The sequence below is a fragment of the Hemibagrus wyckioides genome, linkage group LG23 (genome assembly GCF_019097595.1).
Source record: "Hemibagrus wyckioides isolate EC202008001 linkage group LG23, SWU_Hwy_1.0, whole genome shotgun sequence".
In the NCBI taxonomy this organism is placed as follows: domain Eukaryota; kingdom Metazoa; phylum Chordata; class Actinopteri; order Siluriformes; family Bagridae; genus Hemibagrus; species Hemibagrus wyckioides.
In genome coordinates this window covers 5,134,854-5,372,353 of record NC_080732.1, presented here as the reverse complement: position 1 = coordinate 5,372,353, position 237,500 = coordinate 5,134,854, and the positions used below count along the sequence as shown (strand labels likewise).

At 38.3% G+C, this 237,500-nt stretch overlaps 8 protein-coding genes across 12 annotated transcripts in view; 2 read left to right on the top strand and 6 right to left on the bottom strand.

Moving 5' to 3' along the window:
• slc4a2b (solute carrier family 4 member 2b) overlaps nt 1-1,317 on the bottom strand; it is a 32,580-nt gene extending 31,263 nt beyond the window's left edge. The window contains exon 1 of the mRNA XM_058376530.1: nt 1,168-1,317. The gene's annotated coding sequence lies outside the window, so the exon portion shown is untranslated. The remainder of the gene's footprint in view (nt 1-1,167) is intronic.
• Nucleotides 1,318-11,323: 10,006 nt separating this feature from the next.
• Nucleotides 11,324-22,139, top strand: si:ch73-173p19.1 (uncharacterized). 2 transcript variants are annotated; one of them, XM_058376254.1, is made up of 17 exons: nt 11,324-11,525; nt 12,932-13,038; nt 13,137-13,255; nt 14,082-14,221; nt 14,774-14,914; nt 15,001-15,394; nt 16,452-16,544; nt 16,635-16,713; nt 17,334-17,521; nt 17,633-17,875; nt 18,621-18,719; nt 18,991-19,184; nt 19,704-19,878; nt 20,001-20,157; nt 20,405-20,558; nt 20,850-20,958; nt 21,113-22,139. In XM_058376254.1, exons 1-17 carry the CDS (start codon nt 11,511-11,513, stop codon nt 21,307-21,309), a joined length of 2,604 nt encoding a protein of 867 aa, XP_058232237.1. In that variant the 5' UTR covers nt 11,324-11,510; the 3' UTR covers nt 21,310-22,139. The 2 variants fall into 2 exon arrangements, with proteins under 2 accessions (XP_058232237.1, XP_058232238.1); XM_058376255.1 differs by having other exon boundaries at nt 11,383-11,401.
• A 177-nt stretch (nt 22,140-22,316) lies between these two features.
• On the bottom strand, nt 22,317-41,076 carry LOC131344178 (ferroxidase HEPHL1-like). 2 transcript variants are annotated; one of them, XM_058376252.1, is made up of 20 exons: nt 40,549-41,075; nt 39,752-39,996; nt 39,452-39,664; nt 39,019-39,180; nt 38,529-38,783; nt 37,886-38,051; nt 36,789-36,928; nt 36,264-36,395; nt 32,478-32,683; nt 32,074-32,227; nt 31,744-31,953; nt 30,637-30,856; nt 30,232-30,371; nt 29,677-29,799; nt 29,484-29,584; nt 26,456-26,675; nt 25,750-25,889; nt 25,512-25,665; nt 25,191-25,223; nt 22,317-24,929 (listed from the first exon to the last, which is right to left on the bottom strand). In XM_058376252.1, exons 1-20 carry the CDS (start codon nt 40,704-40,706, stop codon nt 24,865-24,867), a joined length of 3,237 nt encoding a protein of 1,078 aa, XP_058232235.1. In that variant the 5' UTR covers nt 40,707-41,075; the 3' UTR covers nt 22,317-24,864. The 2 variants fall into 2 exon arrangements, with proteins under 2 accessions (XP_058232235.1, XP_058232236.1); XM_058376253.1 differs by lacking the exons at nt 38,529-38,783; nt 39,019-39,180 and having other exon boundaries at nt 40,549-41,076.
• A 3,043-nt stretch (nt 41,077-44,119) lies between these two features.
• On the bottom strand, nt 44,120-188,299 carry LOC131343920 (contactin-associated protein-like 2). 2 transcript variants are annotated; one of them, XM_058375795.1, is made up of 24 exons: nt 187,967-188,299; nt 143,167-143,277; nt 139,860-140,053; nt 135,562-135,709; nt 134,177-134,380; nt 133,842-134,026; nt 130,623-130,766; nt 128,630-128,888; nt 114,584-114,733; nt 109,297-109,459; nt 102,842-102,948; nt 100,607-100,726; nt 99,906-100,106; nt 78,624-78,780; nt 71,093-71,220; nt 67,558-67,728; nt 61,870-62,088; nt 55,619-55,855; nt 54,909-55,142; nt 54,352-54,485; nt 52,620-52,713; nt 45,269-45,499; nt 44,979-45,050; nt 44,120-44,899 (listed from the first exon to the last, which is right to left on the bottom strand). In XM_058375795.1, exons 1-24 carry the CDS (start codon nt 188,061-188,063, stop codon nt 44,700-44,702), a joined length of 3,960 nt encoding a protein of 1,319 aa, XP_058231778.1. In that variant the 5' UTR covers nt 188,064-188,299; the 3' UTR covers nt 44,120-44,699. The 2 variants fall into 2 exon arrangements, with proteins under 2 accessions (XP_058231778.1, XP_058231779.1); XM_058375796.1 differs by lacking the exons at nt 139,860-140,053; nt 143,167-143,277; nt 187,967-188,299 and adding an exon at nt 135,795-136,162.
• A 7,758-nt stretch (nt 188,300-196,057) lies between these two features.
• On the bottom strand, nt 196,058-197,155 carry LOC131344565 (C-type mannose receptor 2-like). The gene is made up of 2 exons (XM_058376954.1): nt 196,413-197,155; nt 196,058-196,281 (listed from the first exon to the last, which is right to left on the bottom strand). Exon 1 carries the CDS (start codon nt 197,150-197,152, stop codon nt 196,421-196,423), a length of 732 nt encoding a protein of 243 aa, XP_058232937.1. The 5' UTR covers nt 197,153-197,155; the 3' UTR covers nt 196,058-196,281; nt 196,413-196,420.
• Nucleotides 197,156-211,738: 14,583 nt separating this feature from the next.
• On the bottom strand, nt 211,739-213,313 carry LOC131344448 (uncharacterized). The gene is made up of 2 exons (XM_058376767.1): nt 212,558-213,313; nt 211,739-212,401 (listed from the first exon to the last, which is right to left on the bottom strand). Exon 1 carries the CDS (start codon nt 213,304-213,306, stop codon nt 212,563-212,565), a length of 744 nt encoding a protein of 247 aa, XP_058232750.1. The 5' UTR covers nt 213,307-213,313; the 3' UTR covers nt 211,739-212,401; nt 212,558-212,562.
• Nucleotides 213,314-218,231: 4,918 nt separating this feature from the next.
• Nucleotides 218,232-237,434, top strand: tpk1 (thiamin pyrophosphokinase 1). 2 transcript variants are annotated; one of them, XM_058376694.1, is made up of 9 exons: nt 218,232-218,320; nt 218,983-219,048; nt 219,852-219,926; nt 222,634-222,703; nt 227,879-227,951; nt 228,887-228,982; nt 230,976-231,122; nt 232,625-232,736; nt 236,880-237,434. In XM_058376694.1, exons 2-9 carry the CDS (start codon nt 219,006-219,008, stop codon nt 237,017-237,019), a joined length of 756 nt encoding a protein of 251 aa, XP_058232677.1. In that variant the 5' UTR covers nt 218,232-218,320; nt 218,983-219,005; the 3' UTR covers nt 237,020-237,434. The 2 variants fall into 2 exon arrangements, with proteins under 2 accessions (XP_058232677.1, XP_058232676.1); XM_058376693.1 differs by lacking the exon at nt 218,232-218,320 and adding an exon at nt 218,765-218,888.
• The window catches only part of sec61g (SEC61 translocon subunit gamma), a 5,657-nt gene continuing 5,259 nt past the window's right edge, over nt 237,103-237,500 (bottom strand). Inside the window, exon 4 of the mRNA XM_058376695.1 lies at nt 237,103-237,254. Coding sequence (XP_058232678.1) covers nt 237,245-237,254 — 10 coding nt within the window. The 3' untranslated portion in view covers nt 237,103-237,244. The remainder of the gene's footprint in view (nt 237,255-237,500) is intronic.

Here is a 237,500-nt window from a genome sequence, read left to right as displayed (position 1 = left end):
TCCCAAAACCTTCGGCAATATAGTGTAGTTTAGACTTCAATCCAGAGCTCTGAGTTTTAGACTTTCTGCCCATGTCCATCTGGGTTTCCTCTGTGTTCTGTAGTTTCCTCACACCTCCTGAAAACATGCCCCTAGATGTGATTGGTGTAAATGTATAATGAGTACTGTTACTGATTATCAGGCTATATTACTTATTTTATACGTATATTACAGCCGGTGCACAATCAAAACATGTGGACCAAAGGATTCGCTGTGGCTACCCCAGACAGGGAGCAGCGAAAGAAGAAGAAGAAGAAGAAGAAGAAGAAGAAGAACAACAACAACTTTGATATATAAATGTCAATGAATGTCAGTCTCCAAAATTAGAGAGGTTAAATAGAATTGATCAGAGATAACGAACAAAATAATAACAAAAAAAATACTTTACTGTTAAATTACTTTTATTAAATTTATATTTAGATGTGATTGGTGAGATTAGTATAATTGTATTGTTACTGATTATATTATTTATTATTAGGCTATATGACATAATAATAATAATAATAATCATAATAATGATAATAATTGAGTATTGTTTCTGATTAAGATGTACAGCACTATTAATTAAACACTAGAACTGAGAAATGTGAGTACAGAAAGTTGCTTGCAGCGGTCACTGAAGCTATACGTCACATTAGGAACACTAACATTGCTGTCAGAGGAAGCCTGGTTTTTGTAAACTGGCCACATAACCAACAAGGTTGCAGTGAAACATTTCAAAATTTGCTTTAAGTGAAATCTGTACCACATTTCAGAAACAGAGCCACAGAGCGAACAGTGTAAGAGTATCTCCAGCGTATGACTTGAGGCTGCTGTGTGAAAAGTGTGTTTGAATAGACACTAAATCCTGTTAGTCCTGATGAGCCGGAGTGGAACAGCGTCTCGCCCTGGTGGCTGACTGAGGTACTGACTCACTGACTCGGAGGCTTGACAGTGTGCTCAGAGTTTCAGTGTGTTAAGAAACTAGCGTAAGTTTTTCAGCTATTTGAATACCTTTCTCCAAAGTATAAAGAACGTAAAGTGAGAAAGTCACAATGTCACTTCTAATCAGTGTACAAGTATCTGTTTAAACAGCTGTTTATTTCTCTTTAAAAAGTCAATAAGGAAAAAAATGAAGGAGTGACTTACCAGCGTGTGTGCGTCAGCGCAGTGCGTGTGTGTGCATGTGTGTGTGTGTGTGTGTGAGTGTGCGTGCTTTCCTCCGAGGAGCTGCTGATCACATCTGGGTGAAGAGAGAAAAAGGGTGAATGAGGAAGCAAGAACAGGAAGAGGGTGTGTGTGTGTGTGTGTGTGTGTGTGTGTGTGTGTATGTGTGTGTAGAGGCTCCACACACAATTCAGTTTTTCCTCAAACAGGTCAGATTTCCACTGCTGGAACTCCAAAAGTCACGTGATCAATAACGAGTTAAATACACACACAGACACACACACGAAGTTACAATATTAAAAATATTCTTTACTTTTAGAAATTATTAATTAGATTTTTTTTAATAACTAATAGCTCCAAAGGAAATTTTTTGTGTTTTAAAAGAAATACATTTGGCAAACTGGGTACACATCAGTGTGTGTGTGTGTGTGTATGTGTGTGTTTGTGGGGAGTGTGTTTGTATGGGGTTAGGGTTACAGTAGGTTGCATGGGTGTGAGCTTGTCTGGCTACCAATAGGTTTATGAGTCAGTGTGTAATTATGCGTTCACTAAACCACACACCCACACACACACACACACACACACACACACACTTGCTCTCATCTGAAGATTGACATTCTTCAGTGTGTTTAGGGCAGCTGCTGTCGTGTCTGTCATGAATTATAAGTCCTGAATGATGAAACGTTCACAACGTTCCCTTTCACCACAAACGCAATCAAAACAGGCAGGTTTTTCGGCTTCCCTCGTTTTGCGCTGTAGCTACAACACTAATGTAGCTAGCATGCTTCTAACTGTTTATAGCAGTTCTTTGCCAAATCATTTCTTTAATACAGATTCGAACAGTTCAATACTGGTTCAAAGTCTCCAGCATATCAGATTATTTTTCCACTTGAACAGAAGCTTTCACGAAATAAACTCTCTCTGGAGCTTGTTATTAGCAGCTAGTCAAATATTTCATTTCATTGTCTGTACCGCTTATCCGATCTATACTCGGGTCACGGGGAGCCTGTGCTAGCTGTAAAATGCCAGATGTAACTCCGAACACTTCAGTCACTTCTCAGAGTGTCAGGTGTGAAAAGTGAATTAGAAAGAAACCTCCAGGAAGTATGAGAAGAATGTAAGCACTGACTTTGAAAATTTGAGCCTTTGTTCTCTATGCATTTAGCTCAGGCTAGAAACAACGCTAAGCTGTGCACTAATGTGTAGATGCTTATTATACGAATTAAGCTAACGTCAGTTTTGCTATGTTGCCTGACCACATAGCATAGCTAACCCTTATCCTATTTTTTTAAGTGCTGTGGTGACGCCTGTCCTTTTATTTAATCAGTTAGCTTGTACCGTTTTATTTTCATACAGATATTTTTAAGCCATCTGTGTTTTTTAGCGCTGTTGTTTGGAGTCAATGTCAGCGGTTAGAGATAGTTGGCAGGATTTTGTGAGGAAATAATTGACAAAATTGTTCGTCTGGATGTTTCACTTTATAATTAGCCGAAGAGGTGACATTGGACGTGAATGTAGCTTCATGAGGTACAGCATTTCAGGCATTTAGCTTGTAGTATAAAGTAGCAAAGATAAAATTGACTGGAATGTAACACATCTACATTTTGTTGTCATCAAAATTCCAGATTATATGCTATAAAGCTCAGTATTCCTTCAATGCACCTAGATTTTGTCTGAAGAGATGACAACAGAATACAAACTGGTGTATTTTCATGAACAGCTGTTAAATAGCTGAACCGTTGTGTTGTGAAAGACCGAAAGGTTTCAGGCTCTGATGTTTCTCAGAAGCTCAGGAGCTTAAATCATGCTTTATGATTTCTCACACCACAGGATCATCTGTGCCCACACTTGGCTCCCACTTAGCTCAGATGTAGTGATACAATCAGAATAAACATCCTGCGGTGTACGCCCCAATGGAGCGATTTTCTTCCCAACACTCTGTTTGACTTTGTTTCAAATCTTGCTGAGCCTGTTAAACAGACGATTTGTCATGAACGGCAGGACTGCAGAAAGGGATCATGCATGTACAGGTTTAAGGGGAAAAAAAAACATAGTCATAACGAAGAAACCAGAAGGATCAAGGAATATTGAAAATGTCATGAACAGGCAACACGGCAGGAACAAACAAGGAGAGGGCGAGTCTAAAGGAAAAATGTCTAGACAAAACAGTAATCAGACAGTCAGTCTATAAGATTCAATAAAAAGTTGATTTAACACTTGTCATCATTTTTTTCTCAAACACCTGTAACTTTAACATATAGAACTAAGGCATATGACTGCAAAGTAGGCAGAATGAGGCTGCTTTTAATACATTCTACATTTTTTTTTGAGAGGCACAGCAAAAAAGCTGAACAACGTTCAGGAAAGTGACAGCAAATCAGGTCACAAGTTGTGGATCAGGCAGGAAAAACAGGCATGGAGGATGACGTGCTGATGGAGTCCTGATAGTGAGCAAATATGTGCAGAACTTTTTAGACCCCTTTAATGAAGCAATTTTTTTAATGTCTGATCGACCAATCACTGATCACCGCTGTTGTTGTCAATGACAAATCAGTAATACCCACAGTTCCCAAACACAAATCACTAATCACCACAGTTCGAAAACACAAACATAGTTCCCAAAGTCTAATCACTAATCACCAGAGATCTCAACGACAAATCATTAATCACCACAGTTCTGAAAGACATATCACTTATCACCATAGTTCTCACTAATCACCACAGTTCCCAAACACAAATCACTGATCATCTAATCACTAATCACTGCAGTTCCGCCAGACAAATCACTGATCACCATAATTCTGGAAAAAAAAACCCAAATCATTAATCACCATAGATCTCACTAATAACCAAAAATCTCCCAAACACAAATCATTGATCAGCACAGTTAAAAAAAAAAACATAGTGCCCAAAGTCAAATCACTAATCACCACAGTTCCTGGGGGAAAAATCACTAATCACTGCAATTCCGAAATACAAATCACTGATAACCACAGTTCGAGAAAAAAAAACATAGTTTCCAAAGTCAAATCACTAATCACTGAGAAAAAAATATATATAGTTCTCAAAGACAAATCAGTAATTACCACAGTTCCCAAAAACCATAGTTCCCAGAGTCAATTCAGTATCACCACAGATCTTAAAGACAAATCACTAATCAACATTGTCACTGATCAGCAAAGACAAATTATTCTGAATGACACCATTCCTCTGAATGACAAATCACTAATCACCACAGTTCCCGATGCCAAACCACTAATCACCACAGTTCTCAAAGCCACATAGGCGATCACCATTCTTCTGAAGGACAAATCACTAATCACCAACATTCCGTGGGAAAAAATCTCTAATCACAGCAGTTCATAGATCTCAAATCCGCAAATTAGTAATTGACCATAGTTCCCATAGACAAATCACTAATCACCACAATTCCCGAGGCCAAACCACTAATCACCACATTTCTTGAAGCCAGATCACTGACCACCATTCTTCTGAAGGACAAATCACTACAAATCACCACAATTCCAAAAGACAAATCACTAATCACCAAAGTTCCAAGGGAAAAATCACTAATCACCACAGTTCTCGGAGCCAGATCGCTGATCACCATTCTTCTGAAGGACAAATCACTAATCACCACATTTCGCGACAGCAAATTAATAGTTGACCATAGTTCCCATAGACAAATCATTAATCACCACAGTTCCCGAGGCCAAACCACTAATCACCACATTTCGCGACAGCAAATTAATAGTTGACCATAGTTCCCATAGACAAATCATTAATCACCACAGTTCCCGAAGCCAAACCACTAATCACCACAGTTTTCAAAGCCAGATCGCTGATCCCCATTCTTCTGAAGGACAAATCACTAATCACCACAGTTCTCGAAGCCAGATCGCTGATCACCATTCTTCTGAAGGACAAATCACTAATCACCACATTTCGCAACAGCAAATTAGTAGTTGACCATAGTTCCCATAGACAAATCATTTATCACCACAGTTCTCAAAGCCAAACCACTAATCACCACAGTTCTCGAGGCCAAACCACTAATCACCACATTTCTCAACAAGAAATCATTAATGGAATAATTGAATAAGCCTTCTGATTGTGAACAGGTGCATGAGGCTAGTCAAGTGCACTTCTGTCAGGTTGCTTGTTGTTCCTTGTGCTGCTGCAGATGCTGATGCGACACTTGTGTGGAGTTTCTCTTTAATTTTATTCTCGGCTCTGTTTCATGGCTGCTTGACAGAGCGGCTGATTCTCACCTGAGCGCCGAGACCCAGAGCCAATGAGCAGTGTAATGTGAAAACTTACAGCTGTGTGCGAAACTCTGCTGTAACACACACAAATTTACAGCTGTGTGTGTGTGTGTGTGTGTGCGTGCTTGTGTGTGTCTGTTACACACATGCACGCACAATTTTTTAATACAACTTCTAATGCACTGAGTAAATTATTATTCATAGCAAACGATATATTATTGCTTATTTATTTAATTTATTATTTGTATTATCATTATTTTTTAAAGAAGATGAATAAGAAGAAGTAAGAAAAGATATTACTCAATAACCAAATAGTCTCGTCCCCCCGCAGTGTGAGAACTGAAACCTGCGACTCAAAGACACACCAAAGAAAATAATATGGGAGTTTACATTTCCAACCTCTGTGTGTGTGTGTGTGTGTGTGTGTGTGTGAGAGAGACAGAGGAAGATAGAGGGAGATCGAAAGAATGTGTGTTTTTCCAATAATGCACAAAAAAAGGAAGTAATAATCGCAACAATGTACTTTTTGATTCATGTGTTTCTTCTAGATTTGTGTGCTGTTAAAATACAGTTTCCAAAAATAAATGAATAAATAAATAAAAGCGACAAATGCCGGCTCTTGGCTTAATTCCAGGTCGGTGTTATCAGAAGATGAACCTGAAACTGGTGGTGTGTTTACTACAAATTGACACACACCCGTTCACACACTACGGACAATTTAGAGACACCAATCAGCAGATAGACAGACAGACAGACAGACAGACAGACAGACAGACAGACAGACAGACAGATAGATAGATAGATAGATAGATAGATAGATAGATAGATAGATAGATAGATAGATACTGTATTCATCCCAATGGGAAATTTACAACTTCCAGCAGTATCCACAAACATAGCTAAGAAGGTGATAAATTAAAAAAAAAAATTATTAGAGATATAACAAAAAATGCTAAATATTAGAATTTAAGTGTACATATATATCAAAAAAATAACAAAAAATATAATAATATAAAATATAACAAAAAATACTAAATAAAAGAAATGTAAAGTTATAAGAGATAATAAGTAATGTAATGTACAAAAACTAGGGTTTAAAGGTGCAAGAGGTTATGTGCAAAAAAGTGCATATAGAGCATGCTTTTGGACTGGAGGAAGAAAGTGGAGAACCAGGAGGAAACCCCTGTACTCAAGTATTGGGAGAACATACAAACTCCTCAAATACAGAGAAGAGGTGGGACTCAAGCCCTCAACCCTGGAGGCCCGAGCCAAATGTGCTAGCTATTAAACCACCATACATTTATTTATTTATTTATTTATTTATTTATTTATTTATTTATTCATTCATTCATTCATTCATTCATTCATTCATCACAGTTACAGCCCCTTTTTTAGTCTATATCACTAGAGATGGTCTTCATCAGCTTCTTCCTCATGAAAATATTTCGGCTGTACAAAACTGACCCGATTTTTTAGCATAAAGCTTAGGAGTGCTTTGCATGTGAACGTGTTTGATGCTGATGCTGCTTAGCTGTGTTTGGACTTTTGTTTGTGTTGGCTTATGTGTGGGATATAAAGTGTGGAATTTAGTATAATCAACAGCAGACAGTTTGCAGAATGTCTGAAACAGCCAGAGTGTGTTCAGGAATGAGGTAGAGATACTGATAAGAGTGTAACCACCTAGAACTCGGTTACCGGGCCTTTTAATTGCAATGTCACTACCACACTCTAGGGGGCTCTATGCTGTATTCCCCCTTCTGTATATAGCCAGGTAAAGGGAGAGAAGAGAGTATTTTTTCTTGAGTGCTTACCCAGCTGGTAGGAGTCCTGATTGGGAAACTTTGGTTTCAGGCCTAGTCAAATGTACTCTTTATATACTGTCTTCCTTCTGTGGCTGGCTTTATAGTTTGAGGTGGTATGTTGGATATGTTTGCTCCAAAGACTATGTCTTGAAGCTATGGCATTTTTAGTGACTGCTGTTTGAAATGGAGTGAAAGAAAGGAAGCCTCTTCGGTCCATTGTGCTATTGTCCAAACAGTAATCCGAATGTCCAGTAGATTTTAGCAGAAGGGTTTTTAGTAATCTGGTTGGTGAGTCCCTCCCTTGAGTTTGTATAGCTTGTCCCCTTAGCAGTTATTAGGGAGACCGTTACAAGAGTAGGAGTTGGTAACTGCGTTGAAACTCTAATAACAGTGTCAGTGCTGGACTGCTAATCAAACTCTTATCACTCACACTCATGCTCATGTCATGCCACTTACACAATCTTGCATAATATTTGGTCAGTAAAATGTAGAAGTGCTGTTTCCTTCCTTCCTTGTTTTTTGTTTAAAACAAAAACTGTTGTGGTGTTTTCAAAGGGCATGTGTTATAAGGCCGTCTTGGCCGTGGCAAAGTAGGCAGCAAAACGAGTACAAAACTCTCTAGAGGTTACTTTAATTGTCTTTACAGGGCATGCACCAAACAATGGAATAGGAATCATCCAATGCAGTTCAAAACAACAAAAAAAGGGGGGAAGAAATACAAACGAAGAGTGAACTTTCACAAAAGATTCACAATCGTACCCCATCACAAACAAAATGCTGGCTACTAGTCCGAACGAACCCTCAGTGTTGTCCCCTCTCTTCAAACTCAAACGGTCCAATGATGGCACTATATCAGTTACAGTCTAACCAGCCTCAACTTCACTTGAGTATTAAATGATCTCCAACATCATCATTAGCATCATTTTTTTTTTTTTTTTTTTTTTTTTTTTTTTTACCAAACTACTATTCCCCATCAAGAAATCTTATGAGCATTTTAAAAAACATGCATCCAAAATACCATTCAAATAACATTCTCCACACTCCCAATGTCTAAACTCCTCCTCTCCTATTTATGGAATAAATATGGCTTCCTGGGCGTGGACTGGACCCTCCAACTAGGAAGCTCCAGAGGGAAAGGTAAGACAAAGAGAATTATCATTATCAAGCAAACCATCATTCCATTTATAACAAACATGTGCACTGAAAAAAAGGTGAAATCAATGAATAAAGTTATCTTGAGCAAGATAGTGTCACATACACTCACTATATCACAGCATGTGTCTGTACATTACATATACCAAACTTTACCCAGAATGCTGTATATAATACACATATATACTGTATATATATAAATCCTAGGATGAATAATTCTAGGATGAATTGTAGTAGTATTACTTCTGTATAAAGTATTCGACATAATAGAGTTGATCATCAACATTAAGAGGTCTGGAGTAATGAGAGAGAGCTTTAAGGTGAGCTGGGTGTCCACACCTCAAGTGAACTCTAAAAGGCTGCTGGACTTTCTAAGATTTTTGTGTGGTACACCAGCTGCACCCCAGCACCCAGAAACCTTACTGGAACCCAACCAGTAGCTCTGAAGGATCTTAAATTCTCACACCTACAGGATCCTTAACATGAGATATTATATATTATTATGTTCTCCTTTTGTTTCTGTGGGTTTCCTCCAGGTTCTTTAGTTCCCTACAAAACAGGTGTTCTGAATGGTCAGATGATTGGTTCCAGATCCAACACACACCCAGAAATGAATGAATGAATGAATGGTGGTATGTGTTGGCTATAACTGTCTTGTCCTCTCTTGTGTTGTTTTTTTGTACTTCCTGTTTCTGCACTGTCCTTGTCTTTGCATCTGTTGCACACATTGCACTTTATGTATCTAGGACATACTGCGTCAGCTATATGTGGTTGAAATGACAATAAAAGCTTCTTGACTTGACTCTTGACTACCAGAAGGTCATGAGTTCAAGGTTAACAGGGCATCTAGACCAGAGGTGGGCAGCAGGACTGATACCTCTCACCTGATCCCACATAACACACACACACATACACAAAAAGAGATATTGCCTTCTGCACTTTCATACCTTTTACTTGCTAAAGGCATGCTCGTAGGTCAAATAGACAATATTCATATTACTAAGAGGATATGTGACACTTTTTTTGGTCCATCATCTGTGATTTGCTCACGTAGCCTGACCTAAACCGTATTAACCTCATTCATTGTTAGTCACACATACATTTTATTGTTTTTGAAAAACAAAGAGAAGTCTGGGAAAATCATACAGGCATTATAATGCTTAAAGGATCCTAGTTTGACTCATAGCCTTTTTCTGTCGAGCTATACATCCCACTCCCAGTGCTCTGAGTTTCCAGTGTGACCACTGCCTCTATCCCTGGTTGGAGTCTCACCACTTGGTGGTGCTCACTGATGCTGTGGATGGATCTGTGTGGACAGCCTATGACCATGAGACAGCCATGGACCGAGCCACTTGGAGACTTTCACACCATCATGGATCTGACATTACATCTGTCAGCTTGTGACAGCAAGGAATTAGTGCCTATAATGAACTCAGAAACTACACTGACCTAATAGTTCCTCATGGGCCCTAGATTGCTGTTGTAGAAAGGACATTATTTAGTTACAGTTACATTATTTACTGTCCAGTGTCACCCAAATGAGGATGGGTTCCCTTTTGAGCCTGGCTACTCTCAAGGTTTCTTTCTCATATCATCACAGGGAGTTTTTCCTTGCCACCATCGCTGCAAGCTTGCTCATTAGGGACAAAATAGGGATAAAATAGTTTAATAAATTAATTTAATAACTTTTTTTTCTCCTTTATCTGTTTCTCTTCTTTTGTAAAGCTGCTTTGAGACAATGTCCATTGTAAAAGGTGCTATACAAATAAATTGAATTGAATATCAGCACCACGTCCCAACTTCATGGAAATATCTTATATACAGATCTCTGAACTCAAAAACTAAATAAAAAAACACTAAATTATTGTTAGATATCACTGTCTATGACTGTAAACAATGTTAGTCGCCTAATTACTCAATCATATTATATAGAAAACTTTCCGCAGGGGGACTGGTTGAGAGCAGGTATTAATTCTAACTGAGGAAATGTAGAAGAGTCTGAACAATAATCATTTGTTGTCAGTGGCGGGCCATGCATTTCACACCTAGGCCTTCACCAGTGTCCTTCCTGAATTAATCCACCTCTATACCATCATTATGACGCCACGGCAATAGATACTAATCAACCGTTAAATAGCAAAGTAAAAAAGAAATTAGGCTACAGTATTTCACACCTCACAAGGAATAGTCCATTTTATTACAGACCGCCTTGAAAATGCATTTGTAAGGATGTCTGCGACCAAATCGATTTCTTTTCCTCTGTCAGCCATTGTGAGTTAAAATATATATATTTTATTTAGTTTGTGCGGTTTGCTCCCTCTGACTTCTCCAGTTATCCAATCAAAGGACGGGAAATTGCTGACGTAATCGTACGCCTGCTAGATGGCCCCAGTGACGCCAACTCGAAATCTGATTGGTTAATGTAACAATTTCATTGCCACTTATTTTAAGCTCCGGGCGTCTGCACTATTGACTCTGAAGGCCTTTCTTTCACTCTGGTAACACATGATGTCAGCCACTGGCTGAAATATGATTGGATAAATACTCTTATCATAAAGATACACTACTGGAAGCAGCGCAACTGAGAGAAAAGCTATGAAATATAGAGAATAGACTATTGGGAATAATTTAATACACATTCATGGAAAAATATATTAAATATATATAAAAATGCAAGTCAGTGATTTAGATTACTGCTGTTTAGGCCAGCAGAGAAGGCCTTGCTGGCCCTGACGGTCCACCACTGTTTGTTGTTATAATTTGTAAATGATTACATGTTTAATTGTTTTTGTTCATTAACAGTAAGTATATTCTATATTTATTTCCATGTGTTTTAGTGAGGTGTCGCCAGCACGCGGGGCGCTATACAGCTACAAGACACCTAGGTTCACACCACAGGCAAAGAAGAAGAACCCGGAAGTTTTGATCAGATGGCCATTTGACCACGCCCACTGTTTACTGTCAGCGGATTAAGATTGAACCGTTTATTTTTTTGCGGTATAAAACATCTTGTAATTTTTGTAATAAATGCTTTGGCAGCTTGACGAACAATAATTTATTTCGGATTGAATGACGGATTCGGATCAAGCACTTTAAAGCAGGTTTAATGGCGTCTTCAGCGGTGAGATTTAACACTCAAACTTGCACTAAGACTTTAACTCCCGAGTTCCAGTGTTTATATAGGTTATAAATATATATATTAAATGTTTAATACCTCATTACACGCTGCTGCACAAATGTATAAAAGATATTAGCCAGTAACGGTTGCTGATTAAATGCTTAACTTTATGGAAAACTCGTTTTATTGAGTCAGAAACTCAACCGGAAGCTACGAGTAAGACCTGCACGTTAATGCACGCTGTTTAATACACTGCGTTTTAAACCATTTCCGGTTCTGTGAGCCAGAGAAAGTCCCCTAAATATCTCCACGAGCTTTACTGTCCTGCATCTACAGATTCCTCTCCATGAGTAGATTCTTTCAGTAATAATGGTGGTGGTAATGGTCAGGAATAATGGGCAGTAATAATGGCCAGTGATAATGGTTGTTGTAATGGTTAGTAAACAATGGTGGTAATAATGGTTAGTGATAATGGTGGTATTAATGGTCAGTAATAATGACCAGTGATAATGGTGGTTATAATGGTTAGTGGTAATAGTCAGTAATAATGGCCAGTGATAATGGTGGTTATAATGGTTAGTGGTAATAGTCAGTAATAATGGCCAGTGATAATGGTGGTTATAATGGTTAGTGGTAATAGTCAGTAATAATGGCCAGTGATAATGGTGGTTATAATGGTTAGTGGTAATAGTCAGTAATAATGGTGATTATAATGGTGGTAATAATGGTTAGTGATAATAGTCAGTAATAATGGCCAGTAATAATGGTGGTTATAATGGTTAGTAAACAATGGTGGTAATAATGGCCAGTGATAATGGTGATTATAATGGTGGTAATAATGGTGGTAATAATGGTGGTAATAATGGTTAGTAAACGATGGTGGTAATAATGGCCAGTGATAATGGTGATTATAATGGTGGTAATAATGGTTAGTGATAATAGTCAGTAATAATGGCCAGTAATAATGGTTAGTGATAGTGGTGGTATTAACGGTCAGTAATAATGACCAGTGATAATGGTGGTTATAATAGTTAGTGGTAATGGTCAGTAATAATGGTTAGTGATAATGGTCAGTAATAATGGTGATTATAATGGTTAGTGATAATAGTCAGTGATAATGGCCAGTAATAATGGTGGTTATAATGGTGGTATTAATGGTCAGTAATAATGGTGGTAATAATGGTTAGTAATAATGGTAGTAATAACAGAACACACAAAGAAACAAGACGATTAAGATAAAAGTCCTTCAAATGATGTGAAAGCAAAGTACTTCTGAGGCTGCAGTGAAACAGTAGATATTCAAAACGGTTGATGTCAAAATATGACATTAATGTCTGCCACTCATGTGTTTGTATCTGTGTGTGTGTGTGTGTGTGTCTGTGTCTGGATGTGGGTGTGTGCACTTGTAGACACTCGGTGAGTTCATGCGCTGTCTCAGTGAAATGGGATTCAGTGAGGATCAGATTCAAGCTGCATTTCAGGCTGGCTGTTTCTCTGTCCCAGAGGCAGCTGAATGGTAAAAAAATAATCTCTGAATAATATCACACTTTTTGCTTTATTACTATTTTTGAACATTATGTTTTTATCTCTCTTTCTTCAATGCTGTGTGTGCAGGATTGTGCGGGCTGGCAGTCCGAGACACACACTAGTGCCACGTTCTGGTCCAATTTCAAATGCTATCACTGCTTTTAACCGCCCTAAAGATGTCCAGGGAGGTCAGACAGAGGCAAAAGGTACAGTAAGAAACTTCATACAAAGAAAATTCACAAACCTCAGCTAATAAACCTCAGACTAACTGCCCTCATACTAACAAACCTCACACTAATAAACCTCACACTAATAAACCTCATACTAATAAACCTCCTACTAATAAACCTCACACCATCAATCCTCACACTATTAAACCTCATACTAATAAACCTCACACTAATAAACCTCACACTATTAAACCTCATACTAATAAACCTCACACTATTAAACCTCACACTAATAAACCTCAGACTAATAAACCTCACACCAACAAACATCACACTATTAATCCTCACACTATTAAACCTCATACTAAGAAAATTCACAAACCTCCAATAAACCTCACACCATCAATCCTCACACTATTAAACCTCATACTAATAAACCTCACACCAACAACCTCACACTATTAAACTTCCTATTAATTAACCTCACACCATCAATCCTCACACCATTAAACCTCATACTAATAAACCTCACACTATTAAATCTCATATTAACAAACCTCACACTCTTAAACCTTTAACAAATCAACCTCACACCAACAAACCTCACACTACTAAACCTCATATTAACAAATCACTCACTATTAAACCTCATACTAATAAACCTCACACCAACAAAAACCACATTATTAAAGCTCATATTAACAAACCTCACACTAACAAACCTCACTCTAGTAAAACTCCCACCAACAAATATCTCACACTATTAAACCTCCTACTAATAAGCCTCATGCTAACAAATCTCACACAGCTTTCACGTTAATAGGCTCACACTAATAAACTTCACTTGGTATGTGTGTTGAAGGTGCTGATTTGGTGCTGCATCAACCTGCAGCAGAAACCGAACCTGTAAAATCTCGAATACAGCAGAACAACGACTTTCTCGCTCAGGAGAGACAGAGAGCAGCAGAACACGCCCGGGCTGAGCGGCGGCAACACACACAGGTACGCAAACCGAGATTACAGGTTTCTTCTTCTGTCATGGTGTGTGATGACTAAACTCTGTGACTGAGTTCTGCACTGGCCACAACAGCAGCAGCTCTTTCATGAGGATTGTGATACAACAGGATAGAATAAAAAAAGTTGCATGAGTAGAAGGTCTTAATTTTCATGAGGGCATGAGTAAGCACACGAATATGAAGCTTGTGGGAGGAAGAAGAAAGACCACTGACATAAAGGTGCTGGATTTTGTTACACCCCAGTATCAAGTTCATAAATAAAAAAACACACACACACACTCTGGGTGGAAATTTACACCGCTTGGAGGTAGAGAAACTCCATCATTACAACTCCTTGTGTAAAATAAATGCCATAATAGAGATTACCTGAAACCCTTCTGTTTATTTTTCTCCCTTGATTTCTCATGGAGTCCATTTAAATAACTAGAACATTTTTCCCAACTGTGTGCCACTTTGTTTATTTTGTGGGGTTGTTGGTTTAGAGACCGCCCCTCCCTCTGGCATGCCTCATGTAAGTGTGTGTGTGTGTGTTTTGCAGGAACGAGAGTTAATCTTGAAACGAATAGCGGAAGATCGGCGTGCTCAGCAGGAGAAACACACCGCCACTCCTACTGTTAGTGAACGAGAGAAACCAAGCGAACGAGTGCAGAGCAACACTGACACCAATTGCATTCTAATGGTAAGAATGCAAACACACACACACACACACTTTTCTTTAATATTTACTATTATTCTTATCTTTCTTTGTGTGTGTGTGTGTTGTAGATCCGTCTCCCCACCGGTGAGTCTTTGCGTGTGTGTTTTCCAGCAGATGCCCCTCTCCGCGCCGTCGTCGACCATGTCACTTCCCTCCATCCGTCTCTTCCATCATTCACACTTTTTCACGGCTTTCCTCGTCGGCGCTTCAGCGATGATGACTTGTCCCGGACGCTGCACTCTCTCGGTTTAACGCCGAACGCCGCACTCGTCCTTCAGACCGCTAGTCCCCCTGATCCCACCATCCCTGCTGCTGTCCATGAACCTGAGCCACCTCGCAGTGACCCTCCTGCACAGCAGGGACCAAATGAATTACTACAACCTGTAGCACCACCTCAGTTTCAACCACTGCGCTGGGAAGACATGGTGCAGGCTGGGATTGCTGAACCTCGTCACCGCTGGGGTACACACACACACACACACACACACACACAGAGCACAGTTTCCCAAGTCAACGTCCAAAGCTTAGTGGAACATTCAGGATCCAAATGCATCCATCCTAAAGTAAGTTAGCTAGTTAATTAACCATTAGAAAAATATTTGACAGGCAATAACCTAACATTACTTGCTTGGATCATTTGGTCTGCTTGTATTGATTTGGCACAGGTTCTACACCCTTCCTGACACAGCCCTCACATTTTATTCAGGCTTGGGACCGGTGCATTAGACTAAATATATTGAGACGAGTTGTTTCGCTGACTTGTGCAACTTAATAAAAGTAGCATGAAATATTTCTAGTTTCAGTTAGTTTTTTGCCATAGATACAATACAGGATGCTATTAATACTGTATGACTTCCCTCACTCCTGTGTTGTCAGTGCTGCACTGAATCCACAGAGAAGCAAGAAAAAACGAGATCACTGAACCTGGGCTGTCGAAATACAGACACTCAGTGACATTATATATTCAGCTGCCCAGTGTGTGTGAGCCTGAACTGTTCAAGCTTTTCTGCTCTTCAGAGTTGTACACTGATCAGGCATAACATTATGACCACCTGTCTAATATTGTGTCGGTTCCCCTTTTTTTGCTGCCAAACCATCCCTGACCTGTCGAGGTATGGACTCCACTAGATCCCTGAAGGTGTGATGTGGTGTCTGGTACCAAGATGTTAGCAGCAGATCCTGTACAGGACTTAAAGGATACTTTTGATTGATACTGACCATTGTAGACCGGGAACACCCCACAAGAGCTGCAGTTTTGGAGATGCTATGATCCAGTGGTCTAGCCATCACACATTTGGCCCTTTGTAAAATTCGCTTAAATCCTTACTCTCGCCCATTTTTCCTGCTTCTAACACATCAACTTTGAGGACAAAATGTTCACATGCTGCCTAATATATCCCACCCACTAACAGGTGCCATGATGAGGAGATCATCAGTGTTATTCACTTTTTACTTCGCTTTGATTCAAACTTTAATATCATTTAAGAGAATCATCTTTAAAGAACTTTCTCATCGGCAGGCCGAGGACACAGACTGGTGCCAGGGGAAGATGGTGGTGATGATGATGCTGCTGCTGATGAAGATGAAGAGCATGCACTGGCAGATATTAATGGTACTGTAGTTGTATATTATGAGTTGTAAAAGTTTCTGTACTGTAGCTGAAGTCCATCTCTCAGTATAAACTTGTCTGTGTTTATTTCAGCTGTACCTCGACTTCCTTTCTTTAATGAGATCAGAGATCAGGAGCAGCATTACTGGCCCAATCAGGGAAACAGACTCGGGTACACACTTACTTACTTCTCACATTTTCCTTTTTTTCTGCTCTTTCCCATCTTTTCTTTCTTTCTTTCTTTCTTTCTTTCTTTCTTTCTTTCTTTCTTTCTTTCTTTCTTTCTTTCTTTGCATTGTCCCTTATTTTTCTCTTTTTCTTTCATTAATTAAGCCTTCATTCATTCATTCATTCATTCATTCATTCATTCATTCATTCATTCATTCATTCATGCTCTTTCCCATCTTTTCTCTGCCCTACACCTTTCCTCCTTTCTTTCTTTCTTTCTTTCTTTCTTTCTTTCTTTCTTTCTTTCTTTCTTTCTTTCTTTCTTTCTTTCTTTCTTTCTTACATTTGTCTTGTTTTCTTTAAAAGTTTTTTTATTTTTTATTTTTCTTTAATTTCTTTAATTAGTTTTAATTTCATGTTTTCCCTTCATTCATTTTCATTCATTGATCCTTCCTTCCTTCCTTCCTTCCTTCCTTCCTTCCTTCCTTTTTTTCTTTTCTTTTTTCTTTTCTTTTCTTTTCTTTTCTTTTCTTTTCTTTTCTTGAATTGAATTGAATTGAATTGAATTGAATTGAATCTATCATTACCTATCATTACCTATCATTTGAACCTGTGTGTGTATAGGGATCCAGATGCCTCAGTAGATCCAGCAGAAGGCAGAGTTTTACCCGGTGCAGCAGCACTGCAGCGTTTAAAGAAAAATGATCAACAGCAACATCAACACCCAGAGTCCCTGATTCCCCACAAGAAACCCTGCAGTGTGTCCAAACTTGTCACCATGGCAACACATGCCGCTGTCTCTCTCACCAGTGGTCAGAAACATTCAAAAATCACAAACACATGCATGCTCCGTTTGGTGAATTATATGATTTGCTAAAATACACTGTAATGACAGTTTTATTCTCTCTCTCTCTCTCTCTCAGCTCCTTATATGCAGTTCGTCAGCAGTTTTTCATGTTTGACCGCAGAGCTCGCTGAGCGTTTGCTGGGTCAAATGATCTCAGATCGCTTGCTGAACCCAAGAACTCTTCAGCTTTTCATTGGCTGCTCGCTTGGGACTCTAACGTTAAACAGCTACCCATACACCACCAACACGCTTCTGCAGCAACTCAGCACGTTTACACACCTCACACACCTCAGCCTGGTCAATTCGCCACTAATCACTGGTACGTCTGAGTGTGTGTGTTTACCTTATTAAGTCTGTAAACTTAACCATCACTTTAGCAGGTGTAGTTTGTATAATCTGTTGCTGACATGACATCCTGTCACACTTAACCAGCCATAACATTATGACCACTGACAGGTGAAGTGAATAACACTGATGATCTCCTCATCATGGCACCTGTTAGTGGGTGGGATATATTAGGCAGCAAGTGAACATTTTGTCCTCAAGTTGATGTGTTAGAAGAAGGAAAAATGGACGAGCGTAAGGATTTGAGCGAGTTTGTTGAAGGGCCAAATTGTGATGGCTAGACCACTGGATCAGAGCATCTCCAAAACTGCAGCTCTTGTGAGGTGTTCCCGGTCTGCAGTGGTCAGTATCTATCAACAGTGGTCCAAGGAAGGAACAGTGGTGAACCGGCGACAGGGTCATGGGCGGCCAAGGTTCATTGATGCATGTAGGGAGTGAAGGCTGGCCCGTGTGATCCGATCCAACAGACGAGCTACTGTTGATCAAATTGCTGAAGAAGTTAATGCTGGTTCTGATAGAAAGGTGTCAGAATACACAGTGCATGATGGGTCAGGGCTGTTTTGGCAGCAAAGGGGGTGACCAACAATATTAGGCAGGTGGTCATAATGTTATGCCTTGACGGTGTACAAACAGCAAATGTAAACCTGGCTGTAATGTTAAGTTAAGCTGTATGTGGCACTGTGTTATTGTGTAACTGTAACTGTTCTTTTTATTTTCAGATTGTGGGTTGTCTGTGTTGTGTAAACTGGTGAAGCTGCAGTATCTGAATCTCTCATCCTGCTCCAAACTTACTGATGGCTGTTTACACCACATGACACGTAAGTTATACATACTGCTATCTGTTATGGGATGTGGCAGCTTATTGGTTAAGGTGTTGGGCTACTGATTGGAAGGTTGTGAGTTCGAATCCCAAGTCCACCAAAGCTGAGCAAGGTGCTTAACCCTCAGTTGCTCAGTTGTATGTAATGACATAAGTCGCTCTGGATAACGACGTCTGCCAAATGCCAGAAATGTATCTGTTATACTCCTCTGATACACTACTAACGGCTCTCTCGTCCAGCTCTAATGCATGTGTGTGTGTGTGTTCAGCTCTCAGGTCCTTGTGTGTGTTGATTCTGGATCACACTAAAGTGAGTGATTCCGGTCTGCTGGTCTTCCTCCGATCATCTCCTCCTGCACTTGCTCACCTGAGTTTAAACCAAACTGCTATTACAGAGGAAACGCTAAGTGTGCTGCGTGTGTGTGTACCACAGCTGCGACTGCTCAGCATCACACACACCAAGGTAACACACACACACACACACACATATACACACACACACCCTGTCCACTTTCTTTTCTAGCACTGGGACTAATTGAGAATGAACTGAAATGACTGGGGATGTCATTGCTTAGTGGTTAAGGTGTCAGATCAGAAGGTTGTGAGTTCGAATCCCAGGTTCACAAAGCTGCAACTGCTGGGCCCCTGAGCAAGGCCCTTAACCCTCAGTCGCTCATTTGTACAAAATGAGATAAATTGTAAGTTGCTCTGGAAATGGGCATTTGCCAAAATGCCAGAAATGTAAATGAATTAATCAAGATGGAGAAACAGTAGTAAATAAAGTACTGAATTAGAGCCTGTTGCTAAGCCTGTGATCAATTTATATCTTTAAACACTGGAACAAGAAACAAGGAAAAAATTGAAAGCGTCCCCCTGTGACTAACCAAGAGCTCATTAAAAATATAGAATAAACAAGGTTTTTTTTTAATTCCACAGTTTATTTATGTATTATGATATAATGTTTTGGTTGTGTTTCTCTCAGGTGTGTGACGTGTCCGCTCTGGCCGACCTGCACGATCTCCAGACTCTTCACCTGGACTTCACTCAGGTTAAAGAAGAATCATTGCAATGTCTTTCATCTCACCAGAACCTATCATCACTCAGTCTTCACGGTGTCCCTGTCAGCAGCGGTGATCACACACTCGAGATCCTCTCAGGTCAGTCCTCTCACTGTGTGTGTGTGTGTGTTAGTGGGTACGTTTTCCAGCACTTTCTATCAAGAGCAGATTTTAAAGATCTTAATTTTTATAGAATGTGTTTCTTTTTGGTTTTGTTGCAGGATTGAATCTGACTCAGTTAACACTCCCTGGGCGTCATTCCGTGACCGATGCTGGGCTTTTCTTCCTCTGTACACACACTCTGCTCTCTGAGCTCGATCTGAGCGACTACACACACATCACTGACCAGGGCATTGCGCAGTTGGGAAAAATGACTCGGTATGTCCTGATGTACTGAAATTCCAAATACAGAGGTGCTACATATTTTGTCACCGTACATGATACACCAGACTCGTGAAAACCACTTTTCTGCTTCATGCAGTGGTCAAAACCAACGGGAATAAAATTCACCAATCTAAAACTGCTGATAATATTATGGGTGGTGGATTAAGTTTATATGTGAATTGGTCCAGTAAATATGAATGAATATGAATATAAATCCACATTTAAAACACTCTCTGTCCAGGCTGAAGAAGCTTTCTCTGAGTAATACTCCGCTCACTGATGTGGGTTTATCAACTCTGTCCTCTCTCACTCTGCTGATGGACGTGTGCTTTAACCGGACAGCTGTGACGAGTCGTGGGGTCACTGAGTTCATCACACGCCTGCCTTACCTACAGGTACATGCACCTGTATATACACCTACCAGGCATAACATTATGACTAATATTGTGTTGCTTCCCTGTTTTGCTGCCAAAACTGTGTATTCTGACACCTTTCTATCAGAGTCTGTTGGATCGGATTACACGGGCCAGCTTTCGCTTCCCACGTGCATCATTGAGCCTTGGCACCCTTAGTCGCCGACCACTTTTGATAGAGACTGACCACTGCAGACCGGGAACACCTCAAAATTGGAGATGCTCTGATCCAATTGTCTAGCCATCACAATTTGCCTCTTTGTGTTCTTGTAGGTTCTAGGTTTGTCCTGCACACAGGTGGGAGATTCGGTACTGAAAGCATTAATTCGTTGCACCGAGTTGATCAAACTGAACCTGAGCAGGACACGCATCACTGACCGGGGTAGAGTAAAAAAAAAAAGATATGATAGATTGTAGATTACATACTGTATATGTGTAGAATAAATGCATGTAGGTAGAGCACAGATTATAAATGAGGGATTAGATATGGATGCTGTGTAATAAAAACACCCTTCATCTCATTGTCTCATATCCAGGATTGAAGTTTCTTCACGGTATGAAACTGAGTCAGGTAAATCTGGACGGTACCGGTGTGACTGCAGGGGGTGTGGCCAATCTGATCTCCGCCTCTCCTCACCTGATCAGCATCCGTGCCAATAACACGCGTCCAGTCCCTACTGAACAACAAAGCGATGACGATGACGGTGGTACTGAAGATCGGCCACATCACTGATACAGACAGCTCTGATCCGGCCCCACACACACACACACACACACACACACACACAATTTCTTGCTTCACCAATTTAACGCATCTTAAATATATAATAAATAGTTTTAATTAGAGAAACACGTACCACACACTTAAGATAGCTTTACAAATAAACACACAAATATAATACTGTAATAATTCTATTATCAATGCTATTATTAATTATATTGCTTTAATATTGTTAGCGAATGGCTGCAGATCGGCTTGCTTTGTTTAGCCTGAGCTAAAACCTTTGGTGTGGTTTTGGAGCTGGTTCTAGAATGTAGAGGGATTCAGCACCCATGAAATCCATGTAGGTTTATTAATCCATTAACGAGGCTATTTTTGCAAAAGCAAACGAAAGAAAATAAACTGTAGAAGAGTTCAAGCAGTTGAGCTGAATAAATCCTAGAAACATGCATCTTTGCAAAAGTCGTTACATATCACATTTTACTAAAGAAAGTGTGTAACTACGTCGATTATCAATCATATTATCAAAGATATTATTATCAAAGATATTGTTCGTACTAGCATGAGCAATATTATTACGGTTAAGTTGTGCCATGTAGTTCAGAATTACAGACGAACAATTTCACCGAATCAATCCGATAATCAGTATTTTACAGGATACTAACTAATTTAAGACTGTTAAGCTTGAACCTGCGAAATGTAACTCAATAAAATCTATATTTTTTTCGATATTGTTTGTATTCTGTAATAGTTTTGTATAAGATCATTAAAACCACAAGAAGCTATTGCAAATTGTAGCTGTTGTTTACTGGACAGTACAGTTCAACACTGATTTTTTTTTATATAACTGGTATATAATGACCGATGAAGTCGTGTGTATTTCCAACCTTGAAATCTGAAGTTTAATCTTGATGGGAATACAGACATGTCAGTAAATTAAGCCTCAAGCTGAAAGAAAGCGCATGAGGAAGATTTGGAATTGTGAAGAAAAGAAAGGCTTTAAAAATATAGGCAAAGCATACAGAAAGCATACTTTATTGTCCCTTCAATGTCATGGTCATGGAAAATAAATTAATGTTTCTTCAAATACATTTACATTAATTTACACTGACTAACAGAAGAGTTTCTCTGAAGAGGAAGAGATTAAAGCACTGGCCATATAAAGATTATTCAGCATAATACTACAGACAGGAGTGGACAATAATCAAGAGTTTAAGATGTTTAACACACACACGTCTAGAAAACCATCCCTCAGTCTCTTAACTGTACCACTGGCAAGACAGATGAGTCTAATCTAGTATCAACATTGCTGTTTAGATAGACACTGATCAGGCATAACATTATGACCACCTGCCTAATATTGCCTAGGTCCCTCATCTATGTATGGACTCCACTAGTTCCGTGAAGGTGTGCTGTGGTATCTGGCACCAAGATGTTATGCAGCAGATCCTTTAAGTCCTGTAAGATTAATTACAGGACTTAAATGATATTTTTGATAGATACTGACCACTGCAGACTGGGAACACCCCACAAGAGCTGCAGTTTTGGAGATGCTCTGATCCAGTCGATTACCCATCACAATATGGTCCTTCGTCAAACTCGCTCAAATCCTTACGCTTGTCCATTTTTCCTGCTTCTAACACATCAACTTTGAGGACAAAATGTTCACTTGCTGCCTAATATATCCCACCCACTAACAGGTGACATGATGAGGAGATCGTCAGTGTTATTCACTTCACCTGCTCATAATGTTATGCCTGATCGGTGTATGAAGCACATGTAATATATTTAACCATTTCTAGTTACATTTTCTACACACGACTGAGGACTTTGTGCTTTCTGGTTTCTCTTATTGACTTCAAGGAAGAGGCGAGTGAAGGATGACTCCTGTTAATCTGTCCTGTAGTGTTGAATGTAACTATGAATGGTAAAAAGTTCATTAATTAATAAAAGAAAATCATGGTATAAACAGGAATATGCTGCAGCAAGTTTAAATCTGTCCATGTTCAATGAGCTCTATATTTTGTGTCTCTGAGCTCTGTGCAGAATTATTTACATCCCATTGCCCTATAGGGGGGGTGATACAATCATGATTAGGGATGATTGCAGGTTGAAGCCTAGAGAGAAAAAAATATTGTCCAGTCTGCTTTTTGAAAATAACATGTTTGAAAGAAAGATGAAGTAAATTCAATTTTCTGTGATCTGAAACAAAACCCCACCCATGCTCAGATTCCCTTTTGAGAATAAAACCAGGTCCAACCCTATAACCCTGAACCCTTAAATAATGGGACAGGACTGCCATTTATAATATTGACAAAGAAATTAAATTTACTCAAACACAGCACTTGATGATTTAAATAACTTTGAAAAAAAATCCCTGACTTGCAATAAATCAAAAGCATATGAAAAATGATAAATTACCCTCGAAAATATTTTAGATTATAAGATGTTCTTGCTTGTGCTTTGTTTTCCATTTTTTGTTCAACCTCCAAAAACATCACCACAGGTGGACCGGTTATGCTGAACTGCTTCTTTGTGACTTGTTTAGTACAATATATTGCCAAAAGTTTTGGGACATCTGCCTTTACATGCACATGAACTTTAATGAAATCTTATTCTTAATCCATAGAGTTTAATATGGAGTTGGCCCGCCCTTTGCACCTATAAAAGCTTCAGCTCTTCTGGGAAGACTTTCCACAAGGTTTAGGAGTGTGTTTATGGGTATTTTTGACCATTCCTCTCTAGAAGTGCAGTTGTGAGGTCAGGCACTGGTGTTGGAAGAGAAGACCTGCCTCGCAGTCTCAGATCTAATTCATCCCAAAGGTGTTCTATCAGGTTGTGGTCAGGACTATGTGCAGGCCAGTCAAGTTCCTCCAAACCAAACTCGCTCATCCATGTCTTTATGGACCTTGCTTTGTGCACTTGTGTGCAGTCATGATGGAGCAGGAAGCGGTCATCCCCAAACTGTTCCCACAAAGTTGGTAGCATGGAATTGTCCAAAATCTCTTGGTATGCTGAAGGTTTGCTACATAGAAGCAGTCTGCATGCCTATCTACTTGATTTTAAACACCTGTGGCCATGGAAGTGATTGGAACATCCGAATTCAATGATTTGGAGGAGTGTTCCAAAACTTAACAATATAGTGTATACAAATATAGGGATAAATATTGGGGAAAAAAACTAGATCTGGAAGAGCAAATAATGGATATAAATTGCATGAACTTAATGGGAAAAATATGAGTAGTGTGATTGTAGAGATTCGGGAAATATTTTTGAAACCTGTTGAAAATTTGAGAAAGGCACATGAAGGCCCAGGCAGCCAAGTGTGAAACATTCCAATACAGTACTTACATTGTTCATGTTTCAGTCAGTGCATAATTCACTAATCACTTAAACACTATTTCTACAGTACATAATATCGTACAGAACTAGTCTCAGCTATACAGTAAAAAAAAAAAAAGCCTAACATAAAAATGCAGTGTTACTTTAACCCCACAGCTTCCACACTTAATAAATAGGACTTCCCAATGAGTAGTGAAGTGAAAACAATCCATCATCTCTGCTGAGTTATTGAAGCCAGTAGGTGAGCAGAATGGCTAAACCACTGCAGAACCACTGCAGAAACACGATGCCTGAAAAAGATGAAAATCTCTTGGTGGATCTCAAGCAAAATGATGGCCCAGTCATGTAAACTTTGATATTTTAATGTAATGCACAATCAGATATAAAGGTACCAAATCATGACTGAGGATTTTTTGAACCACTTATGTGTTTCCAAGTGGATAAGCAAACTAGGAAGTGGCAATGTAAAAATATATCCTTGATGGCGTGACGTCAGCAACAAGTGTAGTTTGGTACCTTTATTTCTGGTAATGTTTACAGTGGAACCTTACCATTATTCCAGGCTTTGGAAGATTGAGCTCGAGCTTTGGGGTAGAAAAAAATTGATTACAACATAGTCATGAAGTTACTTTTCAGTTCTTTTCAGTCTCCTAGAATCAAGAAATATCTAAATTCTTGCCTTAATGATTCTGTTTGTAATTCATCTCCAGTTTGACTCACAAACAAGTCTAATATTCTATATTTTATTCCAGACAATATATCTGTTGCAGATTCAATTTATGTTAGTATATGAAAGCATGGTACGGTCTAGAAAGGAACAGTACCAACATATGCAATCCTAAATCTAACCTTAAAATAATTCTGATTCTAACCTTCGATGGTGAAGGTCGTCTCCATGCCAGAGTCGATGTGGTCCGACACGTGGCAGTGGAGAAGCCACGTTCCTGGAGTTTCTGCCCGTAGTTGAACAGTTTTAAAGGTTCCAGGGAACAAGGCGTACACGTCAGCTCTATGAGAGTAATCCGTCTGAAAAAGGGATATAGTAAATAAATTAGACAGTGTTATTGTCTGTGTACATTGTCTACGTGATTGAATACTGTAGATGTGTACCTTGTATATGAAGCTCTGATGATGAAAGTGTACTGTGTGCACATCTTCCTCACTCCCCAGTCCCATTAAATACCACTCGGTCCAATCACCCTGGTGCATCTTTAAGCCATGCAGGTTAGCATACAGCCTTCCATTAATACCTGATTACAACATGGGGAAAGTGCTACAGTGAAAAATACAGGAGTGATTCATTCATCCATCCATCCATCCATCCATCCATCCACCCATCCACCCATCCACCCATTCATCCATCCATCCATTCATGCATACATCCATCTTCTGAACTGCTTATCCTACATGGAAAACTTGGAGTACAAGGTAGAGGACACCCTGGTTGAGGTGTCAACCCATCCCAGGACTAGGGTTAGGGTTAGAGATGCCAATCAGCTTACAATGCATGTCTTTAAAGTACACAAAGAAACCCCAGAAGCACAGTGAGAACATGCACATGAACTCCATACACACAGGGTGGAGTGATTAATAATGTTCCACAGATCTGTATTGGTGGAAATCACACTGATAAAGCACTGATAAATGTGTCCTAAAATATTCATTTAAAAAAAAACGCATTAAATTACATATACTAATTTTGTCCAATCAGAAACAAAAGTGTAGTTTTGTTCCGCAGTAGAGAGTGAAGTTTATTTGTTAAGCACAGCTCCTTATAATACTCATTGTGTTTATAACTGTTGATATAACTGCTTACCATGCATCTGGTTACTCTCCATAAACCTGCCTTCAGTTGTGTCGTTAAATTTTTTGTCCATGTAAGTGTCTATATTCTCGTCCAGATACCACGATTCGTTCTCATCAAACATCATGAAGAGCAGAGCAAATTCTTTTTTCACATCTTTTCGCTGTCTTTTACTGTTCAGAGTCCCCTTACGACACACTACTAATGGCCCGACCAAGCCGCTCGCCAAATCCTGCAGCCAAAAACAGACGTACAATAAAAAGATTAGACAATGTATAGCAGTGTAAATGATTTCATGTGAAAAGTAGGAGGAGAAATCACTTCCTGTGCAACCTCTGTAGGGCCCAAGTATCACCTCATGCTACCAGTAGTGACACTGACCCTAGCCAAATGCAAAACTAGTGATAAACAGTCAGAAAAGATGAGTAGGGGAAAAAAATGTCAGTGGCTTCCACCTGTAAAACCATTCCTGTTTTGGGGGTCGTCTCATTGTTGACCATCTAGTGCACCTGTTGTTTTCATTAGCACCAAAGCAGCTGAAACTGATTAACAACCCTGTCTACTACTTAACTGACCAGATCAATATTCCAGGAGTTTAATTGACTTGATGCTATACTATATATATAGTGCCTTGCAAAAGTATTCACCCCCCTTGGCATTTTTCATTCAGTTTTGTTACATTATAACCTGTAATTTAAATGTTTTTTTAATCTGAATTTTATGTGATGGATCTGCACAAAATAGTCTAAGTTGGTGAAGTGAAATGAGAAAATATATATAATTTTTTTTTTAATTAAAAATCTGAAAATTGGCATGTACATATGTATTCACCCCCTTTGCTATGAAGCCCCACAAAAGTTCTAGTGCAACCAATTACCTTCAGAAGTCACATAATTAGTGAAATGAAGTCCACCTGTGTGCAATCTAAGTGTCAAATGATCGGTCAGTATAAACACACCTTTTCTGAAAGGCCCCAGAGGCTGCAACGCCACTAAGCAAGAGGCATCACACCATGAAGACCAAGGAGCTCTCCAAAACAAGTTAGGGACAAAGTTGTTGAGAAGTACAAGTCAAGGTTAGGTTATAAAAAAATATCCAAATGTTTGATGATCCCCCGGAGCACCATTAAATCCATCATCTTCACATGGAAAGAACATGGTACCACAACAAACCTGCCAAGAGAGGGCCACCCACCAAAAGACCGGGCAAGGAGGGCATTAATCAGAGAGGCAGCACACAGACCAAAGTTAACCCTGAAGGAGCTGCAGAGTTCCACAGCAGAGACTGGTGTATCTGTGCATGGGATCACAAGAAGCCGTACACTCCATAGAGCTGGGCTTTATGGAAGAGTGGCCAGAAAAAAAGCCATTACTTAGTGTTAAAAATAAGAAGGCACGTTTTGAGTTTGCCAAAAGACATGTGGGCGACTCCCCAAATGTATGGAGGAAGGTGCTCTGGTCAGATGAGACAAACATTGAACTTTTCGGCCACCAAGGAAAAGGCTATGTCTGGCGCAAACCCAACACATCCCATCACCCCAAGAACACCATCCCCACAGTGAAACATGGTGGTGGCAGCATCATGCTGTGGGGATGTTTTTCAGTAGCAGGGACTGGGAAACTGATCCGAGTCGAGGAAAAGATAGATGGTGCTAAATACAGTAATATTCTTGAGCAAAACCTGTTCCAGTCTGCCTGTGATTTGAGACTGGGACGGAGGTTCACCTTCCAGCAGGACAATGACCCGAAGCATACTGCTAAAGCAACACTCGAGTGGTTTAAGGGGAAACATTTAAATGTGTTGGAATGGCCTAGTCAAAGCCCAGACCTCAATCCAATTGAGATCAGACTTGAAGATTGCTGTTCACAATCGGAAACCATCCAACATGAAGGAGCTGGAGCAGTTTTGCCTTGAGGAATGGGCAAAAATCCCAGTGGCAAGATGTGGCAACCTCATAGAGACTTATCCAAAGCACCTTGCAGCTGTAATTGCCACAAAAGGTGGCTCTACATGCTGAAGTTTTCTGTTATTTTGTCGTATTTGTTGTTAGCTTCACAATAAAAAATAATCACATCTTCGAAGTTGTAGGCATGTTCTGTAAATGAAATGATGCAAACCTACAAAGAATCCATTTTATTTCCAGGTTGTGAGGCAACAAAACATGAAAAATGCCAAGGGGGGTGAATACTTTTGCAAGGCACTGTATATGTGCTACTAAGCCAATTGTTCTGTGCTCTCTGTTCTGAGTGTCATTACTTTGTTTTTTGCTGCCATACTTTGACCACTGCCCATTTCTCGGACCTGTTCATTGCCTGACGTTTTTAACAAACAGCAGTAACAATCGACCAGGTCAGCTCTAGCAATGAAGAACATTGAAGAACTGGCTGGTTGGTGTCCTATTACAGAGACCATTCAGCTCTTTAAATGAACCTATTCTCCTGTCATTGTTTATCTGTGGAGAATGAATTGCAGTATGCTTTATTCTATGGATAGTAGAGGGCGTGGCTCAGAGAGCTGATTCAAATCGTTAGGTGTGCATGAATACTATTTACCATGAATACTTATAAAATATATTTTTTCTGTGTCTCATGTACAGAAAAAAAAAGGTTCACAAGGAAATGTAAGGGCCAGCCTTGTTTTTATAACATCATCACCGGGTAAAATTCTGTAGTGTAGTTATAGCTTTTACCACTTAAGGAAAAATAATACCTTGTACTGTCATCATAATAACAAAACATTTACTGAACTATTAGCGCGAAGCTTTTACGTTCCAATATTATTCACACATACAGTACAGCAATTTTATAACACAATATGAACAAAAAGTCTAGATCTGAGTATGCAAATCTACTATAAATATTAATCATAAAGCTTGTCATCCTAGTCATATGTAGCACATTGGATAACATTTTCTGTATTTTGAGATGCTATATCTTAATAAATGCTATGTGCTAAATAAAATGTTCTAAATTCTCTGTGAGAACCCTTTGTGGAAATTTGATTTTTTTCCCCCAAAGTGTGTTGAATTTAATCGTTTTACCTTCAGAAAGTTCACTGATGAGTAATAAGGATAGATTGTGCAGTTTGACTCAGTGGGTCCAGGACCGGAAGTGATAATCCAGTTATACCTTGCTATGTTACCTAACACACACACAAATAGAAGTATATTTTTCATCACATTGCCCATACATACAGGCACGAGGAGATTATCAGAGTAGCAGTTGTTTATGTACCTGGAGTAACAGGCTGAGCCTTACTGCTCTTCACACCTTGAGCGTGAAGTGAATACATTCTACTGGCTTTGTTCTTGAACACAATCTGGACCTTCTCACCGACTTCAACCCTGAGAATGGGACCTGTCCACAGAAGAATGTATAATTTTAGGATTTGTCAAGAGGCTAGAAATGACATGTATTATATCATATAGTAAGCAATAAGACCTTTTGCAGCCTATGAATCATTTAACTTATCCTTTGGTTCAGATCTATATCCAGTTATTCAGAAATAAGGCTCATTATTGAATTACTTTTGGCTATTTATTGGAGACATAGATCTTTTTCTTTTTCCTCAGCTTCCTTAAAACTTAAATGGTCATTAGACTCAGATTATTGTTGTTTAGTTAAAGACTCAAGTACACCAACCTAAACATAGCAACACAATAATAAATACTGTATAATAACATGCAGAATGGTGGGCTGTAATTAGCATTATAATGGAATAAAGTATAAACATAAATCACAGATTGTCTAGTTATTCAAAACTTCATTGGAATGTAGTAGGTATTTTACCCAGAATGCCTAAATGCTCTTCATTAGAACCCCTGTCTTCCTGTTTTGTGAAGGTCTCATCTGTGTACTTGCGGTACACCACCTTTTTGTATATAGGCCCAATCAAATTCTCAGATTTATTTAGGTAGAGACTTCCAGGGCTGGGAGACAAAACAAGAAAAAGAAATTTAAAAAATTTAAAAACTGTAAAGTAGGTATTAACATATTAGTAATCTTTTTTAATGGACAGTAAAAAAGGATAAGTTTGTAGTAATGGACAAGTTAAAGTGCAAAACTGACCAGAGTTAGGATTACACCACAGTCAAAACAAAATGTTAAACCACAGAATTCTTCTTTTATATTTGGGCACAGGACTTCTTGTATTTCCTGTGTTCAAGTATTTCAACATGAGTGACCAGCAATTACCTTTTGCTGAGAGTCGTGTTAAATTTTTCCAACTCCCATGTCCGGGTTGGGGCATAATTCCAGTCCACTTCTTCAGCAGCTATATAGAAATACACGTCAGGCTTAAAGGTTGTAGTCTCTGAGCCAGGGATCTGACTCGGTGTGCAGAGTTTGACGTCGTAGAACTGCCGCATACCACCTTGGTAGTGATGAGGTATAAGACAGTTCAGCTCAAAAAGTCCTGAAGCAAAGAGGAAATGTCATTCCTTTAACAGTGGACAATTATTGACACATATAATTAACAACTATATTCTACTATATTATTCTACTATATTAGTAATGGTGGTTAAAGTTGATTTCAAAACCCCTTCTTTATTACTTTGGACTGATTTGAGTAAGTTGGCTTTTAAATGGCTAGCTGCATAGCTGCTTTATAGGTCTGATGGCAGTGGCAAGCAAAATCAGCTTATTTTATCCCCAAAACATAACATGGGTTTTGGGACAAAAAACAAACAAAACAAAAGCAAACAAAAACAAACAGAAAAAAAACCCCAAAACAAAATGAAACAAAACAAAACAAAACAAAAAACAACAAAACAACAAAAAAAACAAAATGAAACAAAACAAAAAACAAACTGAAACAAAACGAAACAAAACAAAAAACAAAAAATGAAAACAAAAAAAAAAAACAAATCAAATTAAATCAAATCAAAACAAAAAACGAAACAAATCAAATCGAAACAAAACAAAAAAACAAAACAAAACAAAAAACAAAATGAAACAAAACAAAAAACATACATAGTTAAAAAATTCTAGAAACTAGATTTTTAGTGCAAATAAAATCGAATTACACTGCTATATCCCCACTATAAACACAGATACAAGAACAATAAAACAAAGAAAATATATTATGCTGTAAAAATGTCACATAAAACCCTCCATTCTTCTTCATACAGTAGTTTAACTCCATGCATTGTCTGGAGTACATGCAGTGGATATATGTACAATCCACACATCATCATCACAAAACCACCAACCAGTATGTGTTTTCTTATTGACACTTAATATTTATGATTCATTTCATTCTGGTGTTATGGCATTTTGAACTGTACATTCATATTCTGTTACCATCATTGTCAGGTATCATGGAGATGGTGACACTGGAGTGAGGGAAGAGACTGAGTGTGTCATGTGTAGTGTTATCCAGCTTAAACGTGTTGCCCTGGAAGTAAATGGCAAAGAGATCCACTGAGCCCTGGCCCAACAAGTGCCACACAACATGGTCGCCATGACACAAATAAAGATCAGGAAGGTTTCCATACATGAAGCCATTCACCGCTGTGAGGGAGGGAACACACACACACACAGTTCACTGAAATGAAAAGCTTGCTGTAAAATACCTGTATATTCATCTACAAGGTGTAATTAATCAGGTGCAGTTGTTGTGTTAGTGCTTACAGTGCATTTTATTGCTCTCCTGAAACAGAGCGTCATGAGTCATTGACTCATCACTACCAAATGTGTCAATATTCTTTTGCAGATACCAGCTTTTATTCTCATCCATCACAGTGAAGAGAAGGAAAAACTCTTTTAGCACCTCTGAACCTATATCCTACACACACACACACAAACCCTTGTCATAAATAGATGGACAACTTTCATCAATAAAAAAGTGATTCTGCTCTTTATATATATAAATATACATAAAGAGATATATAACCATCAAAATATAAAACTCTTTTTTATCATCCGTTCCCAGAAACCCAGGTGAACTTCCTAGCTCTTTACTAGTGTTTCACTAAAGCAGCTTTTTGACATTTTCTGGTCTGGAGAAGCTAACTTTATGTGTATGGTGAGAATACCTGTCGTCCACTCTCATCCAGAGCTCCTTTCTTGCACACCTTTAAAGGTCCCACCAAACCAGAGTTGGTGTCACGGACCGGATTTGTAGCGGAGTAATACAAATACGACAGGCAGGGTGGGTCACTGTCCGAGGGGCCTTCTGTCACCCGCCATTGATATTTAAATTTCTGACCTGGTGCCACACTGGCCCCTGCTTTCTGAAAACCTGAGGAGGACAAAGTTGTGTTTGTGTGAGTAACAGTAAGTCATACAATACCTTCTTCAAATCAAGCGAGGTGTCGCAGTTATTCATGATAATAAGCTAAGCGCCACACAAAAACCCAGACATCAGTTCAACACATTCGAAGTTCTTTATACTAACCTAACGTATGCAAGTACTAATAATAAGTTCACAGAGTCAATTCCACTAATTGTTATTTACAGACCCCCAGGACCATACTCTGAATTCTTTAGTGAATTTGGAGATTTTACTTCAAACCTTGTTGTTTCTTTAGACAAAGCACTAATAGGAAGAGACTTCAACATACATTTTGATAAGCCAGAAGACCCTCTGAGAACAGCAGTTGTGTCCATCTTAGATTCATTAGGTGTTAATCAAAATGTAATAGGACCCACTCATAATGGAGGTCACACTCTGGATCTCATTTTTACATTCGGATTAAATATAGAAAACATAGTCACCCTTCCACAGTCGGAAGATATCTCAGATCATTATCTAGTTTCATTTAGAATGCGTCTTAGTCATGAGATGCGCAACTTGCCACATTACCGTATGAAGAGTATATTTACGTCTGCTACTGCAGAGAGATTTACCAATAGTCTCCCAGAATTATCACACATGATTGGTTCACCATCTGACCCTACAGAACTTGACCAGGCGACTGATTACTTGGAGTCATTATTTCGGAACACCCTACAAACTGTAGCTCCACTTAAAAGGAAAAAAATTAAAGACAAGAAACTAGCACCCTGGTACAATGACTACACACAAGCTTTAAAACAATCAGCTAGGAAACTAGAGCGTAAATGGCGTCAAACTAAATTAGCAGTATTCCAGATTGCGTGGAAAGAAAGCCTTCTGAGATACAAAAATTCTCTTAGTGCTGCTAGATCAGCGTATCTCTCTGCCCTAATCGAAGATAACAAAAACAATCCAAAATTTTTATTTAGCACTGTAGCAAAACTAACTAGGAGTAAAACCACTGTAGAAAAGCGCACACCATCTGCATTTAGCAGCAATGACTTCATGAATTTTTTCAATGAAAAAATTGACAATATCAGGCAAAAAGTTCAGACTATTAATTTAAAACCCATATTATTTGATAGATAATCGTTTAGATAATATAGCTATTTCTGATCAGAGCTTAGAGTGCTTCACTCCACTTCAAGAGCCTGATCTAATTTCACTAATTTCTTCTTCAAAATAAGCTAGCAGTTATCAAACCCTTGATTAAAAAACCGGACCTCGAACCCCTGTCAGCTGTCTAACTATAGACCGATATCAAACCTGACCTTTATCTCCAAGATCCTAGAAAGACTGTAGCACAGCAGTTATGTTCAGACCTGCATAGAAATAACATTTATGAAATGTATCAGTCAGGATTTAGACCTCATCATAGCACAGAGACAGCACTGGTTAAAGTGGTAAATGACCTGTTACTGGCTTCTGATCAGGGTTGTGTCTCCCTACTGGTGTTACTCAATCTTAGTGCAGCTTTTGACACCATTGACCACGCTGTTCTACTTGATACACTAGAACATGTTGTTGGTGTTAAAGGAACAGCCCGCTCCTGGCTCAGGTCTTATTTGACTGACCGTTATCAGTTTGTAGATCTAGATGGTGACTTCTCCATGCATACCAAGGTTATGTTCAGTGTTCCACAAGGTTCTGTCTTAGGCCCACTGCTTTTCTCCCTATATACAGTATGTTACCCCTTGGTGCAATTATTCGTAATCATGGTATTAGCTTCCACTGTTATGCGGATGACACACAGCTATATGTGTCAGCTAAATCAGATGAGAGACACCAGCTTATTAAGATAGAAGAATGTGTAAAGGACATTAGACATTGGATGGCCACTTCCTCCTGCTTAATTTGGACAAGACAGAGGTGCTTGTACTAGGACCACAGGCAGTTAGAAGTGAGCTTTCTGATTACAGAGTAAAGGTGGATGGTCTTTTGGTTTCATCTTGTCCAGCAGTAAAAGATCTTGGTGTGATTATTGATTCTGGTCTTTCATTTGAAGCTCATGTAGATAATATCACTAGGGTAGCCTTCTTCCATCTTAGGAATATTGCTAAGATAAGAAATATGTTGTCGCTTCGTGATGCAGAAAAATTAGTTCATGCTTTTCTTACCTCTAGGTTGGATTATTGTAATGTCTTACTATCTGGATGTTCCAGTAGGAGCATACACAAGCTCCAGTTAGTCCAGAATGCAGCAGCTAGAGTCCTAACTAGAACCAGAAGAGTGATGAACACATCACTCCTATTTTAGCCACATTGCACTGGCTCCCAGTCAAATTTCGCATTGATTATAAAATACTGTTACTAACCTATAAAGCACTAAATGGTCTCGCACCACAGTACCTGAGCGATCTTTTAGTCTTTTATGATCCGCCACGCCTACTCCAATCAAAGGGTGCAGGTTACTTGGTAGTACCTCAAGTAGCAAAGGCTACAGCAGGGGGCAGAGCTTTCTCTTTCAAAGCCCCAAAGTTATGGAACAGCCTTCCAATTAGTGTTCGGGATTCAGACACAGTCTCAATGTTTAAGTCTAGGCTGAAGACACATTTGTTTAGTCAAGCTTTTAATGTATAGTTTTCTTAGGTAAAGGAGCAGATCTGGAAGGTTCATGGTCATAGAGTGTTTGGTGTACTGGGATGTGTTGGATGCTGTCATCTTACCACCCTCGCAAGTCGCTCAGGTTTGCTGACCATGAAGTGGTTGGATGCTTTATGTCCCGGGAAGCCTTCATGTCTGTGACCTTCTGGCTCTCCCTTTTAGTTATGCTGTCATAGCTAGTCTTGCCGGAGTCCTGGCCTGCACTTTACACATAATTCTCCACTGTCTTTAAGCATCACATGATCAGAAACTTAATATCGTTCTCTTTCTCTCTCTACCTTCTCTGTCGAGCTATACACCCCACTCCTGAGCTCCCAGTGTTTGCCAGTTTCCAGTGCGACCGCTGCCCTACCCCTGGTCGGAGTCTCGCCGCTTGATGGTGCCCACTGATGCTGTGGATGGATCTGTGTGGACCAGGAGACAGCCATGGACAGAGCCACTTGGGGACTTTCACACCATCACAGATATGCCATTTCATCTGTCAGCCCGTGAGAGCAAAGAAGTAGTGTTTATAATGACCTTAGAAACTACAATGACCTAATAGTTCCTCATGGGTCATTGATTGCTGTTGTAGAAAGGACATTAATCAGCTACAGTTACATTATTTTCTGTTTAGTGTCACCCAAATGAGGATGGGTTCCCTTCTGAGCCTGGTTCCTCTCAAGGTTTCTTCCTTTCCATCCCAGGGAGTTTTTCCTTGCCACCGTTGCCACAGGCTTGCTCATTAAGGATAAAATAGTCTAATTATAGAATTTAATAACTTATTCTTATTTCTAGTTAATTAGTTATTTTTTATTTTTTATTATTATTTTTCATTTTCCCTTCCCCTTTCTCTGTTTTCTTCTTTTGTAAAGCTGCTTTGAGACAATGTTCATTGTAAAAGGCGCTATACAAAATAAATTGAATTGAATTGAATTGAAGTAAGGCTTTGTATGTATTACCATCCTGATATATCACTCCTTCGTAACTTTTGTCATACGACACGCCATGAGGTTGTATGCCGAAGTTACGACTCGCTTTATTTAGAAATGTCACCTCAATGACATCACCAGCTTCTCCCCAGATCGCAGGACCTGCAAGAAAACACAACACAACACAGCTGATGTGTGTTATATTGACTACTGCTGAAAACACAAGCATCTTGTTACATTTCAAGACAAAAATAAATCCACTTAAACCACTGAGTCACACCAAAACAGGCGGTTTGTTTAGAATGATAATATTCTAACAAAACAGAAGCAAAGAAAAGGGTTATGTTCATTTCAGATCTAAAATGATTTCACTTACACCTGTTTATTTTCTAAAATATTAGACTCTTCAGTTATCACTTCAAAACTGAATACTTGGGATATACATGACTCAGACACACAGAATAACAAATACTTCCTGTACACTTTAGTGACTCTACACTGTACAGCCGAGACTCACACACACATAAATATATAAATGATATTCTTTCTATTTACCCAGAATGCCTAGGTGATCTTCGGAACCACTTTGATTGATCCTGGAAGTGAATGTGTCATCACGGTACCCAGTGTATCTGACCTTCCAGTACTTTCCTCCAAGCTTTCCATCATCAGTACTAAAAAATTCTTTAGAGTCACTGCAAAAAGAAGAGCAATAATCTGCACATAAACAGGTTTGCTCAAGCTAGGTGGCATTCAGTGATCACTTCAATGCTGACCTGCCAGTAACAAGCAATTTTGCACTAAATGTAAAGGAATAGGTTCCTGCACTAGAAACTAGCACATTATTATTATTATTATTATTATTATTATTATTATTATTATTATTATTATTATTATTATATTACGGTTAGGATTACATGCAATATTTTTTATTATTTTACAATAATTAATTCAATCTATCCTCAGGTCACGGGGGAGCCTGTGCCTATCTCAGGTGTCATCGGGCATCAAAGCAGAATACACCCTGGATGGAGTGCCAACCCATCGCAGGGCACACACACACACACTCATTCACTCACACACTACGTCCAATTTAGAGACTTCAATCAGTCTAGAAGCATGTCTTTGGACTGTGGGAGGAAACCGGAGCACCCGGAGGAAACCCACCAAGCACAGGGAGAACATGCAAACTCCACACACACTGTGAGCGGGAGCAAAACTCGAACCCAGGACGCTGGAGGTGTGACCCATAATGAAAAATATTATTTTTTATTTTATTAATAAATAGTAGTATTTTTAAACAATTTTAAATATATTATTTACTAATATTGTCATTAATATTTTATATAATATAATTATAAATATTAATGTAATATATCAAGAATATATTTATTATATATCACTGTAGTTCCACTCCATCTAATGCACCCTGAACTGCATCTAGCTGCTATTACTACCTCGACCTGTAATATAGCATACAGCTGATCATGCCATTTCTAATTATTTGCATCTTAGGTACAATATTTGCAGATGATATAGATGCCAAATAAAATGGTTCTGATGTATTACAGTATATATGTGTACATATATTTTCAGTGTTTCAGTATAAGATTGTGTATATTGAATATGTTTTTTTTTGTATGTACAGGCACCTGTCTTCATCTAGTTGTGTACCAGTCAGTAGATTTTTCCCTGAGGGGGCATAATTCCAAAGGATCTCCTCTGCTGCGATGAAGTAACGCCTGACATGACCAGGTTGCAGAGTGGGTGCAGGATCACTTCCACATGAAGAGACCTCGAAAAGACCCTGCATACCCGCTGCTCATGAGACATGGACACAAGGAAAAAAACAGCCGATGAGTGTTGATATGCACAGATCAAACTAATCAGAATAACAAAAAATCTGTGGTTATGACAAACCAATAATGCATCAATAATCGATAAACCATGAGACTGTAAAGGGAGCTTAACCATCTTAACAACCCCCAACCTTCAACATTATGGGTCATTTATTAAGGGACATACAGTAAGCGCCCACTTTATTAAAAAAAACAACGCCTGATACAGATCAAGAGCTTTAGTTAAACTCAGGATTGGTTGAGAAATGTAATGTGTTGTCAATTTTATTGACCAGATTCATAGTGCTGGAAGGACTCTCTAGAACATGAGAATAATCTGTTGCTCTCTTATCATCAGAAACTACTGACAGGAACATGGTTAAAATGAATACTTGAATAATGAAAGTTTAGGGATTAGGAATATCGGCAGAAAAGAAAGAACAGAAACAGAGATTACCATGCTTGTCATTACCAACTTGGCACCCGAACAGCCACTTCCCGTTTGTCATGGGAACCATTTTTGCAGTGAAAGAAGTGGCAGGAAATATATTGAGCACATCAGTACGATGACCTTGGTTAAGCAGGGTATGGCCATAGAAGTGGACGGAGTGAAGCTCTATGTCATTTCCAATACCAAAAAGATGCCAAAACACTGGTTTGTTGAGACACACTTCCAGTTCTGGCAAATTGCCAAAAGCAAAACCATTTATTGCTGGGAGGGGGGAAGAGAAACAGCATCAAGGAAGTGAAATTTTAGAACTGACAGAGAAGCTATTTTAAGCCTTCTACACCGTGACATTCATGTAATACAATACACCCTGTGATCTGACCAAATAAGGATTCTATATTGAAACTAAAGGTGTAAAGACCCACCCAAAAACACTTAGTATAGTATAGGGTTACATTTGTTTGCCTTAGATGCCTGAAAAAAAAGGAAAACATCTTACAGTGCACCCGGTTTGAAGTGTGAAAGTCTTCATCCCCTGTCATATTTTCAGCTTCAGGGCAGTACTCTTTAATATTATCTTTAAGATACCAACTAAGATTTTCATCCACTGCACTGAACATCAAGAAAAACTCATGAGACGGGGCCGATTGGTTCAGAGCTCCTGAGAGTGAAAATACACAAATATATTCTAATGTACATGCTGCATAGGACATTATTATAAATACATAATCACTTCAAAATAAATATCAACATTGGATAATATTATCACAAACTTAGTTTAGCTCTCCAATAGCTCAAATTAATTACACATCATGCTTTTTATCATTCACGGTTAAATGTAATATGGAATGCCCACAAAACAGTTTAGTTTGTGTTTTCAATTATGCAATGCATCTCTGAATATGTCGATATTATGAAAGCAATAATATTACCCTTCTTGCAGATGAGCAGCACTCCAATGAGTCCTGCTGCTATATCTTTCGGTGAATTTACATGAGAGTGATACATCGATGTAAGACAGGTTGAGTCGGACTCTGTAGGAGCAAAATCTTCTGTCACCTTCCATGTGTATGTGTAGGTTTGTCCTGGAGCCACTGCGTCATCACTCTTATTCTTTCCAGACGTACCATCCGGATACCACGCACCTGGTAAACAGTCGGTCATGTCATATCATAATATGTTTATTTGAAATATTATATAATATATACAATATTGAATAAAACCCATCCTACCTTCAGAGGCCTTTTTGTAAAAGACTCCATGTGGATGTATTGAATAAGGTCGAGATGCAAAGTTCTTCAGATGCACTACAATATCATCGCCTACCTCCGCACGGATCACGGGTCCGAGGAACCCTAGCCATTGCGATTTAGGCTTCTCAGAGGTGAAAGTATTATCTGTGTACTGTTTATACACAGCTTTTTTGTACACAATACCGGTCTGCTTTGAACAATTGAACAGATATTTTTTGGCATGCCTTATAGAAGAAGAAAAAAAAAAAGAGATATTTTGAGAAAATATCTGGACAATATTGACAAACATTTTAGTGTTAGCTATCAAAAATAATTTATTTATATATCTAGCAGCCCAGTTTTTAACTAGCTAGCAATATAAGTTGTAAATAGCTATTGTTATTGTTTATCAATCGTCAAGTTAACACTCTTGACGTATATTATTTATTTATTCCTTTGGAATCGTGAATCTTTTGAAACGTAAAAAAAAAAAAAGGTAAGAAATGGTATGGCCCATTGTAGGGGTGCCTTAAAATGTAACTGGAAAATAAGTATCGTCTATTAAAAATGTTTTTAAATGTTTATTCACTTTATGATAGATTTGTTTAGTTTGGATTTACTTTAATATCATGCCAGTCAAATGTTTATTAAAGGCGTGAACACCCTCGCGGTGCGCAATACTGCAGTCCGCATACAAGCCATAATGTTATTATTAGGCCTAATAAATACTGTGCAACAAAGGCTGGTGTTATAGACTAATTCTCACTAATAAAACGATTAGATGATGTTTAACTTACTCATCGTTCATAATGGCATGGCCTGTGATTAGATTTCTTTCGCTGGGAGCATAATTCCAGTATTCCTCTCTGATGCCGATGTAATAGGTCCTAGTTTCAGATTTGCTCGGACCCAAGACAGTCAGAAGCACGTAGCAAAAAACCCAAGCTCTGGTCATCGTAGGGGAATCACCCTGTCTGTGGTGTGTCCGAGTTAAATGAGCACTGAACACGATCAGAAAAACAGCTTATCCGTACGATTTAGGAAGTGAAAACGAAAGTAAAAATGTCTTCCCTTATTAGGAATTTGTAAGGAACTCCTGGTAAATTCCTCCACATGAAACACTGCTGCATTAAAGGTTCCTGTTGCATTACTAATGTAAAGATTACTCCAATGTAGGTCTCAGTGTTATCTGTAAGCATTTACAAACCCACAATGTACATACAGATAAAGCACCGTAACCTGGGAAAAAAACAAAACAAAACATGAATGCTGTCTTGTGTACAGTCTTGTACTGTCTGTTGTAATGGCTACACTGAGACGAGCAGTAATCTGTGTGTGCGTTTCAACATGATAATGATAAACATCCACAATCCACCCACTCCACATGATGTTTTTGTATGCAAATTATGGGAGTAACTTCCTTTAAGAGGTAAAAGTGAGCGTGAGTCCCGGTTTGTGAACTCACGCTGACAGCTTACCCTGCCTTAGCAGAGAAATGTAAGGAGGATTTCAGTAACTTTCAGTAGCGTATTTAGCTTCACTGTTGATTGAGTTGCTTGTGACGGTAAGGAATGCAAAAATTTGAAGAGCTCAGGGGAATACCAGTACCTAAATGTTTCTGAAAGTTGTGGGGGATAATACTGTGTTAAAAGCTGACTTAGAGTCAAGCCAACACCTGAACAAAACAAAGCTTGGGTTTTAGTATCAAAGTCAGGTATCACACAGAGGTTCTTATATATCACAGATCCACGATACTGAAGAATAAAAAAATTATTATTAGCTACTACTAGTACTAGTGATTCAATAGCTACAGCACGAGGGAAAGCTTAAGCTTCTTCAATTTTGCTTAAATGAAATGTCTTCATTCACTTCAATGAAAACTCTACAGTTGCTTTCAGGAGGAAATGAAGTTTTGCTTGGTTGCTAAAGCAACTACAAAAAAACAGAAGTCATTGATAAATTTACCCCGAAGGAAGTTGTTCAGTGCTAAACATAATGCAGCTCTACTAAACCGTAAGGTCCATAAGTACTGACATAAATATGGAGCCAAATTATGTTAAAAATGGTGCTTTCTGTGATTGTATTGCTTAAATTGGCTTTTTAAAATCTATTCAGTGACATGTTTGAGGTGGTAGGGTTTTTTGTCATGATAGGTGGTTAACATTTCTCTCTTCTCTACAATGACATTTGCTTGTGAAAGCAGGAAGTTAGGGAAGTGGGTGGTGACCCATTTTACACTTGAAACACAATCTTATTCTTTGTTTGGTTTTGTGTTAAAACATTGAAGGCTGAATGAATATTTACTGATGCAAGAGTCATATGGCAGTGGATGACATCTCTGTGAAAATCCTGCATTGTGGAGCCTTTCAGGTTGTCAACTTTGTGTTCATAGATCAGATTAAAATTAAGAAAAGGCATCAGTTATCAGGTTTCCATGCTAACTACACTGACTGAAAACCCGACAGAGAACAATGACTTTACTTCTAAGCACTTACTTTCCTGTTTCATTTTTTGTCATAGGACAAATTAAATGAGGTCATTTTGGCCAAGTAAGAGTTAACATTATGCTCTTGCAGCTAGCTTTCTGTAAAAAGCATGAGAAAGATTTTCCTTACATTAGGATTACTAAGACTCTTGATAGTCCCATTTCACTAGGAATAAAATTTGTTTGTTTTGTTTGGCTACTAAATATCCAGCTAAAAGTCAACCACTGAACATTAGATTATAGGCAGCTAGTAAACATTTGATAAGACAATTTGAACTAAAAGTACTCAGTAAAGTAAATAATTTATATAGATTCTATAAATTGGGTAACATGGATGTATGTTCTGAGTAATTTTCCTTTCCCATAATCTTCAAGAAATACTGATGATGCAATTTCCCCGAATGATTTTAATCTAGCTAGAATGTTTTATCCCGAATTTTGCCACTGGAGTGTGGAGGAATGTCGATCGGTTTAGTTGGGTGCTCTTGCTGTTTACTGTACACAATTTTGACTGACTTCTCTCTCCACGCACACAGACACACGTCAAAATACCGCGAGAGTGTGCGACATATAGGACCCTTTTGAATATTATTCCATACCTAAGACGTACAAAAGCCTTAAATTAAATAAGCCTAAAGAGAGATCTAAGTAAAGCGCTTAGACATTACAGTCGGAACATCATGACTTTCTATTATTCAGCTATGCAGTATGACTTAGGTGAACAATGGGACAGAACATACTCCATCATTCGGCTAGTCTGTCAGTTAAAGAAGGAATTCTCAGTACTATAAATACTAGTGTAACTGACTGTTTTGCTCAAGTCTCGGAGATACTCTCTGATGATTCCACCCTCAAAGAAGTAGGATAGAAAAATCACCAAGAGCATGAAGTAGACAAGATACAAGCAGCAAGGCAGATGAGAGATAAGAGAACAATTTGAGAAGAGAAGAGAGGCTGTAAAAAAAATAAACAAGGAATAATACATACAGTAGTGGCAGCATAAATGAGGAATGAAATAAGAGGTGCAAGTATAGTATAGATTATTGTAAAATGATAATAATATAAAAGGATCTACACGACACTACTTCACACACAAGCTGTAAAAGAGATAATATTGCATGGCGTACCTGTGTGAGAGAAAATGTAATGAATTTAGTGAACTCCTTTTTAGTAGCAAGACTCACAAAAATGCCCTTACAGAAAGTGTTATTCTTGCTTACCCTGTTGCTTATTAGCCCCTGATGATTTGGGCTCAGGTCCTGATGTTTTAAAATCCTAGAAACGCCCCTGAGTAACAGGCTTGAATAAATGTTATGGGACGCTAAAATTTTAACTTATAATGGGTGGCCCCAGTATGTTAAATGGATTCTCACAGAAAAATACTTCACGCTCTTATTATTTTGGAATGGGAGATTAAATTCCCAGGTAAAGAAAAGTTATGGTTGGCTGGTAGAGGCAAATGCTGTAGAGATTATATTAGTGATTTAAGTAATTATACACACATGTTGTTGTGAAAGACATTTTACCTGTGTTACATAAATCATTTAACTTTCCTTTAAATGTAATATCAGTGGCACTTATATGGCAGCCAATGCCACCTTTTTTCACGCTAGCATTATGGATACATGTCTGTGCTTTAAAAGAGGACAGTGAGGGCTTTGTTTCCTGTCAGTTATGACTGGGCTGGTTTGTTTGCTAATGTCTGTCAGTCATAACATTTTGTTTTGAGACAAAACAATAATGTTGTTTGTTGCTTTTTGTATCCCGATGCAATGGTAAGCTAAATGTAAAGCTGTTAGGCACTGCCATAGTTTCATAGTAAATAAAAGAATTCACATACAGTTCATCCTGAAACAGAAAACAAGTCCATTTGCTTCATACAAATACTTTATTTCCAGTCGTAGATGGTTCTATTTCAGCTCATTAATTATATGTATTCATTCTGTACAGAAGTGCAATCAATGTCCATGGCTACAGCATTTTATTTTAGTAATTTAGAATGGTCTGTCAGTGGCCGATTACACCAAATTAACAACTAATTAACAAAGCCACTTAGTGTTCCCTGATCAAAAAAGTGCATGATATAAAATACACGTTAAAAAAATGCAGAAAAAAGCAAACCGTCCCAGATCGTACCCCTGCTCCACATTTACAGAGTCTCTTGGAGCATCCATCCATCACGTGAGCTCTCAGCAAGCTGTTGTGCGCTGCTTTGCCTTGAGAAAAGTCTAGAATAAGAGACAGGCACGCTTTTGTTCCCAATGGTGCACAACCTGCTTTCTTTGGACCTGCTTTGACTGCCTTCCCCACTGAACCCCACTATTTATTCTTCTACAAATTGATACAATACAGTTTGGGCCAGTGCGAAAACAGACATAAATCCTCATATCACCATATACCTCTATCATTACAGCATTTTACATTTGGTTCAACGAGACTGAAAGACTGTGTACAGTCCCCATGTTAGATGAACCACTCTTTCTTGTTTTCTTCGATGGTCTCTGTGAAGTTGGGTTCCGCGCTGATGATGGCCGTATCAGCCGATTCGGAGTGTTCGGCCCCTTTGGATTCGTTGGTGTGGTACGTTCCTTTGTGGCGGAACATGTAGCGAATCAGGAACACCAGAGTGCACAGGATGGTGAAGATCACCACAGCAATGATGCCTAAATCAAGAAGGGGGAATTGTACAGAAAAATCTTGACAGAATAACAGTTCAAAAGAAAAGCTTTTAACACTTTTTACCTCCGATTATTGTTGAGTTCTTGTTCAACCCATCTGGTACGACTCTCTCCTCATTGAAGGGGAAATCGGCACCTACAGGAAATATCGCGTGCTATGAATGGTTATGGCTGTTAGAGAAGGGGACTAAACTCTAATCAGCATCTCAGCATGAAACTGTTAGGGTTAAGCTATGCATATATATCAGATGGTCTAATTGTTGGCATAATAAATACATCCACAGTATCCTCAGAGAAACCTTTATGACTACAATGCTTGATATTGTAAAATAAAATTAAAATGCTGTTCTTTACCTCCATCCAGGTGCCAGGGGTCAGTGTTAGCGGACATTGGTGAGACAGTGAGGGGGGACGCACCGCAGTTGGACTCGACCAGTTTGCCCTGGTGTGAGACAGACGCAGCGGGCTGTGAACGAAGAGCTGCTTTCAGAGGAGCGATGCTGTTAAACTGCACTTGGGAGAGACAGCCTACGAAGCCAGGGGTGTTATACTTCTCTATCAGCACTGGGTCGATAGGACCGGTTTCTGCAGGAAGCAAAGAAACATAAAGCAAGAAACAATACAGAACTCATAAATTTCAGTACTACATGAAAAGTCAGCTTATTATTATTGAGCAGGTAATGTAACAAAAATTACACAAAATTCATTGAGGCCTTGATGATGAAGGTAGGATCTGTAAAAAAGTGATGGCCTTACCTCATTTTCAATCAAATATCAGTTAAAAATATATTAAAAGGTAATAATATATTATTGGCTATTTATTACATTTTGTAATACTGTTCTGAAAATATTAATATTTGTATTTTATTTATTTATTTATTTATTTATTTATTTATTTATTTATTCTTAAACAACCCCAACCCAAGAACAAATCTGCCTCATCTCTCAACTCAGTTACAACTCAAATTTTCCCCTCTTTTTTTCTAATTATCCTTATTATTATATCATTATCCTTCCTGCTTTAAAAACAACAACAAAACCATAAACTCGCAAGCTGAATATCTTCCTTCTCAGTTGTCTTATTCCGTATTAAATTTCTCCATAAACTTTTGGGCTATATTATACTTCCTGCTACTGTATACTGCTTTGTAAATGGAGACAGAAGTTCAGAATTTCTGCAACAGATGAGGCAGACCTAATGACAATATAAAATCAATAAAAACAGAGAAAACTGGAAGAATTATGTAAAATATCTCTTATTGTAGATCCAAGTATTTTAATCAAAAATGTCACAAACCATCTTTACCCACTCAACCACCTCTAAGCTGTGTTTATTAATACTGCTACTTGATCCGTACAATTGAGCTAGCGTCTGAATTTCATTTCCCACATATTGATTCTGCTGACTGGAGAATAATGAATGTTTAATAGGTCTCCATCCCTGAGCTCCTCTCTCTGAGGTTATCGTGCCTATCAGGATCAAACTACACATACACAGCAAAGAATTTAGTATCATCTCGCCCAGTTCCAGGAAATACACTGTCTATCCAAAAACCACTGCAGAATTCGGTTTCCTACGTATCAGATTCAGAGGCTCGTGGATTGCGGAATCAGATTAGAGACATCGGGTTTTGTGTGAAAATTAGTGGACATAGGAACTAAAAATAAAGAATACTCTATAAATAACATTTTAATATTTTTCTAATGCCTGTCTTATAACAATTTATAATAATAATAATAATAATAATAATAATAATAATAATTATTATTATTATTATTATTATTATTATTATTAATTATTTTTTTTAATTCAAATTTTATTTGTCACACACATAACAATACACAGTATGACAATGTGTTTTAGATGTAATTTTAATTTATCGTTTATAAAATTATATATTAAATAAAATGATAAATTAAATATTATAAAATGATAAAATATTTCAAATATATATATAATATATAATAAAATCTATTATAAAATATTATAAAATGTTATATTCATAATTTATAATAAGTTAACTGCTTGTACAACTGTCTTTAAACAGAATTTCAAACAAAGACCAAGGTAGCGTTGTAGGTAAAATTAAAATCAAATAAATTAAATAAAGAAAAGTAAAATGAAGTGAAATCTACAAGAATATTGCCTTTATTCTAATTTAACCTAATTTATTCTAACTATTTGCTTTCAGACGAATTGTGTATTTGCAATATGCCTGCTTAAACATGGCTCATATGCTCCTAAATCTGCTTTTTTTTTTTTTTACTTTAGTCTGGATGGATGGATGGATGGGTGGGTGGGTGGTTGGATGGGTGGCTGGACGGACGGACGGACATCCTTTTGTCCAAAGTAGAAATGTGATAAAGAGTCTGACCTGACACTCCTGATACAGTGACCTTCCATCAATTCATCCATCCATCCATCCATCCATCCATCCATCCATCCATGCATCTTAGTCTGTTTGCATACATTCTGTCCTATTCACTGATTATCCATACTGGTCTGTTCACAGTTCCTCCATCAATACATGCTGGTAGGTGCACTAATCCTCCCTCCATCCATCCATCTATCCATATTGTCCTGCTCACTATTTTTCCATTCATCAGTTCCTACTGGCATGCTCTCTATTCTTCTATCCATTTACCCATACTACACTGTTCTTCCACAATTGCCTACATCCCCCCTCCATTCAACCATCCTTCCCTAATCACCTGCTCCACCCAACTTCTCCCATTCACCACACTGCTACTGCTTCTCCACTCAAATAAATGAGTGGGTAAAATATTACATAATAAGGTGTGGGTTGTGTGTAATATTCAAAACACACAAGTTGAGTATCTTTTTTTGCTTGCTAAGATTGAGGCTGACCTCCAGTGATCACTGTGTGTGTTTGTGTGTGTGTGTGTGTGTGTATGGAGAGGATATCCAGTGCAGTACTATAATACATAAAATGTAAATATGTAAATATTTAATATTAATATGTAATATATTTAATATGTAATATTTTCAGAAATCTCATAAATAGGTATGAGATTTCTGAAAATATTTACATATTTTACATATTTATATTTAAAAATAAACTATAAATTATAAACTATAATGTAATATATTTATAATATAATTTTCTAAAAAAATGTTTTTTATAATGAATGATGTACGAATTTATCTTATCTTATCTTATGAATGTGTCACTGACTAATCTGTAGAATACTAATTTGTCTGATTGTCACCAGTAAAGATAGTCTGTGAACCAGCAGGTTAACCATCATATCCTACTGGTCCATTACATTTTTAAAAAAAGTTCATGTGAGAAAGAAGAAAATCAGAGTTTTAAATGAAATGTGCTGAGAAGGAATTAGAATGCTAACACACACACACACACACACACACAGATATTCGAAGTACTGCAGAACAGCTGTAGAAAAATCTGCAGCACCAACTGAATACTCAGCCTTGAGCCTCAGACACAGAAACACAAAATAAAATGTATTTCTGCCACCCAGCAATAAAAGACACAAGTAACACAATGCTTTTCATAACTTATGTCTATAAAATAATATTACAGCATGCAGCTATAGTATATAAGAAAATCAGTATTACCTGAAAAGCAGACTCTCTCTCTCTCTCTCTCTCTCTCTGTGCGTCCAAAAAAAATCTCCCCCCTTCCCTTCTCTGCACCTTTATAGCAACTCTGTGAACCTCTTATCTCTCTGCATATGAGTACATGCATCTGCAGCTTCAAATCAGAGTGAGCTGGAAGGAAAACACGGATAATGGAAGTACCTGCTGGATGGATCTGGAGTCTAAACTTGTTCTCTGCTGATACCAGAGGGGTGTGTAATGCAATCAAGCGGGATCTTGACTAAACTCTCTCTCTCATACACACACACACACACACACACACAGAGCTAAACCGCATTCGCACAGCAGCAGATGACATCATCCTGCTGTCATATGTGTGCCGGACCAGACAAATAGAATTAAAAACAGAATCAATCACTGTAATGTATCAGCCTGTAACGAATGCATTACTCTTTAATGTACTAGATGCAGTGCTTTTACACTAAAATAACACGGGCCGTAAGGCGGTTTTTAAGTGTCAGTGCCGGATGCTGCTCAGGGAATATTACACTAGATGTAAATTTTGCGAGACAGCTTAATGTGCCAATATGTGCTGCCCTCCATAAGTATTGGAACAGTGCTTGGTGGTCAACTGCCCGATTACTTTTGAGCCTGTGAAAATGGAGGCATCTATTAGAATGGATTTTGGATTTAAAATGTAATTATTCAAAGGAAAGCTGATCCATCTATATATAGACTATACTTCAATCTTGATTACATTATGTGTTTAAATATAGCAGAGGCTCTACATGAACAAATTTAAAATAGAAATAATGGTCCTGATTCAATCAGGAAATATTTCTTAATATTTCTTAAAAGGTTCATTAACGATCATGTAAACGTGTAAATCGAAGTTTTCACACAAAGAACATCTCCAGCAGAGATCGCTTTATGGTTTTCATATACGATAATCTTAGGAGCTGATTTGGATTCAGGTTTCAGGCATTTCATTGAGACATGAATGAAGATGCTTTAGCATTTAAAAGCTAGTAATAATGTTTTTTTCTGGACATTTCTCTATTTTTATTCCCCGTTCTCCTACCTGCCAGTTCTCACCCACTAGGCAGAGATCTCAATGACTCAGCAGCTACCAACAGAGTAGCTCTGAATTGCATCACAGGCAGACGAACACACTAGCCTTCTTCTGCACACAGACACTAAAGTCGCTGTGATTGGGAAAGACAGGGGAAAGAGAGTACGGCAAATATGCCTGTCATTGGCATTGTCAGGAATTTGTCAGACATCTTCTGATGATAGGGTGAACGCTATTCTTCTGCCACACAAAACTGTCAATTCTAAAGACAGAGAAAAGAGAGAAACAAAGGGGTGAAGCAGCTCCCTTCCTAATTATCTTAATAGATGCAGGACACACACACACACAGTCAGCAGACCAGAATAACTATAAATCTGCTCATGTTTTCTTCACAAAGGGTTTAAATAATTCATCTCTCTTGTCACCCCGCTGTATGAGCCTGTGATGGGTGATGAGTCCTTCCTGATCTTTATGTACTACAGCACATAAAATTTATGGAAATGTCCAATAGTTATAAATCACACACACACACACACACACACACTTTCCTTTCTCTGAGCTGCTGCACAGGTTTTATGTGCCTGTGATTTTATTAGTCCCATGAAATCACCTCCAGATTTTGTTTGCTAAAAGGCTAAAGGCTAGGATTCAGCGGACAGATCAAATAAATAGATTAATATTTAGTTCGAATAAATGCATGAATAATGAATGAATTAACAGAGTGCAAATCTATGTCCAATTCATGCTGTTAAACCTCCTTGAAGTATTATTTTCTGATTATTTTTTTATCTGCTTATAGTTACATTTAATGTTGAGGAATGTCCATGTAAATTAGTCCCGGTTATCATGCTATAGCGAAAAAATAGCTTTCATTCCTTTACCAGCCTTCTTTCTGTTTCTGTTTCTCTCTCTTGAAGTAAATAAAGGACTTTTTGGAGCCAATGATCACAGTATGAATTTTCTGCGACTTCCAGTTTTGACCTACTGTATGTTAGTAAAGTGTAAGATTAGTAGTAATGTCTAACATAAATGACTAAGAAAAGGAAAGATCTGTGCACTGATATATCAGTCTAGTGTACAGTGAAGTGCTGTGATACTGCAGGTAAATAACCATCATTGGGGTGGAGTAGTGCGATACGGCCCGGATAAACCGGTTTATACTTGACGCATGATTCTGCATGCACATGTACAAGCAGGAACACACTCACACACATACACTGCATATTTTATATATATCTTATGTATAGCAGTCACTAGATGGTGTGCAAGAGCCCAATCTGTCTGGTTTGTAAGTTTAAGTTTCAGAAAATTTCATGCACAGAGATGTAATCTCTTTGTGTAACATTAAGCACAGTTCAGCCATAACATTATGACCACTGAGAGGTGAAGTGAGTAACACTGATGATCTCCTCATCATGGCACCTGTTAGTGGGTGGGATATATTAGACAGCAGGTGAACATCTTGTCCTCAAAGTTGATGTGTTAGAGGCAGGAAAAATGGGCAAGTGTAAGGATTTGAGCGAGTTTGACGAAGGGCCAAATTGTGATGGCTAGACCACTGGATCAGAGCATCTCCAAAACTGCAGCTCTTGTGGGGTGTTCCCGGTCTGCAGTGGTCAGGATAACAACCATCTATTAAAAACCTTTTGGCTTTCCTCATAATGTTGGATTAAAAAAAGTGAAATAAACGGAACTTTAATGTGCAAATACAATAAATCGAAATTTAACAAATATTTTAATAGCTTTCTTCTTTCTATACCTATAAATAAATTTCTTCATTTAAAGATATGTTGTTGTTCTTTCAGCTGCTCCCACACCAGATCATTTGGTCTGCATAAATTTAGATTAGATACAGGTTTTACGCTGGATGCCCTTCCTGGCACAACACTCCCATTTAATACGGGCTTAGGACCGGCACTGAGAGTTAATTCTTCAGTGGCTGGATTAGCGTCCTGTCCGGGAATCGGACCTGGGCCATGGCAGTGAGAGCATGGGATCCTGCCTCTGGACCATCAGGAGGCTCTTCAAAAAATGCTCCAGATCAGATCATGTGCAGGATAATGAATCAGAATCATTTCATAAAGTAAAGAATGAAACGCTGAAATATGAAAGTCAGACAAAATGTCTAAGCAGATAAGAGCCCAGAGCAGTGTCCAGAGCATCATCTAGTGGCAAAATAATGTATTACAACAAGTTTGGGATTAAATCTGGGCAAATATGAGATGTGCCACACATTCGGGGTAACAATCTTCTTTGGCAAAAAGAATCTTGCGATTAAAAAAAGTCTCCTGTGATATTGATATTGATATTTTGATGCAATTTACACTTGTGTAATGTAAAGGTTAAAGACGTTTTAAATACCGATAATGTTCTTCATAACAAAAGCACGCGTGAAATAAAACAACAAAAACCACTATATAACTACACTTCATCTTAAAATATCATTTTAATCCAAAAAATTAACAAATTAACAACTAATCTAAAACTGATTCGATTGATTTCTACGAAATATTTAGAAAATGTCCAAATTTCTGAAATTCATGGGACAAAGACTGAAAGTAAATAATCTAATAAATATAATTATAATTATAATAATTGATTTTTTTTTTGTAATCTAAAATGTTAGATAAAAGAATAAATGCTAGATAAAAAAGTGTAGGGACTAAAATAGAATAATAATCAATAGAAAATAAATAGAAAATAAATACAAATCCTGTAATGCAGCTGAGAGCAAATGTTATTTGTAAAAAAATAAAAATTAAATTATAAAATTTAATTATGAAAATAAATTATGAAAAAATAAAAATGGTCAAATCTGAAATTTCTAAAAGTTAGGCCGAATTAGGTATTTTTTCCACAACTAAAATCCACAGTATATTACACTATTACACTGTGAATCTAAGAAGCTGATTACATTATCCCACATCTACAGTATTCACTACTAACTATTCACTATTATTTTTAATAGTTATTAAAACTAAATTGACCATCCTGCTGCAGACATTAGTGACAGTGATAGAAAGAGTGAGAGTGCTGAGGGCGGAGCTTACCGAAGACTTTTCCTAGAAAGAGAGTCTTGACCTGGTTGAAGTGTGTGTCTGAGGCTTCGGGGAGTGTGTAGCTGACCGAAGGATAATGGTCCAGCTATGAGAAAGTCACACACACACACACACACATACAGAGAATAAAGGCTGTGGACATCTATAGTTTATAGTTTTCTTTGCTTCTAGTTTTCTTTTTTGCCTCTGAGGGATTCATTTTTCCTACCCCAGTCCAAAGAAAGGCATTGTAGACTGAATGGCATCTCTAAATTGTCTGTAGTGTGTGAATAAGTGTGTGCAATTAGCCTGTGATGTGTTAGCACACTGTCCAGGATGACCCCTGCCCCCCCACCGCCCGTTTTGCCCCGAGTCCCCTGAGCTGGAACAGACTATAGGTTTTCTGTGACCCTGTGTAGGATTAGCAGTACAGAAAATGGACATTCTCAATGACGGACAGCTCTCAAGCGCCACCTTGTGGAAAGTGTGTTTAAACTACACTCATGTATGTTCGACTGATAACTTTTGAAACTGTTTATTTGTTGAAAGTGTGCTTGCTAAATTGTCCTCAATGTTTCAGGAAGCAGCTCATATAGCTCATCTCTAAGGAGTGACAGATTTAATATGACATCATGAAATAGCTCCGAGCTTATTTTCCTTCGTCAGAAGGAGCTAATGGCTGACTCTGAGAGAAAAGTCGCTACGAAAAGCCTCCCAGAGGCACCAAAACTCTCTGCGAGCCTCATAGCTTTAACGATCCTTGCTAATGAGTCGTAAATAAGCTGCAAATATCGGCCTTGTGGAACATGAAGGACATATTTTTAAAAAAATAATAACTGAATTACATTTTAAAACAATATTATCTTTATTCATCCTCAAGGAGGTACAGTAAGCCTAACTGTTATTAATGATTAGCAATTAAGGTCTAAAATCTCACAGGGGCAGAGGGACAGTGTACAGATTTGGACTCGCCAGCTTGTGGTGACTAAATGAGATTCACGAGTCGCCTCACTGAGCGACTTCCTCTGAGAATGAAGGGCAAATTCTGGACTAAAGCAAGCAGTGAGCAGGTGCGAGAAATAAACAGAAAGTAAAGAGAGTAAAAGCATTTAATGTTTAATGTCCTCAGGGACGCTCATCTCTTTCATCAGGATTCAAATGCAAGAAGAAAGAGCTATGACACACTAAAAACAACTTGACCTGACAAGAGAATTCATTCTAAATAATTCATGTAAACTATTTTAGATGGAAACCGAAAAAGATTTCATATTTTAGGTTAATAAGGACCACTACTAAGGACACACACACACGCTCTAATCCAGTCTACATCTTTAATGCTGCTTCACACCTCCATATCATCTCCTCATCAGTTCTCGTTGTGCTGCACTGCTTATCAATCCAAACACACTCTCTCAGACGATCCAGACAGTGACAGAGACACTACATGTCCAACTGCAAATAAAACCTAATTCCTAATATTAAAGAATATTAGGAGGTGAGAGTGTATGGGGCGGTGGTAGCTCCAGTGTTTAAGGTTCTGGGTTGTTGATCTATTGGGCCCTTGAGCAAGGCTCTTAACCCTCTCTGCTTCACGGGTGCTGCATCATGGCTGACCCAATGCTCTGACCCCTTACCCCCCAAGGATGGGATGTGCAAAGAAAGAGTTTCACTGTACAGTAATGTATAAGTTACAAATAAAGGCTACTTAACTTAGTGGAGGTGTGTGTGTGATGGTGGTTCTCACTTGGACGTGGATTTCCCTTTCTGTTCTTGTGATATTGACACTGTGTGGCTGTGCGTTGGCCAAATTGCGCTGATCCAGATCGACAGCGAAGGGCTCGAGCAGACCACCGAGGTTATAACGCAGATGTAGAGAACCTGAGAGAAGCATAGAGAGAAAGAGAGACTTCTTATTTGTAGAGAATTAAGCATGAACAATGCTTTTATGAAGTGATGTGAAGGAGACTCTTTTCTCTTTATTCTTGCTGTGCCACTGTGACACACACACACACACTGATGTTAAAACCACATTATTTCTGTATGCATGTGTGTGTTCATCTGTGTCTAAGTCAATACGAGCGAGTGTGACAGAGAGCCATTAAACATTACATAGCTGTATTGGTTAAACTGAGATGCTTTCGGAAAGCCTCGCTTTGTTTTGCACACTAAAGTGATACGTATAAATGAACTGCTAAGACACTCGGAGGAAATCATTAAACCGAGGCATTCAATCTCACGGTATTTAGTGTGGAGCTCAGTAAGGAGTTGTAGAAAAAATGTCTGTCTGAGGGCCGTACATACCGTTGCGTCTCAGCACCACAGCCATGTAGTCACGCGTCCTCGAGCTGATGTACAGGAGGATGCTGGGTGTGCTGGATGTGCTGAAGCTGAAGCTCACAACCTCATGGGTCAGATTCACGTCTGTGGGTAGAGACTGGGAGAAATCCTTTCCTTCCACGCCTGACACTGAGGACGTCACATCCGGAATCAGGTTATAGCGGATCAGCGTTCCTGCCTCGAAATATGCTCCCACATCTGCAACATGAACACACAGCGTGCTCGGGTAGACACAGACTCTGTTCTTCATGGAATTTGTGTAACAGTGATGCAGCATGAGTTATAACTGCATAAGCTGTGAGATTGCAGGCTGAGGATCAGAGGATCATGGGATATTGTCTGTGACTTTAAAACTCACAGATACAGGCATAAGTTTGTCTTATTGACCAGTGAAGAGTGGAAAATTGCTCATGTGGCCTGTTTAGCTGAGACATTAATGAAATAATTAAATTCTTTAAAAACACACACACACACACACACACACACACAGGTTTTATAATCAGATTATTATTAATATTTATTTATTTATTTATTTATTTATTTATTTATTTATTTATATTCTTTATATTCTTTAGCTGCCATCCCTTTGTTGCTGTAATCTTATCTAATCTTGTCCATATATATTTATATATATATATATATGTTTGTGTGTGTGTTGAATGCTAATTGCTTACCTTTAGTGCAGAAGGGTCCGTCGTAAGCCGTGTCGCTGCAGTCACACGAGTAGCCGTTGTACTTCTCTACACACTTCCCTCCGTTGCGGCAGTACATCCCGAAACTGGTGCAGTGACCCGAACATCCGGGTTTCACTCCAGGAGTGACCTTTGCTCTTTCTTCCAGGTCGAGGGTCACGCCGTTCATCTTCAGGGAGCGGATGCATCCGAGGAAGCCTCTCTGTCCTCCTGCTGCGCCTACAGTATTAAAGAGAACAAAAGAAATGGCATTAGACTGCTGTATAAGATTCATCACCTACAAGGCCTTAGGATAATCAAAAGATTAGATTTCGTTCAATTCAAAGCCTAATGGTAAACGACGAAGTGTAACGGCTCACGGGATCAGTGTTAAAATCAGTGGAAATTTCTAGAAGATAGGTGCTAAACACATTGCTCTCAATGCAGTTTCTCTTTCATTGTTGAAAAAATGTATCCTCTGGACTTTATATATGACCGACCATGATGCAGTCATCTTTAATTAATTATCAAGCTAAGACAGAGACGTGACGGGAGTCGTCCGTCGGATAAATGAGAGAAAAAGGAGTTGTTTTTATTAAATTCTGTCACTCTTATCAGACTTTCATTAGAGGCACAAATTCTCACATCACACACTTTAACACACACTCCAGAGCAGAGTGAAAGAAAAAAACTCTTCAACTGCACACAATTAGCAGCTGACATTGCAATAGATTAATTCCTGTGTGTGTGTGTGTGTGTGTGTGTGATACTTCACACGCTGAAGAATTCACAGTCATTTAAGTGAAGAATAAAACACACCAGGTTCTGTTCTAGTAAAATTGAACAAGGATGAGGACTGTTACTCTTGCCTAGGGTTACAGCAACATGATTCATTTCCTAGAACAACATGTCCTGAAATGTGTGTTTTCTTTTTATTTCTACCTTTTATACCACAGCAATTTTGCCAAAATGATTTATTTAAAATCTATCAATAAACAGCATGTCTTTTTTTTATCCATTTAAAGTTACACAAGGTTATGGACCATCCAAGAATCACTTATGTTCTAGTACTTTTTCCTCTTTGGCTTTAAGAATAATTAATCATTTAAATAAACAGTTTATCACGTTGGAGGAACCAGACCTCCTGAAGACTTGGTGACAGTGGTGGAAAAAAAATCTAAGGTTACACCCTGAGCTCTGAGGATAATAAAGCTGAAAAAAAAAAGAAAAAGTGCAGACTCTGGAAAGTTCTCTGGAAATGCTAACTAAACATCTTTTCACAGAAAGAAACTCTTTTTATAATGCTGCACTTCTACGGTGGAAGTCCGTGAGAATTAGCTGTTACTACAGAAATGTATTAAAGCAAGCACATTAATATAATCCTGACCAATCAGAATCAAGAGTTTAATAGCTGTAACATGTGAGATGACTGTATATACACCGAACAGGCATAAAATTATGACCACCTGCCTTATATTGTGTTGGTCCCCTTATTGCTTCCAAAACAGCCCTGACACATCGAGGCATGGACTCCACTAGATCCCTGAAGGTGAACCAGCATTAACTTCTTCAGCAATTTGAGCAACAGTAGCTCGTCTGTTGGATCGGATCACACGGGCCAGCCTTCGCTCCCCACGTGCATCAATGAGCCTTGGCCGCCCATGACCCTGTCTCCACTTCACCACTGTTCCTTCCTTGGACCACTTTTGATAGATACTGACGACTGCAGACCGGGAACACCCCACAAGAGCTGCGGTTTTGGAGATGCTCTGATCCAGTCATCTAGCCATCACAATTTGTCCCTTCGTCAAACTCGCTCAAATCCTTACACTTGTCCATTTTCTCCTGCTTCTAACACATCAACTTGAGGACAAAATGTTCACTTGATGCCTAATATATCCCACCCACTAACAGGTGACATGATGAGGAGATCATCAGTGTTATTCACGGCACCTGTCAGTAGTCATAATGTTATGCCGGATTGGTGTATGATATAAGCTTCATCTCCAACTGAGGTTATGGGAACTTAAACTTAAAGCTACACCTTTTCAGATTGCACTTATTATTATTATTTTTTAATTACAATCATTATAAAATTAGTCCACAATCCTCAACATTCTGTCAGTGTCATTTAATTTAACATTGGACTCTATCATTGACATGTCTTTAGTTTTACACTTTTTTTTTATAGCTCTTTTACTTGATCTCAATCTCACACTTGACTGATTACCATGCTACCTTAATATAAATGACATTACAGAGTTCTTTAGACCATATCAATTGCATTACTTTGTTTGTGCATTATATCAGAAACTGGGACTAATAGGACATGGTTCACAGATTCAGAGCCCAAACACATTTGTTGGCTCACTCAATGTACCCGAATGTTTCGTTACAGAAATGTTACCTACTGTCCTGACAAGCCCAAGGTGCTAGTTTTCCTGGAGAGAGGCATCAGCATGCGAGAAGCAAAAGACATGCAGAAACAGAACAGAGAAATAAAAACCATGATGAAAGTATGACGAAGAAGCGAGCGTGCTCTTGGGGTGTGGTGTTGTAGGAAAATAATCAAGAGATGCAGTGGTGGGCCATGCATTTCACACCTAGGCCTTCACTGGCCTTTACCAAATCGACTTCTCCTCTGTCAGCCATTGTGAGTTAAAATATATATATTTTATTTAGTTTGTGCGGTTTGCTGCCTCTGACTACTCCAATTATCCAATGAAAGGACGGGAAATTGCTGACGTAATCGTACGCCTGCTAGATGGCCCCAGTGACGCCAACTCGAAATCTGATTGGTTAATGTAACAATTTCATTGCCACTTATTTTAAGCTACGGGCGTCTGCACTATTGATTCTGAAGGCCTTAAGGCAGATTTCTTTCACCCTGGCAACACATGATGTCAGCCACTGGATGAAATATGATTGGATAAATACTCTTATCATAAATATACACTACTGGAAACAGTGCAACCGAGAGAAAAGCTATGAAATGTAGAGAATAGACTATTGGGAATATTTTAATACACATTCATGGAAAAATATATTAATTATATTAAAATGCAAGTCAGTGATTCAGATCACTGATGTTTAGGTCAGCAGAGAAGGTCTTGCTGGCCCTGACGGTCCAGCACTGAAGAGATGTAATAATAATGAGATCCACCATCAAGTTGATTATTTTCCTATAACAGCATGTCTCGAAGTGCAATCCTTCACAGCAATTGAACAGAAATTACAAAAAAAAAGCATGAAGGATTTATTGTATTGTATTATTGTACATTTTATCTATTTACAGTTGCATTTAATGCTTGTGAGTCAAGGTCCTGTTATCACTTAGATTATAGCCATGCAACAGTCATCCTCTAACATTTTCTTATTTGTTAAAATAGTAAAAACAAAACAAACGGAAAACTGCTGGTAAGTGCGTTTTAATAAAGATAAGGGAAATAAATCCAAAAATTCAGGTAAAGGCACGGCCAAAAACAAGCACAGGTCTGGAGACAAGCAAGCAGTAAGAACAGGGATCGGCAAAACACAGGAAGTAGAGACAAAACCACAATACAAGGCTTAGGAACATCAAGGCTGAGTACAACTGAGCGCAAGTGTGTGATTAGTAGGAAGGTGAATGTGTGAGAGTGTGTGTGGGATCAGTAGGAAGGTGAATGTGTGTGAGAGTGTGTGGGATTAGTAGGAAGGTGAATGTGTGTAAGTGTGTGTGGGATTAGTAGGAAGGTGAATGTGTGTGAGGGTGTGTGGGATTAGTGGGAAGGTGACTGTGTGGGATTAGTAGGAAGGTGAATGTGTGTGAGTGTGTGTGGGATCAGTAGGAAGGTGAATGTGTGAGAGAGTGTGTGGGATCAGTAGGAAGGTGAATGTGTGTGAGGGTGTGTGGGATTAGTAGGAAGGTGAATGTGTGTGAGTGTGTGTGGGATTAGTAGGAAGGTGAATGTGTGTGAGTGTGTGTGGGATTAGTGGGAAGGTGAATGTGTGTGAGTGTGTGTGGGATTAGTAGGAACGTGAATGTGTGTGAGGGTGTGTGGGATTAGTAGGAAGGTGAATGTGTGTGAGTGTGTGTGGGATTAATGGGAAGGTGAATGTGTGTGAGTGTGTGTGGGATTAATGGGAAGGTGAATGTGTGTGAGGGTGTGTGGGATTAATGGGAAGGTGAATGTGTGTGAGTGTGTGTGGGATTAATGGGAAGGTGAATGTGTGTGAGGGTGTGTGGGATTAGTAGGAAGGTGAATGTGTGTGAGGGTGTGTGGGATTAGTGGGAAGGTGACTGTGTGGGATTAGTAGGAAGGTGAATGTGTGTGAGTGTGTGTGGGATTAGTAGGAAGGTGAATGTGTGTGAGTGTGTGTGGGATCAGTAGGAAGGTGAATGTGTGAGAGAGTGTGTGGGATCAGTAGGAAGGTGAATGTGTGTGAGGGTGTGTGGGATTAGTGGGAAGGTGACTGTGTGGGATTAGTAGGAAGGTGAATGTATGTGAGTGTGTGTGGGATTAGTAGGAAGGTGACTGTGTGAGTGTGTGTTGGATTAGTGGGAAGGTGACTGTGTGTGGGTGTGTGGGATTAGTAGGAAGGTGACTGTGTGAGTGTGTGTTGAATTAGTGGGAAGGTGACTGTGTGTGGGTGTGTGGGATCAGTAGAAGGGTGACTGTGTGTGAGTGTTTGTGGGATTAGTAGGAAGGTGACTGTGTGTGTGGGATCAGTAGGAAGGTGAATGTGTGTGAGTCTGTGGGATCAGTAGAAGGGTGACTGTGTGTGAGTGTGTGTGTGATCAGTTGAAAGGTGACTGTGTGTTAGTGTGTGTGGGATTAGTAGGAAGGTGACTGTGTGTGATCAGTAGGAAGGTGGCTGTGTGTGAGTGTGTGTGGGATTAGTAGGAAGGTAACTGTGTTAAGTAAGTAGTCTTTATTTGTCACATATACTGCACAGTGAAATTCTTTCTTCACCTCTTCCATCCTTGGAGGCTTGGGGACAGAGTGCAGGGTCAACCATGATGCAGCACCCCTGTAGCAGGAGCAGAGTTGGGGGCCTTGCTCAAGGGCACTGCCTTAACCACTTGAGCGTGGTGTGTGTGTGGGTGTGTATTTTGGGAAGTGGAGTGTGGTGCATGTTGGGAATTGGAGTTTGTTGAGTTGGAAGACCTGTACTGTAAATGTTAACAGTGACTCTATGCTTTTCTTCATTAAACAATATCATACAAACAATTATTTTATTACCAGTATCAGATTGACTCATTTGCCAGACTACTCAGCCCCTGAGAACGAGCTTGTAGTTGAGAAACAATAACATATTCTAACATGCGCGTTAACATGAAGCTGATTTGAGTCACGACGTTTAAAAACACACCTTCCGTCCAATCAAATTGGAGAATTCAGCAGTGTCATGGTACAACGACGAATTAATTAGAAATGGCTAATGATTAGAGATGTCAGATCACCAAGCTAGCCATACAGGACCGCTGCTCTCTGTAACAAACATGCTTTCAATGTTTCACATGATGAAATACAGAACCGCTGAAAGTGCTGCTGAAACCCAAAACGAGCTGTTTTATTAATGAACGACTACACGGCACAAGTGTTCGGCGGCCAGAGAGAGAATCTGGGCAGTGAAGATCATAATGCTTCCCAAATGACACATTCACCAGAACACATAGACTCGTTGCACAGAGAGTGCAGCATTTTTCATAAAGATGTCGACTTCCTGACAATTCACTCTGGGGAAAAAATGTCACTTCCAGGTGCTTGAAGACCAAAAAAATGCTTCGTGTATAAATGAGGCAGTGAAACATGAGCTGGACATCTGACTGTGTTTAATGAAATTTCGAACAGAGCTATAAAGCTATATCATTTCATTATTGTTTAGGGTTTTAACGTTCAAGAGATAAGAGAGTCGCCTTGGCTTCCTTAATGCGCTGAATGAGCCGAGGAACAAAACAAGCGCAAGAAAAAAGCCAAAGCCATTCATTTTCAAGGATAATTACCTCGTGCGAACAGGCTCTTCATACATTCACAGCCATAATGGGACTTTGAAACTATTTTTAATTTATTATTTTCAGCCCATTTTTCTCGGGTTATGGCTGCTTCAGTGAGCTGGAGAAACCAGCATTTAAATGAAGGTGGCAACCTTTCTACCAAGCAAACAAGTTTATTTTACTCCAGTGGTTGCTGTTTATTTTAATCTGAGCACTAATGCAAAGAGCTCTTCTGGCTATGTGTGTGTGTGTGTGTTTGTGTAAGAGGGCTTCTTACCCACATACAGCTGACTGTAGAGCTCCAGGCGTGTGTGTCCCTGTGCAGGTGCAGCTCGAACCTGTCTGTATTGCTGATCCAGCTGAAGCACGGCCTCTTTGACATTTCTCTCGGCGCTGACTCGATGCCACTGGTCGTCGTTTAGAGGCGTGGGTGAGTGAACGTTCAGCTCCATGGGCCCGTTCCCGACGTCGAAGGAAAAGGTAACAACATTGGGTGCTGGGGAGAAACAAGAAGACACACAGTCACGGTTTAACAAATAAAACTGATAATAATGTTACACTAAAATAACTGTTTGTCTTGTACATTCAATTTGTCATGGATGCATGCTCAAATCTGATTGGTCAGAGGGTGTGCATTATGTTTGTATAACAGCACGGCTCAGAAAGGAGTTCAGACTGTAACATGAGTGACAAGGTTCATGCTAACACACTCAATCTAATATTTTATTGTTTCTGTAGTGGCAGCTTGTATATAGAGACATTTTTGGTTTCATATAATCTGAGAATTATAATAATAATAAACAGATTTTATATTCTAAGAAGTGTTGTTTAAAAATGTATAGCCTGTATTCGGGGACATTATTGGTTAGGACACATTCGTTTAATGTTTAAGGAAGGAATCTCCAGTGTCAGTGCTTTGCAATTATTATTATTTAAAAATAAATAAATAAATAAATAAATAAATAAATAAATAAAATAAATAAATTCTGGGATTGAGTTTAAGACTAGTTTTCTTGTGTAATATCAGCTTGAATGAAGAGTGGTACTGATTATGTGACAATGGAATTTCACAAAACAAAGAACAGCTAAATAAATAAATTAATAATTAAATTTACTGCCATTTAAAAATTCCAAGGCCAATATTAAATGCACACATATAACACTATTTAATCAGATAATCCATATCTCAGCTGTACAAATATACACATTATAGATAACTGCTCCATTCACCAATCAAGCTAAACAAAATTAAAACAAAAAAATAAATAAAAAAATGAAAAAGCCTCCAAAATACGACACTGACACAGGAAGACATCACACAACACAGCCACAGGTATCTCCTGTTTAGAATCTCATCTGCTGAAATTAAATGTCTCTACTGAGTCTTGCAGGATGGTTAAATGATGTTTACTCAAGTTTCAATGTTGGCTTGACTCTGGAGATCAACTAATACGATTAACTCCGGGAATGGAAGTTAGAGTTTAATTGAATGCCATCAGGATGGAAGTGGTGCGGGAAATCTTTCAGTAATTGGTTGCTGTTCCATAATAATTGCTTGTATACTATACAGCTGCTTGAGTTTGAGAATCAGTAGTGATGACTTGTCAAGAGAAATATCCATCCATCCATCCATCCATCCATATTCTGTACCACTTACGGTATCCAATAGAGGGTTATGTGGAACCTGGAGTGTATCGTAAGGTGCGATCACACACTACAGAGAATTTAGAGATGCCAATCAGCCTACAATACATGTCTTTGGACTGTTAGAGGAAACCTGAACACCCAGAGGAAACCCTCAAAGCACAGAGAGAACCTCAAGAGCAATATGAAGAAAGCTAAGCTGCCTTTTGCATTTTTTCCCTCTGAAATATAAGATCTCTTGAATAACACTGACACCAGTCATCTATTCTATATGCTTATGCTGTATAAAGTGTTTGATCACTGTCTGAATCTCATGTGTTATGAAAGTAGTAACACTGACAGCAACTGAAAATTCCAAAGAGAAATTAATTGTCCCACTGGAGATTTGGTCATCATGGTCATTGAGAGTGAATGAGGGACATGGAAAAGTGAATGTCAGCTGTAGTAAGTGGAAAATCAACAATGTTTGAACAGTTTCTTTCCAGAAATTCAAAACAACCCCAAGTTTGGCCCTGCACATGCTTCACATTACAGATCCACTATCACGGTGTCTGGTCCAGAAACCCTCAGAAACCTTTCTTTCTCACCGCCACGTGTTCCCTTTACAACCTCCAGCTGCTGCATGTAGGGGGCACTGGTTAGCCATTTGTAACTGTGTAAACAGAAATGTCACATGGTGTGACTGAGCTCGGTGGGTCTGTGCACACAGAAGGAGAAGAGAGACAAGGAGGGAAAGACGAAGCAGAAGAAGAGCAGCTGATATGCATTAGGTGTACTAGAAGTGAAATAAGTAAAGTGGTCAGGGCTTAGAGTGCAGAGTAAGTGTAGTTCACTTCATTCACTGCATTTAGGACTAGACAAATACCCCAAAAAAGACTCAATTTGAACAAAATTTCACTGGTTCAGGATAAATGTAGAACAGATCCTTAAATATACACCAAAATAGATCATGATTTAATGATAATTTTCAATAAATTATCTACAATATAGCTGTCGTTGTAATGTAATTGTTGCCTTGATGGAATATTTCTTTATGGTAAAAGTATGTCCTTTGTTCCATGCTTCGTTTGTTGATAGCATCACTGTTTTTCTTCATAGGAAAGCTTTTTTTTTTTTTTTTTTTTGCACAATAGTCAGACTGAGCATAAAGGTCTTAAATATAAAAGTGGGAAAATGTGGGAAATGTAGTGACTGTTCTAAAGTGCTGACAGTAAAGAATCAATTCATAAATGTTTAGCATTATAGAAAACTTCATGATCAGTGATTATTTATTTTATTTGCTTATCTATCATGTGGATTTCTGTGAATGATTTGTTACTATAGAAACTATAGTACTATAGATAGATAGATAGATAGATAGATAGATAGATAGATAGATAGATAGATAGATAGATAGATAGATAGATAGATAGATAGAGGGGAAGAGAGACAGAGAGAGATAGAGGATAGAGAGAGAGACAGACAGACAGACAGACAGACAGATAGATAGACAGACAGACAGATAGATAGATAGATAGATAGATAGATAGATAGATAGATAGATAGATAGATAGATAGATAGATAGAGAGACAGAGAGAGATAGAGGATAGAGAGAGAGACAGACAGACAGACAGACAGATAGATAGATAGATAGATAGATAGATAGATAGACAGACAGATAGATAGATAGATAGATAGATAGATAGATAGATAGATAGATAGATAGATAGATAGATAGATAGATAGATAGATAGAGGGGAAGAGAGAGAGAGAGATAGAGGATAGAGAGAGAGACAGACAGACAGACAGATAGATAGACAGACAGATAGATAGATAGATAGATAGATAGATAGATAGATAGATAGATAGATAGATAGATAGAGGGAAAGAGGATAGAGAGAGAGAGAGAGAGAGAGAGAGAGAGAGAGAGAGAGAGAGAGAGGAAGGAGGTATAGGAGTTCGAGTATTGATCCCTGTGCTGGGGTTTATGAACTTAACAGCAAAACTAAATTTAAATAAAAATTCTGAGACATAAAATCAAGATTCAGGGAATAAAAGTATAGTAGTAATAGAAAAGGCAAAAAGTCAGATCTCTAGGATTGGCGAGAGTTCACAAAGACACATATTCTCGGAACCAGGAAGTAAAATCAGGAAGTCCAGAACCAGTATGTAGTAGACTAAGAGCACTGAAGAAAACAAAAGATGATTTAGGAAAAGGGCATTTTAAAGTTTGATCATTTTCAGCATCGATGAGAAGGTGAAACTGCTTTAATACCCTGGTTGGTGTTATCGTCCTCTGATATCATCTAATAGACTGTCCGGTCTCTGATAACTCAAATCGTGTAGCTGAACTCCATCTGAGTCCAACCTTTACTGTCTCTACTTCTCCTCTGGATCTCTCATTCACATAATGCAAACTATCACAAGCTCGATTCCTTTCCATTGTAGCTGCATTAGCAATGTCACACTTGCAGAAAAAAAGCTCAGTGTAAAAGCATGATGGAGTTAAAAATACTAAGCATGCTTTGTGAAAATGACAGCTGTGGATGAATGGTTTCTAGTTCACGGCTGACCTCAGTGACATTCTCTAACTCATGGAAAACAAAGTTATACGAGAGGAAAAAAAGCTCATTAAATTGATCACGAGGCCTTTAAGCAACTACTGTGTATTTGGAGTTAATAGCCTGAGAAGACTGTTCGCCAGAGGGACGAGAAAATAGGCGATTGCTTTAAAAAATGGAAAGGAATGTTAGACTTAGACATTAAATCTTGTGGAACCTGTAAAGAACATCACACCTTTATTTTGGAAAACACTCCAGCTATGTAAATGCTCAAACACTGGGGATGACTGAAGACTTGATCTCAGACCTACACACAGTAAACTCAGGATAACTTCTCCAGCACTGTAATCCTTTTATTTTTTACATTTATTTTAACAGGAGCTTTATTTCACATCATCAGGGGATTTCACTCTCAGTTTAGGACAGTAACTTTGGAAAAAACTTAAATCAGGAGGTCGGATTAAAAGAGAGTGGGTCGGAATTGATGAGCTGTAATGGAGACCGAAAAATGCTGGAGTGCTTCAATTTCAAAACTGATCTCCTGCCTCCAGAAAGGTCCCTCCTACACACACACACGCAGACAAGCACACACACACACACTCTTAATCTCATGCATAGCCCTGGAGCTGGTCCAGATTACTCATCATTTCTAAAAGGGTCATGCTGGCTATAAATTGGATTGTGTGTTGTGCTGGAGGTAGAACTCAAAGTGTTATAGATGAACATTCAAAAGCAAACCCTCACGTGTGTGTGTGTGTGTGTGTGTGCGTGTGTGTGTGTGTGTGTGTGTATGTGTGGAGGCCTGGTAAAAACCCTTTGTACAGTGACATGTTGACAGGTTTCTCTTTTGCATGTATAAAAAGTAAAATTCCAGCATATGAAAGCATGTTAAAAAGCATTTCCGTGATTTTCTCTGTCTGTTAAAAGATGCTAATGCACTGATTTAGTAAAAACATGGCACTTTTTATTGAATGACTTTGCATTTAATGTAAGCTAATAAAAAAATACAATAAATATGAAAATATATCAAATTAGGTCTTTTTAACTGACGTCATATAAAGCCCATGATTCAGCAGCTATACATTTACGACATTTGGCAGACGACCTCATCATTACTTACTTACATTTATCTCATTTTATAAAACTGAGCGATTGATGGTTAAAGGCCTTGCTCAGGGGCAGATTGAAAGACCTGGGATTCATACTCACAAGCTTCTGATCACTAGTCCAACACCTTGACCACTAAGCTACCACATTTCCCGTTCTCTGTCCGTTAACCTCAACATCATGACTATCGACGTCCTGCTCTTTGCGATACGAATTTACGATGTTTACAATTTACAAAAACCCTCATGTCATTTTGCCAAAATATATTTGCAGTTATGTTTTCTTTAACCTGAGGTGAATCAATACTACTGCACCACATGGCGCTGTGCACAAAACTGCTTTATACTGTATATTATATATCGGAGCCCTAATCATAAGGATAGACTGCCAGGAAAGACAATATGATTGATGTGAATGAAAATAATTGCCATTTTACAGCAGCATGGATGTGTTTAGATGAGAAGATAAGGGTCAGGCCAAGGTCTCGATCTATCTTTCACACACTGCAGGACAGAAGAGGCAGGATGAGTGAGTTTGAAAAATTAAGGAGGACACAGGAAAGACAGTTCCACCCTGGAGACACACTCATGGTGCTTGAGGTTAGTTGTGTGTGTGTGTGTGCATGTGTGAGAGAGAGAGAGAGAGAGAGAGAGAGAGAAATCGACAGGCTCACATTTCAGCTCCAGCCGGATGAAGTCTGTGTTGCCCAGATTCTCCAGGAAAACCCCGTGAGGTGCAGAGGTCTTGAAGTAAAAGGAGATATCAGCGCTGGTTTCAGCTCGGAAAGTGGAGAAGTGAAGGTAGGAGGTTGGCGTGTTAAAGGAAGCTGCATTCCAATAACTGCCTGAAATATATGCACAGAAAATCAGGATGTTATTAACGCATTATTATAGTGTCCAGTTCTCGAATATGATTGGTCAGAAGGTGATTCATCTTTTCAATTATTATCAAATCATAGGTCCAGGTTAAGGCACAACAATGTTCTAATATGTTCTTAGTAACAACTCACTCACAGGGACATGTTGGACACAACATAATCTAATTACTAACAGATGTTAAGCGATGAAAATATTATTTATTAAAGACAAATCTATGATCATTGATATGGTGAGGTTTTCTGAACAGGTATGTGAACAGGTTTTTCTATTCTGAATCCGTGATGATTTGCATAAACTGAACGGAGCACCAGTGATAATTAAGTACAGAAAAACAGTATTAATTATTTAATCATTTTTTATTATTTTATCATATTAGATGACTAAAAGAGGAAGAAAGCCTGGTCGAAGCCAGAGGTTTGTGATGAGGCAAAGTAGATACTTGTCATGTCTTCCTTAGTACTGAACATGTTTGTTAAAAAATACTTATAGATTTTTTTTTTTCCTCTGGTCAGTCACATTTCAGCACGAGCACTGACCTTTAAGACTGTAAGAAAAAAAAAGCAAAACAAAAGAGAAACGTGAGGTCGCCTTCGGAGATTAAAGATCTGCACTTTAGAAGAATGCGGCTTCTTAGAGACTTTGCTAATGACAGGTCAATGTTTCTCACTTCCTTTACTTTCTCTAAAAAGGTCAGCACATCAGGTGAAGTTGCTTGCTTTCACAGGATTGTGGTACTTGCTCATTATGCTTAAACAACAAACTCTCTGGCTACTTGGTCGCCATGGCTTGTACGTCCTCACAACCACAGAGAATATAAATATATGTATAATATTACATCTTTAAAGAATTTTGAATATGGATTTTCCGTAGAACCTGATATAATTTCTGGACAGATAATCAATCTGAGGATGATTAAAATATCATGTGCTGTTATGGGCAGTCATCAGCTAGTTCTGGGGTACACCTGACCCCTTGTTAAACAATTTCTCAGAGGAGAATTGAAGTTCTAGTAAACGCTCCCCCTGTTTAATTGATGCAGTCTTGCTGAGGTCATAATACTGGGAATGAAAGCTGATATTATGACCATCAATCACGAAGCACTTTCCCACATTTTTAATGGAAATGACACACTGACTGCTGAGTAATTTCCTCCTAGTTAATTCTGACAAGACAGAAATTCTTCCACTAGCGCTGAATTAAGTATTAAGGTTTCTGATTAGGTAGTAATGCACGATGACCTCTCAACTACATCACAAGTATGATTATTAACGCCAGGCTTTAAAGCACTGAATGCTCTTATTCAACATTACAGGAGTGAACTTTTGGTCTGCTGTGATCTAAAAGTGCAGGTTCTTTATTAGTACCTAGAAGTGTAAAGCAAGGGGCAGAGAGCTTTTTCTTAGAAAAGCTAAGCAGCCATTTGCATAGTATTCAGAACTCGGTCACAACTTTTAAGTATGGGTTTAAACTCTTTTCATTTAGTCAGGCATGTTTCCTTTCATGGAGGCTTATGTAATATTTTACCTGGCCATGCGAAATGCTGTACAGCTGTAAGCACTTCCCTATTGCTAATTATGATACAGAAACAATGGCAACTTTTCAACACCCCTAGCTGCATACATACACCAGATATACAGATCTATTAACTAATATACTCTAAACACAATACAATGTATTAGGGTTCTTGCTCTAATGATTTGATCAAGGCCTTAACACTTTATGGGGCATATAATGAAGACCTTAGATAGACGGATCAGAGAAAATGTTGGCCTGACATGTTTTATTCCTTACATCTCACACCCTCCGCTGCAATTCTTTTATAATTCCTGCTAAAGTTAATAATGCAAGACAGAGATATTATATTCCTTTATTACTGTCAGGGTTATTGATCTCATTTAATTTACCAAACGGCTCATTGAAAGTGAGCAGTCTTCTCATGAAATATTGACGGCCATATGTGTCTTCATTAAATATCATGAAATGATCATGACCGTTTGTTTGTTGTCTTGAATTTCTCCCATCGATGGAAATTCATTAGCTCGCAATAAATCTACCAGAAACACTGCGTCATCAATTTCTCATATATCTTCCGCAGCGGAGTAATAAATCTTTAGTGTCACCTTTTTCACGGATAAATGATCCGATGGAAAACTCTTTAAGCTGATATTAATTGTCTTTTGTTGGAACGTAACGATGGGCATCGGCTGTAACCCAAACACTGGTAAAGTAATTATGATGTTTAAGCAGAGTAATATGGGGGTATTATCTCTATCAATTCTAACACACTTTTCCCTGAGCAGCGGCAGATTATATAGAGGAGCTGCTTCGGTGCTGGAAATCATTCCAATTCTCTGCAAAATCTCTTCACCTTCACCATAATTGCTCCGTGTTGCGCGAAGTCTTTCCAGCCAGTGCTAATGTCTTTAAAAGACACCATTTGCAATTTGAATGAGAACATTTTTTTGCCTTTAAGAAATCTGTTTCTTTTATTTATTTCTAAAGTGATATACAAATATTTGGGATATTTTTGATTGTATTTTTTTGACTCATACATTCTGACCCATTATTAAGGAGTTTAAAAACTTTTATAATACCAAAATGTATATTTTTTTGATTGACCAAGACACTTATGACTTATTGGCTTAATTAACTCATGAATTAATTACCACATTCTCTTGTATTACTAAGTCTGGGCTTCATATTTAGTGTAACACTGATTATGCCAGTTCTCCAGCAAAACTTCAGATAGTCAGAGTGTGTTTATGTTGTTCATCTTGTTCATTTCAGGTGTGTTTATTTCCACAGAGAAAAAGTGAAGAAGGAAGTTTCACAACAGAGCTTCCCGTTCTCTGTCTGTACTCTGAACTGTAATCGAACGCAGCTGCTCTAAATGACAAACATGGTGCAATTAAAAATAATGAGACGTGAAAATGCATCAGCGATAAGACAGGACAAGATAAGAGCAGAGGCGGAGAAGCAGACGTGGAGCTTTTGCTCTCCTATCTGGTCTGAGGCTTGCTTCAGATAGCAAAAGATACAGAATGCCAATCTGAGACATTTTTTAATAACTGAAACAAGAATAAACCAGAAGAAGTCTTATTAAAAAGCACCCCTAGAAATACATGCTGCACATTCATACTGAATAAATGCAAAATTGTCTGACGGTGCAGAAAGATTAGCTGATTGACAGCACAGCAAAGTAAAATGCATTAACACTGTGCTTATCTGTAGCATTATGCAGAGGGCTGTGTTACCTCTAATCAGGGAAGGGGAAAAAAAATCCATATTCAGCTTTTCACACACTCTTAAAGTTAAGAGAAATGAACTCACGGTCTCCGTGACAGTGCAGAGGTCCCACTGTGAGCTTGGCCTCTGATCCGGGTCGATTTGTGTCGCCTACAGCTACCTCGCTCACGGGTAAGTGATCCTTATATACCAGAAGCCCTGAATCCTCTCTCCTGCAAACAGCCATAATATCTAGTACAAATTCACAGTGAATGAAACACATTGGTGGACTTTTTGTCTACTGTGAGCAAAAGGTGCAGGTTCTTTATTAGTACCTAGAATAACAACAAGCTTTTATTTACATAGCATTTAGGACTCAGACAAATGATATGTCAAGGATAAATAAAAGTAAAGAGAGATGCCTGACTGTGAGGTGTGGGGGAAAAATGTACACATACTGAGTCAGAATCTGGGTCAAAACTGGAAGGGTGGAGGCAAATATCTACTCAAGTCAAAAATATTTACAGTTAAACATAAAGTAGTGACTGCAATTTCATCAATCCTGCCCTGTATGACTGGTTAGTTCACAAAACAGTCAGGTATAAAGAAAACTCACCCAAACCTAGACTTTGCCTTGTGGGTTAGCTAATGTTTAATAACTGTAAAGAATGCTAAGACACATTAGCAATAAAAACAAAACAAAATGCAACTAGCTAGCTAGTTGAACTAATGTACTAATGTTAACTAGCTAGCTAATTTAACAAGGTAACTATTTAATAACAATTTCATATGTAGAACACTAGCTGGCGAGTACTTTAGTTTGTTAAATCAGCTAGCTAGTTTTCTACATCAGCTATATTTTGTTACTGTTCATTCCAATTAAAATCACAAATTGTCCTTTGCTTTGATTGATGATTTGATAATAATTGTGAATTTTTGATGGAAAACCCAATATTTCACGGGAGGCAAATGAATTTCTTTCATTATTTTTTCAAGAAAAGAATTGCAGCATTTAGTGTTTTATAAGTCACAAAATAATTTTGATGGCTAAAATGAATTAATTTGAATTAAAAAAATATTTTTTGAGATTTATTTTTGTCTTATAATAATATAGTAATATTTGAGTATTTGAGTTCAATTATTACATATTAATAACACATGAGTAAAGTACACACATGTACGGAAGTACAAGTAACAAAGTATATGGTAATTTTTCAAGTATTTTTTTGACACAATGCTATTGCTGTGACTCCTTTCACACGCTGGACCTGCCTGATTTTTTTTTAAAGTAGACTTTATTTATACATATACATTACTGCAGAGCGATATTCTTTCTTTGCATATTCCATCCTTGGAGATTTAGGGTCAGAGCGCAGGGTCAGCCATGATGCAGCGCCCCTGGAGCAAGAGGAGGTTGGTGGGCCTTGCTCAAGGGTAGCTTGGTGGTGCTGGTGCTTGAGCCTCGATCTTCTGATCAACAACCACTTGAGCTAGCACCACCCACTAGATGACTGAACGGCTAAGAACAACATTGCTGAAATACCTCAACCTGCACTTGTTCTAAATTAAATGAATGGATAAATTGTGCTTTTATTGCTGGATTTCCTCCCAGTATCTGTCTTCACAGATCGAGACTTAAGTCGCTGTAGAGATGGGCTTCTTCCAAAAATCGTAAATGTAAAATGTTGACGATGAGCCAATCTCCCAATAAGTATTCACAAAAGACGAATGTATTTGACTGCATTTAGCCGTAATGGGGCTTGAACCCTGATCTTCCAGGCAATGACGCAGAGCCTTAACCAGTTGAGCTACCACCATCCCTGACGCTAATGCTTGCTGCTAATGTCTACTTGGATCTTCTGCACTTGTGCCTCACTTTCTGCTGATGTAGATAGTCTTGATTTCACCTGGTTACTGTATATTTTATACCTAAACCTGCTGCTGCAATCATAACATCTATTCTTCATTTATTCCCAAATTGCTTAGACGTTTTCGAACATCCTAGCACAATTATTCCTGTTCAGCTTTACTCTTCCATTCTACACCTTTCTACTGTAATGATTTATAATCCTTTTTATAACTATTCACTTTCACCCACAAGCGTTCCTTGTTTGACTCTGTTTTTTCTCACCACTGTCGCCTCTGGCTTGCTCATTAGGGCTCTAAATCTACACCCAGCTTTACAGTCTAATGTCTTTATTTATCATCATTTGTACTCTTTATTCTTGGCTTTCCGTGGTCTTTACAATACACTAAGAACTAAAAAAAAAAAAAAAAAAAAAAACCCATTAAAATCATCCAGTTGATCCAGGATTTTGCTTCAGCTGTGCTTCAGATCTCTACCGATTAAAGAGATTTCCTTAAATCAAGGAAATCAATAACCTTCTGTTTGTGTTATAATGGAATCTTATTACTTCTTCCTTGTTAGGTAATAAACGTACAGATGTGATAAAGTGGATAATGGATAAACCACTTGGGGAAGTGCGGAGAGGAAAATAATCAATGACAGGAAGGTGTGATGAAGTGCAATACGAAGCCACATTTTATAGTATTATTATTATTAGTAGTAATATTGCGCGAGTGTCGAAAGTTTTTCAATGACATTTTTATCCATTTACAGTTTATTGTCTTTGAACATCCAGGAGTCCTTTCTTTCTTTCTTTCTTTCTTTCTTTCTTTCTTTCTTTCTTTCTTTCTTTCTTTCTTTCTTTCTTTCTTTCATCTTTCTTTCTTTCTTTCTTTCTTTCTTCCTGTCTGTCTTCTTTCATTCCTTCCTATCTGTCTTCCTCCTTCTTTCCTCCTTTCATTTCTTTCTTTCTTTCTTTCTTTCTTTCTTTCTTTCTTTCTTTCTTTCTTTCTTTCTTTCTTTCTTCCTGTCTGTCTTCTTTTGTTCCTCCCTCCTCCTTCCTATCTGTCTTCCTCTTTCTTTCCTCCTTTCATTTCTTTCTTTCTTTCTTTCTTTCTTTCTTTCTTTCTTTCATGTTTCTTTCTTTCTTTCTTTCTTTCTTTCTTTCTTTCTTTCTTTCTTTCTTTCTTTCTTTCTTCCTGTCTGTCTTCTTTTGTTCCTCCCTCCCTCCCTCCCTCCCTGTCTTCTTTCTTTCTTTCTTTCTTTCTTTCTTTCTTTCTTTCTTTCTTTCTTTCTTTCTTTCTTTCTTTCTTTCTTTCTTTCATCCTTCATTCCTTCCTATCTGTCTTCCTCCTTCTTTCCTCCTTTCATTTCTTTCTTTCTTTCTTTCTTTCTTTCTTTCTTTCTTTCTTTCTTTCTTTCTTTCTTTCTTTCTTTCTTTCATCTTTCTTTCTTTCTTCCTGTCTGTCTTCTTTTGTTCCTCCCTCCCTCCCTGTCTTCTTTCTTTCTTTCTTTCTTTCTTTCTTTCTTTCTTTCTTTCTTTCTTTCTTTCTTTCTTTCTTTCTTTCTTTCTTTCTTTCTTTCTTTCTTTCTTTCTTCCTGTCTGTCTTCTTTTGTTCCTCCCTCCCTCCCTGTCTTCTTTCTTTCTTTCTTTCTTTCTTTCTTTCTTTCTTTCTTTCTTTCTTTCTTTCATCTTTCTTTCTTTCTTTCTTTCTTTCTTTCTTTCTTTCTTTCTTTCTTCCTGTCTGTCTTCTTTTGTTCCTCCCTCCCTCCCTCCCTGTCTTCTTTCTTTCTTTCTTTCTTTCTTTCTTTCTTTCTTTCTTTCTTTCTTTCTTTCTTTCTTTCTTTCTTTCTTTCTTTCTTTCTTTCTTTCTTCCTGTCTGTCTTCTTTTGTTCCTCCCTCCCTCCCTGTCTTCTTTCTTTCTTTCTTTCTTTCTTTCTTTCTTTCTTTCCTGTCTGTCTGTTTGTCTGTCTGTCTGTCTGGCTTCCGTCCATCCTTCCTTCCTTCCTTAAACAGAAATAAGCAAAGCAAACCAAAATAATAAAAGAATTCTGTAAAAAACAAAAAACAAATAAAAAATTGTCTACACCATTATTTTGTTTTCATTTTAACTACATGAGTATAAGCTGAATATAAATTATAGGCGTTATATGAAATAGGTGACAATTTCACATCTTCAGTGAAGATAATAGAACTTCCCAGCATGTGTGCTGCCCCCAAAACAAACACATTATTAAAATCAGGAAGGCCATATTACAGCATTGTGTGAGGCTTTTATACATTTCATGAGTCCAATCTACTCACACTCCTGCTGAGTACCAGCTGGTGGGCTCTCTCGAGCAAAATCTCAGTAGATAACTCGCTCGCTCGCTAGCTCGCTCTCTGCTCCAGTGTACATGCTTGCTATTATACTGAGACACACTTTTATTTTATGTTATCATCGTTTTGATAAAGTGAGAAATAAAATCGTTTCTTTAGTGGTTACATTAGTGGTGTGTGTAAAATAAAGAAAAAAACAAAAGTCATTCTAGTGACTGTTTCATTTGCTGCATACCTTATTTACACTTTCAGATGTACACCTGTGTATAAACACACACACACACCACACACACACCTGCTATCTGGAGGATTCACAAGCCTGGGAAGGAAATTTGGGACTCTATTACAATCAATGGACCTCATTTATCAAGCTGCATACAAACAAATTTATTCATAAATCATTCTCAGGGCATTTGCACAAGGAATTTGGTATTCATGAAAATCCAGTAAGCTCAGAAAAAGCATTTGTTTGCTTTGAGAGCTTCGGAGTTTTTGTGGGAATGCGTGTATAAGGATTATATGTTTAAGCCGTTAGGTGCAAAATCACATATTTAGTTCAACTGCACACACAAATGCAATGACATTTGTTTCTTTTCAGGTTAATGACTTGAAAGAAAGAAATCCAAAACAAGTTCTGCAAATTAAGACTAATGAAATTAAATGAATCAACTATTCATTATTTGATCATTTTAGACTTTACTTTTCTAAATTTTGTTATTTATTTATTTATTTATTTTTTTCTTTTTGTGCACTGATACGTGAAACATGTTAAGCTTCATTTTATGTATGAGATAATAATATTAAGAATCAATTATTATTATTATTATTATTATTATTATTATTATTATTATTATTATTATTAAAATTATAATGTATGTTTTATTTAAATATCCTTTAATTTAATGATATATATTAAATAATATTATAATTATTATATTATATATTATATAATATATTTAAATAATCATTTCAAATTATTGTATTTGTTTATTTATTGCTTATAATAATAATAATAATAATAATAATAATAATAATAATAATAATAATAATAATAACAATAACAAGTACAAGGCTGCATCTCGATTAAGGCTGCATCTGGATTTTAGTCCTGCTTGATCTAGGTGCTGCATTCGACACTATAGATCATAACATTCTCATAGATTGCTTACAAAATCACATACTGTAGGTATGCAGGGACAGGCATTAACATGGTTTAGATCCTACCTGTCTGATCGATACCACTTTGTAGATTTAAATGGAGAACTGTCCAGTGTAGTGCCAGTGAAATACGGGGTCCCACAAGGGTCAGTTTTAGGACCTCTGCTTTTCTTGGTATACATGCTTCCATTGGGTAACATCATTAGAAGGCATGGGATTAGTTTCCATTGTTATGCTGATGATACCCAGTTATATATCTCATCAAAACCAGATGAAATATCTAATTTGTCTAGACTAACTGAGTGTGTTAAAGATATTAAAGATAATTTTCTATTACTAAATTCTGATGAGAGAGATATTACTTATTGGTCCAAAAACCAGCACACAGAAGCTCTCGCAATTCAGCTTGCATTTAGAAGGATGTACTATTACCACTAGCTCAACAGTGAAAGACCTGGGCATAATATTAGACAGAAACTTATCCTTTGAAAATCATATTTCCAATATTACAAAAACAGCCTTCTTCCATCTTAGAAATATTGCCAAGCTTAGGAACATTTTATCTGTATCTGATGCAGAAAAACTAGTTCATGCATTCATGACCTCCAGACTGGACTATTGTAATGCATTACTAGGTGGTTGTCCCGCATCTTCAATAAACAAGCTACAGTTAGTCCAGAATGCAGCCGCCAGAGTTCTTACCAGGTCAAGAAAATATGATCATATAACCCCAATATTATCATCCCTGCACTGGCTACCTGTTAAACTTAGAATTGAATATAAACTAGCACTATTTACGTTCAAGGCTCTAAATGGTTTAGCTCCCACGTATCTAGCCAGTCTTCTAACACGTTACAATCCACCATGCTCTTTAACATCACAAAATTCCGGACTTCTAGTAGTTCCCAGAATATTAAAGTCCACAAAAGGGGGTAGAGCGTTTTCGTATTTAGCTCCTAAACTTTGGAATAGCCTTCCTGAATGTGTTCGGGGCTCAGACACAATCTCCCAGTTTAAACACAGACTAAACACCTATCTCTTTAGCCTGGCATACATTTAACACATCCTATAACCTTGTGCTCCAGTACATCTGATTAAATGCACATTATCATCTAGTGCTGCTAATATTATGAACAGCAGCTATGCTAATTCTGTTCCATTGTTTCCCTTCTTCTACCCATCCCGAGACATACAGAGACTGTGCCGGCTCCAGTGGCATCCGGAGATGGACCAGCTCCAGCCGGGTTCTGCTTTGTGAGGATTGGGGTATTCAAAGCAGTGCTGTGGATGACAACAACCTCCTCATTGATTTACATAACATTCTACACATGCAGGTATCGGCATCACTCAATTGTCACCCAAATGAGGATGGGTTCCTTTTTGAGTCTGGTTCTTCTCAAGGTTTCTTCCTCCTCCTCATACCATCTAAGGGAGTTTTTCCTTGCCACAGTCGCCTCAGTCACCTCAGGCTTGCTCACTTGGGATAACATCTAGGACTGTTTGTCTGTTTATATGTTTGTTGTTTTCTTATGTTGTTTCTCATGTAAAGCTGCTTTGAGACAATGCTCTTTGTTAAAAGCGCTATACAAATAAAATTGAATTGAATTGAATATTATTATTATTATTCATTAGGACATAAGAGATGGCCCCCTATAAAAGGAGTTAAAGTTAATCTTTGCTTTGCAGATTCTCTGTAATAGTGAAATATTAAGCAGATGCCATGTTTAGGAGGAGCTCTTTTGCTGTCCAGTCATTATTTTAATATTTTATCGCACTGGTAGTTCAGTGGTAGGTTTCTCGCCTACCATGTGGTAGGCCCGGGTTTGATTCCCAGCCAGTGCCCAAACCCACTGGATGCAGTGCTGGTCCCAAGCCCAGATAAAAATGGGAGGGTTGCCTCAGGAAGCAGGGCATCCGGTGTAAAAACCTGTGTGAAGTTGTTGTGTGGACCAGTTGGTCTGCAGTGGCGACCCCTCGCACATGTAGGGAGCAGCCGAAAGATCAACAACATCACTATGGACTTTGCCTTTCGAGTATTGTGTGCAGCACTAAATTTAAATCATCTGTGCAGCGAACATGCTTTCTACATGCCGAAGAAAATAACAAACATTTACCAGAACCTTTGTAGACCAAGCATGAATTTCTTTTACAAAAGCATCTATGCACTAAACTTCACTCAAAGATTCATAAATTACCCCCATGGTTGTGTATATTGCTAAATATCTGGATGAAAGCTAGAACTGTGACCATCTATTGTGGATTAACATCTAAGTAGATGATCTGATTCTGTTAAGCAGTATATCACCACTCACCACTGTTTCTGATCTGCGTCGCAGTTGCAGTGGTGTTTGGGGTCGATGCAGTTGTGCTCGATGCCACAGGAGCATTTCTGAACCCCCGGCGCTGAGCCGCCCCAATAGAAGTGTTTCTCATTCCCTCTGCCAACCCACCATGTGTATGGAGTCCCATCTGTAACACACACAGACAAACAAACAAAACTATTAAAGATAATTTACAACAAAACTTTATTTCTATCTACCTTTTATTACCGCTTAATATAGTTGCATAATAATATATAAAGACTCTACAGTGAGTGGGACAATCACTAAGCAGTTAACAGACCAAGAAAGGTCATTCAGAAGGCATTATTTATTATAGCCAATAAATATTTAATTACTATCCATCCTGCAGCAAAGGAAACAGGATTAATATGATTAACTATAAATCAATACAAACTCCAGTGTGAATAAAACAGTAACCAAAGCTGAGATACTGTAATAGACTTCCGATGCAGACAGTGCAATTTTTCAGGGAAAAAAATGCAGCTTTATATTCAAACTGCAGGCCTTATATTCCCAGAAGATACTGAAAAAAATGAAAACTGGTTTGTATAGTGGAAAAAAATAAATGCAAGGTCATCATCCTCCAGTCAAGAGCTCAATAGAAAAAAAAATGGTAGAAGCACTCAAAAATGAAAGTGCTTTGAGATTTGTTCTTTATTTTTCTTGAGTTTTGCCTCTAAGACTTTATCTTATTGGATTGTGGTGTTTGACAGTCTTCAAGAATTGCTTTTAATAATTAAGGTGTGGTCTGACCAAGACTTTGTTAGTGGAAATCCTTTTGATAAGAGAGAGCAGAATGGTCAGATTGGCTGGAGTTGACAGGAAGTCTACACTAACTCAGAAGCACCTCATAATGCAACAACAGAAGACCACATGTGGTTTCATTCTTGTTCCAATCAAGAAGAGGAATCTGAGGCTACACTTGGCACTTGATCATCAGAACTGTGTGGTTGAAGATTGGAAAAGTACCAGGTGGAAAAACTCCAACTGTGAAGCCTTTAACCTGGGATTGGTTATCCTACACCCCACTCCAGAGTAGAAGAGAGACTACTCCAGTGATGAAGTTCCAATGATGGATCCAATGGAAAAAATATCTAGTAAAATTCATTCCATCTGCCACACTAATTCTCATTCCCTGCCAGACATTTTCCAAAGGTCTTGTTCCTGTAAGACCATCCATCATGTACCTGCCGCCTGACTGGCACTGCACCTGCCCCACAATATGGTCTCACTTTGACACTTTGACCAGGTCATGACTATAGTCTAGTCACCACATGCTGACCTAGCTCCACGTTTGGGTCCCAGTTACCCTAATCCAGACAAGGTAGCTTCCATAGGGGTTCATAGGATCACCGTTTATCTGGTCTCTGAGTCTGGCTCTACTAGAGGGCATTAAGCTCCTGGAGACATAGCCTTGAGTGTCACGAAAGTACACAGACCCCTTCAACAAGATTCGATCTGAAGTCTCGATCCATAACATCCACACAGTATAAACACACACAGAGGTCTGTGTTCCTGATGCAGGGAGAGCCGGGGTGTCCATGCTACGATGTATCGATTGGCCTTATTACTCTCCAGGCTCTATTCCTGTTTCCTCTCTTCTCAATGTGAGTTCATGCTGTGCCAATCAATCTTCATCATCTGGGTATTTTTATTAGAATAAATTGAGGGAGAAAATAGAATAAGGGTGCCGGGTTTTCCTTGTAGAACAGAATTGTAGATCGAAACTCATCTCCCATCATATTATGGACCTCTCAAATGAGAACGAAGGCCACACTCAGAGAACAGTACATCATCTGATCAATCGCAAATTATATAACCCAGGGAGTTTTCAAATCATTAACTGTACTGAATTCAATGATGTATGACTATGTAAATCTATGGCTGGGAAAATTGATTTGTGGATTGGTCTTAATTAAAAACAGGAACTCAGAGGCCTTTAGAGGAATTCAGGAAAAAAAAAAAAACAGTGGAGGCCACGACCTTGAAGTTAGCAACCGGTTTGCGTATTTAGCAGGCTTGTCCATTCTGTGTTCTAGCCTGAAATCACTTCTTCCATTCTCTCCTTTATCACTGCAGTCTAATGAGCCTGTTAGAAGAAACTCCCTTAACATTATCTCTATTGATCCACAGTGTGATCTGATGCAGCTTGAGTTCTACTTTAATTTGACCACACAATCAGAGTAGCTACACAAACACTAGTAGCTCACACTGGACTTCACTTTCCTCACGAGTTCATTGAAAATCCAGCAAAAGCCAAAATGGACTTTGTCATTACAAACATCTGGCAAAAAAAACAAAAAAACAAACTGCCAACACCTACTTCAGGTTTTAACTCCATCTTCTGATATGAACACAGACGCTGATACAGATAGTGACATTGCATTACACCTTTAACCTATAATTTTCTAGGTTTTCTTATCCATTAAAAGTCCATAATGTTATATTTCGGCTCCATCTGATTCATGTGACTCATCTCATGAAGTGATCCTACGTTTCCATTTGTGTCTGCCTCTCCTTTGGCGATCACTCTGTACCCTGCTGCTGGAAAATTGCTCCCTCTGAACAGCCACCTGCAGCGAAACATAACATGGTGGAATGGTGGAGAAACACTCTGCCCTGAAGACGAGCTCAGACACAAACACAGAGATCGATCAGGGCAGCGATGTCATTCAGTGTGTGGACTCGCCTCTTTGTTGCGATGCTGTTGTCATGGCATTCATCTTCTTTCTTTTCTTTTTCTCCAACAGCATTGTTGAGGAGAGATATTAAAGTTCCCTAGGGCTACCTTCTATAGCCAATCTTGACCTAAAGCAGTCATTGCACCTAAGGGCATGTTTTGGGATGTAGAAGAAAACTGGCATTGTATTACACTTTTAATTTATAATTTGCTAGATTTCCTTCATTGGTTAGAAGTTCTTTTTAGTTCTTTCCAGTGGATGTGACTGATCTCATCAAGAGATGTTTTCATGTACCTTTGGGAGGAAATTGGACAACCAGGTGGAAACCCACAACAATCCTAATATCACAATCAAATCAGCTATCATGAACATCGAATGCAGAGTAAAATATTTAACCAACAGTTTACCCCGCTGTATGAATATAGGTTTTGGCAGAATGTGAGTTTATTTTCCTCACCACCTCCAAGAAGACATCCTGTCTCATGCACTCAGTAATTGTGTCCTCAGCCTTATTAGCACCAGCCTGCTAGTTAATAATCCGTCACGTGTATTCAAACGCCACACCTCCGACCTCCACTGATCCAAAGCGCTTCAGTAATCCATCATCCGTGTTATGATAATTACCCCGGTCCCTTAATGACGTTCCACATTTTTCATAAACTGAAACAATTCAGCAATTGGAAATGAGGATTAATTGACCAGGGTTAATTGCATTTGCTCTGTGAATAGGACATAAACGTGTTTCTTGCCTTCTTTGTATTCTTTTATCATTCGCCAACATGTTTCATGACATAATCTACATTTAGACTCGCTGCCTCTGAAAGCTGAAAGGCGTCGAAAACAAATGTGAGGAGGGAAAGACAGAGAGAGAGAGAGAGAGAGAGAGAGAGAGATGTGACAGAGTGGCATACAGAGTAAAAGAGACATAAGAAACATAACTCATTCTCATTACTCAGGCTAACATCAGAAACATAAGGAGCCATAAGGCAGGGCAAAAGTACATGCTCTGGAACAGAGAAAGCAGATTGTGTACAAAAGTTCTTTATTTGTATTTATTCTTTGTATTTAGTTATGTAATACCTTTATTCATACTTTAAGCTGCATCCACATTAATCTGGACAAATCTGAGAAAAGTATTTTCATTTTGAAACCTTTTAGAACATTGCTCATACACTGAAACATCTTATATCGCTCACATAACTATATTGTGCATATGTAAAAATGTAAAAAGCTTTGGCCTGCATCATTTCTGTCAGCCGTTTATTTACTTTCCATTTCTTTGAATGGATGCGCCGAGTAACCAAATGATGCAGTCTGAAGGTTGTACAGAGTGACGTTAATACTGAACAGCACCATCCATCCACTAAACTACCAACTAAAGTAGAACATCGTCCACTTCAGAGTTCACACTACAGTGCAAAAATGGCATTTTCAAATTGATCCACTTGACAAAATTTTTTTTAATGCTGGATAAAAGCCATCTCAGTGTGGATGGAAGACGACCAAAGCATAGAGAAAGATTTTCCAATTTATCCAGGACGTAACCTTAGTCTGCATTAGCTTGCGTTGGCTGTTTGTGAAGTCGTTTGTAATAAAGTTTGAGGGATACGCTAGCTGACAGCTAACATTCCCATTACTGCATCAGGTAGCAGTCGGTTGTGATATTTTGGAAGTATATTACCTTTCAAGCACATCTGAAACAGTTTTGTCACAGAAATTCCTACAATTATTCATTTGCTACCTCAGATAAAAAGATGCTGACTCACAAGCTAGCCGAGGCTCTGAGACAGCTGCGTCCTGAGACAAAATACAAACAAAACCAAGACAAATAACGTGAGAAGAAGACAAAACAAAAAACAAACTGAAGTTCTGGAAGTTTCTACTGAGTTTGAGTGCAAATTCTGATTTAGTTGCTGACGTGCCATGCAGTAGCTAACAGCACTCGTTTGTATGAAGTTTTAGAATAATTGACAATGTAGAGTTTTACAGCCAATCACTTTTTGAACCATCATGCGTTTCATAAGAGATTTGGAACAGAGCTCAGCAAGATTGGGCACATCAACCGTTGCCATTCTCCATCCTTCAACGTGCCCTTCAATTTATGTGATGAAAGCCAGCGAGACATGATTTAAAAAATGTATTCATGTCTAAAAATCTCGGAATTCTATTCTGATACCTGATTGATTGCTCTTCCTATAGACGAGACGGATCATTTAACTTCGTATGTTTCTCACAGAAATAATTCATCAATAAGAACGTTGTATATTGCTTCCAAACAAACAGTGTAATGAATCTTGCTAAGATGGCTGTTTATCCAATTCAATTCCGTTGCATAAGGGAACATGTTATGTCATCTAAGGAAATAAAATACATCTGGCTGTTGTGTTACATAAAAATAGTTATATATAACAAGAAGGTGTGTTGCATTTACTAGCCCGAATAACTCTGTTATTCATTTTAGTCCATTTTTTTATTAATTAAAGAATGATAAATCATGTTTTCTAGCCCACTCATAATTCTGTTTAAAGTTTTGGAAACTCCAAGTCACGTCCTGTTCCTATAATCAATTGTGCTTTAGCAGCTATAGGTTGTCGTTTTCCTTTTCGCTTGAAGTTAATAAGATAAAAAAACCCTAGATTGTCATTTTAAGAATTCAGGAAAAAAGTGTTTGTTACAATGCAGTGACACTGGAGACTCCTTCCATCCAGCCATTTTCTGTAGCACTTATTCTACACAGGGTCACAGGGAACCTAGGGCCTATCCCAGGGGACTGGAGCACAAGGTGGTGGACATGCTAGCCAGGATGCCAACATACTGTATTTACAAGGTATTGACAATTCAGAGATACCAATGAGCCTACAATGCATATCTTTCGACTGTGGGTGGAAACCCGAGCACCTGGAGAAAACCCCTGAAGCACAGGGAGATCATGCAAACTCCATCAACAAAGGGGACGTTGGGAATTGAACAGCCAACCCTGGAGGTGAAAGACAAATGTGATAGCCACCATGTCCCCAAGACACTATCCAAAGGAGGGTGTTAAATAATGATCTCCTCTTAGATATCACATCAAAAGTTCTACCAGGAAAAAGACTGTGAAGCATCCAACATGCAGGTCCCTGTACAAGGTATTATACTAATAATGATAATAGTGTGCTGTATAATAAAAAGTATAAGAACATAAACCTTGAGACCAGAACTTCTCTTAAAGTTGCTGTTATAGAAAACCGATTAACTCCTGGCCAATCAGAATCGAGCATTCAAGAGCAAAGTGGATCTTCCTGATCATGCCACTGTGACTTTTTTCCTCCTGTGCAGTGCTTTGCCTTTGATAAATCCACAAAGTAGAGTAGCTCCCTGAGAGTCATAAAGGTAATGGGGCAGGCCTTGAGAATTTTCTGCAAAATATTCAGAAATGTGTGAACCAGGTTTTTTTATGACGTTTTATGACAGACTACACACTCCTAAACTACAGCGAGGAGACATTTCCATCCTCCAGAGGGTATAAAACCATCTCCAGAAGTTATTACAAACTATATCACAGCTGCAGTATTTTGGAGTGACTCTGTGGCCCTTTTATTTTCAGCTGAATCACAGAGCTAGAGAGTGCACAAGGCCTTGAATAATCATTTTGCAAACGTTTGGGTGTAATAAAAAAGAAAGCAGGTGACCGCTAGTTCTTTTATCCTTTTTCTAAGAGTTTTCCTGGATCTCCTGGGAGAAGGTTCACCTTTCACGTCTCATGTCAGTAAATAGGATTCTCTTCAAGTGGTCTCTGAAGGTGACACTGTAAAAAGAAAAGGGTGAGAATAGAGAAAGCATTTAGGGATTATCGCAGCTGTAGAGAGTTGCAGGCAGTCACAGAGTGAAAAGATTAGCCTTTAGACTTGCTGGAGAAAAGCTACACGCTGTTCAGAACTGCAGGGATCTCGATTTCTGTCTGAAAGCATCTCGGAAAAAAATAGGGGCGTGACAGTTTTTTTCGCTGCAGGATAAAATGGAGGACAGCTTGGATAAGCCACACGCATCTGACAGTAAAACATGTCCTTGTGCTTCTCACTGAAATCACTTCTTTTCCTGCTATTTCTAATAACTCCCCGACGGAGGAAAATGAAGCGGCAGGTCTTATTGTGATTAAGTGACACGTCCAGGTTTAGTTTATTTATTTATTTAGTGTTTTAGTCCAGCACTTCAACTGTGACTGGACTTCAAAAACAACACTTTCTCTTGTCTGTTCAAGGTAGAGCTTCTGTCCAGTCTTCTACAATTTGGATGGCTGAAAATGACTGAATACAATACCCATGTATTATAGTCACGCTATTCACAGAATTCAATATTCAATATTGAGTCATTAAGTAATAGAATTCTGTCGTTTCAGCAAGCATATTTCTAATTCCTGATTTAGGAGTTGTTCACCAGGCAAAGCAGGATTAAATGTGCAATCGACTTGCAGCCTCGGAATCACGGGTACGCTGATATTCAGTGTGACACCATGATGTTTCTGACACAATATGACCAAATAATTCATTTATTTTTGGCGTCGGTGAATTTAAACCCATCCCACATCACCTTAGCTCTTTGGGAAATAATTGTGGTATAAAAGTAAAATAAAATATCGAATATCCAGATATTCAGATATTACTGGGAATAATCAAGAACACAACCAAGCAAAATGTGGAAACGATATACTCGAAGTCAGAAGAAGGAAGGGGGAAAAAACATGTAGAAATAATGTAGAAAGAAGAAACAAGGTTCAGATTTAAAATAAAGCTCCTCAAACACAACGCCTACATCTGAGGTGTCTAGTTTTATCCGTAAAAGCGTGGTGTCGATACAGGTTTTTATTCAAGCTGATTTCTTCTGTTTAATTAAGTTGAACTTGGCTTTCAATAGATGTAGGTGTGGCTTCTGCTTGGTTGGAATGAAAACCTCATAAGACTTAACATCTCTGGGATGCATAGACAAGCTAATCAAGGGCACAGAAGAGGTGAACACAATAAGCTAACCAGCCAATCAGAGACAAGACATGTGGTTTCACCTTACAATTATACCTTCTAGTCACTGTCACCTAACCTTTGGTCAAAGACTCTAGAGCAAACGCAGAACCTGCTGGAGAGGTATATCTCGGTTATACCTCGGAAACCTCCAGGGAACTCTCAGACGGACGTGAAATCTGACAAGTCTTCACTGACCTTCTTAGCCTTTTGACACTGTGAGTGGACCAACACCAGAAAAAAAGAAAAGAAAACTCTGATACAATAAAAGCGAAGTGAATGATCCTGTGAAGAAGCTTTTCTCACTGGAAAAAGCTGGAGTATTTCTAATAAATTTTCATAGATCGAAGATTTCTGACGTATTTATTACAGGCTTTCGAATGCTCAAAACATTTCCTGCTGTTGTATCATTTAACGAAATGATATACTTCCAGAATGTTAGATCACTAGGAGGCAAAACTAATTACCAGTTACCAGATTGATTTCCACTTTTACAGCATGAACGATACCTGCTAATACATGCTAACAAGGCTGTCGTAGCAGACAGCGAGAAAAAGATCAGAATAGACAGGGAGACTTGGTGGAGAAAATGATAAGCTGTGATGATGTTTAGTGTCTGAGCTTACTTTGGACTTTTACAGCTGTAGTGAAAGACATTTACATTTACTTGACTTATTTCTAGATCTGACCATCAGGTCAGTATGGATACAAAGCGCTAACCAAATACACTAAAAAATCTCACAGAACACACCACATCATCGAACGATTATATCGGATTTTTAAATCGGTTTATGAGGAGTGCCCACTGTTAAAGTCCACATATAGCCTTATAGAAACAATAAAGTATTAGACCTGGCACAGTAATAAAAACGTGAATTAATGTCAGCTGCTGTAATTCAGGATCAGATCTGTTGTAGTATTATTGATAATTTCATGGTGATTTAGTTAGTCAGGCATACTGTATAGAATCTTATATACCTGAATGTTTTCTTATATTCATTGTAGACAACACTGTGGTTTCTATGCACCATAGTCCAACCGAGAAGTTGTGTGAAAGAAAAGAGTAGAGTAAAAGGAACAGTACATGTAGGTATGAAGCTTTTTTTGGCCCTTTTTTCTGTCAGACGAACACTTCACAAACTCCACACGCAACAAATCATTTAAAACAGCTGCTACTGATCCAAGAAAGTCAACATGCCTGAGGATAGCACGGGTTCTGTTTCTCTAGCCTCCTGACAAAAAAATCCACAAGCGCAATCCCTTTCACATGCAGATAGAAAAAAAAAAGAAGAATAGAAATAATGAATGCTTGGGTGTATAATGTATAGACACATTCATATGCATACAGTAAAAGCATGCTTTTCTGCCTGAAGAATTGCGTTTAAACACATTACACACAGATGTATGTAGGAAGACATTCCTTTCTTCTCATCTAAAGAGCACACAAAAACCCTAACCCTGATCTTCTGGCATTAGAAAAACATGCAGTGAAAAATTTTTATGTGAATATCTATCTATCTATCTATCTATCTATCTATCTATCTATCTATCTATCTATCTATCTATCTATCTATCTATCTATCTGTCTGTCTGTCTGTCTGTCTTTCTCTTTGGCTTTTCTTTTTCTTTCTTTATTTCATCCTTCTTTCTTTCTTTCTTTCTTTCTTTCTTTCTTTCTTTCTTTCTTTCTTTCTTTCTTTCTTTCTTTCTTTATTTTCCACTTTGCTTCTATCTATCTATCTATCTATCTATCTATCTATCTATCTATCTATCTATCTATCTATCTATCTATCTATCTATCTATCTATCTATCTGTCTATATTTCTCTTTCGCTTTTCTTTTTCTTTCTTTCTTTCTTTCTTTCTTTCTTTCTTTCTTTCTTTCTTTCTTTCTTTCTTTCTTTCTTACTCTGCTTCTATCTATCTATCTATCTATCTATCTATCTATCTATCTATCTATCTGTCTGTCTTTCTGTCTGTCTGTCGGTCTATCTTTCTCTTTGGCTTTTCTTTTTCTTTCTTTCTTTCTTTCTTTCTTTCTTTCTTTCTTTCTTTCTTTCTTTCTTTCTTTCTTTCTTTCTTTTCCACTTTGCTTCTATCTATCTATCTATCTATCTATCTATCTATCTATCTATCTATCTATCTATCTATCTATCTATCTGTCTGTCTGCCTGTCTGTCTGTCTGTCTTTCTCTTTGGCTTTTCTTTTTCTTTCTTTATTTCATCCTTCTTTCTTTCTTTCTTTCTTTCTTTCTTTCTTTCTTTCTTTCTTTCTTTCTTTCTTTCTTACTCTGCTTCTATCTATCTATCTATCTATCTATCTATCTATCTATCTATCTATCTATCTATCTATCTATCTATCTATCTATCTATCTATCTTTCTCTTTTGCTTTTCTTTTTCTTTCTTTCTTTCTTTCTTTCTTTCTTTCTTTCTTTCTTTCTTTCTTTCTTTCTTTCTTTCTTTCTTTTCCACTTTGCTTCTATCTATCTATCTATCTATCTATCTATCTATCTATCTATCTATCTATCTATCTATCTATCTATCTGTCTGTCTGTCTGTCTGTCTGTCTGTCTGTCTGTCTTTCTCTTTGGCTTTTCTTTTTCTTTCTTTATTTCATCCTTCTTTCTTTCTTTCTTTCTTTCTTTCTTTCTTTCTTTCTTTCTTTCTTTCTTTCTTTCTTTCTTTTCCACTTTGCTTCTATCTATCTATCTATCTATCTATCTATCTATCTATCTATCTATCTGTCTGTCTGTCTGTCTGTCTGTCTGTCTTTCTCTTTGGCTTTTCTTTTTCTTTCTTTATTTCATCCTTCTTTCTTTCTTTCTTTCTTTCTTTCTTTCTTTCTTTATTTTCCACTTTGCTTCTATCTATCTATCTATCTATCTATCTATCTATCTATCTATCTATCTATCTATCTATCTATCTATCTATCTATCTATCTATCTATCTATCTATCTTTCTCTTTGGCTTTTCTTTCTTTCTTTCTTTCTTTCTTTCTTTCTTTCTTTCTTTCTTTCTTTCTTTTCCACTTTGCTTCTATCTATCTATCTATCTATCTATCTATCTATCTATCTATCTATCTATCTATCTATCTATCTATCTATCTATCTATCTGTCTGTCTGTCTGTCTGTCTGTCTGTCTTTCTCTTTTGCTTTTGCTTTTCTTTTTCTTTCTTTCTTTCTTTCTTTCTTTCTTTCTTTCTTTCTTTCTTTCTTTCTTTCTTTCTTTCTTTCTTTTCCACTCTGCTTCTATCTATCTATCTATCTATCTATCTATCTATCTATCTATCTATCTATCTATCTATCTGTCTGTCTGTCTGTCTGTCTGTCTGTCTTTCTCTTTGGCTTTTCTTTTTCTTTCTTTATTTCATCCTTCTTTCTTTCTTTCTTTCTTTCTTTCTTTATTTTCCACTTTGCTTCTATCTATCTGTCTATCTATCTATCTATCTATCTATCTATCTATCTATCTATCTATCTATCTATCTATCTATCTTTCTCTTTGGCTTTTCTTTTCTTTCTTTCTTTCTTTCTTTCTTTCTTTCTTTCTTTCTTTCTTTCTTTCTTTCTTTCTTTCTTTCTTTCTTTCTTTTCCACTCTGCTTCTATCTATCTATCTATCTATCTATCTATCTATCTATCTATCTATCTATCTATCTATCTATCTATCTATCTATCTATCTATCTATCTTTCTCTTTGGCTTTTCTTTTTCTTTCTTTCTTTCTTTCTTTCTTTCTTTCTTTCTTTCTTTCTTTCTTTCTTTCTTTCTTTCTTACTCTGCTTCTATCTATCTATCTATCTATCTATCTATCTATCTATCTATCTATCTATCTATCTATCTATCTATCTATCTGTCTGTCTGTCTGTCTGTCTGTCTGTCTGTCTTTCTCTTTTGCTTTTGCTTTTCTTTTTCTTTCTTTCTTTCTTTCTTTCTTTCTTTCTTTCTTTCTTTCTTTCTTTCTTTCTTTCTTTTCCACTCTGCTTCTATCTATCTATCTATCTATCTATCTATCTATCTATCTATCTATCTATCTATCTATCTATCTATCTATCTATCTATCTATCTATAATGTAATTATGTATAGCATATGATTTAAGTAACAGCTTTTCAATATTTTGAAATATTTAAAATTTTTGTTTGTATCAGCAATCTACAGACAATTGGTATTTATTTATTTATTTATTTATTTATTTATTTATTTATTTATTTATTTATTAAGTTGAGTCCCTGGCTGAGAACCTCTGGGTTTCATTCATTCTTTAATGATCTGCTCTCATATTTTTATACTTTCTAATGCAAAACAAAGCAGCACTCATAACCCTGACCCTGATAATAAAAATGTTCGTGATTAAAGTGAAAAATCCCTTATGCCAGTCTACATTTTCCAGTGGCCATGTAATCAAGCCGAAGTTGTAGCACGTGAAGAGCCTAAATATTTGATCTCTTAAATCTTCATCTCTCCACTCTCCTCCTCAGTCGCTACTTCAAACTACAACAAATACACATGTTTCATTGCATAAACAACCACCACATTTTGAAAAGTGTCTATGAATGTTCTACCTGGGCAGACGGTGTTTATCCTAACGTGTTTGTTCAGATGTTCTGGTTTCTAAAGTAATGATTTATGCATGGACTTGTATATCAGATGCTCTGCGTAAACAGATTTAAACATGATATGTTAATTTAACCTTTGTGGAAAGAGTCTCCAGTGTCAGACTGTATTAACAGCCAGAGATAAGGCTGTAACTCATCTGATTTCTGATTCCTGGTAACAAGAAAAGCTGCATTTTATTTTTGTCTTCAAGAGAGTGATGAGAGAAGCGGCTCTTTATAGCAGTTACAACACAAGTGATAACCTGAACATTTTTCATGGCACAGCAAGCAGATGTGTCAAAATAAATGAAACATTTATGGCTTATTGTTATTGCTGGAACTGTTCTAAACACTAGAAAAAGCAATACCTGTGTAAATGTACTTCAACATAATAAAACCGTAAGCATAAATCCAGACAATTTTATCTCTGGACCAGTGTGGCAGTCAAAACTCATGATCCCGTACACCAGCTAAGCTCTGTTTGTGCTAATAAGCCATTTCTTTAATCTTTCAAAGCATGTAGGAAGTGGGAATCTGTGATGATTAAGTGGAGGATTTTCGATCTTCATTAGTTCAGTGATCTCCAGGACAAATTTGGCAAACCAGTAGCTGGAGGAAGATTTATTGACATTAAATACCAAAAAAATAAATAAATAAATAAATAATATGAAGTAACCTAGCCATTTAGTTTAACATTGAAAGGATTGCAGACTACAATAAATAAGAAAATTGCCTTCACTTCAGTGTAAAACAAAATAAACACAAAATCTGAAATGCACATGTCACTCTTAATCCTGAGCTGGAAGGAGAACTGGATTAAAATGATCTTACGGGTATTAATTTGTTAATTTGGTCTGTTTCCTGCTGCCCATCTGCTTCATGCTTTTGACAGGTTAATGAGGAAGTATTGACACCTCTGTGTGAGATACGGTAATTTGTTGGAACAGCTGTAAATCATCACTAGCGTGTGAAGGACACTAGATCAAAACACACATTTGCTGAAGCTTCATGAAGATAATTAGACATTAATCATGGACGTATACAGTACATAGGAAAAGAACCCAAGACCCCAACCACCAACTGTTTTATAGTATAAGGGGATGTAGGATAAGGTGGCTGAACTTCTGTTCCACTGATTTTGCAGCATTTCGCCTCGTGTTGGTCCTGCACTTTTTCCCCCTCATCTGCTTTTCTCTCTTGTCGTCCTTCGTGCCAGTGGGCTGATGTTTGGCAGGAAGAGAGCTGTGGCTCCTTCCTCACAACACACATTACAGGTGGCAGATGGATTTGACAAATGAGTTCTCTCTCTTTCTCTCTCTCTCTCTCTCTCTCTCGCTCACACACACACACACACACCGAGCCAAATCCCTGAGGTGCTACATTCATCACAGCACCATGTCTACAAATGCAAGAAGACAGTGTGTGTGTTTCAGGTGGGGGGCAAATACATCTATATTTATCTATATCTACATTTACATCTCTATCCTTTCTTCTCATCTAAAGAGCACACAAAAACCCTAACCCTGATCTCTGGCATTAGAAAAACATGCAGTGAAAAATTTTTATGTGAATATCTATCTATCTATCTATCTATCTATCTATCTATCTATCTATCTATCTATCTATCTATCTATCTATCTATCTATCTATCTATCTATCTATCTATCTGTCTGTCTGTCTGTCTGCCTGTCTTTCTCTTTGGCTTTTCTTTTTCTTTCTTTATTTCATCCTTCTTTCTTTCTTTCTTTCTTTCTTTCTTTCTTTCTTTCTTTCTTTCTTTCTTTCTTTCTTTCTTTCTTTCTTTCTTCATTTATTTTCCACTTTGCTTCTATCTATCTATCTATCTATCTATCTATCTATCTATCTATCTATCTATCTATCTATCTATCTATCTATCCTTTTCTGTAAAAAGCACAAAATCTATCATCCATCCATCCATCCTTCTATCCATCCATCTATCTATCTATGTGTGTAAGATGTGGTTCATGCTGGTTTGCTCCTTTCCACAGTGTCCTAGGTCATTGCTATTCATCTTAGTCACAGGTTCCCAACCTAAGTCCTGGACTACCCCAGGTCCTGCAAAGAGGGTGCAAAATGTTAAGAGTAAGTCAAACAGTTAATGCTCCGGGTCATTGATTGGAAGAATGGGGTTCAAGCCATAGTACCATCAACTTTAAAACTCAAGAGTACTGTATCATGGCTGACCCTGTGTTCTGACTCCAACTTCCTAACAAGCTAGGATATGTGATAAAATGTATTTAACTCTTCTGTAATGTACATGTTATGAATCCAGTTAAATAAATAATTAGGAGCAGGAAAGGAACTAAAATATGCAGGACAGGGGGTTCTCCAGAGGCCCTCCATACAAATGCTTCATCATAGATTCAGATTCATTATAGAAAGATAACCATTTCAGCATCATTACAAGGAAGCAGTTCAAGGCTCATATAGTTAAATGACATCAGTACTCCGCTGGTATCTAGATGCAAAGATTTGGTATCTCGATACAAATGTTCTATAGCCAATGAACTGGAACAAAATGATCCATTCCACTGTTAGATCTGAGCATATGTCGAAATGGCGATCATCTCCGACTTGTGCTGTTTTCTAATTGTGACACATCCTTCAAACAGTTAAAGGAAAGGCTCTTCTCAGCACGACTTTGCGTCTTGGCGACAGTCAGAGCGGGTTTTTTGTCGTTGAGGAGGAGACGTGAACTTGAATAAACGCTCATTTTGCACTCGCCCTGCTGTCTGATCTTCTCAATACAGATGGCATTACTGTCAGAGAGATTAACATGGACAGTTTTTCTATTAGTTGATGGCGCTGGGTGCAGGCACTTCTGTGACATCGGGTGCACTCTGAAATGTGCGGTTTGGTGCAGAAAATAGCTTTCTGAAATGTGTCACGCTTAAGCTAAACGCTTATCAGAGCACAGAGAACATTAAAAAAAAACCAAGATTCATGACCTTAAGTAGTTGCTGATGCGTGGTATTCATTATCAGCATGCTCTGATGTGCAACAGCTTTTCATCAAGCTGACTTGTAGTCCAGTGTTTTCAGGAAACTTTAAAGCTAATCGCTAAATACCCTGATTTTCACCTCCTACAATCCCCTGTTAAAAAATATATATATGTTTTTTTTCCCCACCCACGTCTAATTTCATGCTTTGCCTGCTCAAGGACTTTGCCCAGCAGGAAGCTTTTGCCCAAAACAGGGCTTCTGTCCATTATGGAGATTTTCCCTGGCAGGAGCTTCTGCCAAACCAGGGGCTTCGGTCCACCATGGAGCTTTACACGTAGATACTACTAAACATAAATAATTAAATATATAATTATATGAATGATTGGCTAGATAGTTGACCAGGAGCCTTAACTGTTTGACTCTCAACATTTTGAGCCTTTGTGCAGGACCTGGGGTAGTCCAGGACTTATGGTTGGGAACCTGTGGCTAAGATAAATAGCAATGACCTAGGACATTATGGACTGGAGCAAACCAGCATGAACCACATCTTAGCACATAGATAGATAGATAGATAGATAGATAGATGGATAGATGGATAGATGGATAGATAGATGACATAACAATAAATATATTATGTTTTTTACACACAAAAAAGTTTTTTGTGCTGAAGATGACAACCTCTCCTTCAAATTACTTTAGATCTTCGGTGACATTCGCTTTTAAAAATGCCGTCTCTGGAGCGCTCACCTGAACCGCCATCCATATTGATCGAACTAAACAAAGTTTAAACTGTCAATTAAAGTATTCCCAAGCGCAAAGCATAAATACTTTAAACCCAGCTGTAGTACAGAATGTACAGAATCCTGATGGAACACAATCGCTGCCGCAGTACCAGCAGATTTTCCAGTGGCACAAACACACCGCCGGGTCAGGCTAGACTTTCTGACGGAGAGAAAATCCGCATTACATTTCCATCTGCTGGGGTTTTGTCTGCTTTGTGTGGGCCAAGTTAATGAAATGTTCCCGAGCAGTGATTAACAATTTGTGCTGATTCACACACGCACGGCTCATTACATCATCCGGGTAGAAGCACGGTGTTTAGAAATGAGATGAAAAGGGCTCATTTGGTCTGTTAAGCACTGTGTTAATGCACATTATTAAGCACTGTGTTAATGCACGTTAAGACAAATCACAGGCTTATATATCCATGAGCTTGTTCTGATACGTTATTGTTTCTATAGTAGCGACATACACAGAAAGCGTAATCTTTAATATGGGGACGTGTTTTGTGTGGGGAAGGAGATTTTGGAAGGAGTCTCCAGTTCCAGAACTTAAATACAGAGATAATGCTATAACTTTAACTTGTTTCATATCATCAAGCGGTTCGTTTAGATATTACATAATTCAAGATTTAAGATTCTTTTATTTTCACTATACAGAGTAGAGTGATATTAGAGCAGTCCAATTCTTATTAATGTGGTGCAAACTATAGATCCGTTTTATAAATGAAATAAAAAATATGCAGTCAAGGCAATAGTGGTAAATAGGTTGATTATTATAATGATGTACACCGAACAAACATAACATTATGACCACCTGCCTAATATTGTGTTGGTCCCCCTTTTGCTGCCAAAACAGCCCTGACCCGTCATGCCCTGTGTATTCTGACCTTTCTATCAGAACCAGCATTAACTTCTTCAGCAATCTGAGCAACAGTAGCTCATCTGTTGGATCGGATCACGCAGGCCAGCCTTCTCTCCCCACGTGCATCCGTGACCCTTGGCCGCCCATGACCCTGTCACCGGTTCACCACTGTTCCTTCCTTGGACCACTTTTGATAGATACTGACCACTGCAGACCAGGAAGTTTTTTTATAACAGAAAAATGCTGTATCGGATTTTTGCGCTACTTCAGTTTATACGTATAGTTTACATAAAAAAATTGTGTTTCTCAACAAAATATGATTTCTTATGATTGCTTGCGCTAAACTTAAACAGGTTTTTAATGAATAGATTGAATGATGCAGTGTGAGCGTAATCAATTCATGTAGTATTAACGTAAACCAGTCACATTGTGAAATCTCAAGGATCTTGGCACAGAATCAGGATTATAACTACAGCATTAAATGTAGGTTGTAAAACACCAGAGTTGTGAGGCTGAGTCTCGTGTTGAGTCAGAAGTGAGTTTAGTGTTTTCTCTGATTTTATTTGTGGCTTTGAAAATACATGTTTGAATCATTGGAAGAAAGAAGAATAACTGTTAATGTTAATCAATTTAATAATGTGGAATTGACGTACAAAACTGAATTACACTAATTATTAGGCCAACACCTTAACCACTAAGCTGCCTAAACTTACCTAAACCTACCTAAACCACTAATGTAAGACTTGCTCTTTAATTAATAGAGAAAACAATTTAATTGTTGATTCATTGCAGTGGTATAAGAGGAAAGAAACCACTTGGGTGTGTCTTTGCTTTGTTACAGGAAAACAATCACTTTGGGTAAGGTAACTTCAATACCTTATAACATTATTGATTATTTTCCTATTACAGCACAATCTCAAAGAGTTATATCAATCATGAATGTCCAGGATTTGCATAATATATATATATATATATATATATATTTAAGCAGCAACTGATAATTGCTAGTCAAGAAGTCCAAGAATAGAAAGCGTTGCTCTGTTGCAGGACTGAGTAAAAAGAAAATAAAAACCAAAACAAATGCATAAAAGCAAGCACTTTACATTCAAAGTGAGCGTCCATCATTGATGTGCAAGAATACACACACACACACACACATTTTGATAAAGAAGCATCTTTTGTTGTTGATAATGAAGCAGCTTGTGTTGTGTTGAACCATCTGGAGCACATGTGGCAAACTGCAGCCACAAAGCCCAATCAACATTGCTGCCCTTCTGGGCATTCATCACAAAAGAGCAAGAGAGCGAGACTCCAAAGCATATAAAGTCCATCCAACTGTGACCAATACAATTTCCTCTTCTGAATAACACGGTAATTATGAACAACACTTCACTTAAACACAAACATTTAACCAATAAACATTTATTAGGCATCTGTCACAAGACCTGCTTTAAGTGAATATGAATGAATATATATATATATATACATATACCACTTAAAAATTGTATTGTTTTTCAAGGAAACACACACAAAATTAATCTGAATGGAAAATATAGCAAAAAAACAGGACATGCTGACATGTCAGAGATAGAAATAATGATTTTGATGGAAATGATGAATGTTTTCTTCAAACTTTGCCTTCATCAAAAAAAAAAAAAAACACCTTTCACAGCAATTACAGCCTGGGCATTCTAGCTGTCAATTTTTCTCAAGATAATCTGATGAGATTTCACCCCATGCTTCCTGGAGCATCTCCCACAAGATGAACACGAGTCTTCCTCCGTAGCTCAAATATGCAAGTGATCCCAAACTTTTGAGCGGTAGTGTATATATAATTATACTTATGGAGGAAAGGCACCATAGTGAGTTTTGAAAAAAAAAAGACTGTCATTTTCGTTCCTCTGAAAGGTTACATTTGACGCATGACCATGCAGGCTCACGTAACATGCCTGTGGGTGGTAGCTTATAAAACAGTCTTAAGCAATTTTTCTGAGAAGAAGAATGACGAAAATAAAAAATCAGGATTCAGACGTGTAAAGCTGATGGAGACATATCTCAAGTCTTATTGCAGTCAAATTATTCTTGGGTTTTGGGCTGCTGGAGAACAGGGGTGGGCGAGTAATTATCCAACCAAAGCTTTTGTGCTTTTTTCTTTTTTTTTGTCTAATTTTTATGTCCCAAAAAAAGTTAGACCTATTGCATAAAATGGTACCAAAATTTTATTTATTTATTTAAAAAAAAAAAACATTTCCATTTTTTTAACACAAAATTGTTTGACTTTGTGACAGTACAAAATGTTGAGACCAATGGGGGGGGCAAATACTTATACAAGGCACTGTATTTCAGAAGCTTGGCTCTTAAATGTAATGAGTAAAACTACACACAAGGCACATTTCAGACTGGAGATCGAGTGTGTATCCTGCACCCCCCCCCCCAAGCTGGATCATTAACTTCACGCCAAAGGCACAATCTGACACTTAAATAACCATAGAAACGTCTTGTTAAGGCGACGTTTTTAAAAATCAAGCGGCATCCATGCAAATATACAATTTATGTGGATAACGGCTGCCATTTTATTTTGAAATCACTCTGAAATTAGCATAGTCTGAGCACTAACTAGCTTGTTAGTATGATCTGGGTCGCAACCTCTACAGCTAGCATGTGCTGTTGAAAAATTCAAACATATTTCAGCCTGTAATAATAAGTGCATCATTACATTTGTTGTGTCTCTGGGATACTTGTAATTAAAACTGATGTCACGGCTGCCAGAGGGGACAACCGTATTGACATAGCAGACTTTGCTTGTGGCTTCAGAGACACAGTGTGAGAGACAAATGGAGGCTTAGAAAACGTTCCCAGTGTTTGAACTATAGGGGGCAATGCCTGGGTCGTATTATAATGATAAGAATAAGAAACTTCCTTCCGTGATATTTGCAAATGTCGCGCTGAAAATGAAAACAAAATTGCTGGGTTTTTATTTTCCTACTGACTTTTGAAAGTCATATTGATTAAATGTTCATGCTGATTAAACTGGACTCTGGAAGATTGGATGATGCTTTTCCGATCTTCTTGTTGAGCCAGTCTGAGTGTACGTCTTAATCAGCTCCTCGGGTCGGGAATTTGTATATTGTTGTCAAACCATGCAGGCTGAAAAGGATCGAAGTAAAGTTTCAACAGTCTATTGATCCAAACGATAGTTCCAAAATCGGTTGAGAGAAACGAGAACAGGAAATAGGTCGGGTGATCGGCAGTACAGTACAACATGCTGTAGAAGAGATGAGAAGCAGACTAATGGGCCGACTAATGGTAGCTTAGTTGTTAAGGTGTTGGACTTCTGCTTGAAATGTTGTGAGTTTGAATCCAAGGTCCACTAAGCTGCCACTGCTGGCCACTGAGCAAGGCCCTTAACCATCAGTTGTATAAAATGAGATAAAATATATATTGCTCTCCTCTACCAAATGCTGTAAATGTGAAAAAACAAAATAGTATAGGAATATCTCTTTTTAAACAGTTAGTGTGTGTATGTGTAATGAGCAACAGGTTTGTGTGATTAGAACTGCTGAGATTGTAGGCTAGCTAATGGATTTAAAATCAATAAACATTTAAGAGTCATTAGACTCAAACAAACCGTATATAGATTGTCAAATACAGTTAAAAATAGCTAATGTAAGTATTCATTTGAGAGCTACAACAACAAGCTAACAAGCTACTTACACTTGTAGATAAAGTCGGTTGAGATTTTATTCAAGCTGAAAGGCTTCAGAAAATATGATATCAATTCTAGTATAGGAAAACAATGAGAGAGCATTGATGCTTCCTGGTTTTTGTGGTGAATTGTAGTATTTCTTAGGGAGCGAATGTTCCAGTGCACTGAATGAGACCCGTTAAAATGGCTGACTCCCTGATTAGTACCCTGACAGCTGAGCTGGAGTGAGTCCAGCTGCCTAAAGGTCTGATCTGTTGTATGATCTGAGACACTTTTCTGCACACCATGGTCGTAAAGAGTGCTTTTTTTGACTTACCATAGCTTTCCTGGCAGCTTGATTCTGACCAGTCTCCTCGGACCTCTCTTATCAACGAGGTTTTTCCACACAACATTAACACTGAGACCTTATCCTTTTCTATTAATCAAGGACAAGAGCCTGAGGCTACATGGGGCAAAGTTCTGGACAGCTGAAGATAGATAGATAGATAGATAGATAGATAGATAGATAGATAGATAGATAGATAGATAGATAGATAGATAGATAGATAGATCACAAGTGACACTGGAGCTAGCCATGCTAACCTCCACCACCTCCAACTGAACCCTCATAGATCATCCCAAATAAAATGTCCTACAGGTCAGACACACACTCACACACTCTCCCTCTCTGTACCTGGAGTGTTGAGGAGGCGTGATGAGCGACAGGTGTAGGTGACGTGCTGCTCGCAGTGTTCGGCGGTGTCTGTAATGGCACTGATCTGCTCCATGGTGGCGCTGTAGTTCAGATTCAGCACGGTGCGTCTGTCCCTGCTCGAACCCGATACGACTGTCTGAGTCGGCAGGTCGTTCACAACTGTCGTCCATACCTTATCCTCTGGAAATAGACATGGCCATTACAAGGGGGTTGTATTACAGTAATGTTTCTGCACAGCCCTAAATATGATCACAAGCGGTCAGTGAGGATGCACTTGAGACCCATGAAAATACCAAAAATAAATATACACCTGCTCCAAAGCTGGATTGTTTAGTCTACGCATCTGTTTGGTTTGAAAATGTTTGTTGTTTTGTCTGTAGTGTGTTGTTTGGGTTAAACATGCAGCTAATAATAATCCTGCATGCATTTCCCAATGAGCACTGAGAACTGTATTCATTAATTACTTGTCAAAAGCTACAACAAATTAGACTCTGTTAGTATTTATTAAACAGAAATGCATCGTTTGACAATAAGACCCAAATCAGCATGTTTAGCATTTGGAGAAATTCTAATATCTGTCATAATATCCTGCTCAGAGTTCTGACAGCCAAAACATCATATACATGCCAAACATTTATTCCAAATCAATCATTTAATAGCGGCTTTGGTGCATAAATTACCCGTCATGTTGCAAAAGACTCTGAAGGGTCCTAGAGGTCCGCTGCCATCAGGATCGATCCAATAGACGTCTGAAGATTTCCCCAGGTGCTTATAAGCTTCGCAGGACTGTTTGTACAGAGCTAGAAGGAAAGAGACATAAAAAGACTAAACAAAAAATAAATACACCAAATTTCAGCTCCTTCATTTGTTTTAAAATGTATTATCACTTCTAAATAATAAAAGCTTTATTCCAGGCAGATCTAAGTGCTCATGAGACGTGTTATGTGTTACATAATAGATCCCCCGCTGTGGATGTAAGTGCAAAATCACAAAGACGAAATGTGAAACGATTTAACTTTAGCGTAGGTGGTAATGTACAGACGTGGTGTTTCATGTAGATTCAAATCAATAGAGTCAAAGAAATAAAGATCCTGTGCTATAAAAGGTCATGGCATCTCAAACATAAGAAAAGCTAAATGAGGAAAAGTACAGTATCTGAGGTCTTCTGATCTAACCAGTACTTCATGTTTATACTGAAATTGTAGATTTCAGAGCGCTGTTTAAAAGAAAGACAGCGTTGAGACAGAATGACATTTCTGTAAATAATGGACAGGCAGACTGTCTCGCTGATGAACAGAAGCCCTTTATTTAGATCTTCAATTAAAAATAAGGCAGTAATCCTGTCTCAGGCATTGTTGCCTGGTGTTTTGAGTGCTGAAACAAAACAAATTTTTAAGAAAAGCAAAGTGGTTTAAAATGAAAGTGTTTCCTTTCTTTGTTCATGTCAATGCCATCTTAAGAAGTGATGAATCTCAAATCTAGTCAAATAAATTAATTTTTTTCTTATTATATTATATTATTATATATGGTACATTTGACTTTTTTAAGCTTTAGACTTTCTTACTCTTTCGTCAGATAATTTTGCAACTTTTCACTACTTCCGGTGGTAATTTCGATTCATCCCAGTGAGTCATAAGTTTTGATTCTGTTCACCAAAAAGATTCGTTCACTGATCGATTCACTGATTCGTTCAGTGAGCTTTGTCGATATTGCTTTAAAATGTGCATTCTAACATATTGAAACGTAATAATGGTGCGTAATCAAACTATTTTCATCTCAAATGATAACAGTAGCTCTATTTTCCTATATTTTGTCGACTGCTCAGTTTGAAAAATAACAGCAAAACTCTTGCTCTTCATAAGTACTGTAATTTTAGTTAATTAGTAGGATTTGTACTTGAATTGCTTAAATTAGCTAGTTAAGCTTTGATGAACTAGTTAGCTAATTAAGTTTTGCAAATTATTTAGTTGAGGACATCAGTTTCCTAAATTAGCGTGCTTGTTAAGTTTTGTAAATGAGTCGGTTTAAAATAGCTGGTTAATTTTGTAAACTAGCTTGTTCAACTAGCTAGCTCATTAAGTGGTTTTCTTTCACTTCTGCTTCTAGTCGTTGTTTATTTGTGTAGCCATGTGTTTTTCTTTTGATTCATTTCCCGTCTCCACCTTTATCATGTCGTTTCCTGTTTCCCTCATGCTTCACGGTAAAGCTAATCTGTTTTTAGTTTTGTTCTTGATTAATGTATCTAATTAAACCTTAGTGTGCGAGGCTAAGTATAGGCTACGTTCAATGTTACTAAGCCTCTTATTGTATCTGGTCTAGCCCGTGATTCTATTTAAGCCTTTTCTTTTTGTCTTTGTAATTAGACAGCTAGTTAACATTTGTACACTGGTTTGCTAAATTAGCTAGCTTGTTAGTTACATTTTGTAACAGAGTCGTTTAAATAAGGTGGTTATTCTAAATTTGCTTGTTAAACTAGCTAACTAATTAGCTTTTGCTGAAGTGCCTTAGCGTTCACTTTAAAAATCCAAAATGTAGCTTAGATTTAGAGTTAGATTTTGAATATTTCCAATATATTTTTTTTAGCACTGATATCCCGTAGTGACTCACTGTCGCGTTGCTTCATGTAAATGAAGGTTACACATGAACACGCCACCCTATTATTCGCCATATATAATTCTACTGCGAACACTAATAACCTAATTACAATTTTTTACAATGTAGGTCAATCAAGAGTTCTTATATAACAGTGTAGACCAGCACTTGTACTGATTATCGCTCGTCTGAATCAGGAAGTCATTTAAGCCTCTAAAGAATTATGTGCTTTGAGAATTATTTCTCAGAAATCCAACAACATGGTACAGCAATAGTACACTACAGGAAATGTAGTGTAATATTTCAAATAAAAGTGTACGTACACGTGTGACAGGTGGCTCCGGTGTATCCAGTGCCGTCACACGAGCAGCTGAAACTGTCCCAGTTCTGAGAGCACCTTCCTCCATGCTCACAGAGATTAGGCAAACATCTGAAAAAACATGACAGAGGATCATTAGGAGCAGAGAAACTGTGGGTTAAATCGGTCTCACATCAAACATAAATGCCTCGAGCTAACAGAGGAAAATTAGCCTCCGTTCATGAGGGACTGAAGGATTTTGATATCAATGATTAGCTCAGATCCAGGACTAAATAAAAAGGAGAAATAAAAGAAGGATTCCAGCTTAGTCTATAACTGGAGTGGTGTCATTTGGTTGATCAGGTAGAAGAGTAGCTTTTACTAATCTTTTTGTAAAAAAAAATCACTACAGGAGGATTTTTCTAGCCTCATATACGAATAAAGATCACAGCATTGTTGACTGGTTTAATGGTAAATGGCACTTCATAGTTGACTCAGAATAAAGCCTTACATTTCTTCTTCAAATTTGTTGACTGTAATTTTAATTATTATTATTATTATTATTATTATTATTATTATTGATCGCTTAGAAAAATTGAAGCAGAATACAATGTACTTAATATTCGAATTTCAATTGCTGGGTCACTCCCGTGTCATTTGCTCCCAAACCTCGAAAAGGGAACAGAAAATGACTGTACAATTATCATACATGGAGCAGGGAGTGAAAAGAAAAAGATCTTTCAGCCATTCACATCTCCACCAACGTAATCCTTCTGAGTGAAGTCCTAATTAAAGAGCTAAAGTTTAAAAACAATTAAAGGCTTTGCTGCTTTTCTCCTCGATTTAGTCATCTTTAAAGATGCTTTAAATTACGAGTCTCAGAAGTAAAACTCAGTGACACGTGGCCACGGATTTACGAGGCCTCTCTCTCTCTCTGAGTCAGACCCGTTAACAGAACAGAATGCAGTGTGAACCCAAATTAAGGGCCAATCCTCTTTAGGCTGATGCTCGTTAGGGCTTAGTTATAAATTTAGAAGCTGGCTTAGACTTTTATTTGTACTGCCATGTGCTATACTGTATATCCTGCTGGGATTTATGCGTGGAACCTTGGGATTTATGTGAGGTGCGTTCTTTCAGCACACACAGCGAGTCTAACTTGACACCGAGGTATTATAATAAAGACAAATTTGCATGCTGAGAACATTTCGGGAAAGAGAGAGAGAGAGAGAGAGAGAGAGAATGAACTGTCTGGGTGTTGATGTGTGGAGGAGGAAATAAAGCTGCCTAGGCTTTTTTTTTTTGCAAATAAACCCCTACTCTCATTACACTAATGAAATTCATGCCTGTTTTTTTGTTTCAAATCAGGATGGGGCTTTAAATCACACCTGCAACTGAAAAGTGTGTGTCAGATGGATTGGGAAATTAATGCCTCATTAACAATAGAGGCCCTGGAGATCACAAGTTTGAATGCCGGCCATTCAACAGCTATCCATGGCTGGGAGTGTAAGAAAGCAAGGCAGGCCGTGAACTCGGAGAGGGAGGGGTGGTGTACGCTCTCTCCTATCAATTACAGACATATTGGCGAGCTCATGCATGTGGAAGGGTGTGGATAGCACTTTCCTTTGAGTGTGATATATTCAGTGTAATGCAGCATGAGCACCAGTTCAAAAAAAAAAAGGTTTGGCTTCATGTGTGTCAGAGAAAGCACATGATAGCCTTCATCCGTCCAGAATAGAGGAGATCAAACTAGTGGGTGGGAATAGGCCAACAATCTCTCTCTCACTCTGTCTCTCTCTCGCTGTTGAGCCACACATGCTTTTCCTGAGATATCAGTGATCCTGCCCCCTTCTGCTCTCCAGACCTGCCTGATCCATCCTAATGCCCTACTTCTGCTTAGCACTTGGAAACCACTCGCTGTTTCTAATGATAGCCTCACACAGACAGCCTAAAGGTATATGAGATTACTGCAGACGGAACCACTTACAGACCTTGAAGATGGCTTTAGTTTGTGATCCGAACAGTTTTGCTACAATGGCTTAGGACTGCAGTTGCCACAAATAGTTTTGCACTCAAGTCTCCATCAGTGAGCAGTTAATCACGTCACAAACTAACACAGCCTTGTTGTGTTTCTACCCTGGATTCATCCACAAAGAAGGGCACAATAGTGGGAAGACATTGAAGGTCATGTGATTGTGAGTGGTGTAGTTTGTTTATGGCCTATAACTTTTGCATTGTATTTAGGCTGTGTCATAAAAGTTGTGCTTGTATGTGAATATGAGCAAAATATTGTAAAAACCTTCACGGTAAAAACTTATTTTCAGCAGTAATCCAAAAAGCAGTGGAAAAATCCTAATGGGAGCCAAAGGGTGGTTTTGGGTCAGCCTGCAAAAATACGTCATCCCTGCAGCACTCTATTACTATTATTATACACTGATCAAGCATAACATTTTGACCACCTGCCTAATATTGTGTTGGTCCCCGTTTTGCTGCCAAAACAGCCCTGACCCATTGAGGCATGGACTCCACTAGATATCTGAAGGTGTGATGTGGTATCTGGCACTAAGATGTTAGCAGCAGTACTTTAAGGTACAGGACACTTTTGATAGATACTGACCACTGCAAACCGGGAACACCCCACAAGAGCTGCAGTTTTGGAGATGCTCTGATCCAGTGGTCTAGCCATCACAATTTGGCCCTTCATCAAACTCGCTCAAATCCTTGTCCATTTTTCCTGCTTCTAATACATCAACTTGTTCACCTGCTGTCTAATATATCCCACCCACTAACAGGTGCCATGATGAGGAGATCATCAGTGTTATAATGTTATGCCCGATTGGTGTATAAAGGACATCATGGTGCTCATTGTGCTTTGGTTGCTCTGAATTCCATACAACTGACACTGATAGACTGTAAATGCTGACACTGAGTGTAAAAAGCATGCTCCTTATAGAAAAGCAAAGCTGACAAGAACTTATCAATTCACAAATGCAGATTCCTTCACCCAAAGATCAGGGTTCCTCACTCGAGCACCCCTTGTCCTGCACAGTTTAGACTTCATAAAGGTTTAACCCAAGGTTCAACTAACCCAAGTCCGAGAGCAGAACCTGTGATCCAGAGAATTCCAAAAGATCTGCACCTGCTGTACCTCTGAATAAAGCACCATTTCAGAGGCAATGCATGTTGTTTGTGTTGTGTCACTGCTATGATCAGGTAAAGCCATATCAAGCTTGGGAGTATCACAGCCGAGCAAGTCTGTTCTTGGCCACTGATCAGATTTTCATCTCTATTTTCTTGTTGACTGAAGGGCGGGGGTTGAGAATGCAGGACCGGAGAGCTGGTCTTGTCTGCTTTGCCTATTTGCTCCTGTGCTTAGTGTAATGGAAAGTGACAGTTATATAAAGCAGCCATTAGGGACAATAAAAGGAGGATAATGTTTGGTTTAAAGGACTGTCAACTAATCATGCCAGGGAGACTACTCACACACACACACCCACACACACGCTTTCCTACACACTTTATTCGTTTGTAACCCACTGTTATGTTAAAACAGTGCAAGCTATGATGCATTCATTGTATGCAATATAAAAATGTCTAAAAATAAAAAAAAATAAGCAAGAAGGAGTAGTAAAATTGGCCTTGTATTCCAGTGATGGATCTTATCCCAAAACGTGCCGGTGGAAAAGAAAAACACAAAACCAATTATGTTGAAGTGTCCAAGTTTCTACTATCCGAGTCGCAAAAATGAGTTCACTCCTCAGCTGACTCGAGTGATGTTATTCTAATCTGTCTGAAAAAATGATGAGATTTCAAGCTTCATTATCATCGTACTCCTTGCTTAGCTGAGGAGTCGAGGTTTACAGCGAGCTGAGCTGACGAGCGACAGGAGTGTTATGGCTGTCGTTCAGTGTGTTTGCAGAATAGCAAGTAATGAAAGGGAATGGAAAATCAATAAATGGAAAATCAATAAAAGTGAAAGTTTTCATCCATGAAGCACAGACTGTAATATATACTATATGGACATACACTGATCAGGCATAACATTATGACTACCATAATATTGTATTGGTCCCCCTTTTGTTGCCAAAACAGCCCTGACCCATCATGCACTGTGTATTCTGACACCTTTCTATCAGAACCAGCATTAACTTCTTCAGCAATCTGAGCAACAGTAGCTCGTCTGTTGGATCGGATCACACGGGCCAGCCTTCACTCCACATGTGCATCAGTGAGACTTGGCTGCCCATGACCCTGTCGCCGGTTCACCACTGTTCCTTTCTTGGACCACTTTTGAAAGATACTGACCACTGCAGACCGGGAACACCCCACAAGTTTTGGAGATGCTCTGATCCAGTGGTCTAGCCATCACAATTTGGCCCTTCATCAAACTCCCTCAAATCCTTATGCTTGCCCATTTTTCCTGCTTCTAACACATCAACTTTGAGGACAAAATGTTCACTTGCTGCCTAATATATCCCACCCACTAACAGGTGCCATGATGAGGAGATAATCAGTCTTATTTAATTCACCTGGCAGTGGTCATAAAGTTATACCTGATCGGTGTATGCTTGTAGACTGCTGCACTTATACCTAGCTTTGTGCCCAGAAGCATTGTCATGCTGGAACAGGACTACAAATACAAATACAAATACAGATATGAATAGAAGATTTTTTTTTCCCCTATATTTTTCTGTTTTGTTCTGTTTGTTTTGTTTTGCTTGGCTCTGATTTGTTTTTGTTTTATTCTGTTTCATATTTGTTTGTTTTGCTGTTGTTGTTTTTTTTGTTTTGTTTGTTTTGCTTTACTCTGTTTGTTGTGTTTTACTCTGTTTTTTTTTTGTTTTGTTTTACTCTGTTTGCTTTGAATGGTTTTTATTTGTTTGTTTGCTTTTGGTTTGTTTCACTTCTCAGGGCATCAGGTGGAATTAAATTAGGCTAGAAACAAAAACATGCACATAAGAAATTTAAAACCAAACAGTCAAATGCCCACATCTATTAAAAAAACAAAACAAAACAAGATAAACAAACAAGAAAAAACGTTCTGATTTATGCCATGCCCTTATCAGTCCTGTCAGAAATATAATAATTATGAGGGGAGAGCAACGTCATAAATACAGCTCGGGAAATTCATAGATCTCTAGGGCAAAAAGTCAAGATTTTAGTAGTAACTTTGCACGTTATCACACTTCAAGGCAGTAGAAGTTTTGTAATGTACTGTGAAGTTTTAACTTGTATGTGATTCATACGCAAATTTGTGAACCTCTTTCAATGAGGAATATCTACTCACTCCACAGTGATTCCACTAAAAACACGCACCTCGTCATAATCATGACCTCTGAACTTGAACCAAAGGGAACTTGAAGCTATCATATCTCTAAAATCTGAATACAGATACAGATTATGTTACACTCCTAAAGTATACATGTATAAGTATTGCATTGTCTTATAGCACTGGTTCTGCAGAAAATACAGAAAAGCATTATTTACATCTCTCTAAGCCTCTTAAATCACATCCTGGATCTCATCATCATACAACCATGTGTTTTTCCTTTTGCTGCTCATGAGTGCTGATTTACACCGTTGATCATCTTTTGTTATCCGTGTGCTAAATTTCTGCTGCCTCAATAGCCGTGCATGAGCGAGAAAGAACCACGGCACATAAACACACGTTAAGGCTCTGTGACAGTGAGTGCATGGCAAATCGATCACCATTAGCATAATGACAGAGAGCTGGTGCTCATATTCCTTAAATTGAATAAACCATGCTGATGCTGTGCTCCTGAACAGGAGACGTGACCAGGTGGTCAATTATGTCTCATGTTCTTTAAATGTTCGAACCTTTCCTACAAGAAAAAAATAATAACGTCTGACTCGTTATTAAATATATATTCTATATGTTATTATTTAGCATGTAGCTAGGACATGTAAAATGAACCTATATTAGGAGATCCCAAAGCATGGAACGAGTACATCAGAGGGACAGCTTATGTTGGATATTTGGGGGGACAAAGTTAGGGAGGCCAGATTAAGATGGTTTGGACATGTTCAGAGGAGGGAAAGTGAGTATATTGGTAGGAGAATGTTGGACATGGAGGCAAAGAGGAAGGCCAAAGAGGAGGTATATGGATGGAACAAATGAGGATATGAAGCTAGTGGGTGCAATTGTTGAGGATGCAGAAGATAGGGATAGGTGGAGAGAGATGAAAGAAGAAGAAGAAGAGGAGGAGATCCCAAAGCTTGGTCACCATGGGCTTGATTTTAAAAGTTAAATTGTATAAAATAAGCAATTTGTACTTGATATTTTGGCTACATGATCATTTCAGGCTGTGGTGCTGGAATGATCTTTTAAATGAATGTGTGTTGCGATGATGTCACTCAACAGCCCAGATCTGAAAAATGACAACTTCCTGGTTATTTTATCCGAACCAGAAATGACATTTTAAGGTCTAGCGGTCTAGGAGGATGTTCATCTGGTGATCAGACCTGTCTATGATGGCACACATGTCCAAACTGACGTTCTCAAAAGCTCCCAGCATGCCCCGCTCCAGCGCCACCAGGTCGGCCAGGTGATCGTCCACCTGGATGAGCTGCATGCAGCCCTGAAACGAGCGCTGGGATGGAGACGTCTGGGTCTGCAGGAAATAACCTGTGCGCAGAGAGAGAAGAAACAGGAAAGAGAAATATTTCAGTCTTATACAAGATTACTTCTTGACAATGCACAAAATATCTTGATTATATTCACCATTTATGTGAATTCTTTATTGCATTGTATTGGAAATATTGGCTTATTTTCCTTAGTTTTGTGAGAAATGGCATCAAGGAGTGGCTTCAGAAATATTTATGAGCATTTATTAATTAAAAAAAACCTTGAAATATCACAAATCCTAAACCCAGTAAGACATTTGAAAAAAAAAAATTCCTCTAATAAAAGTTCATACCGATCAGTTTCCTAAAAGTGAACCCCAACATCATGTCAGTTCTGATTTACGGTCCTTGGATTAAAGTTTTCATTAAAGAAAATCATTCCCTAATTCATTAAGCGACCCGTGACCACGTGGAGACGTGCGTACCAAGATGATGTGATGAGAATATGAGTGAAGTGAAGCGAGGATGAACCTCTAAACCCGACAAGCTGCTCAGGCTTGAAAGAGACATGAACACAAATCTTCCGAAAGCCTTCTGAGACTCTGTCAACATCCTCCTGATATTAGCAGGCAAATTATTATGTCTGGAGTAATGACCGTTTGTTTTTTTCGCCTGGTGTAGGAAATAACAGTTGGTAGGAAAATCACCAAGGTTTGGAAAGTTCTCTAGACCATCTGTTGTCTGTCGCTGACACTTTTCTGATTGTCTGTCTGAGCAAAAGGAAAGGAAAGAGACAGCACAGCGAGTGAAAGAAGTTCCCGATAGCGTGAGCTTGACAGGAAACGAAAAGGAAATAAAGCCCGCATCTGGTGAGGAACACAAGAAGGAGAGGAGTATAGCGTCTGTCAGGATGAATGTCTGTATGAACAAAGTGCCAGGGGAATTCAGGAAATAAATAAAGACAGCCCATATTTGGATAACTGGTTTAGTCTAGTCTAGTCTAGTCATTTTTTATAGCATTAAGAAGGAGGACGAGGATCAATTTAGAACAATCACACTATCCGGTGGGGTTCCTTTTTGAGTCTAAAAGCTTCTTCAAATTTCGTCTCAGGGAGTATTTCCTTGCCACTGTTGCCTCTGGCTTGCTCATTAGGAATTTAATCAATCATTGTCTGAATTATTGTATTTCTGTAAAGCTGCTTTGTGGCAAAGTCCACTGTTAAAAGCTATAGAAATAAAACTGAATGTAACGAATTCACCTCAATAACGAGTATGTGTTGAGGCCAGTATTTCTAGGTGTTTAAATGGATCATTGAATTCAAGACCAGCAAAATGACCAGAATCAGGTTTCCTCTGGGATCCCCCACATTGATAAACATCTCTAGTGTTTCTTTCTGCTTTATTAGCTTCATAAGCTCCTTTCAGAAGCCGATCAAGGCTTTAAAACTCCTGGGAGATAAACGATCAACAAACACATTCCCGGTTTATTTAGAACTGAAAAGAGGAGCCTCGTTGATTTCTCACCACTGAAGATGCAACCGTAATATGATGAGGAAAGACTTATGTTGTATATTTGAGCAGTCAGACAGAGCGAAGATAAAAAGTAGACTATTTAATAAAGGCATAATAAATAAGTAAGAAAGGAAGTAAACAAACAAACCAAAAAAATATGGGAGAAGAGATTTTAAGAAGAAATGAAGCACTGTTGTGCCTAGGATATAATATTCATAAGGTTGATTAAAGTTTAGATGAAGGCTGTCCAGTTTTAGTGAGTGAGTTTTGTTTTTTGGCTACAGGATGCAGTCTTGTTGTAGCCCCAACAATCTGGACTGGCCAGACAATACCGAAGCCCTCTTTCAGAAAGGACAGTGCAGGATGTTTTTTTCTGAAGAGGCTCAGCTAATTTAATGTGTGTACTAGGCTGTTTTGGAGGTTTTCCCAGTCTGTAGTGTTCCAGCATTATCTTCTTTGCTGTGTTGTGCTGGAAATGTGGAGGTGGAATTAAGACTGCTGGTGCCAACAAACTGGCCAAGCTGGTGAGATAGGCCAACTCTGTGGTGGAACTGGACGGTGTGGAAGCAGCGACTGAAATGAGGATGAGGAGGAAGCTATAAGCTATCATGGATGATTCTTTTCATCTTCTCCATGCTGTGCTGAGGCGGGTTAGGAGCAGGTTAAGCCACAGACATATCCCTTGAGACATCTAGAGGGCTTTTTTTGTGATATCATATTCTATAGTGCGACAGCATCTGACACACACACACACACACTCATAACAGTTCACTATCAATCTACAGATATTGCACATGAATTTAAATACCAAGGATATTGCATGCATGTATATATGTACTCCCACATATGTACATCCACACTGATTCATTTTGTTTATGATTTTATTATTTTTAGTTATCTGTTGTATAGGATTTTCTTTGCCACTGTGTCACCTCGAATTTCACCTACAGAGGATTAATAAAGCACATCCCCTCTCATTTTATCTCATCCCATGTGAAGGTTTAATATAATGATGTGCTTTTCTGCTCACCATGGCTGAAAAGAGTGATTATTTGAGTTAGCTGTCAGCTCAGACCTGTCTAGCCATTTGCCTCAGACTTTATTTATATCTGGCAACCCTGGTCATATCTGGCAACACAGTGATTTTGTTACATCTAATGCAAAAAGATGGGGCATTGTTATTGTTACTGGCCTCTTAATCTCTCAACACACTGATATTATTATTATTATTATTATTATTATTATTATTAAATGAAGTTCTTCCTGTACATGCATGATTTCATACACTGTGCTGTTGCCATGTGATTCTCTGATTGGTTAACTGCACAGGTATGCAGGCAGAAGATACTCTACATATGCTGATTCTCTCATTTCTCTTGTCTTTGTGCTGCATCAACTTTTCTTTTTTCAGCATATTTTATTAATTTGGATGTATGCTGTTTAGTGGAATAGACACAGCCCCAGATCTGATGTGATTAATTCTTATTAATGTCTCGGAGTTTGCATCCTAGCCTCTTTCTGGTCAAATTTCAGACACAGGAAGTCTTTATCTGTGGCCTGGATATAGAGTGTAGTTATACGGTATGCAATATCCTAAAGTACAAAGTATCTATGTTATTAAGGACAATTCAGAATATATTCCCAAAGAGATTGCTGTTTTATTTATTAGGGACAAAAGCAACCGTGATACATTTATTTACAAGCAGTGGCTATAAATGATTGTATTTTCTCTAAATAAAACAAATCTCAGTGTCAGGGAAAAGCTTTTTCCACTCTCAGGAAAGGAAAAATCGGTTGTAAACAAATTAGAGAGGCAGACACACCGGGCCTCAGGTGAAATAACAGCAATGGATGGAGGAACATTGATTGATAATTATGACTGGTTGATCCGGCAGGAATGTACGAGCTGAGAGAGAAGAGTCTGCCCTTTTCTCCAGGCCGGCATCTCTTAATAAGCTGTCAGGACTGAGGGTCAGAGAGACTGTAGCTCTCATTTAAGATCGTCTGAAAATGATTAAAGTTGATGAAGCTCAGCTACTCTGTTATTTAGGATTAGGAGATGATACAGAAGGTGGAAGACACCGAGGGCTACAAAGAGGTACGTGAGGAGATGCAGAAGGAAATGCAGCATAATGTGGCTGCGGAATTGACTTAAATCTTACTAAATTGCAGGTTAAATGCGTGAGAGTTTAAAGGCAGTCGTCTGTGGCGAGGTTGTTAAATTAGCCGTGCGCTCTGGGTTCCTCACCTGTCAATCACAGAGAGAGCTAATCGAGGGCAGCTAAGAGCTCATGTACGTAAAAGGAGGTGGATATCGGGTTTAACACTGCCTACACATGATCCAGCAGTCTGTTAAGATGCAGTTGGTTGGATTCTGTTGAATTTCATGTGATAGCCTTTACCCTTGACGGTCAGTAGATGTCGTATGACGAGATACCTGACTGGTGGATGGGAATTAGTGACTAAATTAGGGGAAAAAAATGCAGCATCAAAAATCTCAGAGTTTAATCTTAGTGATGAAATTAAATTGAAGTTCTTAATAAAAAATATAAACACACTCTCAGAATCCAAAGGTAGAAAGGTTGTGGAAATGCAACATGTTTTGATTACTAACTGAATGTTATAACGAAAATTTGGTTATGTAATATATTTTTTTTGTGGTAAACTGTATCTTCTTTAACATCTAGAACAAAAGCAATGTCCCAAAAATCTTTTCCAATTTTTTTTCATTAAAGAGAATGAAAAAATGACCACGGTTGCCAGATATGAATAAAAAAAAAGGTCGCAAAATAGACTCATTTTGTTTAAAAATATGAATTAAAAAGCAGCTCAAAACTAGTGTGAAAAAGACACACGTGGCAACGCTGCCTGTAAAGCTAAAAAAAAAGCCTCAAAATTCAACCTGGTTTCGGGAGGTGGAGAAAATCACATGCAAAACCAGCCACGGCTAATTGCCCTTTATTACACTGAAAAGAATATGTAATCAAGCACACTTTTCATTTCGCTTTATTTTTTCAAGCTGACTATCCATGATTCTTCCTCAAATGCATATGTATGAGGATCATTTGCATATTTCTGCATGCACAGACTTAAATTGCACTGGTTCGTGCGCTGGTTTTGTACATGACGCGTTGCACAATGCTGAGTTATTATGCCTGAAAATGGCTACAAACAGCTTAGTACACCTCGCCCTGATGATATTCAGCAACAGAGAGTAAACTTCATTTTTCCAAGTGGCTGTTTACTTTCTTACTTCTAATCTTTCTGATCGGACACAGGAAAAATTGGTGATGTGAAAGCTGTCATGAGGAGCAGGAAGTAAAGTTTGGTACAGAACCAGAGACTACCTGTGAGTTCGGTTGCTCTGTGCAGTGTGCAGTGATTTCCTTGAATGTGAAGCAACCGATTGGCAGTTCTGCACTTGATCAGGAAGTAAAGTAACCTGTGCATGTGTTTGAGTAGGTGATGAGTGAAGTACGAGAGGCAGAGGAACGTTATAGGACACAGAAGACAGACGTTAACTGAATACAAATGCACCAGGGTTCGATAGAATCGAGAGTCTAAATCAAAACCAGGGGGCGCCAGATTTGGTTTTTGTTCAGACCTCCCAAGACAGAGTAGGACAAGGAAGCAACTCCCACCATTATTACTCTAGTTGTGTAATTGTACTCACCTCCAAAGTGGTACGTTCCTCCAGTTGTGATCTGAACAGGGGTGTTGGTCCTCACAGCCGAAGCCTCGTCTCTGTCGATGGTCAATGTGGCGAAGTTTTCTTTGGCCAAGAAACGAACATCGTGCCATTCTCCATCGTTCAGCCCAGACCCTGTAATGATAAGAACAATTATGGAGATATGATTACATCCTACTCTATCAGCTGATTATTAGATGCAGCCATTCTCATACCACATAAATAATACACATAGTACAAATAATAAAAAGTATAAGTAATATATGTTTAAATAAAAAATAAGTAATATATGTTTGTGGTAAACTGTATATTCTTTAACATCTAGAACAATAACAATGCTAAAAATGTTGTAGAGTTAAGAAAATGAATGTGTTCATATGACCAGGGTTGCCAGATAAACCAGAAAGAAATCCTCTATAAATAAATTAATTAAAAATCAACCAATGGACAGCTTTCTCTAAAGAGATCTTTTTCCAAGGTCATAAAATGGACTCATTATGTTTAAAAATATGGATAAAAGTAGTTCAGACTTTGCAACTCATTGAGATTGAATATCTTGAACAATGAGAATAACAATTAACATATTAAAAAAAATATCTAGAGAGGGCAAAAATAATGAAAATAATAAATAAATAGGAAATAAAAATAAAAATATACACTGAAATATCGAAAGTTTATGTTTTTTTTCATGTTAATGAGGCATTAAAATAAAAACCCTTTTGTGTTTAACCCAAAAGACCATCAGTGAGGTGAACGAATGCAGATCTGAAGCCTTCAAAAGGCAGCTTAATATCGTCACTACTGTATAATCACTGGTTTCCTGGCTGGGATTAATAAATCATCAATAACAGACTCTCTCTCTCTCTCTCTCTCTCTCTCATATCCATTCAGTCTTTCACCCTCTTTCCCCCATATCCATATCTCTCTCACTTTTACTCTTTCTCACTCACATATCCATTTCATTCTTTCACTCTCTCTCTCTCTCTCTCTCTCTCTCTCTCTCTCATACCCATTCAGCCTTTCACCCTCTTTCCCAAATATCCATATATCTCTCTCTTTTACTCTTTCTCACTCACATATACATTTCATTCTTTCACTCTTTCACTCTGTGTCTCTCTCTCTCTCTCTCTCTCTCTCTCATACCCATTCAGCCTTTCACCCTCTTTCCCAAATATCCATATATTTCTCTCTTTTACTCTTTCTCACTCACATATACATTTCATTCTTTCACTCTCTCTCTCTCTCTCTCTCTCTCTCTCTCTCATACCCATTCAGCCTTTCACCCTCTTTCCCAAATATCCATATATCTCTCTCTTTTACTCTTTCTCACTCACATATACATTTCATTCTTTCACTCTTTCACTCTGTGTCTCTCTCTCTCTCTCTCTCTCTCCCATGTCCAATTCACTCTTCCCCTTATCCATCTCTCTCTCTCTCTCACTCCCTCTCTCTCTCCCTCTCTCTCTCTCTCCCCCACATCCATTTCATACTTTTCCCTCATTTTCTCCCCATATCCATCCATCTCTCTCTCTCTCTCTCTCTCTCTCTCTCTCTCTCTCTCCAGTACACTTGACTCTTGTCAGCACTTGGCACACTATTGCAGTGCAGAATTTATCTGATATTGGTGGTGATATGCAGGATTTTCAGTCTCCCCTCATCACAGCTCAGTGTGTGTTAATCTGGAAGACATTCAGCTGGACACATTCGGGCTGTCCTCTCTCGGGAGTAAAGGACAGGTGAAATGAACTGACTGCCAGTGAGAGGACATATTGCAAGATGCTACTGCCAGCCCATCTGACAGGAAAGGGATGATAATGCACGCTGTGAGAGCGAAGAGCATGAAGATTATGAGATTAAAATGTAATCTGTGACACTGAGGTTGCGGGTGAACGTGTGATGAGCTAGCTTTAATAATCATACAAGAGCAGTGAAGAACAGAACGAAGAGAGCAATATTACTTCATTAGTAGAGGATCATGGGAAGTGGTGAAGAGGTCGAGGTCATGACTATGAACACATTCATATTGTGTCATAACGCGTTAATGATTCATTATGAATTATTATACAACAGTTTGGATCGACTAATCTGATTGGTCGAGCAGTCTTCCAACTATCCTCACTCCCCCCACCCCCCCACATCCATCTTTCCTTTCATTCTCTCCCCATCTCTCTCTCTCTCGCTCCCCCCCCCCACATCCATCTTTCCCCTCATTCTCTTCCCAACTCTCTCTCTCTCTCGCTCTCTCTCCCGCCCCACATCCATCTCATTCTTTTCCCCTTATTCTCTCCCCATCTCTCTCTCTCTCTCTCTCCCTCCCCACATCCATCTTTCCCCTCATTCTCTTCCCAACTCTCTCTCTCTCTCTCTCTCCCCCACATCCATTTCATTCTCTCTCTCTCTCTCTCTCTCTCCCACATCCATTTCATTCTTTTCCCTAATTCTCTCCCCATATCCATCTCTCTCTCTCTCTCTCTCTCTCTCCAGTACACTTGACTCTTGTCAGCACTTGGCACACTATTGCAATGCAGAATTTATAATTTCACAGTTTGTATCACTCCATTTTTCCGTGTAAAAATTCCACTTTGTAGTTTTAAAAACACTAACTACAACAGCTTGAACGAGATTATCAGCAAATGATATTTTTATATTTTTATAATGGCATAGCTTTTGACTTAATATATGAAAGCTCATCAGATGAAGCTGAAAAGGAAGCAGGGACGCCACTTCAACCAGAAGCACTTATAACTAGAACAAACTGATCAATGTAAGCTAGCTAACCAGCTAGTCAACATGTTATGAAGTGGTTGTGGCTTCCTCAGTATGTATTTTGGCTAAATACAAAACTTTTGCTTATGTTTAAGAATTCACAAATCCGATTGGTCCATATTATTGTATCCATAGCAACAGTTAATTTACATGGACATGTAAAGTGGACACTCTAGATCATCTCAGCGTGATAGCAATTTAAAGACAACCAAAAAAAAGTTTGTTTTCAAAGTTTTTTGCAAGTGTTCAGTTTGTGCTTCTTCGTTTTTTTTTTTTTTTTAATTAACCTATTAGCTTTAAGAGAGTGGGAAAATAAGTAATGCTGGTGAAGAAGGACTGTTTACAGCTGTGATAATGAAAGTGCTAATGAACGGTGGATGTTCCTCAAAATAAAATGCAACTATAAACTGATAAAAAAAAATATATATTGCTGTGGTGTAAGAAGGATTAAAAATTTTTTTATATCAAGTCCATAATCATGCCTGAGTCTGTACCGAAGAGCAAACATGCTTGCCATTAGCCATCTCTTTCATTCAAATCACACACCATCAGTCGCTACTTGTGCCTTCGTGTAATGATTGCACAATGTTTGCTTAGTCTCCTGACTTCTAGATTCTCCTCTAAAGGCGTATTGAAAAATCAATGATCGAGAAAGTAATTCCACCTCAGGCAAGTTCATTATACCAGCAATTGTATGTCATGTGCTCTTTTTTTAAATCGCTGTTGATGATGTGTCACTGAAGAGGGCTTTAATAAATTACCCCGATACATACAAAAGCAAAGGGGTCAAGTGGACTGACTTGAAATGATGGTCAAGGGTAGGTTGCGAAACAGGTCTACAGTCTCAGCTAAAAAGAAATCAGCCTAAGCGTCTATTTTATATCCATCCATCCATCCATCCATCCATCCTTCTATTTATACATATATCCATCCATCCATCTGTCCATCCATCCATCCATCCATTCTTCTATCCATCCAGGCATCCATCCATCCATCCATCCATCCTTCTATTTATACATATATCCATCCATCCATCCATCCATCCTTCCATCCATCCATCCATCTATCCATTCTTCTATTTATTCATTCATTCATCCATCCATCCATCCTTCTATTCATATACATATATATATATATATATATATATATATATATATATATATATATATATATATATATATCCATCTCATCCATCTTATCCATCCATTCTTCTATCCATCCAGGCATCCATCCATCCATCCATCCATCCTTCTATTTATACATATATCCATCCTTCCATCCATCCATCCATCCATCTATCCATTCTTCTATTTATTCATTCATTCATCCATCCATCCATCCATCCTTCTATTCATATACATATATATATATATATATATATATCCATCTCATCCATCTTATCCATCCATCCATCCATCCATCCATCAATTCATATATATATATATATATATATATATATATATATATATATATATATATATATATATATATATATACATCCATCCATCTCATCCATCTTAGCCATCCATCCATCCATACATACATCCTTCCATTCATCCATCCAGCCATTCTCTGTACTGATGAAGCTACCAGGACTCGTGGGCGAACACCTTGGACATGAATCTAACTCATTGCAGGACACAATCACACACACACACATGCACACACACACACGCACACACACACACACACACACACACATGCACACACACACACGCACACACACACACAAACAGTATAGACAATTTAGAGATGACAATCAGCCTAAAATGCATGTCTAAAGACTGGGGGAGAAAACCCCCAAAACATACAATCTCCACACACAGGGTGGAGACAGGGTACCCCAGAGGTGCAAAGCCACTAAGCCACCATGCCCCCTTAATAAATATCATTCTGTATTTAACTGTATTTAAGACCACTGGTGTTGGTGCAGTTCTTTGACAATGTACATGTACAAAAAAATTGTCTTTAATATTTTTCCTTTAAAAAAACAGTCAGAATTTTGACCTTGATAGCACATGTATACCAGCTGGCTCAGATTCCACCTCATTACAGCCCATCTGAGACTCTGTGATAACTTCCCACTTCGCCAATTAATTAAGAAGAGTTGAACCATGTTAACACCGAGTGGGCAACTTGAACTCTGACATATTAACCAGGGCTAATCACTTATCCTCCTGCTTAATTACAGTCGCTTTCTCAAGACGACCTTTAACTCTTCAGGTCCTTAAACACACAGCAGGGGGGACATTATGTAAAGGACATTTAAAGGACATTTTCCCACAAGCAAATGCTCAAAAAGCTTTTGAAAAGGAGTAATAAAAGTACAGAGAGCACCAGAGGCCATTTTCTAATTGAGTTCCAGCTGGAAGTTGACTTTTGGAGAAGAACAGGAGGTTTCAAATTCAGCAAAGCTATCGAAAACAATTAGTCTTTCCTGTTGTCCTGCTTCTCGAGAACCAACAGACACCAAGCTGTGATTAATGAGCGTCACTACCGGTGATTAAACATTTAAGAAACCAGGAAAACATATTTTCGGCTGGTTTTTGGGATGTCAAATAAATCTGTAGTAGTAATTCACACAGAAATTTTCATTCCTTTAAAAAATTAATAGCAAGCCATTTACTGATACACTGATAGGGAATAATATTTAATATAGTTTTATTGCAAGAATGCTTTATATGAAGTTGAAATTGGATTGGATTTGGATGTGTATTGTGTACATTTTTATAGTATAAAGGTCACATTAAATATTTATTTAGCTTCTGTACTATGCCGAAATTGGAACTTGACTATATTACCCATCAGCCCTTTGCACATCACATGACCCTGTGTGGCACCATCTCATTAAGCATCTCTTGGAGGCTGCTCAAGCTGCTGCTGAGGATGGACCACATACACAGCCTGGAGATACACGAGTTAGAAAACTCGGAGACGGCTTCGGACTATAGTGTCCAAGATCAGTTCTCCATCAGTAAACAGTTCTTTATAACTTTAACAAAATAAACTTCACGTTAAAACTAGAATGAATTTCCTACTTACACAATTGAACCTTTTGTCCATATACACTGATAGATAAAATGATTTATAACGGTGTCCTCCACATTTGGTTTCTTCCTGATATAATTTCCTAAACCTAAATGTATATATTTCTGTAAACCTGCTTTGCAACAGCATCCATAGAAACAGTGCAATAATTCAAATATCAAAAATACAGATTCTCCGTGAAGCTCCAGGATTCCACGGGAATTATTCTCAAACCTAATCCGGAAATGTATCCTCATTATTCAGACAGATACTGAATTTTTATTTGGATTTATTGATAGGTCAGCTTATGTGTAAGGAAATTTCTCTCTTTATACTTTACACAATAATACTTCATCAGCCACCACAGGGCTTGGATATAATCACATTCAGATTCATATAATAAATCCTAATAGTAGTATGAACAGCTTCTTTATCTCTTGACCTTGTTCGTTTTTTGGGTTTTTTTTTTTTTTTGCTGAATCGGTTTTTTCTGCAGACTCCAGGGATGAGAGATGAAACTCTGGGTGTTTATGAGGCATAGAGAATGAATAAATGGCAGAAAATAAAAAAAAGGTAATGCATGTGAAGATGCATTATAGCAATATAGAATGAAGAAGGTTTTAAAAGCATAGAAGGTTATTTGTCATTAAAGAAGGCCAAGCTGGAGAATGTTACTCAGGGACTGTGAAGCCGGTCAAATGGAACCGTTCAGTCTTTTTGTGTTCATGGTTATGTCTTAATCTGATTATGCGTTTTGTTTGAAAATCATCAGCTCATAAAAAAAAGAGAGAGAAAGGTCAGATTTATTGTACTGCTGATGTCCTCGCTATATAAGATAAGTAAAGACCATTTCACCCTAACTCTTTTTACCAAAAAATTTTGTTTGTGTCCATCTTCAGCATTGAATTTCGTTGCTATGTCACACTCCACAGTGGTGGATAATGGCTCATATGAAAGTAGACACTCTGAGGTTTTTTTGTAAGTATTTCTCTTTTTAGCCTACTAAGTGCAACATTTTCTCAAAAAGATCCAGAAAAACAGATTAGATTTCTATTACACAAATGTTTCTAAATGGTGATATCAAACCCATTTCTGGTCTCTGAGATGCCCAAAGTGCTTGTTCATAAGCCTACCATTTGGAGGTGTTTATCTTCAACCACTAAAATTCTGTGTAAGGTTATCCAACAGAGTGGGCCAACAGAGCAGGCAGAAGCCAACAGAGCGGGCAGAAAAGAATTCTGTTTTTATACTGATTGAAAATGTCCAATAAGTTGATTGATTTTCTGAGTTTGTTCATACAATTATCCAGTCGAATCATGTAGATCCAAGTCCAGAGCCTCAGTTAATGTCCACACTGCACACTACATCAGAAACAACAACATGTGATCTCATGAATGTTGGTGGAGAGGAACGGGAACACAGATAATAATCACTCTTTACAACCATGGTGAGTGGAAAAGCATCTCATGAGGTAGATGGGCTACAAGAGCAGAATCCCACATCCTGTCAACCATGAACTGATTTGATTCAACATATGCTCTATGATGGTTGTATACAAGTACATCTTCTTCTTGTCCTGTTGGTGTGTGTCATGAGTAAGGATTTTAAATATACCAACCAGGCATAAAATTATAACCACCTGCTTAATATTGTGTTGGTCCCCCTTTTGCTCTGTCATGCACTGTGTGTTCTGACACCTTTCTATCAGAACCAGCATTAACTTCTTCAGCAATCTGATCAACAGTAGCTCGTCTGTTGGATCGGATCACATGGGCCAGCCTTCGCTCACCACGTGCATCAATGAGCCTGTCACCGGTTCACCACTGTTCCTTCCATGGACCAATTTTTGATAGATACTGACCACTGCAGACCGGGAACACCCCACAAGAGCTGCAGTTTTGGAGATGCTCTGATCCAGTCGTCTAGCCATCACAATATGGTCCTTTGTCAAACTCGCTCAAATCCTTACGCTTGTCCATTTTTCCTGCTTCTAACACATCAACTTTGAGGACAAAATGTTCACTTGCTGCCTAATATATCCCACCCACTAACAGGTGCCATGATGAGGAGATCATCAGTCTCAGTCAGTGGTCATAATGTTATGCCTGATCGGTGTATAATATAGTTGAAGACAATAAAAACTTTTTTATTTCTTCCTTGAAAAAAAAAAAAAAAAGTACTTGATATATAGTAATGATTTATTTAAACTGTCAATTTATGTGAGTCAGTTTAGTGGAATAAAGTATTCACATTTGACCTTGTGAAGAAAAGTGTATTAAAAGGAAAAAAAATAATAATAACAATACAGTAGAGGTTATGACTCTAGGCTAGACTTGGCTAAACTCTGATTATGAAGCTGTACGGTTTCAGGAAAATTGCTTGGGATATGAGGTCTCCCAGATCACTTCAAGCAACCGAATATTTAGCGCCAAAGCACCAAGTCGAGTCAAATTCATAAAAGCCTGGGGCCTTTATTTATTCAGAGAAGGGTGAAACCGTTTTCGGATAAAGCACTGGGAAAAGCAATAGGCAGATCTCATTATCTTTCTCCAGAAAACTTCACATGCCTCAAAGGCATCGGTCCCTGACTCGCAACAGAACAGCGCGCCAGTGAGAAGACAAACAAAATGCATCACGCGTAACAAAGTCAAGGGTTCTCTTTTTTTTCATGCCGTTGCATTTACACTGTGGAATGACGCCATCAGGGATCAGTGTGATTAGTCAACCTGTCTCACTTCGCTGTTATTGCTCTGCAGAGACAGATTTCAGTGGAAAATGTCAGTCGCCATGTCAGTTTAGTTTTGTAATTGAATATCCAGCAACAGCATCCGTTCCTACTTCTTATTAGTTTCGCTCAGGGGGGAAAAAACCAAACATGGCAACATCTAGTGTAATGCAAACGCATTAAATGATACAGAATTCAAAACATCAACACATTATTAAAACATGAAGGGAATTTATTTTCAATTCAACTTCCTGAAATGAATTTTGCAAAACTGCTGGGCACACACACACACACACAGACACACACTTACACTTACTTACAGACACACACCAACACCTACAGACATACACACACCAACACTTACAGACACACACCAACACCTACAGACATACACACACCAACACTTACAGACACACACCAACACCTACAGACATACACACACCAACACTTACAGACACACACCAACACCTACAGACATACACACACCAACACTTACAGACACACACACACACACAGACACACACTTACACTTACTTACAGACACACACCAACACCTACAGACATACACACACCAACACTTACAGACACACACCAACACCTACAGACATACACACACCAACACTTACAGACACACACCAACACCTACAGACATACACACACCAACACTTACAGACACACACACACACACACACACAGACACACACTTACACTTACTTACAGACACACACCAACACCTACAGACATACACACACCAACACTTACAGACACACACCAACACCTACAGACATACACACACCAACACTTACAGACACACACCAACACCTACAGACATACACACACCAACACTTACAGACACACACCAACACACACACACACACACAGACACACACTTACACTTACTTACAGACACACACCAACACCTACAGACATACACACACCAACACCTACAGACACACACCAACACCTACAGACATACACACACCAACACTTACAGACACACACCAACACTTACAGACATACACACACCAACACTTACAGACACACACCAACACTTACAGACACACACACACACAGACACACACTTACACTTACTTACAGACACACACCAACACCTACAGACATACACACACCAACACTTACAGACACACACCAACACTTAGACACACACACACACAGACACACACTTACACTTACTTACAGACACACACCAACACCTACAGACACACACCAACACTTACAGACACACACCAACACTTAGACACACACACACACAGACACACACTTACACTTACTTACAGACACACACCAACACCTACAGACACACACCAACACCTACAGACATACACACACCAACACTTACAGACACACACCAACACCTACAGACATACACACACCAACACTTACAGACACACACCAACACCTACAGACATACACACACCAACACTTACAGACACACACACACACACAGACACACACTTACACTTACTTACAGACACACACCAACACCTACAGACATACACACACCAACACTTACAAACACACACCAACACCTACAGACATACACACACCAACACTTACAGACACACACCAGCACCTACAGACATACACACACCAACACTTACAGACACACACCAACACACACACACACACACAGACACACACTTACACTTACTTACAGACACACACCAACACCTACAGACATACACACACCAACACTTACAGACACACACCAACACCTACAGACATACACACACCAACACCTACAGACATACACACACACACACACCAACACTTTCAGACACACACCAACACCTACAGACATACACACACTAACACTTACAGACACACACCAACACTTACAGACATACACACACCAACACTTACAGACACACACCAACACTTACAGACACACACACACACAGACACACACTTACACTTACTTACAGACACACACCAACACCTACAGACATACACACACCAACACTTACAGACACACACCAACACACACACAGACACACACTTACACTTACTTACAGACACACACCAACACCTACAGACATACACACACCAACACTTACAGACACACACCAACACCTACAGACATACACACACCAACACCTACAGACATACACACACACACACACCAACACTTTCAGACACACACCAACACCTACAGACATACACACACCAACACTTACAGACACACACCAACATCTACAGACATACACACACTAACACTTACAGACACACACCAACACCTACAGACATACACACACTAACACTTACAGACACACACCAACACTTACAGACACACACCAACATCTACAGACATACACACACTAACACTTACAGACACACACCAACACTTACAGACATACACACACTAACACTTACAGACACACACCAACACTTACAGACACACACCAACACCTACAGACATACACACACTAACACTTACAGACACACACCAACACTTACAGACATACACACACCAACACTTACAGACACACACCAACACTTACAGACACACACACACACAGACACACACTTACACTTACTTACAGACACACACCAACACCTACAGACATACACACACCAACACTTACAGACACACACCAACACCTACAGACATACACACACCAACACTTACAGACACACACACACACACAGACACACACTTACACTTACTTACAGACACACACACACACACAGACACACACTTACACTTACTTACAGACACACACCAACACCTACAGACATACACACACCAACACTTACAAACACACACCAACACCTACAGACATACACACACCAACACTTACAGACACACACCAGCACCTACAGACATACACACACCAACACTTACAGACACACACCAACACTTACAGACACACACAGACACACACTTACACTTACTTACAGACACACACCAACACCTACAGACATACACACACCAACACTTACAGACACACACCAACACCTACAGACATACACACACCAACACCTACAGACATACACACACACACACACACCAACACTTTCAGACACACACCAACACCTACAGACATACACACACTAACACTTACAGACACACACCAACACTTACAGACATACACACACCAACACTTACAGACACACACCAACACTTACAGACACACACACACACAGACACACACTTACACTTACTTACAGACACACACCAACACCTACAGACATACACACACCAACACTTACAGACACACACACACACACACACACACAGACACACACTTACACTTACTTACAGACACACACCAACACTTACAGACACACACACCAACACTTACAGACACACAAACACACACTAACACTTACAGACATACACAAACGCTCTAATAGACATACACACACACACCAACACTTACAGACAGACACACACCAACACTTACAGACAGACACACACCCCAACACTTACAGACATACACACACACCAACACTTACAGACAGACACACACCCCAACACTTACAGACATACACACACACCAACACTTACAGACAGACACACACCCCAACACTTACAGACATACGCACACACTCTAATAGACATACACACACACCAACACTTACAGACATACTGTACGCACACACTCTAAAAGACATATACGTGCTGGTCTGCAAGTGCTGGTCACTTACAGACACACACAGCAACACTTCCAGCATTATATTTAATCCCTGTGGATCAAGATGATGGCATCTCAGGAACTTCCCAGAACACACAGCGGCCACAGCGGGCATTTTATTCGTTCACTCTCTGCACAGTGGCTGAGCTGCTCAGGTTTAAGCGCTCTTCTGCCATTTAGTCATCATCTTCAGTGTGTGCTTTGTATTTTATGGCGTTATGTAGGCATGGTAACTGACATTATGTACGCGTGTGAAGAAAATCAGCGTGTTTATTCTGTGGTCGTAAGCGTGTGTTAAGTCTGGCCTGCAAAATCATTTACACGCAACTCCAAGCCTGAGAAATGATGATGAAATCTTGCAGAATTTTGAAAATGAATAATTTTGCGACTTACAATTACACATCCAGGCTAAGAAAAGCAAAGAAAAGCAGAGTTAGGAGCAAACTCCTGCTGTACCTTATCATGAATAAATCAAATTTTCATTTTCTACTGACAGAAAAGTCTTGTTGTGTTCCGGGATTTCACAGGATTTGAATTGATATGTGTGTAAGACCTCAGGAGAGAGCTGAGGAGTGTAATTTTAGTGTATAATGCTAACAGATTAGCATGATCAGTTAAATACTAAGTGGGGAAAAATGAAATTCCCGTATGACAGAAGGGAGTAAACTTGCCAGATTCAGATCAAATCTCCTTCTCACTTGGATACTTGGATACACTTCGATTAGATTTATCCGTATTCACACACATGCAAAGTCTCTCAGATGCCTCGAATGATCGTGAAGCAAACTCGGTGATCCCGTTAATACCGACCCGCCGCGTTATACGAGCCGGTATCGAGTTTTCCTTTTTCACGGAGTGATAAAGGAGTCCGTAGAGTGCATTTAGACTTGAGGTCAACAAAGTTAACTGTGTTTAGCCTTATTCAGATTAAATTAGTTGTACATGGGAAGGTTATTAGGGGGAAATTATATCTGGTGTACCTCTGAGAATTTCATCTCATCAGTTCAATCCGTTGGCTTGGGCATGCATGTATTGTACATTCTGTAAAAATGAGTAACCCCAGGAAATACATCCATTTTCTGTATAGCGTTTTTATTCTACACGGGGTTATGGGGCACAAGGCAGGGGACACCCTGGACAGAATCCCAACACATGCAGGACACATTCATCCAATCAGCCTACAGCACATGTCTTCAGACTCAGGGAGAAAACCCAAGTACCCAGAGGAAGCCCCTGAGGCACTAGGAGACAATGCAAACTCTAAACACACACGAACAGTGGTGCCAATCGAACTCTCAGCCCTGGAGGTAAATGTGCTAATCACTAAGCTACAGTCCCCCCCAAGTGGTTTTACACTTTTTCTTCAGTATAAACACACTCTAAGATGGGCAGACTTTTTCTTTCTATCAGTTTCTGCCAAAAACAATACTGAGCTTCAATTGCAGAACAATAAAACATGTGAAACAGGGAATTTAGATTTCTAGCACAGGTATATGTGGGAATATGCACATTTTAAGCTCAGGTGACCTACTAATGATAAAAGCAGCCCTACAAACACACTAGCGACTGCAGTAAAGGGCAAAACAAGCAGTCTGTATTATAATGAGGGGTACATTGTGAACTCAGTATGGAGTTGTGTGGATTTTATCTGGTGCAAATTGACTAGAATTACTGCATACTACATCCTACTGCAACATTGCTGATCAGACCCATGTCTGTCTGAGTATCACTTTAGAAGTGCCAGTGAAGTTGCTTCAGTCTTGAGCTTAAATGAGTCCAAATGTTCTGATGTGTTATGTGGGTGTTATATAATAAGCTACATGAAAGCACGCTGTAACAGAGGCATATCTGTACCTGAGGTCATGTCTACACCCAGGTTCTTCTGCTGCTGGATGCTGATGTGTGCCGTGACTTTTCCGTCTTTCAGAGTGAGCTCCAGCATGCCGTCAGCCAGCGAGCTGAACACCAGCAGGCCGTTAGAGTTCCACGTGCGGAACTGGAAGCTCACAGACACCATGTTAGTCTCCCTTCTACCAGGCAGCTGCAGGAAACTCGTGGCATTGAAGGAAACCGGGAAGGTGTGAGATTCCACACAGGAGAATGTCAAATTGCGCTACAAGCGGAGCAGAAAATCAGAAAAGCATTATTATAAGTAGATGCCAGGCTAAAATCGTTTTAATGACGTCTATTTATATGAATAGAGTACCTCGTTCCTGTGTAAAGGAAAAAAGAAAAGAAGCACAGACATCAAAATCTAATCAAGCTTTATGGCCTAATTCCCAAACGTAGTGTTCTTAATGCATATTTAAAACTACGGCGATGCGTTCGAATTTGTTCGGAGAACTAAACCTTCAGAATGAATAGTGAGCAAATCAATGCATGAAATGGCTCTATTATATGACTTCACCAGACGTGCAGTCATGCAGAACGCAGGTTTACAGATCGCTCTCTGAAATCGCAGCTACAGCACGCTTATAATGTAGTGTGGATTCCTGAAGCACAGCACAGAAAATAAATAAATAAATAAATAAATAAATAAATAAAAGGCAGGGAGTCAAAGCCGAGCACTTTCATTCATACCAGCTGTGCGATTTTCTAAACGGCTATTTCGGGACCTTAAATGCACTTCAGCTCTGTTTTTATAGAGAGCTTAATCAATCTCGTCATAACAAAATAGAAAACAGCATTCAACCATTGTGAGCGCTTCATAAACACGGTGCCACTGCTAATGACTACATTCAACACCTTGGCTTTTGATGATTTTAATGCAATGTGCCAAACATGAATAATTAGTCCGAGGGATTTTGAAAGAAGCTTGTCAAAATGCCAGTGAAAAAAACAGAAAAGGCCCTTTTTTTCCCCCCTCTAACTATTAAACAAGCACTAGTTTTGTTTATTAGAAAGTTTTAATGTGTGTTTTTGCCAACATTTCAGGCATGTCTAATACATTTGTCACAACCCACAGCTATTCAAGGACGGTCAAATTCAAGCGAAACTTGTATATTCAATTCAATTCAATTTATTTGTATAGCGCTTTTAACAATGGACATTGTCTCATTGTCAGAAGTATAGAAACATAGACTAAAAATTATGAAGCTTAAACTTATGTTACTGTACTAGTTATCCCTAAGATTTAACCCTAATAAGCAAGCCTGAGGCAATGGTGGTAAGGGAATATTCCCTGAGACATTGTACATCTACAGGATGGATGGACATCCTTTTATTATGTATATGAGGCAAAAAATATATATTTTTAAATGAAGTATGGGTTTGTGATGATCCACTCCAGTTATTCAATCATGTAGATGCACAAAATCACGCAGATGCAGGTTTCAGTTAACACATCAAACCTAAGAATTATGATCGTGTTTTGTTACGTAACTCGAATAGCAATTCTTTACAGCCGTGCCGGGCAAAAAAATCAACCCGGAATGCTGACATTTGCTACAGCAGAAGACCACAGAAGCTCTTGATGGCAGGATTAAGAGCTGATGTGGTTTTTTGCTGCTTTAAAAAAATCATCTGTTTCAAAATTCAGCATTTTGTTTTGCTTTTCTGTGCAAAAAAGTGGATATTTAAATAATCATAATCTCACTTTCAGCTGAAATCTGTCTCAACATTCTCTTCCGATCTCTCCTCCTGGAGGGTCTCGTCATTGAGATCACATTATTCTCGTTCTAATGTCTGACATAAACATTACTTAATGTTTTATTCTGCATGATTTGATGCACTGTGCTCCGGCACCTGTATTAGCTGATAACTGAATAATTACATGTATGTACATGTACACTGTAGGTGTAGAGGGTTCCTAAGAGATGAGTATAAAAATCATTTGAATTGCGCTCACGAAGCTGGACGTGTCCACTTTCTTCCTTCTAGCCAGGTCTGTGATGTTTTCACCGTTATAGTTGATGCTCTCCATGCAACCTTTGAAATTTCTCCGACCTCCTGAGATGAGTTTTCCTGAGTACGGCATCCCTCCAAAACTCAACTGCGAAGTGGAAATATAATGGACATCTCAGAAAAATCTCGAATCAAGTTCAGTGTTTTTAACCCTGATTTATGAAATTGGATACAAACAAATGTATATTAAAAAAAAAAAAACCTTCAGAAATGTATTTACACAAGAAATGTTGTATTTATTAAAAACAAAATCAGTTTCTGTTTAATCATATAGGAGCTCTTGAGTTTGAGGAGATTTTCTAATGTAAATAAAAGAGAAATCCACACATTCAGATAAATAATGCTAACTATTCAATTACTTACTAAAAGCAATGGCTCTCTATCAAAGAAGAAGGTTTCTAAGGTGTTTAATCTTGGAATGATGTATAAAGTTATAATAAAGTGACACTTGTACTATTACACTGTATTGGCAAAAGTTTTGGGACATTTGTCTTTACATGCACATGAATGTAATATGGAGTTGGTCCACCCTTTGCAGCTATAACAGCTTCAACTCTTCTGGGAAGGCTTTTGACAAGGTTTAGGAGTGTGTCTATGGGAATTTTTGAACATTGCTCTAGAAGCACATTTGTGAGGTCAGGCACTGATGTTGGATGAGAAGGCCAGGCTCGGAGTCTCCGCTCTAATTCATTCCAAAGGTGTTCTGTTGGATTGAGGTCAGGACTCTGTGCAGGTCAGTCAAGTTCCTCCACACCAAACTCCCTCATCCATGTCTTTATGGACCTTGCTTTGTGCACTGGTGTGCAGTCATGTTGGAACAGGAAGGGGTCATCCCCAAACTGTTCCCACAAAGTTGGGTGCATGAAATTGTCCAAAATGTCTTGGTATGAAGCTGAAGCATTAAGAGTTCCTTTCACTGGAAATAAGGTGCTGAACCCAACCACTGAAAAACAGCACCTGAATTCGATGATTTTGAGGGGTGTCCCAAAACTTTTGGCAATATGTATCGTATGCCTCCCAAGGTAATTTTTCAATCATTCAAATTAACTGGAAGGCATTTAAGTATTACATTCCGCAATAGGTTAGGTTTATTGCTTTAATGATTCGGGGCCATGAGATTTATTTGTGGCCTGAAAATATTAACACATGGCTGTAAATATTTTCTTCCAGCCTCATTATATTACTTCAAGGCCGCACCTTACTAAAAAATAACCCTTATGTCACCGCAGCATCTTTCACTCTATTACCGTTAGCGTCTTAGTTTGACATCTAAAGGCCACCAGTCAAACATCTCAGGCTGATTTTTGCAGGCGAATCAAATTCAGAAAGAAAAATACCGGGTTTTAAACTGACAGCATTCACTTAAACCATCAAAACTGTGTCTATCATTGATGTGCATGAATCTTTCTAGTGTCAGAGCTTTGCTCAGCAGAACATGTGCGCATTCAAAACCATTGCTTGCATATTTCCTAGCCGAAAATCAATTTTCTATACGTCCCACTAGTCAGCACATTAATATGTATTAATGCTGTGTGACACAATAATCCTGTCACACATTCTTAACGTGGATTAATACCATGCTAAGAAGGGAAATACAATTTCCCGCAGCATCCCCTGTACAAAAACCGTAAGGGGTGAGGATCTGAATGTGCCGCTGATTATGACACCGTGTCCTGGAGTGACACTGTAGCTTTTTGGCACGTCTGAGCCTCTGAGCATGAACTGAATTCCTATATCCTTAGTGGATTGAGAAATAATTGCTTTGGTACATAAGGGTTCAACCCACTTGAACTTTTTTAACTTTTTATAGTGGAACTGAAAAGGATTTAATTGCGATTATAAGCCAATAATAATCTTTACAAAGTATCTAAAAAGGAATATTGTTTTTGCCTGAGTATCACATGTTGCTGCGAAACCACCTTCTCCATTGTTAAGCATGGTGGTGGTGGCATCATGATGTGCGAATGCCTTTTATCAGCAGTGGCTGGGAAACTGTCCTGACAGCAAGAAGGATGGAGCCAATTACGGGGGCAGTCCTAGAAGAACATCTGTTCTAGATGAGAAAGAGACTTAAGGCTGGGGAAGACGGGTACCTGCCAAAATGGACCACAACCCTAAGCATGCTGCCAAAGCAGTTCATAACTAATAACCTTAATGTTTTAGAATGAGCCCAGTTAAATCCCAGATCTCACTCCAGATCCAGAATCTGGGGCAAGAATTGAAAATTGCAGTTCACCAATGTTATCCATCCAGTCTGACAGAGTTGGAGCAATTTTGGCAAATATATCTGGATTCAGATGTATAAAGCGGAATAGAGATATGTCCTAAAAGTCTTGCATCTCAAACTGCAGGACTCTTTTTACCAGAGGCCAAAAATTTAAGGATTTAAGAATTTGTAGTTTTTCTTTTCTTATAAATATTTCTATCTTAAAAATAAATGGTGATATCAATCCCGTTTCTGCTCTCTGAGATGCCCCAAGTGCTTGTTCATAAGCTTCTAAAATTTAAAGGGGTTATCTTCAATTGCTAAAATTGAATCAAATTGAGTCCTAAATCATTTAATATCAGACTTGAGGTGATAAAATCATTCATTTCTTTATACTGGTTGAAACGATCTGATAAGTCGATTTCCATTCCGCCAGTGTACTGGTAAAAAGGGTTAAAGTTATGGTTAAGGTTAGGGTTATGGTTCTACCAAGTACTCTAACACTAATCCTAACCCTCACCCTAACCCTCAGGAAGGGGGTGGTTTAGGGTTAGGGTTAGAGTTGGGGTGGGTGGTCGGATGGAAATATTGTATAACAGAAGTCTATTTCAATTCCAAGTTTTAACAACACAAAAGTTAGAAAAGGGAGTGAATAATACTTTTGCAAATAGCTGTATTTAAAGAAAATGTAATTAGCATAACGCATTAAATTATCTATTCTTCTATCTCCCAACCAGACATAATATTCTAGATAACCTGATGTATGCAGATAATGTGCAAAGTATGAATATGTGATGACGGTTGTTAATATGGTTATATAAATTGTTGGAAGTCATACAATCTTAGATGACACCTGTTGAATGGGTAAAGGTACTATTTCCTTGTACTTAGTAACTAAAGGAAAGGATTCCTTTTCCAATAGTTTCCAACATGTTAATGAAAGACATTAACTCTTGCCTCATAATCGAGGTCGAGGTGATCAAACTCTCCGTTGGTGCGAAAGTGCTGCGTGTGAAGATCCAGGGTGAAGTTAACGTTTCTCCTGTAGCGCTCGATCACCACCGAGTGCCAGTGATGATCATCCAGCAGGCTGCCGCTGCTCACAGACGTGTGGCCCAGGATGGAGCCGTACTGGTTGCTGCCTGTGTTTCAGAATAACATAAATGCAGTGCTCACACACACACACACACACACACAGTATTGCTAAGACCCAATTCCGGATAAAAAACTGGTATGAATAACAGGATTTAAATTTTTCTAGCAAGATCAAGTGATGATGTGTGAAAACACACCCAGGTTTATCTGGAGCACCAGTCTTCCTTTCCTCAGCTCCAGAGTGATGTAATCACCCTGCTGACCTTCACCATGCAGGATCACTCCATCGCTTTCGGCCGTCTTAAACTTCAGCGCTATCACGTCCTTCAGTATCTTCATCTTCTTCATCTTGAAACGGTAGGAGATCACGCCCTGTCCGTCGAAGTTAATCACGTCGGCCCCTGAGGAACCAGAGAGAGAGAGATAAGGAGACAGTGCTAAGACCTCAAGTTAAAAAAGCGGTATTTTGTGAGAAGAAATAATATATACTGAGCAATATATATATATATAATATGACTTCTTTACATGTACTGTGAGGGGAAATAATTATTCAGGCACATTTGTTTTTGTTAGATATTATAGTTCCTGTGCATACATCCACTTATGCAATGTTTTTGACTTAACATTGGGACAATAAAGTATATATTCATAAGAATGAAAATGATACTAAGATGATTTTTAAAAATAGACTCTGTGTATATAAAGCTTGCATAAAAATACAGTATAATGTACATAATAAAGCACAATATGTATAATAATAATTTTTACATTTATTATCTATAATAAATGTATACAATGAAGAGAAATTGTGTCTTTTTTATTTTTAGTATTATATTTTATTTCCTGATTTTTTAAATATGCATTTAATAAGTATTTAAATTAAATGTTGCTTAAAATTAATTCTAAATACATCAACAAAAATGCAACAAAAATAAATAAGTAATAAAATAAAAATAAATTAATAAAAATTAAAAAAAAAAGATTTTACCATCGAATTGGACTGGTTCTTAATTACCAGTCTTTTTTATTTTTATTATTATTTTGTTTATTTTTTTTTTATTATTAAATTGCACAAAATGAACCTGAGGCTACTGACAAGACAAAAGGCTGCTTTTAATGTCTCTTAAAAGTTAATATTTCAAGTAGAAATTTGTGTGTTTTTGAAGGCTTTATTGCACACACACACACACACACACACACACAAAACAAAACAACACTGAGTGAGTGACCGTTCTGTGGGTGGAAATGTCTTGTTGATAAGAGAGGTCAGAGAAAAGAATGGCCAGACTGCTTAAAGCTGCCAGGAAGGATATAATAACTTATATGATCACCATTTACAACAATGGTGAGCAGAAAAGCATCTCAGCATGCACCAAACAGCAGAAGACCACACTGGGTTTCACCCCTGCCAAGTAATTTATATACGTGTTTAATTGAAAATTTTCATGATAAGCTTGGGTACACTTAAGATGAGAGGAATCTGAAAAAGAAAAAAAAAACAGAACAGAAAAGAAAAGTCTTCTTTGTAAGAAATAATGAGCTGAAAGGCGGTGTGTGTGTGTGTGTGTGTGTGTGAACTCACAGTATGAGCAGCCATAGATCTCTATCCTCAAGCCTATTCGACCCTCTTCACTCCAGTCCAGAGGGATTAAGCATAGAAATCTGGCCACGACGCTGTGCTGAAGATTGTGGCGCACCACGCTCTCTGTATTTGAGTTTCCTGTAAATGTCTGCGGAAAAAGAGGCAAAAACATCTGTTTTATGATGCTCATTTACATATAAATTGCTGATAGAGTTCTTATCCAAAAGGCATACATGGTAATAGGTGGGGAAAATTTTCCCATCAGCTGTTATTGTTTTTATCAGTTATTACCGGAGTTCCTTCCTTCCTTTCCTTCCTTCCTTCCTCCAGCGTGCTCCAGACAATTAAGTTTAAAAACCAAAGACAGCGATGAGTTTATTTTTAATGAACTGCTTTTGCAAGTGTGGGTCAAAAGTGAAGCTGCATTAACAGCTATCTAGTTGTGTCTAGCATGTGGTGTAATGAAGCATCTTCACCTGCATGGTGCAAGTTTCATATTGAAACAGCCTTTATTTGTCACATATACATTACAGCGCAGTGAAATTCTTTCTTCGCATATCCCATCCTTGGAGGTTGGGGTCAGAGCGCAGGGTCAGCCATGAAACAGCGCCCCTGGAGCAGAGAGGGTTAAGGGCCTTGCTCAAGGGCCCAACAGTGGCAACTTGGCGGTGCTGGTGCTTGAACCCCTGATCTTCCAGTCACGACCCAGAGCCTTAACCACTTGAGCCACCACTGCCCCTGAGAGTGGATGAAGAAAGATTGAGACACTTCCTTCATTAACAGATGAGCCTGGGTTTTTGACAGCAAGCCAGCTGTAACTATCACAATATCACACATTTCTCTCTTTTTTTCTTTTCTTTTTTTCCTTTTTTTTTTTTTTTGGCTGTTGAGACGGTTTCTTTCAGCCATAAATGTGGCAATACAATTCTCTAAGGCAACACAGGGTGAAGTAGTAGCCAGGAAACAAAGCCTAGAAGCCTTCAAAAAAAAAAGAAAGAAAGAAAGAAAGATTTGAAGAAAATCATTTTTTTTTTACTATTTATTTCCAGAAAAAAAGTTATCACTAAATAAAGAAAAAAATTAAAATTGATTCTTTTTTTTCTTATAGTTTAAATTTTGTCTTTATAAATAATCCAGCTTTAGCGATTGTGACAAGAATCTTAGCTTAATATAATTTAGGGCAAATCTCGACACGATGCCACCACCACCATGTTTCGGTGTAAGGTGGTATTCTAGGGGTGTTGGGTTTGTCTGCCAAATTTTGTCTCCATCAATACATTAGTCTACATTTTGTGGACATTCATTATGAATATTCCTTTCCAGCAACTCTAAATGACTTACAGACTTTTGAAGCCTGTCACATTCATCCAGTCAGTGATATATTCTAGAGAATTTTTTTTCCCCCCTTAAACTGTTCAATCAACAAAAGTCAGAACAGACATCATTCTGCCTGGAGAATGAAAATAAAATCCAAAAGATCTAGTATTTAGGACACTATTATCTTCCAACGGAGGGAGTTTGGCACCTTCCTCCACCTTCTATTCACTCTGGGGGCCTTTTTTTTCTTTCAGATGAAGACAGGCCTCTCGGTGAGACAGCGACAGAAGGAGATATAGAGATAATGAGAGAGGAGTCAGTGAGAGATGGAGGGAGAGAGAGCTCCGCAGTGAATAGATGTGAAAGTCCGATGTAGGAGGTGTACTATAGGCACGATGTGCTGTATAGGTGAAGAAAAAAAAAGCAAATAAAAAGAACAGGTTGAAAGCAAGACACTGCTTTTAGTATATACTATACTGTCTATCAACTCTGTACTTTCAGTGATCAACACGAAGACATGTACAGAAGTAGAGAAATAAAATGAAAGATGAAAATATAAGCATTTAAATGAGATGATGATCGGAATTCAATTTAATTGCCGTGGAAACACGATTTCAAAATGAATCACATGGAAGTGTTAAATCCTCGGAGAGTGTGAACGAAACGTGTCGCATATGTTGTAGGAGTCGTTTTGAACAAAGGATGGAGAGGATGTTAAAAGTAACAATGCAATGGAAAGTTTCTTAAATATATGCAGCCTTTGGAGACAACATCATGCGTAAGTGGACGGATCTACTTATTAATTTATTTATTTTTAGACGTCTAATGTTTCGAGGTGAAAATGAGCCGAATAATTCCATCTAATTGACACCTTTTTCTGTGAGGATTTTGTTCTTTTTAAGCGCGGTGGTTGCTGATTATGAGGAGTGAAAATAGCTACTATAAATTGCTTCGTTTCTTATCACCAAATTATGCAAACGCTTTGAGAAATCGCAAGTCTCCCATGAGCACAGTAAGGCAATTGCGAGATTTATCTGATACCTGCTGATAGCTGGTGACTTATCTAATATCTGATCATGTCTGCTAGAAAGATTAGCACGAATACATTACTACAGAATGGACAGGGATAGAGCATAATGTAGGAGTACGTTACTATTATTTTTGCCACAGGTGATGTTTTAATCAATTTCTAGAAAAATAAATGCCCTGAACGCAAAATGTTTCATCTGATAAGTTTATGAAATCACAATGCTTGATGCTAATTGTCCATGCCCAAATTGTTTGGGATTCGAGCTTCAAACACTCATAAAGCTTTGCCATAATTACAGCTTAATGCTAATAATGAGCTATGAATATAAAAGACTATGTAAATACTGTTGACTACCCATCCTCCTTTTAGTGGTGCGGTGTATCCACAGAAGTGTATATTAGACACGGCTGCAGGACCCTACTAGGAGTAGAGAGAAAAAACGAGAGCCTGTGGTTTGTTGCGAAAAGGGCCGTAATGAACAGAAGGCTTTTACAGACCAACTGTTGCAGACCGCAGCCTGCTAGCTCCGTGTTGAGTCTCAGTGACTCTTAGCTTTAGTAAAAAATAGTATCATGAATTCTGTTTGGTGGGAAGAATCACATAGCAGGAGTGAAAACACAGATAAGCAACATTAAACACGGATAATCCATACTCATACAAATATGTATACAACTCTTTCAAAGTAACATTCAAAGCACAATGAGACATATATATATATATATATATATATATATATATATATATATATATATATATATATATTTTTATTTAATATAAAATTTATTTTATATATTTTTTACTTAATAAAAAATTTACACAAAATCACAGTGGGATAGAAAGCACTTAGAGGTATAAGATTTGCACCATAAAAAGGCAACGGATCTCGAACGTCTTACATCCTCAACTTCGGCACCTGATGTCACATCCAAGCACAAATGAAAAGCTAACAGATTCAGCTCAAGCTCCATTTTTCATCTGCCATGGCGGCACTGACACTGTGGAATTACGGCCGTGGCTAACACGCATTGTGTACGACGGCGTGTAATTCATAGGCGCTGTTCATCACAGCAGCAAAGCACAAAATAAAACTCAGAATGAATTATGACAGTTTGTCATTTTTGTGATAAATGGAATAACACTGGGATGTTACACAAACAGGCACATAGTCTTGAAGATCTTATAAAACAGCGATCTTAGTAACAAGAATGCCTAAGGCAAAAAAAAAAAAAAAAAAAATCAAAACGAACAAATGTGGACATACAAAATTGTATGAAACCAAAATATAATTAGATGTATTAGATACTAGACTCTGAATAGTGACATGTGGAGATCTAATGCTCCTTTTTTTTATATTTCTTTTTTATTTTATTACTTGTGCAGCGAACAGTTTTTAGACCCATCTATCAATCAGAAATAATTGTGTACTGAAATTTCTTAACTCTTTTTACCAGATGCCTAAAAATGTGGCTGTTTTGTTTGTGTCTATATTCACCACTGAATGTCTTTGACATGTCACACTTCCACAGTGGTGATTAATGGCTTATATGAAAGTAGACACTCAGTGCTTTAAGAATTTGTAGGCTTTCAAAAGTATTTCAGTTTTTTCCTAGAATACTAGGGGCAATATTTTAATAGAAAAAAAAAGGTTATTTTATTTTCCCGCACAAACTTTCCTATCTTCAAGGTTAAAAAATAAGTGATATCAAACAAATAAGCTTTGTACTTAAGCCTTTAAAATTGTTATCTTCAACCACTAAAATTCTGTGTATCCCAGTAGAAGTAAAAATATCTCAAACTAATTTGTTATCAGACTTGCGGTGATAAAATACTTCATTCATTTATACTAATTGAAAATCAGCCCCATTAGAAGATTTCCATTCGGCTGACTGAACAGAACATTGTTGTGCTGCTAAAATGGATTAAAAATATAATATCTAAATCCAGAATTTACCCAGATGTTTCCATCCTGATGGTAGGGTTTCCAGTTCCTGCCCGTGTCGCTGTAGAGCAGTCGGTAGCGTGTGGTCCAGTCCGAACTGCTGTATCGACCCTGAGTGGCGACCGCAGTCACCTGCTTCCTGCTTCCCAGGTCCACCTGCAGCCATGGGTAATGATCAGTGTCGAGAGGAGACCAGCCTCCAGCACCTACACACCGGGAAAGACCAATCGGTTCACATAATCGACTTCAACTATAATAATCTAGTCATTAAACATTAGGCTCAGTCTGAATCCGGGGTGATTTAGCATATAGTTGTTGTGTATATTTGTACGTTCTCTATTAGGGATTTCCCAAATTGCATATAAATCATCTTTTTGATAGAGGTAATATTTTTCCAGTTTAAAAACCTTTTATAAGTCTTTGCTGAATCACCTGCTAATGCAAATAGGATGGAGGTTTCTCTGGATTCTTTTTTTTTTTCTCCATTAAAAAGCCAAAGGTGGAAAAAAACCCCCCAACTTTTTAATATTTTAAAATATTTCATCGAACATACAAATGCAATAAGTCTCAGCATCCAAACCTATATATTATGCTTATTTTTAACAAGTAATTATCTGTCAAGTCCTTAATAACTGGGGTGAAATAAGTAGTATATGTATAATAAGTAGTGTGAAAAACTCACTGCAAATGATGCCAGCGTAGATGATTTATGATCTTGGCAAGTCCTGTTTGTAAAACGAAATTACATCTGGATTTTTAGGAACATTCTGTTCTACTCATAAAGAGAGCCCATGTTAACCATCTGTTCAGTGCCTCCAGCTTTTATGCCTTTTTTTTTTTTCCTTCTCATTTCACTTGCATAATCTGCAAATTAGTCTCCGTGTCTCAAATTTAGGTGAGGAGCAAGTCTGGATCTGAGGTGATGCTGGATGAAGAAGTGAGATATGAAGCCATAATGCAATGATGTGCCATATAAAGGCTTGCTGATATGACAATTATACTGTAAGCCATTGAGCATGAGAGTGGGAAAATGGGTTTTATGTGATGTTTGATAACCAAAGAAGAGCTGATTACAAATATCATGGAAGAAAAAATAAATTATTAAGTTATTTATTTAAGTGATTTCAGATCATAAAATAATTTTCTGCGCATTTTGAAATGACCCTCTGCATGAACAAAATAAAAATATTTTCAATATCAATATTTATTAGGTGTCTGAAGAGTTATTCAAAACATATATAGTTCATATATAGGTCTCACAGATAAAATGGACGTTCAAATGAATCCTGCTGCCCTGAGCTGCTGGTGAAGCTTCAAGATAAAGAAAAAAATAAACATGGAAAGGGTACTAAAACACTGGCAAAGCTTTGAATCTTCCTAACAGCATTGTGAAATCTGCTATGACAAAAAAAGAAACATACTACCAAGATCAGGCGCTTAAAAACTGAGGGCTTGTTCAGGAAAAGTGTTAATGAGTCCAGCGATAATGTCGTAGGGATTAAAGAGCTCAGTACCTGAAATAGATGAACCTGTGTGAAACTAAATATTATCATCAGCCACTTTTGACTGAAGAAAGCCATTTGATCTAAAGTCAAAGCATAATGTTTGGAACAAACCAATCAAATACAGCCCAGGTAATAACAACAGCCCTGTGATGAAGCATAGTGCTGGTAGCATTATGCTCTAGTGTTGCTTTTCAGAAGGAGAAACTGGGAGGATTTTTGCCATCACAGGGAATATGTATGGAGCCAATATCAAGTAAATTGTGAGATATATAATAATAATCAAATATAATCATAATTGCAGTTATGGAGACAAATATATGATGCAATGGGACATAACACAACTGAACCAAAATTATATATATATATATTTAATATTTATTATTATTATTATTATTATTATTATTATTATTATTATTATTTTATTTATATATTTTAATATATATTTATATTCTTTTCAAATTTGATTTATTTATTTATTTTAAACACATTATTTAGTTGTCTTTCTCTAGTCATTGCTTTTTCACAAAGTGGACAATCATATCCGATACTTTTGCTGTTCCAGCGAGGTAAAAGCCTTGGGATCATTCTGGTCTCCAAACAAACACAATACAGCAAACAGGACAAATAGCAAGGTGCAGAGTTTTTCACTTAGAGCTGGACATTAATAAATAATTATACGGAAATGTTTCTCTTCCAGCAGGCTTACAGTTAAGCCTGGGATTTTTTTTTTTTTTTTTTGTGCTCGGGAACAGTACTCAGGAAATCTTTTCTTCTTCTTTCATTTGATCTTATTTTTCTACTTCCTTAAAAATATTATATATATTACTGCTCTTTTGAACTACAATTTAACTATTTCTTTTGATTGACATTTAATTCACATCTTTTAACTTAATTTGTATAGCCCCATGAATTGCTTGGTATATAAAATGAGCTATATAATGACACCTCTGATTATTAGGAATGTCTGCATCTCGCTGGTGAGAGAAGAGACCTGACGCTCTTTTAAAGCTTCTGCTTTCCTTATTGCCGCTAACGGTGATGTCATCTGCTTTGGATCTGCCAGGGTGCCATTATAAATACCCAGAACACAGATGATAATGTGAGACTGTGTGAGAGTGTGAAACAGTTGCTAGGAGGCTACCATCAAGACTATTTTCTCCACAGTAATGAGAATCCAAAGCCTGATAAGATGGAAGGGCAGGGGGAAAAAAAGAGGTCTCTGGCACCATTACGGGTGAAGGAGGAAGGAATCATGTCCAAATTTAGAGTCTTCATAGTGAAAGGCTGATGAAGACACTCTTGGTGTAGAAGTGTGTGTACAGCAGTGTGATGGTGAGCATTATGTCAGTGAGATCCTGCTGATAGAGGAAGAGCCTCGGGCCACGTCTCATTGATTATTCATGCAAAGTCCAGTGACCCGCACTAAGAGAGGGTTAAATATGAGAATGTGTCTTACTTTCACATGTGTTATTGATACTAACACCGAAAACTGTTTTTTTATTGGACTTGGAGGCTACAGAACACAGTTTACATGAAAAATTGGTAATGTGAAAGCGGACCAGGAAGCATGGACCAGGAAGCACACCGTGGTTCAAACCCGGAGACTACTGTTAGGACGTTTGAGTTCGGTTGCACTGGAACGATATGAGATGTGAAAGATCTGATCCATTTGAAGAAAATTTAATTTTTTCCACCAGCTTTTCTTTTGGTTACTGAAAATATGGCCATGGTTAATATTAAGGTAACAACCAAGTCAATAATAAACTGAACAAAGACAGAGTGTGTGTGTGTGTGTGTGTGTGTTTGCCTCTCACCTCCTCTCCTGTTCAGCTTGGCGTATTCAGGACCGTAACCAATGGTGAACACAGACGAGCTGCTGAAGGCACTATGGGAAAGGGGCGTGGCCAGAGCATCATCACATTTCTCTGAAGAAAACACAAAGAACAATATAAAGGGTTACAGTCACACACATTTTAGATGCAAATACTCTCCAGATACTACAGATTAGCTTCAGCTTTGCCCTTAAGCTATACTAAAAACATTCCTGCATCCTCAAATACTAATAAAATAAAATTAGTAAATAAAATAGTGCCCCAGTTCACTGCTACTCCACAAAACAGCTACATGACTAAATACTAGCTAATGTGGATGTGGTTTACTCTCAGAGTTAGATATTAGCCATAAAGCTACAATATTTCTTCAGGATAAAGCCTTATTTGATAGCATGGAATGTGTACACACACACACACACACACACACACACATACACACACACTAAGATAAGATAGAATTTAAGATAAGCTAACTGGACAGGTTTTTGAGAGGGTTTTTACATGATATTTAGAAGTGTTCATAATCTTCCTGGTTAAAGCTAGCCGCTATGAGCTAGTCTGAAAGGATTTCTGTCAGAATTTCAAAGTCCTATTCATGTTTATAGTAGTCAGTGCTAATGCTAGTCAGCAAGCTATTAAGAGCTAATCTGACAGGGCTTTTTTTAAAGGCAGATTTCTTAATGTTAAATCTAAGCAGCTAGCTAAGAATAGATAAAAACTCCACAGATTTTCGGACAGTTTCACGTTTTGTTTGATGGCTAATACAAGTTAACCTGACAATATATCTTGGTAAACAAACAAACAAACAAAAAAGTCAAATCAAAATTGATTTGATAAAAACCAGTGCAGGAAGGAAGTTAATGCAGCTTGAACAGCTTAGGAGGAAGGAAAGCGCATAAAAAAGCTCAGGAGGAAATATATTCCGAGTTTTTAATGGATTCCTCATTAAAACATCTCCCACTATATCAGCTCGCTGTAGATGCAAGACCCAGTGTGAATTTCTTATCAGATGGTGGGAGAGGGGGATGAGGCAAGCAGATGGAAATAGAGACATGAAGAAAGAGAGAGAGAGAGAGAGAGAGAGAGAGAGAGAGAGAGAGAGAGAGAGAGAGAAATGACCTGCTAAAGATTACACTGGTTCCTAATGAGTATCTGTCGTGTTCCAGTATGATTGTGTTTATTCTGAACCAATCCTAAGGCAAATCATTCTCTCATAACAAAGTCAGATACGTAAATCCAGAGTTTATGCTGCCTTCATGAACAAGGGTGAACTAGGAACTGCGATTTCCCAGTACAAACTTCCCATTTCAACTCCTACTCAGAGTCGTGATCCTGTGACGTCGCTTCAACATGGCAGCTCTGAGTGAAAATTATGAGCATTTTTCACTCATATTATGAGTTAACTGCGTGATTTAGGAAGGTTTACAAGCAGACTTGAGAACGCCTTTGTTTATATCAGCAATCGCTGAATACCATGTGATACTTTGATTACTGAAACGTCCGTGGTAGAACTGTAGCGTAGTATTTTGTTTTGTCCTCCGCTTGATATATCATTTTGCTTGAATTTCCTCATTGTAAGTCACTTATTCTTTCAGAGTCTGCTAAATGAATAAATACAAAGGAGATGCCATTTGTTTCCTGTAAGATTTTATTCAAAATGCAATTTTATTTCAGTGTCATTTACACAAATTAGCACTCACCACACAGCTAATAAATGGAATTTGCGCCTGTTGCTGTTTTGTTGTTGTTTCCATGTTCAGGATTGAATGTCTTTGTCACGTCACACTCCACAGTGGTGGTTAATCTAAAGCTCATATGAAAGTAGACACTCAGGGATTTAAGAATTTGTAGTTTTTCATACATATTTCAGTTTTAACCTAGCCTATTAAGGGGAACATATTCCATGAGAAACATTCCAAAAACGCTTTTTTTGCACACAAATGTTTCTGTCTTCAAAATAAATGGTGATATCAAACCCATTTCTGCTCTCTGAGATCTAAACTTTGAAGGTGTTTATCTGTAAACACTAAAATTCTGTGTAAGGTTACCCAACAGAGGGAAAAACACACATCACACCGAAAGCTAACAGAGTCCTGACTCATTTTGCCGACTTACAGCGATAAAATAATTCATTTGTACTTTTCAATACTGATCGAAAATGCCCAATAAGCAGATTCCCATTCTGCCGTTGTACTGGAAAAGGTTCTACAGGTTAAGTCAGATTAAGGCAGTGAGTGTTCATTTGATTTCCTCAGTTAGTTTGAAGACTGTAAAGGAAGTACAGCTGGAAAATTCTGATTCTCTTTCCTTCAGCATTAAACATCAAGCATGGGTCATATCAGGTCACACTTTTTCTGTTCAGCATGTCAGGTATTCAGAGGAAATGTGGCCTAAAACCAGTGCAGATGCAATAAATAAATAAATAAATAAATAAAAGTAAGTAAGTAAGTAAGTAAGTAAGTAAGTAATAAATAAATAAATAAATAAAAATCGCAAAAGCAGCTCACTTTCTGCACTACAGATTCAAGTTATTTATGAAAGTCAGTGTTTTTCTAGGCGCAAAGATCAACTCGCTATTGTACACCAGTCCGAAGGGTATAAGTGCATCTCTAAGGTGCCGGCTTTTTGTTAGCAAAAGAAGTTAATTACCTTTGTCACTTGTGGTACCTCGAGTTGTTTCACTCATTTTCTCTCTCTCTCTCTCTCTCTCTCTCTCTCTCTCTCTCTCTCTCTCTCTCTCTCTCTCCATCTTGTTATTTTTAATGTCTACTTGCCACATTAACATGCTTTTGTCCTTCACCTTGCAACCTCTAATATTCACTACCATTTTACATTCTGCCAACACTGATGCTTTGAAAAAAATCTCATTTTATGCCGAAAATTAATTTCCCTAATGCACTGAACACTAATTATGAAAGGCTTTCTTACAGACTCAATGAAGTTACTTACAAACTCGGCATTATATCTGAAAAGAAACAGCAGACTCTAACGGCACGTGACGGAGAAACTTTTATGCCGATTCTGGAACTACACAAAAACAAACAAACAAGTCAGATGCGTTAATCCAGAGTTTATGCTGCGTTCATGTCCAAATGCGATTTCTCAGTACAAACGTTTTCGTAGTTTTCTGAGAGCACCGAGAGTCGCGAACCAGACATTTTCTGGACTCACCTATTCAGCACACTCTACCTGTACTGGGCTTATTTGCAGCATATTTTTTCACACTACATAGAACTGTACACTTTGCACTGCATTTGTAGACATCAGCACATCTCCTCTTTACTCACAATAGTCATTCTGTTCAGTCACTCATCTGGATTCTGTCACAAATCTACCCTTTGTGATATGAGCCAAATTCACCTATGCTTATGTTCTGCTTTGTTCTTTGTTCAGATTAACAAAAATCAGATTAAAAAAGGTCGTTACTTCAGGAATAGGCGGGTCTTGGGGCGTCATTTGAATACAGCCAGTGACTCAGCTGTTCGGACCAAGGTGCCAGAACAGAGAAGAGCCTTAATGTGTACCTTCCTCGTACCCTTAGACCAGTTAATACGTTTTTGAGGATCGGATGGAGCGTAACATACAGTGCTCTAATTTCACATTAATTCATATCTGATTCCTTAACATCAAAAACACTTGGTGGAATTTTTAAACCACATTCAGCTTGAGTTAATTGTATAATTGAGCCTTGGTGTGTTTAACAGGGTAACACTTGTCATTTCATAAGAAAATCTTGTTTGCTTCACTTGGCATAAACCAACTGCTGATTAAAAATTTAAAAACAATTGTAGAGGCTAATGCAACTTTCGACTTAATTAAAAAAAAAAAAAGGTTTATTACAGCTCATTATTTTTTTGGCAGCAATCACAGCTAGAAATGTGACTGAAAACGACTTTCTTAAAAGATTCAGAGCATGTGGATCAAATTCCTATACAAAGCTGTATATGTAATATTAATAGTAATGATTTGAAATGATTTTGGATGCATTCTGAGAGGATATATATCTGATATACGATTTGCTAAAAATGTGTTTATTTTTTAGTTATTTATTTAATTATTTTTTAATTATTAGTTTCTTGTATATAGTTATATGTAGTTATAGTTATAGTTAGATTTCCTGACCAGAAATATGCATGAGGCAGAATTTATGTAAAGTTATGTAACATTAGAGAATGTGTTAGCATCGACACTAATTATAGCTTTGTTCCTGGAAATTTACATTTATATGAATAATTTATGATTTTTCTGAGTTATACAGCTCTCATAGACTTGCATAAGGATTCACACCCTCAACCAGTAACACCTTGAATTTGACTTTACTTTGATTTCTAGTGTGATTTCGAATCCAGCTCTCAATCCGTTAACGATTTGAGTTTCCACTGTCACATCATTTTGTTCCCAGTGAATTACACAATATATATAAGTAAAACATTTCAACTTGAATATTTCCTTCATGGAAATCCAATGTGTGATTTAACTGTTGCCATCAATTTTTGAAGCATTGTAAATATAACTGGGAATTGTATCATGAATATGTGGCATCAACCATAACAGGAAGCCATCCACCAAAAGACTTCTGAGTAAAAGCAAAGCAACTGAAAGGCAGGTTTTCACGATTCTTGCCTGTTAGTTGATATTTTAATAGAGAGGTTATCTGTTAGGTTATGGTGATCAAGAATTTTAAAAAAGGAACACACGCAGTTCATTAAAAACCGTATTCTAGCTGGTCATTATGATTTGAAATACCAACAGGCAGCCCATTGTTTAGTTTAATCCCTAATGAATGTATTGACATTTACCGCTGCATTGTAAACACAGTAATCACAGTAATTTTCAGCAGATTTGGTTGAATCTTTTTTCTTGTGTACTGAGAAGGCCAAACATAACTGTAACCTTTCAACAGGAAGCAAAAAAAAAAACAAAACAAAACCATATTTTGTAAACAGTAGAAGAGGTGCTGTGTTTAATTAGACAAGAAAAAAAAAGTATTATTTAAGGAGAGTATTATTTTGTCGGTAATTGAATAAAACCGCTTGGACACACTAAAGGAAATTGGATTGGAGTTGTTTTTATGGCACATGCGTATTACATATTTGCAGGCACACACTGACCCTCAGTATGGAAGGTTACTTTAGGTCAGTGAATAAATAAATAATAAACTGTAGTCATTTCTAGACTATGATTGCTGTTAGCTCGTCTTCTCACACACCACCCTGCTGCTGTGTTCTCTCCACTGGCTTCCAGTAGCTGCACAGATCAGATTCAAAACACTGACGAGGGGATGTGGAAGCTTAGTGTTGGATTTCTGATCAGAAGGTTGTGAGGTTGAATCCTAGGTTCACCAAGCTGCCACCATTGGGCCCCAAGCAAGGCCCTTAACCATTAATTTATCAGTTGTAAGTTGTAAGCTCTGGATAAGGGTGTCTGCCAATGCCATAAATGGACCTACAAAGCCAAGAATGGACCAGCATCCTCTTATCACTCCTCACAATGCACCACACTCCCTCTGATCTACTGGCACTGCTTGACTGGTCCCACCACCTCTCAGGATAAGAGGTAGATATACATCAAGACTCTTTTCTGTTCTGGCACTGAGGTGGAGGAATGAACTTCCCCTAGATGTCAAATGAAGACCTACATCTTCATGAAACACTTAAACTAGCTCTTATTTTCCTTTATATTTCTGTGCTAGTTTTCCTCCCAACACAGTTTTTAGGCTGATGGTATCCTAAGTCTGTGACCTTTTGAACCAGTTTTAATGTATTCACTGATAAAGACTGTACATTGCTCTGGATAAGAACATCTGCCAAATGCCAGAAATGTTCTTCAGGTGAAGATTTCAAGGTTTTATTGACAAAACCTTTACACTCTATATCTATATACTGATATTTCGCTATCAGTTATACACTGTATATTTATATTTAGATAAGCTATAGCAGGGATTATATAGAGGTCAAAAAAAGAATTTTTACATGATTTGGGGTGAACATGTTCAACCTTGAGTTCCTTTGTCAGGTCACAATCCACAGTGGTGGTGGTTAATGGTTCATATAAAAAGTAAACACTCAAGGATTCAAGAATTTGTAGTTTTTCATCAAACATCTCAAATATTTCTGGTTTCTTATTAGGAGTATTATTTTCATAGAAAAAAAAAATAGAAGCATTTATTTTATCTTCAGAGTAAATGCTGATATCGAATGCATTTCTGCTTTCTGAGATGCCTCAAGCGCTTGTTCGTAAGCATCTAAAATATGAAGTCGTTATCTTCAACCACTAGAATTCTGTGTAAGGTTATCCAACAGAGGGAAAAACACACATCTTCCACTGAAAACCAATAGAGTTCTGATTCATTTTATATCAGACTTGCAGACAGAAAAATAATTAAGCTGTTTATGCTGATTAGAAAATATGCCATAAGTCAATTTCCGTTCTGACGGCAGAATGTAACACCAGTGTGGAGGGGTAACGGTTTAAGGAAAATACATAGACTTAATAGCACAGATTTAATTATGAGCATAATAAAAAAAGCCATAAAGCTTTTTATTATTGAAATGTCCATTCACAAAACACATTGTTTAAAAAAAAAGTTTCACATACCACTGGAGCTCACTAGTTCGGTTCTGTACTTTGAGAACCGTGGAGCTACTGTATCAGTGTGCATTTCTGAGCATTTGAGAAAAATATAGAAAATATGAAACTCACAGGCAGAATGATGGCTTAGTGGTTAGCACTGTTGCCTCACAGCAAGGGTTCGAATCCTGGGGTCGAACAGGCAGGGGGCCTTTCAGTGTGGAGTTTGCATGTTCTCCCCGTGCCTGTGTGGGTTTACTCCGGGTACTCCGGTTTCCTCCCACAGTCCAAAAAACATGTACATTAGGTTGAATGGTAATTCTAAATTGCCCATAGGAGTGAGTGTGTGTGGTTGTCTGTCTATATGTGGCCCTGTGATGGAATGGCAACCTGTCCAGGGTGTACCCCTGCCTTTCACCCAATGTGTGCTGGGTTAGGCTCCAGCAGACCCCTGTGACCCTAATTAGGAATAAAGTGGGTGTAGACAATGGATGAAATTCACACAGTTTAGGACTGCTGAAAAGCAAGTAAATTCTTCTTCATTTTATATATGTTTGTTTTTGTATTTCTATTAAATGTACAAACTGACAGTTCAACGGATTAGTCACCTCTAAAAAATCTGCGCTTTCAAACATAAATAGCTTACGAGTGACTTTAGAAGTACAAATGTTAAGGTTAACGTGGTGTGCAATATAAATACCAATTTGGAAGCAAAGTAAGATAATAATAGCTTCCTGCCAATATGATGAATTTTTGCAACAGGTAAAATTAAGCTAACTGGGGACCCCACTAGAAGCAATATGCTAAGTAGTCAGGATGTGTGTTTTGATATAATTGTTTGCCGGGATATTCACTGGATGTTCTTCAGAAAGATAATGGAGTAATGATGTTTCTCACCAAACTCTTGAGAAATATTTGAGTATATCTATGTAGAGGTAATGTCATGCATCACATACACACATACACAAACACACAGTTCAGACAGTTCAGTGCATCAACAACAACTGACACATCACCGCACTCAGAGGACACTATTGCAAATCGGTCTCTATTTCCACGACTCAGACTCAGAAACGTCAGATGATCAATTAGAGACTTTTTCAGTTGGAGGGCTTAATTACTTCTCACGTTCCTCACCACCATCTGGTGGCTCTTTCAGCTTCTGCACTCCTCAGGCACAAACTTTGATTGATGCCCAGAATGATGGAGATCCCCTGTCAGTAGCTCTTTCCCACAATGCACCACAACTTTGCTCTGAGGATATCAGCAGGCGCGTTCAGAAGCCTGGAGCTTTCCCCAGCGCATGTTTATCATGACTGAATTTGTATGTGTGGAATTTGAATTCATCTTGTGGGATTTCAGCCATGGCATCAAACGCATAAGCAGCTGCAGTTTAGACATTAATGATAGAATAACATTTCCTAGAAAATGGCTATGGGATCAAGCCATCGCTTTTTAATGCTAAGAGAAGCTGCGAGTGCAACTTTATAATGCTTCATATTTACTCTGTCATTTATAAATATAACCCAAAAGAACCACCTGTTACTAAGAATGTACTGAATTGAATAGATTCCTTTTGCACAGAATAGATTCAATTTCATGGACATTTACTGTTTATGTCTACAAAGGAAAAATACAAAAAAAAGAGATGTTTTTCATGTCCAGTGTTGGATTCACTGAGCAAAGTGTTACCATACATTTACTTTGTGATGGCAGAAGCTCGATTTTGTGTAGAAGTTCCTGGTAAAGCAAAATCTAGTTAGGTGTAGGCCCATTCTGGGTGAAATTGGCCAGAATCCCAACTTTGGGCAGTAGTATTTTGACAGTCAGTGTTTGAATTTAAGACAGAACCTTCTTTATGACTTTATGAAATCCCATGTTGGGCAAATCCTCCTGACTGGATAAAGTCCAATTTAGGGCAGAACCTCCTGATTGTATGAAGCCCCATGTTGGGCAGAACCTTATGGCTAGATCCAGCTGAATAAAGCCCCATGTAGGGTAGAACCTCCTGACTGGATAAAGCTCCATGTTGGGCAAAACCTCCTGACTAGACAAAGCCCCATTTAGGGCAGAACCTTCTGACTGGATAAAGCTCCATGTTGGGCAGAACCTCCTGACTGAATAAAGCCCCATATTGGGCAGAACCTCCTGACTGGATAAAGCTCCATACTGGGCAAAACCTCCTGACTGAATGAAACCATATTGCAAGGAACCTCCTGAATGGATTCAGCCAGATGAACAAAACCTCTGACTGGATAAAGCTGCATGTAGGGCAGAACCACATGACTGAGTAAAGTCTCATGTGGGCCAAACCTCTGACTTTATTCCCCATTTTGGGTCTTTTGACAGTCAAAGTTTGATGTTGGGCAGAAGCTCTTGACTTGATAAAACCCCATGTTAGGCAGAACCTCCTGATTGGGAAACAGTTACAGGGGAACAGGGGAAAATCCAATCAGGACCAACAGCCCCATTATGGGCAGAAGATACAAAGCCTTTGGTTAGACCCATGATGAGAAGGAACCTCTGGCCCTGCAGAAGCTGCTGTTTGGGTAGAAGACCCAACTAAACTCGTCAAATACTCTAAGATGTTCCTGTGTTTCTACACTGGAGTAATAAGTGTAAACTGGGACCAGTGTAATTTAAGAGCACTCTGAAAACACAACAGACCCAAGGGAGGTTTTGCACTTGGATTTCTTCTTAACCCTTTAAGCAAAATAGTGGCTTGCTAAGCACTTCTCACTGGCAGAAGGACAGAGATAGAAAGAAAAACACATAAACACATGTCTAGTGTGACTTTTACTCTACAGAAATTTTTTTTGCATAGCACATTTCTTGTCACAAACAACAGTTCTGCTTTCATAACAAGTGCTTCAGTCCACAGCGACTCTGTTAGACAAGCAGAAGATAAACACCCACGCACCCTGCTGCATGTGTTTTACACGTTGTCTTTATATCCTTTTCACTTGCACACAAAAGTCAAGCCTCTTATATACCGTGAACTTTATTAAAATCACAAACTAAAGCTTTCAATGTTGCCTTCCAGTCAGGTTACCTGTCTGTCTAATGTTTTCTCATGGCACTCAGTAAACAGGAGTCTCATGGTTTCTCTTTATCATTGTCCATTCTTACGCTGAATTTTGTTAACTCTTGGCCTCATAATTTGATGAGCATTCAAACATGTTACATTTTTGTCTCCTGCCATGCCATCTTATCAAGAGCAACTTAAGATTATCTCTTTTATACAACTGAACAGTTGAGGGTTAAGGGCCTTGCTCAAGGGCCCAGCAGTGGTATCAGACATCTTTCTGATCAGTAGTCTGTTCAGGTGTAGGTTCAGTAGTATTAGGTTCAGGTGTTTTTGCTCTGTCATGTAACTAAACATTTGTATTTTTATTACAAGTCTGCCTTGTTGGTATTTGTCTAACAAAAATCATACTTCTTCTTTATAATAATTCATTTCATAATTCTTCTTTATTCCATCAAAAGTATTCAAACTGACAATTCAGTGTCTTAGTCACCTTTAAAATCTGTGCTTTCCAACATTTAAATATTATACAAATCATAAAAGTGCGAATTTAGCTGGTACAAGTAAAGGTTAATGTGGCATGTAGTATAAATATCCATTTGAAGGCAAAATCAGATCATGATATTAAGAATTTTGGAACCAGGTCGCCTGATTCTACTTAGTTTGCACAAGAAAAGTTTTTCCAAGGATTTTGCAAGGATTGGATGGTTGATTTCTCTCCAGCTGTGATGGTGAATATATAGTATGATGCTGAGATGAATGCTGAGTGTATGAGGTTCTCATCAGTGTTACTGTATTTTCTCACTTCCAGCTGTGCATTTTCTGCAGGTTCTTGTTGAACCTTTTCCAAAAGCCCCGGCCATGACAGATACAACTCTATTCTTGGCTCCCTACATCCTGCTGAACTTTAAAGAGCAGATCCTTATATTTGCTTAGCTTTTTGGCTTCTATGATATGATGATGTTGTCATCCAGGATAGCACCATTGCAAAATCAGGACAGTATTCTCAGATGGTATGGTCAGCCTTTCCCACATAATGGTGGTGTCTTCAATATTAACCACTGCTTTAGGTGAATGATTATACCATTTCTTGGGCACTTTTCCACCAAGCTGCTTGCAGATCATCTATAGTGCAAAATCTATGGATACCTTTTTGTGCTAGTTCATGTAGAAGAAGTCAGCTTCTTCTTTTTATTCCTGTTTTTTTTTTTTTAGCTTTTTCTTCTGTTCAATCAACTCTCACTAGATCTATTTCAACTCACTCTAATATCAGCTACAGTACATATTACTACTTACTGAGTTTAGATCACTCATGATAGGAAGAAAATAACTACTTATCTCTTATTCCTGCTCTTAGAAGCTACTAATCAGACTGCAGTGGCATGCTGACTTTATCACCACCACATTTTAAGGGCAAGGCCTATTAAAACAAGCACTCAAGAACAGGCTCCTAGCAAATGACATTTTTTCTCGGTAAATAGATTCTGGTGAATAGAGAGATAGACAAACAGAGAGAGAGAGAGAGAGAGAGAGAGAGAGAGAGAGAGAGAGAGAGAGAGAATGGAATTAAGTGACCGGATAAGAGACATGAGCACTGGTAGATGTTCAGGGCTGTAGAATAACCTTAATCCAGATTATATTTTCCTTACTGTACCTTCAACTCAATGGAAAGTGCAATCTAAGGTACTGGCTTTTTACAAGCCCAAGTGTGTGTGTGTGTGTGTGAGTGTAAACACCTTTCTATTGTAGCCAGCATAAACTTTTTCTGTGGGATCAGTCCAGACAGACTAATCTTCTCTTTCCATGCCTCAGTGAGCAGTGAGCTTTGGACACCCATAACCTTGTGCCTTTTTCATGGGTTGTCTGTCCTAGGACCACTTTTGGTTTTGGATATGCACTGACCTAGTCATTTATCCTTCAATTCTAAATTGCCCATAGGAGTGAGTGTGAGTGTGTGTGGTTGTCTGTCTATATGTGGCCCTGTGATGGACTGGTGACCTGTCCAGGGTGTACCCCTGCCTTTCACCCCAATGTGTGCTGGGATAGGCTCTAGCAGATCCCCGTGACCCTAATTAGGAATAACGGGTATTGAAAATGTATGGATGGATAAAGTTTGCATAATGAACGTTTCATTTGTTTCTACCACAGACATTAGTGAATGTATGACAGTTCTAGAGTCAGAGTCCACTTCCTGTTAATGGAGAGTAATAATATACTTGACACCAAAGACCAGTGTAATGAGATGATACATATTTGAGTATATTTGAATATTTAAAAAAAAAAAGGAATAAAGAAACCAGTCCCACAGAGTTATTCTTTCTCTTCCATGGATAACATTTTTTCTGTTTTGCGTGATTTTTCCAAACCTCACATTCTTTTAACTCATTACTTTAAAGCAACACATGGTCCTTGAAAACCTGCTCCACTCATTTTCCAAAGGAGGATTAATTTAATGTGAGAACACAAAGTGCGTTAGTTTTGTTTAGCCATATATTCGTTTATAAAGGTCCAGTGTGGAATCTTCAAATTAAATTTTCTCTCCTTTTTTATTTTTTATTTTTGAGGGCATACAGAATTAAAAATGCTCTCTGTGTGTGATTCCTCTAGCATTTTTTATTCTGGATATCTATATCCAGTGAAGTGGATATACCATAAGTGGATAGATATAATGTGGACCTTCTGAATTTCTGACCTTGAAATCAAATATCAGCTCTCCCAAATACTTTTGGTGGATAATGGCTATGATTCAGATGTTACCCTTACATTTTTAACTATAGCTTTTTTTTTTTAGAACCATTATCTGATCTTAATCTTAACCTGATCCTGATATTAATATATCATAAAATGTGAATTCCTGGAAGTATAAACTGTATAGTCAAGTTGCAACTAATGGTCACTCTTATGTGATTAGTATTTTGAACAATAGCTTTCATTCTTTTTTCTTCTTCTTTCTGAAGCTTTCCCAACACCTCTCTTCAAGTAAATATCTCATTAAAATAATATTAAATAATGCCCAAATTGTATTAATCAGCCAAAATGTGATTATAATAAGCCTCAGGGAAGCCCTCATCCAAAACACCTTTAAGAATTAGTCTCTCTTATCTCACAGATGGTGAAAGAAAAAAGGCTTCCATTAATGCATTTTAAATAGCAGTGTTAAATCTTCAGGGATGTTCTGTTGTAAAAAAAAATAATTTTAATGCATGTACACTCACTGGTCACATTAATAGGAACACTTGTACAAACGTGAATGCAATTATCTAATCATGTGTCAGTAGAGAAACACATAAAATCCTGAAGATGAATGTCAAGAGGGGCTGGTTTAAGTATTTCAAAAACCTTTAGAGTTTCAAAACAAAATAGTGCAAAAGCAATCCTGCTGTTCTTCAAGTGGAAACACACTGGCAATGAGAGAACTGCTAGGATGAGTTAAGTTGTTGTCACATATACATTACTGCACAGTGAATTCTTTTCTTTGTATATATCCCATCCTTGGAGGGTTGGGGTCAGAGAATAGGGTCAGCTCTGGAGCAAGGTGGGTTTTTAGAGCCTTACTCAGGGTCCCAATAGTGGCAGCTTGTTGGTGCTGGGGCTTGAACCACAATTTTCTGGTCAACAACCCAAAGCCTTAACCCTTGAGCCTTGAGCTACCACCACCCACCAAGTTGAACTTACAGGAAGTCTACATAAGCGCACTTTACAACTGGGATAAGCAGAAAAGCATGTCAGAATGCACAACATGTCAACCATTGAGGCGAATTAGCTACAACAGCAGAAGACCACTTCTTGTCATCTATGAAGAGGAATGAGGAGACAAAAGTCGGCATAGAAAAACAGGACAATTGAAGACTGTCTTTGACAGTGTTTCAGTCTTCAGCTGAGATCAACAGAAACATTATGTATCACATGTCCATGTGTATGTGTTGCTAAAGTGCTCATCTCATTTTCTTTCATCAGGTTTAACTCTAAATCCCAGTGTAGGGATTCTAGATAACAATGAGGATTTTTCGCCTGTTCCAGACAGAGAGGAGAAGATAACATAGAAAAGCGGAGGATAAAGAATAAGATGTATGGCCAGCTTCTTTGAAGTTCACAGACCATCTGTGAAACAAGGATAAAGGTGTGGATCTGTGCATAACCTGGGAGCCAAGGCGAGTGGACTGAACTGTGGACTAAAAAATGGTCTTTATTTTTCATATTACACGGCTGGATACTTTCTGGACAGACCTTGTATACAGTGCTTATAAACAGTGTATAAGATTTTTTGGCACAGGAGCCGTCATAGATAACGTCACAGCTGGCGAGGTCAAATTGTACGACATCATTGTCATACTCTTCAGGGGAAGGCAGGTCTGACATTTTAAAGCTGTTGATAGAGGAAGAAAAGGGGATAAAGAGGTTGGGTGAGCACTCAGGTTTCAGCAAATGGATTATGCAGAGTCAGACTGAGGAACTCATTCACTTTCAATCAGGGAAGAAAGACACCTGATCAATAGACCTGGAACCTCTCTCTCTCTGTGTCTCTCTCTTGGCTGATTTATAAGTTTGGTCGTGTTTCTGCTCGTCTGCTTCTGTGGCAGATGAAGTGTCACATGAAATGTGCTGTCCTTCGCTGGACAAATGCTGCAGGATAAGCAGTTGTCCCATTAATCCAGCACATCAGTGGAAAATAATTTCAGTCTAGCTCTCTTTCATCTTCTTTCTGCAGCCTCCAACACTCATTTACCTCCATCCGAAACTGTACTGCAAAGCTGGCTGTGAGAAAATATTAAGAAGTGCTTAATTTTTTTCATATCTAAAAAGGATATTCTACCCAGGTTGCAGACATCAGTCATTCCACTGGACCAATTTAAGGTTGCTAATGTTGAGCCAACATCATTTTGTTTATTGGGCCAATTTCAGGTCATCAGCCATTCCTTTGAGCCAACATCAACTTGTCTATTGTCTGCCCAAACCACATGTCAAAATGTTTTATTGTCTGATGAGACCAAGGTAGTACTTTTTTGACATTATTCTGAAAGAATTTTTTGTTTGTTTGTTGCTTATCACCTAAAGAACACCATATCATGGTGAATACCAAAGCATCATTCTCTGAGCTGGCTTCTCTCCAGCTAGGACCAGGGTTCTAGTCAGAAAAGAGGGAATCTTGGATAGCTCCAAATACCAATCTACTTGGCACAAACCCTGTAGGCCTCTGTCAGACAACTGAAGATTGAGATTGTCTTCCCAGCACAATAACAACCCAAAGCACTAAATCCAAGTCAAGAAAAGGAATGACTTCAAAAGAATAAAATCAATGTCTTGGATTTTTACAGTCAGATTTAAATCCTTTATAAAACCTGTGAAATAACTTGAAGAGGGCTGTGCACAGTGTTGGTTCATATACTATAATAAATGAGGAAAAAGTCTTAATATGATTTATCTTGGTTTTGGTTTTTTACACCACAAAAACCATGTATGTAGACTATTTCCATCCATTGTACACTATACTGTCAAAAGTATGTGGATACCTTAACTTGACCCCTTCCAATATGTGGAACTTCCTCAAAATTTTGACACAAGGATTGTCTAAAACAGTGGTGCCCAAGCTCATCCAGTATCAAGGGCCAGTGTGAGGTATGGCTCCAGCTTGTTGAAAATGAAAACCTAGTGTATAAACTAGGTCACTCCTGGTCTAGAATGTCTTTCTATGCTGTGGGAATAAACTTTCCATTCACTGGAACTTACACTGGAAACTATTTAAGCATGACACGACTTATTGAGCACAAAATGAGGTCCGTGAAGACATGGTTTGACAAGGTCGGTTTCCCAGCAGTCATATGGCCTGCACTGAGCCATGCCCTTAACCCCAATGAAAACCTTCGGAATGAATTTTAATAGAGACTGTATGACAGGTGTCCTTACCCAGCATCAGTGCCCAATGTCACTAATGTTGACGCTGTCACAGTCTTGTGGCTGAATGAGCAGAAATCCCCAAGCAATATTCCAAATTCTAGTCAAAAGTCTTCGCAGAAGAGTCACTGTTATTATAATAACAAAGGGGGATAAATCTGTAATGGAATGTTCAACCAGCACATACTTATATGTGGGATTGGTCAAGTGTCTACATGCTTTTGGCCATATAGTTTATTTGTAATTGGTAACACTGATATTTGGTGCATTCATAAAACATTTTTCAGGAAAGTGAGATGAATGAGAAATGGCTGTGTTTTAAACCCACTGCTGTGAAACTGAAAAGAATTTCAGAAGCATCAATTCAGAATAAATTCAGCCAGTTACTTCAGATCCCTATTATTTCACTTCATCATACAGTAAAGTGCACAGTCCAATGTACTAAGCTGCCCGGCAATCATTATAGTGCAACTTAAAAAAGAGTTAATGAGTGAAGGGAATAGGTGACAGTACAAGCGGTAGACTTTTAAACCTGTACCTAAGTGAAGGAAGTAAGAATAGAAAATTACACCCTTCCTTCAGGACTTTAAAACCTTTGATGAGAGTGCACAGCTTATACACACTTTGATGACTTGCTTACGTCGTTCACATACACTGAGCTCCAGATTACCACAAACTCTAGTTTTTGCGTTCTCAAAGGCGCTAAAGACAAAAAAAAGATGGCTCTGCAGTATCTGAGACCGGCTGATTTTTATTAACTGAGAGAAAAAGGTCGACTAGTGCAACAAACCATTTGGCTGACAGAATTATAAGATATTTAGCATAAAAGTAGTAGATCGCTGTAGGTCTTACTGTTTAAAAGGTGTACTCAGACATACTCAGACACAAGTCAGGCGTACTCAGACATGATCACAGAGAGAACAATTGTTATTATATTTCATAAATATACACACACAGACTCAGTGGCCACTTGAACAGGAACGACTTTACCCCCAGCTCATTCATACAATTATCCAATCAGCCAATTATGTGATGACAAACCAGAGCATACAATCACGCAGAAAAAGGTCAAGAGATTCAGTTAACTCTTTGAATTGATGAATGTATATTCATATTTATAAATTCGTTGAGAAAACCAATTCGGAAAATGCTCGCGTGTGTTTGGATTCACCCTCCATTAGTTAATGAAGATGGGTGGGATTCCGCCAAATGTCAAACCTACATAAGAAGAATACCTTTATCTCCAGCTCATCCATACAATTATCCAATCAGCCAACTATGTGAGGACCAACTAGAGTGTACAAGAAAGGACAAGAGCTTCAGTTATTTATCCAGACACAGAATGGTATGAAAATTAAAAAACAAACAAACAAACAAAAAAAAACATAGTTAGCATCCATTCTGTGGGTAAAAACACCTCAGAGGAGAATGGCCAGACCGCTTCAAACTGACAGGAAGGATATGGAAACTCAAATAGACACTCTTTACAGGCATGGTGAGCAGAAAAGCATTTTAGAATACACGAATTAATTAATTAATTTTGCAGATTTTGTAATCATTCTAATCTTGCATAACAGTTAAATCTATTTTTCAAAGGAATGGTTAGTTATTTTAGTATGAATAGAATTTCTAAATTTCCATCCAAATTTGTATTATCTTTAGCCACTCACTATTTCCGCAAACCGGGAAAACAATAAACTATATGAATGATGTAATCCCAGTGCAAGCAACCTCCTGCCCAATCCAGCTCCACTGATTCAGTGGTTTAGCTAATAAACTATCGAGTGCTATATAAATATGACATTTTAGGCCTTCTATTCAAATCTCTTCCTGTAACATCTTGTGGATCTTAATGCAGTGCAGAGACCAGACAAACAGGTGCTCACAAGATTGGCTTCTCATTAGATGCAGACGAGACAGACATATATTTCATAGAGCAGAGAGACATCTGGGCCTTTTTGACAATGATGGTGGATGTTTTCATGACGTTCATAACGAATTTTCTTTCTCTTTCTGTCTGAGTGCCAGCGTGTTTAGAATTCATGTCAGGTCGTGGTGTGTCTGTAGCTGATGCCAAGATGCCAAGAAACCCCAGCTGCCTAGATGGACTGATTTTCAAGCACAAATGGACCACTCATTGCATGTCTCCACTAATGTGACATCGCATGCTCCTCTTATATCTACAGCACAGCCTCTTTCTGATGTTTGACAGAACGCTAGCTCATCCTGGCCAGTTTTCTGAAGCTGCCTGAAGATAATACTGGACAAACACGCAAACAGCTTTTTTTTTTGGAAATATGGGATATTTAATCTCAGCAACTGTAATATCTCTGTTTCCACAAGCATGACTGAACTTTATGTTCCTCCCAAAACAACCTACATTTCTATTTCACACCTAAATTTATCCAATTAAACACAACCCACTATAACATAATTTTCCTCTTATTTGTATATTCAGACCAAATCAGTCACATGAAGAAGAGGTTTCTCTACACATTGCCTCCTAATCCTGTTTCAGAGATTTTGAAACCCTAACCCCAACCTTAGATTTGTTCAGTATTAAATGTGGAAGTAACCTAGTTAAATATTAGCAAAAACATGAGAAACATCACAGTCAGTAGGAAGGCTGAAAGGAAACAAGTCAGACTCAAAACAAATTAGATCGTAAATTTATGCGGAGTTCACACTGCACGACTTTTCAATGTCATCGGATCACTGTTGCTTTCACACTGCACGACGTCAGTTGCTGCTGTGTTCACACTGCACGATGGATCAGTGACAGGAGGTTTCACACTGCATGACTTAATAAGAAAATCGCAGACAACTCCGTCTGGTCCGCAAACTGCATTTCACAACCAAATGTACGCTAGATATAATAAGGAAAAAACGCAAGATCACACATGAGATCAGAACCACGCAAAAATTTCGCGAGCTTAATGGTCTGTGCGGAGAACAAGGATTGTGTGTTCTTCATAATTGAACAAATGAATAATTTTGCAATGTGCTGCAGCTTAAGCGGCTGGTCAAGCAAATATTTCCGCTTTATTTCTGTTTGATGCTATTTATAAAGCTTAAAGCTTATTTATTCTTATATAACTATATTTAACCTATTTTTTCTGATAAAAAAAAAATTATAAACTCTATTAAACTATAACATTGTGCTCCAACCAAAGCCATGCTTGCTAAAATTGTAGTCTATAACTCCTCCGCAAACTGACTGCTGCCCTGTATCTCGCTCTCATTGGCTGTAGGTCATCACCAAGGTATATTTCAGTCAGAGCTACTTTCACACTGCACGACTTTGAGTCGACGGCAGGTCCATTTAGCATGCCAAATATTTCACGAGAGTCGGCGACTTATCTGCGATTCGCTCAGATCGAGTTTTTGGTCATTCACACTGTGCAATTGTCACTCGCGTGCACAAGCTCTGCTTTCCCTTGATTTTGCAAAACTAGGCGGCGACTGAAAAGTTGTGCAGTGTAAACTCGGCATTAGTTATTAAAAGATACACCAAAATAAGCCAGACCTGATCTACTCCATTGTACCACTGTGCTGTTGAATTCCTAATTCTGATTGGTCAGACCCAGATTGGGACTTGACTTGATACTTGACAATGGAATTGACCTGGGACTTCACTGTCTTGACTTGCGACTTGACATGGTACTTGCTTGTATTGAATTGGGACTTTACATGAGACTTGAGCTGATACTTCACAATGTATTTGATTTGGGACTTCACTGTCTTGACTTGACACTTCACATGGTACTTGGTTGTCTTGACTTGGTATTTAAATGTCTTGATTTGGGACTTGATGTGGTACTTGACTTGATACTTCATTGTCTTAACTTGGGACTTATAATTGGACTTGACTTTCAGTAGATTTGACCTGGGAATCCGCTGTCTTCACTTGGTACTTGACATGGTACTTGCTTGTCTTGACTTGGTACTTCACTGTCTTGACTTGGTACATGACATGCTACTTGACATGGCAGTTCACTGTTTTGACTTGGTACTTGAAATGGTACTTGTTAGCCTTGACTTGTTACTTCACTGTCTTGACTTGAGAGTTGACCTGGGACTTGACTTGGTAGTTCACTGTCTTGACTTGGTACATGACACAGTACTTGACTTGGGACTTTATTGTCTTGACTTGGTATTTGAAATGGTACTTGCTTGTCTTGACTTGGTACTTCACTGTCTTCACTTGGGACTCCACTGCCTTGACTTGGTACTTGAAAGGGTACTTCACTGTCTTGACATATTACTTGACATGGTGCTTGCTTGCCTTGACTTAGTACTGTATTGACTTGTGATTTGTTTATCTTGACGAGGACTTTACTTGGGATTTGAATTGGGATTTGTTTATCTTGACTTGGAACTTAAAAAAAACAAGGACTTATTGCCACATCTGGATACACATGTTTTTCATGTGGCAACACTCCATTTAAACACATTAAAAATTGCAATTGATACTATAGTGAGGGTTTGTGAATGGAGTCTCCACTGTTGGTGCTTTGTAACAGTTTCAGGTGAAGCTGTAAATCTGAAGGTAACAATGTCTAATTACACTATCTTAAAAAAAAAGGCTGGTAAAGAAACATGATTATAACTGCTAAGTGATAACAGAAACTTGCAGGTTTTATAGATGTCTAACAACCGTAACCATACTGTAACTTTAAGCCGATAAAAACATGATGCACTGTCGTATAGCAAATTGTAATCATTGTCAAATTTATATGGCGCATGAGAGAAAAAGCATGCATGACGTGCTGTTATTGGAATATAATCAACTTCAGAATGGTAACGGTTACTCTTTATTACACCATTGAATATTTTCTTATTACCAACACACCCTAGGGTTTTATTTCTTCCTTATAAAATCATGTTATGGTTGATTGTCCCGAACAAACAAACAAAAAAAATAAATAAAAAAAGATTAAATGAACAAAACATGGACTATTAGCATATTTGTATGCAACCTTCTGCTTGAGACTTTCCTCAGGAAGGAATAAAAATCCTATTATTTTTCGAGTGCTATCATCTTGTTCTTTGGTAAGCTCCTTAAAATAAAAGAAAAACAACACCTTCTTCTCTGTCCAAGCGAACATGAAAGCCTGCATGTCTGAAATTTCAAACTCCACAAAGCCTAGGCTTCTGGTAAACATGATTACACTTACAGTCTTCCTTTTCTTATTTTCTTTTTTTACTAAGCAACATTTTTTGTGAAGATTTCAATTTTTTTTTTTTTTTTTTTGTCAAAGCGAGCTCCTAACTGCTGCCATATTTACTTAGGCGACACACTGCAGAGGCCTTCAGGAGTAATTCCTTGTGTGGTTTAAGAAGGGTATTCAAGCTTAAAATTAAATCTGCACTCCTCTCTCCTCACTCCTGACTGTCTGTGGTGACAGATGGGTTTGCTAAACCTCTGCAGTTGGTAAATGCTTTCAGGAAGAATTTATCCTGCACTCGGTGCTGATTTCTCATGAATATTTATATTTAATATCTATACAATTGCTATCAAAATGCCTACAGTATCTTATTTTTTTAATTTCAATATCAATAGATGAAAACAGAGAAGGAAAAACTTTCCCGCTGCTCCGGAACATGGTGTAAATAAAGACAGAGCGGGAATGGCACAGATGCTAATATTACTGTTTCATATTTAGAAATGCTGTTTGTTTCAGTACTTTTATTGCACAGCCTGGTCATAATCTCTGGAATGTAATTTTAAATCAATCAATCAATCTATCCATATTAAACCAATATATCAATATTAAATAATTATTATGTGGAAAATATCCCATTATTACAGGAAAATATTGTGTTACTATAAGAAAAAAAAATCACATTAAATGTTTTGTTATTATGAGAAAATATCTCATTATTGTGGTATTGCAAAAATACTATATTATTCTAAAAATATTATTATTATTATTATTATTATTATTTAGAAAATATTTTGTTATTATGGAAAAAATGCATTATTATAATTATATGATGCTATTACAATAAAATATTTATTTACTCTATAAAATAAATATTGCATTATAATGAGAAATATATCACGTCATTAAGGGGAAAATGTTGTATGTTGTATAAATATCAGAAAACATTGAGAAAATGATGTGATTATGGGAAAATTACCAAATAAATCTAGATTTAATATAAAAACGTCATGTTACAACATGACAAACTTCTTGTTATAATGAGAAAATGATAAATGGTACACTTCATGCGTGGCTTAAAGCACAATCAGATTTTAACGTCACTGAGATGAGATTGAGATTATAATGCCACAGAAAAACATTGCATTGTTATAGCTTGTGGAAAATATTATGGTATAAAAAAATTCTAAGACAATATTGTGCTGTTATTAGAAGATGTGTTATCACAGGTAAAACTCTGCATTATCAAAAGGACATCTCAAAATCACATCATTATGAGAACAACATCATATTATATTGAGAACATGACAATTGTCCCATAGACAGAATTAATCAAGTTTTATTTCATGCTTGGATAAAACCACAGTAAGATGTGTCAGTGTGCAGTGTAGATGGTTTTGTCAGCATGACACAAATATTCCAAAGTATTGTAACTCAAAACAGCATTTACTGATTTACGCTGAAATCACTATCCATGTTCCATATCCATATTTGTTACAAAATAATGCGATTTTTTTACTGTATAAACAAAACATTTTCTCAAAATAATGTGATATATTTGTCAATATTTTCCTGTAGATGATCAGATGATAATGGAGGTATGACCACCGCAGAAAATATGAGTCTCAGTCGATCTTTAGAGAAATGTACATTTCACACGATTGGAATATTTGAGTATATTGAAAAAAAGTATATTAAATTAAAATTTTAAAAAATATTAAATTTGAAATTTTTATTTTATTTGTAAAGCATTTTAAAAATTAAAATTGTCACAAATCAAGTTTACAGAAATATATCAATTCAGTATATTTATTTTAAATCAGTAACAATATCTTAATAAGCCATAGGTGACAGTGCTGAGGAAAACTATCTGAGACGAAGAAACCTTGCGAGGAACCAGATGCAAAAGGGAACCTAATCTGGGTGACACCGAATGGTGTGATTATAAATAATTTCCTTTTCATGACTGTGTAGTATATGGTCAAAAATGTAGAATTGTTTAACTAAGAAATTCATTCTAGCTTTAACATGAGGTGGAATGACCAACTTTTCACTGATGAGTGCAAAGTCAGTCCAAAGCCATCTACGGGTTATTAAGTGGTATCATCCACAGCAAGCTTCTGTATCTTTAGGCCATCCTCAGCACCAGCGAGCGGCCTTTAACCAGAAGTAGGACATCAGTGATCAGAGTACAAGGGCTCAGGATCACTATGCTCCCGATTGTGAATGTAGGACCACAAGATGCCAAAATGCCACTTGCAGACATAAAAGAAAAAGATAAATTTCTTCAGACAGTTAGGAACAGAAGTCTGTTTCATGAGTGACGTGTGTATGGTTGATGTGTGAAGTTGTGCCAGTCACTGGCATTTTTTTTTCCCCTTACAGCTTGTTATATCATTTCAGGAAGAGATGATAAATAGCTTTCAGTTGACAGTTTAAACCTGGAATCGGTTTCATGCCCCAGTTCCTGTCTCAGGAGACCCTGCACCTGTTGTGGGTCAGTGAGGAAAGGATAATCATCTAAAGAGAGAGAGAGTGTGTGTGTGGTTGTCTGTGTTCTCCGTTCTTTCCTGTTTGTATGAATATGAATAGAAAGGAGTGATGGTAATGTAACAGTAGGAGTGAGTGAGAGATTGGAAATGAGTGATAGAGCAGAGAAAAGATGGAGAAAGCTGAGCGATAGAGTGCGGATAAAACCCTGACACTCCCCCACCTCTGATTTATAGCTCATTAGCTCACAGGAATTAAACTCGCATTTCTCTGGCAACACACATCAATTATATACCTTTCTATAACAATGAAGGTTGTGTCTCATTTCACCTCTAATGACTAAAGGTGTTTCCTTTTATTCTAGTCATAAAGCATGATTATATACAGACTTAAAGGGAAGGCACACATGCTTTGTCCCTTCGGAAATTCAGGAACTCAGCGATCTGTGGATGGTGTGGATGGAGTTACTGTCAGCACGTGAAAATTCAAATAAAAGCATGTCACGGTGTTTTATTCCTCTTGCTCTACATCAATTTATCAAAAATTTTGGATTTATTTTAGGACAACACATACATTTGATCCCCTTATAGTTGGATTTAACGTTGTGGGACATCAATGAGACATCAATTATGCAATTTTCTTCCGCAAAAATAGCATTCTTTCTTCATTCTAGAAGCTTCTATTCATCCAAATTCCAACAAACAGTGATAGCAATTCTTAAAGAACGCTTTCTTTCCACATTCTAGAGGCTTCCATCCATGAAGGTTCAACAAACATCTCCATACAATACAATAATTAAAGAACAGCATGCTATTTATCTATCTTATACAGCTAACGTTTGTTGGACGAGCTACTTCCTGTTATCGCTTATGCTGTAGCAGCTCTAACAGTCGCTTGCTCTTTATCCTCTCTTTCAAAGTAAATAAATGCAGATTGTCATGTTAGCGAGGAAGCGCAGACTTTTCCCTTAAACATTTCAAAGAGAAGCTTTACCGCTGACTGTCTTGTTTCTTCCGCTCTTCGCTTCCGCGTGTGTCTTATCAGGTTCAAACAGTCACTTGGCAGTTCAGTGTCAAAGGCTCCAGCTCGGGTTTGAAGTGAGACCAGATGTTCTCTTGTGTACACGAGTAAGTCGTGGCTGTTGCTGGTTAATCCGAGGCTTTTTTTGCATTGAGTAAAAATATATATAATCTGAATCGATATAAATATTCCCAATTTATGGCTAGAGTTGAGTAGTGTTGCTGGAATTGATGAGCAAAATCTGAATCGGCGATCTAATACTAACACGAAACTTACGTGAAATGCTTAATAATATTTATTTACGCAAACAACATTTCTATCTAACCTGAAGCCATGTGAAAAGGACGAGCATCTCATCAGGGTTCACGTACTGTTTCCTATGAAACACAGACTCAAACTTTCAGCAGAAATGGTCCAAACACTCAGAATCTCAGAATGCATCTAGGTCAGGAGCTTCAGTTACTGCTCACAACAAACAAAATACTAAGGAAACTTCACTGACTGTGTCTATGGTTGAGGTGGACAATGTTTTGGCTACTCAAATAATCACTCTTTACAACCGTGGTAAGCGGAAAGGTATCTCAGATTGCACAACATGTCAAAACCATAAGGAGGATTGCAGAAGATCACATTAAGAGCCCTCTATAGCCTCCTGAGATGAGATTCCTCTTCCTAATAGCACGTTTCACACTTTTTAAAACTCGAACTGGGTTTTCTTTTCTTTTTTTTTCACATTTCACACTGCTCTTACCTTACAAATGAATCCTGGGTATTCAGAATCTGACATTACACACTGTACATTCCTAAACCCTGATAAGATATTTGCGCCGCCAACAATAATGATTAGATTAAATGCAGCGTGCAACTGCTTTAAATAACAGCATGTTTCTTGTCTTGTTGCTAAGCATCTACTTGTCAAATGCTAATACTGCATCGTTTCATTCTGTACACGTTTGTCCCTGCCGTAAAGGGTTAACTCTACCGTGATTAGATGAAGAAGCCCGTAATTTTGTTGCATATACATTACAGCATAGTGAAATTCTTTTCTTTGCATATACCAGATTAGGAAGTAAGAGTACAGGGTCAGCTATGATACAGAGTTAAGAGTTGAGTCTTGCTCAAGGGGTCAACAGTGCCAGTTTGGTATTACTGGAGCTTGAACTACTAAGCAGTAACCCAGAGTCTTAACCATTTTCCATCTACCATCTTCTGCTCCTGTTGAACATTGAATAAAGAACCCAATTCTCCATTTCCCCATAGAACAGAAATGAGTTACCAAATGCGTTTTTATTGCTCTAGTCCCAGTCTAAATTTCTACTTCTACATTAAATGCTGAAAGACAAATTGCCAAACATCCTCCCCATTCCACAAACACACACACTTCTACACGTCCAATGTTCTAGCACTGCACCATTATCACCTCCACACCTTGTTCACCGTGTGTTTGTATGTGTGTGTGTGTGCCTCAAAATGGCCACTCAAGATCCATTTCAGCGCTCATAAAAACGGTTTGGATGCCATTAATAAGGAGCGAGACGGAGGGGAAATACAATGCAGGCAACTTTGCATTGCAACAGCTCATGGGTCATAAATTTCAGTACCAAGGGGTCGGATATGACTCCTGCGTCAGCCCCTGCTGAGGAAAACACTGAAGTATGAGGATTAATCACAGATATATTGCAGAAACGCCTCCGGCAGACCAAACAGTGCCTCTCAGCTCGCCATGGCTTAAAGTGCTGCTGAAACCCAGACATGGGCTTTTAGACTTTTAAACAATTCATCTAACTTTAACTGCTATTTGCGTGTCATTAAAGCGGATTTCTTTCTGATTAATTAGACGTCTTTAACTCGGAGGTTAAATCGGTCAAGTTGCTTCTACATCTTTGAGCTTATTTTCAAATGACTTTGTTCAATAAAAATGATTGCATTTTTTTCATAAACTTTCATTTGATTTTGCTACCAAACATTAAGTAGAATGCAAATCAGGTTTTTATTAAAATCTTAGCATACCAGATGTGCACAAGGCAATAAACTATATATATATATATATATATATATATATATATATATATATATATATATATATATATATATATATATATATATTTTTCTGCTCCAGTTGAAGCCTACTGCACTCTCCAGTTTCACAATATATAAACAACCTCACACAATTTAGCAGCAATACACGGATATCTCTCATCTGCACGGTCCAGACGGTTCTAATCGAGTGTGTGTTTGGCCTGCAGGACAGACGAAATTAAACCAAAGACCTTTAAAATCAATTAGTCAGTGTTCAGGGCCATTCCTTCACTCCTACTACAGACATGCCTGCCAGTCCAAAAGCACACACTCGCTGTCACTCACTGCTTCTCCCAACAGGGTTCAAAATTGAATAGCCAGGGGCCCTTTGACTTATTGATTAGCCTTTTCATCTGGCTCCATTATTATTCCCAGACACACAGGCAATCTGACGCCATGCCAGCGGTGTGTTTCAGGCGAGAAAGGCTAATGCTAACAAGGTAAAAAGGAACGTTGGCTAATCCACTCACATCGCAAATCCATAAATGTGATTCGTTCTGAACATTCCGTTGTAGAAACAGGAAATAAAGGTTGTGTGAGATTTCAATTATGTTAGAGTGTAAATATGCACCTCCTGTATTCACCTTCATACTGAAATGGAGGAAATAATCATTAATTCAGGTTTTTTTAAATTAATTTATAGCACACAAGTACATTTTATATCAATCACTTCACTATTAATTAAATAAAGAAAATAATCAATATTGTAAGAATGCTGTTTGAGCATGGTTGTGATTTTAAGGTCCGAATCACAACAACTCTGTCGAAATTAAACAATTAAACATTTCTATTAATAAGAAATTAATATCAATTGACTGACGTATATAAACATATTGTTTCAGACACAAAATGGCAAAATATTTTTTCTCTGTCAACTTTCCAAAGAGTTGAGTGTCACCATGACAACACACATACTCACTACAGCCCGTAGAAAGTGTAGAAATGGGTTCCGTGTAACAAGAAATGTCTCTCTCTCTATCTTTCTTTCACTCTTTCACTTTTTCTGCAGTTTGGATATGCCCATATTCAGTCTTTTGTACATCGACTGATCTTTTAATGTTTTTAACTTTTAATGATTTTTGGCTCACCATTTGGATTTTTGTGTGCTTGCATTTCTCACTATAACCTCTCTCTACATTTGCATCCATTTCAGCTTACATTGACAGAACCATGGGTTAAAATTTCTAAAAAAATTGAGCACTACTTGGTCATAGGCCCCAAGAATTTTACAAGAGTACTTAAAAAGTCTGGGATCATGCCTCCATGGTTGGAATTTTGAAGGTTTTTTTCTTTTCTTTCTAAAGCATCCAGTTTTTGTGATTTTAAGTATTTTTCATTCATTCATTCATTCATTCATTCATTCAATAGAAATCATGCATTTCATCATGAAAACGAAAGCCTGTTTTAAGACACAGCTGCTGCTGGACAATTTTACATGGGTACAGAAAAAAAACAAATTCTGGTCTCATGCCCCAGTAAAAAGGATTGAGTGATGCTCCTGGACAGCACTGAACACAGACAAGCAAAATGACACAAGCAGTGAAGTTAGCGGTACTAGCTGTAAAGTTGTGAAGCCTCAGTGCTGTTATACTGAATATCAGCACTCCTGGGATTCCACTTCTCCAATCAAATTAGTGGACAGGAAAGAAACGGTTGTATAATTAACAACCCTGCACACATCACTTTAATTCAATTCTTGTGGATGTGGGTGGCTTTGTGAGGCACAGTGTTTTCTGCGGAGTCGATTTGATCCATTTGAATAAACTGAATCGGCTATCGACTCAGCTATTAACACGATTTAAAAGAAAGGTTCATTCTTATCTATTTAAACATCTTCATTACGTCTAAGATGTGGTTGCAGGTTATGATGTTTCTGTGCTCTAAATGATTCATTTGAATGAACTGAATCAGCAAAGTGACATCTTCATTTAGAGTCATTGTTTGTAGTTTACTGTTTAGTCTGTTGTGTCTACTTGTAGTATTTATTGGTTTTGCGATGTCTGTCACTGTGTTGCTTTGTCTGATATTGTTTCATGTTCTGTCTGGAATGAGAGAAATGAGGATAAATCCTCCATGGACTTGAAGCTGAATTATTTCTTCGATTCCTGGATGACCTGTATGCTTCGGCATTTTTTTGCTTGGTATTTATACATAAGACCTCTCCTGAAGTTGAGCAACGAATAGATTTCAGAACCTCTTTACAATCTGTTCAAAAAATAAAAAAAATAATATTTGCATACATGTGGGAGAAAATATGGAATTAAGGACCATTATCACCCTGTATAGTGTACCTGATTTAGGACAGATCCTAGATAAGCACTAAAGCATCTCTTCCACACAGAGAGAGTGGGAGAAGTGCACTCTGAGAGTGCAATGAGAGGCAGAGTAGTTTTATTAGGATCATATAACACGCTCTGGCAGATTGATGCCTGCAGCGTTCACGCCATCATCACGCAGAGGTGAAGTCAGGAAGCTCTGACATCTGGGATTTGCTTAAAAAAAAAAAGACAGATAACAATAAAAAAAAAGATTTATAACATCACAGAGAGTTCTGCAAAATACCACTTTGCATCTTGAAATTAAATGAAAAGGTGATTTACTGGAAAGAATATCTTATTTTTTTGTAAATACGAGCAAGGCCATATTTCATTCTTAAGAAATATAAACCTGTAGATTGGAGCCTGCCTTCTCTCTGAACTGATTTAAGTTGATGGTACAGAAAATTTAAATATCACCCAATTTATCTTCCATTTATTCATTCATTTTACAACAACAAAGTCAAACACACCGCTGGAGAACACATCAGGGTTCTGCTTGTTTTCTGAGACGACAACAAGGAAGAGGGGAATCATTTAAAAGGTAATAAACAGTCAGTGGTTAAACCTGGACCTTCAGATATCACACATTTATTTCAACCTCTTCATAACACAACAGTTCCCAGTCGAAGCATCTGTCAGTCACAGATATTCCTTTATAAAAGTGTAAATTGATTTTTGTGACAAATAAAAAGTGCATGAATATTAGGTTTGAAAGGTGTTACATACTCAGTTCCTTGGTTAGAGTAGTTACGTTTGACCCTCTGCATATTTCACTAAGATTAAATCTGCCATAAAAGCAAACAGGGCTTTAGTCAAGACCGATATTGTCCATGACCAAGATTAGAAGAGATCGAGGCCAAGTCAAGAGCAAGTGCAAATGAAAGTGAGTCAAGATCATGGCTGAAAACCAGGTCTTTGCTTCAGCTATAAGGCTGAAAGGCCAAAAATAAATCAAACTGAGATTTGTGTCTTGCTGAGACCTTGTGACATCTCCTTTCGTTTCTTCTTCCTTTTTTCATTTTTGTGCATTTTTTTTCTTTTTGGTTGTTTTTTTGATTCAGTTGGCTTTCTTTCTTTCTTTCTTTCTTTCTTTCTTGCTTGCTTGCTTGCTTGCTTGCTCGCTTGGGTTTTTTACCCCTTGGGAAAGTATGGTGGGTTAGTGATTAGCATGATTGCCTTGCACCTTTTGGGTTGGGGAATTCTAGGTTCTAGTTGATTCAGGGGTTTCTTCCAGGAACTATAGTTTCCTCCCCTGTCCAAAAATATGTTTTCTGGTCTTTAATTGAATTAGTGTGTGGAGTTGTGCCCTGTAATGGGCTGGCACACATCCAGGGTACCCCCTGCCTTGTACCCGCGACCCTGGACCATGGACTGGGACATACCATGTCCTGCTAACTGTCAGCTTACAACCAAGAATAACAACAACAAAAAAGTATGAGTCAGCTCCCAAATTTTATTTTTAAGATTAAATTTACGATCCATTTTGAAGAAAGCATCACCATGCGCCTCTTAACGGCTCTTTTTACAGTCAGTGTAGCGCAGCTCGGAGATAAACACCTGCTTTTCAGCATCTGAGATTTCACCCCACTGAGTCATCTAAGCTCTGCTTTATCAAACAACCTCGTCAGCAGGGAACCACACCTGAGTGCTGCTGCTGCCTGTCAGCTCCAGGAGAGACGGAGAGAGCCATGCTGGTGGGATGTGTGATCTGCTTTGTCATCACATGATGAATGGGGTAGCGTGAAGACGGAGAGCGCTGTACTGTAACTCACAGCACTGCAGGGATTTTTTTATGAAAATGATGAGAGGTAACTACAAGAAGTAACAGAGCCCAAGCTGGCCCAGCAGTTTCTGGAAGAAATGTACAAACAAATTTTCATCTGATTCAAGAAACCTTTGTGTAATTTAATTTCATTCATAGCTTAACAAGTTTATAAATAAGAAGAAAACACCATTAAAAAAACGTAAAAGAATGTCATTGAAATGGTGAATTTTTCTGTTAGGGATGTTTATTTAGCATTTTTGGAAGGGGACTCCACTATCAGTGATTTTTATCAGTCAAAGCTGTTTTCCACCACATGCAAGTCTTCATAGCCGAGAACTTTTTAAAAAAAAATCTTTCATTTCCAAAAAATAAATAAATAAATTCATTTAAAAATCCATTAAAAACATATGAGGGAAGATAGTTAAAGAATGAATGTTTACAGCTAATAAAATACTATTAATAATAATAAACATAATAAGAGAAACTGGCTTTAGCCGATGTGAATTAAGTTGAGGTCTGCGATGGACTGGTGACCTGTCCAGGGTGTACCCCTGCCTTCGCCCTATGTGCGCTGGGATAGGCTCCAGCAGACCCCCGTGACCCTAATTAGGAATAAGCGGGTATAGACAATGAATTAATTAAGTTGAGGTATCTATCTATCTATCTATCTATCTATCTATCTATCTATCTATCTATCTATATATACATATATAAAAAAGCAGCACATGTTTTTTTAATAAACATTATTGCTTGTAGAACAATACAGCACTTCACAGCAAGCTTTCATTACACTGGTGATATCATCAGTAACTGCTTTCCACATCATATTTTATTCCTTACTTAAGTCTTTTACTCAGCATCTGTTGACTTTCTAACACAAAGCTTTCAAACATAATTAAAACGATGCTAATAAGAGAAGCCTAATTAGCATTACCCAATTGTGTCAGTTGTACCTAGCCACGCACCTACATCCCCAGACAATCCATAGACAGCAAAATACAGCAGAAGTGTGTTTAACAGCAAGAATCCTTTTATCTACATGTACACTATAGCCTGTGTAGAGAAAACAACAGCAAACCTGGCAAGACTTCTGGGTTTTATAGCACTCACTTAAGTGCAGCACTCTACACCTGACAATTAACCTCACTGGCACAAATGCACCACAGACAGTAAACAAATCTGACCTGAAATTGCTATAAGATGACCAATTCTGCCCTTACATCAATAGCTTGAGTCAAACAAAGTTTCCACACAACTATTATTTTTTTCCTAACAATAACAGCAAAAAAAATCCAGCTCTAACAGAATGATTAAATGTCTTTCAAGACCTGAAGCCAGTTAATCTGAAGCTACTTCATTACTGAGATCACCTATAATGTACTGTATAGCCATTAACATGTTGTTCTCTGTAGTTGATCTTCATAGAAACACTCATGTGCTATTTATTTAATTAATAAATTAATTAATTTTCTTCTTTATTTTTCAGCACATGTTTCATGGTCGAACTAAAATTTTACAAAAACATTCCTAAGAGTCACAAAGTACTGACACTGGAGACTCCTTCCATAAATGTTTACTAATATCCTTACAGAACAGAGCACAGTGCTTACATTTATAACAACAATTTCAAGTTTTTCCTGGGATTGACTTACCATAGAAACGATTAATAGGAGCGTGTTAATATAAACCTGCTGCTATTGAAAATTAAGCGATACTCTTTGACCAATCATAAACGAGGATTCATCGTATATTATGTATGATTTTCAATTCAATAAAACAAACAGGGTGAAATCACCTAAAACGGCAATATCTTGTGTCTCTCAGTGAGCATTCTTGCACATCGTCTGAGACGGTGGATTTTACTTCGGATTAATTACACTAGCTTGTGGCAAAGCAATTCCAGCGTTTTTTTTTTTTTTTTAACCAGCGCGGAGGTGAGAGGACACGGTTTTTCAGCTATGCAGTCAGTCAAATCTGAGCTCTGTTGAATTGAAATTTCGGTGAAATGTTTCGATAACGATTCAAAGAATTCCGTCAAAGAACTGAAACATATTTACAGGAATAGTTTTAGAACGAATAATCATCCTTTTTTTAAGAGCACATTCTTTCACATTACCTCAGATCACACATTGATTTTAGTTACTGGTTGCAAATTAGTGCCTCTTTATTATCAAGTAGTGAAATGCAATTTGTTGTATTCACTGCTGTTATAAGCTTTTAACTGCGCCAATGAAACAATGAAATTTGATTTAAACGTCTGTAATTAAAAGTTTAAAGTCTGAAATGAAACTATTACAACAAATTTACATCAACGGAAGGCAGAAAATATGATTTGAGCAAAACATCTCCACCCAAACTCAGTCAAACTGTGTAATAAATACAGAGTTATTCCATAAAACTGCAACACAAAATAAAGAATTTTGGGTAGTCATCTGTTCCTGCTGTCTTTAGAAACTAAATATATAATGACACAGACATAATGAGTTTCAAAAAAATAAATGAGATTGGTAGGAAAAGCATTTTTATATTCCCAGTGTGATCTTCCTGTGATTAAAGATGAGTCAAAGACAAGCCATTGGAAGCGTTTACATTTTTCATCCTGTCATCGCTGTCAAAAAGTTTCCAGAGGAAAAAAAACCCCAGACAGCAGTTACTGCCTGTGAAATATAACTTCATTACAAAGCCCAGTATGCTTTGCATTAGTAAACAGTTAGACAATCCTCTCTGGAAGGAAATTCAAGCGCTGCTGGCTTGCAGAGAAAAGGGTCTGACTTTGTTCAGAGACTTTTTATGAACCAACACAGCAAGAGAGAGTTCGAAAGGTCAGAAAGCTTTAATGTTTGATGATAAACGGGCAGAAATGTATGTAGAAATCCTCCGTCCCTGTGTTTCAGTGTCCAAATTCAGTCAAATATCTTTTTATTGTTGACATGGCAAAGATCAAGCCAGGAAACACGGTGAAAAAAAAACATTTTAAAAGATAGCTTGGAAGAACAATACAATCACCTGACACACTGAAGCATAAGAAATCAAGGTATACTTAAAGAAATAATCAAGGACTAACACGGAACACGTAGGCACAATCAGATAACAACGCAAGACAAAACATCAGCACAAGGCAGAAACCGTGACAGACAAAATATATTTTCTTATTTATGATTTGTACAGGTATGCCACTGCGAGTAATATTATTAATAGCGGTTTCTTTACACTTGCTAGCATGCACTTTGGCGTTTACAATAAACTAACCATAGTCTACCATTCAATTTTATTACAACACAGAATACACACACACACAGGCAAAAGAGTTAATCTAGTGATAGTTAGTTAAACTGTCACAACCAGCAACACTTGTTACACTGCTGAGACATTGATAAGAATTTAATATGTCCCAAACCTAAACCTTTCCCTTTCTGATTTCACAAAAATAAATATTAAAATCAATAATAAGTGCCATGCATAGATAAACTGCTAATTAAACCTCATACTGAGTGACATGTTCATATCAGAGATTTCAGATTAGATATCGAGTTGGTGCATGGCAGCTCAAAGAGGACGATCCTGACTTGTTTCTCAGAAGAGTTGAACACAGTGGAAAAACCCTGCTGCAGACATCTAATCAGCTTTGAGGAGGTTCTGTGCCATGCTGCATACTTTACGATCCACAATCAACACTTACACCGATTTATTATTTTTTTTGCACTGACTTTTAGCTTAAACACGCACAGAAGCTAGAAATGTATAGCCTGATTACGGCTGTTAACTGGATTGTGTTGATTCTTAACTGTGTGAATAAAATCAAACAATAGTCTAAGGTTTGTTTTTTCTACCCAGGATGAAAGAGAGAGAGACAGACAGACAGACAGACAGACATGTGGCTCGGACCCTGAGCGACACACTGGAGAAAGAAAATTAGATGAACAAGAGAACAGAAGGTGAAGAGAGAGTTGAAGGACAGCAAAATGATGAGGAAGGCTGCCAAATATCAGACCTGGGTCCAGAAAACAAGGGGAACATGTGTCAATCAGTGGTCCATGTGTGTATGAATGATCAGAAAGAGCCTTATTACTTCCTTCTTTCCAAAGCCAATCAAGAGAGTGCTGTGAGGAAGGAGGTACACTGTGCTGCTAACAATGGTGCTGCAATGTTTGGGGAGAAAGAATTGGCACTCTAGGATTGCTTTCATATCCAATCCCATGTTTATATGGTGCTCTCTCACAATCCCTTATCTAAAAAAATAATACAAGACAAAATAAAGTGTAAACTCGGCAAATTATTAGTAAATGATTAGGGTATGAGGTGTGAAATGCTCTGTACAGCAGACATATAACATATCTATTTCTCCAAATAAATGACAATGTTATATAGGTCACAGCATGCAACGTCACAGATCCTATTTCGAAGCGGCCACCAAATATGTTGCTCTCAACAACTACCAGCACCCCTGCATTCTCAATCACTTGAGACTTTTAATTGAGCTCCCCTTTAGTGTATTTGGTTCTTAACTTTTTAAGACCCTTTGTTTCAGTGCCTCTTGGCGAGGTATAGCTCAGTTAGTTGTCTTATGATTCGCAACATTGCTAAATTTTCTTGCTTTTGGCTCTCATTTGTTCTTAGATATAATTGTTTTGCCCTAACTGAACTTTGACCTGTGCTTTTGGGTTACAATTTGGACTCTAACTGTGTTTGTGTGTTCCATTACTTTTGCATGTTCCATTATTTTTGAATGTTCCTATTTTTGTGACTGTTTGTCTTATATTTTCCATTACTTGTTTTTGTGTGTCCTGTTTTGTGTAATAATCTCACCCTGAACTTTCATCCTACCTCTGTAGTCTGTTTCAGGAATGTGGTAGCTTAGTGTTTAAGGTATTGTACTACTGATTGAATCCCAGGTCCAACAAGCTGCCTCTGCTGAGCTCCTGAGCAAGGCCCTTAACCCTACTGAATTGTATAAATGAGATAAATGTAAGTCGCTCTGGATAAGGGTGTCTGCCAAATGCCAGAAATGTAAATGTAAGGTTTTGTGACCATTTAACTCAAACACTATGTCATAGTGAACCACAATGAACCCTAAGACAATAGCCACAGCTTATTGTAATGCAGTGGTGCAAAAATAACATTTAAATAGGCTGGGATGCTGAGAAAAACTGTTGTAAAAAAACTGCAATAGTCAGCATTGCAGAATTGAGATTTAGAGTTAAAAGCTTCTAGTGCATTATCCCTAATCCCTATCCACTAGCTTTCTAGTGGGTTAACCCCAACCCATTTACGCACAGGATATTAGGACAACCTTGTTGTAAAATGCCCTAGAAGATAAGTGATCATAAATAAGAATTTGGTAAAATGTGCAATAGTAATGATTGTTTTTTGAGGAATGTAAAGAGAGACATAAGCAAAGTGCAAAAATGTACGTAGATATCCATTAAAGATGTCTACGGAGGGGTGTAATTTCCACTTGGGATGGACCCCAAGTCTACACTTGTTGATGTTAGCCTAACGTTGACTGAGCTAACGTTAACATACACTGTTGTTGCTACTGTAGGTAACTTCAGACTGTTAGTTAAATATTTAATGTAGATTAGAACATTCTGCGTACCATGAAAACGAGTTCACTTTAAACCGCACATTTTCTGTCAGCAATGTATGACAAGCAGACTCTGGATGCTAGTTTAATGTTAGACTCAATATGATCATAACTCAGTCGTTTTCATATCAGATGAGGTAGATAGTTAGGACACATGGAGAGATTGTGTACCAAATAAGTAGTATTGTGTTATCAATGTTCCCATCCTTTTGGATTACAGAAGTAAGGATTACAGATCATTATTTCCTACCCTGCTATAATACAGTGTTGGAGGCATAAAAATGATCTACTTTAGGTATTTGTTCTGCACAGAAAATTAGCACCAGGAATGTAAATATTTTAATTTGTTCGTTAACTAAGGGTGGTTGTTTATGCATAAAAGAGGATTATTAATGATCAACATTTTCATATAATTACATATTAATTTTGCTGTTGTCTATTTGCAAAGTGATATTATTACAATATAGTGATTCAACGCACACAGTTCATAAAAGCTTTTTGCTTTTTCTGGTGGATGTGTCTCTGACAGACGTCCTGTGATTTATTTTACATTTTCAGCTACAGCGGTTAGTTTTTAAAATAAAAGTTTGTTTAACAGAGGAAATCAAGTCTCACATTATTTAAATTTTATTCACACCCAAAACATTAATGGTGAACATTTTTGACTTTATAAAATAATTCTTTCAAGTCTTGCTGATCGGCCCCGATTAAACAATAAAGAAAGTAAGACATCTTTTTTTTATATACATAGTTTAGTAGCCTATCCTTTTCGGGAGAATTTATTATTATAATCAACTTAATTATTTCCTGGATTTTGTATCACCATAGTCCCTAAATGTATGTAAATGCGGGAAACATCAAAAGTTACACCTTTGTGTCTACGTATGATTTTTTTTTTAGGTTTCATTAAATGCCCTTTCTAAAAATCTACCCTGGTTGTGTACAAAATATATTGTCCATATTTGGTCATATCTGACACAACTGCACTCCCTAAGGAGCCTCTCATCCACCCAATGCTCTATCTAAAAATACTCAGAAGTGGACAACGGCCAGGGACACAAAAGCAGGTCAATGATTTCTCTTTAAAAGTGTGCTTTACTCCAAGGAGGGGACAAGCGGGAAAGCGCTGTATACTTTGCAAATTAGCCAGCAGGCTAATGGACAGCTAGCCGTCCAGTCCAGCCACCTCAGTAAGTGAAGCAAATCAATTAGTGGCTCTTAGACAAGTATATCCATGGATAGAAGAAGCGTTGTGTTGAAACGCTCTACTATGCAAACCATTTGTCATTTGCACTCACAACCACACCAATTTGTAAATAATCTAGTGAAATCTAAGTAAGTATTATTACTATGATCCGAGAGCTGGCTTAAGGTTAATATTTTGAATTCAAACATGACTTCTGTGGGAAAGTCTTGCTTATTCCTTGCCCTTGTATTGCTCTGACATGTAGCATGAGGACAATGCTCTGATATTAGCGGTTTATCTGATATCACTGCACAGAATGCCCTGCAGAAACACTTGGCATTTTAACAGAGAACAAGTTTTTCCTCAGGCTATAGATACTGAGAGTTGTTCTGAGATAAAAATCGTTTCCTTCTCAGCTCAAGAAACAAACGCTGGCTGACATTCAGCATGGAGGAGTTAAACATGGGGACTGACATTCAAAGAGCAGAACAATGCATAGAAAAGTCTGGGGCTCGTCTCTGCGGAGGAGCAACACTTCAGATGATATAATGTGATGTGAAAAAGGAAGGACGCTGTGTTGAAGCCACTTAAATGACAAGGAATCGATCTTTACTTAAACAGTCTGTGCTTTTATTTTATTACAAGCGGTGGCTGACACTAAGTCTTTATTTATATCTCCAATGATATTAAATTCATTGAAATATTAATTATATTTTTTGAGTGCCAATTATTTAAAAAAACAATATTTCAGATATAAAGCGATCCATTGATTGAGTCGCCTTTATAGAGTTATTATCAGTCCCTCCAGGATTTGATGGAGTTTTTTTTGTGTGTGTGTGATTGTCGCAGCCAGGAAGAGTTTATTTCATTGTGTCTTTTTTCAAAATTGCAAGCACAGGATTCTACTTTGAAACACCCACCAGTGAAGACACATGATTCCCAGTAATTACTTTCTATGCAAGCTGTAATCATATTCGAGGCATGTCAGTCAAGGCAGTTTTTGCAGAATGCTCTTTGTGATGACGTCACATGATGTGTCTTGGTCCAAATCTGCGGAAAATGTGCGCTTATTTTTATAGAATAGAATTGAATAGAATAGAATATGGTATATATATATATATATATATATATATATATATATATATATATATATATATATATATATATATATATATATATATATATATAGGGGTTGGACAATGAAACTGAAACACTGACCAATTTAGTGTTGGAGGTTTCATGGCTAAATTTGACCAGCCTGGTGGCCAATCTTCATTGACTGCACATTCCACCAGTAAGAGCAGAGTGTGAAGGTTTAATTAGCAGAGTAATAGCACAGTTTTGCTTAAAATATTGCAATGCACACAACATTATGGGTGACATATCAGAGTTCAAAAGAGGACAAATTGTTGGTGCACATCTCACTGGCGCATCTGTGACTAAGATAGCAAGTCTTTGTGATGTATCAAGAGCCACGGTATCCAGGGTAATGTCAGCATACCACCAAGAACTACGAACCACATCCAACAGGAGTAACTGTGGACGCAAGAGGAAGCTGTCTGAAAGGGATGTCCGGGTGCTAACCCGGATTGTATCCAAAAAACATAAAACCACAGCTGCCCAACTCACTGCAGAATTAAATGTGCACCTCAACTCTCCTGTTTCCACCAAAACTGTCCGTCGGGAGCTCCACAGGGTCAATGTACATGGCCGGGCTGCTATAGCCAAACCTTTGGTCACTCGTGCCAAAGCGACAATCTTGGGCTGTGGACAATGTGAAACGTATTGTTCTCTGATGAGTCCACCTTCACTGTCTTTCCCACATCCGGGAGAGTTACGGTGTGGAGAAGCCCCAAAGAAGCGTACCACCCAGACTGTTGCATGCCCAGAGTGAAGCATGGGGGTGGATCAGTGATGGTTTGGGCTGCAATATCATGGCATTCCCTAGGCCCAATACTTGTGCTAGATGGGCGCGTCACTGCCAAGGACTACCGAACCATTCTGGAGGACCATGTGCACCCAATGGTTCAAACATTGTATCCTGAAGGCGGTGCTGTGTATCAGGATGAAAATGCACCAATACACACAGCAAGACTGGTGACAGAGTGGTTTGATGAACATGAAAGTGAAGTTGAACATCTCCCATGGCCTGCACAGTCACCAGATCTAAATATTATTGAGTCGCTTTGGGGTGTTTTGGAAGAGCGAGTCAGGAAACGTTTTCCTCCACCAGCATCACGTAGTGACCTGGCCACTATTCTGCAAGAAGAATGGCTCAAAATCCCTCTGGCCACTGTGCAGGACTTGTATCTGTCATTCCCAAGATGAATTGATGCTGTATTGGCTGCAAAAGGAGGCCCTACAACATACTAATGAATTATTGTGGTCTAAAACCAGGCGTTTCAGTTTCATTGTCAAACCCCTGTATATATATATATATATATATATATATATATATATATATATATATATATATATATATATGCACTATATTGCCAAAAGTATTTGCTCACCCATCCAAATAATCAGAATCAGGTGTTCCAATCACTTCCATGGCCACAGGTGTATAAAATCAAGCACCTAGGCATGCAGACTGTTTTTACAAACATTTGTGAAAGAATGGGTCGCTCTCAGGAGCTCAGTGAATTCCAGTGTGGAACTGTGATAGGATGCCACCTGTGCAACAAATCCAGTCGTGAAATTTCCTCGCTCCTAAATATTCCACAGTCAACTGTCAGCTGTATTATAAGAACGTGGAAGTGTTTGGGAACGACAGCAACTCAGCCACGAAGTGGTAGGCCACGTAAACTGACGGAGCGGGGTCAGCGGATGCTGAGGTGCATAGTGCGAAGAGGTCGCCAACTTTCTGCAGAGTCAATCGCTACAGACCTCCAAACTTCATGTGGCCTTCAGATTAGCTCAAGAACAGTGCGCAGAGAGCTTCATGGAATGGGTTTCCATGGCCGAGCAGCTGCATCCAAGCCATACATCACCAAGTGCAATGCAAAGCGTCGGATGCAGTGGTGTAAAGCACGCCGCCACTGGACTCTAGAGCAGTGGAGACGCGTTCTCTGGAGTGACGAATCGCGCTTCTCCATCTGGCAATCTGATGGACGAGTCTGGGTTTGGCGGTTGCCAGGAGAACGGTACTTGTCTGACTGCATTGTGCCAAGTGTAAAGTTTGGTGGAGGGGGTGTTATGGTGTGGGGTTGTTTTTCAGGAGCTGGGCTTGGCCCCTTAGTTCCAGTGAAAGGAACTCTGAATGCTTCAGCATACCAAGACATTTTGGACAATTCCATGCTCCCAACTTTGTGGGAACAGTTTGGAGCTGGCCCCTTCCTCTTCCAACATGACTGTGCACCAGTGCACAAAGCAAAGTCCATAAAGACATGGAGGACAGAGTCTGGTATGGATGAACTTGACTGGCCTGCACAGAGTCCTGACCTCAACCCGATAGAACACCTTTGGGATGAATTAGAGTGGAGACTGAGAGCCAGGCCTTCTCGTCCAACATCAGTGTGTGACCTCACAAATGCGCTTCCGGAAGAATGGTCAAAAATTCCCATAAACACACTCCTAAACCTTGTGGACAGCCTTCCCAGAAGAGTTGAAGCTGTTATAGCTGCAAAGGGTGGACCGACGTCATATTGAACCCTATGGATTAGGAATGGGATGTCACTTAAGTTCATATGCGAGTCAAGGCAGGTGAGCGAATACTTTTGGCAATATAGTATATATATATATATATATATGCAAACATTGGTAGCTCTTCCAAAAAATCACAGTTTGTTTGTTTTTGTGTTCATTTTTGCAATCGAAAAATCATGAAATCCTGGAGAGACTATATCAGGGGTGTCCACTCTTATCCGCAAAGGGCCGGTGTGGGTGCAGGCTTTCATTCCAACCGAGCAGAAGCCACACTTGAGTCTACTGAAAGCCAAGATCAGTTGATTAGCCAGTTGGGATCAGGTGTAGCTTGTGCTTGGTTGGAATGAAAACCTGCACCCACACCAGCCCTTTCTGGATAAGATTGGACACCCCTGGACTATATTGTGCCTAGTGGTCAAAAATGGGAATTGCAACACATGCTAATGTAGGACAGGAATCATGCTGCAACATGCTTCTTAAAATCTTAAAATCTCAAAAATCGAAAGAAATTGATAGAAGTCACAGAAAGCTTCACAATACTAAGCAAGCCTTTATTTTGGTAGTTACTATATAAAAATATAAACCAAATTGCACGACATTTTAACCTTAATGTTAACCTTGTCAGTATTTCAAATTATATCTATTTTCTGTCCACATCCATCCACCCAGTTTACTGTACATTTTACTATCACTATTCTTCTTATTTCATTCATATTCCATTCTATTGTTATTTTTATTCTATTTCTATTTTATATATTGTATAATGTCTATTTTATATAATATTTTGAATTTTATTCCTATATCCTTTTTATACTTTTTATTTTAGATTCTTCTTTTCTACCAGTGTATTTCTTATCATTTATATTCTAGTTTTACATTTTTATTTAAATTATATTTCTTATATTTTATACTCTAGTTTAACATTTTTATTTCTATCATAGAACCGTCATAAAAAAAACATTTCGCTAGATGCCATACTGTGTATGACTGTGCATGAGAAAAATACAATTTGAATTTGAAAATATAAATAAAAATATACGTAAATATAAAAATATCTAAAAACTTAAACCTATAAAAAATATAAACCTTACAGTTAGAGCGACCTTCAAATGTAGCTGTAATATTATAAAGTACTATAAATAAATCAGCAACTTCCAACCAATCAGAATGAAGCATGCGATAAAAGTCTAAATAACATCCTTCGCATTCATCTATGTTGTTGATGATATGATGGAAACTGCTAACATCTCCAGGGATTCTTCCTGTCCTGAGCATATAGAAGGTAAAAAAATAGGTTGCAGGACAAATGAAGACTACACGATGATGTTTCAGGTTGTCCATCAGAGGAATTATGAAATTGCTTCAAATAAATCACATCGCCTCTGACGAGCCAAAATCCCCTTCTGCTCTGAAGTGACTGAATTGTTCACTGTGTGTGGAGGGATTAATGGATTGCCCTCCTTTTTCTTCTTCTTCTTCTCCAGACCATCATGTCAAAGTAGTATGAGACTGATTAAACCTTCCCTGGAATTGTCTCCAAAAATTCACGAGAAGCAAAAAAAAAAAAAAAGTAGCATAAATGTATACAGGATATTAAATGCTTGGCTGATGAAGAATAAAGGAATAAGTTACAGTGATAAGGATATCACCCGTTCAAGTGTTCACAAGTTCAAGTGGATTTTAATTCAATTCATTGCTCATGCAGCTCTCCTGGAATGAGCAAGGAGAAGAAGTAGAACGGTTGCTGCATAGCCCAACTAAGACAAATGCTGTTATTTTATTCTGTTCTTGCATTCAATTTGTTTTGTTAAATCAGCTGAATACCCAATTTACTCCATATGATTAGCTACATTAATCTGAGTGCTTTAGACCTAATGCTAGGACTTTCAAATCTAAAAGAAGTTCAGAGAGCTTTCTCATTGAAATTCAGACCGATGATCCGGTCCAGCATAGCATCGCTGGCACACGGTATTAAGAAAACATTTGACATAAACTGCCCCTGGAATCTCTCCATTTATCCATCCATCCATCCATCCATGTCTTTTCTGTAACGCTTATCCTACACAGGAAACCTGAAGTCTGAAGTCTATCCCAGGAGGTGAGAATGTGACAATCACACACTCTCATTCAGACAATTTAAAGATATTTAGAGGTGAAAAAAACTTGTATTTTTCACACTATACAACCTCCCTAAAGTTTTTAATTAGATTGACAGTTCTCCTAGTACTGACCTAGTGAACCAGTATCAGGATGTAATAATCAATAAAGACTTCCAAGCACTTCTGTAAGTCGCAATGGATAAGGATGTGTCCCAAATCTAAAAGTAAATCCACTCACAGATAACTTCCATCCATCCATCCATTTTCTATACCAGCTTTATTCCTAATTAGGGTCACGGGGGTCTGCTGGAGCCTATCCCAGCGCACATTGGGAGAAAGGCAGGGGTACACCCTGGACAGGTCACCAGTCCATCGCAGGGCCACATCACAGAGAACTTTTATCATATAAATACAACAATTACAAAGCAGTTGTGTTGAGCATCCACTACAACCGTGTATGCTGTGGTGGGGGGTGTGGTAGATTAGTGGTTAAGGCCTTGGGCTACTGATTGGAAGGTTGTGAGTTTGAAGCCCATGTACACCAAACTGCCACTGCTGGGCCCCTAAGCAAGGCCCTTAACGCTCAATTGTATAAAACTGGATAAATTGTTAGTTGCTTTCTGTCAAATGTAAAGATGTTACAGTAGAAGAATAGTGTATTATAAGCACATTAATATGACCCTGTGATGTGCCTTGATGCCAGAACAACTTTCAGAGCTGCTGTTATACAAAATGAATCAACTCAAGGTTTGTGCACCTTAAAGAACTAGCTAGCTTTCTTGGGAGTTTAATAATAAACAAACATACTAGTTAAAGTTCTTTGTACCTGTGTATGTGTATTTCTGTTTTCTGATTGCACTTGTCTCAAGCTGTTGGGTGTTTGCACTTGTGTACTGTTGTGTGTCAGGGTGAAACGAAATTTCATAAAGATACATAGAGGAATGACAATATCCACTTAGCTTGATTTTTTTTGAAGAACGTTTGTAGCTATCACAAAGTCCAACAACACCAAGATTGCATGTGGTCATTTTTTTTTTGCTTGTGATATGACTACATAAAACGACACACTAACCATCATTGTGGCCAGTGTCTGAGATTTTTTTTTATTAAAACCTTGCAAGATTTTAATAAAAGATGAGATGATGAAAGCAACCAATACTGTAGGAGGAGGGAACAGGATAGTGGATGAAACTCACTAGACAGCTACAAATATAGCAGCAGCGATGGCAAAACGTGACTGAAACATGCTAAAGGATAGAAAAAAAATATCCTTATTATTTCAAGCTGACTTTATAGAAGGTTTCTGCTTATGCAAAAAAAAAAAAAAAAAGCCCAGATGCCAAAAACAGAAACATAATTATGTAGGATTATCGGACATTTCAGACACGTTATTAAGCAATTTGTACAGTGTTACAAGTGATAAATGATATTTAAAAAAAAAAAAAAAAGCAGCTGTAATTGTATAGTCTGGATCCAGCTGCAGGCGTTAACTTTTAGGATCAAACTTCTGTTGGGATGATAACTTTTATTTCTGTTTCCTTCACAGTTCTACACAGCCCACATGAAATCAGTGATTGTTAATATACACTGTATTTTCCAGTGTCAGTGGCTTCACGTGCATCAAAATAATATTTAGTAGATGTATAAATCAGCAGACGCTCTCTCCAGACCCTGACACTTTATATATATATCCCATTAGGAATTTTGGTGAGAGTGTATAGTGTTCAGGTGAGTGTGTGTACAGTATCTGTGTATACTTGCAACTGGGAACTGAAAACATTTTTTTCAAATTTTAAGTAAACAGCATAACAAATCTTTTTATTTAAGAAAAAAGAAGACATACCCCCCCCCCACCCCCACACCGAATAGGTTTGACTGCATGCATAACACCTTCTCATACACTCGACATGACTGAAACATGCCCTCAAGGCATCAACTTACGGGTGGATGGAGAAGCAGCGTGAGCACTGATGCTGATGCTGAAGATCCAGAGGAAGCGGATGCATCCCGAGCGCATCATCCTGATCTTCCTGTCCATCCTACAGTCCTGTGCTTTCTCTTTCTCTCTCACTCTCTCTCACACACACACGCATACACACACACACACACACACACACACACTCACACACAAACGCACAGAGTTCTTTCTGCTGCTCACCGATGCAGAAAGCAGCTTACACAAAAGGAAAGAAAACGTGCAGCGCATCGAGAGCTTAAGCCATGTCGGGATGGAGAAGTGTCAGCATTCTGCTGCCTCCTGAACTTACACCGACTCTCATCTCCTCACAGCTGCAGGGTTATAAGTACAGCCACCCCCCCCTCCATTCTCATTTGCGTTGGTACTGTCCGGAAAACAGTTAAAGCAACACTAGGCTTTTGTTGTTGTTGCTGGGTTTTTTTGTTTTGTTTTGTTTGTCTTTTCATGAAATTCTTTTTCTTTCTTTCTTTCTTTCTTTCTTTCTTTCTTTCTTTCTTTCTTTCTTTCTTTCTTTTTCTTTTAATGTTTTTATTTAATTATTAGATATTAATTATTTATGAAAGAATTATTGATTGTCATTCATTTTCAAAAGTATTTATTAATTAATTGAATTTTCTTTCTTTCTTTCTTTCTTTCTTTCTTTCTTTCTTTCTTTCTTTCTTTCTTAATTGATTATTAAAGATTAAATATTATGGATTAATGCCTTTCTTTTTTTTGAATGAAATTCTTTCTTTCTTTCTTTCTTTCTTTCTTTCTTTCTTTCTTTCTTTCTTATCCTTTAATTTTTTTTCTTTAATTATTGGTTATTTATTTATTTATTCATTAATTCTGAAAGAATTATTGATTGTCATTCTTTTTTCATACATTTATTGATAAATTGTATTTTTTTCTTTCTTTCTTTCTTTCTTTCTTTCTTTCTTTCTTTCTTTCTTTCTTTCTTTAATGTTTTTATTTAATTATTATTTATTAATTATTTATGAAAGTATTGATTGTCATTCTTTTTTCATTCATTTTCAAAAGTATTTATTAATTAATTGGATTTTCTTTCTTTCTTTCTTGAGTATTAAATTCTTGAATTTATTTTTAAAAAGTAAAGATTATGGATCGACGGCTTTCTTTTTTCATTAAAATTCTTTCTCTTTTCTTTCTTTCTTTCTTTCTTTCTTTCTTTCTTTCTTTCTTTCTTTCTTTCTTTCTTTCTTTCTTTCTTTCTTTCTTTCTTATTTCTTTCAAACAATTGATCTCCACTAAAGAATATGCAAATGACACCATGTGAATAATACACTCAATGTCCACTTTAATAGGAACACTTCACCTGTCACCCAAGAGCAAGGATCTCAGGCTTTCCTGGACACAAACTAACTCAACTGGACAGTTCAAGACTGGAAAAATAAAAATGGAATGGAATTCCAATGGAAAAATGGAATCTTCTCTTATTTAAACTTCCTGTTTTGGTGAGTCTGTGTCCATGATAGCCTCAGATTTCTGTTCTTGGCTGAGAGGTGTGGAAACTCTGTGTTGTTTATCCACCTCAAGGTTTGATGATGTTTTGTGCATGCTGAGATGCTTTTCTGATCGATTATAAAGAATCGATCTTTAGTTTGCAGAATAAAAGTAAACAAATTATTTAGGTGTGTTGTGTCTGAAATGTCAGTTCCTCGATTTATTTGTTTAGAGAACATTTGTTTAAAAGCAATATCATATAATATGTGATTAGCTACAGCGCTCAGCTTGAATCACAGCCATACTGCTGTTCAGTGGATCTGCACTCTTGCTTAAATGTAAGATTTATCTTGTCCTTTGGTTGTCCTCTACATATCTAAAAAAAGAAGTAAAAAATGTTCTTAACAGTGCTTAAGCAGTATTTTCCATGCGTGTTCTACACAGAATGATCTTGAACTCTGCTCTGCGCTGCATGGAAATGAGATGAATTTAAATAAAAGCCCTGTTCTATACTGAGGGCAGCTCTGAAGCTATAAACATCACATTTTGCGGTGAAGAAATTGCTGATGTCAGCGTTTCTCAATGCTCAACAGAGTCACTCTTTGACCCGCAAACTGTTCGATTTTCTCTAAGAAAGAAATGATGGTTTTTCTTCCTACATTGAGAGATTATTATAATTCAGAATGAACAGAGCGGAATTTCTCACTCTTCAACTGTTCACATGAAGCTTTTAGTGAAAGAGCAGCTCATGTTCCAGTCTTTCTTTCTTTCTTTCTTTCTTTCTCAAATTAGTTATTTTTTCTTTCTTTCTTTCTTTCTTTCTTTCTTTCTTTCTTTCTTTCTTTCTTTCTTTCTTTCTTCTTTCTCAAATTCTTTCTTTCTTTCTCAAATTATTTATTTCCTTCCTTCTTTCCTTCCTTCCTTCTTTTTCTTTCACAAATTAGTTATTTTCTTTCTTTCTTTCTCAAATTATTTATTTCCTTCCTTTCTTTCTTCATTATTGATTACTGAATTATTGCATAAATTATGAAAGGATTGTTGATTTTCTCTATTTTACATTCTAATTTAATTATTTATTGCTTTCTTTTTTTCTTTATTTCTCAAGTTAATTATTTTTTTCCTCTCTTTCTTCATTTCTTTATTTATTTCTTTATTTATTTTTCTTTCTCAAATTATTTATTTTCTTCCTTTCTTTCTTTCTTTCTTTCTTTCTTTCTTTCTTTCTTTCTTTCTTTCTCAAATTAGTTCTTTCTTTCTTTCTTTCTTTCTTTCTTTCACAAATTAGTTATTAGAATTTTTCTTTCTCAAATTAATTATTTTCTTTCTCCCTTTCTTTGTTTCTCCCTTTCTCTTTCTTTCTTGAATTATTTTTCTTCCTTCCTTTCCTTCTTTTTCTTTCACAAATTAGTTATTTTCTTTCTTTCTTTCTTTCTTTCACAAATTAGTTATTTTCTTTCTTTCTTTTTTAATTATTGATTACTGAATTATTGCATAAATTATGAAAGGATTGTTGATTTTTCTATATTACTTTTACATTCTAATTTAATTATTTACTGCTTTCTTTTCTTCCTTCCTTCCTTCCTTCCTTCCTTCCTTCCTCCCTTTTCTCAGATTAGTTTTTTCTTTCTTTCTTTCTTTTTTAATTATTGATTACTGAATTATTGCATAAATTATGAAAGGATTGTTGATTTTTCTATATTACTTTTACATTCTAATTTAATTATTTACTGCTTTCTTTTCTTCCTTCCTTCCTTCCTCCCTTTTCTCAGATTAGTTTTTTCTTTCTTTCTTTCTTTCCTTCTTTCTTTCTTTCTTTCTTTCTCTCTCAAATTATTCATTTTCTTCCTTCCTTCCTTCCTTCCTTCCTTCCTTCTTTCCTTCCTTTCTTTCTTTCTTTCTTTCTTTCTTTTTTTCACAAAAATTAGTTATTTTCTTTCTCCCTTTTTCTTTCCTTCCTTCTTTCTTTTTTCTCCCTTTCTTTCTTTCTCCTTTTCTTTCTTTCTTTCTTTCTTTCTTCCTCAAATTAATTATTTTCTTTGTTTCTTTCTTTCTTAAATTATTTATTTTCTTCCTTCCTTTCCTTCTTTTTCTTTCACAAATTAGTTACTTTCTTTCTTTTATCAGATTAGTAATTTTCTTTCTCCCTTTCTTTCTTGCACAAATTAGTTATTTTCTTTCTTTCTTTCTTTCTAATTATTGATTACTGAATTATTGCATAAATTATGAAAGGATTGTTGATTTTCTCTATTACTTTTACATTCTAATTTAATTATTTACTGCTTTCTTTTCTTTACTTTTCTTTCTTTCTTTCTTTCTTTCTTTCTTTCTTTCTTTCTTTCTTTCTTTCTTTCTTTCTTTCTTTCTTTCTTTCACAAATTAGTTATTTTCTTTCTCCGTTTCTTTCCTTACTTCTTTCTTTTTTTCTCCCTTTCTTTCTCCTTTTCTTTCTTTCTTCTTTCTCAAATAATTTTCTTTCTTTCTCAAATTCTTTCTTCTTTCTTTCTTTCTTTCTTTCTTTCTTTCTTTATTTCTCAAATTAATTATTTTCTTTCTCCCTTTCTTTGTTTCTTTCTTTCTCTTTTTCTTTCTCAAATTATTTACTTCCTTCCTTCCTTCCCTTCTTTTTCTTTCACAAATTAGTTATTTTCTTTCTTTCTTTCTTTCTTTCTTTCTTTCTTTCTTTCTCAAATTATTTATTTTCTTCCTTCCATCCTTACTTTCTTTTTCACAAATTAGTTATTTTCTTTCTTTCTTTCTTTCTTTCTTTCTTTCTTTCTTTCTTTCTTTCTCAAATTATTTATTTTCTTCCTTTCTTCCTTCCTTCCTTCCTTCCTTCCTTCCTTTCTTCCTTCCTTTCTTTTTCTCAGATTAGTTATGTTCTTTCTTTCTTTCTTTCTTTCTTTCTTTCTTTCTTTCTTTCTTTCTTTCTTTCTTTCTTCCTTCCTTTCTTTCACAAATTAGTTATTTTTCTTTCTCCCTTTCTTTCTTTCTTCCTTTCTTTCTTTCACAAATTAGTTATTTTCTTTCTTTCTTTCTTTTTTAATTATTGATTACTCAATTATTGCATAAATTATGAAAGGATTGTTGATTTTCTCTATTACTTTTACATTCTAATTATTTACTGCTTTCTTTTCTTTACTTTTCTTTCTTTCTTTCTTTTTTATTTTTTTTATTTATTTCTCAAGTTAATTATTTTCTTCCTCCCTTTCTTTGTTTCTTTCTTTCTCTTTCTTTTTGTGTGTGTGTGTGTGCAAATGAGTGTGTATGTTTTTGTGTTTGTTGATGTGTGAGTTCGAATATGTGTGTGTGTGTGTGTGTGTGTGTGTGTGACTGTGAATGGGTGTGTTTTTGTGTTTGTTAATGTGTGACTTTAAATGTGTGTGTGTGTGTGTGACTGTGAATGGGTGTGTTTTTGTGTTTGTTAATGTGTGACTTTAAATGTGTGTGTGTGTGTGTGTGACTGTGAATGGGTGTGTTTTTGTGTTTGTTAATGTGTGAGTTGGAATGTGTGTGTGTGTGACTGTGAATGGGTGTGTTTTTGTGTTTGTTAATGTGTGAGTTGGAATGTGTGTGTGTGTGACTGTGAATGGGTGTGTTTTTGTGTTTGTTAATGTGTGAGTTGGAATGTGTGTGTGTGTGACTGTGAATGGGTGTGTTTTTGTGTTTGTTAATGTGTGAGTTGGAATGTGTGTGTGTGTGACTGTGAATGGGTGTGTTTTTGTGTTTGTTAATGTGTGAGTTCGAGTGTGTGTGTGTGTGTGTGACTGTGAATGGCTGTGTTTTTGTGTTTGTTAATGTGTGAGTTTGAATGTGTGAGTTTGATTGTGTGTGTGTGTGTGTGTGTGTGACTGTGAATGGGTGTGTTTTTGTGTTTGTTTATGTGTGACTTTAAATGTGTGTGTGTGTGTGTGTGTGTGACTGTGAATGGGTGTGTTTTTGTGTTTGTTAATGTGTGACTTTAAATGTGTGTGTGTGTGTGTGTGTGAGACTTTAAATGTGTGTGTGTGTGTTTATGTGTGACTTTAAATGTGTGTGTGTGTGTGTGTGTGTGACTGTGAATGGGTGTGTTTTTGTGTTTGTTAATGTGTGAGTTCGAATGTGTGTGTGTGTGTGTGTGTGTGACTGTGAATGGGTGTGTTTTTGTGTTTGTTAATGTGTGAGTTCGAGTGTGTGTGTGTGTGTGACTGTGAATGGCTGTGTTTTTGTGTTTGTTTATGTGTGACTTTAAATGTGTGTGTGTGTGTGTGTGACTGTGAATGGCTGTGTTTTTGTGTTTGTTAATGTGTGACTTTAAATGTGTGTGTGTGTGTGTGTGTGTGTGACTGTGAATGGGTGTGTTTTTGTGTTTGTTTATGTGTGACTTTAAATGTGTGTGTGTGTGTGTTTATGTGTGACTGTGAATGGGTGTGTTTTTGTGTTTGTTTATGTGTGAGTTCGAATGTGTGTGTGTGTTTGTTTGTTTATGTGTGACTTTAAATGTGTGACTTTAAATGTGTGACTTTAATGGTGACTGTGTAGGTGTGTGTGTGTATGTGTGTGTGTGTGAGTGACTGTGTAGGTGTGTGTGTGTATGTGTGTGTGTGTGAGTGACTGTGTAGGTGTGTGTGTGTGTGTGAGTGTGTGTGTGTGTGTGTAGGTGTGTGTGTGTGTGAGTGACTGTGTAGGTGTGTGTGTCAATGTGTGTGTGTGTGTGTAGGTGTGTGTGTGTGTGTGTGAGTGACTGTGTAGGTGTGTGTGAGTGTGTGTGTGTGTGTGTAGGTAGGTGTGTGTGTGTGTGTGAGTGACTGTGTAGGTGTGTGTGTGTGTGTGAGTGTGTGTGTGTGTGTAGGTGTATGTGTGTGTGTGTGAGTGACTGTGTAGGTGTGTGTGTGTGTGTGTGTGAGTGTGTGTGTGTGTGTAGGTGTGTGTGTGTGTGAGTGTGTGTGTGTGTAGGTGTGTGTGTGTGTGTGTGTGAGTGACTGTGTAGGTGTGTGTGTGTGTGAGTGACTGTGTAGGTGTGTGTGTGTGTGTGTGTGTGACTGTGTAGGTGTGTGTGTGTGTGTGTGTGTGTGAGTGACTGTGTAGGTGTGTGTGTGTGTGTGTGTGTGTATGTGTGTGTGTGTGAGTGACTGTGTAGGTGTGTGTGTGTGTGTGTGTGACTGTATAGGTGTGTGTCTTTAAGTGAGAAACTTATTCCCTCAAGCTCACTTTTGTAGAGTATGTCTGATTGAGCCAGGAGCACACTGATTAAGCACATAACCAGAATATTAATCATTTTATTTCATTTGCCAGAAAAAAACAAGAAACATCTAAAACAAACTTGGGAAGATTTCTAACGAGTGGATAACAGCGATCCAAATAAACCAGGCTGTAATTAAAGCTAAGAAGACTTGCCCAACCCCAAGCTCTATTCCCACTCTAATCCCATTCTTTCAATCTAGTTGCTAAAACACTGCATTCAACGTTCACAGCTAACAATACAAACTCCATTATATGAACCTGAACGTTTGGTCTGGTCCGAGTGCCTTGGAGACAATTACAAGGCTTGCTCGTGTCCTTGAGCCTTGAGTCTTGCCTGACATATGGAACTTGTTAAACACGGGTATGTGCATTGTCTTTTGTCTAAAAAAAAATTTTCTGCTAGCTTGGGTTTATTACACGACTTCTACACAGTACAGTGTAAATGAAATGCTTTATCAGATATATAAAGTGTCAGTAGGAAAAGCTTTGCAGCTCAGAAGCAGTAACATGAGAACTTCACTGTGTGTAATTTGTGTGTCATATCAGTGACATCTTATTAGAGATATGAGGAATGAACAGGAGCTGATATCTTTGGGCTATAACTGGGTTACGCTGTAGGATTTTCAGACTGATATTGCAGACGCAGAGGAAAAAAATGTTTTGGCAACTCTGCGGATGGGGGTTTTGATTCCTGTCTCTACACTTCAGGGATTTTTTTCTGGGTACTCCGCTTTACTCCGTCAGTCCAAAGACACGTGCTGTAGACTGATTGGCGTCTCCAAATGTGTGTGTGTGTGTGTGTGTGTGAGAGAGATTGTGTTCTCTGACGGCTTGGCATCCCGTCCAGTGTTTCCCCCACTTTGTACCATGAATCTGGAATATTTTTAGGTCCATTTAGGTTGTAACATCATTGATAGACACAATCCTTTATGAGGCAGATGAGAAGACCTTTAATATAAATATTTGTATACATCTGGATGCTAGATTTGTCACATCTGTACACAAGTCTGACATGGTAAGATCAAGCATAGCTAAAAAATACCTCCTTAAAATAATTTGTCTTTCATTTCATTTATGTTTTGCATTTTACAATGTCCCAAAACCCACACATTTAGGCCTCAGAAATAAATAATAAATAAAGTGTTAAATCATCTTAAATTTAAGTTAATTTTCTACTAGGTGATAGCATTTATTTGTATTTTTCAACAACAACAAAAAAAATGATTACAATTAATGATGTAATTCATTTTTACAGGTCCTGTAAAAAAAAAAGTAATGGTCATCATATCATATATAAATCACAAATAATAAGTTAATAAATAAGATTACATGATGAAATATAATGAAATTAATATGATTTACAGTGTGAAAATAGTTAAGGAAAGATTGGATCATCATAAAAGGCAAACATTTCTAGTGAATTCGTTTAGACTATATTAAACTAAAAATCTAAAGCAGAAATGATTAAATGTGCTTATAGCTTATTTCTAGAGAATGATTATATTAAAGGACAGAGAATATATTAATAATATCCAATGATGTACATCACACTTCACACTCTTTTTCCTTTCTTTTTCCATTTTGTCCTGTTTTTGGTTGCAGTAAAGCGCTACGCCTGTGAGAAATAAAATTTACACTTAAAAGAACATCAAAATGTTGTGGTATTCAATTGTTCTCATCATAAATGGAAACAGTACAAGTCATGTTATTTCTTTTGTTACTGACATTAAGAGAATTGGTAGTTACCCTTTTTGTTAGTAGCAAATGAAGGCCATTTTATCACTGCAGTTTCTGCTCTCCGAAATATAACCATCAGCTTTCAGGGCTCCACAATGGAATGGTCTGATGGGGCATGAGGACATCGAGACCAGGCTCCCCAGAGGTTCCTGGTTCACCCAGAACCATAGACCATTCACGAAGCGTAAGCCTGTCCAGAGACTCGGTGACGGATTAGTCAGGTTCGTTTTCTTGATTGCAATCAGATCATCGTTGGTGCTCAGGCTTACCAGGTCATTATAGTGCGTTCTGCAGTAATTCAGCGCATCTTCCCAGTTCATCATCTCCTGCACCATGATTATCTGAGGAATCCATTTGTAGCAGATGAACGGCAGAGACTTTGAACAATTTTCAACAGCAAACGTAGATTCGTACAAAGTCACACAAAGGTAATTGTTCGAATTCTTCGGCTCACCAGATTTCCAATTCGTAAATTCTACATTGCTTCCATCAGACCACTGGGTAAAGTTAGTCTCCTGCAGGCTCCTGCTCAGGCCGATCCACCTTTGAGCAATATTAGGATTCTCGCTAATATTAATTAGATCTGTCTGCGAGTTGATGCTCACCAGGTCCAGAAAATGTTTCCTGCATAATTTCAGAGCGCTGTTCCAATTCAGAGCACTGTTCACAAAAGTGTACCTTTTAGTGAACAGACAAGTAGCTGCTTCTGTTAGAGCTGCAAAGAGCAGGACGGTGTGAACAACCTTCATCTTTTGATGGGATGCGTCTGAGCTATGTTCTGAACAGCGCTGGCATAAAATCACTCATAGGAGGAAACAAAAAAAAAATGCAAAACCAAGATGCACAACTTTGAATAATGTTCTCTGGAAATGTCACATGCAAATATTTGGATTTACATTACAATAAACAACATCTGGCACTTTTTCTTGCGTGATACATTTCTTAAAGCCTCGTCTTTAGCGCAAATAGGTTAAAGGCAAAGACTAAACTACAATCGAGCAATAACCCTGCTGGAGTTAGTACAATTGAGTTGGGACAGCAAGAAAAAGAGTACTTCACTTTATTTTTAAGTCTTCAAGCGCTCATTTAAGCGGCTTAGTGAAGAGTCACAAAAGACTCATGACAGGAAGTTCATTCAACCTTCTAATACCAGGGCACTGATTGTGATTCTTCAAACAAACAGATCAAATCTCAGAAGCAATCAACACTTTCTGACCAATCAGATTTGAGAATCCTATAGCTAATCTAATATAATAAAACATCCCTTCCTAATACTACCTCCTTCCTTATAGGAAGATAAAAACACATCTTAAACATCCATTGCAAAATGCTTAAAATGTCATGTGATTATTTTATTATTGTTTTATTTATTATTTTATTAATGCCATTATTTCTTTTATTATTATTTTTCTCTATGCATATGTTCATAGCATGAACACATCCAAGTTTACTGAAAGAGATTATTTCTTGAAGAAAGCAGACCCAACATTTCCTTGAGTTACTGTAAGACTCTACAGCTGTATCATTCGGACAGCTTGCTTCTGTGCAGTGGTGGACCGTCAGGGCCAGCAAGGCCATCTCTGCTGGCCTAAACAGCAGTGATCTGAATCACTAACTTGCATTTTAATATATTTAATATAGTTTTCCACAAATGTGTATTAAATTATTCCCAATTTTCTCTTGGTTGTGCTGCTTCCAGTAGTGTATATTTATGATGAGTATTTATCCAATCAAATTTCATCCAGTGGCTGACATCATGTGTTGCCAGGGTGAAAGAAACCTGCCTTAAGGCCTTCAGAATCAATAGTGCAGGCGCCCGGAGCTTAAAATAAGTGGCAATGAAATTGTTACATTAACCAATCAGATTTCGAGTTGGCATCACTGGGGCCATCTAGCAGGCGTACGATTACGTCAGCAATTTCCCGTCCTTTGATTGGATAATTGGAGTAGTCAGAGGCAGCGAACCGCGTCTCATTTCGGATGCTGCGTCCTCTGGAGATTGCAGTTTGCTGCATACGGCATCAAGAATGTCTTTTTTGAGAAAAGTAACCGTAATAAAATTGACTGTTCCTTGTGAGGTATGAAATACTGTAGCCTAATTTCTTTTTTACTTTGTTATTTAACGGTTGATTAGTATCTATTGCCATGGTGTCCAGAGGCTATTATAGATTTTCATTTAAGTGGGGCTCAGCCCCCAATGAGGGTATAGTAGTAAAAAATAAATAAATGAATGAATAAAATAAGTAAAGGTTTGACTAACAGGGTAGGATGGTAAACACATTGCAGCATTCCACTGTATTGCATAGATTTGTATAACATTTGAGTACTGAACAAGCCAAATACGAGTCTTCCTGATCACACACACACACTTGTCCTCTGATCCTCGCTCTGTGACGCCACGGTCTGTGGATTGAAGAACACGCTGAAAGACGGGGAGGAGCCGAAGTCTGTCGCCGATTTTATATGAAATTTAAAGGGGACTGAGGCGATCACCAATTTGTGTAGAGTTTATGGAGAATCACAGAATTTTAGGAGGGCTAAGTAGAAAATGGCCTAGCGACGCCCATGGTGGCGTCATAATGATGGTATAGAGGTGGATTAATTCAGGAAGGACACCAGTGAAGGCCTAGGTGTGAAATGCACGCTTCTGTGTAATGTGATTGTACACATTCATATATTCAACATCTCTTACCACTAAACTCTCAGCTAAAACGAACTAAACTGACGTAGTTGGATGACGTGAGATGAGGCGAGGTGAAGTGTAGCCTTTAAGCAAATATACCTCCGAGACATTATTTGCATGAATTAGCATCATTCTTAGCTTTGTCTTAATTCCCAATTTCCAAAAGCTATAGTTTACTATAGTTATTGAATGAGACATAAAGTTTAACCAAACTTGCCTCATGAATGTTCTTCAGCATCAAACATAGTTAAAAATGCTTAAATAGTAATGGTATCAATGACCCTTTGTAACTCTCCTATTATGACCTCCATTCAAATTTGACCCTATTCAGTGTCTGTAAATACATGTTTGGCTTTTTTTTTTCTTAATATTTTATGACTTTTCCTACTTTAATGGGGTCAACCAGGTAAACATGAAATTATTGTGATAATATGTTCCCATGTTTCAGGTCAATTAGTGACATTTTACAGTGATTTGTAATTTTTTCTAATAGAAATTCTGGGTGTTTAGGAGAATGGGGTGGGTTGGGCTTATATTTTAATTAGAAAAGTTATTTATGTATTCAACAATAAACAAAAAAATAGTTAAAAATTATATTCTGGAGGTTTAAATTGCTGGCGTCAAACTGACCCCAAGGGCAAAACATTTTTTTGTAAAATTGAGGATAACAGGAGGGTTAATGTCATGTGATCCTTTAGCATAGCCAATCACCAAATAGTATTTGGTTTACCCAAGCTGCATTTCTAGCAATTCAACTTTCAATTTAATTGAGATTTTTTCAGCTTAACAATTTGTATTGCCAAAGTATTGTATAAACCGGTTTGTAATTGCTAGATTAAATAGATTGAGAGTGGTCAATTCACATAGTATTAACGTAAACCGGTTACATTGTGAAATCAAACTGTCTAACTATAGTATTAAATTTAGACAATTAAACCATAATGGAAGAATGATGCAATGGTAATGGGTTTGTTGCAAAAGTGTTTGGTTTTATTTACAGTTTTTGAAAATACACACTTAAATCATGTTCATCATCATGTTGTGTTAATATAAATCAGTTCAATCATGTGAATTTCTAGAGTTTGGGGGTGGGGAAGCTCAAACAAAACAAATAAAGTCTAGGCATTAAGCATGAAAAAATTCATTATTTAGTGTGTAAAAAGAAACCCTTGATATCAGAGATAGCGTGTCTAAAGAGGTGACATGAGGTGAAATGAAGTGTAGCCTTTCCAGGGAAATATACATCATCGATTTGCTTATCGATAAAATTTCCATCTACATCTCAAAGACGGCAAATAAGACAAAAGTCTAAAACAAACCCAAAAAATGAAAAGAGAAACATTTTTCTTCTATTTTATTTCATTTTATTTTTCATTTTCTGCTATAGTAATGGTGTCTGTTGTAAAACACCAGCATGTTGGCTTTGATTCTCAGCTCAGGTGTGAGCTTAGTGTATGACTTTATTTACAGATTTGAAACTACACACTAAAATCCACTTTGGATATACAAAAATAATCTATGTTAATGTTACACAATTCAATCACATGGAACTAATGTACACATTTCAGTTAACTAAATTCAACAAGCTTTTTTCAGTGTGCATGATATCAGCCTATGACTTCTTCTTTGTCGGTCCACCTGGATTTTGATTACAGAGACCTTGGGAGAAATAAACTTCACTTAAGAGGATGTCACTATTGTCACTAGACAGTAAAGTAGGATGTTAATATAGGATATTATCAGAAATACCCATAGTATATGTTATATTTTTATATTTCAACTGATATTAGAAGTTGAGTAAATCTTACCCTTTTTAGTAACTGCACAGGAAGTTTAATTTCTCATTGCAGTCTCTGTTCTCCCAGACCTCATCTCCAGCTTTTAGGGCTCCACAGCGGTAAGGTTTCATAGGGCATGACGGCACAGTGGTCAGGTTCCCCAGAGGATCCTTGTTCACCCAGAACCATGAGCCATCCATGAAGCGCAAGCCTGTCCAAACCCGGGAGGTCTTGCTGCTCAAGCTTGCCGATTTAGCTGATGTCAGATCGTTGTCGGTGGTCACACTTATCAGGTCAGTGTAGTTTGTTCTGCAGTATTGCAGTGCTTCTTCCCAGGTCATCATCATCTCCACCAAGACCATGTCAGGTACCCATTTGTAGCAGAAAAATGGCATATAGCTTTTACAGTTATTATCAACCAACTCCAAGTTGTTTATACTCACACAGTGAAAAGAGTTCAAGTGATTTGGATATCCAAATCTCCACAAAGGTACTCCTAAAACGCTTCCATCAGACCAAAAAGTATAGATCAATTCAAGTGAACCCTTACTAAGACCAACCCAACCATCTTCAGAAAGATAGCTTTGGGTGTCTCTTTTGAACTTTAAAAGCTCCCATGCTACGTTAACGGTAGAAAGGTCTTCATAATACGTCCTGCAGTAACTCTGTGCATCAGACCAGGTCATGTTTTGACTCACAAAGATGTTTTTTCTCACTAACTCACAAGTGGCTTCTCCTGCCAAAGCCACCAACAGGAGGACAGCATGAACAGCCTTCATCTTTCGATGTGTTATGTTTGAGTGCAGATCTGAACAGAGCTCTTACATATAAATCACTCAAAGGAGCAGTAAACAAATGAATTCAAACCAAGATGCACAGCTTTGAATAATCTTCTGAGGAGAAGAACAATGCAAACATGGTGCTTTGGTTTCTCTTAACAATCATGCTTTTAGGTCTTAGTTCTGCTAAATGTGCCTTCTCCATTTGACCATAAATTAGTAAAAATAAATGATTCAAAGGTGAGCCATTAAATCATTAAACCATTTAGTGAATGAAATGGAACCCTTGATGTCAGAGATAGAGTGTTGAAAGAGGTGAGATGAGGTGAAAGTGAGGCGTAGCCTTTCCAGGCAAATATACGTCGTCAGAGTAATCAGTTTGCTTATTGCACCAAATGTTTTTGCTTTTAAGTGAAATAAAATTGCATCTTCATCACAAATACCACACACAAGCAGAAAGATTAAAACTAGCCCAAAAACATAGGCACTGGAAAAAAAGAGAACATTTTTTTCTGTGCTAATATAAATATAAAGTATGTCTTTTCTTTGCTAATGGAATATTTTACTATAAACACTATCAAGATAAAATGGAACAACTATAACATACGATATAATCCAAAAGTAAACGAAAAAAGTAAAGAAGGGAGATTTCTGCATGATTCCAGAAGAACTATTTCAATTGAAGAAAACTTGTTTATTACTTTGTAAGTCAGATTTTCCTGTAGTCTTGTCCCTTCTATTGAATCTCTGATGGATTTAAACTAGCATGAATCATCGGGATTTAATCAACTGACCAGATACAATTCTAAAATTTATTTTTTATTTTATTTATCAAATATTTACACATTCATGATCTAGATAGATAGGATGCTGTTGAGTAGACTGGTATTGACCTGATGAAACGACCCTTAAACATCCAGGACTCCTCAGTGGGTCAGAACTAACTTCCATATCTATTTCTCTGTAATTAGTAAATAGTATCCTTTAAGGAATTACTGAATAATAAGTCAAGAGTTATTCCAGAGAATTCCACTAATTATATGATTGTAAAATGCAGTGTGCCCTAAGCAGCCAGACTAAAATACAATAATTATACACAGCAGCCAAGTAGACACTTGTACAGTCTGAGGGCAGGAGCACAAGCCTTGCTCTGAGATCTGTTTGCACACATACCTGCTTCCTGGGTGTGTTTGTACTGCTCTACTAAGCCTCAATAAAATGCACTAACATGTACAGTTACTGGCTATTTTAATATTTAATATATAATACATCTGTCCATCTGCTCATTCTTTCAACAATCTAATCAGCCAATCATGTGGAGTCATGCAGATACAAGTTGGTTAATGTTCACATCAAACATCAGAATGGAGGAAATTGTGATCTCTGATGATAATGTGGCATGTTTGTTAGTGCCAGATGGGCAGGTTTTTCAGAAAATGCTGTTGAAAATGATGTTTCCTTGGAGGTACCACAATAACTGGTGTTTAAGCAGAACAGTGAGGAACACAAAAAAACCCCCCAAAAAACAAGAGCAGAACACATCCATGTCTACCGATGCTACATTATACCACTATTGTGTCATAGGTGCCTATGTGCTATGTAGACTGTTAGATTTCATTTAACGGTGCAGTCACACATTTTAATGGTTTATAGTTATAAAAGTTACAGCAAAGAATAACAGCTCTCTCTCTCTCTCTCTAACTCTGTCAAAAAAAGCACCACTTAAGAAAACAGATTGTGTAAATTCCACTGTTCTGATGGTGCTGGGAAACTTTGAAAAATAAGTTAGGTCTTAATAGTCTTAAATTACTTCCGTTAAAGCCAGAGTTACTGTCTGAGTCATGTGATTTAAAATAAATCAATAAATAAATATATTTTATACCAATCAGATTCAAGATTTTTACTATGGTATTAAAGTTTATGTTTTTTTGTTTTTATTGTATGTGCTTCTAGATAGAGCAAAGCCTCTTGTTGTCAGGACTATATGGGTGACCCCTGCAACCTACAGCTGAAGTTTTTAAGTGTTATTCTCGGAAATGGGAGGTAAAAAACAAAAAAGGACGCAGCTGTGACAGGCAAATAATGCGAATGGGGTGAATTTGGTTAAAGACAAACATGTCTTGCCTGACTGCATCAGTTTTTCAGCCATACGTACAAATTAAACAAGTTTAACAGAAAAGTGGAAATAAATAGAGCTGAAGCCATTTTTGGAGCTCTTAACATGTCAGATTATGTTTGTGTACAAGACTACAAGACTGGAGCAAAATAGAATCAGTATCTACAAATGAATGATTTTATTGGCTTGTGTCTGATCTAAAAACTCGGAACATTCCTTTTGGAATAGGTAATTAGCAGGGAAGGAAGTGTCACTGTTGACTTTTCCTGTTCATCTCTTTGTCCTCACAATGTAGAGAAAGTCTTCAAGTGATGACAGACTGTAGCCAATGATTTTCTCAGTGGCCTTGATGGAGTGTTGCAGCTTTCTTGTTTTCTCTCTATAGGAAGCTGCACCAAAATAGATAGTGCTGACAGACATAAGGATGCTTTCTATGATGTTAACATAGAACTGCACCAGCACAGCCTTGGCTAGACTGAACTTTACCAATTGCTGTAAGAAATGTATCATTTGCTGACCTTTGTTGTGGATTGTTGATGCCTCTCCTACGTGAATAATAGTGTAAAGTGGGTAGAATTGTATGCTGTAGATAATAAATACTTAATATTTTGTGTTATGTCCCTATTAGTGATGTGCCATTCACAAATAAGTCAGTTCTTTGAGTCGACTCCCAACATCTATCTGAGACTTGCATCAACTTTCTCTTTTTTTGTATCACTTACAGTGTAAACTGCTTTGACTCAAACTTTCAACATTATGACCTGAACAGGGCAAACAAAACCAAAGATATAAAATCCAAAACCCTGAATCCACAAAACAGCTCAAACTCAAACACAGATTGAGAAAACAATGAAACAGCTCAGTAGTAGTCAGAGTAGTTGCTGGCAATACTTTGCATCATATACTGGCAAGAATGCAGCTGTCACGGTGTACACAGGTCCAGACCACGAGAGGGAGCCCTCGTCTGAATATTGACTGTTTGCATGTTGTTTCCGGTTTTCAGGGCTTTTAAGCAGTATGCTCCCTCTGGCCAAACGCGAAGCATTGTTTCCTAGTGTCTTGTGCCAAGCCTTGCTATTTTGCCTGTTCTGATTGATTTACGTGTATGATCCTTGCCTGTTTTCCTGTTTCTACGATTCTCGGTTTCTGTTCTGGTTTTGTTCGCTAGGTATTTGCTTTTCCGGTTTTGACCTTTTGCCTGGTTCACCATTTACGATTCTGCCTGCTGATTCTAATAAATATCTGCACATGGATTCTAACACTCATGTGTCCAGCGAGTCCTTACAGGATGCTTCGCCGGATATGAGTCCAGCAGATATGAGAGCGGTTTTGTGGCATCAACGAGTCCTCATCCAAGCTTACCAGACGGAAGTGGATTCGCTGAAAGCCGCTAACCAACAGCTTCAGCTACAGCCCACCAGCCCAGCTACTGCTACCACATCGGCATCTAGTTCTCACAGTGAGTTACCATGCTTCGCTCTTCCTGAGAAGTTTGATGGCTCTGCCGACCAATGCCGAGGGTTTCTGCGCCAATGCGACCACTTGCTTCAGCCAGAAGCCTATGGCAGACAAACAACCAGGTGCATGTTTATGCTATCGCTACTCACAAGCAAAGCGTTGGATTGGGCGTTGGCTGTATGGGATTCCACTCATGGGATTCCAAACAATTTTGCAAGTTTGATCAAGGAAGTGTTCGAATACCCGGCAGGGGGTAGAGACATTTCAGTGCAGTTATTGGAGCTGCGCCAAGGCTCAGACACAGCAGCGGAATACGCTATTAAGTTTCGCACACTGGCGGCACAATCAGGGTGGAACGTGCCCTCACTCATGGCTGTGTTTCGTGAAGGGCTCAACATGGAACTGAAATGGAAATGGTGGATTATTCCACCATGAAACGATTACATTCTTCGTTATCACCTCTCCATCCAATCCTGTCGTTCTGGGACTTCCATGGTTACAACTCCATGACCCACTTATCTCCTGGAGGGAAGGAGACGTCCTGAAGTGGTCACCTTATTGCACTGAGAACTGTTTTTTATCTCATCCTCCACGCCCATGCAGATCTACATCCATTGAAAGCCCCATCGCCACTGCCACTACCACGATCCCCATGAATATCATGACCTCCAGGAAGTATTTAGTAGACAGAGAGCCACCAAGCTACCGCAGCACCAGCTGTGGGATTGCGCCATTGAGCTCCTACCCAACGCCATGCCTCCCAAGAATAAAATTTATCCTCTCTCCATACCTGAAAAGCGAGCCATGGAGGAGTACATTCAAGAAGCTCTCACTGCAGGCTACATCCAGCCTTCTACGTCTCCCGTCGCAGCAGGGTTCTTCTTCGTCGAAAAGAAGGATGGAGGCCTCCGACCCTGTATTGATTATCGGGGACTGAACGCCATCATGGTTCCCTACCCTTATCCTCTGCCACTAGTGCCTGCAGCCGTCGAAGCCAAGATCTTCACCAAGCTGGACCTGCGCAGCGCTTATAATCTGATCAGAATTAGAGAGGGGGATGAATGGAAAACGGCTTTCGACACCACACATGGGCACTACGAATACCAGGTAATGCCGTATGGTCTCACAAATACCCCGGCCGTGTTCCAGTCTCTAATCAACAAAGTCTTCATCACCTCAAATGGACTGATCCAGCCAAGAAAGCCTTTCATCTCCTGAAACAGAGCTTCACCTCTGATCCTATTCTCTGTCATCCGAGACCTGACTTACTCTTCATTGTGGAAGTGGATGCATCTAGCAGTGGGATCGGGGTGGTCCTGTCATGGCGTCAACCTGGTTCGGGGAAGGTACACCCTTGTGCTTTCTTTTCCAGGAAGCTCATGCCGCCGGAGGTGAATTATGATGTAGGAAATCGTGAACTCTTGTCCATGAAGGCGGCCCTAGAAGAGTGGAGGCACTGGCTGGAAAGAGCAAACCATCCATTCTTGATAATTACTGATCATCATAACCTAGCATACCTCAGAGAGGGCAAGCATTTAAACCCCCGCCAAGCCAGATGGGCACTGTTCTTTTCTCGATTTGTTTTCAGTCACCTACTGGCTGGGCTCAAAAAATGGGAAAGCGGACGCCCTATCCAGACTCTATGACACCACAAACCAACCCGATTCCCCCAAGCCTATCCTCCCTCCATCGCTTCTCATAGCCCCTGTCCAATGGGACATTCTAAGGGAGATAGAACAGGCCCAGTACTCAGAGACACCTCCGCCCAAGTGCCCGCCTGCCAAAGTGTTTGTTCCCACCTCGCTGCGTACCAGAATCATATGATGGACTCACAAAAGCCCGAGCACAGGTCACCCAGGTATTCACAGAACGACCCAGTTGTTACAGCATAGGTTCTGGTGGCCGTCCCTCCGCCAGGACGTCGAAGAGTTCGTCAGATCTTGCCTCATGTGTGTCCATTCTCGAACTATCCGCCAACTACCTGAGGGCCTCTTAGAGCTGTTACCCATTCCCCAGCGCCCCTGGTCTCACATTTCTATTGACTTTCTGACTGACCTTCCAGTGTCTCAAGGATACACCACAGTCATGGTCATCATAGATTGATTTTCGAAGGGCTGCAGATTGGTTCCCATGAAAGGACTCCCCACTGCCATGGAGACTGCTCAGGCTGTGTTTCAACACGTGTTCCGCATCTTCGGTTTACCTGAAGACATCGTGTCCGACCGAGGAACCCAATTCACGTTCCGTGTCTGGCTCAAGTTCTGCCTCCAGCTGGGCATCAATGTCAGCCTGAGCTCCGGTTACCACCCACAGTCCAATGGCCAATTAGAACTCCTCAACCAGGAACTGGGGAGATTTCTTCATACATGCTGCAGCCGTGAACAACAAAGGTGGAGTGAGTTCCAGAGAACTAATTGTAGGGCCAGAGGTAGGGCTAGTCCAGAGGTATTGGCCTAGCTCCTGATTCAAGCATTTAACTTGGCTTTTTAATTGGGGGTCGTAACTTAAAGTTAGATTTACATTTATGCCCAGGCTTTCACAGAAGGCTTTCTAGACTCTGCATGTGAATTGAACTCGGTGTGATATAATGTCCTTGAGGAGACCAAATCACAGCTGTGTCCATAGCTGTGTGAAGGCCCCTCTGTGACACTACCCAGTCCACTGCTACCAGGACAGTGGTGTTCCCATGTGAGTTGGATAAATCCTTCACAAAATCTAACCCTATGTGATACCAGGGGCCTCAATGTGTCTTCTGATGTCTGTGGCGAGAGAGGGCCACTAGAAGTTGTTACATAGCAGCTGGGTTTTCCTCTCAATGCGAGTGTCCTGAACGGGGGGTGGTGTGCACCCTTTGGATGACCCTGGGATGAAGATTTGGAGGCGCATACTGTTTTGTGAGTGGGCTTTCGGGGGGGGGGGGTGCATTGGTGAGCTAAGTATACTGAATCTCCTCCATGATGTCCCAACACACAGGTTCAATGACAATGGAAGGTGGCAGAATCGGTTCTGGGTCGGGGTCTTGGTCCACAAGGTTGTGGTGGTGAGAGAGAGCATCAACACTGCCATTACATTAAACTGGCATCAATAGAAGCTATTAAACAGTGATTGAGCAAGTCTCTGAACACTTCATAACCTGTTACTCCTAGTGTCTGCATGAGGTATACACGCTCCTAAGGTCCAGCTTAGTGAAAAGCCTCCTGGAGCTGCTCCAGGGCTGAGGGAACCAGTGGTAGAGCATAGGAGTGTTTTACTGTGATGGCATTTAGTCCACGGGTCTGAGAGTCTATGAAAGGTGATATTTTCCTTTATGTACTCCTACATGGCCTGGGAATCTGGGACTAATAGGGGGTAAACTCTGTGGCGGTGAGGTGTAGAGCAGCAGGTCAATGGAGCAGCCCCAGGGGTTGGAGGTGTAGTGGCAGCTTGGTAGCCCATTCCTTGCTAAAAACTTCCATTAGGCATTTCTTTGGGTTGTGGATTGTCTGGCGTTCTACAGATGTGGTACAGCACAGGATGCTGAGGCTTTTCTTGGGGTTTTTAGGCATGGCGCAGGCAGGTTTGCAGACGAAGGTGGTGCTGGCCTTCATTTCTGTTTGGTCGGAGGCAGTGGCATTGTGCAGGTGGTGAATAGGGTCAAGCAGTTGGGGTGCTGGTTACGGAGGAGGTTGCTCAGTCTAATGGCTGTGGTGATGAGCTGGGACAGCATTAGGCTCTCCTCCTTGCATGCTGTCTCTGCATGGATCATGGGGTTCTACTTCTCAAAATCTACTTCTCCCTGATCGCCGTATAATTCCACCCACTGTGGGCCGCCATCGATTGAAAATGTACAGCAAAGTCCGCAGCTGAGTTGTTACCAATACATCCCATCCTCTTGCTGTGTACTTAAACAACTTGCAAATAAATTAAGAAAAAGTGTGAGAAGGAGGCACGCGCCAGGCCGTCATGATCCCAAACTGCAGACGCCCAGATCAGCACACTCCTGGTAAGCAGCGTCGTCATAAAGGCACATTTAGTAGCATCATTGTGGTAGGCCTTGGGTTGGTGGGCAAAAAATATCACACATTGTCACAGGACGTCCCAATAGCAATCCCACAAGGGGAGGGAAGCCTTGCAAGGATTGCGAAGCCTGCATCAGGTGGGTGTTAGTGGCCTGGAGTGTGGCAAATTGTTCTTGGTAGGCCACGAGTATGTGACAATGCAGCTGAGAAACATCTGCTGGATTAGCTGGAAGTATTCTGTAATGAAGCGTAGGCGACAGCAGAAATTTACGGACATTTATTGAAGGCAAACAATTCCAAAACAGTACACGATAAAGGGTCAATAAACGCGCCGCAAGATCAGAAAAACTATAGAATACAGACCGTGGGGCAAACAAGACACAAAATCCCAAACCGTAAAACCAGAAAACAGCGCAAATTCAAATACAGAGGAGCAAACAGAGAAAACAATTAAATGGCTTAGTATGCAGGAGTAATTGCTGACAATATTTCATGTTGTATAGTGGTGAGAATGCTGCTTAAATGTACATGATCCTGGAAGTGCTCTGTGTGAATTCGGAAGCGTACAGTATTCAGGTGAGGGTTCCCTCTTGTGGTTCGGAGATGGAATAGAAGGTGTAGCTGTAACACAAGCACGTGTACAAAAATGCAAATATGTAAAACAGATTGTACAATGTAAATATTATTGCATGAAACAATTTCACACACTAAGAAAATAAAAACTTAAAATTGCCATGTTATTAATGATGAGCTAAACCAAATGATCTGACTCACTGGAAAGAGTCGCATGCATCGCATAGCCTCGTCTTTAAGCGCTGGCATAATGACTTCACACAGATGCAGTTAGCTGTAAAGTTGTGATGTCATTAACACGTCCTGTATTAACATCCTGTGTTATTCTTAAACTAAAACCTTTGAGTTGATGCACAGAGACAGACGGTAGAGATATGGTGAGAGGTAGGAGTGAAGTTTTACCTCTAATGTCTGAACTACTTAAATAAATATAAATCTGCATTTATTGCATATAAAACAAAATGAGTTCCTGAAATTGGCCCTCAAGTGTATAATATGGAACACACAGATGGGGTTTATGCCAGTGTTTTAAATACTAGCAGGTGGTTATTTCTCTTTAAAAGCGAAAGGACACTTAAACTGAATGTAATCCTGCTGTTATGACTCTGTAATGTCAAACACGTTCTCAGATCTGAAATGATATAAACACGGTTATCGCTATAATCTTCAGTGTAGATTACTCATTCTTCAGTAAGTGTTTTCTCCTGGATCTGGAGACTATCCCATTGCAAATACACTCCTGATGAGATGCTTCAGTTCACACACACAAACGTGTTTACATCCATATACATATGTCTTTGTATAGTGGGGATTGAAGGACTCAGTGGAAACCCACACAGACACGTGGAGAACGTGTAAAACCTCATCCAGACACTAAACCAAACAAGCTGCCAGGAGACAGAGCTGCCTGCTGTGTCACCATCAGCATAGGTTAATTAGAGCAAAATGTTGATGAACTACTGATCCTCGGAGCAGCTTTTGATCCTTAAGAGTCTCAGTGATTAGCTAAACATTAAATCGTTTCAGTATTTCATGTTTATGAAACATAATCCACTTCATTATCGCTAGGGTTTATTTACAGGAAAGAATTAATCGGAATAGAAAATTGTGTTGCATGCATCTTTATGCTTCCCGAGTTTTCAGAATTGTGTGAGAGGAATTTCTGACAGGACTCAAACCAGTTGATCTTCTCCACCTCAAGCTTCAAAATGCATTCATCCTAAAATGCTTTTCTGCTCACCACGGTTGTAAAGAGTAGCTTTTCCCATTCTGTCCTGTGAGCTTGATCTTGTCCTGCCACTCTATTCTTACCTCTGTCATCGCCAAAGCATTTTCAGCCTCACTGGATGTCTACTCAATGTGATCTTTAGTGATTTTTGTGCAGTTTCTGAAAGATTCAAATCAATTCATCTGGCACCAATAATCATGCCACCGTTAAAGTCACTGAGATCCTGGTCATTCCACAATTCCTATTCTGTGCAATTTTATGTAATAATTGTTTGTAAATGTGCTATATGAAATTGAACACAAGCAAATTATGTGTTTACGTCTTTCTATTTCTATAACTTTCATCACTCATATTGTTAATGCTATAATATGTGTAATATAATATGTGTGTTTAGTTTTACTAACTTGCAGAGATTTCTGTGCTTTTTTGTAATGGAAAGCTACTTGAATTGGCGAAATTGCAAGCACAGGGTACTTCTTTTACTTCTACCAGCGACAACACATATGCAATTACTTTCTATGACAGCAATTCTGCATTTTTACCAGTTTAATTCGAATGATATGTTTCGGCATTACAGCATATTGCCAAAGCTTTTATATGGGCAAACCTAAACCAAGAACTAGCTCAGCAAAAGCAATAATATACAGCTCGAACTTTTTAGATAGCAAAATAAGACTTGTACACTGGAACAATTTTATCTAAATAATCAGGGACGTAAAGTACGCGAGTAAAAGGAGTCATGTTAAGTTCACATAATTTAATCAGGCTCTCAATGTTTTACAGTGTAGAACCTTTAATCAACCAGTAAGCACATGAAGTCCATACACTGGTCATGTTCTTCAACAACAACAAAAAATTTAAAAAGATACTACTACTAGTAGTTTTCACAACTTTAGATTTACAAGATTTAAAAGAATTAGATTAATCATCAACCAACAAACAGCATGCTGACATGAAAACAAATTACTTTTATTTTTAATTAATAGTGGTATGCATTTTTATTTCATTGCTTATAGTAAAATTAATATAAACATGTTTCTAATTACTAGATTGAATCATAGAGGTAGAGTGTGTGTGTGATCAAGTCATGTAGCATAATTTAAACTAGTAACATGGTGAAATCTCAGGAGAAACAATCAGTTAAAACCTGCATGGTAGAAAAGTGCAACGGTAATGTGTCTGTTGTAAAACACCAGCACTGTGGCGTTGATACTCAGCTTGGGTGTAAGCTCTGTGTATGATTTTATTTACAACTTCAATCACATGGAACCAATGTACACATTTTAATGAACTAAATCCAGCAAGCTTTTTTTCAGAGTGCATGAGATCAGCTTATGTCTTCTTCTTTGTTGATCCATCTGGTTCCATTTTTTGATTGCAGAGACCTTGGGAGAAATAAACTTCACTTAAGAGGATGTCACTATTGTCACTAGACAGTAAAGTAGGATGTTAATATAGGATATTATCAGAAATACCCATAGTATATGTTATATTTTTATATTTTAAAACTGAACTGATATTAGAAGTTGAGTAAATCTTACCCTTTTTAGTAACTGCACAGGAAGTTTAATTTCTCATTGCAGTCTCTGTTCTCCCAGACCTCATCTCCAGCTTTTAGGGCTCCACAGCGGTAAGGTTTCATAGGGCATGACGGCACAGTGGTCAGGTTCCCCAGAGGATCCTTGTTCACCCAGAACCATGAGCCATCCATGAAGCGCAAGCCTGTCCAAACCCGGGAGGTCTTGCTGCTCAAGCTTGCCGATTTAGCTGATGTCAGATCGTTGTCGGTGGTCACACTTATCAGGTCAGTGTAGTTTGTTCTGCAGTATTGCAGTGCCTCTTCCCAGGTCATCATCATCTCCACCAAGACCATGTCAGGTACCCATTTGTAGCAGAAAAATGGCATATGTCTTCCACAGTTATTATCAACCAACTCCAAGTTGTTTATACTCACACAGTGAAAAGCGTTCAAGTGACTTGGACAACCAAATCTCCACACAGGTACTCCTAAAACGCTTCCATCAGACCAAAAAGTGTAAACCAATTCACGTGAACCCTTACTAAGGCCGACCCAACCATCTTCAGAAAGATAGTCTTGGATGTCTCTTTTGAACTTTAAAAGCTCCAATGGTGTGTTAATGGTCGAAAGGTCTTCATAATACGTCCTGCAGTATCTCTGAGCTTCAGACCAGGTCATGTTTTGGCTCACAAAGATGTTTTTTCTCACTAACTCACAGGTGACTTCTCTTGTTAAAGCCAACAACAAGAGGACAGCATGAACAGCCTTCATCTTTCGATGTGATATGTTTGAGTGCCAATCTGGAAAGTCATAGAAGCAGTAAACAAATGAATTCAAATGAAGATGCACAACTTTGAATAATCTTCTGAGGAGAAGAGCAAAGCAAACATAGTTGTGAGTTTGTTTCTCAAATAAAACATAAAAAACCATAAAACTCAAATATAACCAATGTGTCTTTCGAGTCTGTTTGGGCATTAAGCATTGATAAAATGATCAGTAAATCTGACTTCATATCAGAGTTAGCGTGTTGAAAAATGCGAGATGAGGTGAAGTGAGGCGTCGCCTCTCCAAGCAAACATGCGTCATCGGTGTCATCAATTTGCTTATCCCTCAAAGTGTTGCGCATTTAAGTGAATTAAGTGAAGTGCCATCTACCTCTCAGATACCACAGGAAAAAAATAAGGCAGGGGAAAGATAACACGTTTTCTTTTTTTTGTCTTTGCTATAGTAATGTTAAACTTTAGAATTACAAGTTAACAATACAGATTTTACACTACTAGAAACATATGCAGCATACAGTATGGTCCAAAAGTCCAAGACCAAATTGAAAACCTGGTATTAAAAAGAAAAAGAAAAAGATGTAAAAAAAGGGGGGGGGGCATTTCTGTGTGAGTCCACAAAAACTATTGAATTTGCTCATTTAGGTCAGATTTTCATTGAGGCTTGGCCCTTCCACTGAAGCATGAATTCAGACAACACACTGATAGATCTGATCTAAAAAGGATCCTCAGGATTTAACTAACATGCCCAAAACAATTCTGATATTCAGATGAATTTTTTCTAAGAGTCTACTTTATAAAACAATGTTTTCTAATGAAAGAAGACGGAAGCATTGAAAGAAACAGAAACATTTTCAAGTCAGACTTTTTTTGGACTGTGCTGTATCACACAACTATATGCATCAGATATTGAAATTAGGAAATGATTTAAAATCTCCCTGACAATTAACCAATGATAATGAACTAGATAGATAGGATGCTGTTGAGTAGACTGGTATTGATCTGATTAAACCCCTTAAACTGCCAGGACCCCTCAGTGGATCAGAACTAACTTCCATATCTATTACTGTGTAAATAGTATCCTTCAAGGAGTAACTGAATAATAAGTCAAGAGTTATTCCAGAGAATTCCACTAATGATATCATTGTAAAATGCAGTGTGCCCTAAGCAGCCAGACTGAATAAATTAATTAAAAACACAAGAGCCAAGTAGGTACAGTCTGAGGGCAGCAGCACAAGCCTTTCTCTGAGATCTGTTTGCACACATACCTGCTGCCTGGATGTGTTTGTTCTGCTTGTTCTAAGCCTCAATAAAATGTACAGTCACTGGCTATTTTAATATTTAATATATATCTGTCCATCTGCTCATTCTTTCAATAATCTAATCAGCCAATCATGTGGAAGCAGATACAGGTCAAGAGCTTCGGTTAATGTTCACAATATCTCTGATGACAGACTTATAGTGTTTAAAAAACTTTATAAACTTTATAAACTCTATTGCTGGTCTTGACCCCTGTATTATGTAGGTTTTTGCTGCATGGACAGGACAGTTGTATTCCTTACATTTTACAAAAACAAACCCTATTATTTACAACTAGGGACCAACTCGGACATAGGGAGGACATGCAAAACTCTGCACAGACACGAAACATGAGCTCAGGACCAAACTGAGAACACTGGCGTTTTGTAAAAAGTAAAAAGCTTGCTTGATATAGGACACACCTTTAACATGGTACATTCATTAAAATAAACAATTGTTAATTTGTCATTTTCTTTCTGTCCTTCTCCTTTGTCTGTTTCTATCTTCCTAACAGAAGTTACTCAGCTTGCACTCCTGGCACCTTAAAAAGAAGATATTTTGATCATTGTGACTATTTGATATTGATGTGTATGTCCCAAACAGTTATGGCGTACAGTCATATTCACCACAGAGCTTCAAAATGACTTTCTGGTTTGCTAAAAATGGCAATACATGCCAAAGTGGAAGGACTGGTACTTAATTCTTTTTCACTCCAGACCCTGGAGAAATAGCTACTGTGACTTATAGTGTTGTAATGTTATAGCTAGGTTATTATTATTATTATTTTAGGATGATCATTGTTTCAGTACCTTTTAATTATTTATTTATCCTTCACCTCAGGTTTAAAAGCATTATTCTGAGAAAAGTAAAGTAAGAAACAAATAAGGATGCTCTCAGACAGGCAAATCGTGCCAATGACATGGATTTGGTTAAAGCCAAACATGCCTTACCTCACTGCATCAGCTTTTCCAGTCATGTGTACAAATTGAACAAGTTTAACAAAAAAATAGAAACAAACAGGGCTGACGCCATATTTAGAGCTTCTAACGCTTCAGATTATATGTACTGTATGTAGAAGTCCAGGACCCTATTTAGGATCAGATTTAATATTTAAATAGCCTGTCATAAATAGTCATGAATAAACAGGAAAGCAAATAAACAAGTCATAAATAAACAAGCAAAAGAACAAATAATAATCAATCAATAAATGGATAAATAAATAGCAACCAACCAATTTTCTCACCAATCAGATTCAAGAATTAAACTGTTCTTTGGTATACATATGTATGTTTTTTTTTTTTTTAATTATTATTATATGTACCTATATATATCAATAATCCTACACACACACACAAAATAAATAAATAATTAAATGCATAAATAAATACATAAAAATAAATAAATATTTTATTTTATTTTTTGTCTCTTTATATATATATATATATATATATATATATATATATATATATATATATATATATATATATATATATATATATATATATATACACTATATTGCCAAAAGTATTCGCTCACCCATCCAAATAATCAGAATCAGGTGTTCCAATCACTTCCATGGCCACAGGTGTATAAAATCAAGCACCTAGGCATGCAGACTGTTTTTACAAACATTTGTGAAAGAATGGGTCGCTCTCAGGAGCTCAGTGAATTCCAGCGTGGAACTGTGATAGGATGCCACCTGTGCAACAAATCCAGTCGTGAAATTTCCTCACTCCTAAATATTCCACAGTCAACTGTCAGCTGTATTATAAGAACGTGGAAGTGTTTGGGAATGACAGCAACTCAGCCACGAAGTGGTAGGCCACGTAAACTGACGGAGCGGGGTCAGCGGATGCTGAGGCGCATAGTGCGAAGAGGTCGCCAACTTTCTGCAGAGTCAATCGCTACAGACCTCCAAACTTCATGTGGCCTTCAGATTAGCTCAAGAACAGTGCGCAGAGAGCTTCATGGAATGGGTTTCCATGGCCGAGCAGCTGCATCCAAGCCATACATCACCAAGTGCAATGCAAAGCGTCGGATGCAGTGGTGTAAAGCACGCCGCCACTGGACTCTAGAGCAGTGGAGACGCGTTCTCTGGAGTGACGAATCGCGCTTCTCCATCTGGCAATCTGATGGACGAGTCTGGGTTTGGCGGTTGCCAGGAGAACGGTACTTGTCTGACTGCATTGTGCCAAGTGTAAAGTTTGGTGGAGGGGGGATTATGGTGTGGGGTTGTTTTTCAGGAGCTGGGCTTGGCCCCTTAGTTCCAGTGAAAGGAACTCTGAATGCTTCAGCATACCAAGACATTTTGGACAATTCCATGCCCCCAACTTTGTGGGAACAGTTTGGAGCTGGCCCCTTCCTCTTCCAACATGACTGTGCACCAGTGCACAAAGCAAGGTCCATAAAGACATGGATGACAGAGTCTGGTGTGGATGAACTTGACTGGCCTGCACAGAGTCCTGACCTCAACCCGATAGAACACCTTTGGGATGAATTAGAGTGGAGACTGAGAGTCAGGCCTTCTCGTCCAACATCAGTGTGTGACCTCACAAATGCGCTTCCGGAAGAACGGTCAAAAATTCCCATAAACACACTCCTAAACCTTGTGGACAGCCTTCCCAGAAGAGTTGAAGCTGTTATAGCTGCAAAGGGTGGACCAACGTCATATTGAACCCTATGGATTAGGAATGGGATGTCACTTAAGTTCATACGCGAGTCAAGGCAGGTGAGCGAATACTTTTGGCAAGATAGTCTATACACTAGTGTAAATTACTAGTGGAAAGAAGCTTTTTCGATAACATGCACTTTCAGTTATTAGAGAGTGGAATTGCTTTCCTTTTGAAATAGTTATTTAGCATGTTGGAAAGTGACACTGATGATTTTTCCTTTTTGTCTCTTTGTCCTCATAGTCTTCAAGTGACGACAGACTGTAGCCAGTGATTTTCTCAGCGGCCTTGATAGTGTGTTGCAGCTTTCTTGTTTTCTCTCTGTAGGAAGCTGCACCAAAATAGATACTGATGACAGACATAAGGATGCTTTCTATAATGGCAGTATTGAACTGCACCAGCACAGCCTGGGGTAGACTGAAATTTACCAGTTGCTGTCAGATATGCAGCTTGTTGATGGTTGATGTATGCATCTCCCAGGTGTATAATAAATAAAGTGGGCACAATTGTGTGCTGTAGACTCCATTAGTTCACACAAACGAGTCGGTTCATTGAATCGACTCGCAACATCTGTCTGAGACTTACTTTTTAACTTTCATCTTTTCTTGTGTAAGAAATACAAAAAGCAGTTTATGTAAAACGCTTTGATTTTAATCCTCTTTTCAACACCTGAACTGTTCGTTAGAGTGTGTTTGACTGTGTGCATGAACTGAATCATGCAACTGAATCATGAATCATAAATATAAATATAAATATAAATATAAAAACGCTCATTATTTCACAGAATAATTACAGACACAGTTGTCAACGACTGTGGTCAAAATATCACGAAAAAATCAGTCATTTGAAGCTTAACGTTGAGCTGAATCAAATGATTTGACTCACTGAAGAAAGAGTCGAACTGAAATGTTGACACTTCGCGCGAGACACCTTTCAGAGGCGCTGTGAGAAAGCAGCAGCGCTTTGTAAACTCCTCCTACGTCTTTGGAGGGCTGACCTAATGACGTCACACAGATGCCGGAAGTCATCCAGTTAGAGGTATTTATATCTTTTTATATCACCTTCTATCTATCTATTTATTTTTTAAAATATATTTATCATCGATTGTGGTTAGAAAGCGACGTCTAAGTTATGCAGCACATTCCTAATTGTGCTCTGTGTCTGAATCGTTTCCGCGTGTCTCGTACTGTGTTAAAAAACTACACGTCCCATAAACACCCGCTCTCCAGGCAAAGGGAAATGTTCGCTATTTCGTAGCCATTAATGTCCTTTAGTAAAAAACAAATCGCTCATTTTACATGTATGAAAGCATAAAAAGTTTTATCCGATCAGAATGGGAGATATTATATTTGTCCAGCTAAAACCCGGATATGTAGTTCCCTATAATGGACTGTTTTAAGAGCTATAAGAAATCTAAGAACATTCCTGCTGGTGAAGTAAAAAAAAACAAACAAGTCGATTAACGGAACTCATTCATGCATTCATGCATTCAGCACATAAGCACGCGCACTCGCCTGCGCCGCGCGCGCGCACGCACATTGTACCACAAGCTCGAGCTCTCAGTCTCAGTCAGAAACCTGGTCTATGCACATAACTTCTCAGGAAGGTGTTGTAGTAACAATTTACTTGTGCATAATTAAATATACAGGTTTGTTTTAGGAAAGTTTATAGTTAAAAAAAAAAAGTTCTTTATTTTTCAGTGTTGCTGAGGGACATCAGGGACATGGATGAAGAGTTCACTCCGTTAGACTGCCTTCTGTCCACCGGTAAATATTACTAAATAAATATTGCACACACAAAAAAGTCACAGTCTGACCTTCATTAAAGTACATAATTGCATTTATTTTATTTTTTTTTGTAATGACCTCTGTTCAGACCTAACAGTGAGACTGAAATCACCTCCTGAAGTACATTACACAGGAGTCAGTAGAAGGTCATGATAGCTTGCGATTTCTTTGAGGAATAACATAATCTTCAGAAGGACTGTTATAGAAAAATAATCAGCCGGATTCCCACCAAAGGTGTTTTGTTTTCTCTTATTCCCCAGAAACTTGCCCACAGTTTCCTCATCCTTGTCATGTTGCTGAACTTACCGAAAAATTCTGACACTGGAGACTCCTTCCATAAACGCTGCATAACTGACTTCTTAAATAAAAGCAGTTTTTAAAAACAAATCTGTTTATTATAATGTTATAGCTCTAACGTAAACTAATTTTAAGAAGAAATTTGCCTTACAGACATTCCACAGGAAATCCTACTAGTAAAGACGCATATTTACATTTACATCTAAGGCATTTAGCAGATATATAATTACTTTCTATGATGTGCTGTACCCATATATATATATATATAAAGCTTTGGCTGAATGTTTGTTGTTATGCTGTCACATAATGAGTCCCAAATCTAATGGGTGGCCATTTTGAAAAATTGCAAGCTCCTTCGAAATATTGCTACGTTTGCTTGATTCCTGTGACGCAAACTCATCAAATCTTGTTGGGACTGTATTTCTATGATAATGGATTAATGCTGTACCTCAAAATGCAAGTCATGTTCTATTCTTTCCCAACAGGAACCCAAAAGATCGGCCTGGTTATCCTGAATCAGCCGCTGGAACCTCACTTCCTCCATGCTCTCTGGAATAAAGGTATTGATTTTGTGATAATTAGATACTGGCATTTGATTCGCACCTTGTATGGCTTTTTAACGCCTTTGGTAAATGGCAAAGCCAGCAGTCTAGATTTCTGTAAAAGGTCACTCAGTGCTGATTAGGGATACAGAGGTGCAGCATCCACAATAAACACTCTTAATCTTAACCATGAACCATCAGTTACAGGCTTTACGTCACTCTGGGCAATTTACTGCTGCCCCATTGTTTATTTGTCTGCAGGGAAAATCCATTGTGTATTTGTTGATTGTTGAACTTTATAACACAGTTATGTTTAATTATCTTAATAAATCCGATTGGCCAGAAGGCATTGATTCATTTTCTATAACAAACTGCAAGGTTTATATTTTAATGCACTCGTCCTATAAGGTTGTTTATTCTCCAACATGAACAAAGCCTAATAATGAACATATTCTTTAACAGAGAAAACAGTTTCTTTTGGGAGGTGTTTATTTAACTCTTTGACTCTTTAAGAGGCCAAAAAAATTGGAATTTCTTCCCATGTTCAGCATTGAAATGGTGATATCAAACCCTTTCCTGCTCCCTGAGATGCTTGTTCATAAGCATCTAAAATCTTCAACCACTGATATTCTGTGTAAGGTTATCACAACAGAGGGAACACCGCCTCACACTGACTCATTTCATATCAGACATGTGGCCATGAAATAATTCCTTTATACCGAATGAAAATGTCCCATAAGTCGATTTCTATTGCACTGAAGTGTCAGCGCTTAGTGTTTTTTCCTTCAGGAAAGAGAAGCGTTTGGTCAGCGTTATAAATTATGTTCTTAAATCGTTTCCTAGACAGATGCAAAGCAGGTCACGTGTTTATATTAATGCACTCATTCTAATATGTTAGAATTCCCAGAGTTTTTGGAAGGAGTCTCCAGGTTTAGCAGCAGTCACATTTTAACGAGAAGGGCTTCGGGGTTGGCTTATCAACTATTACTTATTCATCATCTATCAGCTACTTCTTAGCTATTCATTATTAATGGAAAAAAGAGAGCCGTTTTTAATAGCCTTTTAAGCTGTAAGTGATAACAGGAACTAGCTTTATGAAATTAGCTGTTAATGGATGAAGAGTGTCAGGTGTCAATCTTTAATATATAATGATTTGCTAGTGTTGGAAGAATTTCTGTGGTGTAACAGGAACAAAACATCAATGTCCTGGTTTTAAGACTGACCCATATCCTTACTTATTACTTCTTATTAACGTTGCTTCACCGGTTATCACTGAAGTTCAACTTTTCTTTATAAAAAGCCGACTCTCAGAATAGCTTTAGCGAGGACTCCTCTGTGGAAGTGCAGGCAGGTGTGATGGGTCTGTGACACTGGGAGCAGAGAGCAGTTCTCCAGATGGCTGTATTGAAGGGAGCAGAGAAATTAAGTCCTGTGAGGATTCATCACTACCTCTGTCTGCTCCCAGGGAGCCAGCGATCAAAGTAGAGTCGTTCTCTGTGACTCACGCCGAGAGCAGTGTCTCTTCTCACTGCTTGTCTGGGGGGAAATAGTGCTTTACATTAAGACAGGTGGATGCCTAGTCTACAGTTTAAGGACATAGAAGCGTATGTTTGTATGTATCTATAACCTCTCGCTCTCTCTCCAACAAAGTGGAACAGGTACTGAGATTGCTTGTGATCGTGCGACCATGGAAAGAACATAATATCCTGATTGAGAACGTGGATTAAGCCATAGCATTTTGATTTTCAGCCCCTTGCTGGGGCATTATGGGAGACCTCCAGGGAAAACTATGTATTCCATGTATCATGTTACGCAGACTATCATGGCTGTTCTATACAGCATATTTACACTTACAGAAATAAAATGATTTTCTTTCTGCTGGGGTAGTAACACGAAAGGGGCGCACAGTTTTTACATTTATTATATTTATATTATAATTCATGCTACATAATTGTACCTTTACAACCACTACTTATTAAAGATATAGTGAGAGTTTTTAATATACTGAACATTTTTTTTTTTCTCCTAACCCAGGCAATATCATAGTGGTTAGAAAGACAACACATCCAACTCATGCAATATACAGAGGCAGGTCTAGTTCAGAATACATTTTAGACTGTCTTTGTTGTAAAATCCACCCCAGGCACCTCTCTGAACTCTCGCACTGCCTCTTGTCAGTATTTAATGAATAACTAGCCTTGATCATACCTTTAGTTTGCTCTTTGTCTTCTTGGCCTCTGATGATTAAAAGGGCAACGGGCCAGGTTTTATTTTCACTGCCAGTGTGTGGTAAATTAGAGGAAGCACAATCTGCCACTAGGGTGACCACATAAAACACATTCCTGCATAACGGCGCTAAAGAGACACGGAGTAAGCGCTTCACTGGGATGATAGAATTTATTTACAGGGGTTGACAAATGGTATTTGAAATGAAATCGAAGCTCCAGTGTACCAACCCGGTGCTGTGATTTAGTGGCCTAACTGACATGGCTAAAGCTAACAGAATTTAATAACATATTTCCAGCTAGTTAGCTAGTCAAGGGAAATGAACAAGCAAACATTTATTTTCTCTTCACTTATTGTGAGTTTCCACATAGCTATTCATTTCTCATTCCGATAACACTGTCTCTCATCTCTGGGCAAGTATACTGGACTTTTTGCCCTCTGGTAGATGTCAAGGTAGCCGAAACTTAAATGAGCTGATATGTGATACGTGTTTTTCCAGCTGTGATCCGAGCATGCGCAGACGGCGGCGCCAACCATCTATACCAAGTGACAGAGGGCCGAAGGGAAAGGTAAGAAGAGCAACTTCACTTTCTCTACTCTTCAGATTATACAGATGCTTTCAGAGTTTAAAGCACTTTAAAGATGAAGAACGTCAAGGCTGAGTGGTTTTAATACAGCGTTTAACTTGTACTCTACGTTTATTGATGTGTTAAAATCATTTATAGACAGCTTTTTAATTGGCACTACTTCTCAAGTGCCTTTTGTTAGTTCCTTCATTTGATCAGACATAAGCCAGCTCTCTGAAAAGGAATGAGTCTATATTAAAAGTTTGAACGCTTAATAAGGCACTTCTGAGTTTTGTTTAAAGTTTTTATTCCAATGCAGGTGAATTCTCAATTCTGATTGGTCAGCAGGTGACGATTAATTTATAATTTCAACTCTATACTCATTCACCCTGACTTTAGGAAGGCCCACCATGAAATTTAACCATGAAAGTAAATTTTCAGCTTGACATTTGATTGGTTGATGCTCAAAATCTGCCAGTCAGAGCAAAATATGACAATCAACAAGATAAAGAGGTCGTGTCACTTAACATGTTGGTGTTTCGGCTGCTCCCTATTTGGGGTCGCCACAGCGGATCCGCATGTTTCGATTTGGTACAGGATTTACAACGGATGCCCTTCCTGACGCAACCCTCCCATTTAACCTGGGCCTGGGACCGGCACTGAGAGTTAACTCTTCAGTGGCTGGGTTAGCACCCTGCCCGGGAATTGAACCCGGGCCGCAGCAACGAGAGCGTGGGATCCTGCCGCTGGACCACCGGGAGGCTTAGGTCATGTCACTTAACACAAACTAAAAAAAAATGTCTGTAGAATCTGTTTTTGAATTAGAAAACATTAAAGACAGAACTAAAACAACATGAGCTCAATACACAAGGGGCTTAATGATCTGTTAAACAGATTAGCATTCTTTATACCATTCGGTTTGTTAATAAAGATGCCTCAGAGGAAAAAATACGCTTTTCACTGTGTGGTCCTCCACCATCCATCAAGTCACTTGTACCTGTCAAAGATGTAATCCAGTGATGCTCCTGTCATCAGAAGAAGTTCCTAGGAGCTGTCACAACCATGCCGTCATCTCTTTTCTTCACATTTAATATATGCAGTCACCGCTGTCAAAAGGAACTAGTCAGACTGCGATCGAATTTGATGTGATTGTATTGGTCTGAAGAATAAACAAAAGCTCCTGTGAGTTTTGGATGTGGTGGTTGAAAGAAGAACAAAGTTTTTTTTTTTTTTAAATGACTCGTGGCTAAATTGCCCTTTCTCAAGGAAAGCGTAATCAAAAACAGGCGAGATCAGCCAGGTCTCTTGAACGCCCGGTGCACGGCTGATTGTGCTTGTAAATCAGGCCGCTCGCTCCTCATTTTTGCCCTTGTTGATTTGTTTTATTCATCAGAAAGTTGTAAAGGTATTACTCAGTACTTGGTGACCTCTCTGCAGCTGTAATGATTAGGACCGTACTGAGAGCGGCGTTCTGTGTGTTTATTGATGATTTCGTTCCAAGATTGTATTCAGAAGGGGCTTATTCGCTATTTAGACTTTATGTGAGAATTCGGCATGTAGGATGGAGTTCCATTAACAGTACAAGGTCATGGACTAAACTGGGACCTGTTAGTATCTGTGAATGTAATTAACGCAGTGACTTTTGATTAGCTTCAGGCACATGATTATAACTGGAACAGGAGCTGTGAACACTGTATTACTGCAGGCAGATAAATAAATCTGCCTTTGTATCTCTAGTATCTCCAGATTCCTTCTGTACAGAGTTAAGAGGGTCCTTAAGTACAGGCTTTTGAGCTCTCTTTAAGTTGATTAACTGAAGACAGCAGCTGGAACTGAAATACTGCACAATGGGAACTAAAATATGAACCGGTATGTTGTTGTATATCTAAGCCAGATGTTCAGTTTAAGAGTTTGTCCATAACAGAGCCATATGTTCCGTTTAGGAGTTTGTCCATAACGGAGCCAGGTTTTCAGATTAAAAGTTTGCCCGTAACAGAGCCAGATGCTCAGATTAGGAGCTTGTCTGTTACAGAGCCAGATGTTCAGATAAGGAAGTTGTCTGTAACAGAGCCAGATGTTCAGATTAGGAGCTTGTCTGTAACTGAGCCAGATGTTCAGTTTAGAAATTTGTCTGTAACTGAGACAGATGTTCAGATTAGGAGCTTGTCTATTACAGACCCAGATGTTCAGATTAGGAGCTTGTCTGTTACAGAGCCAGATGTTCAGATTAGGATCTTGTCTGTAACTGAGCCAGGTGTTCAGTTCAGTAGTTTGTCCATAACAGAGCCAGATGTTCTAATTAGGAGCTTGTCTGTAACACAGCCAGATGTTCAGATTAGGAGCTTGTATGTAACAGACCCAGATGTTCTGATTAGGAGCTTGTCCATAACAGACCCAGATGTTCCAATTAGGAGCTTGTCTGTAACTGAGCCGGATGTTCAGTTTAGGAATTTGTTTGTAACTGAGACAGATGTTCTGATTAGGAGCTTGTCTATAACAGACCCAGATGTTCCAATTAGGATCTTGTCCATAACAAACCCAGATGTTCAGATTAGGAGCTTGTCCATAACAAACCCAGATGTTCAGATTAGGACCTTGTCCATAACTAAACCAGATGTTCAGATTAGGACCTTGTCTGTAACAGACCCAGATGTTCAGATTAGGAGCTTGTCTGTAACAAACCCAGATGTTCAGATTAGGAGCTTGTCTGTAACAGACCCAGATGTTCAGATTAGGAGCTTGTCTGTAACAGACCCAGATGTTCAGATTAGGAGTTTGTCTGTAACAGACCCAGATGTTCAGATTAGGAGCTTGTCTGTAACAGACCCAGATGTTCAGATTAGGAGCTTGTCTGTAACAGACCCAGATGTTCAGATTAGGAGCTTGTCTGTAACAGACCCAGATGTTCAGATTAGGAGTTTGTCTGTAACAGACCCAGATGTTCAGATTAGGAGCTTGTCTGTAACAGACCCAGATGTTCAGATTAGGAGCTTGTCCATAACAAACCCAGATGTTCAGATTAGGAGCTTGTCTGTAACAGACCCAGATGTTCAGATTAGGAGCTTGTCTGTAACAGACCCAGATGTTCAGATTAGGAACTTACATACTTTTCAATCGTCTGACAATTATATCCCAATAGCTGGAATCTGTTGAAGATTCCTGAAATGATCTCCGCTTGTCCAAGTCACACAGCTACTAATTTGCCCACCTCTCTGAATAACCTGGAGTATAAAACTCGACTACAGATGTTTTTTCTCCTAACTCAAGCAAAATTAATTTATTTTTTGTCTCCTGAATAAAGGCTAATGTTGTTTTGGTAGCTTGTTCAAAAAGTTTCCTTTAACTACCCCCATTTAAGGTCAAAACAAACAAAACAATCCTTACATTACAATTCAAGTGGAGCTCGAAAGCAGTTTTGTGGAAAGTCAGCGTCCTTCAGCTTTCTGTCTGCGTCTAACAAAAAAACAATGAGCAGGCTGAAGTCTCTAATCTTCTCTCTTTGTTCTGTAACAAACTGCATGAGACACGACAGGTGTTTCGGTCTCGAGCTGATTTCAGTCCCAAACTCTTGCACTGGCTGCATTCTGTAATCGTAATTTGGGCTGCGCCAGTCAAAGTGGAGCTTATTTACAGCGGCCCAAGCTTTCCCATTACTCTTATCACTTTAAGTGACACTTTAATTTGAATGGGAGAAAGGTATGTTCGGATTCCAATTGGAGTTTTGTCGCCAAAATGTTTCATGTGTACGGGAGATGTCAGGAAGAAAGGTCTCTGTTGACTCCACTTTAAAGTGGCTGCTGACTTTTCTGGGCTGGAGCTTATTTATGGATTCTCATGGGCGATACACAGAGCCAGGGTTTTTTTTCTTTCTACAGCTATCTAACAATACCATTCCGGATCAGTGGAAGAGACCTGGAGGGAAATCAGAGTGATTTACAAGATGAAATAGAGCTTATTTATTTAAAATAAATCAGTCTGTTATTAGGGCATATAGGATAGGATTTGAAGCTAGATAAAACACATTCTCTGTGTACTGATAAGATTTGTCACCGATGCATTTCAGATCAAATCTGACCCTGTGCTGGGTTGTAAATATTTGGGATGGGTTACATGATGTTGAGAATACAGATCTACAGACATACAGCCAGGGAAATGACCGGTTACACACAGAGATATGAAGTTGAAATACAGTATCCATGTGTATTAAGTATATGTAATAGAGCAGAATTGATTCAGTGGTCCATTCTCGATGCACTCTCGATCTTGATCTTAATCAGCGCTGCTGTTATGAAACTGTTTACATCTGAGCCTAAGTGATTGCCAGGTAATCACCTGCCCAGCGGCGGGCCGTGCATTTCACACCTAGGCCTTCACCGGTGTCCTTCCTGAATTAATCCACCTCTATACCATCATTATGATGCCATGGCAATAGATACTAATCAACCGTTAAATAGCAAAGTAAAAAAGAAATTAGGCTACAGTATTTCACACCTCACAAGGAATAGTCCATTTTATTACAGACTGCTTGAAAATGCATTTGTAAGGATGTCTGCGACCAAATCGACTTCTTTTCCTCTGTCAGCCATTGTGAGTTAAAATATATATATTTTATTTAGTTTGTGCGGTTTGCTCCCTCTGACTACTCCAATTATCCAATCAAAGGATGGGAAATTGCTGACGTAATCGTACGCCTGCTAGATGGCCCCAGTGACGCCAACTCGAAATCTGATTGGTTAATGTAACAATTTCATTGCCACTTATTTTAAGCTCCAGGCGCCTGCACTATTGATTCTGAAGGCCTTAAGGCAGATTTCTTTCACCCTGGCAACACATGATGTCAGCCACTGGCTGAAATATGATTGGATAAATACTCTTATCATAAAGATACACTACTGGAAGCAGCGCAACTGAGAGAAAAGCTATGAAATGTAGAGAATAGACTATTGGGAATAATTTAATACACATTCTTGGAAAAAATATATTAAGTATATTAAAATGCAAGTCAGTGATTCAGATCACTGCTGTTTAGGCCAGCAGAGAAGGCCTTGCTGGCCCTGACGGCCCACCACTGCACCTGCCTGTTATGTCTTAATCTGCATTCAGATCAAAAATATAAAAATGATGGTCTAAAGTTTCGATTGTTTTAAAAGTCTTCTCTTGTTCTTATCCCCATACCAGTTTTATACCAGATTATATAAGCGGAGACTTTGATTCAATTTCACCTGCGGTCAAGAATTTCTACTCAGAAAAGGTATTTTATCACACACACACACACACACACTCATTCTTCATTGATGTAATTTATAGTATTTTTAGAATTGCACTGAATAACATTCACTGTTATAACAACATATATGATTTTATTATTATTTATAAAATTGTAATTGATTTCTGTTTAATTTCTGTTATATAATTGTAATACATGCGCTGTTTTGTCTCATTTCTATTAATTCTGTTAATTTTCCTGAATGCACGTTGTTTGTTGTATAATTCTAATGGACGCACTGTTTTCTTTTATATAATCTCTGTCATGAATCAATCGTATAAATGTACTGGATGCACTGTATATATATTTTTTATCCTGTCCTAGTCCCACTGCACTGATTAGAAATTTTGCTTTCACAGTGCAAGCTGACATTTTATTCACTTCCAAAGCCCACACTCATAAAATATCATCGTAGGAATTTTCCAAAAAGCTTCAGTTCCAAGGAAACACATCACCTTTGCCACTGGCACAATGCTTAAAGCATTTGTTGGAATAATAGGCGTGCAAAGGCTCTCCTCTCCTGAATGTCAGAAACAGGGTTTTGTAATCCCTGCTGCGATTGAGCGGTCACCTGGATCGGCACATGTAGAGGCATCTATTCAGGCAGAACAGAGAACGGCGTGACTCAATGTTCCCCGCGGTTCTTCCCGACATGTAGAAGAGCCTGAAACGAGAGATGTCATTTATACACCGAGCGTAAAAACCACACTGATCACGATTTGTACTTTATAAACTTTGAAATGTTCAGTAACCCAGATGTTTAGATAGAAACACCACCGAAAAGTAAGAGAGTTTTGGATTCAACTGATTTCAGTGAATTTTTAATGAAGTTAATGAATTGTTACACACTACCCTCAATGATTTGCCTCTCTCTCTCTCTCTCTCTCTGTCTCTCTTCTTTAAATCTTGTGGTGTCTCAGAAGTGCAGGCTGATTTTAACCACTGATCAGGATCTAACAGACTTCACTAAGTGCTTGGCCCTCATGCTGGAGGAGATCAAGGAGCGACAAGTGCAGGTACGTCTCCCCCTCATCTCGCTGAGCCTCTCCATCCACAGTCCTCCACACACACTTTCAAAATCTCACCAGGCTGCAAGCAGCTTCGTCTTCATCCCGACTGCATGCTGAGGGAAAAAAAAGGTATAGAGTCAGTCTGCATCGTTCAGCATCTAATACAGCCTTCCATGCTGCACAACATCAGAGAGATTATTTCAGCAACATGAAATAAACGTGATTTGATACATGGGGAGATAAAAGGTGGGCTTTCTTCATACCTCTGTGTGTCTGAGCTGTCAGATTAACATTAATGTAAATTCACAGACTGCTCACACTGTCAAGGTGTGTGTGTGGTTCTGGATTTTGACAGCTTGTATAAAAGATGTCAACCTGCTGACCATCACACTCTCCTTCTGGTGTTTCCCTAGTGTATCATACCTTAAACATATGCACACACATACACTTGTGTAACTTTCTCTGTTTATTTATTTTTTAAAACTTTCCTTGCACAGAGTGAGGCCCAGAACAAATATTCATTTTCATTAAGTGCTTTCTTATTACTGCTATTTTTTTAAATATTTATCTCACCTTGCTGGAGTTTCTTGGGATGCTCTTAGAAGAGTTTTTGCTATAGTAACAACTAATTATAAGGATCTAGTATGGTGTAAGGTACACACACACACACACAGGCTAATTACACATCATAATAAATGGATTTCTGTGTTGTGTCGGTATACACCAGAAATGATTAAGCTTTCTGTAATGAGGTGTTTTTGTAAGAGTCAGATGCAAAGATTGTCATTTATGTTTTGCATTGTGAAGATGGATGAGTTGGTGCATTGGCTTATTACTGCCTTATTATTCATTTAAAGAGAGTGGAGTTTTTTTACTCTGTGCAAACTATTGGGTATATTTCCATTCTGTGTAATAGCAAAAGATTACTGGGAGAACTACTCAAAACTGGTTTTAATGGTGCAGAACATGTCCGGCACTGAGCGTTGACCGGGTCGGTTCTCTGTCTGGGAATCAAACTCAATCCACAGTGGTGAGAGCACAGGATCCTGCCGCTGGACCACAAATAGCACAGTCAGTTAACCTACAAGATTGGAGCCCATATGTATTGAAGTACGTCGCAGAACCTGAAAAGAGTGCGGTTTCAGTATCTTAAATAAATCTCACCCTCAACACAGAGCTGTATCAGCCATCCCTTTTCTGGCATTGTATGCCATTGGGATGTTTAAAATCTTTTTGTGATACATAGCCTCCATTAGTTTGGAAGGATGGGTGGTTTTGGAGTGGCCAGGAATCAAAGGAAGTGCAGTGGATAGCTACTTGCATAACTGTGGCTCTAGAGTGGAGGACATGTGATTCAAATGAGATGACAAGAATGGCCAAAGGATGAGCCAGATGTAGCAGAAACCTTCTATAGACAACCTGTCATGTTCATTTCTGTTGATATCTGTCTATTCAACTAAATTCAACTATTCCTGAAGGTCCTTTTCCATTCTATCATGTGCAAAATGTGTCTACATTTCTATTTACCAAAGTGCAGCATTTTTGTATTTAGAAGCCTCTTCATTTTCCCTGCCTGCTCAGGTTGGATTTGTTGCAGTCATTGAAGAAGGTCAGGAAGAAAATCAGTTGCGGCGAAACCCAGAGGCCTCACATCACAATTTGTAATTCAGATTTGGAGTCATTTCCCTAAATGTCACTGTAATTACCCCACCACTGTAATGCGTACAATTTATGTGTCAGGGTCTCATAATAGTTCGCTCTGGGGATAAGCTTTTAGAGAGATTGGAACACAAGAGCATCCGTCACAAGGGCCAGCTTGGATGAAATAATCACAGCGCTTCTGCCAAGCTGATCATTTTCCTTTCCCCACCTCACAATCACACACACACAGGGCACTTTGGAATAAAAAGGGCATCAGTGCTTAATGCGCTATAGGACAGGAGTTCAGCATCGACAAGAAAGCATTCATTAGTGACCCTTTGGCTTTTCTTTTTGACAGGTGGACACCATCGTCACGCTGGGAGGCTTAGGTGGCCGATTCGATCAGATCATGGCTACAGTGGAGACGCTTTTTCACATGCAGAAGATGTCAGAGATCCCCGTGGTGGTCATCCAGGGTTCCTCTCTGGCCTGTCTTCTACGAGAGGTAATCGCTTCTTTGGTCTTTGTAACATGCTTGTAGCTTAGTGATCTGGATAAAATGGAGAAAAAATGTTTTGAGAGCACTTTTTGAGATATACCGGATCTCTAGAGCCATCATCAGAAGATCATGCAATATCTTTGGAAAAATGCCTGTCATACTATAACCACCAATTTGCCAAATTCCATATTATACAAAAAGATCAAATACAAGTGATTATTTCCTCGGCCAAGGGGTAGCTGAAATATTAAATAATGTGCAGCTATGCACACCCTTAGGGGCGGGACATGTACACGATATTGGCAAAAGTTTTGGGACACCATTCCAAATCATTGAATTCAGATGTTGTTTTTCAGGGGTTGGGCTCGGCCCCTTAGTTCCAGTGAAAGGAACTCTTAATGCTTCAGCATACCAAGACATTTTGGGCAATTTCATGCTGCCAACAGTTTGGGGATGACCCCTTCCTGTTCCAACATGACTGCACACCAGTGACCAAAGCAAGATTCATAAAGACAAGGATGAGTGAGTTTGGTGTGGAGGAACTTGACTGGCCTGACCTCAACCTGATAGAACACCTTTGGGATGAATTAGAGCGGAGACTGCGAGCCAGACCTTCTCGTCCAGCATCAGTGTCTGACCTCACAAATGCACTTCTAGTGGAATGGTCAAAAAATTCCCATAAACACACTCCTAAACCTTGTGGAAAGCCTTCCCAGAAGAGTTGAAGCTGTCATAGCTGCAAAGGGCGGGTCAACTCCATATTACATTCATGTGCATGTAAAGGCAGGCGTCCTGAAACTTTTGGCAATATAGTGTACGTCCCAGAAAGTATTTTAATTGGACGAATAGTACAATAGTACAAAATCTATCCAATCTGAGGATTGATCATAAAAACAACTTTCCATAATAGTTTCTTGTTGAAATTGAAATCACCTGTAGTTTATATTTATAATTTATATTAGCATGCCTTGTTTTTCTTTTTCTTTCCCACTTATTTATCAGTTCACAGAAAAGGATGAATCATCTTTGCAGTTTTGTATAAAAGGTGTTAATTATAGTTAAGCCAGAGGATATCTTGACAGTTTCTCAGGGTCTTTGTGTGCATGTTGGACAGCCTGCTGTAGTGGGTGGAAGAATTACTGCTGATTATATGGTTTATGTATTCTTTTGCCTTAACTTGACGTTTGCTATTGTGTAATGATGTCAGTGAGTTAATGTGTGATGAGACTAACGGTTTCCAAAAGTAGTACATTAACTATTAGTCAGGAGAAGTTTGACTTGGCTAAACGTTAGTGTGTGTTGTAGCTTGAGTATGGGATCAGTGCTGCACTGTGTGTGTGTGTGTGTTTTCTTCTTCAACACATCACTGAACAGTGAGCTGATGAGTTGAATTTAGTGTGTGTCTAAGCATTAAACTGTGCTGGGCTCTGGACCTGCTGGACCACAGCTGGTTAAAGTATAGCTGAAGCAGTAGAGATCCCCCTCACTTGTGTGTGTGTGTTTCTCAGGGCAAGAAGCACTGCCTGTATGTGAACACAGGTTTGGAGGCTGAGTGGTGCGGTTTGATTCCAGTGGGTGGCTCCTGCGTCACTAGCACCTCAGGGCTCAAATGGAACCTGGGTGAGTGTTTAACACACCGTACACACTCACACACACTTTCTTGATTTGATCATTTTATTCCTCTTAGACTACAGCGCTATTACTAATATTTTATTGATTAATCTTTCAGGATCTTCTTCTTCTTCTTTCGGCTTTTCCGTTCAGTGGTGGCTACAGCGAATCATCTCTCTCCACCTATCCCTATCTTCTGCATCCTCAACACTTACACCCACTAGCTTCATATCCTCATTTATTCCATCCATATACCTCCTCTTTGTCCTTCCTCTTTGCCTCCTGCCCGGCAGCTCCATGTCCAACATTCTCCTACCAATATACTCACTCTCCCTCCTCTGAACATGTCCAAACTATCTTAATCTGGCCTCCCTAACTTTGTCTTTCAGGATCTGAAAGATTGAAAAATCTTTAGGATTTTTTTTTTACTTTTTAAACGTAACTTGTCATTACACAGGGTACAAAAAATGATTGAGAACACATTTACAGGCTATAAAACATGCAGAGTTATTTATGCAATCTGTATGGTACTTAGCACTGAATTATGACAGTACTCCTCTTACACACGTATTATTTCTAACTTCTGATCCTCTGATATCCTGGAATAATCTCTCCAAATGCTTACACACACACACACACACACAAAAAAAAAAAAACATTGCGGAGGTCGGTCCTGTGACTCAATCGTGTGCAGGAGGCAAATCAACGTCCTCTGATCCTCTTACAAAATCCCACACAGGAAAAGTAGGGGGAAAAAACACGACAATAACAGATCTGCACTTTGTTTACTTGTAGGGAATTTATATTTTTGCTCTCAAGGCAACCATTTGTTTACTTGAAAACAGAACAGTTTCGAATTTCTTGATTGAGCTTTTAAATGTAGATCTAATAATACACCGATCAGGCATAACATTATGACCACTTGCCTAATACTGTGCTGGTCCCCCTTTGCTGCCAAAACGGCGCTGACCCAAGAAGGCATGGACTCCACTTGATCCCTGAAATATCTGGCACCAAGGTGTTAGCAGCAGATCCTTTAAGTCCTGTAAATTGCGAGGTGGGGCCTCCATGGATCAGACATATTTGTCCAGCACATCCCACAGATGCATGATTGGATTGAGATCTGGGGAATTTGGAGCACACCTCAAACTCATTGTTGTGGTCATCAAACCATTCCTGAGCCATTTTTGCTTTGTGGCACGGTGCATTATCCTGCTGAAAGAGGCCACAGCCATCAGGGAATACAGTTTCCATGAAAGAGTGTACATGGTCTGCAACAGTGCTTAGGTAGGTGGTGCATGTCAAAGTAACACCGCATGGATGGCAGGACCCGAGGTTTCCCAGCAGAAAATTGTCTAAAGCATGACACTGCTTCCACCGGCTTGCCTTCTTCTCATAGTGCATCCTGGTGCCATGTGTTCCCCAGATAAGAGACGCACATGCACCTGGCCATCCACGTGATTCATCAGACCAGGCCACCTTCTTTCATTGCTCCGTGGTCCAGTTATGATGCTCATGTTACCATTGTTGGCACTTTCAACGGTGCACAAGGGTCAGCATGGGCACCCTGACTGGTGGCTATGCAGGCCCATACACAACAAACCGTGATGCACTGTGTATTCTGACACCTTTCTATCAGAACCAGCATTAACTTCTTCAGAAATTTGAGCAACAGTAGCTCGTCTGTTGGATTGGATCACACGGGCCAGCCTTCACTCCCCATGTGCAACAATGAGCCTTGGTCGCCCATGACCCTGTCACCGGTTCACCACTGTTGCTTCCTTGGACCACTTTTGATAGATACTGACCACTGCAGACCGGGAACACCCCACAAGAGCTGCAGTTTTAGAGATGCTCTGATCCAGTGGTCTAGCCATCACAATTTGGTCCTTGTCAAACTCGCTCAAATCCTTACGCTTGCCCATTTTTCCTGCTTCTAACACATCAACTTTGAGGACACTTGCTGCGTAATATATCCCACCCACTAACAGGTGCCATGATGAGGAGATAATCAGTGTCTAAGCCTGGTCGGGTCAGGGCTGTTTTGGCAGCTAACGGGGGACCAACACAATATTAGGCAGGGGGTCATAATATTATGCCTGATCGGTGTATGTTTTAAAATAAATGCAAAATAAACTGTCAAATCAGGGTACAGGTAGAACCCATTATAATTATAGCACCTTTCAAAAGTCTAGAGACATAAGTATCAATGCTAGGACAGAACTACCACAGGACTTCTCCTTGTATCACTGAAGATTAAAATGTCTTCCCCAGTTTTTACATAGCACTTTTTCTTTTTAAAAAAAATAAAATAAAATAAAAATAAATTGTTGTTGACATCCAGGCTAAAAGCACATTACACATGAGTTTGAACTTTATAACATTCCATTCAGGTGGAAAGATAAAGGCATCTGCAGTATCAGCCACTTTGCCTTCAGATGCTCCACATTCATTTCTGAGTAATACAGAGAGAACACTTCAGCTGTTCTGGTGAAGATCCCTGTCAGAGGTTTGAAATGTGAAAAGCTCATTGTGTGAGACGACAGCGCAAGAGAAAGCAACATAGAGGACATAGGTGGTGCATTAAGAAGTCGTTTAGTAAATGTTCACAATGGCGTCTAGCGATTTAACATCTCACTGACGTAAGCAGGAGCGAGACGACGAGGCTGTTTTACGTCTGTGAAACGTCAAGGCCAAATCATATAGGCTGTCACTAAAGAGAGTGATGAGAAAAAAAACATTTAGAGATGATAAAGTCTTGGGGAATGTTTTAACCAGAGACTTTTAACCTAAACTGTTTAGTCCTTTAGTTGAATGATTAGGCTATGAGACGAATGTTTTCTCAATTCAATATGTCACGTGTGTCACTCATGTCACGAAGCCTGTGTTTTATGGAGTGTTGAATCGAGCACAAGCTCCACTGCACTTCTGCTAGCTCTTTTCCTCACCTCTTACTCTTTCACCTTCCAGCATTTTCACACATGCTTTCAACACATTTCGTGTTACCATACATTTCTGTTGGCAAGTCAATTAGCGATCTATTTAAAGCCATTGACAAGAGCCAGAATTCTTTATATCAGAATTCCAGTAGGTCAAATGAGATACATACACCAAGCAGAGTCTCTCTTGGAATCGTATCTCCCAGCTTGGACGTTTCTGGAGAATTGGTATAATGACATTGAGAAGTTTCTGATGGGCGAGTTGTCATAATTAATTAAATAAATTGTGGATAAATGCACTTGTGGATGCATTTAGAGCCAGTGACGTTTAGCTCTTGGTGTTGGGGGGGGATCCAAGGAATTTAAACACCAAGATTAGAGAACTGCTCTGTGAGTTTTCCCATCCTTACTTTTTGAGAAATTCTTCAGTAAGCACTAACACAGATATTCTAAATGTTTCCCCTTTAATATGTATAGATTATTAAGAACATCATCCAAAGAAATGCATTTAAACACTAAAGTGCCTATGCTGCTGTTTTCTCCAGACCATGATAAAAATTTTTTGCAATATCTATCTATCTATACACACTATATATATCTATCTATACACACTATATATATCTATCTATACACACTATATATATATATATATATATATATATATATATATATATATATATATATATATATATATATATATATATATATATATATATATATATATATATATATAAATAAAAGCGTTATCGCATTAACTCATTAATTAACGTAGACAAACTTATCATGCATTAACACAGTTTTTATTTTTTTATTTCAAAAGTCTGTTGCTCACTGGCTCTGAATACACATACAGACAAACCATGGGTGACGGGAGGGGTAGCATCTTGATCCGTATTGGCTTGGGATGAATGTCATCACTCGTCTCAACCAATGAGGCCATTTGGGGCGACCGTAAGACTGCTGTGGCGCTCACGGGAACCGGAAAAGAAAAGAACTGGCAGATAAACAAACATGGAGAAAGGCACCGAACTTTTACATGGACATTTTCATTTTAAACTTGTTCCAGATGGCTGATGGATGGATGGATGGGCTACCTGTTCAATTTGTGTATAACAATGTGATTAATCGCGGGGAAATCATGCGATTAATCATGATTAAAAATTTTATTCGTTGCCCAGAACTAATATATAATTTATTTATTTTTTTTTTACAGATAACCAGGTGCTGGAGTTCGGGAAGCTCGTCAGCACATCGAATACATATGAAGAGCTGGACGCCAAAGATGAGAGAAAACCTGTGACCATCAGCACAGACAGACCTCTTCTGTGGACTATGGGTATTAAAACAGAGTAAACAAACAAATAGGAAAAGGACATACGCATGCCGCACGATATCGATGCAGCTTTTTAATAAAAAAAACAAAAAAAGACAGCTGACACTTTTTCCCCCTTTGATTTATTAAAACCGAAAAATAACAAAACAGAACGGAAAAAAAATATCGACAAATTCAGAACCAGTCCATCATCCAGCGTTGTTCCATGCTTCCAATGTCTAAAGAAGGTTCAGGATGACGTTGATTCAACCACCGCTGAAAAAAAAAAGGAAAAAAAAAAAGAGAGAGAAAGCAAAATCAGGTTCACTGATCAGAGTCACATGGTCAGATTTCACCAATATGCTGCCATGGTAACACCTTTGCCTTGCTTTGCCTCAGTCAGTTGCAGCTGTGCCACATCTGGTGCTACACACACTAGGGCTGGGAATCTAATAATTAATATTGTGATAAACTGCATCACAATATAGTCTCTGCAATGCCACAATAAAATAATGGCAGTTT

What these genes read in the sequence shown, in the direction of transcription:
- LOC131344178 (XM_058376252.1), bottom strand. Translation starts at nt 40,706, where the DNA reads ATGACCAGAGCTTGGGTTTTTTGCTACGTGCTTCTGACTGTCTTGGGT. An exon ending in AACACGACTCTCAGCAAAAG is followed by an intron (nt 30,372 to 30,636) that starts GTAATTGCTGGT and finishes TTTGTCTCCCAG; the next exon opens with CCCTGGAAGTCTCTACCTAA. An exon ending in AGAGCATTTAGGCATTCTGG is followed by an intron (nt 29,800 to 30,231) that starts GTAAAATACCTA and finishes TTCTGTGGACAG; the next exon opens with GTCCCATTCTCAGGGTTGAA.
- LOC131343920 (XM_058375795.1), bottom strand. Translation starts at nt 188,063, where the DNA reads ATGGACAGGAAGATCAGGATGATGCGCTCGGGATGCATCCGCTTCCTC. An exon ending in ACGCCTCCTCAACACTCCAG is followed by an intron (nt 78,781 to 99,905) that starts GTACAGAGAGGG and finishes TGTGTGTTACAG; the next exon opens with ATGGGACTCCATACACATGG. An exon ending in CGGACCCTTCTGCACTAAAG is followed by an intron (nt 55,143 to 55,618) that starts GTAAGCAATTAG and finishes TTCATGTTGCAG; the next exon opens with ATGTGGGAGCATATTTCGAG.
- LOC131344448 (XM_058376767.1), bottom strand. Translation starts at nt 213,306, where the DNA reads ATGAAGGCTGTTCATGCTGTCCTCTTGTTGTTGGCTTTAACAAGAGAA.
- LOC131344565 (XM_058376954.1), bottom strand. Translation starts at nt 197,152, where the DNA reads ATGAAGGTTGTTCACACCGTCCTGCTCTTTGCAGCTCTAACAGAAGCA.
- tpk1 (XM_058376693.1), top strand. Translation starts at nt 218,867, where the DNA reads ATGCACATAACTTCTCAGGAAG. An exon ending in TGGCCTGTCTTCTACGAGAG is followed by an intron (nt 231,123 to 232,624) that starts GTAATCGCTTCT and finishes TGTGTTTCTCAG; the next exon opens with GGCAAGAAGCACTGCCTGTA. An exon ending in AGGGCTCAAATGGAACCTGG is followed by an intron (nt 232,737 to 236,879) that starts GTGAGTGTTTAA and finishes TTTTTTTTACAG; the next exon opens with ATAACCAGGTGCTGGAGTTC.
- si:ch73-173p19.1 (XM_058376254.1), top strand. An exon ending in TGAACCTCGTCACCGCTGGG is followed by an intron (nt 15,395 to 16,451) that starts GTACACACACAC and finishes TCTCATCGGCAG; the next exon opens with GCCGAGGACACAGACTGGTG. An exon ending in TGCACTGGCAGATATTAATG is followed by an intron (nt 16,545 to 16,634) that starts GTACTGTAGTTG and finishes TGTTTATTTCAG; the next exon opens with CTGTACCTCGACTTCCTTTC.